General features: G+C 42.8%; 16 protein-coding genes across 19 annotated transcripts in view; 13 read left to right on the top strand and 3 right to left on the bottom strand.

Moving 5' to 3' along the window:
* ttll3 (tubulin tyrosine ligase-like family, member 3) overlaps positions 1-11688 on the top strand; it is a 12425-nt gene extending 737 nt beyond the window's left edge. Inside the window, exons 2-14 of the mRNA XM_080845731.1 lie at positions 1-179; positions 4932-5033; positions 5654-5757; positions 5861-6038; positions 6142-6194; positions 6370-6498; positions 9008-9122; positions 9245-9364; positions 9509-9701; positions 9813-9961; positions 10053-10296; positions 10406-10841; positions 11049-11688. The exon at positions 1-179 is cut by the window's left edge and continues 79 nt beyond it. Of these exons, the coding sequence (XP_080701857.1) occupies positions 80-179; positions 4932-5033; positions 5654-5757; positions 5861-6038; positions 6142-6194; positions 6370-6498; positions 9008-9122; positions 9245-9364; positions 9509-9701; positions 9813-9961; positions 10053-10296; positions 10406-10841; positions 11049-11654 (2529 nt within the window). The 5' untranslated portion in view covers positions 1-79 and the 3' untranslated portion in view covers positions 11655-11688. The remainder of the gene's footprint in view (positions 180-4931; positions 5034-5653; positions 5758-5860; positions 6039-6141; positions 6195-6369; positions 6499-9007; positions 9123-9244; positions 9365-9508; positions 9702-9812; positions 9962-10052; positions 10297-10405; positions 10842-11048) is intronic.
* Positions 11689-12329: 641 nt separating this feature from the next.
* Positions 12330-17618, top strand: uqcrc1 (ubiquinol-cytochrome c reductase core protein 1). The gene is made up of 13 exons (XM_080845732.1): positions 12330-12464; positions 13254-13394; positions 13559-13645; positions 13733-13862; positions 14118-14316; positions 14636-14715; positions 14852-14967; positions 15065-15208; positions 15878-16038; positions 16255-16340; positions 16528-16616; positions 16761-16836; positions 16979-17618. Exons 1-13 carry the CDS (start codon positions 12402-12404, stop codon positions 17041-17043), a joined length of 1437 nt encoding a protein of 478 aa, XP_080701858.1. The 5' UTR covers positions 12330-12401; the 3' UTR covers positions 17044-17618.
* A 10079-nt stretch (positions 17619-27697) lies between these two features.
* On the top strand, positions 27698-31361 carry cidec (cell death inducing DFFA like effector c; the record flags this gene model as incomplete). Of its 2 annotated transcripts, XM_080845910.1 has the most annotated exons (6): positions 27698-27773; positions 28446-28551; positions 28731-28884; positions 29463-29615; positions 30585-30775; positions 31184-31361. In XM_080845910.1, the coding sequence occupies exons 2-6, from the start codon at positions 28493-28495 to the stop codon at positions 31359-31361; spliced, it is 735 nt and encodes a 244-aa protein (XP_080702036.1). In that variant the 5' UTR covers positions 27698-27773; positions 28446-28492. The 2 variants fall into 2 exon arrangements, with proteins under 2 accessions (XP_080702036.1, XP_080702037.1); XM_080845911.1 differs by lacking the exon at positions 27698-27773 and having other exon boundaries at positions 28253-28551.
* Positions 31362-47485: 16124 nt separating this feature from the next.
* Positions 47486-48946, top strand: LOC308371103 (G-protein coupled receptor 22-like; the record flags this gene model as incomplete). Its single annotated transcript, XM_080845891.1, has 1 exon — positions 47486-48946. The coding sequence occupies one exon, from the start codon at positions 47486-47488 to the stop codon at positions 48944-48946; it is 1461 nt and encodes a 486-aa protein (XP_080702017.1).
* A 35450-nt stretch (positions 48947-84396) lies between these two features.
* On the top strand, positions 84397-91573 carry LOC308371498 (inositol hexakisphosphate kinase 2-like). The gene is made up of 5 exons (XM_080846428.1): positions 84397-85073; positions 87712-87925; positions 88801-88964; positions 89226-89401; positions 89936-91573. The coding sequence occupies exons 1-5, from the start codon at positions 84860-84862 to the stop codon at positions 90611-90613; spliced, it is 1446 nt and encodes a 481-aa protein (XP_080702554.1). The 5' UTR covers positions 84397-84859; the 3' UTR covers positions 90614-91573.
* A 25357-nt stretch (positions 91574-116930) lies between these two features.
* sec61a1a (SEC61 translocon subunit alpha 1a) lies at positions 116931-122916 on the top strand. Its single transcript, XM_080846826.1, has 12 exons — positions 116931-117025; positions 117971-118038; positions 118141-118206; positions 118319-118397; positions 118513-118644; positions 118771-118880; positions 119110-119263; positions 119839-119999; positions 120281-120478; positions 121085-121276; positions 121394-121470; positions 121617-122916. Exons 1-12 carry the CDS (start codon positions 117019-117021, stop codon positions 121801-121803), a joined length of 1431 nt encoding a protein of 476 aa, XP_080702952.1. The 5' UTR covers positions 116931-117018; the 3' UTR covers positions 121804-122916.
* A 380-nt stretch (positions 122917-123296) lies between these two features.
* Positions 123297-125676, top strand: chchd4a (coiled-coil-helix-coiled-coil-helix domain containing 4a). Its single transcript, XM_080846349.1, has 3 exons — positions 123297-123429; positions 124203-124301; positions 124460-125676. The coding sequence occupies exons 1-3, from the start codon at positions 123408-123410 to the stop codon at positions 124810-124812; spliced, it is 474 nt and encodes a 157-aa protein (XP_080702475.1). The 5' UTR covers positions 123297-123407; the 3' UTR covers positions 124813-125676.
* Positions 125677-126903: 1227 nt separating this feature from the next.
* On the bottom strand, positions 126904-131109 carry LOC308371441 (netrin-4; the record flags this gene model as incomplete). The annotated part of the gene is made up of 10 exons (XM_080846341.1): positions 131008-131109; positions 129872-130359; positions 129292-129624; positions 129015-129141; positions 128686-128874; positions 128226-128442; positions 128012-128130; positions 127787-127855; positions 127445-127615; positions 126904-127040 (listed from the first exon to the last, which is right to left on the bottom strand). The coding sequence occupies exons 1-10, from the start codon at positions 131093-131095 to the stop codon at positions 126904-126906; spliced, it is 1938 nt and encodes a 645-aa protein (XP_080702467.1). The 5' UTR covers positions 131096-131109.
* Positions 131110-142461: 11352 nt separating this feature from the next.
* Positions 142462-189888, top strand: dnah1 (dynein, axonemal, heavy chain 1; the record flags this gene model as incomplete). Its single annotated transcript, XM_080846130.1, has 77 exons — positions 142462-142659; positions 142834-142906; positions 143088-143262; positions 143680-143836; positions 144056-144188; positions 144448-144606; positions 144865-145138; positions 145278-145435; positions 145639-145850; positions 146072-146370; positions 151214-151364; positions 151959-152152; positions 152421-152646; positions 152880-152999; positions 153440-153522; positions 153774-153915; positions 154103-154258; positions 154517-154715; positions 154919-155172; positions 155540-155752; positions 156000-156164; positions 156308-156429; positions 156517-156622; positions 156760-156939; positions 157102-157242; positions 157698-157861; positions 158197-158310; positions 158581-158769; positions 158964-159069; positions 159358-159471; positions 159619-159768; positions 159921-160007; positions 160228-160414; positions 160498-160589; positions 160743-160897; positions 161219-161396; positions 161554-161748; positions 161924-162043; positions 162195-162353; positions 162539-162643; positions 163302-163442; positions 163682-163842; positions 164005-164162; positions 164294-164467; positions 165108-165286; positions 165556-165786; positions 166033-166229; positions 166537-166672; positions 167160-167368; positions 167965-168136; positions 168426-168617; positions 174534-174644; positions 175591-175776; positions 176389-176580; positions 177075-177242; positions 177537-177728; positions 179120-179251; positions 179531-179653; positions 179868-179987; positions 180101-180250; positions 182486-182646; positions 182954-183179; positions 183655-183850; positions 183980-184131; positions 184468-184664; positions 184937-185081; positions 185359-185517; positions 186129-186260; positions 186372-186542; positions 186695-186874; positions 187314-187490; positions 187615-187785; positions 188209-188339; positions 188502-188646; positions 188777-188983; positions 189171-189405; positions 189767-189888. 77 exons carry the CDS (start codon positions 142462-142464, stop codon positions 189886-189888), a joined length of 12636 nt encoding a protein of 4211 aa, XP_080702256.1.
* An 888-nt stretch (positions 189889-190776) lies between these two features.
* Positions 190777-202790, top strand: mapkapk3 (MAPK activated protein kinase 3). The gene is made up of 10 exons (XM_080845733.1): positions 190777-191574; positions 195859-195998; positions 196825-196889; positions 197466-197545; positions 198605-198731; positions 199158-199233; positions 199491-199615; positions 199917-200002; positions 200343-200423; positions 201756-202790. The coding sequence occupies exons 1-10, from the start codon at positions 191299-191301 to the stop codon at positions 201909-201911; spliced, it is 1212 nt and encodes a 403-aa protein (XP_080701859.1). The 5' UTR covers positions 190777-191298; the 3' UTR covers positions 201912-202790.
* A 2042-nt stretch (positions 202791-204832) lies between these two features.
* pfkfb4a (6-phosphofructo-2-kinase/fructose-2,6-biphosphatase 4a) lies at positions 204833-215020 on the top strand (the record flags this gene model as incomplete). 2 transcript variants are annotated; one of them, XM_080846464.1, is made up of 14 exons in its annotated part: positions 204833-204952; positions 208687-208803; positions 208935-209031; positions 209260-209326; positions 209412-209486; positions 209575-209631; positions 209721-209842; positions 210368-210575; positions 210855-211001; positions 211092-211196; positions 212000-212129; positions 212337-212399; positions 212539-212603; positions 214198-215020. In XM_080846464.1, the coding sequence occupies 14 exons, from the start codon at positions 204901-204903 to the stop codon at positions 214255-214257; spliced, it is 1365 nt and encodes a 454-aa protein (XP_080702590.1). In that variant the 3' UTR covers positions 214258-215020. The 2 variants fall into 2 exon arrangements, with proteins under 2 accessions (XP_080702590.1, XP_080702591.1); XM_080846465.1 differs by lacking the exon at positions 204833-204952 and adding an exon at positions 207200-207335.
* A 17994-nt stretch (positions 215021-233014) lies between these two features.
* Positions 233015-235256, bottom strand: arpc4l (actin related protein 2/3 complex, subunit 4, like). The gene is made up of 6 exons (XM_080846847.1): positions 235212-235256; positions 234456-234574; positions 234124-234235; positions 233940-234035; positions 233675-233845; positions 233015-233545 (listed from the first exon to the last, which is right to left on the bottom strand). Exons 1-6 carry the CDS (start codon positions 235212-235214, stop codon positions 233540-233542), a joined length of 507 nt encoding a protein of 168 aa, XP_080702973.1. The 5' UTR covers positions 235215-235256; the 3' UTR covers positions 233015-233539.
* An 808-nt stretch (positions 235257-236064) lies between these two features.
* tada3l (transcriptional adaptor 3-like) lies at positions 236065-239382 on the top strand. 2 transcript variants are annotated; one of them, XM_080846336.1, is made up of 9 exons: positions 236065-236089; positions 236669-236903; positions 236993-237240; positions 237342-237447; positions 237606-237738; positions 238020-238123; positions 238262-238362; positions 238522-238713; positions 238863-239382. In XM_080846336.1, exons 2-9 carry the CDS (start codon positions 236694-236696, stop codon positions 239053-239055), a joined length of 1287 nt encoding a protein of 428 aa, XP_080702462.1. In that variant the 5' UTR covers positions 236065-236089; positions 236669-236693; the 3' UTR covers positions 239056-239382. The 2 variants fall into 2 exon arrangements, with proteins under 2 accessions (XP_080702462.1, XP_080702463.1); XM_080846337.1 differs by lacking the exon at positions 236065-236089 and adding an exon at positions 236292-236365.
* Positions 239383-240705: 1323 nt separating this feature from the next.
* On the top strand, positions 240706-245511 carry hmces (5-hydroxymethylcytosine binding, ES cell specific). Its single transcript, XM_080845960.1, has 7 exons — positions 240706-240779; positions 242295-242485; positions 242566-242709; positions 242945-243142; positions 243333-243487; positions 243951-244143; positions 245067-245511. Exons 2-7 carry the CDS (start codon positions 242297-242299, stop codon positions 245253-245255), a joined length of 1068 nt encoding a protein of 355 aa, XP_080702086.1. The 5' UTR covers positions 240706-240779; positions 242295-242296; the 3' UTR covers positions 245256-245511.
* An 85-nt stretch (positions 245512-245596) lies between these two features.
* On the bottom strand, positions 245597-257368 carry rab7a (RAB7a, member RAS oncogene family). The gene is made up of 6 exons (XM_080845961.1): positions 257038-257368; positions 251941-252003; positions 251085-251211; positions 247849-248067; positions 247460-247588; positions 245597-247227 (listed from the first exon to the last, which is right to left on the bottom strand). Exons 2-6 carry the CDS (start codon positions 251991-251993, stop codon positions 247132-247134), a joined length of 624 nt encoding a protein of 207 aa, XP_080702087.1. The 5' UTR covers positions 251994-252003; positions 257038-257368; the 3' UTR covers positions 245597-247131.
* Positions 257369-264616: 7248 nt separating this feature from the next.
* rpn1 (ribophorin I) lies at positions 264617-272313 on the top strand. The gene is made up of 10 exons (XM_080845682.1): positions 264617-264973; positions 266164-266228; positions 266425-266731; positions 266966-267175; positions 267412-267604; positions 267697-267796; positions 269090-269228; positions 270078-270197; positions 270602-270847; positions 271477-272313. The coding sequence occupies exons 1-10, from the start codon at positions 264728-264730 to the stop codon at positions 271657-271659; spliced, it is 1809 nt and encodes a 602-aa protein (XP_080701808.1). The 5' UTR covers positions 264617-264727; the 3' UTR covers positions 271660-272313.
* The last annotated feature ends 16045 nt before the right edge of the window (positions 272314-288358 follow it).

Below are 288358 nucleotides of genomic sequence, written 5' to 3'. Positions count from 1 at the left end.
TAACCTGGGCTGCGGAAGAAGCATGTGAGAGGGGCCAGAGCACCAGGTGTCCCTGCCGCTCTGAAAGGGTGCTGATTGAATGGAGGCCCCCAAGTTAAGGAGATCTGTCCAGCCAGGACGCAGGGATGACTGGCCGCCAACCTCAGAAAATAACCCTGTGCCCTCAAGCTCAGAGAGTGGTGGGTGGGCCAATATGAGAAAGCCTTTTTTTCTCCCTCACATTCAAATACAGCGTAGCACTGTAATATGAAAAAAAAGAAATACACATCTATCACCATCTACATATGGCAGCCTATAATAGGAGACACACAACATGCCAGGAGAGAAAAGAATGAGGAGTCTGCTTACCTCTTGTTAAGGGATTACCTGTGCTTGCTCAGGTGTGTGTTTCAGTCTGGTTTTGAGTCAAGCATTCTAAAGAGCTGTTAAACCTCCCTTCACTGTGAACTCATTTTACAGCGTCGTATAGCATTCAGTGTTTGCATAGAATTTAAAGGCACGTTAGTACACATGCTAAATAAATGATGAGGGTCGTGGTCGAAAATGAGGGTATTGCAGTTTCATGGCTTTGCTCTTTTGATCTAGTGGTGAAAAGGTCAAAGTCAGTGCTCATGTTACAATCCCAAAGGGATTATTAAGATCGTGGTGTGTTTATCTCGTTTTGTTCCTGGCGAAAATTCAATTTAAGCTTTTGTTTTCCAGTAGGCCATTTGGGTAGCCTGACGATGTCATCTATCTATAAATCCAGGAATCTCTGTGTGTCAGTCTGTCAGTCTAGGGCGTATCTCACTGACGGTAGTTACGTTAGTTATGAGATTTCGCATGTAGCTTACGCATGTCATGAACCTGTGCATCCTTGATTTTCAAGATTTTTGAATTCATAGTTTTCGAGATATTTGTATTTTACCGTTTCCCGTAGCCACTAATGGGTTATCGTTTCCCGTCCCGTCGGCACTATGGGTAGTGACGTCACAATCAAACAATATACGCGTAGTAACTATCCTGCCTTCACTCAAAGTTCAGAATACCGTTGGATAGAGGAGGTGAGGTCCGCATTCAAATTCTTCTTGGTGAACAGATACAGACTTTTGCTCAGGTAATCTTAAGACAGTGATTGATTTGATCTATTCGTTTATTTTTAAGCTTCTTTATATTAAGTTTCAAAGTAATGTAGCTTACGCATGTCATGAACCTGTGCATCCTTGATTTTGAAGATTTTTGAATTCATAGTTCGCGAGATAGTTCGCGCCTATTTGTATTTTACCGTTTGCCGTACGGTGCAAACCCATGTCACCGTTGTAGATTTTGATTGGCACCCAGCCTTTTATTCATACACTCTGACAGGTTTAATGAACACAGAGCAAAGGCGATCACACACAGTATCTTCCGAATGACAGCCTCTCCCAGCCAGGGTAAATGCAGACTGAGGTTTATAATATTGTTAACCTTTCCTGCACTGTCCGTCTCTGACCGTAGTCGGAGATTGCAGGGGAGACTGAATTCACTGCTCCAGGGTCGAAGTATCAACTGTTTATAACTTCGGGGTTAATTCCCGTACTCTTACTCTCTGCTGCTGGTTAGCAAATAACGCCACTGTATTCTTTGTTAGAGGATTTATTCACTACACACCGAAATAACTTTACAGCACATATGTTTTTCTCCGGTCGCTCACACAAAAACCATTCCACAGAATCACCTCTCTTCTCGCTCTCTCATCCTCGCTCTGCCACACCCACCCTGTACGTACGGCTCTTAAAGGAGCAGCACCATTTTACAACAATATTGCAATAATGAGAAAACAAAGTAGGCCTACAAACGAATTACAACAGATACATCGGGACACTTTTTTGTGAATGATGTCATAGTCATAGAACAGTCGTCGTCATAGATGTTACCCCCTACGGGCACTGCACTAGTCTATCTATAAATCCAGGAATCTCTGTGTGTCTGTCAGTCTAGGGCGTATCTCCCTGACGGTAGTTACGTTAGTTATGAGATTTCGCATGTAGCTTACGCATGTCATGAACCTGTGCATCCTTGATTTTGAAGATTTTTGAATTTATAGTTTGCGAGATATTTGTATTTTACCTTTTCCCATAGGAAGCAATGGGTTATCGTTTCCCGTAGCAAGTCCCACTGTGCACCGAAATGACGTCACAATCAAACAAGCTACGTCACGCTCAGAACCTATAAAATCGGAGGGTCAAACTCGATTGTCAGTTTTTGCAACAAGACAATAAAGTGGCTTATTATTTACACATACTGGAACAAGAAAACACAGACTACATACGGCAGTAAAACAAGGTGAGTTTCCTATAGATCAAACATGGTCTGAATGGAAACCATATGGGACCATCATACCTTTCAGAGTCAGTGGCGGCTCGTCCATAAGGGCGATTGGGGCGACGCACTGCCTATGGGAAAAGGAAGAAAAAATAAATAAATAAATAAATAAAATGATAATTCCTGATGTATAAATTCAATTGCACGACTACATGTAAATGTAAATTTCATATTTTTTTTCTGTCGGATTCTACTTCTAGACCGTCTGATATGCCTCTGTATGTCTTTGTCGAATCAGGTAACAGTCATTCAGTCAGCCTAGAGTCGTGATTCAAATGGCCCCGCCCCTTCAGGGCGATCTTGTGCGAAATGAAAATCACCCCAGACCTCTCCCATTGACTCCCATGTTAAATGCGTTTTTTTCACAAAACAGAGCTCTCAATGCATTCTCTATGGCTTCCGGGAGGGCGAGCCCCTCCAAGTCTAGTCATAAGTAAGCAACGCAAAAGCCTATGGTAAAACGCAATGAGGACGTCACACAGCTTCGACTGACGGTAGTTACGTTAGTTATGAGATTTTGCATGTAGCTTACGCATGTCATGAACCTGTGCATCCTTGATTTTGAAGATTTTTGAATTCATAGTTCGCGAGATATTTGTATTTTACCGTTTCCCGTAGGCACTGTGGCTTATCGTTTCCCGTAGCAAGTCCCACCGATTGTGCACCGAAATGACGTCACAATCAAACAAGCTACGTCATGCTCAGAACCTATAAAAGCGGATGGTCAAACTCGATTGTCATCTAACAGACAGGGAATAATAATCCATCAAAATATTGATATTGTTTATTAGTATAGCGTATTTTTACAGTACATTTCTGCACTTATTCGACTTACAACTTGGCAAACTCATTTCATAAGCATGGTTGAAATGTAACTGTGATTACAGCACTTATTCATGGCATATGCAAAACGCATGAATTTTAGCGACGTGAATTATGTCATAGTCATAGAACAGTCGTCGTCATAGATGTTACCCCAGCTGATGCGTATGGTCCTGGCATGTAACCAACTCTCATTACCATGTTAAGTAGTATATTGTAGTTTGATGTATTTGTATAAGAGTTAGCTTTCTATTCAACGTTGCCGGTTAGACTAGACCAGTGACCATGTGTTCATGGCATGCATCTACTGACGCAATGAGAGAGGTTTTCCGATGTATTAGTGTCCCGATGTATCTGTTATAATTCGTGTGTACTTTGTTTTCTCATTATTGCAATATTATAAACCTCAGTCTGCATTTACCCTGGCTGGGAGAGGCTGTCATTCCGAAGATACTGTGTGTGACCGCCTTTGCTCTGTGTTCATTAAACCTGTCAGAGTGTATGAATAAACGGCTGGGTGCCAATCAAAATCACAACGCAAGAGCGGAGTACTACACCGCTAAAAATGTTAGATAATATTGATAAGCCTCGGAGGCTTTCAAATTGTTCATTGCTTTCCCATCTGTTGATGGAGTCCACGAAATACGCGCAAATAAACATTAAAACATTTCTTAATGAAAAGGAAACATGCATCACAAAAATACTTCAGTGTAACCTGTACCTATGTGGAGTGCAAATATGTCTCGCTATTACACTACCCAACAGCTACACCTACGTCTGCTAACACTACAGAATGCATAATTCCTACGGGCACTGCACTAGTACTCATAATTCTAGTCAGAATATGAGTCTGATACTGAACCATTGGGCTGTGATTATGGGGCGTGTTTCAACGAGCCAGGGGGAAAAAATGCCTCTTCGCTCAATTGGATACCTAGAACCAATCAGAGTAGTATGACCATCTGATACATTCAAACTTTAACCTGATCCCGTAGGAAGGACGGCAAAAACATCTTTTCGATCGACAAATGCCTTGATCGCGTTTCTCTCTTCCTCTTTCAAAATGAATGCGCTGTCAATATCTGTTGAGATATGCCTGCTCACGTTACTAATTAGCAGCAAGGCTAACCCTAGCTACCATGCGTTTCAATGGATTTTTGGTGTAAGTGTTAGCAATGACCTAACAATAATGGTCTAGAACGCTTCAGTTAAGACATACAATCCTCTGCAACATTCGTGTTGCACATATACAACTAACCGAGTCAATGTAGACATAAAAAAGTCGTGTAGATAGCATAATTTACATAAAATATGTCCCACTTACAAGCCGGATACGCCGCCATCTTGGGAGGATTTCGAATCTACCGCTTGATCATCTGTCCATCATCGTATAAAGCCCGCCCTGACAATTTGATTGGTCCGGCTTTATCCATCCGATGAAACTCTCTCCCAACTAGCTCAGAGCCAGACCAAATCTCCCTGACCAAAAATGTTGTGGGCGGGGTTTGGGCTGGTATCGAGGCTACCATTTGGGTCAAATTACTTCAATTTTCCCTGCATTAGGTTGTGCAAACTGAATGTCTTTAGTTTTCCCTGCATCAGATTAAGCAACCTGCTCAGACTTTCTCATTCCAAATGAGACCAGGCACGTACGTGTGGTAGCTGGAGATGGGGTGGGGTCTCTGGGTGCCGTTATGCCTTGTACGAATGTCTTCACGTACAAAAGTGAATATGTGTTACTGATGCGCTAACTCACCCTTCCCCAGATGTGGAGGGCCAGAGTGATGGAGATCGCTCATGTAGACCTCAGGAGCGGGTGCTGCCTCTCACCCAGCCCAGGCCAGAGAAATCCTCCCAAACTACACCATGTAGGGAAAGACATCTGCCACATCCATCACACAACACTGCTCACCCTGTGTATGAAATGACTGACTTTTGAAGCAATACATCAACATGTGCCACATCACACACACTCACACAGACACACACACAAACACACACACACAAACACACTCTCACACACACACACACACACACACACGGCATTACTGACTTTTGAAGCATTACATCAACATGTGCCACATCACACACACTCACACAGACACACAGACACACACACACACAAACACACTCTCACACACACACACACACACACACACACACACACACTCACACACACACACACACACACACACACACACACACACACACACACACACACACACACACACACACACACACACACACACACACACACACACACACACACACAGCATTACTGACTTTTGAAGCATTACACAGAGATCGCCCTTCATACAGTTTACATTCATCCATGGACACTCAGTTTTATCCAGTGAAGTATACAGTACATCTTGCTGAATAAGTTTATGTTTATGTTTATGTTTATACCCCAGCATTGCTAAGTGTAACTTATGCATGAGCCTGGTTCCTTGCGTTGGTGGTGGTGTTTTATTTTTGCTTTTGCCAGCACCACCTACAGAAGGGAAAGTGCGGCGCAGTTTGCTCAATCTGCCCATGATCAACCCTGAGAGGCTGCGGATGGCCCGTGTTCTGGTGGACAAGGCTGTAAAAGTACTGTTGACTTATGTGTGAAGTACTGTTGAATTTCATTTTTATTTCCACAGATCCACACTTTTGTATCTTAACCGCCAACTTTGCATCCCCATCTTGTCAGATGCGGAAGATTTTCTCCATACAGGGCCCTTACCCTGTGGTCCGTGCCGCCCTGAGGGCAAGAGGGTGGGTGGAGCGTCGTCTGCCACGGGCCAATCAACAGGCGATGCGTCGCCATGGAGAGGATGGAGATGACACAAATGATGGCGATGAGAGTGGTGACGATGATGAGGATGACGGTGAGGAGTAGAGACATGAAAGCCCAGTGTTTTTCATCTCTCTTTTCTTCCTATTGCTCTGTCATCAGTGTCTCTGTATCTCTCATCCCATTTGTTTTTGTAGACAGTCCAGAGGAATCTGAGAAAGATGATCTTGATGATTTGCATAACCTGATGGTGAGATTACTTTGATCCTAGGTGGTACTAGGTTCTTTTAGTTGTGCACTTTGCCATAGCATAGTTATAGTTATAAAATAGCTTTCCAGGGTCCCCCCCTCACTTTCACTTTCTCTGTGATCACTACATTTTTGTGTTCTTGATGTGGCAAATTTTTTGGCATGTTATTTGTAAGTCACGACTGGTTAGGAATGAGTTATCATTCTTCTACTGGACGACACGGAGAGACACCATTGACACGCGCTCACTACGGAAGGAACAGATGATCAATCACTTTGCCAAGGCTGGAACCTTCACCACCAAGGTTAGCACAGACCCACAAAGTATCCCAGCCAAGGAACTCAAAGGGCACTTGAAGAGTGCATAACTCCGCCAAGGCTAATGGTGCACCAACGCCAGCAAATGGCGTCAAGGCCAGCAGATGTAAAAAAAAAAATGAAATGCTGCATCTCACAATGTTTCAGAAAATGAAAAAAAAATCCTGTAACCAGATCCACTCCAAAATGTAATAATTTTTGCATAATCCTGCTGAAAGACAGATAGACAGACAGACACAGAGACAAGCAATACTGAAAAGATAGCCTCCTTATGTCCACAGACATTTCGTCCTGTCATAATTATGACCGCCGCGCGACAGCGTTTAGTCTGAGTTTTTTTTCTGGTTATTTTTATTTTTTTCTGTTTGCCGATTTTCTGTCAGCCATTTCTGGGACACTGAAACACCGGGGTGCACGAAATTTGGTGGACATGTAGCCTTACTAGATTAGCGTGGAACCACTGATTTTCGTTTTGATCCGTTGCACCCCCGTCGGACTGAACCCCTTTTAAAGAGGGTGGGGCGATTCAGTTTTCTGTGAATAAGTCGAAAACTGTAGGGCTTAGGAAGACCACATTTTTTTGGTATGTTGGTGTTAAGAGGCCACGTCAATCATTCCACTACTTATACCACTTATTTCATGTATAACGCCACCTAGTTACAAATGAAAAAGCAAAAATGGAGTGTTGTAAAACATTTAAATTGTAAGTTGAAAAGGTCAGAACTGCACGAAATCGGAGGTGTGGGATCATTATGACACCTTCTGACTGCACGTTAAGTTTCGTGGAATTCCGTTCACGGGGAGCATGCAATAAATTGATTTATATGATTATACACCAACTGGCCTGTAGGTGGCGTGACACAGTTTTCTTCGAATATCCCGAGAACCGTAGGGCCTTGGAGGGCCAAATTGTTCTTGTATGTTTGTGTCAAGGGGCCATGTCAACCCATACCATAACCAGTCATTACATGTATAGCGCCACCTAGTTAAAAATTAAAAAGCAAAAATGAGGTGTTTTAATCGAATATATGTCAAAGTGCTCGAAAAATTACCAAATTTGCCAGGGACATCAAGCATGTACCCGTCCATCTTCGGTAGAGTTTTTGTCCATGGATGGAGCAAAATGGCTCTGTAGCGCCCCCTAGAACATTGCAAAAAACCCTGCGCATTGGGGTTATTTTGGCGTAGCTTGACGGAATTCGGTATACGTCTTCATCATGCTTGGACGCACCAAAAAGTCTCTTGACACCATGGTGGCAGGTCCACAGGAAGTCGGCCATTTTGAGTGGAAGATGCGTTTTGACGGTGTTTGCACACCTCGCATCTGATCAAACTCCTCCGACAGCTTTAATGGTAACGCCTTGAAATGTGGTCCGGCTACTCTTCAGCCATGGGTGACTAAAAGTTATATTGGATTTTCTCATCAGTCGGAAGGTGTGGGCGTGGCAGACCCTCAAACTTTGCCAAGTTGTTAGTGCTTGCCACAAAACACAAAGTCTCTTATAACTGTTGCGTACATTGTTTGATCCAGACAATGTCTTAGGGTGGACGCTGGATCCGGCCCGAACGCGTACATATGCCTGACTGATATCACCTATAGTGCCACCTGTTGGTGGTTGGAAACTTCACTTTGTTTCCACACCTCGCATGTGATTGAACTCCTCCTACAGATTTAATGGTAATGCCTTCAAACGTGGTCAGGTTACTCTTCAGCAATGGGGAATTAAAAGTTATGAGTCTTTTACAAAGTTTGAAGGGTGTGGGCGTGGCAGACCCTCAAACTATGCACTCTTCACAACTCCAGTCACTTATAACTTATGCATATATTGTCACAAGTGCACGAAATTGATAGTGGTGGATCATTATGAGACCCTCTGAATGCAAGCCAAGTTTCGTGCAATTTTGTCCATGGGGGGCCATACAATAATTATTTTTTTATGTGACTGTACACCAACTGGCCTGTAGGTGGGCTGACACAGTTTTCTACGAATATCCCGAGAACTGTAGGGCTTAGGAGGGCCACATGTTTTTTGTATGTTTGTCTAAATGGGGCCATGTCAACCCATCCCATAACCACTCATTTTATGTATAGCACCACCTACTTAAAAATGAAAAAGCAAACATGAGGTGATGTAATTGCAGGTATCTCTGGCTGACATGGTCAAAACTGCACCATAATGCATGGTCAAAGCTGCAACAGATACACACACACACACAGTAGACATATGTACGCATGCACAAATAATTCCTTTAATATATAAAAATTAAAACACAAACCAATTTACACACACAAAAACACATAAAAACACACAAACACACTGACAACCATGACTCATTCTGTGCCAAAACCTACTGAACAGTTCGGCGGTCATATTTTGTAACGCTTTGCGTTACGTCTAGTTTTCATCCTAATGATCCCAATGACCACCATCCTTCTTTTTGCTCATTTGCCCACACAATGCATTTCATTCTCCCTCTCTCTCCATCTCTTTCTAGGTGGGTCTGTGTGTGAACCTGAGGAACCTGCAGTGGTTTGACGCAGCAGACCCAGATAGCTTCTTTCCACGCTGTTACAGACTGGGTGCTGAGGATGAAAAGCATGCATTTGTAGGTCAGTATCTTCATCTCCCCTTTACACTTTTTAAATCCCTGACAGTAACCATATTCATAGGAATAACTCCTTTGTCATATACAGCACACCACAGCTCTTTGTCATTTTTTTGTCCTTTTAAGAGGACTTTAGGAGAACAGCTTGCGCAAGCCTGCTTCAATTCATAGTGGAGAGAAGTCGAGGGGAGTGGGGCATAGGAGAAGAAGGTGGCTCAGCTTGTGCAACTGACCCAGCACGTTCAAGTAAGAGGCAGACATTTTGTGAAGATTTGGAATGCTGTATCACAGTCAATGTTTGCTACTGCGGAATGTGAGATTTGTGGGTGTGGTTTCATAAAATCAACTACAGAGCAGAACCATTTTCAAAGAGTGCCTTCATCTCCACAGCATCTAAGAAATCCTGTAAAAGGCTGGCCATGTCATTGGTGAGCCCTAGAATCATTGAAAGCGCTTTGCAAGTATGCAAGGACTTCATTGAAAGCCTGGAACACAATGACATAGACATATCCATGGAAACGCCACCCATGTTGACAGACCAGCAGTGGTCGGAGTTCATTCACAGCTACTACTTGGTTGTCCAGTGGGTGCACTCTTCTTTTACCTTCATAATAAGAGCCTTCTTGCTCAAAATGTCTACATTACTGTGTCAGCTTGTTTCAGATGAGTCATTGTGTCTACTACTCTCTCCCAGTGATGGTGCTGATGTTGAGGGCAGTGCTAGTTATGTGAGTAGTTGCCAGGATACGCTGCAGCAGCTACGTGAGGTCTGTCCACAACTGGACACTGATGGTGTCCACAACATCTGGATCGTCAAGCCTGGAGCCAAGTCCCGTGGCAGAGGTGAGCTCCCTATCTGCACACAGATGCCTATAGACCATAAGCACTGCAGTCCTTGTTTTACATCATTGTAGTTTCTACCCTTTTTCCTCAGGCATCATGTGCTCAAAGCGCCTGGATGAGATACTTAAGCTGGTGGATAGCGACCCCACTCTGATAAAGGACAGTAAGTGGGTGGTGCAGAAGTATCTAGAGCGCCCTCTGCTGGTTCACGGTACTAAGTTTGACCTGCGTCAGTGGTTTCTCGTCACTGAATGGAATCCCCTTACCATTTGGTTTTATAAGAAGTGCTACCTCCGCTTCTCTACCCAGCCTTACTCAGTGGAGACCATGGAAAAGTAAGTCAACCTGAGATCCTGAGTGTTGTGATACTACCATTGAAGGTTGCAATCTTTCCCATGCGGTCTTTCATTGATTTCACATAGACTTTACTATGACTTTTCGCAGCTCTGTGCATTTGTGCAACAATTCCATTCAAAAGCATTTTCAGCCATCGATGCAGCGCCACCCCGATGTTCCGGAGGACAACATGTGGTCATGTGACCAGTTCCGCTCCTACCTGACGAGGCAGGGGCTGGGGGCCAAGTGGGGGTGTGTGGTGGTCCCAGGGATGAAATCCGCCGTGGTGCATGCGCTGCAGACGGCACAGGATCTGGTGGAGTCGCGGCGAGGCAGCTTCGAGCTGTATGGAGCTGACTTCATGCTAGGCCGGGATCTCAGGCCGTGGCTGCTGGAGATTAATGCCAGCCCTACCATGGCTCCTTCCACAGCTGTCACAGCCCGATTGTGCACTGCAGTCCAGGAGGACACACTGCGTGTAGTCCTGGACCGGAGGTTTGATCGCAGTGCCCACACAGGAGGCTTTGAGCTCATATACAAGCAGGTGAGGTGGAAGTAGAATCTGTTAGTAAAATGTTTCTCAAGTAGGTTTTAGCTACATGAATCGACAGCCAATCATTTTTTTAAAGATTTTTATACTTGATATTATGGACAGTGAATATTGTTGTGTCACAAATGAATGTATTATCAATAAGAATTAGATTTGCAGGCTCTTGCTTTGACCTACTCCACATGTATATTCTACCTGTAGGCAGCAGTGGATGTGCCTCAGTATGTGGGAATCAATCTACTCATTGAAGGGTCTCAGATCAGGAAACCACGTCCTCAAAGGCCCTCTGAGCCTCTCTTCATCCCGCCACCTCCACTGCGGCGTCGCTCACCACACAAAGAGAATGAAGAAAAGACTGAGAAACCACCGCCTCCTGGCACCAAGAAGTGGTTCAAGTCAGTGGTGACAGACACATTAAAAAATGCAAGGGTGCCACCATCACCGGCACTGGAGAGGCTTAGAAGACAGGGGACTGGAGAGGCACAGATATTTCCTCACCACATCACCATCGCAGAGAACTTGAAACTGCCGCCCAGGGTGCTAACTCGGTCCCTGGATGTGCCCTTAAGGAAGGCATTCCTCTGTGGACACGCAGTGAGGCCCAGATCAGGGCGGGCTCATGCTACGGAGTTTCCCCAGTGTCCTGCTCTTCCTCTGGAGGTGTTCAGTCTTCATGATCCAGACAGGGGCCCAACTTTAGTGGTTCCCACTCCAATTATCCCACAGGCTAGTTTCCGGTACCAAACCTTCTCCCGACGCCAATATAAAGGAGTCACCTGTGCTGGCCGGAGCATGCATAAAATATGATTGTGTTCAGAGACATACAACTTGTTTAAAATAACTTTGCACATATATATAATAACCACTGTACCTCACAATAAAGTATCATGCATTCAAACATTTGTGAAATGACTCACAATTATTATTTAAAACCATGTGAATTTATGAGACAAACTCATTTAGTAAAATATTAAGGAGAACACACAGCAAATATTCCTCTATAGTTTCTACACACAATATAGTTAAGTTATTAATATTGCATACAAATATAGGAAATATATAGTAATATAGGAAAAGAAGATGTGTGTGTCTGTGTACTCAATTATATTTGCGTGAGGGTGTCGGTAGTATAGTTGGTTTGTGTATGAGGGTGTCTGTAGTAAAGTTTATATGTGTGGCAAACGTTCTGTTTACTTTGGCCTACCCAATCTTTTGGAATAGACCGATGTTTTTGCCTCTCCACTGGCCATTCTCCCCAATATTTATCGTTTGCCAAATTAAAATATATGAATAAAATTACAGGCGCAAATATATTGGCAGTTAGACAAACAGTAGTATTACTTTTTACTAATCTCATACACACACTCTTAAAAGTAAACTATATTTGAACAGTTGACCCCTCTTGCAGAAACTGGAGGTCGTCCCAGCACGTAAAGCCGTGAGGACAAGGGGCTCACGAAATCAGTGAATGCAGACGTAGTTTTACGTATATTGACGTATGAGTCCTGACGTTGCTGTGCCGCCGCTGTAGTCTTCTGAGTTAACAAGGAAAAGATGGCAGCGTCCGTGTGTCGAGCCGGGAGTGCTGTAGGGCGAGTTCTCGCCAAATCTCGTAGCGTAAGTTAATTGTAATATATTTCACTCTCTAATGATCCGTGCTGAATCATAGCTTGGGGATTTTTTCGTCCCACCAACCGTTATATGCTGGTGACTGTGTCTAGCAGGCCGAACTGTGTCCGGTAACTTACTGCCAGCTAACGCTAACAGCTAGCATAGGTTAGCTAAGGTACCTAAGGACAGTTTCAATATACAGGAGCTGACATGTTAGCTAACTGGCTAGTGGTTTTAGCCAAGTAGTTGTCGGGAAGGTCAATACATAGAGCACTCCAGTCATCAGCGTTGTTGAACATTCAGTGAAAGCACCACATTTCTTGTGGTCGTTTGTGTTATCTTCAAGCATTTTATGTAGACGATGGTGTTTACAAGGTCATGTAGAATAATTTCCTCGTCCTGTTCTCGGTTGCCCTTTCACTGTTTGCTAATAAGTTAGCTAGGCTGACGTTACCAGATTCACGACTATGGTGATGAGTACGATCATTCAACCAACATTTAAGTCCTAAGGTTAACAGATCATTTTACACACCCTCTCGTAACATCAAATGTCATGTTGGTCTGTGACGATGAAAGTGAACAATCGGCTTCTACTATGTCAGTGTAGCTAGTTTTGAAGTATGTAATTTAACTGCAGTTCAGTCGTTGTTCACGTGGATTGTTTGCATGAAAGTAATAGTTATCCGTCTCGCATCATATTACTTGAACCGAACTGAACCCTGTTTCCCAGCAGCGTTGTTTTGTTACTATCAGTCTGAGCATATCTTTTCATCCTCACATTTGATTCACCTCCAGTCACTTCTACTCTCCTTGAGACGTGGCCAGGCTTCAGTCTCATATGCTCAAAGCATCTTGGGAGCGCCTGACACTCGTTTGTCTTCTCTTGAAAATGGTCTTCGTGTGGCATCTGAGGAGACTGGACAGGCTACATGCACGGTAAGTCGTGGAACCAATGTAAATATGATGGACTGTTATAAGGCTATTACATAATAACTAATGCATATTTACAGATCTAGCACATTGCCTTTTTAAAATGATTCAACACTACATGCATGTTTCATGCAGTTATGGTAATGTATTTGAAATTCATTTTCACCTAGGTTGGACTGTGGATAAGCTCTGGGAGTCGCTATGAGTCTGAAAAGAACAATGGTGCCGGGTTTTTATTGGAACACATGGCTTTCAAGGTAGCTACACACCATTATCCTTGAAGTCTTTGAGAAACACTGATTGCAGTCCATATGCATTCCACTAACAGACATTCACACCCCTAGGGAACAAAACAGCACCCTCAGAGTGCCCTGGAGGCCAAAGTCGAGGCTATGGGGGCCCACTTGAGTGCATACACTTCCCGGGAGCACACCGCATACTACATGAAGACCCTCTCCAAGGACCTGCCCAAAGGTAAGATAACCAGTACGCTGGTTTCTGTCTTCCCTTTTAAAGAGGGAAAAAGGGTCAAATGTTTTTGAAGGTTCAAGCCATCACGTGGAAGAACTGAAAAATGCTTAATATTTGGGAACAGTGTGGACAATAAAGCAGAATGTTTTAGTTTTTCTTTTGAGGTTGCATATCATATTAAGAGCAAGATCCTCTGCTGAGATCCTCTATGTTAAACCATCTATCTATTTCCCACTCTCTACATGTATACACACACAGCTGTTGAGCTTCTGTCAGAGGTGGTTCAGAGCAACTCTTTGAGTGAGGCTGAGCTGGAAGCGCAGAGAGGCGTGGTGCTCCGTGAGCTGGAGGAGGTGGAGACCAGCCTGCAGGACGTGTGCCTGGACCTGCTGCACGCCACCGCTTTCCAGGGCACCCCACTGGGACACAGCGTCCTTGGGCCGTCCATCAACGCCAGGTACACACAGCTACTGGTCAAGTGTAGGAATGTTCAGGAATGGTGCGGGATGGCCACGCTATTTCATCCTATTTTGCAAACACCATGTATACCTTTGATTTACACCTGCCTGAGATCTGATGAAAATGGACACTAGACTACTATAAGGGTTTTTCGGATGCTGAATATAACTGCTGTGTGCATTTGTCCTAAACCGAACACTAAGCTGTCCAACTCTTATTTGCTTATTGTGTATAGTTCAGTGATTTACCTTCATTCTTTGTTGTATGCACTTGTGGATGCTTGTGTGCGATTATTTATTTGGTTTGTCTCCTAACAGAACTCTGACTCGCCAGGACTTGGTGGAGTACATCAACAGCCACTATAAAGCTCCCCGTATGGTGTTGGCCGCAGCTGGAGGTGCCATTTTCCCTACCCTCCATGTTACTCCCTCAATTGAAGTGCCCCTCTGCCCTGATTTGAGATATTGCAGTGGGCTGTTGCAATACTCTAGGTTTGACTGTGTCCTCCTCCTTGTCTGTGTGTGTGTATGTAGGGGTAAACCACGATGAGCTGGTGGGTTTGGCCAAGAAGCACTTGAGCGGCGTCTCCTTCGAGTACGAGGACGATGCCGTGCCAGTGCTGTCACCCTGCCGCTTCACAGGAAGTGAGGTTAGAGGTGCCATGATCACGGTCCCTAACACAGTGACACCCACTGTGTCTTCCACATATCTAACCCCTTATTTCTTCTCCTCTGCCCACCCCACAGATCCGTATGCGTGACGATGCCATGCCCCTGGCACACATTGCCATTGCGGTAGAGGGAGCTGGTGCCGCCAGCCCAGATTGCGTGCCCCTCATGGTGGCTAACAGCATCATTGGCAGCTATGATGTCACTTTTGGTGGAGGAAAGGTAAACTTTGTGTGTGTGTGTGTGTGTGTGTGTGTGTGTGTGTGTGTGTGTGTGTGTGTGTGTGTGTGTGTGTGTGTGTGTGTGTGTGTGTGTGTGTGTGTGTGTGTGTGTGTGTGTGTGTGTGTGTGTGTGTGTGTGTGTGTGTTGACTGTTGTTGTCTCGTGTGTTTTTGCATGCGTTTGCGTGTGAAAGTCTTTTGGGCCTGTGAGAAAATGTGAAGCCACATTGCTCAACCAACAGAGAAAATTGTCCCTGGATGATTTATCTTGTTAGGGAGGTTATTTTGTGTTTGTGTTTCATTTTGAAGACAAGCTAATTGAATATTCATGAATGACCATATGCATTCTTGATTTATTCTAGCTTTTAAAGTATGATGGGAGATGAAATTGAGACTCATGCAGTGATTTTCATGGCTGGAAGTTTTCTTAATCTAAAAATAGGTGTTTTGTTTGATTTACACCCAATACAGCCCTTCCATGAAACAATCACCAGTAATAGTTGTAAATACCGATTATTTTGTGTCTGGCTCCCATCCCATAGGTACAAACACCCAGACACCTTTGAGCAGCTATATTATCATATTCCTTCGTGTGTGTGTGTGTGTGTGTGTGTGTGTGTGTGTGTGTTCTCATTGGGTCCATGCTGACCTTTGGCCCCTGTGCTTTGCAGCACCTCAGCAGTCGTCTGGCGCGGCTGTCCGCTGAGCTTGGCCTGTGCCAGAGCTTCCAGGCCTTCCACTCCACTTACAGCGACACGGGCCTGCTTGGCATTTACTTCGTCACCGACAGAAACAACATCGAGGACATGATGCACTGGTCTCAGAATGCCTGGTTGGTGTTGGTTGTTTTCATTTGTTTATGTAAGAAAGAAGAAATGCATTTTTGTTCTCTCTTGTGGTAGAAAAAGGATTAAGGTTTAATTCCCTCATGACTTGTATGTGGTTGCTTGTGTGTGTGTAATGATGATGTTTCAGGGTTTTCGTTATGACAGTCTATTTTTTTTACACGTCTTTGCTGAAGGTAAAGATCTTTCTTCTCTCTTTGCAGGATGAACCTTTGCACCACCGTCACAGAGAGTGATGTTGCCAGGGCCAAGAACCTCCTCAAGGCCAGCCTGGTGGGACAGCTGAACGGTAAAAATGTGTATACATCAGAAATAGATATATGCAGATGCAGTCTCTCTTCCTCTCTCAAACTCTTTCAGCCTCCTGCATTCACTTCAGTATCATGCACACTTTCAGTCACACTCTCACATTCAAAAACACAGGATCCATGTTGCTAAAATAGTCCTTGCTCTCTGCACCACTTCTTGACCTGCAGGCACGACTCCCATGTGTGACGACATCGGAAGGCACATTCTGAACTACGGCCGCCGCATCCCACTGGCTGAGTGGGATGCCAGGATTGATGTGAGTTCCCCTGTCTTCTACTCACTCTTTCACAGTTCCCCCTGTGACTCCCATTGGCAACCATGGAGTCTCTGTGACCTCAAGTGACCCTGTCTCTGCACCAGCTGGCCCTCACTAATCACCTCCTCTGTATTGTCCTCGCAGGAAGTGACGCCGAGGATGGTCCGTGATGTCTGTTCCAAATATATCTATGACAAGTGTCCCGCTGTGGCCGCAGTTGGTGAGTTATGATTCATGCACCAATGAGAGAGGACTGTGCTCATGGAGAAGAATCATAAGAGGACATGCAAAGAAAGGAGTTTATTTTGGATCATTTCATTTCATTATTTATTTTTTCCAACCCTCTGTGTTTTTCTCTCCAGGTCCTGTGGAACAGCTGCCGGACTACAACAGAATGCGCAGCGCCATGTACTGGCTCCGCTTCTAGAAAAGCCCTGAAGACCAGAGTGTTTGTCCTCATGTTTGCCGTCAAGCTCACACTGTTTCTCCCCTTCTCTCTCTCTCTCTCTCTCCCTCTGAAGCCCTCCTAGTCCATCCTCCTGATCCTCCCCCCCCCCCTCCATATTATCTAAGAAGGGGAGGCTTTAACATCAATAATTTAGTCTGTGAATGAAATAAGAACAATAAGTTCCCCTTTTTGTTCCTGCCACTCATGTCTTTGTCTGATGGCAAAGCAATGAAACAGAACATGAAGTAGGGGTTATGTCAAGCATAACAAGTTCAGTTGTTTTTGTTTTGTTTACCTCATTATAATGATTGTATATCCTAACAACAGACTTGATGTGGTCATAGAGAGTACGTTCATTTAGAGCATCCTGAGAAGGGAGAGAGAAGAGGACATGTGGTACATGCTATACACAGTTAACAAAACAAAAGTGATCAGGGCACTGTACCAGTTTCACACGGAGCCAAATTATTTATGAACTGATGTTTTGTTTCTGTCTTCTATTGTACATAACAGAAGCTCTCATTCCGAATTCCAATAAAATACCTTAGAATGGTCATTGTCTGAGTGTGTCATTTGACTTTAAGGCCATGACACATATGAGAGATAACAAGTCAGTGAAATGCAGTTTCCTCTGTCCTCCACCAGAGGACCTAGAAAAGAGGCATACAAACACTATGTTCCCTTCGCTAACCAAAATAAATCACTCCTGGAACTGAATGTGCGTTTAACCTGAAATACCTGTGCTAATCTGTAAAGGGTCCTGCATACTAATGTGTGTTTGAGTGAAGATGGAAGATGGTTATCACCTGTCTTCACCTCAATTCATGCACTGCTACCACACAAGCTGGATGTACATTTTAAATGGAGACAATTTATTGTAATTTCTTCTATTGAGTCATACTGTGGCATTTATAGTGAAAGAGGGGTGAAGAAATAATTAAGGTGCAGAGATGTAGAAAAGCTCTTCAACTAGTGTACGGTACCAATTTGGCATATATTGCTTAGAAATGAAAATTAAATATATTTTTTAACGAATAAATCAGAACGGTCAAGAAGTGAACAGCCTGCAGATGCGGTCAGTCAGGACAGTGATGACCTCAGCCATGGCAGACGACCACAGCTGCTCTAAAGGTAACAAACATTAACTGGCAGCTTGTTCTGCTAATTCATTCAGAACCTCTCATTAGTTTTTCTTTTGTGATGTGAAATGATGTGAGATGGAACTTTGGTAGATCAGATTTGAGGGTCTGACACGCCAGCACCAAAAGGCATTTTATGTTGTTGATACACCATCAGCACACTGACTCAAGAAGTGAACGCACAGACAGCAACTTGGCTCCACTGAGTTGGATGGATTTGACAATGCCAGCAGGACAATCAGTGCCTGAAGCTAGGCGACATCTTGGAAGTGTGATGCTGACAGCATGGGCTCCAAGGTGTTAACTTCCTATCAATGTTATTGCACGTTTTTATGTATATATGTAAGTATGTATGTATTTATGTGTGTGTGTCTGTTTGTGCGGTATGACAATATGTTTATAATTTGGGGTCGCAAAGGGTGTAGTGAAACTAAAGTTAAAGACCAAAGGCTTGTCTAAATTACAATCTTTTTGTATAGTTAGTATTAAATTAACTCATGCTTTCCTGTTTTGCCCTTCAAATCTTTGTCCTTGTACTGTGGGGGCTTTTATCTCTGAAATAATTAGCAAGACGTAGCTGCTCTATTATAAAAACCATTCATTTATTGACATAAAAGCCTCAGCGCAGTCATTACTTTCATGTTGAACATTTATTAATTGGACCGATGGCGCAGAAAGCTAATTAGATACATTTTTCACAGCGAGAAAAAAAAGGAGGCCTTTAGATCATGTTTCAAACACTAACTGCAGCAATGAACTGATTTCTTTACTCCTGTACTCCAGATCCTGTGGTATCTGTTATCATGGGTCACAACCGTGAAGTTGTCACAGAGGCCAGGCTGGTGGTTGGATATCCTGCCTACTTCTATTTGAGCCCCCATAGATAAAGAGAATAGAGAACTTCTCCTGAGGCCAGGGAACAATGAGTGGGTGAGCGTTTCTCATCTGCTCTGACCTGGGGGGGCGGGGGGGGGGGGGGGCTGAGTCAGTTATGTTCTTAAGTCGCCCCCCTCCCCACACGCTCTCACACACACACACACACTCACACACACAGAATAAAGGGAAGCGACATCCAGAGTCCCAAATATGTTCAAACTCTAACCTGGTGCCGTGGGGCTGAGAGGTTACATGGGTGATGGGGCTCATGACGTGGGCATGACTGTGTGTTATGTGGTGAGTTGTTGGGGAAGTGTGTGCGTGTATGAGGGGGGTTGGTATCTCTTTTTGGTTTGGCTTTAGGCCTTTGTGTGTCTAGGAGTGGAGAGTCCTTATCATTACTTAGATAAGAGGATAATGTCTTGATGTTTGGAGCGGGAGGAGACCGAGGAAACACAAGGGACTCGTCCCTGCCTTGTCTTCACTGCTCAGCGGGACAGTTTCCACCACTCTTCCTCTTTCTACCCTTCCTTCCCTAATTGCCAACTTCCATAATCGCTCTCTCTCTCTCTCTCTCTCCAGATGCACCAGGTCTCATCTGTTCTTCCACCCTTCTCTCTGGCCTTCTCCTTTCATTCACAGTTTAGACTGAGAGGACTGATCTAGGGTCAGGGGTCACTGTATATCTCAGAGGTGCGGCTTTACTTACGTTCTTTCGTGTTTTGTTTAGCTGTCATTCATTTATTACCATTTCTGCAAGCAATCAGGTAATGAGGATCAAACATTAAAATCTGACGTCACAATACAAATTGTTCAAAATGAACAGGCTGACACAATCTGTTTATCATATAATCAGAGGATTGCAATCTTGTAAACATAGTACGGCTACATATTGTAGATATTATTGCCATCTGTGCTGCATTAGCCATCTGTGCTGTGCTGTGCATCTGTTTAAAAAAAAAAAATGTATGTGGGATAAATTGTTTAAAACCTGAAAATGAATTACCACACTTCTGTGACAAACTGTGACCACGTGCAAATTGGCCTTTACAGAACATCATGGTGTCACCTCTCTGTGACTAAAGGACCAGGGCAGAAAAACAAGGGCGATGTCCATAGATAATGACGCAAATGTTCCCCGCTACTATATGACAGCATAATATGCAGTGATAGGCAGATATCAATGAGCGTTCATGTTTAGATCTTGAGATACATAAAATCTCATTCTGAGTCGTCACAGGAAAGCAATGTGTTTGGGGGGGGGGGGATTGGGGGTTGGGGCTCCAATTACTTCAATAAGTAAGCGGACATGTGAAAACACATGGGTAATTACCACAATTCATGTCTTTTTAGACAGACTACGGTTCTGAAATGGTACAGGAAATAAAACGTGATAGAGGGCACCACATAAGGAGACAAAGAGGAGACAAACAGGGGCAGGGGGAGAGGTGGAGAGTTGGGGGGGCAACGTGACGGTGGACGGAAAGACGTAGATGGAACGAGGGAGACAGAGAGAGTAAAAGACAGAGAGAAGAGGGTTGTCAGTGCAGTAAGCAGCTTCTGTCCGAAGATTTGCCCTCACACTTGGATTGGCAACTCTGATAGAAGCATTAACGGACAAATCCACTGAACACCAAGAGACACACGGCGCTGGACAATAAGAGACAAGAGTCCACAAGGTCAACAGTCTTCCTCCAAAATCCAAGGAACGTGAATGTGTGTGTGATTGTTCGTGTTGGGACAGAGCTCCAGTCAAGTTGAAATATTGGGTAAGTGTTGAGCATAGAACACTTCATGCTTAATTTAATTCTTAATTAAATGAAAAAAGTGATTTTCATGCTATTTACAGAGTCAAATGTTCTATTTATTGACATATCCCGTGGTGATGATGATGAAGTGTTCATAAAATCAGTTATGGCTTTGCTGAAGTAACTGATTAACTTTTGAGAAGTCAACATTGCAAAAAGACTTACAAATTGATTCCACTGAAATTTCAGTGCCGTGGATTTCTTTATGTTTTTTATGCTAAATAGATTTTAACGTTTAATTAGGCTGCTTTATTTTAGGAGTTTAGTGACCCTTTGCTTTTCTTTCATAAAATATTTCTGTATACAAAACCAGAGCGAGCACATACAATTCAGAAAGAGATTATCATGGTTGTATAAAACATTATTAACTTTGTACGTAGCTTTCATGATTTCAACACAGCTCTAGTTAAACTAATTGTTTGCTATCACACTCCTCTTCCAGTAACATCAGACCTCTCTGTGCATGTGTGTCTGCAGACTCCTTCTCTATTAAAGATGCGTGGTGCGGGACTCTACCTGCTGTTGCTGATGCTGCCCTGCTGTGCCTGGTGCCAGCCGCGAGGCGTCAGCAGTCAGAGTGTGCGACTGGAGGAGGATGAAGACACCCCAGTAGACGGGGACGTGATGACTGTCAGCATCCTCAACCGGAGTGGGATCCTGGCATCCCTTCTGTCCCCAGACTTCCAGCCCACAGTCAGGAAAGCAAGGGCTTCCCGACCGCTCCCACAGTTCACAAAGAAAGCAGCCCAGGGATCGCGTTTCGCCCTGTCCCTGGACGTGCCCACCAGCATCCTCAGTGTCCTGATAGACCTGGCCAAGAACCAGGACATGCGAGCCAAAGCAGCATCCAATGCTGAGCTGTTGGCACGCATTGGCAAGAGGAAATAAAAAACATTGCTTGTATCAGAGGGGGCTGGGAGCAAATCAATAGTTTGTGCTGATTATATGTATGTTTTGAAATTGTTTGGGAGCCAGGTACACATATTTTCTGTTGGATTTCAGAAGGATTGGCACTAGACATGTTTTTCTCTTGTTTTGGTTCCCTTTGCTGTATTTCATTTTCCTATCAACAAATATGTAAATATTAAGATATATGAATACTAGAGTCTCTTGATTGTAACTTGATTGCATTGGATAATTTATATCTGTCAAATAACATGAATTTTAATGATGGAATGTGAGAATACACCACTATGTTTGTATGTGCACACTGGACTTATATTATAAAATTAAATAATTTAACATCATCTTGTATTGACGTCAATGCGTTTTAATTTGAGGCATCATAAACCCTATTTGAATCTACAGGATGAGATAGAGGGCATGAACAGATAAGAAAACGAAGACATGCGGATATTGTTTTCCCTCTTGAATGCAGTCATCACCGATCTGTGTTGATTAGGCACTCTAGCAGATTCTGTTATGTAAACACCACAATCAAACATTAACACTAATGGGAAATATTTAAATGGTCCACAGTTATACATTTAAACCTAAGCTCATTGTCAATCAATCTATCAATGTATGTATTTGATCAAAAGGGACAGTGTACATTCATGAACATTAAAATGTAAATGCCCAATTATAGCCAAAAGGTCCCCCTGCCAGAGTGAAAAAAGGATATACAACCTAAAAAAGGTTATAAGGTAACATTGTAATGTAGAATTCAGCGTTAAGTGTGATACACTTAACATATTATTCTGATTAAAAATAGCTTTAGGCTATAGATTTCCCTCAGTGGATTAAATAGGTCAGTGGATGATATAAAACAACATTAACCGAGTCATATCTTACATAGGAGTAGAATTCATACCTTGGACTTTGACTAAAGCTATTTTTAACGGTTAAGTATAAATAAAAGTGGTATGAGTCACCGCTCCAAATGGCCTCATTTTTGGGTTCAATTTGCAAAGTGGCCCAGACCTCGTCTGTCAACTGCGCTATGGCTCTCTACGCTGTTCCCTAAGCCCTGGGGCCATATAATGTCCATCGGTGTGCTGGAAGACCGAGCAGCCACAGCAAGAACACGATATTTTGCCATTTGAGATAAAAATAGGGGCAAATTTGTTAGATGAGCATCACAGGGTTGTGATTATCAACGGTAGGGTTCAAAAACATACCAGGGGTTGTCCACACGGTGTCATTATTTCCACTACAATAACCACTGTGTCAAAATATTAGGTCGCGTTATAGGCTACTTTCTACAGCACCAATTGGACTGTCGCTATATTTTAATAGTAACTAGAAAATGCATTTCCTGAAGGAAATACCAGTGCATGAAATGCAAAGGTTAAGAAAGGAAGAAGAAAAGAAAGAAGAGTGAAAGAAGGAAAGAAGAAAGGAAAGAAGAGTGGAAGAAGGAAAGACAAAAGGAAAGAAGAGTGAAGAAAGGAGAGAAGAGTGGAAGAAGGAACGAAGAAAGGAAAGAAGAGTGAAAAAGGAAAGAAGAGTGAAGAAAGGAAAGAAGAGTGGAAGAAGGAAAGAAGAAAAGAAAGAAGAGTGAAATAATGAAAGAAGAAAGGAAAGAAGAGTGAAGGAAGGAAAGAAGAGTGGAAGAAGGAAATAAGAAAAGAAAGAAGAGTGAAAGAAGAAAGGAAAGAAGAGTGTAAGAAGGAAAGAAGAGTGAAGAAAGGAAAGAAAAGTGGAAGAAGGAAAGAAGAGTGGATGAAGGAAAAAAGAAAGGCAAGAAGAGTGGAAGAAGGAAAGAAAAATGGAAGAAGAAAATAAGAAAGGAAAGAAGAGTGGAAGAAGGAAAGAAGAGTGGATGAAGGAAAAAAAGAAAGGCAAGAAGAGTGGAAGAAGGAAAGAAAAATGGAAGAAGAAAATAAGAAAGGAAAGAAGAGTGGAAGAAGGAAAGAAGAGTGAACAAGAGTGGCTCTGGATGAATAGATAAAGAGAGAGTGAAAATATTGAAAAAAGGAGATAAAAATGGAGTGAAGAAGAGAGATTGAGTGTGAGAGAAAGTTGACTGAGAGAGAAAGATGGAGAGATGAAGAGAGAAAAAAATAGAGAATGGATGGTGTCTTAATGTTCCTAGTTACAGTTAAATTGAGAGGGACAGAGAGAGAAGAGGTTCCTTGGATTTGGCACAGGTGTCAGTAAAGCACAGGTGCAAGCCAGTTTAAAGACCCTATTATGATGTCATAATGTCCCAATGTAAGTCAATGGGAGAAATGTATATTCGTTTTTCTTTAATATCTTAAAAAGTATAAAGTTTAGAAAAGTGAAAAATACATAGCATAAGTGTCGTTTACAAGACCTACGCGACAAAGTTTGAATGAAGTTTCTACGTTAAGCGGTTCGGGCTGAATTAATCGCAGAAAAAGGTAACAAGAACTAGAAAATGCATTTCCTGAAGGAAATACCAGTGCATGAAATGCAAAAGTTAAGAAAGGAAGAAGAAAAGAAAGAAGAGTGAAAGAAGGAAAGAAGAGTGAAAGAAGGAAGGAAGAGTGGAAAATGGAAAGAAGAGTGGAAGAAGGAAAGAAGAAAAGAAAGAAGAGTGAAGAAAGGGAAGAAGAGTGAAGAAAGGAAAGAAGGAAAGAATAGTTGAAGAAGGAAAGAAGAAAAGAAAGAAGCGTGAAAGAAGGAAAGAAGAGTGAAAGAAGGAAAGAAGAAAGGAGAGTGAAGAAAGGAAAGAAAAGTGAAAGAAGGAAAGAAGAGTGGAAAAAGAAAGGAAAGAAGAGTGGAAGAAGGAAAGAAGAGTGAACAAGAGTGGCTCTGGATAAAGAGAAAAAGAGAGTGAAAATATTGAAAAAAGGAGATAAAAATGGAGTGAAGAAGAGAGATTGAGTGTGAGAGAAAGTAGACTGAGAGGGATAGAGAGAAAGATGGAGAGATGGAGAGAAAAAAAAGTAGAGAATGGAAGGTGTCTTAATGTTCCTAGTTACAGTTAAATTGAGAGGGACAGAGAAGAGGTTCCTTTGATTTGGCGCAGGTGTCAGTGAAGCACAGGTGCAAGCCAGTTTAAAGACCCTATTATGATGTCATAATGGCCCAATGTAAGTCAATGGGAAAATTTTGATTCGTTTTTATTTAATATCTTAAAAAGTATAAAGTTTAGAAAAGTGAAAAATACATAGCATACGTGTCCTTTACAAGACCTACGCGACAAAGTTTGAATGAAGTTTCTACGTTAAGCGGTTCGGGCTGAATTAATCGCAGAAAAAGGTAACAAGAACTAGAAAATGCATTTCCTGAAGGAAATACCAGTGCATGAAATGCAAAAGTTAAGAAAGGAAGAAGAAAAGAAAGAAGAGTGAAAGAAGGAAAGAAGAGTGAAAGAAGGAAGGAAGAGTGGAAGATGGAAAGAAGAGTGGAAGAAGGAAAGAAGAAAAGAAAGAAGAGTGAAGAAAGGGAAGAAGAGTGAAGAAAGGAAAGAAGGAAAGAATAGTTGAAGAAGGAAAGAAGAAAAGAAAGAAGCGTGAAAGAAGGAAAGAAGAGTGAAAGAAGGAAAGAAGAAAGGAGAGTGAAGAAAGGAAAGAAAAGTGAAAGAAGGAAAGAAGAGTGGAAAAAGAAAGGAAAGAAGAGTGGAAGAAGGAAAGAAGAGTGAACAAGAGTGGCTCTGGATAAAGAGAAAAAGAGAGTGAAAATATTGAAAAAAGGAGATAAAAATGGAGTGAAGAAGAGAGATTGAGTGTGAGAGAAAGTAGACTGAGAGGGATAGAGAGAAAGATGGAGAGATGGAGAGAAAAAAAAGTAGAGAATGGAAGGTGTCTTAATGTTCCTAGTTACAGTTAAATTGAGAGGGACAGAGAAGAGGTTCCTTTGATTTGGCGCAGGTGTCAGTGAAGCACAGGTGCAAGCCAGTTTAAAGACCCTATTATGATGTCATAATGGCCCAATGTAAGTCAATGGGAAAATTTTGATTCGTTTTTATTTAATATCTTAAAAAGTATAAAGTTTAGAAAAGTGAAAAATACATAGCATACGTGTCCTTTACAAGACCTACGCGACAAAGTTTGAATGAAGTTTCTACGTTAAGCGGTTCGGGCTGAATTAATCGCAGGAAAAGGTAACAAGAAGAAGAAGAAGAAGAAGAAGAAGAAGCCTAGGAATAACAATACAGGGCATTTCATGCACTGTAATAATAATAATAATAAGAAGAAGCCTAGGAATAACAATACAGGGCATTTCATGCATAATTAAATGTCCTTATTTATGACGGGTCGGGAGCAAGTATTAATTTCACAAATATATAAAACTAAGTTAACTGAATGATGAACGGTTGTGAAAACACTAGGCTACCAATCAACCACAGGTGATCAATCAGTTAAATATTCGTCTGGCGTCAACTCGACCGCCCAGCAACCGTCAGGAGTGGGACAGTAGGCCTACGTTTTATCTCAGCGCAGAGAACATGTTTAAAAATGTCACTGTTATTAATTTAAAAATGCTTTTCACTTCACCCTTCAGTCAAAGCCTTGTTGACTTCGGCATTGACCCTTAACCTGTTGCCCACAATCGCTTATTTTCCCAGGAACGGACTTCCTGTCATCGGCTAGTTTCTAGAACATTAGCTGTAGGACGACAGATTTCTTCTGATAGATGACCTACGAGTGTCGTTGCGGCTGTTTTAATATGAGCTTGGTCTGATGTTTTAACCTTGTTTTGAATAATGCCTTTGTGTCTCTGGGGTTGTGCAGTGAGATGAGTGTGTTCTAGCTTGACAGCACCCTCAGTGGGAGACTCATCCCAATGCACTTACGCATTTTATCACACTCTCCTGCACCTAAGGCAGCATCCCAGTCTTACGTTCTTACACATTTTATGGTGTGTATGTGGGAGAGAAAAGGAATTGCAGAGAGAAAGAGATAAATGCAGGCTCACATACTGAAGTCTGTGTGAAATCCTTTGGCAGATGATGATGTGTTGTGAAACAAGCAGTTGGTCTCTCAACAGAATGCACGGCCGCCTCAGGAGGTAGCGACCTGTGTGTGGATAGTCTCCGCATTAAGTCTGTGGCATTGGGTGGGAGGTGATGAATTTTGGTGCCAGATTCCCCCCAAGCGCTGGCTGGGCCTGCGCTGGGCTTGTGAATGATCAGCTCCAAGGTTTCATATCACCCTTCAGTTTGGCTATTGATGTGACTTATCAAGGCAACACAGACTAGTTTTGCCACCTGTGGTTTCCCTTGCGTTGCTGTGTTCTTGATGTTTTATACTGTGTTGCTTCTGTTTCAAATGGGCTGAGTTGTATGCATGTGTCTTTGTTCAATATAGAGAGAATTATGTTATGCAATCTGGGCAGTGGGCACCACAACGACGTTGAAAAGGAGCCACCCACTCTCCACGTTTACTTGGTGATTATCTTTACTGATTACAGCACCATGACATGACATCAGTGTTTCTGAGATGACGGCTCAATTGGTCAAGATAGGTTGTATTTGTTTCATTTTGTATGAGTGTTTGCACTTAAGATTTGAAAAATCAATTACTATCTCCTTGCACTAGTGTCACACACACACACACACATACAAAAAAATTATGTATTTGATTTTTATTAAAAAGTTGCATATGAAAAATACCATTCAGGTTAATGTCTTGTTAATGTTAATTTTCATATTTGAAACGGTTCAACTTTGCTCTTTGGTGTATTAAAGGATCATAGAAAGCTATTTATTTGTCTCCTCAGGAAATACTTGAGTGGGAGGCGCAAAGAGCGTCCAATAACAGTATTGTACTGCACGTATGCCAGGGAAGACTGTAATAAGTGGAGACAGTTGCTCAATAGATGTGACTACATGCTCATGTTGTGTTCACACTGGGTCAAAGGTGGAAAAGTGGCTGACGCAACGGGAAGAGGGAGGGAGTGAGCGAGAGAGGGTGAGACCGTGGATAAAAAGCGATTTGATTCTCATCTTGACAGTGATCCCATCACGGCAGTGGTAAGATTTGTTTCAGAGGAGAGGGCAATCTGACCTGCCAGGTATTTCACATTTAGGAGCCAGGGTGCCAAGGCAGACGGGGCCTCCATCAGCTGTCAGGATTAGATTAAGATATTGAGGTTACTGGAATGGTGTGGTTTACCAGCTGTTTTGTGAAGGGCTGCTTTTTTTCCTCAAAGGCAAAAATGGTTTGGGAAACCTCATTGGGGAGGTAAAAGTAACAGCTATCCTTATATGCGTAGTGATCTGATATGTGTTAAAAGGGGGAAAATAGAGTTGAGAATTGAGTGAAAATCGATTTCTGTAATCTTGTTGGTCCGTGAAGGGTTTATCTCCATAAGAGGAGCCTGGCTGCATTTGTGGTTTAATATGTGCCATTCAGAACAGTTTATATTATGCTTTTGATGCTTTACAGATTAAACCTTTGGGTTCTATTTCAATGTAGGGTGTTGATTTTATTTTGGTAGATTCTTTGTGTATTGTGTATTGAAGGGCAGAGTGGTCTTCCAAGCATTTTCTTTTTTTGGCATGTTGTGGCACTGCAGGGATTGAACTGAAAGCTCTTTTCTTTCTTTCTCTCTCTCTCTCTCTCTCACACATTAACTGATATATAATCCTTTTTTCTCTGTGTTAATGTCTCTCCCTTTCTGTGTGTGTGCTCCTATCTGTCAGACTGTCTGTCTGTCTGTCTCTCTCCCACACCAGGACTTTTCAGTAACATGACGATGGATTATGCCAAAATGTCTCTAAGTCTACTTACCCCCACCTCCATATCCAGGTAGATGCCAGCTATTGGAGTTCACAGGAGTTTAACAGAGGGCACCTCCCTCCAGTGCAATCTTAACAGAACAGGCACAAAACTGTGTGTTTGCGTCACGTAAGCAGGACTGCCACTGAAAGCTCTTTGGTGTTTGTGAATTTCACTGTAATTCAGCTGCGTTTGTGTGCATCCAACAGATGTGTGACTGCTGGCGTGGCACGTAGCGCCTCCATGACCCAGCAGCTGCTGGCAGGCTCGCCCCCACGCCATAGGCCATTTCGAGTGGCCAACGCTGAGCGCACCGTCAAGAAGGGCATCATGGCCGACAGTCTGGGGGACCTGCTGGACAAGGTAATGGTAAAGTGGCTATGTGACTGGCAGGCTAGCAGAGGAGGCAGGTCTAGACATTTTGAAAAGGGGGACAGCATGAATAGCCTTTTTTTTATGTCACTGACAGCTCCCTTTGCCTCCCCCCTCCCCTTCCCCCAAAGTAATGCGCAGCTAGACATGAGTCAGTAACAGATGAAAGAGGTAGAGGGAGGGAGAGAGAGAGATGGATGAGTCAGAATGGTTTCGACGGAAGACCAGGGAGTGATTGAGTGATTAGTTTGTTGACAGGCTGGTGCCTGTACTTGATGTCATAGTAGAGGGTTTCAGCTGTCTCTCAGGCTTGACAGACATTTTGAGATGCCACATTTTGTTTTGTTTTCTTCAGTCTTTTGTAATAATCAGAATATCTTCTGACAAATTAATTTCATGACTCAACCCTTGGTCTTCAATCCAAATTCCATTCTCTACAGCCGACTTTTTATTTAGGTATGAATGAGTGTATAGATTTTTGTCAGGCAGTGCTGGATTGTCTAAGTGGATTGTCCAATATGTGTTTTTTAAACATACAAACTGTCTCTCTTGTTTGTCTTGTTGCCCAGGTGATGGATGGACTGCATGTTTCTTGCGTGAGCGCATTGGTGCTCGATGAGGATGGTACAGGGGTGGACACAGAGGACTTCTTTCAGACGCTGCGGGACAACACAGTCCTTGTGGTCCTGGAGAAAGGACAGAAATGGACTCCTACTGTGCAGGTAAGTGCTGCTCATCAGTATGGAGGCGAACAAACCCAGGCCTAGTCCTTTGTTTTTCTTCCCGCAGGTAGACTGGTAAGGCCCTTTACAGATCCACTGACAGATGCCAGGGAAATAAAAGAAGAGGCTTTACTGATGCAGATGCATTCTACGCATGTTGAATGTTTAATGCGATCGATGCTCTTTTCTGAAATTAGAAAAGAAGTGATGCAGACAACTGCGACCCGCAGACAATGAAGTGCCTCAACCTTTTCAGTTAATTTCCCCCTTCCTCTCACAATTCTGCGGAGCAAGTCCGAATAAAGTGGCATTTAAAGTAGTGTTTACTCGGCGGCTTTTAAATTTGAATGCTGTTTGTCCACAGTGAATCATTTGCATAGTCACTTAATTGCGTCAGTAATGATTGGTTGGCACCTGAATGCCATTAGCCTTCATGTTTACTTGTGCCCCTCATGCTGTGCGCCTCCCATTAGCATATGCTATTCCTCCACCTCTGTTGTCCGTCATCTCAGATCATTTAAAAAGTGTTAATCTATATTCCGAGACGCGCTAAATTAATTTTCGGATAACTGAACCATGGGTGGGAGGTGACAGAGATGTGGGGTGGGGTTGCAGGGGGAGAAGCAGAGGCAGAGCAGAATCCATTCATCACAAGTTGACAGCCACAACAAAAGTTAGCCACCTATCCTCCCCCTGACACTCAGCAGTGTATATTTATTTATTTTGGCAGTTTCCTACAGCCGTGGGCAGTGGAAGTTCTGCTGTACTCAAGCAGAATATTAAGCAGAATATGAACTTGCAGTGTGGATTTTTTCTCTTCACTGTTGCTGACATTGTTGTAATCGGCACCGTCTTTCATTCTCAGGTTTGGTGTGCCTCAAGGAAAACCAAACATCTGTATTCATCATCTACGTGTGCTGATGTCTTCATTCAACCCCTCTGTGTACTTTCTGTCTGTCTCGTTCAAAGACCAGTTTAGTCAACGCACAGCAAGCGAGCCGAAGCCCTGGCTGCAGGAAAGATGTGGCTAAATTCACCGTTGACCTCTACAAGAACCACCCTAAGGAATTCATTGGATGCCTAAACTTGAAGGCAACACTGTACGGAGTTTACACTGTGTCTTACAACCTTCGATGCTATGAAGCTAAGAGGATGCTGAAGTGAGTAATGTTCTTTGTGTAGGGGGAGTGAGTGTGTGAAAGGGGGGGGGGGGAAATGTTTGGGATTAAAATTGCTCGTTATGTCACTTGTGCGGAACACCTCATATTTAAGGCAAAAGCTGAGAGGTGGTGTTAGGGGATTACAATTCTGCAGAATCAACAAATATCCTCAATCAGTGTTTATTGCTTGTGTTGGGTTGCAAAATCCCTCTGGAAAGCCAGAGAAAAACAGACAGAGAGGATGGATAGAGAGAGAAAAGGAGAAAGAGATGCAGAAAGAGGGGACTGACAGCTCCATTGAAAGCATAAGACAAGGACGAAGACTATTATTACCCCCCCCCCCTCCCCCTCCCTCTCTCTGCTTGTCCTTGTTATGTTTTCCTTCCCCTAACTCTTTCCTCTTGACAGGGAGGCCTTGAGATGGACCTTGCTTACCATGCAAACCACAGGCCATATCCTGCTGGGCACCTCCTGCTACATGCAGGGCCTTCTGGATGAGGAGGAGGAACAGCAGGCTGAAAGGCACATGAAGGCTCCCGGGGGCTGCCACGTGCCTAGCTACCTCTGGGGGAAGAGTGGCGTTTGAGGAAGGCACTCCCCCAGCGAGTGAACACTGGAAAGGGGTTAAGAAGAGGAGCAGGGTAGTTGGGGTGGGAGTGGAATGGGTGGGGCTGGTTGGGATATCGGCTCAAAGCACCTTAAGAGGATCTCTGCATCTTCTTCTCAATGTTTTGGATGCTATGCAGTAATCCACACATGTTATTCTGCTGCTTATATGATTACTTGCACTTACTAGTGGAGTCATTGAACTCAAGTATTTTGATGGTTGCTGAATTGTTATATCTGCCTGTCTGCTTTAAAGTGTACTGTGTTTTGCACTGCGATCTGTTACATAAAGATTTTCAAGGTTTTGTCATGTATATTAACCACAAAATATTTATAATTACTGTATTTGTACAATAACTGAACTAATATAAATGTGTATGGATGAAGAATGTGATTTTTCGATCTATTATTTTACACAATGTTTTGAAGTGACTCACTGGCTTGACTGCACTTCACATTTTACTGCACTCCTACTCTATTAAATATATATATATATATTTACTAAAGTGTGACGGTGAGTGTTGCCATTTCATAGAACTGTAAGGAAAAGGGCTTCTTGTGTGCCTTCTGGTCTCCTGTGTGTCTCGCTGGGGTGCCTTTAGCCCAGCAGCTAAGTGGGATCCACCTGGTGTCCTCTTTTCTGCTCTGCACAGTAATTGGCAACTTGTGCTCGGTTTTTTTTTCTCCTTCTGTAATTGGTCCTCTGCTCCACCAGGCTGACAGTGGCTCAGATTTTAATATTTTATTTTTTTTGACACAGGGGTGAGCAATGCAGGAGATTCTGAGATGTGTGTTGGACATGCTACAGTACAGTAAAGAATTGGGGTGACAGATATGATCTCTCTCCCAAACTTCCCCGCTCGTTCTCTCTCTCTTTCTCTTTCTCTCTTCTTTCTTGTCAGGGTACAGTCATTCTCAATCCATAAAATAAATACACACTCAATACTCAGGCCTTGTGTCTGGAATATTTGAAGAGCTGTTGGTCAGATTTCAAAGCCAGGAAACAGAAATCGAATGGAATGACCTGGAACACTATTAATTGTAAAAATTGCCAGTAAATTTGAATCTGCAGAGCCAATAACTTTTTCTTCACTATTTAACTGTTGCCACCCAAACCGAAGCAGTTCCTTGGCAGTTTGGCTCAAATCAATATAATTCTTGTTCTAGCAACCTTTGTTCAGAACTGGCAAATTGTTGGAGCTGCCTTACAAGCAGGGGAGATAAAGAGGAAAGAGGAAGGGGGATTGAAGGTTAGGGGTTAATAGGTGGAAGGTTAGGGGTTAATAGGTGGCTCTGTGTGATGTAACAGTGTTCCATCCCCACATACTCAGATCTCCACTCACCCAAAGGGATTACCCCTTCATTGTGCCCATCTGAAAATGGTTGATTGAATACCGAGATCCGGGCAAAACAACACCCAAATAATCCACTTTCTTGTGTTAAGAATCAGTCTCTACACAGGTGAGTTCACATTTTCCAATGTGGCATGAAAAAAGCAATCTTAACAGGCTTTTAACTAATTGCTCATTGATTTAAACGTGGCCTGTCAGGGCACACAGTTCATGAATTTATTCAGCTCGTCTTGGAATATTTTCCCTCATGCAAGCACGCAATGAGGGGATTTTCTCTGTTATGCAAAGCAAATTGCAGTGAGCTTTTGTAGCTGCGAATGGACTTGAACTGTGATGTTGATACACACCTGACAGAATGCAACACCCTTTTACTGTGGTTTGCTTTACATTAATAATGAGCCACTTTAATTTGTATTAGGTTTTAGACTGATATCTTAAGTCAGTCTGAGAAATTATAATGCTACTTAAGTTGAGGTTTCTGTTTAGATAGTCCTCACAACATCATGGCAGTGAAAAGCCACTGATAGACTTTCATGTGGGTGGAGACCTTCTCTATCATCAAATTACCCCACACAAATCACATTGTTTAGGGGTTCAAAGTCAAGATCACAATTTAATCTTGTCTATTTATCCTCATGTCAGTGCCCTGCTAGCCATCATTTGTATCTTTTTTTTCAGATTATTTTTCTTCTACATTCTACAGTCATTTTCTCAATCCATCTCCATCTATGTAGCCTCCATGACCGTGGCACCCACACAGACGCCCACACACTCTGTGCTAAAACCATGTGATTTACCACATTACCCTGCCACTTCACACATATGGTGGTTTGGAACAATCCACCTGAGGCAGCCTGAGGCGAGCTACAGCAAATACAATGTGTCAGACCAATTGCCTCTCATCTCCATGTGTTTTGATGGAGATTGTTTTACAGATAGAAGCTGGTCTTAAGCTCTTTTATCTCTTTTTTAAGACAGCATGACAACACATCTTGCACCATCTTCTTGAAGATTAAAGGTAGGGCAGGCAATGTTGGAGAAACCCGCAAGAGTAAACTCAATTTTGAAAGATTACAACTGAAAAAATCCCAGCCCCTTAATACAGGCTTCCCTCCAAAGCCACTTCAACACATGTACACACACACTGCCTGACTTCTGCTGGAGGATGAGTCCATGAGAGACAATGTCTCATTCACATGTATCATTATGTCTCATTCACATGTCTCATTATGTGATTACGCAAGCAACCACATTGTTCTAAAGTTTTGTTATTATTATTATTATTATAATTACTCTCATTTTTGGTGCCAGCTCACAGGTCCGTTCTAATGGCATGAAGTCTGCTTGTACACAACTTTTTGATAGAAACTCTTGTTTCTTTTTAATTGCTGTTTTTAATTGCTTATTTTCTCATTGAAAATGAATGTTATATGTCTCTAGTGGCGTGGTTAAGAAATGTTGTTTGCCCAACAGACGCTCTTCAGAGAAACAACGTGTCCAAGTTGTTTGCACACAATGACAATGAATGGAGACAATCAATTCATTTTGAACATTGACTGATTCATATTTTTACAGCAGTATGTGTTGTCTGCCTTTGTGCCAGAATGTCAGTGGGTCATTAGTGTTAGAAAATTGCTGCCCTACACCTTGTTACATGATGTATGTTGCTCATCCAGCTCACCTTTACGATGTTCATTTTAAGACACCCTCAGATTGCACAGGTTACGGTATGCAACAGCCGGATACTGCTGCGGTGCAACCACATTCGCATTTTCTTACAAAAATGCATTTCTAGTTCTCAATCTCATTCTCACAACTGCAAAAAACAGTTATAAACTACATCACCATATTTGTAAAATGTCCCATTCAAAGCCAATATAGACTGGCATACAATAAATACTCTCAAACAACACTTGCTCACAACTACAATGCAGACACCCGCGACCATATACACAGATAGATGACATACAAGATTACATAAACATAGCTACATACTCTACTAGCTTACACAGTGTATGTCTGTCATTAGTGGTGAGAAAACACATAAGGTAGCTACATAAGAACCTTTGCTAAATACTTCAGAAATAATAACCCCCTCAACAAGGACACAACCCAGATAATTACCTGTCCAACAGAAATACAGCAACAATGGCGTCACTTTTCAGGCCCTTCAACTCCCTCAGTTGTCGCCATCGTTCCCTCCTGACCAGTTGTGGCTGCATTGGGTTTAAGAGCTAGGTTATAGCTTGTTATGCTAACTGCCACACCAACAACTACAGACCAACAACTGCCTGGCTTCCTGACCCTGTGGTGGGTGCTTTTTCTGAATTGTCAAGCTTGACTTCTGGACACTTTCGTCTCTTCATCTCCCTTGCTGCTCACTGAGGGGAAAGTATTTATATTTTTATATTTAAAAAAAATTCTCAGGTAATGACTGTAAATAACAGTAGGCTAAATAATGTTATTTACAGGCATCATCAGTGCCAAATGGCGGACTACGTCAGCATCAGCCTTGCAAGGTTCAAGATGATTTTGTACAGTAGGTAGTTGTCGTGTTGAGCCATTTTCAACTCATAAAATGCAGATTTTTATAAAATTGGAAATTTTGTCAATATTCACACTAGCATCGTAGTCAAGTCATTTTTTAAGGATGCCTTTCAGTGTGCAGTACCTGTTAAAGAGAGGTGTTACCCAGGGGCGCAGTCCCGCATCCCTCCTGCACATGACCGAGAGTAGCCTACCATGAGTTTCCCATTGGAAACACTACCGCACGACACGGGAATATTGTATTGTGTAGGCTAATTGTAATGTGTTGGCAGTTCAAGGTCATTCCCAATTAACAACGCAATTAACATTTTGTATCTATCTAAACATTTGTGTTGTAATTGATGAGGGTGATGTGTTAAAAATATCTACATAAAAATGATGAGCAAATCCCTATAATTATACCTTGTGGTGATACATAATAGTGTCGAGAGTGTCCTGATGCCGACTAGCGTGTTAAGAGGGATCAAGGCACGTGAGGGAATATCTGACTACAACTTATTTGTCTCTCAGCATCGGTGATTGAGGGCTTTACAGCTCTTTATGAGTTGGGCAGCAGCGATTCGCCTATAGGCTACATTTTCGAGCCCATTTCCATTCATAACAATTATAAATTCAGATAATTCTGTTAACGGAGTGCTTCTGCCACGTTCACCCTTGAGGAGTCTCGGATGACCTTGCATGAATGTGTAGCACCTCCCTCCTTCTATCCTCGTGCTCACGGTTCGGAGCCTATTCGAGCCCGCCACCCCCGCCCTCCCCCTCCCACCCCAGCAGCCTGCAGACATCGCCGTATTGGACAAGAGGGAAGAGCTCTTTCTGTATCTCTGGTGGGTACCCACTGCTCCTTAACCGCAGTGCGTGTGACAAGGAGTCAACCTGACAGAGACAAAGCTTTATTTGCTTCTGTTCTCCGTCCCAGCTGCCTTCACTATAACAGCCTATAGCCTAACTGATACAGCCACGGAGAGTAATGTTAGGGGCTCACCAAATGCGCCAAAAGTAGACTATTTAAAAGGATGGACAGGTAGAGACGATAGTATGAAGAAAGCCCCTCGCCTGTATTGTGCACAGGAACACGCTTGATATGTTTACAGAGCTCAAACGTTGTGTAGGTGTTTTGGTTGAATAAAAAACTTTCTAGACGCGCCATTGAAAGAGGAGCAGGCTGTGGGTCTCAGGAGCAGGACAACGGGCACCTGCTAAAGAATGTAGCGGGAACCGGACCACACCACTGCGGGAGGTAAGTTCAGCATATCTGCCTAGTGTCACAACAACCGTTTAATACCATACGTGGGTGGTGTGCGTTCTGTTCAGTAAGAAGATAATTTGTGTTCGTGTGTTTCAACGTTCAAATGTGTAGGGTGTTTTCTGACATACAGTAATCGTGAGAGCTACAGTATAATAGGCTTTCTATTGTGCATGTCAACGTGGAATAGATGAGAAATGACACCAGATCAATCTCCTGGCACAGGTGGCATCCATGGCATGTCATCTTTTCTGTTGGATGAATCACACACAACCTCTGCTTTTAGAAACACATGCAGCTCTTTTCACTTAGTTTTAACTGGGGAGATATCACGCCATCCTGGGTGGAAATCTCATTAAAATAAGTGTGTTTGTGTTTGAGGCTCGGTTGGGTGGCTTCAGGTGGACCACACAGCAATGTGCCCTGCCTATTCATAATAATATTTTTCAACCTGTTTTAGTAGCCGTGTGGCATTATTTTTAAAATATTTTTCTAAATTGAGTTTTATGCATTTGCAAGTAATGGCAAGATCAGATCATTTTGAATCTAGAAGATACATTAAATATGCTACATTAGACATCTAATTAATGGTATGTAGCACAATTCAGTTGTTCATCAAGCTTATCCAGGGACTTCACAAAAGATACAGCCACAGTGTAATAATTCACAGCTTTTTATTGCTTTAAAATGAGATTTGCACTAAAAATGTTTATCGAAATATTTTGCACTGTGCTGAGTGATCTCTCCATGGCGTGGATGTGTTGTTGTTGTTTGACTTTGAGCACAGTGGTGCAGACTCTCAGAAGCTGTGTGTTTTTCCTGGCCTCCTCCGAGAAATGGTCCTTTGAGGGCTTCATAGGAAAACATCTTTCCACAATAGTTGTGTTGCACTGTGTGTATGTGTGCCTGTGCTTGTGTGCACATTTGTGTGGGTCTGTGTATGAATGTATATTTAGATAGATAGATAGATAGGTGGATACTTTATTAATCCTGAGGGAAATTTTTTGGAGCACATTGATATCTCTGATACCTGTGTGTAAAGAGATGGTGTGTGCGACTGCTCATGTATATGCATGTGTCTGTATGGGAGCAATGAGACACATCTCTTAGGTGTTTTTTTTTCTTCCAGTTTCTTAAGAAGCCTTTGTAGAGTACCAAACACTTCAAAGTGAAAACCCTGCAGAGAAGTGCTGCCATTTCTGTATTCAGACATGTAATATAAAAAAATAATGCACCACTGACATATAATATTTCTCTGCATATCAACCTTCTCCATGTCTACCCTGCACCCGATCACTTTAGATGCTCTCATGTAAAGCACGGAAGGATGAAAGTGGTCCTGTTCCATCCTCTCTGCTGCGGTAATAATAGCTGAAAAAGAGCATCAAGTACTGGGCACGCACGATAAGAGGAGGAAGCAAGATCGACCCAGAGAAGAAAGGGAGGAAAGTGATCCAAAAAGCAGGCCAATGAATAGATAACCAGAGCAAGGGTGGAAAAGCAGGACATTGATAGATGAGAGGTGGATGGACGCAGGTGTAGGCCAAAAAAAGTGAGCGTGAGAAAGAGAGTCAGAGAGAGAGGAAGTACAGAAGATGGGAGGAGAGATGGGGTGCTTATGAGGTTAAGATGGTGAGTGGTTTGGTTATGATGAAAGCGTTCCCATTTTTACTCTGCTTCTCTGTGGCATATGTTTGCACTCTGAAGGTAACCTTTCGACAGAGTGATGGGTGAAGAATGAGTGAAAAAAAGAAGAAAAGGAAAACATCTGCTTTTTCTCTCCGTTCACCACCACTAGATGTATCAGAAGAATTCTACTCTAATTGCTTCTGTCTGTAGATAAGCAACTTCCATCATTCGCGCTAAATGGCTCCACTCCCTTTCATCTCTCTCTCTCTCTCTCCATTTTCTTACGTCCTCCTCACTCTCTCTCTTTTGCTCTCATATTCTCAGTTTCCGTCCCTCTCTGTCCTATTTGGTACTCAAGTTTTGGTATCGGCCGCTTTGATTCCAAGATTCTGCCGTAAAAGCACCGCGTTCAATTATTCATGTGGCTGTGAGGCAGGACAATACACAGTGCCAGAATGACCTCATGGTCCCTTGAAGGTCGCGGGGCACATCTGATCACAGCTGACCATTGGCAGTTGTATGACTGGGCACAGTTTCAGCCCAAAGTGAGAACAAAGGCCCATATGCACAGGTTGCTGTCTGACATGATATGTTGCAGTCTCAGAGGCCAGAATAGAAATATTTCTTCAGAAAGCCGGTACAATTTTCCCAGTTTTATCCAAAGAGACTTTCACATTTAATGGTTAGGGTATTCCAAGAAGAAATAGACTTTCATTCGAAGAGTTTCTACTTTTCAAAATAGTGGAATTGGTCATTCCATACCAAACCGCATGAAATCTGAAAAATGTCCCATGGGATCCCCTTTGCTTTTCTCCACACTTGTATCATGTATACCCATCGTCCAAATATCAACACAGGAGGAATTTCACAGCCAAACACCATACGTTAACAAAAATATAGCAATTTGAATTAAGAGACCCTCACACAAATGTTCCCTTTTTCACTGTCTACAGACTGCTGTTGCATTTTTGGATACTGACATTTGCAACTGTAATCTAAAACTGTCTATATACCTGTTGATATACAGTATACTTGTACAACATGATTTATACAACAAAACAACAAACCAAATAATATGTTTTAATTCATTAGCATGTGATTTGTGCACAAATCACAGTATATTTAGAGAGAGTCTTTGCCAAATGAGCATATGTACACAACACAGTTCATATTGTTTTCTCTCCACAGTAGTGGTCATTTGAAATCTCAAGGTGTGTACTGAATTCAAGATAGGGTGATTGAAAATAAAGTTATATTCATTAAAATAATTGAGCCATGAAGTTGAAAGATGGATATAATAAATATAAGCACAATTTCAGCATCCAAAGTAATTGCCAACACTGACATTTCACCCAATACATTTGTCTTTTGCTGTATTGCAAACATTTATACAGTGGATTCCAATTTGTATTGTTAATGAAAGGAAATTCTACTATAATGGTACCTTGAAATCTATTTTTTTTTTAAATGGCAACCCATCTTTGTAATTGTTGAGGATAGGTTAAATCTGCTCTCAGATTCAGATTGTACCGGTGAAAGTTTATTCACAGTAGAACATTTCAGTTACTGAAAATCCTACAGCATGCTTTAGACAGTGCAAGTGCATGAGGGTACCTTTATTCAAGTTGCCATAATTGTGTTATAACTTGTACCATAACTTGTGGTACTGGGCTCTAAAGCGTTGCCTGTGCCCATATCTCGAGTCCAGATGTACGTGAAAAACTGACAAATGTGGTCGTCTAGGTGATCTGGCATGGAATGGACCTAAAGAGCTTTATCTCTTCACCTTGGCTTCTCTCACAATAGCTGTGTATTCTTCTTTAAACGTCAGATACACGTAGATAAGATCAAAAAGGGATACAATGGTGTCAACATGATCAACATACCTGTCGGATGGGATCACACATCAAGCTCCTCTGTTGCTCTCAAAGGTAAAAGCTGAAGGTCGGACTGTGGGATAATAGCAAGATGACAACTTTGCAAACTAGTCTTTTCAAAAACAATGTTATTTGGAGCGAATTGAGTAATTAATAGGATTGGCTGTGCCCTCATTAAGTTAATGAATTAAGATCGACAGATGTAGGCTTACAGGGTTGCCTGCAATTGATTATCCACGGTGTTCCTTCTCCATGTGTTTCAAGGTTAGGATATGGATCATAATCCTGCCTTTGGCAACCGTGTTTCCCATTGTCTTACAGTGAATTTATTTCCTTTTCCTCTGCAACTCCTTCTCTGACACTGCATGTATAAACTGTAATTCTTTGTGGACATCGTAGGCAATGAGTCTCTTAAGACTCGGCCATGTCCTTTTGGCTGTGGTTATGTGCGATGACTGAAAGTAAAGACTGCCGTAGTGAGTCCACGCCTGTGATGCCTGCTGAGGCTCAGAAATACACAAACCTCATGGGCAACTGATCACTGACTGGAACTCACCTGAGATCAAAAGCCCTTACGAGGGGAGGGAGAAATTTCCATCCCTGAAACCATTAGCTAGGCAGGTGGCTTCCAATTAGGCTTGCTATAGAAGATTAATTTAGCGATTTTCTTCATAATTTATGAATGATTGCATTATATTAATGTAATATATTGAACACTGTTAAATAGAAATGAAGCTGTTATAAATAGATACAGACAATTATGCTTGAATCATTCCTGCACAACACAGTCTGCATCACAGTCCAAGGGACAATTTTTTTTAACGGGCTGTTAGGAAAAGGCTTTTTCACACCTCTGTAGAATTTTGTCAAAGTGTATTCGGTTCAATTTCAGCCCATTTTAAGACAGAAATTTAAATACCAAATAACAGAGCTGTCCTATGCAATTAATATATGTTGATATGTCTACCCCTACATAACTGTTTCTAATAAAGTCTTTGAAGCAGGCCAGAAACTGAATATTTTGAAGGCATGTAGGAGATCTGTCCCATTGAGATTCAGGCAGTGTCACAAAGGAATGCTGAGGCTTCTGCCTCTTTGGCTGATGTCAGCCTTTTGAGCTGACCATGATCATTCTTCACCAGAGATGGGTGCTTGATGGGTTTCTGTATATAGCTGCTTCAGCATGGATCATTAAGGCCACTATAGTGGTAGAGAAAGAGGAAGAAATCGAATGTATCATTATTATTAGTAAGATCTCATTTAAATTGGGTAATGTTGCATATGTCATACACAACGTTTAAACATTTTAAGAGTTGTTGTTTGGTGTGGAAACAAATACAACATTGTGCCAGACCCTCTTTACCTATTTTAAGATTGAAATCTTGTGAGAAACACACAGTTTCCTCTCAGTGAAAAGGGTAACAACTCAAGCCCTTACCTTCTTGATTGAGTATTTTTGCCAGGTACGCTAATGGCTTATGTGGGCAGTTCATAAAATGTGCATCTAAGAGCATTATTTGTATTTTCCACATCATGTATTCTTTAAGGAGATCTCACTTGTTTATGTCTCAGAGAGCTGTGTTTGTTTTTTTATTTTTGAATCCCTCAACCCTGGGAAATGTTATTGAAGGTCGAGCAGCCCACAGTTCACAGAGGCAAGCAACAGCCCCCCCAGCAGTTTCATGGCAAACGCTTTGAAAGGTGAACTGGCTTCAGTGCACTCAGGTTGTGAACTGTGCATTGCAGTCCCCTCTTGTCTCGAAGCCTTCATATTCCACCCAGGGTGATCCAGCCACCCTATTTGTGTCCTGTTATGCTGTGCTGAAATGGTGTGCTGGTTCTCTTCTGGTGTCTGGTTATGGAGTGGGCTGTCCCATGGTGCCGGAGTGAATGATTTACGAGTAGGAGGATCAGAGGTGCAGAGGCCAGAGGTGTTCAGAAGAAAAATGTTTTCCATCCATCTCAACCCCCTTCCCCCTCCTGCCGATTATTTTCCAACAAATGTTCAACCATTAATTGTGTGTGTGTGTGTGTGAGAGAATATGTTTGTGTATGTGTATGCCTCACACTTAGACACAGGAGCACACACTTGTAAGCAAATGTGATGTAAGCCATTGGGAGTGATTTGTGAGGCTGGCTTAATATTTTCAATAAGAGCATTGAACAGTAAAATGCATGCTTGAAAGGAGGCAAATTGACTTATTCTTTATTTGTCTAATTCTACTTCAGTGTGAGTGCTCTGTGCTGGCAACCCAGTAGGTGTTCAACACAATCATTTTGCAGACTCCTATTCTATAAATTGACTTGGTGTCATGACAACTTGAAGAAGCGCAAAGTGTGGGCTTACTGTAAACTGTGGCGCATTGCCATCTGGGAAACAATGGTGAAGAGACAAGACTTTCTGTCTCCATTGCCTTTTTTACTTGCATTCGGATGGAAGTTTTGCACAAGATTAGAAGAAGCACAGTTCGACCCTTCTTATCATTTCTGGCCTAAACAGGCTCTTGTTCGTATGCAGACTAAGTGGCACCTAACAACTAAGTTACACACAAGACAGAAAAGCCATGCTTTCATAAGCACATGATCATACAAGGAATATATTAATACAAGGCACTTGATTCTTATATTCTTTAATCATAAACAGTGTTTGGAAATAATCTCCATCAGCTCCGAATCATTTTGAGAATTTGTTCTGTAAATCGTGACAATACTAGGGATTAAGAATTAGTGTTACATTGTTTACTGCAATTATTTCTATTGTCTGTGATTTGGTGTGGTTACCTGGTGGACACAATAACATTTGCCAGATGTTATTGAATTTGAAGTGCACTTCACAAACATAGACAACTAATTAAGATAAAAAGATGACATTATAAAAACCTAAATGTTGGAATCAGAGGTTGTTATTTGGCATCACAAAAAGTGGAATGCTTTGAAATACAGTTCAGAAAGTAGAGTGAACAGGTTAATTACATTTGGGATGTCTTGGACCTCGGCTCTTTAGCCTGAAGAACTTTGATATCACTTATGCTGAAACCAGTCTTTGCCAGTCCAAATCAACAGCTGTTCAGTGAATCAGCAACTCATGTTGTGTCGTGTAAATATTGAGCGGAACTGACTACACAGAATGGAACATTGGTCTTTATTTATTTATTTATTGACAAAAATACACCTAAGCCTGTCTCCATTGGTGACAGCCAATTTTGTTTTGTGGTGTTTTGTTCCTTGCACTCTGTGAGAATGTTTTGCAAATTCGAAAAAAATGCCTTCATTTTAGAGTCAATACCAAAAGTGGATGAATATGTTGTTGACATTTCAGTAAGGGCTGGTCAGGATGTTGCCCAAAATAATTGTATTGTTCTGAGGACTGTTAAAAGGTGAATCATCCTCACCCAAGTTGCGTTACTGACATTTTAGTGCCTAAAATGATGTCTGATGCATGAAGAAAAAGAAGGATTCAGATTTGTTGGAAATGTTATGAAAAACAATAAACAATGACTAAGACGTGCAGGTGTTGCATGCCTCGTCGTCAGGGCAGATTTAATATAAAAACAGACAGACAGGTAGTTAAAAAGACATATAGATAGATGGATAGAAAAGTAAATAGTTGTTCTTGATCTGATGAATTTTTAAGTAGAGACCCACAATGAGTGTGACAGAAGCTAACATTGCCTTAGCTTTTTTGAGGCTCTCTCTGTCCAGCTCAGTCAGCTCCCACCAGGGTCCCGACCACTCACAGCTGTACAGTCCACTGTTGAATGGAGGTAATAAGCAACAAAATGTTATGATTAATTGGTTTGAAGCTTAAGATCTAGTTTACTGTAGTGGAGTCATCTCTCCTCTCTGGTGGTCGGAAGTGATTAAAGCAGATTACCTGAGGCCCCTGGGCTCCCCAGTGAAATACCCTGCTGGCAGGGGAGTTAATTAGGATGTGTGTGCTAGTGTAAGTGCACCTGGGTTTCGCTGTGTGGCTCTGTGCTGAGCTTATCAACAGCATCTAATTTACCCTGCAAACCTACGCAGAGGTAGGTCTTGTGTGTGAGAGAGTGGAAGGAGGGGGCTGCACGCTGTGTGAAGCATTAGTGTTGTGTGTTGGGTGTCAGTGGATGTTTACGCCACTCTTCAAGGGATGACCTGAGGATCCCGACGTCTGTGTTGCATGCAACAGCAAAACGGGCTCACTGTTGAGCATGGTTATCGGGCTGCGCTGATGATACGGAGAGACAGGTCCGTGCGCTCAGCGGTTGGCTGAGCACTGCTGGCCTTGAGCTTCAGGGGTCAGGGGAAGGTCACATCACATTAGCCCCTTATACATGCGTCAAAAATTGTCTCACAGATAAAAACACACTTGCTGCAGCTCCTTAGGGTTCCTCAGGTTAATCAATCCATAATACGAAATGACTGTTCAGCCTGACAAACAAGTGCTCATCAGATACAGACCATTAAATACGGATTAAGCCATATATATTAAATGTCTATGTACGTTTTTACCAAATAACTACTTTGTTCCTTGTGTTCCCCTTAAGTGCTGGCGTATCAGTCTTGTTTTATTGTCTGGATGAGACTGAACGTGATGTTGGCCCTCTCACAACCACTATGAGAAGAGAGATGGATGCAGTAGGGGGCCTTAAGGATGTGGGGGAAAAGTAAACACCTTGCATCATTCTCTCCAGCCTTTCTCTCCCCCAAGGAGTTCTCTGTTTACTTGAAAGTAGGATTGCTGTCCTTCCCCCATGAGTGTGCACACAAACTCACACTTACACGCACGCTCACAAACACACACACACACACACACACACACACACACACAAACATACACACACACACACCAGTCTTGGCCCAAACCCCAATCCTGTTCCTGCTGTGTTATCAATAATAGAGACAACGATGTCCGTGGCAGGCACCTAAGTCGCCTTTTATTAGGGATCACAAACTGTGTAACATCTTACTGATTTTTTGTTGCCGCTGCCACTTTGCCCGGCTCATCCCGCATGGCAGAGTGATGATCAGGCAGTCTGCTCACGAACAGTGCCAGCTGGAAATCTCTACAATGAGCTGAGCACAAGACTGCAGCACTTTAAGCGGCAACCCTTCCACCTTTCTCTCTCTCTTTCTCTTTCTGCCCCCCCCCCCCCCCCCCTCCCACACACACACACTCTCACTTGTCATCTACCTTGGCCCCTGCTCAGTGTTCATCCCCACATTTCTTTCCTCTCACTCCCTTTCTTTCACTTCCAACAGGGGCAATCCAGGGCCTCACCACATCTTATGTCATTTTTTTGTTTCCCCCATAGCTGAAATGTACTGCATTTGATAGTAGTGGAGTAAGTAAAATGTCACTTGGCAAACAGCAAACTTGAACACTTGTAAGTCAATGTAGTCATTTACTTCAGTGTGGTGACATTCAGAAGTACAGCACAGGCACCAGCAGCTGGCCTCTCATTACTGCAGACTAGAGCCCGGTTGCTATGGAAACAACAACACCAGAGAATAGGATATGGAAAAAAAAAAAAAACTTGTAAAATTACATGTATGACCTTATTATGTCATATCATATTTTGTTTAAATTCACAATGTTTGGGTGAAGGTGATTTGGGTTTTTAGTTAAACTGTTGTAGGTGAGCAATCCCAGGATCCATTCAGATTAATTCATAAACAAAAATGCTTTGCTTTTTTGCAGTATACCCCTCAGAATATTCATTTTACAATAACATAATATCTGCTTTATGCTTTCTCTTCATTTAAATCAATGGCCCACTAGGCTCCCATTATATCAGTCCTATTAGCTAAGACAGATGGTCCTTTACATCTTACTGATAGCGACTCTCAATTCAGTGCCTTCTCGCATCATTTGGGTATTGACAGGCTGACTCAATCACTTCAATTGCATTATGCAAATACTGTGAGATTAAAACTTCATATGCTGAAATAGACATGCTTTTGTCTGTTGTTAGCTGAAGGTCCATGTCTAAACTAGAGTGTCATCACATTTCTTAAAAGAAATATATTTTCTCTGCTGAAGGCAGAGGCGTACATCTGCAATGAATACTTTGGGCCAACTGCAATGAATACTTTGATGTCATTTTTCTTAAAAGAGCATGCACATTATTTTTAACCATGATATATGGTTAACATTAATGCTTCAAATCAAAGCTATTATGGCTCACTGCAGGGATATTTAATATGCTCTTTACTAAAGCACTCTCTACCTCTTACAAATGGGCCATTGACATCATTACATTAAGAATATTTGCCGTCACCACCAAACTTCAAGAGCTATTTCCAAAATAGAGTGCGAAAATAAACTTAGGTTATTCTTCCACTACAATGTGATAAAAAGTGCAACCGTTTAAATGAGAACTGGGAAGATGCCGAGTTACTTATTCTTCATAATAGGCACTAAATCTGCATATCTTATCTCCCCGCTCTGCCTGTCTGTTTTCAGGGTAACCTTTAAGTCTAAATAGGACTGCATTGTTCCCTTCAGGTGAGGGCTTGCGTGTGTGTGTGTCTGTATATGTGTGTATGTCTGAATGTGTGTGACAGAGAGAGAGTGTGTGTTTGTGTGAATTTGTGTGTGGGGTGCCTTTGTGCAGCAACAACTGTTGAGGATCATAATGTATGACAGAGCAGGATATCCAGGCTCCCAGGGACATGTTCCCTCAACAGAAGGAACATCTGCTGCCCAGTATGCTACAGACACGACAGCTTTGATGGCTGTGGTCAGGCTAGAGAGGGGCCAGCGTAGAGGCTGGGAGAGCTCAGGAAAAGGCAAGTGAGGAGAAAGTGACACGCAGTGCAGGGACAGACTGTGTAGGATGTTATCCTATTATCAACAATTTATTGACTGGGGTCTCAAGCACCTGGACAGCTTCAATTACGGCACTGTGTATGTTTGGCTTACAGGGTATATGTGTAGGACCACACTCATGATTAAATATGTATAACGGCACTGTTGTGTTCTGGTTTAGATACCAGACTTCATGTGCTTTGACAGTTTCTTCTGGGATAGGGAGTTGTATCTTTTACATTACATTAACATTAATGTAAATAATGTGTATGTGTAATAACTTTTAACCTTCATGTTTTGCATTCTGCACATGACTGCCAGTATGACCCTAATAGTCACTGGCGTGGCCACAGAACAAACACTTTCCTCTAGATTCAACTTTATTGTCTCACAAAACCAATGAAATGCAGTTAACATCTAACCCGAAGTGCAAAAATAATCGTTTTTCTGGAGATAAAGAATATGACTAATGTGTTGCCTCTGTACATTGTCTGTCTGGACTGTATGGTCCATCCATCTTTCCCTCTGTATTCCCTCTCCTCAGGCGTGGCTCAGAGCTGTCCATCACTCATCTGACTATCACTAGAATGGACACCTGGCTGCACTGGGGCCACTGGCCCCGTCACTGCATGAGGTAAAGCAACGCATCATCGCAGGGTTGTCATGGAGACCGAGAGCTACACCACCCTGCGCCTGGAGACCAGCGACGGCATGGGGACGGTGGCGAGCACTGGAATCCTGGAGAGCCATGGCGGCTCCACCCCTCCCTCTGGGTGGCACATGCCGTACCCAATAGGCTTCCAGGTGTCCCTGACCAGCTTCCTGATGCTGGAGCTGGTGCTGGGCTTCAGCAGCAACCTGACTGTGCTGGTGCTCTACTGCTCCCAGTCCAACCTGGTGGACTCGGTCAGCAACATGGTGACGGTCAACCTGCACATCCTGGACATTGTGGTGTGCGTGTTGTGCCTGCCGCTGACGGTGGTGGTGGTGTTGCTGCCCCCTGGCCGTGACCTGGCGCTCATCTGCTGCTTTCACGAGGCCTGTGTGACGTTTGCCAGCATCTCCACAGCCATCAATGTGCTCGTCATCAGCATGGACCGCTATGACATCTCTGTGCGACCGGCCAATCGGCTGCTGACGCCGCGCTGGGCGGGGATGCTGCTGGCGGCCGTGTGGGCTGTCTCGTTGGCGGTCTTCTTCATTCCGTTCATTGAAGTGGACTTCTTCTCCTCAGAGACGGATTACGGGGTGCCTGGCGCCACCGAGTCCACGTCATGGCGTAACCGGACGTTGCTGTGTGTTGGCGGGCAGGGCTACCACATGGGGTTGGGGATGTACTACCACCTCCTGCTGCAGGTGCCCATCTTCTTTGCCACGGTGGTGGTGATGCTCTTCACGTACTCGCGCATCCTCCGCGCCCTCAATATCCGCATCGGCACCCAATTGCGCAAGAACCAGCATGTCCGCCGCGGCCTGGGCTGCCGGGGCCGTCGCAGGCGGAAACGCAAGGCGGAGCAGGAGGAGCTGGAGAGGGCCGAGCAGTCCAAGCACCTCACCCACCCTCCACTCATATCCTCGCCCACCCCTACCGCCACCTCCCCCCCGGCGCTGTCCACTGTGCCCCTGATGGGTGCGGACAGCGAAGCAGCGATCCCATCCCCAGCTCCAGCTCCTTTGGGGGTGCAGGCCTCGGTGTCGGCCATCATTGCCCTACGCCGGGCCGTACGACGCCACAGGGACCGGCGGGAGCGCCAGCGACGCGTCTTCAGAATGTCGCTGCTCATCATCTCCACCTTCCTGGGCTGCTGGGCACCAATCTCGGTGACCAATATGCTGATTCTCTGCCTTGGCCCCAGCGACACACTCGTTTCGCTACGCCTCTGGTTCCTGGCCATGGCCTACGGCACCACCATCTCCCACCCGCTGCTTTATGCCTTCACGCGCCAGAAGCTGCGGCGCGTGCTCAGGGCCAAGGTCAAGAAACGCGTGGTCTCGCTGCTGCAGGTGGACCCCTCTCCCGGGGGCACTGTCATCCAAAACTCCTGGGTGGAGCCACGGAAGGGCCGTAAGCTACGCCTGGAGGGCAGTGATGCTACAGATCGCTGCCTGACGGAACCGCTGTGAAAGAGCCAGGTTCAGCACTGCAGTCTACCGTAAAGGATCCAGATCTGAATGCCAGTCTGGTTCTCACCACACAGCTGTGAAGAAGGCTCTTGACATTACTCATAACAGTAATATGGTTTTCAAACCCTTGTAAGCTATCTCAAATGGAGTACTCTGGGAATAATGTATTATAACCCAGGATTTAATGTTCAAACACATATTTTGATTAGTGTTTAGCAGACATATGTTGTCAAGTGGATATTTTGTAGTTGTCAGGTTTTTTAGCAATATATAACAGATTTTCAAAGACTAGATAGCAATATGTTCAATGAGGGCAGTATCTAGTTACATTTCTGACTCTTTCATGTGTTTATGAATGTACGAAAAAAATTGTAAATCTTCTATACACAAACTGTACTATTTGATGTAAATGTTTTTTTTGGATAATAATTTTGTATTTGAGTTGAATGAATAACGTCCTAAGGAAAAGGTGAGTGGATTTGGATTTGGTCTGCCTATTTTTTTCAACCAAACAAAGGCAAACGTAGTAGGCCACAGGTGTGTTCATTAAACAGCTCATGTGCTGGAAAAGTAGAGGCAATAGACACACAACTGCACCATCGGGTTTCCTTAGCAACTGCTAGTGGTAAAAGTTTTACATCTTGACCACCAGCATACCAGATGAACACAATACATGCAATTCCACATGCAGATGCAGTTCACAGTGTCTTCTCTGCACGGCTGTCTGGCCCCTAACCACGTCTCTGAATACTGACTCGTACGCCCACACCCACAAACTACATCCTACAACACAATGGCACATTACAGGTCTCTCCACCAAGTCTATGTTTACACAAATGGTATGGTCAGCATCTTCTGAAAGGTGCTAATTCGCCCGCTCAGAATGAGAGTCTGTGTAAATGCCAGACACAGTCACACGCATACACACACACACACACACACAGGCAGCTAAGGACATAGACAGAAAGTACACACATTCACACAAAACAACAAACTCGCAAACTCGAGTACCAGTTTGCTTTGCCCTGTCAAAAAATGAGTCATGCCTTAATTCTGCTCAGAGGGTATCCAAGGTGCTGAATGTGTTCTGTATCAAAACAAGAAAGTAAGTGGATAGAGCTGTTGTGACCTTGTATTGTAAGTTCTATAAGATGTGTGTCTGTTTGTAGGCCTCTCTTTGCCCTTCAGTCTACTTCACTGTTTTGTCTGGACTTCCAGTATGTGCCACACAGTTAAAATTGTGAATTGTTGTTACGGTAAATTGAGCATGATGTGTGTGGACATATGTTTAATTTTTATGTGTTTTTGTAATGAATGATAATTTCTAATTGAGATATGCCAAGGGTGTGTCTTTTTTAAATGCTTTATGGCTCTGCCTACCTATGAATGAATTGTAGGTGATCCTGTGCATCGAGTGTTTGTGTGTGTGTGTGTGAGAGAGAGAGAGCACAGGCGTGCTTGACTGTATTTCTAGAAACAGTGAATGAATGAATTGTAGGTGATCCTGTGCATTGTGTGTGTGTGTGTGTGTGTGTGTGTGTGTGTGTGTGTGTGTGTGTGTGTGAGAGAGAGAGCCCGCACGAGAGAGAGCACAGGCGTGCTTGACTGTATTTCTAGAAACAGTGTGGGATGTGATGTATATAAAAAAGTAGATTCAGGGTCAAATATAAACACTAATTGTTGTACATATTTAAACGATTTTCCTATCCTTTATTAAATAATCAGTCTGTGATATTTTGAGTACATCCTTTAATGTGCATTATTGGTTTACCTCAGAATCCCATATTTTGGACTCATGTTCCTACTATATGTCATATGTACATTCAACACTACAGAACACATGTGGAAGATGATAAGTAGGTTAGCTTATGGCAAATAATGTTGTGATTAAGTCAGTGACAACACTGCTCAAATTTCAGTGAGTGTCACTTATTTGATATCTCTACATAATGAATGTGTTGTTCTGTGTTGCTATTCATATGTATACTATATGAGGATAATAGGGATGAGATGTGATGGTGTTGTTTGACTACTGGCAGTGAAACGGAGAAGCAAGTTAAACAGATAAGTGAGAAAAACAAAGGTGGTGCAGCAAGCTGGGGCCAGGACTTTACTCTGCCACCTAATTACACAGCTGTAACACCTCTGACTGCTGGGAGAAATCCCTCTAAGGAATAGATTACAAAACAGGACAGCTTTCCAAAGGCCTGTATACTTTTGTAAGGTGGTTATAAATGTGGTGACTCACAAGATGATACAAGGATGAAGGGGATGGCAGGGAGAGATTTGTTTCAGTGTATAGCATCTGCAACCTGGGCATAGCAGAGATAAATGCAGTATGTTGTCTAATGAATTTAATGACACCATGTTTCTTTGTATTGACATAAACGCACATTCAAAGTCCATGCACTGCACGCTCTCTCACATGATGTTGCAATGATTAAAGTATATCCACTGTGCTGTTTTATTGTATGTACAGAACTTCTGTTTCAATAAATCAGACAGGTACATTTTGTCCATTGTGTTTCCTCTATGCAATCGTGTGCCTTTTATCACAACAGGAGCGCCACTTGGCTGAACGACGGTGATGTACCCAGGTTGACAAAAGAGGGGGATTGCAGACACGCTATCGGCGCGCTGAAATGGCTGTTAGTTTAAGTTTGTCTCTTTACAGAGCACTGTGAGCAAGCGCTCACTCTCGCTGAGAAACCGCGCTTCCCTGCTGTGTGGGCTGTAGCTTCAGGGAGAGGGAGAATCAGAGAGCGGCATCTTATACAACAGGCCACAACATAGACCTGCACTTATGCTATACACACATGAACACTGATAGACACACAAATCCTCTCTTTAGCTCTCTCTCTTATACACCCACTCACACACACGAGATCGATTTCCAAGCCCCCACACACATTATCACAAAATCACAATGCAAATTTTCTAAATGGATTTGATCTGCAATGCTTCTCTCCCATATTTCAGATACAAGCTAATTCGGTGACAGATCTAACTCAGATCCATATTCATAATAGATAGCCGAGAGTCATTTGCTGTCAGATACTATTCAGATACAACAATACATAAAAAACGCACAGCAGCAATCAAAGCTCAGATTAGTTGGCCAGCCATAAGTTACCAAAAATAAATGATAAACACAATGAATTTAATTTAAAATACAATTACACGGAAGTGTGACAATTAACCTCCTCTTCTGGTGAATGTGACCTGCTCAAATCTCAAATTGTATCATCTCTTGAGGGATGAAAGGGTTTGTAAGGAGCGTGCAGAGTAGCTGACCTATTTTAGAAGAGTCAAGATGGTAAGTGTTTTTTTTTTTTTAACCAACTTGTTGTCCCCATAGACGACTGCAAGAGCACATGCAGGGAATTTTGTCCGTCCATGTTCGAAGTAATGTGTTGCAAGCAAATAGATTTGCATCCCTCAAACCAAATAACAACCTTACAAGTTAGGTTAGTGTTATTTTAAACTATATAGCCTAGTTTATAGCTAATAGTGTATAGCTAATTTACTAATTGGACTTGTAAATTGGTTACCAATGGTGTTAGCCATGCATTTTTTAAATCTGCTTATCTACTTTGGGAGGCAGCTTGTGGTAGGTCTACTGCAACATTAATGTGTTTTGGAGTTGTAAACTAAATGATGACTGTACTATGTTGAAACACATCAATGTTGTGTTAATATTGACATTAAATATATATATTTATATTTATTCAGCAAAACACCATCTACTGTTTAAAGTCATTCTGAACCTTGGGAGGCCCATACAGACGTAGAGTCAACCGTTTGGCAGTTATACGTCATTAAATGCCTGGCCCACCTACCCCATGCACCGCCTGTGAGTGAGTGGTCTCATTTTCATTTGCTGATCGAGATACATCATTCACAGAAGTTTACACCCCTGGCCTACTCTATATCTATATTGCATTTTTCAAAGTTATACGAAGTTGGAGTTAAACTCAGATCTGGGGTGGAGTTACACTTAATTTACATATTCTATATAGAATTGGTGAATGAGTAGAATGCAGTGGCGGTGCGTCAATACAAGGCGCTGGGGCGCCGCCCACCCTACAATTTTGAGATGAAAAAAAAAAAAAATGAAATGTCAAAAAAAAATATATATCAAATAATTTAATAAGAAATGTACCGTTTTAAAGCGTTATATGTGTGCCGGAGACCGTAAGCCCCTGTCAAAAAACACTTAAATATGACCAAATATAATATATTGCCATTCATTATCATTGAGAGAGAAGCCACTCCTCCCTGTGGGCGCCGACCAAGTGGAAGTCTATGGGAGCCAAAAAAAGGGGCAGGAACATTTGAGCAAGGACAGCTTCTCATTGGCGGATGACAGGTCGAGCCTGGGGCGCACATCAAGTGCGCCCACAGCCAATGACAGGGCTTCTTATATATCATCCTGACAGGACTGTCCAATCAGAGACCTTTTGTTATTCCCTCACATCTCATTTAAATATCACATATCTACCGTAGCACCATTTCTAGGCTAGCAGAGAATTGGAATCTGAGAGTATGGCGACTGAAAACTCCTTAGTATCTATTCGTGGAATACCTTTTAATCGACGATCAGATGTCGATAAGAAGAGACTAAAAGACATGGGACCAGAATGTATGGATTTAAGCACTGACCGCGGGAGGACGCACCTCGACCGGAGCTGGGCTGTTCAGTGAGTAATGCTTGTAGCGACGCTAGTAGCTTGGTTGGCAGTAACGTTGATATTTACAAAACCAAGTAACTTTTCAGTAGCTAAGCTCTTTTATTGATCAAGTAGCGCAGTAGTGTCCTCGAAAGAATGTATCCTGGACCTTTCTAATGTTCATACATTCCCTGTATCCATCAAACAGACAAATTAAGCAGGACGTCACTTTAGTGGAGGCTAGTGAAAAGCTAGGTATTAGTCCAGGCAAAATAGCCCATTTTTGAGCCAAAAATGGAATTAATTGTAATAGAATTTTTTTCAGCATAGATCATTTCTATGAGGTGTCCAGAACAACATACTAAAAGTCCTAAGAAATCCAAGTTGAGGAAATATGTTTAATTCTCATCAATCTGAGATGTGTGCTAATAATGCATGGCAAAAATACACCTCAAAATTTTTTTTTTTTCCTTTACTCCTATCAAAATAAAACTTTACACAATGAAAGTACCCATGAACATTAACATTTTTTTGTATTACAAGTTTCTTTGAAAATGAATTTGAATATGCAAATGAGCTATACACTAATCGAATATGCCCAAAATACACCCAATGGGCTTAATTTTTTCCTTTACTCCTACCACAGTAAAACTTTACATAGTAAAAGTATACATAAAAAGTAACTTTTTTTGTATTACAAGTTTCTTTTGAAATGAATTTGAATATGCACATGAGCGTCACACTTATTGAATATGTCCTGATTGCATAGTCAGAAACACCATACCCCTGGCAGGTACTACCAAGCCAGGCAGTTTTCAGGTTAGAGGCCAGTCTAAAAGCAACATTGCCATCTCCCATTGGCAGTAGGATGATAGGATGAAGATTTGGCCCATGTATTTGTCATACATATGAATGGTGTTTCTGCCTATGGACATATTCAATAAGTGTGGAGCTCATGTGCATTTTCAAATTAATTTCAAAAGAAACTTGTAATACAAAAAATGTTACTTTTCATGGGTACTTTCATTGTGTAAAGTTTCATTTTGATAGGAGTAAAGGAAAAAATGTAAATTTTGAGGCATATTTTTACCATGCATTATTAGCACACATCTCAGATTGATGAGAATTAAACATATTTCCTCAACTTGGATTTCTTAGGACTTTTAGTATGTTGTTCTGGACACCTCATAGAAATGATCTATGCTGAAAAAAATTCTATTACAATTAGTCTGTCGTAAAACGCTATTTTGCCTGGACTATATCGTAATTTCAAGTACAACAGACGCTGCTCATACATTTAGAATTAATTAATTTTAAATGGGTAGTTTGCATGCACATTCTAGACAACCGGATAACTAGAATGCTGTGGATATTCAGATACAGCTAGAGATGATGAAAGTTAAAATAAAATAAAGTAGAAATAAAGGAAGTCCGTGCTGTCTGCTCAGGGAACATAATGACATCCAACACAAACATACGAACACACGTACAGGTGATTGAATTTAATGTACCGTTTTTATCTGACTGACAGTTGTTTTGATCACTACAATTGCATTGACTTGGCATGCAGTTTGTTTAGCTGAAAGTAGCTACTAAGTTATCAAACTACTTTTGACAGGTTTTTGTAACTTAGCTTGCTACTTCTTTATGAGGTGTATCTTCTGTGTAGTGAAGCTGAATGTATTGTAGAGTAGCTGATAGCTTCGCTCACTACAAATATCAAGAAGCTTGCCCATCACTGCAAATATTCTACTCAAAACCTGTTTTCTTCTCACTGTGGAGAGCTATTTAAACCGCGCCGCCAAACTGCGCCCCCCCCTCAAAAGCCGCCACTGGTAGAATGAGTTGGTGTCAAGTTTGAGAGTTAGCCTACAGTTTGATACATGCAACATGAATTTGATTTGTGTGAAATTCATGTCACTGTTACGCCAATAACATCACACCCGAAGCTCACTCACCATCACCATAACCCTGAAAATGTGCTAAACGGTACCATTGGTAAAGTTATAACGTGGCACAGGTTCTTCGAGTGGAACCGCTGAAACTGTTGTTATTTCCAGAACCATTGTGTACCAATATAACCGCACTGCAATCAATGGCAATGGCATATGAATCATGATTTTGGAATGAGCTTTACCTGCAGAGGTGATGATAGTTTCGTTGAACGCGATCTGGTGTGTTAAATAAGACTTTGGCGCCCTCCACCGTTTCATTGACACATGTATATGGGCCTAGTGAAAGGAAGCATAATACTAATCACAGTTCAAATGCATTGTGGGTACTTACATGAATAAGCCGCCGAAATAGCTCAGTTGGGAGAGCGTTAGACTGAAGATCTAAAGGTCCCTGGTTCGATCCCGGGTTTCGGCAGAAAGGCTAGGATGTCATCTTTTGAGTATATTGGAAGCCAATGCTTGATTTTGCCCTAGCACATGACTCCTGACAGAACTGCTCCATATACGACACGAGAGTTGTGTTTAAACAGCTCCTATAACGTCACTGCACATGCCTCCGTTAACAAACCCAACTAGTTAACGTTAGGAAATCGCTGGTTATTGAGGTAAGATTTCATTTTGGATGTGCTTAACTGACGACCTTGTTCGCAATGTCGCTCGTTAGGGAACACGTTATCTAGATAAGCCGTATCTAGATCAAGTGTTTTTGAATTTCCCACTGGATAATGTGTTCGGCGTAAACTAGCTGGCAGTCCTCTTCTCCATCCATCCATTCTTCTTTTATATGCTGTAAATTGGCTTTTGATAGTGTATTTCGTCGTGGCCATATGTTCAAGACAGTTAAAGAAAAACAGTTGTCTCAAAGGCAAGTCTCCGGAAATTCATTCCCTTCCGCAAAAAAAATTCACACTACTGGCAATAGGCGGGGCTGTTTCATAACAAACAAGATAGTGACGCCGACACTGAAGCGATATGTCTATCCAAAATATTTTGAATTAACGCTATGTGTAGCCTATAGCTTTGTTTGATTAAAATTGAGCACATTGAATTACTTAATTTCCAGTTCATACTTTTAGAAACTTCTGGGAGTGGTTATGTGAGGGATTTGACCCTTGTTGGGCACTGGCTTACGCAAGGCCTACTGGCTTGTCAGCTCTGTATTCCAGTTAGGTGGAAGCACTGTTCTGTTCAAACTCTGCAAGCACAGGGAACAAAACATAGTGGGGCATTTGCGTCACATCCATTGAAAGTGCAGCGAATACAGCACTCCCTTTCCTCCATTACTTCACCCTCCTGTTGGTGCACTAATCAGCAAGTATACACTCAATGAATGGGGCGCTTTGGTACCGAGGCACAAGTTGAATTGGAAGGAGCGAGGTGAGAGACAAACGGGTGGGAGCAGAGTGTTCCCAGTGATGGACAGATCTCGCTAATGGAGTCCTGTGAGGCCGCTGGGTTTCAGTCAGTGACAGATTCACACATTTGAAGTACAATTTGTACCCTTCACAAGCCTTCTCTATTAAATCAGACCGTTTCCCTGTTCCATTTCTACTGAGGAATGAGGAAGAGAGAGTATGTGAGATTCAGGCGCTAGTGTGTGTGTGTGTGTGTGTGTGTGTGTGTGTGTGTGTGTGTGTGTGTGTGTGTGTGTGTGTGTGTGTGTGTGTGTGTGTGTAAAGTTGTATGGTGTGCAAAAGTTCTAGCAGCAGCTGAGTTTCAATACAAATTCAGTCAATCAGTGTTGCTTTGTCTTAAATTAATTTGGTTTACACTCATAATTGATGCAGCAGCTGATGTGGTTAGAGGTTTTATAGGTTCTGGTTGAGGCTAGTTCCCCTTCTGGCACTCTTGCATGAAGTGCGTGTCTAGCAGCTGTGAGGATGTGCTCTTATTTGTAATTCACTGTCCTGCCTGACCTCTCTGGGTAGCCTTTTTTAATAGCAGAAATGTGCAGGGGGATATCATTTTACAACTATATTCTAATTATTTAAATAAACTGTACAAAACCGTGCACCAGAGCCCCCACTAGAAAGAGATAAAAATGTAAAAATACTTTAGGAGAATTAAAAGTAAATTAAAAAGTCTCTGGCCTCCTATCCACACCAACTTGGTCTCTCATGCACTTCTTTGAGGGGAAAAGCCCCAAACTCAGCGGACATTTTTGGAAATTGAATTACACATTCAGGTGAAGAGAGCCCCAGAGTGCCAGACGTCAGTGGTAGCGCTTCAGCCAATTCAGTTTGCTCCAATTAATCCCTGCTCCCATTCATTCCCAACACACACAGCAACCCACTGGCATGTACCGGTCTGGCATGGCCTGCAGCTTGCGTAACGCTGACTTACACAGTCACAGTAAACACATTCTGTGTGTGTGTGTGTGTGTGTGTGTGTGTGTGTGTGTGTGTGTGTGTGTGTGTGTGTGTGTGTGTGTGTGTGTGTGTGTGTGTGTGTGTGTGTGTGTGTGTGTGTGTGTGTGTGTGTGTGTGTGTGTGTGTGTGTGTGTGTGTGTGTGTGTTCTGTCTGTCTTCTGCCTCTTTGTTTGGCATTTTTTGTGGAACCCTGAGGTGGGGGAAAAGAGAGCGATGGCAGGGAGGATAGCAAAACAAAGGCAGATGGCAAACAGCACAGAGCAACAGAGTGAAAAATATAAATTGGTAGACAGCTAATTGAAGCAAGGGTGTTCATTTGGGCACAAAAGCTGTGAAATAAGGTTTTCTGTACAAAAAAAGGTTTGGTTAGATATGTAGAAATATGCTTATAAGCTATCCCTTCTGATCTTTTACATCCTTGTATCTAAAAGCCATGTGCAAATAATACGTATGGTTGAGGAAGTGGGAAGTAATCCTTTTCTGATTTTGTAATCCTTTGTTAAAGTAACACTATGGAGTTTCTGGAGCCGCCAGCTAGGGGGCTACTTTCTGCTGGACTATTCAGTAACTTATTTGCAGTCTTGCTTTGTCTTGTGTTGCACTTGCTTGATGTTTGACTGTTAGGAAAGTTGTTGACTTGCTATTTTGTCATAAACAAAGTAAGCAAATTTCATAAGGTTTCGCTAAGTTCAGCCGCTAGCAAGATATCTCGTTAGCAATGTTAGCAAGCTTGTTATAACACGCTTGGACATTGATACTAGTAATAAGTGCTCTTGCGTCGGCTTCTTTGTAATGTTATTGTGAAAGCTATGTTGGCTTAGTCTGGGAAGTCCCGCCCCTCTTCTCCGGCCAATTTGATTAAGCCTCTGAAGGGGGTCTGGCAAACTTAGGATAGCAGTTCACTTCAAGATTTCCAGAATCCTTGGAGCCAATCACAAACTGGCTTTTGGCTACCTGGCGTGCCATTGGCGGATTTAAAATAACCACGTCTACCGTAACAAAAGCGAAACTTAAGAGAAAAGCACAGTAAACTATATACTGCTCTCGCGGCTGTCTTGGATGATTTCAAAGGCAAGTTTTCTTTGAAAATAGAACAGAAACCTGCTCTGGAGCAATTCATACAGAAAAAAGATGTGTTTGCTTTATTACCGATCGTTGTATCGTTGTATAGTATCGTTGGTCTAATTGGTTAAAGGCGTGTCCAATTACGTGAGTGAAGTGGACCTCCATTGGCCAGACTAACTGAGCAAATGAAATGCAGTGAAGGGGCGGGGAATTCCCAGACAAATGTTGGCTAGCTTGCCAACATCTTTCCTTACTCAGTTAAACTTCATGCAAGTGCAACACAAGACAAAGCAAGACAGCAAATAAGTTACTGGCAGCTCCAGAAACTCCATAGTGTTACTTTAATCAGATAAAATGGGTCAGGATTGAGATTTTGCCACACAAGGCAAACCTGTCCCTGGAAGAAAATACTTGAACAGTAGTCATGGTAGCAGCAAAAAAAAAGGTAGTCCGTCTCCCTGGGAGACATGTCTCCACATTCTATCCACTTGTTGCTTCAAAAGCACTCTGCTTTAGGAAGAGATTGACCACTGGGGTTTGTGGTCAATTGAGACTATTTACACTGGATGCCTTCCAAATCCAACTGCATTATACAGTGTTATCTTTTCTTTGTGCCCCCACTGATGCATCTAGCTCCACTGAGCCTGTTCCCATTGTGACATCAGAAACACTGTCTCCATGTAGACTATGGTGGAGCTCAGAAAAAGAACACACAGAAGGATCATGAGATTGAAATGGTCACTCTGCATCGTTAACAGGGCAGTTCTACCACTTTGTAGCTAATGCTGATTTCAACTGTGGCGGTGTGCATGGAGGGGCCGTTTCCAGTTGGTACCCAGCAGCTGCAGCAGCAGCACTAACCGGAAGAGCTGTAAGTAATTATTTTGTAGCATAATCCACTAATCACGGTACACAGGGTTCGACACAGCGGACAGAGCGGGTGGGGTTTCCGGACACTGCTTTTTACCAAATACTTTTTCCTGTTGACAAAGTCCCTCTACACCTCTGTGTTTCCATGGCCAGTTCAAGCTTTTTTCTCTTTTACCTCATACTCAGGTTAATTGATTGTTCCCCCCCCCCCCCCCCCCCCCCCTTCGAGCACTGCAATGAGTCAGCACTTGTAGTGTAGTGTAGTGACACGGTTCTTGCAGGCTCTAACTCTTTCAGCAGTTTTTTGTCAACATGAGTATAATCAAATACCGAGGGCTACAGCATTTATGGCCTTGCACAATACAAGAGCTTGCCCACTCAAAGGCGCACACACACAGTGTGAACTAGAGAACAAGCAGCACACATGAACAGTGAACAGTCGGAAATAGGTAGCTCCCCTCTGCAGAGGAGAGAGGGCGCATCGTGCGTTGCACCTGCCGGATGTGTCATCTCCCCATTGTCAAGCTTGCCTGAGGTTTAACGAGGCAAGTGCTTTAAAAAGGCCATTCACGTTGCAATGGTCATGAGGAGGGAACGGGGAACATTATGCACTCACACCACATCTCACATTGATTCCAGGCACTATATTTATTATGATGTGCCAGGGGAGGATTATCCACTCCAAGTGCACAGCCTTTAGGAGGAGTGAGACTGGGAACAGAATGTGAACCATCTCCTTCCATTGTGTGTGGAGTGTGGAGAGCCCATTGTCTCTGCTCAGACGTCGCGCGGAGAACAAATAGCCCACACACTCCATCTGAATAGCATGGGCGAACAGGCCTGGTGATTGTTCGTCTGCTAATTCATGCAGATGTAGCTCCACGATCCGCTCTCCTTTGTACACTCCAGGCCATGACCCGTTGGGTTTTCCTGCGTCATCATACCTCTGCCTTTCACCAAAAGCACATAGCTTTAGTGTGGCCCCGTGTCAACACATCCTTCAACAATGGACAGTCTTGGAGGCGATGTGGGTCTTGTGCTTTCACTCACAGGCGTAATACTGTCATTATGTAAGACAGTAATTACATCCTGACCCGTGACATAGATAATACGTTATGGTCAAGGCAGACAGGGATCAAAAGAGTGCTCTTCCCTTTGTGCTCTCCAACCAAGAATTAACCAACAACCTGCTTTCCTTTGTAACCCTAGATAGTAGTTGTGTGATTTAAAACGCACTAAAAGATTTGTAGTTTGTGGTAGGCCAGTAGCCTTTGGATTGTGAAACAGTGACACGCACATGCACGCACACACACACACACACACACACACACACACACACACACACACTGTGTATTTCGCCAGCCTCTCCAGGGCTTTGAAGTATGTGCTAGTGTTTGTGTCCTCAAAGACTGTTGGGGGCAGTTGCACCACCCCACACTCTGCTGACACATACGTCAGTCTGCTACACCACAGACCAGTGCTTCTGTAATCCAATTCGTGAGAAGTGGGAGGTAAACGGCCATGTTGAAGATGACTAATAATAATAGGCTGTAATGCCTGTAATTCACTCTCAATGCCATACTGTCATATGCTGGGAGGCTCCCAATATAATGTGTGCTCTGTGGACTCCCTCCATTTGCAGTATGGCCTAAATGGCGTGGAGGGCCTTGGGCTCATGTCCTTATGTGAAACTGAGTCGACCTTGGCTGTGTGCAGGCCCAGTCTTGCAGCCGTTGTAATGTAGGACCTGAGCCTGACGACAAGTACGCACAATGTCGCCAACAGCGCACATTAGTTGACCTTTCACTGTGACGAAATCTGTTATCTACTTCTAATGGACACTTAATTCGAGAGAGAAAGATAGGCAAAGTTAACTTGGTGTTCTTATTTGACTATCCTAGAGTGTATGCTTCAGCATAGTCTGAGGAGTTTGTTTAGTTTCAGGCTCTGTTTAGAGTCCACATGGCTGTAAATATGACTAACAGGCAGAGCCCTGTGCTAGTACAAGCTGTCTTTTTCTCAATGTTTGTCTCTCCCTGCTTCCCTCCTCTAATTTCTTGGCTTGTCTGTCCACTTTTGAGAGTTCACAACATCTGGCTCTTTGGTATTTGGTGTTCCCCCCACGTGCTTCTCTGTATCAACACGTGCTCCCGTCTGTGTGCTCAGGGGCTGAGTGTGTGTGAATGCGTGCGTGTGTGTGCGTGTGTATGTCGATGTTATATAAGATCCCTCCTCCTACAGCACATGTTAAAGGAGACAGAGCACTGCACGAGGCGCTCCATTCATGTAGGTGGGAAGAGTTAATAAGGCTGTTTGGCCAGAATTATGAATGAAATGTTTGGGCTGCTCATTTATTGGGTTGGTTGTTAATTTATGCTGTTTCAAATGTAGCATTTGATGGCCTCTTTTCTGTGTTCATGAAAGGCAATCCATATAGCCCATGTCAAAGCAGCCATTAGTGATTGAAATTAAACCCCACCAAAAACATACAGAGTTACCAAATACTGGCTGTTGTGATACTCTAACAAAGTTAATCCCAATATGACTTTCTTAACCAAACATTTTATAGAATTGTTTTTTTTAATGATTAGCCTTCATATGGGAAACCAGTTGGTTGACAGAGTTGTTACGAACAGAAAAGGTCATGAACAAAACAGTCACTCAGATGTTTATAGCAATGGCGTCATTGTATCGATCAGTTCTATTTTCCACCATCCGGCCCACTCTAGCCATCCAGTGGAGAGCGGGGCTGCAGGGCCAGTGAACTCTGCATGGCTCTGCTCTCCTCCACAGGAACATCACACTGGTGTTGATATCCCACGGAGTAGTGAGATGACTTCCCTCTCTCCTCAGCTCATCTATACTGAATGAGAGGGAGTCCGGTTACTCCCCATAGTGCCTCTCACAGTTTCAGTTAAAGGCCACGTTACTGTGTCAGATAGATCACCCCCCTCACCAAGGCAGAAAAGAAAAAAGTACAAAAAGTTCAGATGGAGGCTGTATTGGTTTCCCTCTTGGGGCATAAGTGTCTTTCCTGGTGCGTGTGTGTGTGTGTGTGTGTGAGTGTGTGTGTGTGCGGGCATGACTAAAATAATCACATTGATTCTTTTAAATGACATGCCAGCTGATGTGTGAAATGAGAGCGGGTTGTTTTCTTTTGCCTCTGGTGGTGTCGAGGGTTTGTGTTACAGGGATGACAGGGAATGTCTGGTTTTAAAAACCTTAGCTAGTCTCTGGCTAATACAAACATGTATAATTTAGAGCAACCCCCAGCTTGAGCGAGACACCCTGCTCAGTGAAAACCAGGCGTTAACCTAATTCAGTGCAGAGATGCTTCTATGGCACTGTGTGGGTCTAGCCCTTGGTAAACTATCATGACGTACTGCTTCTGTTTATGGCAAATTTTGGATGAATGCTCAGCCCTTTGTCATTTTTGTCAATAAACATAAACCTAGATACATGTGTACAACAACAAATGCACTTCATTATGACAAAGGCAGTTCCTCTGACAGTATTCTCTGTTGCTTTGTGGAAATGGGTATGGATTAGGACCATTCTATTTGACCTCTCTGTTTCGCCTCATGCTTCATGGGAACACGCGTCACTTACTGGGCGCGTACATACAGTAGGCACACGTACATCGATAGTCCAAACTCCCAGCCAGCATGGCAGAGGTCAAACACCAGAACCCATACCAGTGACCTAGAGGTTGTACTAAATAGAGGTTAGAATTTAAAAGCAATATTTGTGAGAGCTTTTGTGAGGACCAGTAGCACCATGTTTATGGCCTAGTGATGTCTGTCAGTCAGGCGGGATGTAATAACAAGAGATAATATCACCGAATCACATATCTTTTGTTAGCCTTTTCATTTTAGGGCTTCAAATTGAATATATAAATAGGCACTGCATATCAAAATATCTCTCATTGAGATATAATTACATTGACTGAGACTCCGCAAGGGGTTTTTCCATTTCTTACATAAGTCATGAGATACAGTGTCACAGTCCATCAACTAGGGGACACCCTGGTGCAATGCTGGTATTTGGTGCTGACGATGAAGGTCACTGCTGTTCAGGGGTTTCATGTTGGCACGCATAGGGTGCCCAGGAGATGGATGGCATCTGCACCTCGCAGGCTCAGATTCCAAATATGAAGTATGTGAAGTTCGAGAGAATGAAGATGGTGTCTCTAGAGGTGAGCGTAGTGTTTTGGTGTCTCGTGTGTTTGTTTGGTCTGTTTGTTACTCTAATATGTTCCTTGTGTTACATGTGTTGCCTGAAATCGGTTTGCCCTGTAGATTAGACAGTACACTTTCACAAATACACCTCATCAACAGGGGTGCACCAGCGGCTTCCTGGTTACCTGTTGAGCTAGCTTAAGAAGGCCCTGAACCAAGGCTGATGGGAGTACGCAAGTCTTGGCTGGATTCACCTTCTCGTTTTTTTAAGATTTACTTTTTGTGATGTTTTGGTTTTCTGTTTTGTTTGTTACTTGGATTTTCACAGTTTTGAACTGACTGAGAGCTGTGAGGCTGAGCTCCATACTTGTGCTGTTCGTTTACTAGGGACACCGCTTGGGCTGGCCTAGGGCCCTAGTCTAGTACCTAACTAGCCCTCATTTGATTACATTTTGACTGATTGTCAGCAGCCCTACTGCTCCAGACCTTTTACTTCTCTGGTTAATGAATTCATATGGAAGCGTATAAAATCATTTAGGTTGCTGCACCTGTTGAGCAAAGTCTCACACTCATGAGGTAACGTTAGCTAGCTGTAGTACGAGAGGTGTTAACTTCTTGAGGCTGAGGCTACAGTCTGTGGGTCAAACAGAGTGTAGGCTAGTCCAAGGCCTTTCTTCCAACAGCCATGGTGAACTTAAACCATTTGGGATCAGATGGCCTGTCCCCAACTGGTTGGAATGATCTTCTATATCTGCAGCATTCCAAATCACAAGATGCTTCTACATGCTCTTCAGTGAAATGTACTCTATGGGTGTGTGAGAAGAATCGGTTCAAATATGTTGTCTTCTTCTGCCACCTCACTAGCACCTCTTGTTTACAATGAATCCAACATCTGCTTCCTGCTCCAACATGAAGTCACAGATTGAGTTGTCATAAATGTCTTGGGTATATGCTGACATGAGAGGTTATGTACCAGGTTTCATGTTTTGATTCTTCATCATAACAGACAGATGCACCACAGGGGGTTTGGACGGCATCAGTGCATCCTGCGTCAGTGACCCCTGCTTTACCCTACTGCCACTGTCAACACAGTCATTTCCTGGTGAGTTCCTAGAATGAGGGTCAAACCTGATCCCGCTCAGATGTCGCAAATATGACTGTTCTGGGGGGATATGGTGAGGCGCTGACAGAAGTGGCCCGAGTATGGGGCGGGTAGGATGTCACATATTCATGTGGCAGTGGAGCCTGGAACCAAGCGGGTCAAGGTCCGTTTAGACTACACTCCTGTTTGGTTGCTTACATGGACAGGAAAAGGTCCACAGGCGTGTGTGTGTCTGTGTGTGTGTGTCTGTGTGTGTGTGTGTGTGTGTTTCACTTGTGCTGGTCCTGGAGTACAGCGTATGTAGATCGATGCTTGCCCTTGTGCTCTCAGGCATGAGAGACAGTGGGATTTAGGCAGGGTTTTCCCTACGGTCGTGTCCCCCTTTAGAGAAAGGGAGGGGGAAAAAAAAAGAAAAGAAAACTGGCACATCCCCTGCAGCTGTACTGTCAAGCAGCTCTGGCCCTGATCCTGGTTCATTCGGCTCTCCAGCCGGCTCCAGCCTCATCGAGGAATGGAAACATTGGGGATGGAGATGGGATGGGGCGGCTGTGGGCGTTGTGGAATATACGGTGCGCAGCCTTGTCATCGTGTGGCTCAAATATCTGAAACCCTGGTGGCGAGACCACCACGTTGGCCCTGGCGACGGCATGCACTCCTTTTCCATGGTTCCATGTGACGGTTCACCCGATCCGCCATCTCGTCCTCCTCTTCCACCTCTACGCTCTCCACCTCTAGTCCTCTCTGGTTGCCGCCGCGCGGTACAGTGTCTCACTCTGCGCTCGGTAATCTTTGATCCACTGAAGTTTGGTCTCTGGTTACACCATTGGCTCAGCCTCTGGATGCTGGCCAGTTAGAGGAAAGATGGCCTAGTTGGGGGTTTATCTAAGCAAAGCTGACTTTCAGACAGGACGGACAAACAGTTCAGATCCGTACTTGAGAGTGCGACATACTGACAAACAGGGCAAATCAGTCCCAAGGAGTGCAGTACACAAACAAACACGCCCAAAGTCAAACGTGCAGTCATTAATCCATTTGTCCTTGAATGGTGTCAAAGCCTGTTCTATAAGTATCCCCAGACGACACACCTTACAGGCATAGCAGGGAAATATCCTTATTTAGACAATGACATAATTGCAATGGCTTATAAAACAGCTCACACAAACCTGTTGATGGCTGATGGATGAGTGGTGGATGCTTGGTAGGTAGAATGTTGGAAAGAATGAGGGGATCCCCTGATGATCTCTTTTTCTCTCTCTCTCTCTCCCCCTCCCTCCCTCCCTCCATCTCCCTTCTCTTCCCCTCTCTCCTTTCATCTGTGTGAGAGCAGGATAATCTGTGAGATCATGTAAGCTAAAATCAGGCCAATCTCTCCCCTTCCAGCCTCCTCTGCATGTGCAGAGACTTGGCTACGTGAACAGCTGTGCTGCCGCTGGGGTAGGTAATGGAGGGCCAATCTCTGAGATCTAGTCAGCCTTGTTACAGTCTGCAGAGGTGTGTTTGTGTGCACGTGGTGAGTGTATGTGTTCGTGCACATGTGTTTTTTATCTGTTCAATGCAAATACAGCTGCCTCCAAGGATCATAACCCAGTATGCGGTGTTGTCATGTCTGGCTTCTGTGAGGTATGTACACGTGTTGGCTGCACTCCGGCACTGATCAGGCATCAGTTCTGCCTTGAGTTTAATAAGGTGCTGAGCAAAACAGAGCTGAGCTCGGTGAGATTGGCCTTATATAGCCCTGATCAAGGTCCTGTTGCTGGAATATCTAGTTATTCCACTCGTACTGGGACACCCAGAAGGGGCTGTTTATCAGAGAGTGAACTCTGATCCTCTCTTTCTCTTTCTCTGTCTATCTATCACTCTCTCCCTCTCTTTCTCTGTCTCTCTTTCACTCTCTCCCGTTCTCTGTCTGTCTCTCTCCAAAGTAACTCATGTTGTTCTGTGTCCTCTAGCTGGGGTCTGCTGGGCTTATATTTAAACTCTCCCTTCATTCTGGCAGCACCACAGGCATTTCTGGCACAGGCCCTAACTTGAGCAATCCTCTCCTCCACTCCCCCCTCTCTCTCTCTTTCTCCCTCTCTCTCTCTCTCTGTCCTGCACTTCCACCTCTCCCCATTGAAACATCAACATTTAACCTTTCGCATCAAATCTAAAAAAGGCAGCACATCTGGTCGGTCGCACCACATGAAGAGAAAGAGCCGTCCACCCGGGATTAGGCCGCTGACTGAGCGTCCAGCTCTTATTTGTTTGTGTTGTTTTGAACGGTTGAGTGAGCTGTGCTGGCCTGATGGCCCCAGACCCCTAATCCCAGCCCTCTCAGGCCCACTGGAACACACACACACACGCGGTTGGAACACTGTGTTCCGTGTGTGTAATGAGCACGCTTGAGAAAGAGCAGCGCCTTTGACATCTGGGGGCGGCTGGTGCTCTGTGGTGTGTACAAAAACCAGACAGCAAGCACAGCCGTGTTGTTGAGCGTGTAACTGCCACAGGCACACACACCAGTGGCGGCTGGTGGTTTTTAAAGTGAGGGAGGAAGGACTGCGCGCTTGGTTGCCATTGGCCCGTTTGTACTGTTGGTGGCATAAGTATGTGAGACTCAAGTTGTTTCAGGGCGTTTTGGTGAACTACAGCACAAAATAGCCGGGAGGGATAATTATGTGAATAAAATTGATAAATTCACCAGTGGCAGCATTGTACTTTGAAAGCTGGTGGGCAGCATGTCTTTGATGGACTAGTCCAGGCCAGAAGGAAAGGATGCAAAGCCAATTAGTCAAATCAGGCCTACTCTTGATTTGTAAAACTAAATAAAAGATTCTGGGCCAATCATTGGGCCTATTTTTTCAGCTCAATGACTGAAGCTATTGGTTGTAATTTGTCTGATTATTTTCAGCTACAATTGTTTTAAGAAGAATGAAGACACAAGACCATAATTGATGCCATTTCAAATGCATCATGCTCTGAATCATTCACTTACATCCTTTTTGCGCAAGTATTATTGGCTAGAAAAACGGCGCACGCCGTTGACTTGACAACTTTGACAACAACGAATGGCTGGTGTCCTCCGCCTACGTCAGTACATTCGAGTGTCACGAAAACGTTGATTACATAGGCGACTGTTGCCCGTGCAGGCAGAGAAATGAATGGGAGTCAATGGAGGGTAGAGGGAGGAAGGTCCTCCAGCAGTCATTTTCTCTCTCAAGATGTCAGTGAAGAAAACATGGACATTCCAAGAACAGGCTGCAACGATTGAATGATTAAATTACGATTGGGAGAAATGTGTTGAATGCAGTAGTTATCTTGTGTGTGTGTTCATGTGTGTGTGTACATGTGTGTTGGAGAACAACAGTGAGAAACTATATGCGTGTGTGTGTTTACAGCTGAAGTCATTCCAAGGTGAGTGAGTTTACTCTGAGGGCAGAGTTTGCTCTCGGGGCGCGGCGCTCGACATGTGATGGCAAAATAAAATCATGGTGCCTCCCTGCCCACAGCCAGTCACTCCATGAAGCTGATCCAGCAACTCTCTCCATATAGTTCTGTTAGACGAATTAACAGAATCAACACAACTGGACTTTTTTTCTCATTACTCAGAAGTATAAGTACACAGCTCCTTGATTGCAGATGAGTAATGTGGACAGTAATAATATTTTCTTGCACACCTTGTTGATTCGAACACGACAATGTCTTGTTGCAGAAGTTGACAAGGCATTGACTTAATGGTTGCTTTTAAATTAGTAAAGTCCTACATTTAGTTATTAATGCCAGCCATGTTATCAACCCTGCCAGGCCCTTTTCTTTTTCCACTTTGTGCGCCAGCATGCCAACCGCCCGCGTATTGTGTACTCTTCTGAAGCTCATCTGTCTCAGGTTACCCTCCGCTCACCCCCATCTGAAACAAATACCCCCCAAACACACACACACACACACACACTCACACACAAGCTCACACATACACAGACACTTTCTCACACATCTCTGGCCTCGTTCTCTCCTCTTTCCTTCGTTTGCACCCGTTGTCCCTGAAACTTAGCTCCTTATTCCTCCTCCACACCTCCTCCGATGGCCTCGCCCCCCCTTTTCTGCGTACCTTTGTCTCCCGGGGCTCCCATCTTACTGGGCCAGACTGCACTCTTATGTAACTGCGTAATGGGGCAGGCGGACAGAGGGACCAATATCTTATGTAGGCAGACACAGACGGCGGTCTAAAATGGAGAACGGCTTATAGAGAGCCAGTGTTCTGCTGCGCCAGCCCCATCTGTGATAACTGCAGCCCAGTGGGAGAGCCATTGTGGCTCAAACTAAGAGATGAGTCTGGCCTGTCCTGGCAAAGAGATTTTGCTGTGGGGTGGGAGGGAGGGTAATGGGAGTGCTATTCAACGGGATTCTCTTTGGGTGTTTAAGACGGAGCCATTTGATTATGGTGAGAATACGGTGGCTTGTGCGGCTGTTTTTTGTAATCAGAGCATTTTAGGGGGTTTGTCATGGTTGCGGTGCTGCAAGGCACGTGGACTTTTTCTTGGCTAGCGCTCATGTTGTCACCCGGGTGTTCCGCCTGCTCATTATTCTGTGTCATCACACGTGTTGAGGTGTAAAAGCCGGGTGAAATGGCAGCATGGTGTTATCTCCTCACAGTCTCTGCCCAAAACCGCATTGCTACCCCCTCAGCCCTACACACACTGCTTAGGAGGATTGGATCGCAATGTAATGGACAGATGTGTGGTTGGAGTGTTCTCCCTTCTCCTAACTTGCCACTGAAGTCACGTTTACAGATAATTACTTTAATGTCAAGGCAAGAGGACAATATCTAGGTTCTAGTTATGTAGCATAAATATTTAAGCTTTATCAGATCCAAGGATATTTATCTTTGCAATCTTGATCATGTTCTTATTTGTGATTGAGCACAATTGCAAGTTTACGTTTCAAAGTCAAACAGGGAAAAGAAGGTTGCCAGGAAATCATCCCCAAGAAGCTGTAATATGTAATATTTTGGAAACTTTTGTAATTTTTCTGATAACATTGTATCACCCACAAGGCCATTGAATGTGTTTCAACACCGTTATTCGCAGCATTCAGTGCTTTTGAAAAACAATTGTTGAGTTTTTACCTCAAGCTCAGTTGCTTTGTGACAGTTTTAAACCAATGCTGGTTGTAGTCACAGTTCTTGAATTGTATCAGCCAAACCCCCTTTGCAGTAGAAAAGCAACAAGATATCAATGTGTCCATAATTTGCTGCCTGATTCACGATCACGAGGGGCAGAGGGCTCACTTGGCCAAAAACATAAAGGGTGCAATAGTTCTGACCATGAAAAATTAGCCAGACGGAAGATTAAACCACTGAAAGTAAATTGCAAAATACACAGAAATATTACTATTAGACTAAAGTTTTTTGGGTCAAAACGATTTAAAATATCCCCCAAGACGACGGATTATTTTGTCTGAATATTCCTATGTGTCTTTAATAACACGGATATTGTCTACATTGCTCTTATTTAGCTATTTAGCTTTTGCTATGCTCGGCTCTGCTCTGCTCAAGTGTTTTCTTGTTCCATATATATTACCTTACAGGCTTATGTTACTCAAAAAAATGATTTTTTTTGCCATAATTAACTTTAAGCTTAACATTTAAATGAAACCTGTTTAAAGTAAATACAATATATAATATATTAATCCATATACATTAAATACAACATAAACCAGTTCAATAGGAAATTCAATCTGATTTATTCACATTAAAGGGATAGTTCGGGATTTTTGACATGAATCTATGGCATCCCCCATCACCAGTGTCATGCAATAACGCTGACTTACCGACCGCAGCGTCCTTTGAGCAGAGTTCTCGTCCAGTTTTGGTCAAACCGAAAGTAGTCCGGCAGGTTTGCTAGACCCAGCAAAATAAAACGTTTCTCTTCCCAAAACATTATTTGTTCAAAAGAGTGATATATTTGCATCCCAAAAACATGGTAGTGGAAAAAGTCACACCTCGTTATCACTTGGCCCTATTTTCAGTACGCTCGATACTGCAACCTCACAGCTAGAGTCTACCTGTTTGATTCGCGAAAGTTGATTCGCGAAAGTTTGATTCACCAAAGTTGCCTGAGAGAAACGTCCGTCACAGGAAAACGATGAAAACTGAGACAGCATTTGATAAAACTGACATAAAGCATCCTTTTCCTGTGACGGACGTTTTTCCCAATTTCTCTACTAAAATATTGATCAGCTAATCTGTCCCTTCCACCCTTTCTTTTTTTTCTGCAGGTTTGTGTGAATTGTGAATTCCTTGTAGAATATCCGATCTTAGCTTGTGCGGAGGGATAAGAAGAGTACCACTTGTGCTGAACTCTGTATTTGCTTGTTGTAGCTGAATTTCAGCAGAATACGAAAACTGAGGTACAGTGAAGACTATTTAAGCCCAAAAGTTAAAATGCATGCATTTCAATTACATGACAATTTTCCATCTATTTTGGGATTAATAAACATGGATTGAAATGTCATTTTTTACATTGGAGTTATGTGATCAAAATAGATGGAAAATTGTCATGTAATTGAAATGCATATATTTTAACTTTTGGGCTTAAATATTTTTTTGAGTGTATGTTACTCTAAATTCCTGTTTTTGTGGCGGACATATTTGGTTATCTGTCCTGTAATACCACATGTCATTTTCTAACTGTTGCTATGCAGTAGATTTCCTACATTCAACCATACGTTCCTGTCATATGGGTAAAAACAGAGAGCATTTAATCCCACAGGAGCACTGAAATAAAAGTTCATAAAGATCTGAAAGCTGAAGCTACAGTCAGCAGTTTTGGTGGAAGTTAGACGCAAAATGAAAAATGGTATACAAATCCCCTTCAGACGCATACCTGGGTCTTCTACATCTCTGCTAATACCTGTTGATTATCTCTGAATAGTGTAATAAGCTCTTCATGTGAAAAGGGAATTGTCTACCTATATTTGTGTCTAACTGAAGGAATTATTTTATAACATTCTTATCTGTCCTGCCATCTGTTTGAAAACCTACTTGAAGACTACTGTATCTACGCTAAAGGCAGCATTGGCTGTCAACAGTTTGGTTTCTCTCCACGTTTTGCAGATAAGCACCTTGTTCTGGTGACAGTTGGCCTCTCATTCTGTGTTGCAACAGGACCAAATGTGATGATGATACATTTTTGTTTTGTCCTTGCCCTTTGAGAGGATGAAAATTGTAGCCATACTCTCTGATCTAGAACAGAATGTCATGTCTTTTCGAAACACCACTACTGAAATGCCTCCAGCACTGGGATTGCAAAAGAATCAGTGCCTTCTCCGATAGTTTGAGTTTGGGAAACTCACTCTCTTTTCCCTATACTTTAATAAGTCCTCCTAGTTTCTTCTTCCTGCTTCTTGGGGTGCTAATGTCTCCTGGGTCCCAGCTGAGCCAAAAATGCCTGAGCTGATTAAAACGAAGTGTGCAAACGCCCTAGATTGAGCAGAGGCTTCATTCTGCACGGCCCCATCGTATCTGTGTCTTCTTCCTACTTCCTCTGTGTGCAGCCCTGACATTTACATTTACAGCTCAGCTCAGCTCAGCTCTACAGTGATTTTCCATCTTCACCTAGATTTTGACTTCATGTGCTTTCTCCTGCAGGGCCTAGTTGCATCGGATGTTAAGATTTTGCAAACTTTTGTGTGTATCTATGCTGTTGTGGATCATTTGTATGCATGCCATTACATATAATTTGTGTAATAGTATGCTGATCTGTGTCATTTATGTGCACTGGACTGAAGAATATTTATACGCTGTAATAAAGCATGGCTCTGCCATGCTTACCTTTGTGTGGGCGGGTGTGTGTGTCTGTATATGTGTCAATGCCTAATGGTGCGTTCATTTGTTTGCTGTAGATATGCATTTGTTAGCTTTGTGACGTGTGTGTTTGTGAGTGTGTGCGTGTCCTTCTGGGAGACTGTGTCAGGCTGGCTGGCGATGCGGTGAGTTGGTATTTTTCCACTGTGCTCGGGTGCAGGCAGCCATCCCAGCAGCCTGTCTCAGGTGTGCCAGGAGAGCAGAAGCAGCCTCTCTCTCTCTCTCTCTCTCTCTCTCCTCTCTCTCCTCCTCTATCTCTCTCTCTTGCTCTCTCTATCTCTATCACTCTCTCTCTCCGTGTCTTTGTCTCTCTCTCCAGGTCACGTTCTTTCTCCTCGTCTGTCTTTCTATCTCTTCTTCCCTTTCTATTTCTCTATCTGTCCCTTTCTCTGTTTCTCTTGAATCCTCTATCATAAGCTACGAGCCCATTTTAGAGAAAAGGAGAGGGGGTGGATGAAGTATGGGGATTGTGTGCATGTCTTTGTTCATATTGGTGAGAGAGTATAATGTGTGTGTCTGTGTGTGTGCGTGAGAGAGATCGAAGGAAGGAAGGGGAACACAGTGAAATGGGCTATAGAATTGTGGTGTGTGTGAGTGAGTGTGCATGCATGCGCTGTTCATGCCAGAGTTCCACACTGACTGAGGATGACATCTAAGAGAGATAGGCTCTAAGACTAATGCATTGGTCCGTGAGTGTGTGTGTGTATGCGTGTGTGTGTGCGTGTGTGCGTGTGTGTGCGTGTGTGTGCGTGTGTGTGCGTGTGTGTGCGTGTGTGTGCGTGTGCGTGCGTGTGTGTGTGTGTGTGTGTGTGTGTGTGTGTGTGTGTGTGTGTGTGTGTGCGTGTGTGTGTGTGTGCGTGTGTGCGTGTGTGCGTGTGTGTGTGTGTCAGGAGAATGAGGGCGAGTGAGACAGATCTATTGACGCAGCGAGAGAGGACTCAGCAGTGACACTGCACTAATCAGGAGTCACGCCACAGTCACAGCTCTGCTCTGGAGGGATGGATGTGCCACATGACCTTGATGGGCCAGTGCAGAGTCACACACACACACACACACACACACACACACACATACACACACAGACACACACAGTTGTGCCTGGGAGGAGAGTGGTCTGCAAAGTGCAAACAGAAGGCAGACAGCTCTGCAGCCGATACGAAAGGAATGAGTGCGAGTGTAGAGGAGAGAGAGCGAGCGAGCGAGTGAGTTCATGGAAGAGGGGTGCAGTTCTGGTTTAGAGGGGGTATCGTGTAGGCAGAAGGAGGGGTTCCCCTGCGCTGCGGCAGCACGTGCACAGGGCCTCACGTGTGCTGAGACCCACTGCAGAGCAGAGAAGGGGAGTCTGTGGCAGCAAAACACACTGCGCTACTCCAGCAGATTTCCACTACTACTGTACTACTACTCACACATCCCACACACACACACACACACACCGCACTCCCCACTCATTCAATACTGGGTCACCGTAGCTCTGCACTATCTATCATTCTATGAATCTAAATGTATATTTCTCCATCTACTCTCTCTATCTCATTAGGCTATCTATCCCTTTCTGCCTTCATCCTCCATTGCTCTGGCACACTGCGTTGCTCTAGCAGCAGTTATGTGCACGTCTAATCACAGGTAGTGTAATCTAAATCACCAACCTTTGTTCCATACAGAAGCACAGTCACGCCTGCATGCCCTGTTGTAAAGGGAATGCAGATTTAAACCCAGTATGCAGAACACCATCTATGTGTTATGTGTGGGAATGACCTGTAGTGGTTTCGGCGCAGACTTTCTGGGTGCTTGCGATCGACTTGTGCTGAAGCTACTCTCAGCAGTTGGCTTCTGTTCACCGCCTGCAGCTCCTTGGGTTTGCATGTGAAATCCTGCTCACGTTTTTTTTTTTTTTCCCGCACAAAAATACTAGAGAAACTGCATTCCAGAGTGTGTCTCAAGCGTATGTTTGCTTTTCCTAGAAGTGTCTGGGTGTGATTGAGTGTTCCTGAAAGCACACATGTGCACGTGTTTAAATATTCTTAGTAAACTGTGTGTGGGTGTGTGTGTGTGTATGTGTGTGAATGTACATGCTTGTTGTGCCCAGTGAGGGTGTAGAATCCGGCTACGGATTCCTCTGTTGCTTTGTGAAGGATCACAAGCAGGCCGGCTCTGGTTTCATGTTCCGTCTCCAGACCCTGTCACACGTCAGTGACCATCCCTGACTTTCCACAAGTTATGCTGTGTGTGCAGTGACATTCACTTTCCATCACATCACATATTTTTCCCTTTCTCCATCTTGATCTTTCCATCTATGTTTTAGTCATGATCTCTTATCTTTTTATAACTGTGTCTCTTCTCCTTTAGCTCTGCCTTCCTCAGCATTCACGGTTTCTATCTCTTTATCTCACGCTTATTTACGGTGTGTATCTCTTCTTGAATCTTTTGTCAATCTCAATCTTTTGTCTTCATGTAAATAATCTCTCTTTCCTTCTGCTCAAGCTTTAGCCTCCTGTCTTTCTTTCGCTCTCTATCTCTCTCTCCCCCTCCTCTGTCTCTCTTTCCCCCCTCCTCTCTCTAGCTCTCTTTCCCTCTCTCTCTATCTCTCTCTATCACTGCAGAATATTTTGTCCTAGGTTGTGGTCTTGGCGGTATTTTGCATGTCCTCTGCATCTCCTCAGCCTTCACTTTGCAGACGCAGCTGTGAATAGCGATGCTGTGGTCCAGAGGGGCCTGCCAGTGGGGGTCTGCTCTGGATCAACACCAGCTCTTCACTCTGTTTGACCCAACCATGAGTGGAGGCCCAATGAATCCCCTATTAGGAGCAGTGTTGCCTGGTTGCTGTTTAGTATGTGTGTAGTGCAAAAGGCTTATTTTTAAAAGCAGGCTCTGTCTTAGCTGACGTGTGTGTGTATATATAGGGTGTAAAGTGTGCGTGTGTGTGTGTGTGTGTGTGTGTGTGCATAAGTGAATTGCTGACGAACTCTGCTGATGAGCCAGCGGTCCCATGCAGGCTTAGCCCTGGGAAAAGTGACTCGACAGTGAGAGAGGCTCAGCACAGGGGTGACCAAGAAGACGCGTGACCGAAGCCATCCCATCAGCGGTGTCGCCGACACCGCCCCTCTCGCACACACTCTCTCTCACACACAGACACACGCCACGCCTTCTCACTCTCTTACACCTCCCCAACTAAATACATGGTGTCGAGTTGACCGACGAGAGGCTTGGCCCGATAAATCTGGCCCCTTTAGCATTCCTTGCATACCCCATCACAAACACAGACACAGACTGAAAGAGGCGGACATGGACACGTACGCAAACACGTGTACTTGTCTTTCGGGGCTCGAGGCGCTACAGGTGTTCACAATCTGCTGCTTCCTCCCGGGGTCATCTCAACAGGTCTCTCTCAAATTGACCCACTTTCAGGGCACATATCGCGTTGCAGCTCTTAGTCCAGATATTGGAGTCGGAAAGCAGAGTGTTACATGGCCCTAACTTGCAACACACAAAGTAATGTATCGTATTTACTACCTTTTAAGCTGCCTTTGTAGGTTAAGGTACCATGGAAGCTGGTGTACAGCTCCTCCGGATCTCTCCGGTGAGTGTGCCTGGGTATACGCTGGTGTGTCATCCTTTGAATGGATAACTCTCTTTTCTCTTACGTCCACTTGATGTCAAAGAGGTCCCCTGTGCTATCAAGATTAGATCGATGTGACAGCGATCGCCTCTGCTACGAATTGCAGATTTCAAGCGGGGTAAAGCCCTTGGTTTTCATTGGCCCAGAGCTGACTCATGCACTAAGCTGTGAGGGGAATAGCATGATTCAGTTCAGCTGGCTGAACACTGCGGCAGTGCTGAGGATGGTGCGATCAGGCACGTCACGAGGCACGCAGCCAGATTGCCACCTCGCAGCTCACACCCACCATCAGTCACAGTCACACCTCTCACACCTCTGCCTCAGTTCACCAATGACCCTCTATCTACACTAGACCCATCAGCAGGGAAAGTACATGAAAATCAGTCTAACCTGAAGAGCATCTGTATGTGATGTCGGCGTGCTTAAAATACTAGCGTAAACCAGCCCGTCAGGTTAACTGATGATGATGAAGTGTGTGAAGTATAGAGGGTATCTGGTCTCCTTAAACTGAAGATTCCCAGCGATGGGATAGTGCTGCAAATGTTAATTTCTTCTTTGTCCACATGTATTCAAAGCATGTTTATCTCCGAGGGACTTTATTGGGAAACCACTATCTTCTGGTTGGTGCAAAAAGTGGGTTTGTCAAAACAAGACCCAAGCAGTCAACATGTTGACTTTAAGAAGTGAGGATGAATTAGTGAGTAGACATCAAGACCTACTTTGATCTTCGTTGGCAAAAGAAATGGTGCCGTAACAAGAACCTCGGCATCCTTGCTGTAGGCCTACTTGGCAACTCCCCTAATTTAGTACACGTGTTTGCCAAACAGGAGGTCAGTACACTCCACTCAGTCCTGCCCCTGAACATAATGACAGACTCTGTTCCCTTAACGCGATTATGACACGTAACATCACCACTGATCATTTTACTCCTGTCTAATAGAAGTGTGATTTAAGTTTCTGTTTGGCTAAAATGGAAGCAGGACTCAGGTAATTGCATTGTGCAGGAGAGGGATGGCTCCTTTTTGGTTGCAATTTCGAGATGTAATATCCGGAGCTATAGACTCTGCGGCTTGAAGTCTGGGGCAACTTACTCATACAGATACGAATGAACACCAACTTACTTTCACTTCGCACATATCTGAGCAGTGTGACTCAGTCTGAGTCTATTCTCTGCTACCACAACCATGACTGGTAAAGTGTACTTACCCGCCATACTGCTGTTGCTCCTCCCCTTTGGCCACTGCCTTGGGGATGTGGGGAGGAGGGGCCACAAATGAGAACATTTGAAGGAAGCCATTTGCCAAGATAGAACTAGATGACTGGCTGTTTTGTGTAGGGGTGGGTAAAGGGGGAGGAGAGTGTGCATGTGAGTGGGTGTGAACTCATCTTCCTGCGTGTGTGTGTTTTGTGTGTGTGTTTTGTGTGTGTGCCTGCATGTGTGTGTGTGTGTGTGTGTGTGTACCTGCATGTGTGTGTATGTGCCTGCATGTATGCGTGTGTGTGCATGTGTATAGTGCCTGCGTGTGTGTGTACAGACCAGGTGCTGCACTTTGGGGAGTCTGAGCGTCTCTGTTAGGTAATCATTTAGGCTTCCAATCGGACCCAGTCCCATTCCCAATTCGCATACACACACAGTTATCACAGTACCATGAATTCCTCGCACCCATGCCAAAACTCCCAGCCTTGCTTTCTTTTTCTCAGAAAGCCATATTGTTTAAGTCAGGATAACCAAGGCCTTTGGAGCCTGCCAGCCATGAGGCAGTGGGCTGTGCTGAGAACAGATGCTCTTCGTGCACTTCCTGGAACAGGAGCTGCCCACAAGCTTTGAGCTGCCGACCCCTCACCCTTCACGAGCTCTGGGGAATGTGCAGCTTGTGCCGGAAAAAATGTAACATACAGATGTGGAGTGTGTGTGTGTGTGTGTTTGTATGTGTGTGTATGTGTGTGTGTATCTGGTCATGCTACATGTGTGCGTCAGAGGGATGTACAAACATTTGACACAAAGGAAAACTCTTGCTGACTAACACCCAGGGCATGGCTTCCTTTCCATTTCCTGTTTAACTAAGCTTATATCATTATTACATAGACCCCATTAGCCTATCATATCTCTCTCTCTCTGTCTCTCTCTCTCTCTCTCTCTCTCTCTGCATTCAAGGCACAAGTGTTGACGGTTCGCACATATCCGATAAACAGGATTAAAGGGATAGTTCGGGATTTTTGACATGAATCTGTATGGCATCCCCCATCACCAGTGTCATGCAATCACGCTGACTTACCGACCGCAGCGTCCTGTGAGCAGAGTTCTCGTCCGGTTTTGGTCAGAGAAACGTTTTATTTTGCTGGGTCTAGCAAACCTGCCGGACTACTTTCGGTTTAACCAAAACTGGACGAGAACTCTGCTCACAGGACGCTGCGGTCGGTAAGTCAGCGTGATTGCATGACACTAGTGATGGGGGATGCCATACAGATTCATGTCAAAAATCCCGAACTATCCCTTTAAGGAGGGCTTGGGTCTGAGTGGCAGGATGAGCTAAATTAATCGATTGAAAGACGTCTGTCTGCACTTCACTTGACCTTTCTTTGGGATGAAGGCAGCGCTTGTGTTTTCTGTGCGTTACCTCCAGCGATCTGCCAAGAATGTTCCGCCACTCCAGGAGGAAAGCCTGAATAATGAGCTCAGAACATGTCTGTTGACATGTTCAGACGAAGCCAGGGTTCCTCCTGTAAACACAGTAGTAGCTTGCCCCCTGTGAGGGCCCGGGCTGGGTTTCCCCTCTTGAGTGGAGGAGGCTTTGCAGACCCCTGTTTCCCCTCTTTTGTACCCTTCTGCAGCCTCTCCAGTGTAAACACATATTTATTTTGATCCCAGCTCACCTTGAACTTGGGTGCGCGTGTGTGTGTGTGTTGGGGGTGGGCGGACATGGATGAGGATATGAGAGGATGTGGTTTGATTGTGTGTTTATGTGCGAGAAAGTGCATGTTAAGACCGTATTATGCAAGAGCACAGCAAAATCTTGCTCACCTTGCCTTCATTTCCATACCTGTACTCTTTTGTTGAAAGCTGTGTGTTTGCATGTACAGTATATGAATCATTGCTCCAGCATTTGCGTGTACCTGTAGCGGGTGACGGGTTCGTGACGGGTTCGTTTGTAAATGGCATTGGGTACACTTGACCTGCCTGTAAGGGAAAGTGTGTCAAGGCGAAGTTATTTACGATGTTTGAGGGGCTTGGGTTTATATTTCACAGTCAGATAGAGGTCCGTCAGGGATATTCCATCCAACTCCTGGGTTGGGCTTCGGGGCGGTGATGTATCTTCCCCAGCACAAATGACAAGTATGTTTTTCAGCATGTTTTTTTGTCTCTCTTTCTTGTCAGACTTGTAGGGTCTCCCACATTAAATAGGTCAGCCATTTAAGTGATATGTGGGTGATTTCTTTCGTCACTGTGATAAAGGTCTGTGCTCTGGCTGTGACACTTTATACCCACTCTAATGCCTTCCTGTCTGTCAGCAGGCCCTCCAGGTGATGGAGTGGCGCTTGTGCCACATGGTACACAGTTTAATGGGTCCTTCTACATTTGCACTTCTGAGGAAGCCAATATCAGAAATGTATCCAGGCTTGTGAGTAGTTGAGGTGGTAGGTTTGGGGGGGGGAGTAAGGATAACAGATAAAAAAGAAAGAACAAAAACAAACTCCTGAGGTCATGCCGACTGCTGATGAGCTGGCTGCTGCCAGAGGCATTCCTGGAGTACCACAATGGATTTAATGAGCTGACCTCAGCATCCAAAGCATAGGCTTTATTTGCGAGTGTGTGTGTGTGTGTGCATGTATTGCTTCCCATCTGTGTTTCGTTCAAAGATGTTTCCAAACAGATGCTCATAAAGATACCTGCAGGAGATCATAACCCACTGACTAAGCCAGTGTTTGTTGGTAACTTTGGCGTGGTAAAGAGTGTAGTGCATGTTCATTGGTTTGTTTGTGGGTGTGTGTGTGCGTGTGCGTGTGCACGCAAGTTTGCATCAGGGTCATGTCTGCCAGAGTATTATTAGGACACACCCTGACCGGTAGTATTTTTAGTGTGGTCTTACGTGGTGACCCAGTAGGATTTGCTATGATCTGTCTGGGAAATAGTCTGATGATGAGGGAAATAGTCTAATGATGAGGTGATGAGGTTAGCTATCTTTCCAAAGCAGGTGCCCAGAAACAGAGCAGGAAGGTACTTTTACATTAGATTAGTGCGTTCCTGGTTCTATTAATGTCTCCAAACACATGATCTCTCCTCTCTCTCTCTCTCTCTCTCTCTCTCTCGCTCTCTCTCTTTATGTTTGTATTATTCATGCCTGTCATATACAGGCTAGTGAGAGCTAGTGTTTTTAAAAAATCCAAGCACCAAATGTTGCACTTGCAAAACAACACATGACAGATAACATCAGTGACACCAAAAGCATGTGTATAGATAGTCTGTTTGCAAACTTGCCAGCATAATACTAGTGACCTAATATTCCAAGTTAGGACATTCAAATTGAAAATATTCAAAAATGAATAAATGGTTGTGGCCAAATGTAATTGTATACTAAAAATATTGAAGAGGTTCTGGGAATTAGCAGGAATTGGACCCCCAGCTGAAGGCTGCCTATGCCTACTCAGAATTGTCTTGGCCAGTGCCAGCTTGACGGACCCTATCAGCTCCTCAGCAGAGTCTTTGAGTCAGTCAGCACCTTCAAATTTACACTCTCCTAATCTTCTCTCAGATCCCATACCCACTGCAACCCCCACCGTTTACCTCCCCGCTGTGCCCCCCCATACCCCACCCACATACAGACACCCACCAGTTTGCTCACACACACAGACACATACACACACACACAGACACAGACACAGACACATACACATACACACGCACACAGACACATACACATACACACGCACATACACACGCACACGCACACGCACACGCACACGCACACAAACACAAAAACACACACACACACACACACACCCACCCACACAAACACACACCCCAAGCAGTGCTGCGATGCACTATCCCAGGAGCCCATACATTCTGGCCAGGTCGTGACAGGAATCCTCTTATCGACCCCCTCGCTCTCGAAATTGGTCACAGAACAAAAATGCCTGCGGCTGGCCCCCCTCGGCGCCTATCCTGCCAAGACCCTTGTGGCATTGAGTTGCTGCCAGGTGGCACTCAGCTGGCAAGGCTGATGAGGACGTGGCTGAAATGTCGCCGTGCACCAACGGGAGACCTTCTTTAGCCCTGAAGCCACTGTGGCTAGGGCCTCAATGGGCTTTGGGTATTTGATCATATACTGTTTATGTGCACGGTGATGCACATGCCTGAAAATGGATGTCAGCACAATTGTGATTGTGTGCCCAGTGCTGCAGCTGTAATGCTGTGCTGTAACGTGATCTTGTGGGGATGAGAGACTTTTGCAGAACAACAACCTCAAGTTGGCTTGTTGTAACCCGTCTGGAGAAATAGGGATGAGCAAGTGAGCCATATTTTCATTCATCTCAGGTGTTTTTTCTTGAGTGCGCGCCAAAGGCCTCCGCTACAACTTTTATTGGCTTGCAGGCCTAGCTAAGACCTGGTGGTGTAGCATGACCCATCTGAGGATCGGGCGTCATGGTGATAGGGGGATTGAATTAAAGGCGAGAGGTTGAGAAGGGGTGAATGTCTCGTGTGGGAATATCCGAGTGTTCAGACCGCCCTCGCTAACGAGCTGACTGCGGGGTGGAGCACATCGTCATGTTTGAAGGCTGCCTCTCTGTCAACTTGTGTGTCAGATGCTTGACCTCATATGCATATCCTGGTTCAGCAGGTTTGATCACTTGTGTTCAGACACTTCTACACAAAAGGCCCTTTCTGGTATTCTCAAGAAAAGGAGAAGAGGGTGGCAGATTGTTTTAGAACCAAACTCCTCCTCTATCACTCTTTCAATTCCTCAATTTCTCTTTCACGCAAAATCGCTGACCCTGCTTTCAATACTTTCCCATAACAGTGTTTTTCTCTCTGTGTCTGTTTTTGTCTCCTTCGGTATGTCCTTACCCAGACGAAAACGCATACATGTGTTTAGAATGACAACACATGGGAGGACTACGTGCGTAGCATGTTTGCCCTCTGCTGTCGTCTCCCGCCACAGACCTGCTTGTGACAGTGTTGTCTCCTTGCTCTGGTCGCGCGAAAAGATGGCGGATATGCTTCAGCATGTTTGCGCTAAGAAGCTTATCTTTTCCACAAGTCCTCTCTTTTATATTGACCACTGCAGGGGAGTCATGTCTCTCCTGTATACAGCACGCAGTGAGCTGCCAGGGCAAGTAAAAGCTAGCCTTAACGATGTTCACGTTTCAAACAGCACCAAGGCTTATTTGCTTACACAGGATATGAAAGCAGGAAATGTCAGCCATATGCAACTCAAATCGAAAGCAGATAAGCACCATAGCAGAACAACGCTGAGAACCGGCACAGCGGTTTGTAACAGTGCAAGCGTCAGCACAGAGTGTTGGGTCGACCCGATTGCTTATAAACAGCCAAACAGAAACAGACATTTTGGCTCGGGTCGACTGGAAGGTGTCTGAATGGGTCGACTGCCACATTCTGTGCCCATGTGGCAGTCTCAGAACAGCCTTGGCACTATTGTTTGCCTGGCAGGTCCAGTTGCCGTGCTACAGACAGTGCTGGCCCTCTGCGCCTGGCCCGCCTGGCACCGCGCTGTGCTGTTGCGCCTTAATTCCTGCATGTTTTTTTTCCATGGCCCATTTATCCCTGCCGTGTTCCAGCGAGCTGGATTATGGGATTAGAGGCTCTATGCCTGTGGCCAGGGGCGACTGCTCAGCCCACCTCGCCTTTGCCTCACTGTATATACGCTGGTTCTCACACTGCTTTTGGGATTGACCCACACACACAGGCAAAACACAAGTGCCCGTTACAAACACACATTCATGCACACATACGCACGTGCATGCACACACTTGGCAGTGCTGCCTCTTAATCTGCCTCCTTAGTGACTTGTGTTTCCCTTGCATCAGTACTTCTTGTTTTTTTTTCTCAGTTTATAATCTGCTTTAAATACAAAGAACTTGAAACAGAAAAATGTATGTATGAATGTGTCTGCTATAAAAGCAGGTAATGTTGTTTATGAGGCTGATAAAACCATCGAAAACAAAGACTCCAAACGTTGGGTGCACAAAAGGGCACCACGTTTTTCAGTGTGCAAATAGGATATTTTGTGTCTCCCTTTTTTTTTACCGGCTCACTGGTAGGGTTTTGCCTTTGTGACGTCTGTTGTTCTCAAAGCTGTTTTCTGTTTTTTGTTTACCGTTGTGCGGCATGCTCAGGTGGGGCTTTTGTTTGTGTTTTTTGGGGTCTGTTTGCTTGTTTGCAAAGGTCTGCATGTTCCTGGAGGTCCGGCAGCCTGGCAACACCACAGTGGTGGTCTTTCACTGCAGTCAGCTTTCAGGGTTTCCTCCCTGTTTCCCTTTTGCTTGCTCATACTTGGCCAGGGAGATTTCCCAGTTTGGCTCCTCAGACAGCCTGCTACAGAAACACAGCTGACCACCACCACCTCCACCCCATGTTTTCTTTGCTGTTTTTCTTCCTCCTCCCCTCCCCCAGCCATTCCTTTCTTTCTTTCTCTCTCCCCCTTCTCTTTGTTTGCCTGCTGCTTTCGCCTCTCTGGTTGCCACCCAACATCCCGTCAGGGCCGCCGTGATAGGCCAGCTTAAAGCGAGGGGGGAGGAGTGAAACTCTAGTTGTTACATTTTTACCAGTCCTGTGTGAGCGCAGAGTGTCAGACCAGTTTCTACAGCGAGAGGGACACAGTGTCCGTGTGAGTCAGCATGAAGACTCGTTTCAGGAAAAGCCTTTAAAATTCACCTCTACTCGCTAAACACACAACACTGCCAGGAAGCTCTCCCTGACCCGAGAAGAAAAACGAGGATTTAAAGAGAAAAGTTGATATTTTTCTCCTCTCTGTGTTTCTCTTCCTTCTTCCTGTCTCTCTTTGTTTTTCCTCCTGCAGTACTCTCTCCTGTCGAGGGGGGAATTACAACACCCAAAAGGGAGCACTAGGAATTGAAAAAAAAAAACAGGAGAAAAAAAGGAGAGATAGAGAGAAAGACAAGCAGCCACCGGCTGCCTTTGTCCTTCCTGCCTTAACCAAATCCCCACCGTCTCTGTTGCCTCTTGCGGGATCCGGAGACTCCGGAGCCAGGAGTCTAATGCCCGTGGAGGATGAGTCCAGCGATCGAGGCGATGCAGCAGGCAGAACAGCAACAGTATCTGAGCAAAGGGGTCCTGCTTGAGCCCTTCGTGCACCAAGTAGGGGGTCACTCATGTGTGCTCCGTTTTGGGGAGCAGACCATCTGCAAGCCCCTCATCCCCCGCGAGCACCAATTCTACAAGAGCCTACCCTCAGCCATGCGGAAGTTCACCCCGCAATACAGAGGTAAGAGCTCCCCCTCCTCCTTCTCCTCTACCAATCCCCCATCCCCCCTCCCCTGACTGTTTGTGTTGCTGTGCTGTGCTTGATAACCATGCTGGTCAAGTATCTCTTTTGTCTCTTTCTCTCTCTCTTTCTCTCTCTGTACTGTATGATGTTAGACTGCTGTATATGTGGTTGTGACAGGGTAATACTGTTCTTCAATGCATCCGGTTCTTTCTGTCTCGACTGTTGTTATGGTGTTACTGCAATGCCATTGCTTGGTGCTGTTTGAGAATAGGACACGTCAGTGATATGGGGCAGGATTTGGCGATCCAGCCCAGGCTCAGACCGGTTCAGGGTTAAGGGCAATGCAAGGGGGAAGCCAGGAGAATGGGCCGTGGGGTGTTGACCCGCCATAGGGGGGCGCTATAATACTGATGCCCTCCTGTGTGTGCCGAGAGACCAAGGCAGAGGTAAGTCATTCCATGTGGAAGGAGCTCATCATTCCTTTCCGCATGTCCTGAGATAAAGACTTGTACAACGGATTAACAGGAGGTGTCAAATTGGAGCCGGATGGACAAGGGGAACAATAAGGAGGAGGATGGATGACCAGTCCTCAACAGGATCCCTTCTCCGCTCGTTGTCTGTCTTCTGGATGTTTCTAGAAAATTTGGGGGCGATAACTTGTAACTGCCCTTTTCCTAACACCTAAGTTGTTCTAGGCTCACAAAAGGGATAATTGTACCTGGCAAGTCCACTCAGAGAAGACCACATGAGCATATGTGAGCATGTAAACAGATGCTTGGTTTCGTCGAGAAAAAGTCAAGGCAAGGCAAGGCAAGGGAGGGGTTAAATTTGCACAGCGATGACATCAGTGTCCAAGGCTGCCGAGTCAGAAAAACAAGCAGCCACTGGGTCCTAGAGCCTGCCGCCGTCCTCTTAGCTCGAAGACAGTCTTTTCTACAAGTAAATTTTCCATTCTGAATTTCCACATTTTTGTTAAAGAATACTACCTGTATGTTCTCTGTTGAATGATGCTGCCATGGCCCTTGTGAGATGAATTCAAGCATCAGAATCATCTAATAGAACAAGCAGTGTTCTGGATTGGTGGTTACCGTGGATTTATATCTTAATAATGACACAATGCATGAATTTGGGTATATTTAAGGTTCTGCGTGGATTTGTTGCGTTACCATGTACTATGTTTGTATTGTGCTACCTCTCTCTTGCTGTCTCTCTATTCCAACCCCTTTTTGCTTCAGGCAGTTCTTCACCTTCCATCTGGTTGCTAGTTACACAACCATTGTGCGCTGAGAAAACCCTTACCTTTGTTTCCTTCCGACCCCCCCCCCCCCCCCCCCCCCGTGTTTACCCACACACAGAAACAAACTCACCGTCAGGGCGCACTCACTCACTCACTCAGGCAAGCAAGAATGTGATGGGTCATTTGGATAAGTGACTTGAAAGGGATGTTTAGAGGTGTAAGATGTGGAATAACACAATTGGGACAGAGGTAGGGTTTGGGTGTCAGGGGGGTTGGGGGAGGGATAATGTGGAGGAAAACATATCCCTAGCTCAATGAACTGAGATGCTCTCCTGAGCTTGTTTCCATGGACTTTTACACACACACGCACACACACGCACACACACACACACACACACACACACACACACTGTCATTCTCTCCTCCCCAAGGAGGACCATCAGGTATCCTACATCATTAGTGTCCTGATTTTTGTTCCATAAATATCCCCCCCCCCCCCTTCACATGAAATCACAAAAGACTATCCATGAAGAAACAAACCTTTTTTGGTGAAAATAGAGATGATTTCATGGACTTGATTTGTGGATGGACTTCTTTGCCTTTTGGACTGTTGGGGTTACTTCTCTTGTCTTCTTTTGGAACGCTGAATGACACTGACAACATGTTGGTGCTGTGTCTATCTTATCCTGTGTTGTTGCCGGGTTAACTGATAGCAACCTCATCATGACCTAAAGGTTTTTTTTTTTTTTTTCTTATATCAGACATATGTACGTGCAGAGACCATGGTTGAATGATGGCATGTCTGTGTAATGAACCGTTTCCTGTTCATTGCAAATAAAGGATTTCATCTTCGGCACCCTTTCCTGGTCTCGAGTCTTTTTTTTTGTGGGTTCATTATTACTGTGCATCATCACATTTTTGAGAGGTGACTTTTTGTGACAAAGACTAATCTAGTCACGGTGACACTCACACATGCATATTGTCAGCTTTGTTGTTCCCTCGCCTCCTCTCTACCCCAATCCCCGTTTCCCTGTTTTTATCTCATTCCTCTCTTTCTCTCTCTCTCTCGCACTGTTTCTATCTGAGCTTACTCTGGAGTATCTCGGTCCCATTCTCTGTTTGTCGTGGACTTGTTTAATCTCTATCAGGTTAAGAGAAGCTTGTGCCGACGGCTCTGTAGCTTTTTAAAAGGCTGGAGAAATCTGTTTAAGAACAAAAAAGAGATGGGGGTAAGAGATGCTAAAGAAATCCCAGATTCTTTTTCTGATGCTGGGAGATCTGGCTACTTTCATGCGTTTTTCAATGTTTTGTTCTGCTTTGCTATTGTTCTGATGCAAGATTCCTGATCATAAGTCTTTGCTGCTTACTCAATTGTCTATCTTTCTCTTTCTTCCTCAGGCGTGGTTTCTGTGAGTTTTGAAGAAGACGAGGAGGGAAACCTCTGTCTCATCGCCTACCCCCTGCACAGCGAGGCGAGCGACCTGGAGAACGTGGCCCCCTCTGTCGACTGCGAGCCCAAAAACAAAATGAAGTGGGCCAACAAGATGCTACTAGACAACGACGGCTACGGCAAGGACCGGGCCAGGAACTCACGCAAGGACAAAGACAAGAGGTGAGCAGCAGAGGGGGAAGAGAATCAGTGTGACACTCACATAGTGTAACCCTTAGTCATCCATTGGCCCTTGTGAGTCAGTCGGGTTCAAATGACGGGACAAAGCCAAGGTACACATCAGTGCTGCAGTTCTGCCAAGGGCAGTAGAGCTAAGCCCACAAAAGAACGACTCACTGAGCCATCAATGGTGGCCACTGAGCCGCCAGGGCGTGGTTTGGGTAACCTCACCCATCAGAGGGGCTTAGCGCACTGACACATACAGGGGCCCAGCTGGTTGGAGCGGGAAGAACCGTCCCTGGTTCCTTGCAGCTGGACAGGGGTTAGCGAGAGCAAGTGGAGGTTATGTAAGCCTTGACCTCCAAAAGGGGGATGGGGCAGATGGCTTGGGCTGGGGGGGGGGTCTTCACGGTCACAGCTGCAGCATAACAATATAACAAAAATATCAAACCGTCTCGAGCCAACTGTTCTACCAATGGGGATGCAGGCAGTGTGACTTATTACTTACACTAATGTATGTGATGTGTTTACAAACTGGGTAGGAGTAGAAACAACCTCCATATGACTCATTATGTCCTTCCCATCACACCACTCTCAGCCCTGGGCAAATTCTGCTTGCGTCAGCAGTAATTTGACAGCGTTGTTCCACAGCGCTGTTAAAAAAACCGGCCGCTTAATCCTTCCCAGAATCGCTGTAGTCATAACCACTAAGAACTGGTCATTTATCATGGTGGGTCAGACATATTTTCTTGAGAGCATGTTTTTGGTTCTCCTCCACTTCTGTTTTCTCATCTCTCATCCAGTATAGGGGTGTTTTTATTTGTCATTTGTTCCCCTAGTAACGTCCTGTCCTTATCTCCCCCTTCCTCTCCATTCAGTCTGAAACGTGAAGAGGAGTGGCTGAAGCAGGCTGATGTGCTCTACTACACCCTGGAGAGGAGCAATGCCGCACCCCCGCTCAAGCACAACCCCTGGAGCCTCAAGTGCCACCAGCAGCATCTTCAGAGGATGAAGGAGAATGCCAAGCATCGCAACCAATACAGTATCCTTTCACTGCCCATTTCCTAACGGAGAGATGTTGAGAGTCTCGCAAAATGAGTCATCAAAAGTATGAGTGAGCTGTCCTCTAGAGTGCTTCTGTGCAAGAATGTTTGTTTTACATAACCTCTGTGGAATGTTTGTTTCATGGGCGTGTAGCTTGTAAGGAGTTTAGCTGACTCAACTATGGTGGAGATATGAACTTCCTGGAGACTGTGTTATCATATTTTTTGGCTTTTGGCCCTTGACTCAAGCTCCCTCCTAGAATTCCTCCTTTTGGAGAATCTGACGTGGAGGCATAAAGTGCCCTGTGTGCTGGACCTAAAGATGGGCACACGCCAGCACGGAGACGACGCCTCAGAGGAAAAGAAAGCCATGCAGATCCGCAAGTGCCAGCAGAGCACATCGGCCAGCATCGGCGTCCGCCTGTGTGGCATGCAGGTAGGCATTGGAAATACTTGAATGAATTCAAGTCTAGGAATTCTGTAGGAATTTCAGTATGTAACTGTGTTTACACAACAGCGAACACATACTGTTTAAAGTATATTTGCAACCTCCATGTTTAAGCCACTTAGCGACAGATGTATTAAACTAAACATAATCAGAGGAGTTCCAAAATATTGATAACAAGGGTGCAAGATCATTCTGGGATGCTGCACATTTCATATGCAAAGGGCAGAGAGCGCAGATCTCTGCCAATGCAAATATGCCCTATAACAATTTTAAAGAAAGAAAAAATCCAGCATCCAGCTTGATCCAAAATGTAATGGGTTCTTCCTTGGCCAATGCTCTACCCCTCCTTTAGGTTTCATGAATATCGGCCTGTTAATTCTTGCATAATCCTGCCGACCAACAAACAGACAAACAAAACAAACCCAAAATCAGCCTCCTTGGCAGGGGTAGAACATCAACATGAATCCTTTAGTTGCTCAGATGTCTGGATTTGAACTGTTTGTGTCTCCATTCCCTCAACAGGTGTATCAGTCAGGTGTAGGGCAGCTGATGTTCATGAACAAATACCAGGGACGGAAACTGACACTCCCCGGCCTCAAGGAAGCGCTCTACCAGTTCTTCCACGATGGGCAGCGACTGCGGGGCGAGCTGCTATCGCCGGTGCTGCAGCGACTGCACGAGATGCAGGCGGCGTTGGAGGCGTGCGAGTCCTACCGTTTCTACTCCAGCTCGCTGCTCATCATCTACGACGGCGAGCCTCCACGGGGCCGCAGGGCGGACGAGGACGGCCTCTCAGACCAGGAGGAGGACGACGACGAGGATGAGGATGAGGAGGAGGAGGAAGAGGTGGTGGAGGAGGAAGGGGCGTACGGGTTCCCCCACAGCGGGGCTGTGGCCGGGGCCAGCAGCAGCAGCAGTGGGAGCAGTGGAAGTGGGAGCAGCGGCAGCAGCAGCAGTAACAGCAGCTCCAGCAGCAGCAGCAGTAGCAGCAGCGGAGGCGGCAGCTCATCGGTGTCTAGGCGAGGGACGCGCTCACAGGTGCCCATGGTGGACGTGCGTATGATTGACTTTGCCCACACCACGTGCCGGGACTACGGCGAGGACAGTGTGGTGCACGAGGGCCAGGACAGCGGCTACATCTTCGGCCTGCAGAACCTCATTACCATCGTCTCCCAGCTGGCGGACCACAGCACAGATTGAGCCACGACTCAAACACAAACACAAAATACACAGGTACGCATGTGCAATTGTGCGCACAAATGCGGTGTGTTTCAATGAAACACTTCGTCCTGGCGCCCTCTCGACGTGAATAGGGGCAAATAAGAGGACGTCGAAAGCACGTCTCTTTCTTCCGCCCGTGTGACTAGGACCTGGCGTGACAGCTGTTGCACACTGGCCACTCGTGTCTTTCTGTTGGTGTTTTTTGCTGTTTTGTTTCCCCCCACCCCATCACTTGTGTTAGAGGATATAAAAAGGGTCGATGTTGGTTAAACTGAAGCAGTGTCTGTTATCTTCTGTTTACTTGACTCGCTCACTGCACCCTTCATCCCCCCCCCCACCCACCCCCCGACTCGCCCTGTTACTGTTACAAGTTCCCCTTTCGTTAATGGTGTTTTTACTCAAAACAGAAACAGAAGAAGAAAACAGTCCAACAGAGCAAAGCAAAAAAACACACAAACACACGCACACGCCCCTACTAACCCCCCCACACACATACTTCTCACAAAGACTGATGTACCCAGTTCCCAGACTCATTCCAGAAGATTCTAGGATTTCAAACTGAGACCTGCTTGCATTCATTTCACCTCCAGCTGTGCCTCTGATGGGAGTGGAGCGGACAGCTGGGTGTGTGAGAGGGAATTATGCAGTGTGGCGGACAGCACATTTCCTACGGGAAGAAGTGGCGATTATATACAGATAGCTACTAGAGACATGCAGAGAAACAATATAGATCTTTATTTATTTGACATATTTCTTAAATAAACTAAAAAAAATGAACACAAAAAACGTGACTGGAGACTGAGAGACTACATTCCATCTTATTAATGTTTTAATAATAATATTAATGAATATTGTTATTTGACATGTTCAGATACCTCTATCTTATACTGTATATCTGTGTTCGAATGGAAAAGTAATAATAAACAGCTTTTTTGTTAAGTCAATGCCTCTTTGTGTTTGATTGATCTTTCTATGTGTACAGGGGGTTCTTTTTCCTCAGGTCAGAAACACAAAATAACAGATAACGTGTTATCCTATTAAAGAGTCACTAGGTTGCTACTGTGTAGTAGAGCGAGTGCTGATCTTGCAATTATTACAACCGGACTTGATGCTGTGCACGTCACAATTTCTCACTCAAGTTTTATGAGGGTAATTTGGAGAGAGAACACTCTGTTGAGCAAAGATTTCTGCTGATCTCACCGTGGATCTTTATCTGAACAGTGGTATGATGATAGCAAGTAATTATTCCCCTGGCCCTCCTGAACAAAAGGGAGTGAGTCATTTTGCCTGCTTGTCAAAAAGCGTTTGCTGCTCTTTTAAGGTGACCCTTTAGGAAGTCTGTTGGCGCCTGCCTAGGATCGCTCCGTTCCCCGGCACTCCTGAAACGGATCACCGGTTCCCACGATTTCATTCTTAAATCCTATTAGCACCCTCGCTTTAATCATGCCACCAGTGACCTTGAACGACACTATTGGCCGGTTTCCACCGTGGTACCTTGAGCCGGGGGGGGGGGGTTCATGGCACATTCATGAGGGCTTAATGAATTCCTCAATGATAAGCCAAGGAAAATATGTGATGACCGCAGTTTCATAATCAGAGGCACGGCCCTGTCTCCATGGCATCAAGTGCACTGCCTGAATAAACGCAAGATGTGATGAATTGGGTCAAAGAAAACATACAGTCCTTGGTAATCTAAATAAAAGGTTCTATGTCGAAATGGAACACCTAATCCCTTACCTGCCTTCAGTACACAGCAGCCAAATTGGCTTTACTTTAAGGGTTTGAGACAGTGGGAGAACGACCTTCCTTCTTTTCCACAAATAACTCCTCCTGTCAGTCAGGCCGTGTCATGAGACTCAGCTTGTAGGGTTAATTTCAGTGGAGAAGACGGATCAGCAGTCATCTGCTGCTGAGGGAGACAGGGGAATGTCTGAGTCACTCTCAGGCCACGCTTGACAGCAGTTTGCTCCGTTGGAGTGGTGAAGGGCAGATAGTGACTAACTAGACCGCATTCTTTATTCCTCTCAGAGGCTCAGAATAGCAGCAGCTGTAGCAGTGCGGCTCGAACCTTGTTTTCAGGACTCAAGCTTTTAACATTTTGCTGTAGCACCACTAGCAAGTTACAGAGTGATCTGGTCTGAGCTGCATTCCTACAGGATGATACTTTAGCAACATTGCAGTTGCACAGGTTGCATTCTGCTGATGCTTCCATGAATGTCAAACTTGACTGCTTCAAAACATCAGGGCTATATCCCCACTCATTGCGATGTTGGGTTTCAGGGTAGAATAAGAGGACAATTCGTGGCAAAGAGCTGCACCAAGGGATGAGAGATCACAGATAAAAGCTTTAAAGCCACCCCTGGTGATACGCGTGGAACAACAAACATTTGAGTGGAGAGAAAGAAGGCAGAAGTGTTAGTGCTAGTGACCTTATCTGCCATCCCTCTGGTGTCAGGATTTAGCCACAGGATTGTTAGTCAAAAGACTGTGGGTCATTGAGCTTTGGTGTGTCTCCTCACGCTATCAGTCACTGTTTGATTTAACACCTGTGTGCGTGTGTGTTTGTGTCTGTGTGTGTCCACCAGTATGTGTGCATGTTTCCTGTTTCTCTCACTAGGCTGTGCCTCTCAGTTGCCATGGCAAGTGGACCAGTTTCATAACAGTGAAAAATCTCTATAGCAACTGTTCCGTATTTTTAGTCATCGTCCGAAGCTTGGGATGCTATGTTGTCCCAGATACATAGATGAAACCCTATAATCAAATACAGACCCTTTGAATGTGCCTTACCTCTCTGCTGACATGCAGTGCAATAGATCCCCAGCAGTGGGAGGTGTAATAGGTGCAGTCATAGGTTGCTTAATAACAGTCTTTCATTTTGACTGCAAAGTATGGTCTTCTTAAATTAGAAACCCGTTCCATTCCATTCACACACTCTCAATGAATCTGTATTACAGTGCTGTCAAGACCTAGTAATTCACATGTTGGCAATGCTAAACAAATCTTTTCAAATAAGAATGATGTCTTTAAAGGGCGACATTACAAATATATATATATATATATATATATATATATTCACAGTGTCTAAGTATCTAAATACTTTGGATGAATGTGACTGTACAGTATGTACCAGGAATTCCTCTTGACCACTAGGTTCCCGATTTTATATAGCTAAAGTTAGTTGCTAGTTTCATGTCCTGTTTCACTGCACTGTGCAAGGAAAAACAATATTCTAAGCTAAAGTTCATTGCACCTCAAATGTCACACACATGCCTTCCTCATGCAAACATTTTCAATCTTCTGTTCAGTACTTGTTTCTAGATGGAGACAGAGGGAGAGATATTGTGAGCCAGACGAGAGAGGGAGTGAGTGGAGAGAGGGAGGGAGTGGATTCAGTGCCTTCTGTGGCATGCTGATTATCTCTCTCATTTTGCACGGGCTGCCAGATTTAAGATGGTAGATTCCATGAAAGACTTAATACTGCTTGCATAAACATGCAACATCTCATCTTTGAGTGTGTGTGTGTGTGTGTGTTTTTAATCAATTTACACACACACAAACTAAATCTGGATACTTTCCCTACCCGAATGTGAAGCTGCCAACAGAAATGCAGTGGTTATTTAATTGAATTTAATTCGTCATATTACATAAATGAACAAACACAAGTTATTCCCATGCATGCATTTTTTAAAAAGACTTTAAGAATGTCCATTTGTGTTCCAAGTTGTAGTTTTCTGAGAACCACAAAAGACAGATATACGTGACCCCACATAAAATTTGAACAATGCTTGGAATGGAATGGCTGTTGCCATGTAGTAAGGAGCCACTGCATGCCTGCATTTGATGTTGTTTTTGTTTTGACAGAGGTTTAAAGCCCTTCCCACGCCATACAGTGCTGTGGGCTATGGGCGACAAGTCACAAGTTACATAAGCAGAGGACGGCGCAGTGACAGTCAGAGGAGAGTGACTTCAATCTAATCCACGCTCCCTCGCTCCTCTTCTCTGCGGCTGAGGCAGATTACGGGGATGATGGCGGTGGGGTTTCAGAGGATTTAAACCCCTGACCCCTGGGATGCTGGAAAGAACACAGCTGATGAAGCTTAAAAATCCATTGATGGAAATGGTTGGTGTGGGGAGGGGTTGTGTGGTTAGTGATTTTTACACCGAATGGGAAACAAACAAACATCTACTCTCATTTAGAAGCCAGTATATGTTTATTCATTCAATAGTCTTTGATATACTTTATGGGACACTATATCAACAAACTGATAGATACATAAAAAAAAAATGGAAAATGGAATGCAGAAATTGATTTACGTGTAAAAGAAAAAGAAACAGGGGTTACAAACAAAAAAGAGTGGTTCTGTTCCCATCTGGTGCCGAGTTTCATATGGACCCAGACAGAAACTGGTAATGGGGTATGAATGCCTTACAGAACTGACCAAAGAGAGAGACAGAGAAAGAGAGAGAACATAGAGAAATTCAGTCCAGGAACGAATTAGAAACTTATATAACTTATGCAATGACGTGACCGTTTCTAGTATGGTACAGCTTAGGCAATGGCCTGATACACTGACTCCACTGTCAAGAGGCTTTTAAGTAAATCCACTAATTCATTAAACTGGATAACAACAGTGTCTTACTTCTTTGGCTTGAATCCCTATTCGTTATCTTGCAGTGCAGACAATGCAGATCGCAAAATATAAATATAAAATAAATATTTTATATGAATATAAAATAAATTGTCTATATCTGATGCATGGTACACCGCTTGGGATGCAAATATGTCTGGATGAGAGCCAGATGTTCTTGTTTAATATCGATGCATAAGCCCTCTTTTTTCAATCACACAAACATGGATGCAAAACAAAGCCATCTTTGTTGTCTCAAAACAATGTCACAACAAGGACATGAGCGTGCCAGTCCTGTGCTCTTATGTATTCAAGTTCACACGCACACAATAACAAACAAACATGATCACAGACATGGGGGGTGTCCCAAGTACTCGGTTTAATAACAAAACCGGGTAGGTTTACTCAGAGTAAGTGGTAAACCTCTTAATAGAAGAGCCCTATGGCTTTGTTTTACTCAGAGAATGAAGCCAGAGGGCTATTTTAGGAGGTTTACCCTCTTATTCTGAGTTAACGTACCCAGGGTTGTCACTTAACCCTGGACTTGGAGTACCCCCCATTATGAATTATAATAATGTGCATCCAGTCCCAGACTAATGACAAATGTGTTGTGCGTCCCTCCTGCCCAGGAGCTCCTAGAGACTATTCTGAGAGATGGGTTTGCATAACCAATATGCTCACGGCTTGCATTCTGTCCAATGAGGATGCAGGGGGGAAAGGCAATGGATGGGGTCTGTTTATGCCATGACTGGATAACTACTCTGATCCGGCCTAATCCTGAACGTCGGACAGAATGGACAGAAAATCCGATGGGCTGTGTATGGGTTTTTATGGATATATTCATTACATTAACACGGATAGACTCTTGAGTTGGAAAAAAATTGGTCAGTCACCATGTTGTGTATGCAGTTGACTAAAGAGTTCTAAGGGTTGGTTAAGGCAAGGTTGTGTCGGTAAGGGAGTTGTCTGCACATGTGCACCATGTCTGAAAAGACGTTATGAATTGTATTATACGAAGGAAAAGCCTATATTCTGTGGACTGCAACACTACCTAAAACCCAGCAGTGCTTGTGTTGTCCATAGACCCTCTCCACACATGGAGACCGTGAACACTGTGGAAGCCTGACTCACCACAAGACGCTGCACCTAGTGAGCCACAGTATTTTTAGCCGCCTCTAAAAATAAGGAGAAAAAATATCTTCCAGTAATCTGGAGCGCACAAATTAGCTACCCACCTCCGTCACTCAACGATCTGGTTGATAGATCAACTTCCCACACCTCCGAGGAGCTGTTCTCTCCACCTATGTGTGTGTGTGTGTGTGTGTGTGTGTGTGTGTGCGTGTGTGTGTTTGTGTGTGTTTGTGTGTGAGTGTGCGTGTGCAAGTATGTTTCCATGTGTCTGAAAATGTGACCACAGAATCAGAGAACTAACCCTGTGAGGAGAGAATGTTCTGTGGTAGACACCTATCTTTAGACATTAACTAAGTGCAAACGATTGTCTGCATAGAAAACAGCTCCACAGCCATTAGAAAAATAATCACCCCATGCGATATTTTCAATACAATACAACAATGTTCTGGAGCACCAAATTATCGTACTAAAATTAAAGCATGATTTAAAAAAAAAGAATCATTGATTTGTGGCCGCTGCAATCATGGTTGCTGGAAACTCAAAAGGCAATTATTGCCTCAAAACATTTAGTTGCAGACATCTTATCTGTCATCTGCTGGAACAAGCCTCTGACGTCTTCAGGGTGAGGGGTTCATATTTTAATGACTTAGTGAACATAGCAGCAACACTGCTGTCAGAGTGACTTTATTGTGACGTGTTGTAGGAGCGTGATAGAACTTTGCGACCATAAACTGATACGTCAGACTGGACTTTGGAACAAGATCAACGTTCCTGAGAAAAATGATATGATGCTGGTACATACTAAATAACAGGATATATAGGACACAGCCAGATGCAGAGTCAAGAGAAAGAGAGAAAGGGTGCTAGAGGACTAGTGCACAAAGAGTAGAGTTGATGTTGACGGGTAAGATTAAGAGTGCTTGTACTATTGTCAAATACAGCTACAGCTAAAATGCTATGTGTTGCATGCTGATCTGCAAGCATTATTATTGTGCATCATTTTGTCAAGCCATGTTTGGATCTAAGAGTGTGCTATGTTAAGGGAGTGATCCAATGGAAAAAATAGGGCAAAGAATAAGTCCCATGGCACACGCATATCATGTTAACATATGTAATGCTTACGGAAAATGCTTGCGGATTTGTAACATTTGTTCATAAACAACCTATATATACACACTGATGAATGAATGCATCATTACCTCGGCCAAGGAGGTTATGTTTTCGCCCCTGTATGTTTGTTTGTTTGTTAGCAGGATTACGCAGAAACGCATGGACCGATTTCCATCAAACTTTGTGGGGGGATTGGTTAATATAATGGCAATAATTGATTAGATTTTCAGATGTCAAGGTCAAAGGTCACAAGGCGGAGGTTTGCATTCTCTGAATGCTCCCATTCTTGTTCCATATAGGATTGGATGGCGTATTGCATCGGAACATGCCATAGATTCCTGCCTAGCCTCTGGGCATACCTGTTCTCTCTTCCACATGAGTGGCACCTAAAAAAAACTGGCCTAGTCCAGCCTCTCGGCTCCATGGTTACGCAAGCATCCTACGTATCCATGGCTGTGCCACGGCTAGCCTCGGGGGCAGGCAGCAGTGTGTCAGCTTTGCGTACGAGAGCACAGAGCGCATCAGGGCAGAGAGGATGATCACTCCACAACTCTGGTCGTCAGCGAGGGATGTGGGTGTTGTTGTAAGCTACAGCGTCTGGCCTTTTTCTTTGTTCAGTATGACCTCGGCAGCCATGTACCGTTCCTTATCATAAGAAGTTTTGTTTTGTTTTTGTGTGATATTTGTTATCTGTCCAAATGTTTCTTTTCATGTAGAGGGTAGTTTTTCACACTCTTGCAGATCAATGCACCCTTTTAAAAAAAACAGTCGCCCGACATTGATTTGATTTTTCCTCAATCCCATTTAGTATCTTGCAGCTTCATTGCTTTCACAGAGCAGTTATTTTCAACCTATTCTTTTTCATGAAATAAAACAATTGTCAGATTTAGGCATTTTAAAGCCAGGCAAAGTAAAAGAGATGTGTTTAGTCCTTTAACACTACTGGTACTATACAAAGCATCTAGAAGGAGGAGAATGGACAGTAGAGCACTGTGGGGAAAGCACAATAAAAAGGTTGGCACTGGCTTGTCTTCACCTCAGCACTAGCTCACAGTCCACAGATCATTATGTAAGCCGGATGAACAAATATCTCTTTATAAAAGGGCAGACAAGTGCTCATGCCTAACCATGATTATGTCTCTTTCTCTGTGTGTCTGTGTGGTTTACTAAAAACAGATTTGGACATTGACTTGGTTTAACACCATCATGTACTCTGATCATTGTGTTTACCCATGTCTGAGTTGATGTGAATGTAAGTGCTGGAGTATGGGTCAATGGTTAAATGCCACTTACCACTCACACGCAACACAGCAGTGTTAGTCATTCGAACATCATTGGAATAGAAGTTGCTCAGGAATGTGCTTCATTAAATGCTTTTACATTTAAATGTATTGACATAATTTATCCATTGTTGAGAAACAACTCAAGCAGCCAATATAAAAAAGAGAATATAAAATAGAATATATATAATAATAATAGAACATATAAATATAACAAACACAATATTCATTAATATTATTAGAAATATGGCTTTCCCAGAACTCACCTGTATTCTCACAGCTGAGATATTTCTGAGAACTCGTGTTCACATAACAAATGTACTGAGCCAACCAACAATGACTCATGCTCACCTCCTAGCTCAGTGCTGACACCTTGTGACGATTCAGTATATTATAGATATTAGATATGACAGTAAAAAAATAACCTAATATAATACATGTACCCTAATGTCAATGTTACTGGAAAGAGCACTAATAAAGTACCATTTTTTTTTATGTGTTATTTTCCTGCATGTTACGTGCAATATAAAGCAGAAAACATACCCCTCACGTCCTCCATGTTGTGTATTCTGGCACTGTCTAGTTTCTCAATCATCTCATCTGTGTCTACTTGTACTGTGACAGTCTACAGGTTTAGGAACTTCCTTGTACATCTCTAAAATGATTTCTTATGACAGTCCTCAAATAATTGCTACTTCAGACCACTGCCGTAAAGCCTGCATTTGCCGTCTTTTGGTTGTATGGACTAAAGAACAGTTTTGCATTTCAAAGAGATGGTATAGGTGTAGGTGGCAGTTCACTTCTATTGTCCTGAATTCTTCACTTAGCAATGACTGTCTGTTACAGAGCAGGTTGTGTGACAGCATTTCCTTAGTGATGGTTTTACAGATCTCTCATTCTCACTGTGCAAAGACAAGTAGCTCTCAAGGTTCTAAACTGAATTGATGACATGGGATAATCCTGCGTATTTCCCACTGGTAGTTCATCGACTAGACATTTTGTTTTGTGATGTGCCTTTCCTGTCGATAAATCAGCATTAGTGGGTCTTGTGTTAGCACAACTTTCTAACTGCAGCTGTCCTAATTAAGTCATAGTTTAGGCTTGACTATTTGTTTGGAAATTAAAAGAAAGATCCACTAATTCAGCGAATTAAATTAAATCAACATTTCTATAATGTGTATCTGTTGGGTGCGTGTGTGTGGGTTTTGTTTATATTCTGCAGGCATAATAGCTTATGCTTCTGCATACACAGACCGTAGCCATGATCATGTGCCAAGCCCAAATAGTAAAAGTAAACTATGGACATAGCATAAAGGTAAACACACAAAACTTAGATTTAATTTTCAACAAATGAAATGTAGAAATACATTGTATTAACAAACTGTATTAAAATAACAATAAATTGTAAACATATAGCCTAACTGATCGATGGATTCTTATAAACATGCTAACAGTCTGTATTTCATTACACATTCAAAGCCACCAACGAATGCACCGCTAAATGTTGTCCCTTTTGGGTGGTTGTGTCAAATCCAACTGTAAAGGCCTTTTTTTACTTCTCCGATCCTCTCCGATTCGGTCGTAGAGGGACACTTTGGCATGCCTTGGCACGCCTTGGTAACACCTTCACCCAGGTGTTGACGCCCATCCGAGCCCTCGGAGAGCTGGTCGGAGAGGGACGCTTTCTTCTAACTTTTCTTAAAGAGTTGGAGAGAGTCGGATACCCCCTTGGCTGTGATTGGTCCACTAACGACATTATTTCCCAACGACATCCTCACCCACAGAGTCACTGTCTCTCATTAAAGAAAATAATCGCCAAGTTCTTCAACAGCTGAATGTAGCTGATTCCAACCAGTATATATAACACTTGTTGTTTCTCTATATCTCACTCACGGTGGGGCAAACTCACTTTCAATAATCCAGCCTACTGATTTTTGTTTAGCCTCCTATCTTGATCTATCTTGATCTATTTCGTTTTATTCAGACGTTACATAACTTTCATGACCACAAATATAAATTGGCCAGAGATTTAATGTGTTTCTTAATGTAGAATGGTCGGAGCAAAGCCTCATGGGAAATGGGACAACTCCCGCACATAAACTGTTAAACAAACTCCCGCACATAGGAAGAAGGCTGTTATCCTAAATGGGATTTATTGTATTGTCAAAAACGCGAAGTGGAGTTTATTTACAGCCAACACCATTATATTACAAACACTGACAACACACACACATTATGAGAAGGTAGCCTACACCTGGCGATTCTCTTGCATTTAATCTTTCACCTTTGAATAATGTAAAACGTCGTTTTAAAGCGCTGTTGCCGTCCTTATAATTATTATTGCCGCGATTAAATTACTTTCAGCACCCACAGCCGTCGTAGAAGTGTACATGGCCTGTAAGTACGATCAAATCCTTTTGAATCCGACCTTCCGCCCATTTATTTTCGAGGGCGGAGAAGGTTGGAGAAGAATGCAGAAGCATATTGAGGCCTTAACACTGGTCGAGAGGACCTCTGCTACTTGAAGATCACTAAGTTCAAGTTCCACCAACATATTCTCTACAGTGCAGTGAGAAGGCAGGTTGTCACACCTAACTGTTCTGCTAATGCAGCAATCAGTTCTTGTACATTTTCTGTTGGTACATTATTCAATAGACATCTGTAAACCATAATCCTTACATCACAGGAGTAATGCTCTTCATCCTCCCCCCAGGAACTCATAATGAACATTCTGTACATCTAGTTCTAACATTCCATTCTGATAATAGTCCTTTGACTCCTTTTACACACTTTTGTCCTCATAGTAGGAGAGTCAGAGAGTCTATATTTTCCTGTTGAGAGTCTATATTTCAGAGAGTCTATATTTTCCTGTTGTTTGTTGTCCTCTGTCCTCAAATCTGTTATGTCTGCTGTTAGATTGTCTATCTTTTGCTGTTGTTTCACATTTAACTACTAAATCTAGTATTTCTGCTGTCAGAGAATCAGTCTTTTCCTGTTGTTTCCGATTTATTTAACTTCTGTAACACAGTTATGTGTACTTGTGGATCACCATCTTCAGAACACACCCCATGCTTGTTTCCACATGTTTTTTTTCCCTTTTCGTATAGTCTCATCCCTACGTCTCAATGTTTCACGTAGTCTTTTTGGTGGTAGTGCACTGTAACACTTCACGATTTTTTCATTTTCCCCTGATAGAGTCTTTGTCACTATCAGTTTTCCTGTTCAATGCTTTGCCAAGTTGATCAGTGAACACCACTTTCATATGTGTTTGCCTCCTAGTCCTAAGTAGTCTTTATTCTGATAAGCATTTAGCAAGTCTTTGCCTGAGTAGCCTATTATGCAAGTTCGTCTTGTTTCAATTGCTGAGCTCCTAACAGATGGCCGTTGATTTAGAATTGAAGGGTCTGGCACAATAACAGCATTTGACTATGGTGATTTTGATGTTCCACGAATAGTCTCAAATAGACAGCAGTCTTTTTCAAATATTTTAAATTCGATTGGGTCAGTCAATTTCCGGTATTCACCTAAAGATTTCAGTGCTTTGACGATTGAATAGTAAAATCCTTCATGACTGCCAAGTAAACTTTTCAGTACCCTCTCAGTTGCAGTGACATTCTGACCATTTTTAACAAGTAGAGAGAAAATTTGGCCATTTTTGATTTCCTGGAGGGTAAATCAAAACATTATTGTAATTATTGTTGATGTAGCCTACATCTGCTAACCCAGGCTGCTGGGGTGGCGGGATGACCAGTCAATGCTTCTTTTTTGGAGGCATAACAAAGGGACTTGTAAGGCTGGAATCTGAAATGAGTAAGCACATATTTTCTTTGACATCTCTGAGAAGCCTTCAATAAACATGATCTTAATCTTAAAGCAGCAATACGGAGTTCTGCTTCAAAACTAGCAAGCTAACTACCTAACTACCACACTAGTGTATTTTGGCAGTATAGCTGACAATGTCATGCTGTGAAAGCTTTTTTTCCGTTTTTGCAAGGTGTTCCAGCCCGAAACAAAGAACTACATAGAGCATATCCTGGATGGCTAGTGGGAAAGACAGAGGTGTTTATCTGTCCTTTACATGACCATATCCTACTTAAAATTAATATGAGGTACCAAAACTAGTTGCCTATAAAACCATACCTCAAAAAGTGTAAAATTGTTGCATAGTGTTACTTAAATATTATGTGACTCATATCTCCAGGAAATCACCATCAGAACCATTGACAAGATATAACAGGATAGAGGACTAAAAACTAAATGTATGTGGTGAACATATGACAGAAAGAACATATCAATCAGATTTGCCATAGAAGTGAAGTGACAAAGTAATAAACAAGCCATGGCAGTGGAGCGGATTTTGTGCCACCTTGAAATGCAAACATGACCTTGGTATGAGAGGAAAACCAATAGCCACGCCATAGTTTTCCAGTCCACAGCACGCACAAGAGGCATTGCTTTTCACTGTGCCATGTGAAGAGGGAGCATGGTTGAGATCGACAAGCACATACCATGGGAGAAAATTAACTGGTCACCTCACTGCGCCATGCACTAACATCATTTTTTTCAAAAATGTACTTTGATACTTGTCCATGCCATATTTTACAGGACCACAAGCAACTCGCTCCACCTGTAGCTCACTAGCTCGCCACTCGACAAGCAAGCTAAGTTAGTGCTGTCACTCAGCTTAATATGGACTGGGTTACCACATCTCCCACCCTGGAGGTGCTAGACAGGATGGCATGCAGTCATGTGTTGAGAGTTTGGGATACTTCTGTTGACACTGTCAACGTACAGTCTTCACATGGTGCGGATGATGCAAATTTTGTCTGTATTGGCTGTGTATGTGCAAATAGCAACGTGCAATAGTCTGCATGCGCTCAGTACAAAGCCAAACAGCGCTCAAGCTCAGCTTGTCTGTACCCCCTTAGCCGACATCACTCAGCTTCAAGGCTGCTGTGTGCCTCCGTCAACCAGTCGGCAACACATCATAGAACAGGGTGTAAAAATGCCAAGAATGCCATTTGGTTCGATGGGTCTCCTCATCCACAAAGAACAATCTGCATCAATTATCTAACACCTGATGAGATACTTAGCTAAACTGGACACTTTCAGGATGGACTGCTTCCCCTTAGTTATGTCTGCTTAGCAAAAGATGTGGCCAGCCAGTTCATGGTAAGCTAAAGGATGGTGGTTAACTTAGACCAGTGGATCTCAAACTTTTTCTGTCATTCCCTACTTGGAACAAGGGGAACTTTTCAATCCCCACCTGTCCCTCATCGCTCCCATAAAATGGTAGGCCAAGCTTGAAATAGTCAATTATTGAAATAACCTCAAGTAATAAAAAATGCATCTTATTTAGGTCAGCAAATGAATATTGCCTGATTTCATGTTTCATGTTGTAGTGTATTGTTGTTATGGACACGCACAAATGGACGGATAATGAAACCATGGGTCAGGACGTGTAACAAAATACTGTGATAGTGCTGTAATCTGTTGTTGCTCTGATTCTTGGTGTAATGAATCTTATAGTAACTTGCTGTGTTTAGTTTCTATTCCTTCACTTTTCAAGTGGAACGCAATGGAGCTAACCTCATGGGGCTGGACCTCATCACCAGCTTGGGCTTCACGTTCATGGACAGCAGTGGAGCAACAATTCACCAGGTCAGCTCACCATGGGAACAGCGATGGCCAGCACTCTTTTCTGGCCTAGGCTGCATCTCATCTTTCACCCATCAACCTCTGCTTCGCAAAGACATACACCCTGTCATACAGACTCTCCACCGCATTCCCCTGGCACAACTCGATGACGTCTCAGCAGAGCTGACAAAGCTGTTGGACTTAGGCATCATTGAGTCAGTCAACGCCTCGCCCTGGATCTCTAACCTGGTCATCGCAAAGAAGAAGTCAGGTGGTTTGCGTGTGTGTGTGGACCTGAGGGCGGTTAACAAGGCCGTGGTGCCCGACAAATACCCGCTGCCCACAGCAGAGGAACTGACTTCTCAATTTTACGGCTCCAAGATTTTTTCGAAGCTTGACCTCCGCCAAGGCTACCTGCAGGTACCCCTGCACCCAGACAGCCGTAACCTCACCGCTTTCGTCACACACGCAGGCGTTTTCCGCTACACCAGGGTGCCGTTTGGTCTTTGCTCCGCCCCTAGCTGCTTCCAGAAAATAATGTCAACCATCTTCGCTGGCATCCCAGGGGTGGTGATATTCCTGGACGACATAGTGGTACACGGATCAACGACTGCCATCCACGACCAACGACTCACACAGGTGCTCGACACGCTGGTTTCCCATGCCCGCACACTGAATGGGGAGAAGTGTATTTTCTCTGCGTCCGAGGTGGAGTTTGTGGGGTTTCGCCTGACCCCAGAAGGCCTCAGCCTACTGCACTCTAACGTGGAGGCCATTCAACGGCTGCCCATGCCCTCCAGCCCTGCCCAAATTGCCTCCTTCCTGGGCATGACCGCCTATTACTTGCGTTTTCTTCCTCAGTATTCCTCCACCACTGCCCCTCTACGGCTGCTCCTTAAAAAAGACGCCCATTGAGCATGGACCCCTGCCTGCGAAGATGCGGTCATGCAGCTGAAGGCCCAGCTCATCGCACCACCAGTACTCGCCCACTTCGACCCACCCAGCCCGACGCTGGTCACCTGTGATGCCTCCAACTACGCAGTGGGGCTGTGCTGTCTCAGCTTCACAACGGCACAGAGCGGCCGATTGCTTTTGCCTCCCGAGCTCTTAATTCAGCAGAGCAGAAGTACTCCGTGGGGGAGAGAGAGGCCCTGGCCTGTGTCTGGGCCTGTGAGCGATGGCATATGTACGTGTATGGCCGGTCATTCACATTACGTACGGACCACCAAGCGCTTACAGCCCTGCTTGCCACATCTGGTTCTGGGCACAGGCCTCTGCGCATCCACCGCTGGTATGAGAGACTTCACCAGTACAATTTCACACTGCAGTTCACAGCGGGAAGAGAGAATGTGGTGGCGGACTTACTGTCACGCTCCACCCCACCTCCAGCTGTGGAGCCGACTCCAGACAACAGCGACCTGGACCTCATTCAGCTCCTCCACTCCCCTCTCGAAGCAAAAGTGTCACTTCAAGAGCTCCAACAGGCCTCTGAACAGGACCCAGTGCTCTCACAGCTCCACACTTTCATCCACTCCGGGTGGCCTCCAGCCTCTGGCCTACCAGATAGTCTGGCGCCTTTCTGCCGGTTTAAAGATGAACTCTTTTGCTGGAACGACCACTGCGTTGCAAGGGGCCATCGCACAGTCATACCCTCCGCTTTACAGCCACGTGTCTTGTCCATGGCCCATGAAGGCCACCTGGGCATTGTAAAAGTGAAACAGCGCTGCAGGGAAGTGGTCTGGTGGCCAGGAATCGATGGAGATATGGAGGCTATGGTGAGAGACTGCACAGCCTGCCTGGTGAGTGGAAAGACCGGCCCCCAACCAGCTCCTCCCCTTCAGCCACTGCAGTGGCCAGCTGGGCCTTGGGAGCACATCCAAATGGACATTTGTGGTGAGCTCCGTGGCGTCCCACATCACCAACGATTCCTCATTGTGCCCTATGACCTGTACGCTAAGTGGCTTGAGGCAGTCTCTACAGGGCCAGTCACCACACAGGCGGTCATTGACTTTCTGGAGGTGCTTTTTGCTTGTTGGGTCAAGCCCACATCAATCACCACAGACAATGGGCCACAATTCATCTCTGTAGAGTTCACAACTTTTGTGTGTGAGTGAGCGGGGTATCAGACACATACGCACAGCCTTCTATAACCCTCAGGCGAATGGGGGTGTGGAACGCATGAACCAGACGCTGAAAAATGGTATCAGAGCTCACCTAGCAGAGGGGTTTCAATTCTCAGCAGCACTCCTGCGGACCCTACTGCACTACCGAGCTGCTAAACACACTACAACAGACAGCTCACCAGCACTTCTGATGTTGGGGCGGGAGCTATCACTACCCCTGGATCGCCTGCGTGTTCCTGCTCACCTGACATCACAGGGGGCCTAGTGGGAAACAACTGATCAGCTACGCGACCGAGTCTCAGCACGACAGCAGGCAACTAAACAGCGCTTTGACCGGTCCCACAGGGCCAAAGACCCAGCTTTCACCATTCTGGACTGGGTCAGGGTCCGGAGGCCCACAAGGGGCCATAAGCTTTTGTCATTCTGGTCAGCGCCTTTCCAGGTGACTAAGCAACTGGGGCCTGCCACCTTTCGCCTCTCAGATGGAACGCGGTGGCCTCCGCAAAGTGGCCACACCTACCGCGGCAGACCTGGAGGCCAGCCGAGATCCTGATCTAGACTCTGGAGTCAATCCTGCAGCACGACCAGTCTGTGCCCGTGCCAAACCGGGCTACCTCATGAATTACTATGTTTGAATGGATTGAATTACTATGTATGAATTTATTGAATTACTATGTTTGAATGTATTGAATTTATTGAATTACTATGTATGAATTTATTGAATAACTATGCTTAAATGTATTGAATTTATTGAATTACTATGTTTAAATGTATTGAATTACTATCTTTGAATGTATTGAATGAATTGCATTTTATCTTGCAGGTTTTAACCTCATCAAGACTGTTCGAGTTACTTTAGTCTAGTGTTCTAAAGCACTTTACCTTTTAAATAGCCTTGTATGGCGTCAGATTAGTGCCAAAATGCACGATAAACATCTATTTGAGCAACTTTCAGGTTTTCGCGAGCGTGAATTTCGTCTGCGCACTCAATTTTAGCATCTGCGAAATAAAATTCAACCACTGCAAGCGCAGAGAGTGACATGCTCTCTCTCTCCAATTTCTCATATCCTCGTGTAAAGACTTTACCTCCTCACGTGGAGGCTGATTTTCTCATAGACATGTATACGTATTCATACGTATTCATGTCTATGGATTTTCTGCTCACAAATATAGTTTTGGCACTGTGTGGGCGGGAGCTAATGGAGGACGGGCTCTTCTCTGATTGGTCCTGAGCGTTGAGGCTTTGCAGACTTTCTCTCTCACAGTCACGTCACTCAAACTAGTTTAAGTTGCACAAATCACACACAGCAGCAGAGACGCTCACTTGGCTATCACGCATATCACTTTTCCTAGGCAATATTTGTTAATTTAGCCTACTCTGGTTTTGAATATGGGGAACCATTCGTGCGGAGGATATCACCGGCAGATTGTCGCAGGACATTACAAGCACTGACAAGGCATGCATGCGTTGGTTATCATACAAGTTTTTTTATCATCGCGCTGCAAATGCCATGTGTGTATAATAATATTCTGAATTAAAGTTCATGCTTGTGAAATAAATGCATTTATATGATTGTGTGTTGGTTATCATACAAGTTTTTTATCATCGCGCTGCACATGCCATGTGAATATAATAATATTCTGAATTAAAGTTCATGCTTGTGAAATGAGTGCATTTATATGTGTATGATTGTGTGTTCAACTCATTGGGATGTGCATGTGGGCTCTAGTGGTTCCCGTTGCTGTGCTCACAATTTCGGAACAGCGGGCTGTTATGTGCTTTAATAATGGGAAGGAATAATGGGCTTTCAGAACATTGCCATGGAACTAGGTTAACTCTTTAGCTCCATATGACAACTGATAGTGACGAACCGAAGTAACGGCACCCATTAAAGCTGTTTTGATTAAATACTAGTGGTGATTGTGGCATTTTACCCACGATCACTTTCTTTATTCCAGGAACATAATTAGCTACTAGCTAGCTTTATAGTCCTGCGCTAGCAAGAAGCATTTGTTTGCTAACTGTTGCTATCTTTAAGCTTGCTGCTAGTATTAAGTGTTGAGCTCTACACAGTAAACAACAGTAATTTCAGTCACAAAGTTTATCTTATTGAATTTGTTCATCATTCTTATTCTTACAGTTAGAACTTGCAATTGCGAACGTGGCTTGTCCTCTCAGCCTATATAATGTTCTTCATAAGCGTAGGATACCCTGCGTGAAAATGTTGCAGAATGCAGTCCTAAAGTAAAATTTGGACTAAACACAAAGACGTTCCACCACACGCGCAGGTCGCGGGAGATTTTTTTTTAAACTATCGAACTAATACATTGCAAAGTGGACGCTAGGGAGACCGCGCCACTACAAAACAAACAACACTATATTCTAAATTTGGCCATTTGGGAAAACAACAATTATCAAAAAAAATTACAAACTAAAAACTCTAAAGAAAGTCATCAAATTATAGTATTGGCCGGCCCCATTCAACTGGCCGCCCTGTGCAGTCCGCACACCCCACGCTACGCCACTGTGAGTGGTTTAAGTTATAATGTTTCATGCTAATGTCGATCGCCATTAACATTTCATACCTTGCGGAGTTGTGAATATGGAGGACCGAAAGTGCCAAAATTCAATAAATAAATACATCATCAATAATTATTTAAATGTGTCATTAATTAATTTAAATTGGAATTAAATACATAAATGTTTTATTAAATGTGTCATTAATTTATTTAATACAATTCATTTTATGTTAAAAAAAACGTATTTAATTATTTCACTATTTAATTAATTATGTCATGGTCCTGTGTTGCAGCGCATCAATAATTTATTTTATCTGTCAAACTCACCCATCAAAGTCAGTGGGCGGATTCCTAATACCTGATTGGTTACCCTGCACATCAAGTCAAGGCTTATCGATTCCAGAAATGTGGATTGACACAGGCCTCATTCCTAAACTAAACTTTTTCTTAGACGCTAAAAATCCAGAGCGTGCAAGGTTTCGATTTCTACTGCAAGTTCAACCTCAACTTAACACGTACGACCTCCTGTAAAGGTAAGTGCTATCTTCTGCTATTTTATGTTTTGCAGTTAACTTAGAACTGTTGTTACATAGGCAAAGTGTAGGGGCTAGCCTACTGTTATTAGCGACGGTTGCGCCTAAAACGTAATGCCATTTGCTAAGGTTGATTGACGGGGACGGGAATGTATTTGTTTTCTCCTCTTTTACCCGGACGCATTTAGGTCTCGAAAAGAGGAAATGTCCGTGTAAAAGAGGACGTCTGCCTTAGTGCCTTGTCTTGTGTTTCAGTTGCTTGATGTTTGACTGTATTAGGAATGTTGTTAACTTGCTAGTTTGTCATAAACAGCTGCTAGCAAGTAGCCGCTAGCATGACATCCATGTTATTGTGATAGCCATGTTGGCTAGGTTGCAAACAACTTCCCTAACTCAGTCAAACATCACCAAGTTCATTGTCAACATTAAAATCGCTATACATGCTAAATAACCTACAATTTCACTTATGTGGGCCTATATGATCATGAGGTCAGAATGCACACAAAAGTGTACCAAATAATACACACCTGATGCAATAGGCTACATGCTGTTGGAGCCTGAGGGTGGATCTTGATTATTCCATGAATTAAGACAAAACATGAATGTGAATGAATTTTACATCTGTCAAATTATGTAATTCGTACTTATGGAAATAACTATGTAGTCATATAGTCAGATACGGACAATAGGTCTACATAGCCCTGTATAATCAATGCAATGATGTCACCATGTAGTTTTCAATAATATCTTGCTGTAGGCTAATACTGATTTGAATGCCATTTGTTAAGTGTTCAAAAAGCTGGAACAAGCTGGTAAAAAAGGGAACCTTACAGATGTTTTTAAAATTACTATCATAGATAAATATACCAGTAGCCTATCGCATCGTATTTGTGGTTTTGTATTGTGGTATCGTATTGTAAGTATAGGGTTTGGTGATATTTTGGCAGGTATAGTATCGAAGTCATAATTTTGGTATCGTGACAACCCTAGTGTCAACCATATACTTCATCAGTTTCAGTGACATTGCGTTTTTGGTATGGTGCAGATTGGCATATTGTAAATGTCTGCTAAATTAATTAACGTGTGTTTCTTTTTTCCTTCAGATTTACCTACAGAGAGGCAAAACTGGGAACCATAGCAACATCCATACATCCATCATCCAACGTACATTTGTAGTTCCACGTTGGTGGGATGAACTGCCTAGCACTACCAGAGCAGGGGTTCAGATGTCATGCCTTATTTGAAAAAAAGGATGTTCTGTAAGGCACTGCCGTTGTAACACAGCTCTGCACCATGAACTTCATGGCATCTCTTACTTAAATACATTTTACATTAGGAATAGAAAAAAAGTGCAGAAATGTAACTACTGTAAGTGCAAGTTAAGTAGTACACTAGTAAATGTGATCCATGGACCCACACCTGGCAAACTAAGCACCGGAGCAGCCAACACAATGCAGATCAGGACATGCCATGCCCCCCACTTTACGCCGCTCTTCCCCCTCACTATGGCTCCCTTGAAGTATCCCTTAGAACAGGCATGCAATTGTTAACATATTTACTACACATTTGTTTACATATCCACTACAAACATGTTCCTACCTAAACTGACATGTTAAAGAAGGGATCCTTGGAACTGGGGTACTCTTTTTCATTTATTTTTTTGAGCTGGACAACTGGTCAGGAACTACCATGCTTAATGTTTCAGCCATAGTGAGGTTACGGCTGCGATATAAATGGTACACTACTTTACGGTGTCCTCGACATCGCCCACACTGAGGAGTGTGAGTGGCAGAGACTAGGCTGCTGAGGTAAATGTCCCTGTGATCCTGATTTTCATTAGAATATTAAGTCTGGTCCACTGTTTTAATATTGTCGTCTCCCAAAACTATGACACATCATGCATGCTCTACCTCCAAATGATGATACTGATCTCACTTCTATTGAATACTAAGATATTAATTTATATTCATTGATGTTTGCATGCTCATTCATGAAGAATGACCTGTTGTATTTCATTTGATAGCTATATGAATGTTCAGAAAGGGTATGGGGTGGTAGTAGAGTAGTTCAGTAAGAGGATGACGGTAGTGCCAAGGATTATTGTTGTTTCATATTGACTGACCTCAGCATACAGAGACCCTCCACCTGAAGACTGGCACCTATCTTCCTGCAATCACCCCAATGTTTTACATTGAAATAAAAGATAAAACAACCCTGTACACTGTCATTGTTCTGCAATGTTTCTACGTGTATTTGTTAAATGTAATTTCAGCCAAGTTGCATTGAAACCGAGGTGGTGACATACAGTACTGTGCAAAAGTTTTAGGCAGGTGTGAAAAAATGCGGTAAATCATAGACTGCCTGGAATTACATGATGAAACAGAAAGATTTGAGGAAGCCTGCATCGACAGAACATCTGTGGTTAGTGCTCCAAGATGCTTGGGACAACCTGCCAGCGGAGTTCCTTTTAAAAACTGCAAGTGTACCTAGAATAATTTATGCTGTTTTGAAGGCAAAGGGTGGTCACTCCAAATATTGATTTGATTTAGATTTATCTTCTGTCCATTCACTGTATGCTGCTAATTGATGGAAATGAACTGTTAACACCTCCATTTTAAAGGCACCCATTGCAACTTTCGAGGCTTAAAAATAAACATTCAATTTCTAGTCTTTTTTACACGTAGTAAGTTTCAATAACTCCATACCATTACATACCGACATTCAAGCAGCAAAGATGAGACGTCGTTGTGTGGTGAGAACTGATAGAAAATCAAAACAACAACAATCGCAGCCATTTTCTTTATTTTTTGTAACCTACAATAAATAAAGCAGGCTTCCAGTCAATGGAAAAATGGCTTCTCCCCACCGGCGATTGTTGTTGTTTACGATTTTCGTTCAGTTCTCACCACACAACGACGTCTCATCTTTGCTCCTTGAATGTCGATATGTAATGGTATGTAGTTATTGAAACTTACTACGTGTAAAAAAGACTAGAAATTGAATGTTTATTTTTCATTGAATGTTTACATAAAGTTGCACTGGGTGCCTTTAAAAGTATTCTTAGGTTACAGCATTTTTTTCCCACCTGCCTACAACTTTTGCACAGTAGCGTACTGTATAACAGAGACAGTTTAATTATCAAAAATGTATTTGAATAAAATGATATTGGAGAAAGTATTGAAAGCAAACGTGCTGTAATAATCAGAGGTAATAGTTGGCCAAGCGTTACATTCACTCACGTAAAAACACGTTAGTAACATTTTCTTAATCTACCAACCGATGTATTTATCAAGTGAGTTATTAGCTACCGCTGTATTCAAAATCAGGTTTGGTTAAAGGTATAAGTCTTGTAGCTACAGACTTCAGTCGCTAAGTATCAGGTGAATATGTCTCTCCAGGCACTTCAGACTAAAGCAATGGATCAGACTAGATCAGCGTTAGCCCCGCCCACTGACTTTGATGGGTGAGTTTGACAGATAAAATAAATTATTGATGCGCTGCAACACAGGACCATGACATAATTCATTAAATAGTGAAATAATTAAATATGTTTTTTTTTACACAAAATGAATTGCTATTTAATTAATTAATGACACATTTAATAAAACATTTATGTATTTAATTCCCATTTTAATTAATTAATGACACATTTAAATAATTATTGATGGTGTATTTATTTATTGAATTGTGGCACTTTCATAGCCTGGTGACACCAGCCTACGTATTTCTGCCTGAATTGATTTCAAGCTCATACTCAGTCTGGCCTAACCCCGTTGACAATCGTCTCCAGGACTCAAAATTTTGTAGGACCAATCAGCGAACAGTTCAGAGCTGTGACGCAAAACTCGCCTTGGAGGAAAAGACACGAAAAGCTTTCGGAAAAGTTGTCTCAACTCTCGAGAACATCAGAAAATTAAAAGGAGAACAAGAGTATTTTCTTGTAAGTTTTATGATTGGAAAGGACGTCGTAGCTCTTCTCCCAACTGGCTTTGGGAAGAGTTTAATCTACCGAATGCTTACTAAACGTTGCTGATTGGTTAAGGGAACTCCAATGATTTTAAACCTCAAGATAAGCACACGCCCATCTCGGAAACCAAAATGCATTGGGTTGGCCCAGACTGAAAGACGGAATGAAATGGAGTCACAGGCTGGTAATCATAGACATGTATAGGTAGACACCGCCTCCACTGCTTCTCGGTGAAACGCGTCGCCGCCATTTTGGGAAAGGAGCTCTCTGCCGTCAGAGGTCTGTCAGACGTGTCAAACTAGCGCAAGTTGCCAGGAGCTGCGGTTTATCTGGATAAAAATCACGATAACCGTTTACATTTCGCAACCAATTTCATGGAGTATTCAAGGGTTTATGCTCTACGTGAAGTGTGTGAAAAAGATTTGCCTCTACGTTACTTTGAATCTCGCTAGTTTAATCGCCAGTCATACATGTGCATGGGTCTATAATAAACGCTCGTGCATTTTGAAAATACTGAGAAGATCTATAAACTATCGAAATAGTGCTTCTTTAGTTACTACGTATTGACCATCATTAAGAGAAAGAGCATACATCAAATAGTGAGAAACTGGCAGTCAGTGTGTTTTTCATAGTTTAATAGTTCCTTTTCAAGTATGTGCATTAAGAAACCTTGAACAGTGCAATTGGCAATACACAGTTATTTCACAAATCAACATTAGGCTACAAAAAAAATCTATATATTTCTATAGCAGTAAAAATATACACATCTCAATATATACATAGCCTACACATCTCAATAGTTGAACTGTAATATAAATAACATAGCCAATATATAATACAATATAATATAATGACTCAGTATAATGTGCAATGGAATAACATATGATATATATAATATGTGATACAATATAATATATTTTAAGTATAAGTATATATTCATATTATAATATATATATATATATATATATGTACATTTGTACAATTTGACATAATATACAATCATGCTCTTAACATTTTCAGATCTATGCAGTGCAATTGACACAATATATAATTGTGAAATAACTGTGTATTGCCAATTGCACTGTTCAAGGTTTCTTAATGCACATACTTGAAAAGGAATTAAACTATGAAAAACACACTGACTGCCAGTTTCTCACTATTTGATGTATGCTCTTTCTCTTAATGATGGTCAATACTAGTAACTAAAGGAGCACTATTTCGATAGTTTATAGATCTTCTCAGTATTTTCAAAATGCACGAGTTTTGAAAGAAAAGTGAGCGTTTATCATAGACCCATGCACATGTATGACTGGCGATTTGACTAGCGAGATTCAAAGTAACGTAGAGGCAAATCTTTTTCACACACTTCACGTAGAGCATAAACCTTTGAATACTCCATGAAATTGGTTGCGAAATGTAAAAGGTTATCGTGATTTTTATCCAGAAAAACCGCAGCTCCTGGCAACTTGCGCTTGTTTGACACGTCTGACAGACCTCTGACGGCAGAGAGCTCCTTTCCCAAAATGGCGGCGACGCGTTTCGCCGAGGCAACGGGCTGAAGCAGTGGAGGCGGTGTCTATCTATACATGTCTATGCTGGTAATGGCACTTTCAGTCCTCCATATGTGAACAGCGGAAGGTAAACTTAAAATGTGACAAACGACTTTCAGGACTACGGTGTCCCGGAAGGAATAAACGCTCTTTGCTATTTCTCTGGGAGAAACCGCAAAACAGCACTATCTAGCGGTGTATTCAAGCAAATACCTTACGTATACTAATAATTCAGGCTGTGGACATATAATCCATCTACCAATGCAGCCCCAAACATTGATGCTAGCTTCACATCAAATTGGTTTAAATTCAAACCCACCCATATGGCCGCCGATGAGTGGATTCATTGGCGTGTCCAGTTAATGCCTGTGGTCGTACCCATAGACGAATTACCTACAGTTGTCGTTGACATTTGACCACCACTGATTTAAAAACGCAAAGGGTCATCTTTTCGAAGGGAGTCGCGTCTTGGGTAAATAGCTGTCTATGTCTGACAACATATTAGACTGTCCAGACGTTGCCATTTTCACGTTAGGAATTTTGTAATTTCATTTTTTATAAATTTTATAATTTGTATAAGGATTAGAAGACAGCAAAATAATTCATTGGAAAGTCTATATCGTGTTATGAGCAAGGATTGATCCTATTGGCAGATCAACCCCTGTCGTGTCGACGGAGACGATGTTGTTGTTTCCATCAAATATCGATAGATCCATGTTTATTGCTAACCCTTAGGCCTCTGCCAGGTAAACTTATAAAACTCAAAATGAACATTTCACTTCGACGTGGGTTAAATGGGGAAAACCCTGTTTAAAACAACGATTATAGTATGAATAGTATTACTTCCGGGTGAAGGGGGTGTGTGCTACAAACAGGAAGTCATATTTCCAGTAGAATTATATTGCTTATCAGCCGCTCACGCTTTATTTTCTGGAAAATAAGTGCTTGAAGCTATCTAGGGAGAATTGAAGAGGGGAGAAGAAAGTACAAAGTATGTGCAGACGGACTCAAGTGGAACCTGCAGTGTCAAAAGTTTCAATCTTTAAATTAAATATTTACTCAATTTAGCGTTTAGCAGATTTTAAATATGAAATGTAGCCTACTTTTTTTTTTTTTTTAAACAAGGTGTCAAAGGTGTTTTTTTTTAAACAAGATATATAAAGGTAGCTCTACCAGAAGAGACTGGTGCTTCTAAATAGAGGATAGGTGTGGACCAATTACTAGACACAAAAGTCACATTTAAAAAGCTTGACATTACATTTTGTCATGGGTTATAGTACATCAAGCTATATGATCTTAGAAAAAAAAAAGATTCTGTGTTTCAGAAAAATAATCAACAAAATGTCATTGTCAAGATGCCCAAGGTGGAAGAAGAGTAGGTCCATTTCCCTACATCTTTTGAACTTAGTCATCAAGCCAATATTAACTAATTCTACTCATGTTACGTGTCATTAAACTAGCGCTTGAGAAAGTCACCCATCTGGTTAAAATAATTGTGTTAATGACTTCATATGCATTCAGGTTTAATGATTCCATATACTACTGTAATCTGACGCTACATAGGGTGAGATATCCTTTTTTCCTGGTATTTTTTTCCATACGTGCACAAGAATCGAAGGAACATTTCTGAACCAATGAATGGGTAACACAATAAATATCCCAAAGAATACGTGATTGCCAACAAACAACATACAAAGCGCCCTTCCATTGGTTTTCTAATCATCTGCATCCAAGGTACAAGGAAAAAAACACCCACCCAGCACTGACGTGTATTAGCGAGGTCTTCTGTGATGACGTGTCTCTAGTGCTCTCTTTTCGGTGAGAAGTGGCAGGCCGGTGGCAGTCGAACTGTACTGATCCACCTCGCAAGGACTGTAAAACAACGGGATCTGGGCTGCGATCACCATGGCTAGTAAGTTTACAGCGGACTTGTGTCTTTTTCATAATATAATAATAAATCTGGTTGATTATATTAAATATTTTAAAGCCAATTAAAGCAGTTTATAAATCCTTTCATGTCTTGGTCCGTTAGCGTTGTAGACTAGCTTGTTAGATAGCTAGCATCAACGTTTACTCTTCCTTTCAACGAAGGTTTAGCCAGTTAATGTTAGTTTTAGGGAGAGAACATACTGCATTTTCTCCCTCTCTAGTTATATTTGAAGTCGGTAATAAGTCTCACATGAAACGAGTTGAATGAAGATTGTGCGTTTTAGCCACCCATTTCCAGCAACCGGTCTAAGAAGGATAATTCAAAGGCAATCCAAATCAAACGTCAGCTTTAGGGTTTCAGTGCTAGCTAGCATTTTAGCTAAGTGGCTCTGTAATCCAAGCGACGAAGCGGCAGCTTACTACCACTAGAAATTAGACAGTTGCTAGAATTAGTAAACCTATTTACCTGTGCAGGGTATAATTTATGTTCAGTCGAATAACCAACTAGCTGAGGCTTTTGTTCATTTAAAGGGTTGCCAGCTAGCTAGTCAGCTAATTACGATGGCTAGTTAGCCATCAACTGCCCTCCCTCCGTTGTCCACCCATCTAATAGTTTCTCGGCTGTTTGGAAGGTTACATTGTAGATACAAATGTATTCATTCAAGCTGATATATTTTTGTTATAGTATTTTACGTAACTAGTCAGCGTTTGTACGAGACCTTAATGATGACGTTGCAATACAAAACCCGTGGGCAAGTTCGTACAGAAGTCCCAAGTACTACTCACCCTAAAGCCACGTCTACTTACGTTAAATCTCAGTCAGTGCTAATGTTAGCTAATCGATGTACCTTTATGTGAGGTCCTGTTAGTAACTTAATAATATGATTAAGATACTATTAAGTAACATTCAATTTTTATTTTCTTACAGTTAAATTTCTGGAGGTGATAAAACCGTTTTGTGCGGTTCTGCCTGAGATCCAAAAGCCAGAACGAAAGGTAAAGTCAGTTGTTTTAACCAATGGAACCCTCCTGAGTGTTTTCTTTTATAGTTATTGTACACTCACTTAATACATCGTTATTGTTTTCAATGTCCTGCAGATTCAGTTCAGAGAGAAAGTACTATGGACTGCAATTACACTTTTCATTTTCCTGGTGTGCTGTCAGGTAAGCTGTTTATTGTTGAACATTTTGTGATGTTTGTGCCCATGTTTGTCTCTTGTGGCAAAGATACATTTTGGCATAGAATTTGTCTGACTTACTGATGTGGTTTTCTCAGATTCCTCTCTTTGGCATCATGTCATCTGACTCTGCTGACCCTTTTTACTGGATGAGAGTAATTCTGGCCTCCAACAGAGGTGTGTATCATTTGTTTAGACACTTGTATGCAAATTTGATTATGTTTTTCGAGTCAACACAAGTTGCTGAAAGGCTTACTAAATTGGGTTGTTTTTAATCTTGTTCCATGATAAGGCACACTGATGGAGCTGGGTATCTCGCCCATTGTCACTTCCGGGCTCATCATGCAGCTTCTAGCTGGGGCAAAGATCATTGAGGTCGGAGACACCCCCAAGGACAGAGCACTCTTCAATGGCGCTCAGAAGCGTGAGTCATTACTAACACATCATGACCTGAATAACAACAGCAACACTTAATGCAATTCAGGCCATAAGACAATTGCTTGCAGTGTTGTTCAGTACACCTAACTATTGCTGTGTTGCTGTTCCACAGTGTTCGGTATGATCATCACCATTGGCCAGGCTATCGTGTACGTGATGACGGGGATGTATGGAGACCCCTCTGAGATGGGCGCTGGCATCTGCTTGCTGATCATCATCCAGGTGGGTCTTGTCCCCCGCTCCTACCCTGTGGTTAGCATCAAGCCAATCACTGCCCCAATCCCCCCCAAGCTTAACAGGGAGCTCTAATCAAGGGGCAGTTAATAAATAAAGGGCTGGAATTTTATCTCTGCTGATTGGTCTTTACCAGGAGAAGAGTAGCGATTGAATCTGGCAGTGGCTTTGTTCTTATTACTATGCTAATTCAAAATGTATCTCCCTTTTCTTGTAGCTGTTTGTGGCAGGACTCATCGTTCTTCTGCTGGACGAGCTGCTGCAGAAGGGGTATGGACTCGGCTCTGGTATTTCTCTCTTCATCGCCACCAACATCTGCGAGACCATCGTTTGGAAAGCCTTCAGCCCTACCACTGTCAACACTGGCAGAGGTAAAACATTTCTTCATGTACATCAATGAAAAAAAATTACATTTGGTGTAAGAATCTTAAAAATCGATATATATATATATATATATATATATATATATATATATATATAAACATATGCTTCTTACACCAGTAGTATTCAGTAGTGTTTTTTTTTTTTTAGCTGTAAATTGGTAGTGATTTGCAGAAATGACTCACTTCATAGTGAAAGCAACATTGTTACTTTTATCCTTTCTGTATGAGAACATCAGTAAGATGATGATGATGAATAGTTCAACAACAGCTGATGTTATACAACAAGTCTAAAGAAATAAATCAGACTTCATTTGGGAAGGACTTGCAGTTTGCAACACCTTACACTGCGTATGTTTTTGTTTTTTGGTCAGTCTTTGTCATATAACCATTTCTTTACTCTTTCACAGTAAAGATAAGAATAGTTAATAAGTTATGGCTGATAGAGCAAATGTTCACAACCTGCTCTGACTGAGTCGGTAAATTTGTCTGAATAGCTGACATCGTTTTTTTTTTGCATGGAAGAATGCTGCCCACAAAACTAACTTGCCTGGCATTTCTCTTAGGAACTGAGTTTGAGGGAGCCATCATTGCCCTGTTCCATCTCTTGGCTACCCGTAATGACAAAGTGCGTGCACTCAGAGAAGCCTTCTACCGCCAGAACCTGCCCAACCTCATGAACCTCATCGCCACCGTGTTCGTATTTGCTGTGGTGATATACTTCCAGGTGAGTGTAAAACAGCTCCTTGGATCATGTGTTCCCGCTGTCTGACTTAAGCAAGAGTTCAGGACCAGGAGGATCAGTTGTCTGTGGTGCTGTAGACAAAGAGAATGGAGCTTTATAACAAACGGATATTTTAGCTCACAGCTTAATGTCTGTCACTTAAAGCATTATATTCACCACACCTAACATGCAGGCCTTGTATGATGTAAAGTGCTGTGCCTAACCTGTCCTCACAGTGAATTGAGTTTGCAAGGCTAAATCCATTTTTATTTGCTCTTCATCAGGGCTTCAGAGTCGACCTGCCCATCAAGTCTGCCCGCTACCGTGGCCAGTACAACACTTACCCCATCAAGCTCTTCTACACCTCCAACATTCCCATCATCCTGCAGTCTGCCCTTGTGTCCAACCTCTATGTCATCTCTCAGATGCTGTCTACTCGTTTCAGTGGAAACTTCCTGGTTAACTTGCTTGGAACCTGGTCTGTAAGTAACAAGTTGGAACATATTTCTGTCATATTGATGTGTCACTACATCAGGAAGAGGAACAGGAATGCAGATGCACCGTTTGTAGAAATCTAATCACATACCATAATGGCCTAGTGCAGTGGTCCCCAAACTTTTTCATAACCCTTTGACGATAAGAAAAAAAGATTCATCAATCGGTGAAACTTGAATATTGTATCAGTTAAAATGTTTTGTATTTTATTTCATTAGAGCTTTTGTTGGTCGGATCAAATGCGGTTTTTACTCCTCAAATACATTCATTACAAGCTGATATGCTGTAAGAGCACTGCCATTCTTAATTGACCAGTAGTTTAGTCACTGTATTGGTTTTTATACTCTTAACCGTTGCCCCTCCACACCTGGAGGAAAGGACTCAGTTTGGCAGCAATTGGAGAGATTGCCTTTTGGAATTCATTAGTTATCTAACTTAGTTGTGAATGCAGTTCAAGTCTACAGACCCAAGTAAAGCACAGGCAGCGAGGCTCAGTCACAACTCAGTCATGTGCTTAAATGAGGTTGGCCTTAAGCTACATCATGCACTTGGCATCAAGTTCTTATTTTCCTTCCTTTCTTTCCTCCCAAAAGGACACTTCTACTGGAGGACCTGCACGAGCCTATCCTGTTGGTGGTTTGTGCTACTACCTCTCTCCCCCGGAGTCATTTGGCTCTGTTCTGGATGACCCTGTCCACGCAATGATCTACATCGTCTTCATGCTTGGTTCATGCGCGTTCTTCTCCAAGACCTGGATTGAGGTGTCTGGATCATCTGCTAAAGATGTAAGTTCAACCCAGTGGTTTATGTATGATTAGTGTTCTTGTCATTTCATGTGTAGTTAGTGTAACCATGAAAAGCGGTGTCATAAAGCCTGTTGTTTTTTGTTTGGTTTCAAACAGGTGGCTAAACAGTTGAAGGAACAGCAGATGGTGATGAGGGGACACAGAGAGACATCCATGGTGCATGAGCTCAACAGGTATGTGGCTGCATGTGTAGTTCTGCAACTGTTTTCATCAAAGTACTGATGCATATCCAAACAGGCTGTGTTTTTATGTAGTAGCACCTTTTCATGTAAGTGAAGTTTCTTGATGGCTGCTAAATGTGCACAATGCTCTCTTCCAGGTACATCCCCACAGCGGCTGCCTTTGGTGGCCTCTGTATCGGTGGGCTGTCAGTCATGGCTGACTTCCTTGGAGCAATCGGTTCTGGAACTGGAATTTTACTGGCGGTCACCATCATATACCAGTACTTTGAGATCTTCGTTAAAGAGCAGAGTGAAGTTGGCAGCATGGGAGCTTTACTCTTCTAAGAAATCCTTCTGCCATTACACCAGACAGACACAACCTCCATTCTCTCAAGTTATTTTTTTTGTAATGTTATGTTATTATTTTTCATGCACAATCAAATGTTTTGCTTCCTGGATGCATCCATTTTGGCATCTGTATTTTTTCGTTCCCAGTAGCCCTAAGGGCTGAAGTGCGGACTGAACATCTCTGGGAAAGAATGACTCCATGTCATCCCAGAATTCAGAATGGGTAGTGGACCCGTTCAACTGCTTGTCAGAACACCGATCCTCCACCTCTCACTCTGTCTGGCCAGTGTTCCATCTGCTGGGCTTTTAAATCAAGCAAGTAATGGTGGGATGTCTGACTCAAAATCCTGTGGGGTGAATTGTGTAACTCGCTCAAAAGCAGGCCAACATGCATTATGTAAACCAACATGTCATATCAGTGTATATGCTTGTATGATCAGTTATCAATGTCCAAACTAAGGAAACCTTTAGTTATTCCACTGTAAATAAAGAAATCTTTTTGAGAGGATGCTGGAGGTTTTTTGTTCTCTCACACCTGTCTGTGTGACACTGGCTTGTACACCTGACTGCTCTGTATTTGCTGGGAAGAGACTGCCATGTTCATACGGTCTTATTTCACCCTTAGTTTTGTATGAGGCAGGGGTCTCTGAGCCATTACCTAGGGTCAGATTTGAAGAAAGAGCATATTGTGTGCTAGGTGTGTACTGTCCCTTTGCTGGATTAGAGATACTGGCTCAGCTGTAAGGTTCATTTCAGGTTTTTCTTTTTTTTAATTAGGTGTTCCATGCTAGTCTTAGCAAGGGCACAGGGACTGCCCTTCATATGGTCCAGGTAAAGGGAAGTGTTTGTCTGTCATGGTCTCTCCCAGACTGAACTGCTACAGAAACTGCCTGATTTGGGGTGGATATGGGTGGGCTTGTTTGGGAAGAAAAGAGGATATACCTGATTTTTACGTTCTGTTTTGAACATTGTATTAAAGAAGAAAGTTTTTTGCCAAATCTTTGAAAGTTTCCCCTTTTTTGTAGGCTACATAGGAGTCCGAAAAATACCCTATGCTATTCTGAACAAATGCACCAATTGCAACAAACTGTCAATAAATCCTTAATAAAACTCTGGTTGTCATGGAAGATCTGTAAAATACGTCTATATCCGTTTTAGTGCCGAATATGCCATTGCATAATTTGACATGGCGGCTACTTCGAATGTCTCCATAACCAGGAATAAGAAACATAATATGTCTCCGTCAACGTGTCGTGATGCTAAAGTAGACTTGTTTGATTTACTCAAGTAACTTTCTTATTTCACGAAATCCCTTTAACGGACTATTAATTAACAAAAAGGGACAACGAAGTTCTCTGCTAAATGTTTTAGGTTGCCAATGGACTACCATTACCAATACACAACATTTAAACAGGCATTGCACCGAACATAACTGCATTTCTGGTCCGCATGACAACGTCATCCGAATGCGCTGGGAGCAGAGTTCATATGGTTGATAGGTGATAGGTAAGGCGTGTTTTAATACTTGAGCCGGTTTTCCTAAAATACAAGACAAGACGGAGTCGTTGTTGGGAATAAGCTCCCGGTCACCAACAACAGAAATGTCATTTTGCAGGCAGGAGGGTGAGTCCATAATACACCGACGAGTTGCTTTTCATTCATTTATGACGGCCAATGTCATTGAGGTAGCTAGCTAGCAAATGTTAACATTAGCCTTCTAGCTGGTAGCCAGATCATTTGACTAATCTGTGGTCTGACCCCGCTGCAAGTACGTTATTGTTAATACTTAAGTTGTCTGATCTTTAGAATACTTACGTTACTTTTCAACCTCCTTTGAGATAGTTCCTGTGCTCACGTTTTGTGGGCTGTAAGACCTAATATGGCAGGATTTTTCACCTGGTAGCCAAGCAGCTGATGGTAGCTGTGCTTCTTAGCTAGCAAGTTTTGTAACGTTAACATGAGTCACCCCTCACAGACAGTTCCGTTTGGGCGCCGCGAAATTATGTTTTTGACTGGTCATCGTGGTCCTCAGTTATCCACGTGAGGTTGAAATTTTATGATTTATTTCTGGCGCATCGTCGGTATTTATTGCTGGTCCTCTTGATTGATCTAATTTCAGTACTTACAGTTGAGGAACTGCACTTGGTCTTGCTATTTCTTGCTAGCAAAAAGGCTATTTAAATCACCTGAATATTCAGCGTCAAGTTTTGCAAACTTGTCTTTTTGGATGGCTTTAAAACGTAAAAAGTTAGTACTGTTTGGCTGTCTTCCCAATCCAGTTTGTTTCAACAGGCTTGGTTTAAATATTAACTTGTTTTTTCGTTGCTTGTAGAACTTGTAAAACCCGTGTTATTCTCTAAGAATTTCTTCGTCTAACAATATAACTGTTGTCTCAGGTAAAGACAAAATCATCTTCGTGACCAAGGAGGACCATGAAGCTCCCAGCAATGCGGAGTTGGTAGCAGATGACCCCAATGACCCTTACGAAGATCATGGTGAGTGTACGATCACGATGAATGAAATATTATAACTGCCGATATAAAATTGTCTCCTGAAGTTGATTTAAATAATATGGTGTGTAGTTATATAAAGTACTATAAGTTGTTGTTTTCCACCTCAGAGATTTATGATCAATGTTGTATGCTTTTGTCAGGCTTGATACTACCAAATGGTGATATCAACTGGAACTGCCCCTGTCTGGGCGGCATGGCCAGTGGACCCTGTGGAACCCAGTTCAAAGAAGCCTTCTCGTGTTTCCACTACAGCAAAGAGGAGGTGAAGGGCTCAGAGTGTGTGGACAACTTCCGCAACATGCAAGACTGCATGCAGAGGTACCCAGAGCTTTACCCTCAAGATGATGACAATGAACCTCCCAAAGAGACCGCAGCGCCAGATGAATCTGCCTCAAATGACCCCACTACTGATAAAGACTCTGCCTCTGATGCCCCAGCTGAATCTACACCAACCTCGGAGGAAACACCAACAGCAAGCCTGCCCACAAGCTAATGCGATACGCACTAAAACTGTACTGTGCCTGTCCAGTGCGAATCAGTGTGTATAAGACGAAGACTGTGCTGGGGGAGAAATCACACCAGAGCACTTGTTGGGGACAATCCAGACAGGAGTGCTGGAACTTGGTCTTTGTCGTGCTAGACACAAAAAGACTCTTAGCTGTGGGTTAAAATTTCTGTTTTCCCTCCCTTGAGATAATCATTTGGGGTCCAGAAATGCATGTCAGAAATAAACAAGGTTGATGTGCACTTAAGGCTTCTAGAAATACTGTTAACCACATAAACATGTTGTGGGTAATATTGGGGGGTAGTTTATCCCATGAGTGAATGATTCTTATGCAAAAGGATGCCAGTGCTCTTGTTAGTGCTATTACAGATTGACTGGTGCTCAGTAGTTACACAGGTGACTGTGTATCCAGCTTTTACTGTTACTTTTGATTGTGCAATTCATCATGTATGTATCAGTGTTGTGAAGATTTTTTATTCTGTTGTGAGGGGCAACCAATACCAGGTTAACCAATATTGAGATCTCTCATACACTACACAAATGTCCATGCTTACAACATATAGAGTAGTTGTTCACTTTCCCTCCATCAGAAAATGACATACATACTGAGCATGTGGATCCTGTAAGCCCAACACCTTGAAGATTTCCCGATTCTCCAGCCAGGAACACCATCGGTCATGTCAAACCAGCTCATGAACAGAATCATCATGAGTGGTGTGGCAGTGAAGAACCGACAGGGACTTTTCCACAATTTTGTTCCAGTGCTCAAGTCATTGCTTCACTGCTTTCATGCAAAGCCTTAATGAAGTGTCCTCCCCTTTAAGTCATTTGAAATTAAACAATCAAAAACTACGTTTTACTTATTGTTTTTTTCAACATTATGGTGTAATATTCAGAAGTCCTCATGGCCCTGGCAATTTCTCTGGCATTGATGTTGAATAGTACCTACAAGAGTACAAATATTCAGGTGAATGTGGAAAGGAAGATGATAAAATTGCTTTTCAACATAGATCGAGGTACATTTATTTTGGTTAAGTTAAGTCTAGAGAACAAGTCTGGTGCATGATTCTAAAAATGCAGAGATACAGCATTAACACTTGTAATATAATTAGTTTGATCTTTAAAATAATGTCCAGGAATGTTAAATGAATGTAACCTATATATATATCCTATTGGAACAGTACTGTTGAAGGACAATCTATAAGGCAACAAAGCAACCTATAGAAGTGTTTTATGCTAGGCATTTCTTTTAACATTACTACTGAAGTTATATGTAATGGTAATTTACCTCAATTCCAGCAGTGAAAAAAGTTCTATCTTCACAGCATATTTACAGCTTTCTGAGTGTTTCATGGCTTGCAAATAGGGAAGCTGTACTTGCTCACCGAATGTTTTTACAGTTGTGTGTACATGTCGTACAGATCACATATTATTAAGTACCTTAATATTGTTTCATTGCTTTTTTTGGTTACATTGTGGACATGTATTTTGGGAAAATCTCTAGTTAATCTCTAGTTAATTATCCTAGATTAAACGTGTATTTTCATGTGACAAGCAACAAGCCACCAGTATGTGGACTGCTCAGTTTCCCAACTGTCATTGAGCCAGCAATGATGAGGCTTTCAACTTCAAAATCAAATACCAGAGTCCTTCTAAAAATGGTGGTGCCTGCACAAACAGAATGTGATAAAAAAAATCCCCAAAAATGGCATTGTGCAGCCTAGGAAACCCTTAATTAAGGAGTGCTCAGAATTATTAGATCTGCTTCTGTCATTAACATAGGTTAAAAGGTACCACTACAAAAAAAAACTCAGCCTGTGGAGGACAGGGGACTGTTAGACTGAGAAGACGATCCAAGGCTAGTCTTTTTAGCCTCAGTTGAAGTGAGTCTGTTCCATTGGTTAAATTCCATATAGCCTCACCCCTGAGCAACTGTTGCTTGCGTGTCCTACTGCAACTTGCAGGAAGAGCCAAGAAGGAACTGAATGTCAGCGTGCTCGGCCATGCAAACCGGAAACTCAAGTGACCACAGTGCACCTGGCAAATGGCTTTTGTGTGTCCTGTGGAATGAACTCTGCCTTAGAGGCAGCCTTGTCGAAGTCCCTCTGCCACATGATGCCCTAACATTGGCGTCCAGGGAACCACCAAACTCTGCATGGTCACCAGCAAACGTCCAGACTCCACCTCCTCAGGACCGGCTAGAAGGTATTCTATTCCTGAAAATTGAATGGCAGAATGTCAGTCCCTGTAATGCTGAGATTTTATTGCTGTTTGCATAGAAAGTCTTTGTAATTAGTTTAATGTACAACACTCCTTTGAGGTAATTCAGCTAGGGTGTTGGCTTGATGAGCTGTTTTTGACCATTCTTGTTAAACTAACCAAAACTTATGATTATGGGGGGGGGGGGGGTTCACCATGTTTATTTGTAATGTTTTAACCAAGAGCTTTCCCAAGCATAGCTCAGAGCTCTGTGGCACTTTGTATGAGGGAGCACCCATGGTTTTCTGCTTTCCTGTGCATACATCACTTCTATCATATTTTCAACCAGCAAATATGTCTGCTGCTTCCAGACATAGTACAATGGGCGAAGATTAAAGAGAAAAAAAGAAGAGGCTTTAACCTGGATTGAGGATGGGACAAGTGCACCCTCTGCTGGTCCATGACAGTGGGTAGATGCTGTGTGTGCCCTGAGAAACCGACACCTTTCCTGAGCGCAAGACCTTCCTGACTTTGACCAGCACAACAGCATGGCTCCCTTTGTCGTGGGCTGACAGGACGCTGGCTTTTATTGCTGTGATAACCAGAGGTAAACACACATGTGAAGTCACCGCAAACCATATCCTCTTCTATATTACCAATTTTTATAGAAACACATTGTGTCTATATGTTATTGTGAGCGAACAAGTCACTGACAATGTAAGTGTATACAATAGGAGGAGATTTCAATGAGGTGTTCTCTTACCATATGCATGTTTTGTCTTGCATAAATCAGCCACACCTCTTAGTTTCCTGTCTTTGCAATTGCATTTTCCTGAGAAGAACATAGGCATTAGTCCCATTCAGTGAACTAATCTCTTTCAGGTAGACATGAATAGAAACCAAATAGTGACCTTAAGGACATCCAAGTTATCAGTTTTCCAATAGCTGTTGATTTATAGGTTATAATGTAATAATAATGCTCACCAACCTGTATAGTACAAGGCCGACACTGCCAGCTCTTTGGGCCATGTTCTTTCATCTTCATTTGACAATACGTGGAGCAGGTCAGGGATCTTTCCTCCAATAGGAATATGATACAGCTTATCACTGTTTTAGCGGAGGGAAATGGAAAGGGGTCAGTTCATGAAACTTTATTTTCAAAGAAATATCTATGGCATCATGACATAAGAAAAAAGACTGACCTGTCAATGCAGTGTCCAGTGAGGGCATCACACTTAAGAGAGCAAGCACAAGGTTTACACCCCTCTGGGCCAAAAGCCCAGTACCCAGGGAGACACTGATTGCAGCTTGTGCCTCCTACGCCGGTCTTGCAGTGACACTGCCCACTTCTGGGATGGCAGCCGGGTGCCTGTTCTTTAGACTGTGGAGGAATCGATCCAACAGGATCACACCAGCAACCTGAGAAAGACAGAGCAACACATGAGGTATGGATTTACTGACAGACATCAATTCACGACTTGCGCTCTTCAGTGGTGCCTTGTATGTTTGTTTTTGTAGTTTTCACTTTCACCAGCAGAGGGAGTCAGACTGTTAGTTCAAATGAGGATTTCGGACTTCAGAAAGCCACGAGTCAGTAAACATCACAACAATGTTCTATGTATTAACAGAGGATCTTTTCATTTGTTCTTCTCACATACTTACGTGTACAGGCGTGGGGAGAGGTCGTTGACATTGCTGGGTGGCGATGGTATCCTGGGCGACAACGCTGGCACCGCCGGCCCACTGTGTTGTGCTGACAGTTGTCACAAACCCCTCCGCTTGTTCCCCCTGTGGACAGCCACACTCGCTGCGAGAAGTGGCAATTCTCTGCGTGCCCATGACACTCACACTCTGAAAGCACACCAGCAAACAAACAATGTGGAGTGAGAAAAATTAAGGACAAGAGTGCAGGTAAAAATGTGTCCTCCATGTCTCTTTGATGGCATCGTGGATCTAGGCATGGATGGCGGTTATCAAGACAGGCTACTTACTCTGGCAGGGGTTTGGCTGCCCGCTGCTCCCATTGGCGGGCCTCCAGAGCCGGTCGTTATAGAGGGGAGCGCACCTTTCACAGTGCTCTCCCGCCGTGTGGTGAGAGCACACACACCTGCCAGCCACCTGTCATGAAGAGGGGGCCAAGCAAGCAAACAGAATCACAGAGGGAACCCCCACACACACACAGAACTATCATGCCACGTCAACAAAATGACACATTCACATACTCTCCACTGAGGGATATAATCTAAAGGGCTGACAGGACTCTCTTACCATGCCTTCTGGAGGGAGCTGGTCTGTGTCTTGGTGTGTGGGCAGACACTGCTCCGCATGCCCGTGACAGAGGCAGGTTCCCCGGGCCAGCAGAGAGTAGATGGCATAGGTAGCTGGCTCAGAGGGGGCTGAACGGCGCTTGGTGGCCACAGAGAAGACGCCAGGTAGGGTCTCTGGGTTACTGTGGTCCCTGGAGGAGTGGGGGGGAGGCCCAGCACAAACCTGAGGCTTCAAGAGCCTGATGCGTAAGTTGGTGAGTGTAAGTAAGGCTAGGCCCTCCGGACTGTAAGGGTCGTCCACCTCTCTGCCTTTGCCTATTGAGCGAAATATAACCTGTGAAAAACACAAGGGGGCAAACACATAGTCAAAAACACAACACCTGTATTTACACCCTCCACCCTATATTTATATTCTCTTTTAGTCACCTAGAAAACTAGTAATAACTATGTTCACAAAATGAGACACGCCGCCTATTCTGCCTGTCTCAAACTGAATGAGAATGACTTTTTCTATACTAATATTTTCGTCTCCCCATTAATGTAAAATAACTTGTGAACCTGTCAAATGTGATGCTCCTCACCTCCCCTCCACTGCAGGGCTTAGCGCTGGAGTAACGGGATGTGCACAGTGACCCTGGGTGACTTGTATCGTCAGCAAGGGCAAACGCAGAGCTGCAGTTCAAGGCGAAGAACTTCAGCGTCTGCCAGGACTGACCAAAGTCTATGGAACGTTCCAGAACCATGGATGCTGGCCGAGGGGAGCGAAAGAGCATGACAAGGTGGGTCAGGCAGACCTGGCTATCCAGGTCCAGACGAATCTCCTCCTCTTGGCCCTGCTCAGCCGCAGACTCCCACCAGGTGTCTGGGTGCAGGAAGGGGTCGTCGGCCATCTCTGCAGGTGAGTGTGTTTCATCAGAGCAGGGATGCTGGAAGGGAGAGCACGACTCCCGAGACCCATTCCTGCAGCAGCTTGTGAGTGTGTGGAGGACTCTGCCAGTAGCCAGGTTCCCCACTGGAGGACTGCAAGCATGACCCATACACCTGGAGGCCGTGAAGTGAGGGGACGACACTAGGAAGAGCATAGAAACAATCTGATATATGGTATGTCTGCCATGATTTGTATCTGTTTTGTAGTGTTTTGCAGTGAAACAAGATGCAACATGGTCATAGGACGCACTCTCTGCCGATCCTGGCATGAAATGCCAGCTGGATTTTATTATTCAAGGGACACACAGACTGAGCAGCCACAAAGGAAACAATGCAAGTATGGAGCTCAGGTTGTCCCACTCTAATAATATCAGGCCAGGTGGGGGTTCATGGCAGTGTATTGAAGTTATCAATTAGGTAACTCGACCTTTGGCGATGCCACTGCTTGCCCAAATAATAGGAGATACTACTCAGACAACTTCCGTGCGATGACAAGCTCTATTTACGCCACTAAAACAGTGCCCATTATTTCGCTGAATTCCGTAACAACATTATGTAACAGCCAGTGAATGGGGCACGCGATTGACTCAGTAATCAGTTTAGGGTTTGTAGCCTCAATATTCGGGGTCGGAACAGCACCCGTCAAAAGTTAATTATATTTTTTACGGGTCCATGCAACACAGCTTAGAGAGAGACTATACTGTCAGGTGTAATTATTCAAAACGAAGATAAAGATTTTGAGCTGAGCACGTTTCAATTCTGACCATGATCCTGCGAAAATGTCTCTCACCTGTCCTGCAGTGCACATCCAGAAACAGGAGCCCGATCCAGAAGAATGGCTGCATCCTGGAAAGGAGACGCAGTGCCAGTGCTTTCATTCTTGGAAGTTCTGTGGCTGGAATTAATGTCCTGACTCAAGAACTATTCACTGTCAGCCGGAGACACCTACCACTACGAACTTCAACACAAGCACATCCGAAATTAAAAGTTAAATATTGAACACGGGAATGAAGCCGAATGTTGCGAATAAGGTCAACCAACTAAAATACCACCGCATTATTTAATAACATAGTCGTCAGGCGATCGCATGAATACTTCTTTGCTGGTGAATTATTGACAAAAGTTGAATCAAAAATCATTCGGTAAAAGTAGACAGGGTAGCCTACTCGATGCACCTGTCCGAGATGGTAGGCATCAGCCTTTAAATGAAAATGACTGGCGCGCGTTTATATCATTACACTAGCCGTCATATCGACCAGACAACGGCCGTTGGTCCTTCACGGGTTCAAACATATTATCATAAAACGTCGATATCAACAATGGACATGACAGATGTTACCCGAGTCCCTTTGTATTGTTCCTCCTCTGTTGTCGCACTCGCTCCAAACGCGAAGTACTGCGTTGAAGCCTTCGAATGCCTGCCCCCCTAAAATAAAATCACAACCGACAAGGTAAATGAGCATCCAATGTGCCTCAGTGCCCCGCAGCGGGTAATGACAGTAATGCAGCAAATGCAACAAAAACGTATGGAACCGTAAGTGATTGCACGAAGGGCATTGAAGAACTGCTGGTTACTTTGTAGCCTCACTCTTTTTCGTGAGAGATCGTATGAAAACAAGACAGATGAGGGCTGGTACAAGGAATTAATGCGAAACAGGTGCTGTGAACATACCAGACCGCGCCAACTTCCTCAAGTGCTAACTTGGGTTGTTAATAGGGTAGGAAATACGTTTATTTAAGCGTAATTCTTGGTAAAGCCTCAGCATTAATCTATTAAGGCGGATTGATGACCAATTTAAAATGCACAGTGTAATGAGAGAGCAGTTGGGGATGCCCAGGATAGTTTATACTGTCATGGTGGGCCAGGAGGGCTATCTGCCCATTGCAGGGGGATTCCCAAGCGTAACCTCTGTTTCAAAGCCAGTCAGCAACTGATACTCGGCTTGAGGTCCAATAAGTGGACATTGAGTTACTTATTTTGTCTTTCAATGGCAGACTTAGCCTATTTACAACTTTTATCTGTTTGAGGTTGTGGCTATATTTAGTAACTGTTGATACTCTCATAACAGTGATCTTTCTCAAGGTTTTTCCAACTTGCTACAGTGGCCTATAACCCTTGTCATTTCAAGCAATTTGTTGGACCATGAGACCTTCACTGCATTGGCGAGATGGATAGAAGGGGTGACAGAATGATTACAACCGTAGTTCAAATTAAATTCTTGTATTTTTATAACGAGTCTAGCAACCCCCCTCCCCTCAGGGTTTTTAGCTGTAGGGGTGAAATACAAGATGCAGATTTTTGTAACCACACATCTCACTGTGGTACCCAACAGTAAACATGTGCACAGTGCTTGAAATATTCAAGTGCAATTTAAAGCCACATAGCACCTTTAAAGGCAGTTTAATTCATGAAAGGGGTAGAATTAAACAACTGCATCCAAGCTTTTTTAGTACATTTTCATGGCTTATAATCAAAACAACAGGGCACAGAATACTGAAGTGAAAGCAGATTTGACATTTGGCACCAAATTAACTTATTTTCAGGCCAATTTCATTATTGGTACACAGTGTCTCTTTTAAAGTTAAACAGGTCCTACTGCTCATGTCCTAGTTTGAACTGTTTTTTTTTTTCTTCACCAGAACCTTTTTATTTGTCATTTTAAACCTTTCTGTCGTGACACTAGGTTGAGAGTAATTCAACTCAGTATGGTTGATGGAGACTCTTCAATCATGGTTGATAAATGGTCCACATTTGATGAATGAGGGAAATAAAGCTTCAGAGGGATTTGGCAACCAGTTGACAGGTGTGAAAACAGACCAAAAGTAGTACATTTCCAAGGGTTAACAATCTGTTGGATATTTCTTAGCACATTAATTCCTCTACTTTCTACCATCTAAGTCGTTGGTAGCCAGTTGTCCCGTTTCCTCCATGTTTGATTACATTTTAATGTCTTTTCATGTCTTTATCTGGTCTCCATTAAGACCCCAGACCCCTGTCTTCCCTCCCCCCCACACTATCTGTGTTTTATTTTCATTTCCCTCTTCAGACTCCAACTCCCACCCTGCTGTCTGGCCGCTCTCCAGACCATAAACCATTCTGAGGGCTCTCCTTCATCTTCAAACATCACTGTTCTTTTTTCTCTCCTCCCTGCTCCATCTTGCAAAACTGGAAAAAATCTGTCATAAATATTATTATGATTGTGTTAATCCAGTTTATGGGAATTAGGTCCTTGCTAATAATAGTTGCTATGTGCAGATGTGTGTGGGCCAGCTGCTTAGCTCTCTCTTTGAGATTTACGAAAAAGCATGAGATTTAAAGACTGTTAGAGCTTTTGATTTTCTATCAAAGGAGCTCCATTTTCTGCAGAATTCAAAATGTATGTGAGGGATATCTCTCACAGGCTATGGTCGCACAGGCCTTCCCCCATGTGTGCTCTCCTGTACAAAAGGGTTGTGATAATAAAATACATGCCCTCTGCCCTTCTATCAGCTGTGTTGAGTTTAGTTAGGAATGTACAGTTATTGTGCATTCTGCTCTGCTGGACGTCACTGCATTGCTGTTTGCATTAAAATGATATCCTCTGCCATGTTAAAAAAGACAACATCTATTACAGTGGCTGTGTAGAGTAAAGGACAACTTAATACCTCTGTACAGCTAATGAGCTCTGACCCTTGGCACCCTTTCATACTGAACAATCCAGTCCTCTAAACAGAAAGAAGTGGCTTAAGTAGGACGTACACCAAGAGTTAAACCATGCCCTTACCAAAAAGAGAAACGGATATGACCCGTAAAATAGTGATTTATGGCTTTTATGAAACGAGACCTAAATCTCACATATCCCCGAAGTTGTAGTAAATCTAGCTGTGGTTTGAAAATTCACAGCTTAATGCTGATATATGGGTGTTCACCAGCAAGTGCTTGTAAGGCCCAGAGCAACGGGAAGAGCTGTAAAGCATTTTTAGAGCTGCCAGCAAAACAGGTCAGCTCTGTTTGTCTTCTCTTTCCGGCTCGATATTTGAAACACATGGAGGACTTTTAATTGACCTGATGTTAACTGTCAGTAATCTAATCAGCGGTGAAGAGGAGGTGGACCAATCCTGAGAATTGTAACTAACCTTTGAGAGTGATGTGTCAAAGGCTACAGCCAGGGCCAATGGGGGAAAAACAAGGAAGCCCCCTCCTTCAGTTCGATGTGAAAATAGAGATGGACATTATGTTAGTGGATGTTTTATGTTTTATGCTGGTGTTGCCCCCTGCGCTCTCTGTCTGCTGATCATGCTCCCCTGCAGAAAGGTGAAATAACAGCAAGCCAGTTTGAGCAAAGGTCACCTGCCTACCGGATGACCTCGTCTCTAATTGCTTATGACAGGACAGTCAGGAAATTAACTTTGAGTTATTATGACCACCGCGCGACAGCGCTACGGCGGTCATATAGGTTTAATCAGAGTTTTTTTTTCTGTTTGCCGTTTTTCTGTCAACGATTCCCGGGACACTGAAACACCGGGGTGCACGAAATTTGGCGGGCATGTAGCCCCACTAGATTAACGTGGAACTATTGATTTTCGTTTTGATCCGTTGCACCCCCGTCGGACTGGAGCCCTTTTAAAGAGGGTGGGGCGATTCAGTTTTCTGTGAATAAGTCGAAAACTGTAGGGCCTAGGAGGACCAAATTTTTTTTGTATGTTGGTCTTAAGAGGCCACGTCAACCATTCCACTACCACTTATTTCATGTATAGCGCCACCTAGTTACAAATGAAAAAGCAAAAATGGAGTGTTGTAAAAAATGTTAATTGTAAGTTTACAAGGTCAGAACTGCACGAAATCGGAGGTGTGGGATCATTATGACATCTTCTGACTGCACGTTAAGTTTCGTGGAATTCCATTCACAGGGGGGCATGCAATAAATTGATTGAAATGGTTGTACACCAACTGGCCTGTAGGTGGCACGACACAGTTTTCTTCGAGAACCGTAGGGCCTTGGAGGGCCAAATTGTTCTTGTATGTTTGTGTTAAGGGGCCATGTCAACCCATACCATAACCAGTCATTACATGTATAGCGCCACCCAGTTAAAAATTAAAAAGCAAAAATTTGGTTTTTTAATCGCATATATGTCAAAGTGCTCGAAAAATTACCAAATTTGCCAAGGACATCAAGCCTGTAACCGTCCATCTTCGGTAGAGTTTTTGTCCATGGATGGAGCAAAACGGCTCTGTAGCACCCCCTAGAACATTGCAAAAAAACCTGTGCATCGGGGTTATTTTGGCGTAGCTTGACGGAATTCGGTACACGTCTTCATCATGCTTGGACGCACCAAAAAGTCTCTTGACGCCATGGTGGCAGGTCCACAGGAAGTCAGCAATTTTGAGTGGAAGATGCGTTTTGACGGCGTTTGCACACCTCACATCTGATCGAACTCCTCCGACAAATTTAATGGTAACACCTTGAAATGTGGTCAAGTTACTCTTCAGCCATGGGCGACTAAAAGTTATAGAAGATTTTCTCATTAGTCGGAAGGTGTGGGCGTGGCAGACCCTCAAACTTTGCCAACTTGCCAGTGCTTGCCACAAAACACAAAGTCTCTTATAACTCTTGCGAACATTGTTTGATCCAGAGAAAATGTCTTAGGTTGGACACTGGCCCGAACCCATACATATGCCTGTACATATGCCTGACTGATATCACCTATAGCGCCACCTGTTGGTGGTTGGAAACTTCACTTTGTTTCCACACCTCTTTATGTGACATGTTTTAACAAACTACATTGCAAAAGAAAAATATACCAAAACAATCCACAAAAAAGTAGTACACAAAACATTACATTACCAAATCATCAAAATCTATCACAAATATTTCCTTTAATACATGAAAATGAAACACAAACCAATTTACACACACAAAACACATAAAAACACACAAACACACTGACAACCATGACTCATTCTGTGCCAAAACCTACTGAACAGTTCGGCGGTCATATTTTGTAACGCTTTGCATTACGTCTAGTTTTTTAGAGATTTAGTTTGGGCTAGGGTGAGTGTTGTGTTCCTGTTGTGTAACATTTCAGATATGCCATTGTGTTTGTTACAAAAGATGTCCTTGTTTAATTTTATTCATGTGTGTCTATGTGCTGAAATAATATTCTGTAGGTTTAATATCTTATCCTGAGGTTTAATGTACTTGACTCAATTAAAAGTACATAAGTACATTGCCGTTTGTGAAGACTTGTGGTAAAAATATGGGTAAACATAGGTTTCATATTTACAACTTTCAGACATTGAAAGACAAAAGAAAATCATTGTCATTCACTGTCAGATGCCAATTGTTTTCTTTGCCTGTTGATAACAGAGTTCAGATAAAATAAGCAAAACCCTAGCAGCCTATGCTATGAAATGTTTGCCGTTAACATTTCATCTGCTCATAAACAACCTATGATCTACTGTGACTGGGGCTGAGTATTTTACTAATTTACCACATTAGTTTTGTGGTTAGTCTGTCTTTTGATATTGTCGATGCCATTTGTTAAAAGAGAACAGTCTCTGGTTCTGTCTCATAACATCAGCCCTGTCGTATGCACGCCTGAAAGAGAAGGCTGGAATAGTGTATATGTGTGTGTGTGTGTGTGTGTGTGTGTGTGTGTGTGTGTGTGTGTGTGTGTGTGTGTGTGTGTTTGTGTGTGTGTGTGTGTGCGTGTGTTGCAGTGTTTACATTTCTGTGAGGATTTGTCTGTGTTCAGTCCATCACATAGCATAGAAATGTATCCTTGCATGTGTGTGAGCAAACACTGTAGAAGCTGTGTGGGTCTGTGTGTGAATACATAGGAAATGACTTTAGTTGTGGGTAATGGGTTTAAATTGCATTGAGTGCTTTTGATCTGAGAGAATGAATGACACAGATTACGCTGTCAGAGCGGGGATTGATAGAGGCCAGATGAAACTTTGTGACAGACAAGAGCCCATGTAGAACAGATGGAAGGATTGCCAAGCAGTGTGGGAGAACATGCCATACCATAGTGGTTGTGTGTGATTCTGTTTCTTGAATGTAAGTAGAACATACTTGAATGTATGTTGCTGTATGCATATGGGCTTGCATGTAAGTGTCTGTGTGTGTGTGTGTGTGTGTGTGCATGTGTGTGTGCATGTGTGTGTTTGAAGGAGTAAGAGTGATCACGCAAGGCAGGTTACTTCCACAAGCATGCAAGCATGAACTGCGGCTACATGTGTGCGTGTTGGGGTTTATGGCAGCGTGCATATGTTTGTGTGTGAAGGTAGTCCACATTTCTAAACACTTGCACATGTTCAAAGGCACTAAATCCTTTTAATTTCTATATTATTAGCCCTTAATAAGATGGAATGAGAGGAATTTTAAGACGAGACGTTTTGATTGAAGAGGTTTGTGCTGACTGGCATTGCCATATTTTCACTGAAGCAGCTGAAACCACACTTAATACGTTCCAGGACTTGAACTGCCTATCCATACTGACCTCATGCGCACACGAATAACACATGCCAGCACAGATCATTCAAAGATGTAGTTTTGTTTAATAAGAGGAGGATAAAACCATATTATTTTAGGAATCATTAATAAAACCCACACTGAAGTTTTGTCAGTCTCTCTAGTAATGCTATACTCCTCAGAGGGGTAAGAGGTAGTGTTTCAATGTTACCTAGTCAATCGAGAAAAAGCTGAAAAACCTCCTCTATTTCCACTGCTTTTTATATCCAGCCAACAAAGAAAGATGTTTTAGACTGATTTGGTTTAACAGGTCAAAGCATTAAATGACGTTCAGCTGTGAACATTAATGTAGTCTTCACTGTTTGATATGATGCACAGATAGAATACAAGATCTACTTGCAGGACTTGAGTGAATTTGTCAAAATCTTTATTTTTAAATGCGTCAATTGACCCAACCTACTAATATGCATGTCTCTCTCTTCCTATTTGTCTCTCGCGCAGACGATCAGACGTAAACACCCAACAAACATTCACAGGGGAGATCACTCAGGGCATCCCCTGTTTGTAGAGGTGCTCTTTATGACCTTGTGTTTTCAGATCTTCACCTTTAATGTGACATTTGGTCCCCCCTCTTAAAGCCCAGGAGAGAGACAGAGCCAGACCAAATGAGCAGGGGAAACCAGATGCGGCTTTTTGTGGGGGCAGGCAGACAGGGGTCCCCCTCTCGTCTCCCTCACCTTGTCTAACCATGTCCTCCCTTAACTCTTCATGACCAGCCATTAAAGCCTCCCCTTTTATGAGCATGCCATGTGCCCACCTGTGACTTGACCCGACCCAAGAAGGCGACTTCAATGTCCTGAGAGCCACGGGGCCGCTAGCTATTCCCTGCACTGCCGAATCTGTTTTACGCTAGAAACCAACACCCTGTTTCCACAGCTTGCCTATAGGTTTCTGCCAGTCAGTTTGTCATAAAACAGCATCCACTATGCTTCATCCTGTTAACAGTGCATGCGTTGCTTTAATGTTGTATACCTTTCAGCTGTTAAACGGAATGTATTAATATATTATTATGTTTTCTGCGTTAGGGCAATGTTTCACCTGCTGACAGGCCACTCTGTGGCTTTCTCTAATATCCCTGGGAAGTCATAATAGTTCTTAAAGAGGTATCAAGTTACCAGTTTGAAAGATCTGTCCAGATGCTTTGACCAAATATCATGTCTAGTGTTGTATTTTGTAAATATTTTTTCAGTGTGGTCTCTATCTGTTTCATTACTGTTGCAGATGTCAAGTAGATTTAACGCTATCAAACAGATGACTAAGTTAGGTTTAATTATAACCACCGTAAATAACAGCCTTGGTAATGATGGTTCCATTTCTAAGACTTCAGGATACAGTGCACATGCTTATTATGAAATAATATAGGCTTGCACAATAATTGTGCATAATTGGTTCCCTATGCATCTAAGTTTCTATACCTGAACAACCCTGCATTAGTTTGCTGCCAGATTTGTGTTGTTGTGAATGCTCATGTACTAACAAGGCGGATCACAATTCACAGAGCTGAACCCAACATTGCTATATATCTGCTGACCAAGTACAAGCTGTGTCAGATGATACACACTTTCACAGAGGATGTGTGAAGAGATGTATGGCAGCTTCTTTCATGGCACTGTTCCTTGAGGCCCCCTTTAACAGTGTGACACTGTGGAGGGGAGCCGGCCTGCATGTGATCACACAGACCCACATCTAGGCATCGTGAGCGGCTAAAGTTAGAAACACATGCTGCTCTCATTACTGTAAAATAGGAGTCCCACTCAAGCAGGCGTGACCCCCACAACCACCCAGCGCAGTAAAAGCAGAGGGAGGAATCGGGGGAGAGTGGGGGGCATGGAGAATTGTGTGTGTGTGTGTGTGTGTGTGTGGCGGGGGGTTATGTGTGTTTGCTAAAGAGTACTTAGATGGGTTCTGATGGAGCGTATTCATAGGTGGGGGTGGCGGTGAGCTAATTTGATTGCTCTGTGGTTGATGGTGATCCAGCTGCCAGAGATGGAGGTGGCGGTTTGCACTGGAACTGAATGTGAGGACAAAAGGAGAACCAAGGGACTCCAGAGGGTGGATCAAAGCTGTGTGACAACCATATTAGATTTTAATCAGGCTCCAATAAGCCTTCTGGTGGGCTCGCCAAAATCACATCTGTCAAACAAAAACCCAAGTGACGAGGTAGCAGATACATGGTGCACAAAGGCCAGATTCATGTCGGCTCACCAGAGCTTGAAGATCAAGACGGCCAAGTCTTCAGACCACCATCCAGCCAGAGTATCAAGAGGCTGTCCAGAATCATGCTTTGGCCGCAGTACAAAGGCCACTTTCAAACCGACATAGTGTCAGTGTAGTTAGACACCTGCCAATGGTTAATGGCTAATGGGGTGCCCAGGGAATGGGTTGTTTGAATTTGTAAGGCAGAGATTTTGAATAATGTCATCAACACTTAGTTACTTCCTACTGCCAATCGCCCCTACAAAGTCAATTCCCCAAGGTTGAGGTATACAGAGGAGAAATGATTATCTTTCAGTAGGGACAGAGGCATTAGTAATGTTCAAACTTTAGTTTTTGGTGCTGATGTGTGCGCATATTTGTGTGTTTGCATGTGTGCATGACTGTTTACAAGACAGACAGATCTAATTAAGGAAGGGAGAAAGCAGCTTGTGCCAGCTTAGATGTTGTTTGCACACCACTTACATGCCAGTGGTTGTTTCTTTCACTTTAAGATAATAGACTAAGGCACTATTACTTAAGGCTCAAATTCCTCCACATATTTTCCCCACAACCACTAGAGGTTTTGGTTAACCACTATTACGTCTTTAAGCAAGTCATACAACCGTATGTGACATAAAATCTTGGTTGAAGGCTATGTAAAAGTAGAGCACAGTTTGTCTGACAGCAGTTGTACTACTGCCTAACTCTTATACTGAAATGGACCTTGTATGGTGCTGCTGAACTTTCTGCTGGAACCTCTCAAGAAAATCAGCTCCCTGCCAAAGCAGCCAAAATTATTCACCAACAAGTTAGAATAGTAGCACCATACGGATGTAATTTTCACATTCTAACTCTGTGATTTTTTTTGTCTCTGCCTGAGTGAGCCCATTTGGAAAACCTTTGACCAAGTCCACATGTCTCTGGCCTTTTAATTCAACTCCTTCACCATGTGTCTCCCCCCGCTGTCTCTCTAGCCCCTCAGTAATGGTCTCACTGTCTCTTTGCTTTTAGTATGTAACTGCTGACGTGAACCAAAGGCCATGTGAAGTCCAAAGGCATGCCATTGCTCTTAAGTTCTGAACTTCACTCGGATGCTGAGCTTCGCGTGGTGGTGTTTACAAATGACACGTGAGTTCAGACACATGAAATAAGTCATGAACGCTTGGCCAGGCAGATGTTGGCTGTGGCAGAGGGTTCACGCAAACTGGCGGGGGGCTTCAGGTGTGTAATGACTGTAATCTCCCATGGGAACCAAGGGGATACCTCAACCCTGTGACCCAGGAGTGTGGGGATCCCTCTTGAGCCTCTCATGGGTCAGTGGTGATCTCTCTTTGAGAAACGCTCATGCAGTAAAAGGTACGACAGGAGGGGATGGGTGAGTTGCATACCGGTGTTTTAGGTCATAATTACTGCCATTTTCAGTGATCTCATTAACATCATTCACAAACCAGGTGTTAACCCAATAAGGATCTGACTTATGTATCAGAGCACTATGAAAAGACCAAGAATGTTGTTTTGACTCTTGACACTGAAAAATTATCCAGGAGGGAAATGGGGTGGGGTAGGGTATGGGCAAGAGGGTTGTTTGGAGCATAGTTGGCCACTTTGTGAATGTTATATGTTTCTTTATGATTGGTGAAAGTGTTAGAAGTCTATCCCTAAACCAATTGAAATTAATTTCAAAGCTATTATTTGTATCATTGACTTAGAATATAATAGAAAATAGAATACAAAAGCCTAGTACCGGTATATTGTCATTGTCAACGAAATTTGGAGCGCTGCTCCTGTTGGTGCGACGAGGGACAACATACAACACAACAAAAGTACAACTAGCTAAAAAAAAAAAGGTGCGGTGGTATAGATTACAAGTAGCCCACTTTCCTGAGCTGCTTTACAATAAATACAGTAACAATTGACTACGAATGATAAAATCACTTTGGTTGCAAATCGTATACTGAAAAACTGAAAGAGAGAACATTTTAGTGTCATACAAACCTTCAAACCCACACCATTATTTCTGCTACACAGTGCCTTGACAACCGTTACCATGTTTAAAGTTGACTTGGAAACAGATTTCAGGCGGACAGCAAGAAGTTGAAGAAGAAGTTGAGAAGTAATTACAGATTTCTTGAACTCAAAAGCTGTCCATCCCAACTTTTTAGAGGTATTTGATCACTTTAGTTATTTTATTGTATGATGTTGAATTTAGCTTAACTGTTCATGAATATAATTTCTAGCGACCGCCGCCTCTGTAATTCGCCGACTGTCTAGGATTGCTAGGTTAGCAGACTAGCAATCAGATAACTAAACTGACTAACACTTCTGGAAACAAACCTGGCATGTCTTTCAAACCTTACCGCACTATAACCAGGTAAATTGGCTAATTTGCTTTTAACATGACAAAAGATCCGTTATTCCCCCAAACGCTACACGTTTTAAATGAATATCTATGTACTGTATGAGTAGCGTATCATATGATATCTGACTTATTTTTAAAGTTCTATCATGAGTTTTCGTTGGAAGACTCTGTGAGGATGGATTCAAGACTGGAGAACCAAAACCATCCCCATGGGTTTGGAGTATCCCTGCCCCACCTTCCCAGTAAGCAATTGGAGCTCAAACCTGCCCCCCCTAACCGGAACAGACTTCCACCGGTTAGAAAGTACCCTTTGATTGAACAAAAGGGGTTCTACTCTGAACTCATCACTACATCAGCCAAGCCCCGACCTCAGGTAGTCTATAGTGAGGCAAATGAGCTTCATTTAATCTTTTGACCAGTCCTACTTGTTTAGCCATGCGCAATGGCAATGGCATTGACCTCTGACTAATCCACACATAATAATGTCTAATTTTTCTTTACCCAAAGTAGTATGCCTGCCAGCATGTGTAATTACTTTTTCCTGCAGTCTTATACCCATGGACCAGAGACTCAGCAAAGTTTACTATGCCAAGCAGGATATGAATGGAACACCCCAAACGGTGAGCCTTTTGTGCCATTTATTTCTTGCACTGTGTTTACATTGCCCTCTGATTTATTCAATATGCTGAGGAATTGTGGAGCGCTCTGTGTTTTTGCTCTAGGCTAGGGTGCTCTGCATTTCTATATAAGTAGTCTGTGCACATTGTTTCATCATCTGCTGGGAATTGCTTTGTTCCTCAGTCACAACCTTCTGCACCCCTCCGGAGCTGCACAGCATTGTGGAGAAGGAGAAGCATGGCCCCACCACTCAGCAGTCGCTGCTGACTGACTTCCCCTCATCGGGCTACACTGCCAAGGTGCAGCTGCCCTACCAGTGCCAACATGGAAAACTGCCCCGCAAGATCGAGATTGAAAGGTGAGGTTGAGGAAGGTGTGAGTTAATGAGTCATTATGAAATAAATCTACTCTGTACAAAATTGTAATAATAGTCTCTCTGCCTCTCTGTGGTGTGTGTTGGTTACTCAAGATTTTTGGGTTGTCAGGAAATCCTAAAACATAGCTGTACCGTACTCTTTCTCCAGACCACCACTCTGTTAAGGTCCCTTTTTTTTTTTCATCAGTGGAGTATAAGTTAGCACTGAAACAGGCCTGACAGGCACGATTAAATATTACAATTTATTCTATTCTACTAATTTCTTGTAGATAGTCATGATTTGTACCTATATAAATATAAATGTGCCAGTTTTATCACACCTCAGTGGCCACATTTGTTCAACATTTATCCACCTTTTTTCCCTCAGTGAGATACGTATATGGTTATGTTTGCTTTCAGACGGAGGCGAGAGTATCTTAGGATGGACATTTCTGAGCTGTTGGCAGAACAGGGCATTGACTCCAACCTCTTAATACCAAGACATCGGATACATGTGGAAAGCACAGATAAACCAAATCAACCCGCTCTCTCTGTGTCAAACTACCTGACCCTGGAGGTGGGTGAGATTGCATGTCTACAGTATGTCTGACAGTAGGTCTGCTGTAAGCCATACCAGAAGTGTTTAAAAAAGTTACGCAACTGTGTTTTGGAGATGGATTTATCTGTGTTGGTTATCACCACACTTAATATTTAGCATATGCTGTGATGAGACAGACTTTCAAAAACTGTATAAAATATATCTTATGATTGCATGCCTGATTTCTTCACTCCCAAGATATTTGACAATGAGGAGTTTGACTGCCGCACCCCTCAGGACTGGCTAGCCTTAGGCATTGAGCCTGGTTCCACTGAGAGGAAGCCAGTGCCTGCTAAAGCCTTGCTGCCAAACTATGACAAGATTCCTAATGGCAAGTTTGCTTGTGAAATTTGGAACCATGGAGCATGCAGTTCAGCCTTTTCCCAAGGATGTTTTGCATGCTTGGCCATCGTGTAATTGCAAAAATATATCTAAAAATAATGACAGACTAATTCCTCTCTCTCCCTCTGTCATTCTTTCAGCATATCTTCCACTTCCTTGTGTTTTCTTTCTTTAACTGTCAATTTATCTTCTCATCTTTTTCCACCTAATTGCTCCCCCCTTTATGATCATTTTCATTTCTGTTTCAGACTTAAAAAGTCCATCTATGATGTACTCCTGGCATTCCGTTGGGGTTTTAGACTACAACTCGGTGAAAAAACTCTACTTGGTTCATAAGGCTGACCTTAACGGCAGGGTGAGAGACACCAAAGGAAAGCCCATTCTAAGGTCAAAAGAGAGAGCAAAAGGCAAGCCCAAAACACGGACTCCTTTTCAAATGGCTTTTAAACTTCACATGCATGTTTTTCTTCCTTTGTCTGTGATATATGTTTGCGTGTTATACGTACATCCATATAGCTCTTGCTGTTTTATCACAGGAATTAAACTATACATGCTTTTCTTTGTTTGGGTAAAAAAAAATCGTATATAAATATACATACGTAGCTATTTTACCAGTATGTACATTTTCCCTTTACCCTCGTCCCTTTGGCTCTGATGTTTCTCAGCATCTTCCAAGCAAGCTGATGGCTCTTCACTGCTCCTTCTTGGTCAGTACTGGGTACCCAGGATCCAGGTGCAGTTCAGAGCTGAGGACCCACGTGTGTTCACCCAGAGGGTTGTGTTTGCCCAGGGCTGGAGGGAGAACACAGAGGCCCTGCTGTTCTATCACCTGGCCATTGACAGTATGCCCGTGTGGGATGGCATGCCCTCCCTGGGTCAGGACAGCCTTGCCCGCATCAAGAAACACGTTCTCTCCTCGCCAGGCCTCCAGCTTAAGCTGTGAGATTTTTTTAGCCATTATTTATTCCCACCAACCTCGATGCCCCTTTCAAGCTGTTATATTCAATTGTGTAACAGTGGTGTATGAATTATGCATGTATGCCATAAATGATCAAACGTTGTGTTTTGGATGCTGTAGGCTGCAGAAATGTGTGGTCCAGCTGGAGAAGGAGATCAATCTTGAATACGATCGAACCATGAACCGGATGGTTTTTGACAAAGTGGTGAAAGAGAACCCAGAGAAGTTCTCCCATATCACCGTTCCGCAAAAAGAGGCTGAGACTGTGCCAGAGATAGGTGGGCCGCTGGGAAGGAATGTTGATGATAGATAGTGGGAAGATAGCAAGGGATTTAAGTTGATCCGGCACTCAGATGGTGGGCCAGTGAAAGTGGTTTGAGTTGCATGTGGTCATAAAGATTGATTTTGTTCCTAATATTGGATTGACCTGTCTTGAAAAATACTTTCCCATCTCATGCCACTCTATCTACTCAATCTGCAGGATTTGTGTCTGTCCCCGTGTACCCTTTTGAGAAGAACCGGGCAGCTTTCACCTTCAACACACTCCTCACAAAGCCTGAGGTTATCTCGGCCCTGTCTAAAGTGCAGGCAGAGTGTAACCGGGTGGCCACCATGAGCCTGTTCCACCTGACCTTCACCAAGGTGCTACGGCTGGAGGAGTTTGAGTTGGCTCAGTCTCAGACACACGCACAGGTCCTCTACACTGTTGCACTCACAATCCTCAAAAACATGGGTTGAACACTTTTCAAATGGGAAACGTTTGTCTAACCATGCATGTTATTAGGACGTGACTATTACACTAGTGTTAATTAAAACCCATCTTTGCTGGCATGTTGACTGCAGTTCATCATTTTCTGTGTAGTATTTGCGTTGGTATTTTTTTCTGGTGACGTAGCCCCTCGTGTGATGTGCAGGTCCAGCTGTTCCTGCATGACTCGTGGGTGACCACCCTGTGCAACAGCATCCGCTCCAGCCTGCGGGATGTGGGCGCCGGCTGGTTCTGCCTGAAGGAGTCGCGCTGGGAGGTATACTGCATGTCCAAGATGTGCTGCCTCATGTCGCAAGTGCGTTACAGCCTGCAGGACTCGCTGCGCTTCCTGGTTCAGGACTCTCTGGCCAGCCTCTCCCAGTTCCTGCTCAACAGCTGCCAGAGCGTGCTGCACTGCCCGCAGGACATGGTCTGGGGCAGTGACCTCATCAAAAGCCCCTATAAGTGAGACCCAAAACTCTTTATTCATGTGCTCTTTATCCCAAAACGTATGACTCATATTATCGTTATCTCTATTATAATACAGCCTATTTAAAGAGTGGTAGTCTTTGTAACATGTAGTGTAAAATGGTGTAGTGAGATCATTGCTCACGCTGTTCCACGTAGGCCTATGTCAAACTCTCGTCTCTCTGGTCATGCTAAACATAACCTGTTTGGTGATTCATGGTATTATTAGTTTGGGTCTTCCTAAGCCTTGCTTTGACTGCTTTACACTCGAATGTTTTGGAACATACTCAAGGTTAGAGAGAAATCTTCTCAGAGGGATTCTCCATAAATGGCATGTGTACCCATTGTATCTCTTGTCTCATTGCATCTTATCAGACAATCACTGCGGTGACATGTATCCGAATTTCTGGCTTTATCCGATTTAAATCGAAGATCCATTTCATGTAACTCCAAATATTCAATTTTTTTTATCTCCGACTAAAGTCAGATTTACACCCCAAGATAACTCGATCGGAGTTGGTTGTTTATCGGAGAACGCGTGCATGTAACTTTTGAAATCGAAGAATCAACTGGAGATTACTTCTTTGCGCATGCTTGAGATCCCGTCCATAGACATACATGCGTCATACAGTGCCCTCCACAATTATTGGCACCCTTAGTGAATGTGACCAAAACAGGCTATGAAAAAATATATCTTTGCTGTTTATCATCTTGGTCTTTCCCTCAAAATATTCACAAAAATCTTACCTTTTCATCAAAGTAAAAGATGTATTAAAATCTAACTGAAGTATATTACCAGTTATGTTTTATATTTTTGAGTTCATTAGGATTCATTAGGAACTCTTAAGTGGTGGCTTCCTGCTTCACAGAGGTATAAATATGAGGTGACACAGGCCAAATACCCTTAGTCATTCATCAAGATGGGAAAGACAAAAGAACTCAGTGTCAAAGTGCGACAAAAAGTTGTTGAGCTGCTGAAATCCGGATTAAAGGAAATAAGAAAATATCTAAACAGTTGGAAATACCCACTTCCACAATCAGGGCAATAGTTAAGAAGTTAAAAGCGACAGGAGATGTAAGGAATCAGCCTGGAAGAGGACCTACAGTAGGGGTGGGAATCTCTTGGCACCTCACGATTCGATTCGAAATCGATTCAGAGGTCAACGATTCGATTTAAAATCGATTATCGATTATCGATTTAAAATCGATTTTTCTAATTTAAAATTTTTTTTTTTTTTTTTTTTTTACACATCCATTTTATGTTGAAATGCAAGCTGCATCGACTATTGCATTGCTCATAGAAAGTCAAAATTGTGACCATTAAAAGCTTTTACTCTAATAAAGCAAATAGCGAAGGTAATTCATCTGTTGATTTTCTTCAATTTAGACTCTGAGTTGCAAACTCAAATGATTCAATAGTCAAAATGCATCGATAATCGTTTTATCGGTTTTGAATTGATATTCGATAATCAATCGATAATTGCATTTCAACATAAAATGGATGTGTAAAAAAACCGATTATCAATTCTAAACTGATAAAACGATTATCAATCCATTTCGACTTTTAAAACATTTGAGTTTGCTACTTAGAGTCTTTGCTACACTTCCTACTTTGTGTTTGATAATTAAAGAAAATCAACAGATGAATTACCTTCTCTATTTTTTATGAGAGAAAAAGCTTTTCCTTGTCACAATTTTGACTGTCTATGAACAATCCAATAATCGATGCAGCTTGCATTTCAACATGAAATGGATGTGTAAAAAAAAAAAATAAAAATTTTCTTTTTTTTTTTTAAATTACAAAATCGATTATGAACTTTTCTGAATCGAGACAGAATCGTTTTAGAGAGAATCGATTAAAATCGAATAATCGATTTTTTCCCCCACCCCTAACCTACAGTATCTGTAAATTGACCCCACGCACCGTGAGGAGGATGGTTCGACTGGAAAAAAATCTCAAAGGATCAAAACTGGATAATTGCAGAGGTTAGTTAAGTCCTGGGGTCAGAAAGTCTCCAGAACTACCATCACACTGCACCTACATCACCACATCAGCACACCTCAAAATCAACACAAAAATGGTTCACTGACAGCAGAATAAAGGTTTTGCAATGGCCATCACAGTCCCCAGACCTAAACCCCATAGAAAATCTGTGGGAAGAGCTGAAGCCAAATCCGCAAATGTGTTGACCTCAGAATCTGAAGGATCTGCAGAGATACTGTATGTAGGAATGGTCTCAGGTCTGTGCCATGTGTTCACCAACCTCATCACGCATTATAGGAGAAGACTTGGAGCTGTTATCTTGGCAAAGTGAAAGACCAAGAGGATAAACAGCAAACAAATATTTTTTCATAGCCTGTTTAGGTCACATTCACTAAGGGTGCTGTCAAGCTTAAAAGGCACCGGGTGCCTAAAAGAGCCTGGGTGATGTAATGTTGACTTTCGAACGACTCTTGAGTGACAGTTGCTATGCCAACGGCAATACGTCACCCGGGCACTTTTTGGAAATTCCTCATAACGCGATTTACTTCAGAGCATCTTGCCTTGAACTTCGCTACCTGAGACCAGCTTGCTTGTATTTGACCTGCAATAAACCAACCAAAACAACCATGTGCTTGATGTTTGACTTTGGTAGGAAAGTTGTTGATTCGCTAGTTTAGTATCAAAGTAAGCACATTTCATCAGCTAGCTCGTGCTAGTGTAACGAGCTATCTTTTTAGCTTGAAGCTATTCATTTGTTGTTGTGCATAAATTAAGAAAGTCCTTAATGTGTTGTGATTTTTAGACAAATCTGACGGCACCCAGAATTACATTTGAACAAAGCAGGGTATTGTTTGCACAACATTTTACTAAAGAACAACGGGGGATTGCTAGCTTTGACATGCTGGCGGACATTGCTCACTTACACGATACCAGCAGGCAGGTGTAGCTAAAACTTTTTAGTCGCTTAATATTGTGCCTAAACGGACACTATGTACCCTGACACTTTTTGGCTATCAGTCAGAGAGTCTCAAGAGTTGTTCGAAAGCCATCAGCTACTTTTTAGTCGCTTAAAGGTGCAATAAGGATCAATAGCTATTGGCTAAAGGTATGCTAGCAGCTAAAACTAACGAAATGTCTTGAAATGTGCTGACTTTGACATTATGACAAACTAGTTACTCAACGACTGTCCTTACACAGTCAAACATCAAGCAAGTGCAACACAAGACTAAGCAAGACGGCAAATAAGCTACTTACTAGATCGGCAGAAGGTAAACAAGTCAGGTCGGCGGGCTGCGGCAGGCGAAACTACAGAACGCAGTTATATGCCTATCGACCCTGCTATGCCAATGGCACCGATGCGATTCTCCATATTAAATGTCATTGTAGCGCCCCAATTTTTTTTTAAGCTGTTATTTTAAGGTTAAACTGCTTATCCTAACCCTAATCCTGAAGCATAATTGTTGCATAATGCACCTTTAATATTGTCGCACAAAAGGAGGAATTGCTATTAGCAATATAGATGCTAGCGGCGAAACCTGTTGATGTGTGCTTACTTACAAATGGACCGGCAGCCAATATTAAGCGGCTAAAAAGTACCTGATGGCTTTCGAACAACTCTTGAGACTCTCTGACTGATAGCTAAAAAGTGCCAATAATTGCGGAGGGCACTGTATGTCCATTTTCTATGCCCTCATGTGCTGCATATCAGAAATGGCTAACAGAAAAGCGAATTATTCTGACGGCTCCTATAACCATGGAAACAATAAACAAAGCTAACTTTAGTATCTAAATAGCAACTGCATATCAGAAATGGCTAACAGAAAAGTTTTGTCTCAACCAGAGGTCTATGGTCTCAACTGTTCATACTAATGGCACGTTTTTTTATGAATATCCTGCAGACTGTCTCAAAAGCTTATTCTTGTTGATTATGAACAAACATAACGCAAGAGGCCCGAATAGATATGAGCACCTTTACAACCCCTCCTTAAACACTCTCTTCCCATTCCATACTGAATATTCTGTTTAGATCAAAGGTTTGTTTCGTCATACCGTGATATTTCAGATGATAGTTATGTGGTAGCCTATACCAATGTGATGACATTAGAAAAACATTGACTGCGACTGTTTTGGACAGACCGCGTTAATTCACTGAACAAATATTTTCATATTACTTTTCCACCACTTGTAAGTCATTTCATCCATTCATATCAATGTGAATCAATCAATACTAATACAACTTTAACTGTGATGTGTTTTTGTTTCATTTCACAACTTATTTACTGTATAATCAACGGTAGCAGGTGCCTGCTTGTAAACATTCCACATTTGATTTGAACAGACGCGGCCAATGATTTGAATTTTTCACTGCCATGTACTGTGAGATAATAGCAGTTGCTCCCCATGGATAGCAAACCCTGACTAAAGCCATTATCGGATAAATGCCATCATGTAAACGTAATGAATGTTCATAAATTCAACTGATAATAAGATCTAACAAAATGGTGTTGGGATGTCTGACTACATGTTTTCTCCACCTAAAATTATTCAAAACCTGAGTGGGCACAAATCTTGGCAAAGTGTGCATCATAGTATGCATGTTTATGATTAGAACATCTGCCACATCCTTGTCCAGTGTGATTTGTAACAATCAGGTTAGAACATCTGGTCTTCGTTTTCTTCATCAAAGCAGGATGTTTATTTACTTACGGTCTATTTTTTGACATATACATTTTTTTTTTTTTTTTTTTTTACAATTATTTGTTGTTCTTGTTTTTCGTCAGAAATATTAGTAACGTTTCATTCACTGCTGGCCATTTTGTAGCTTGTAGCTTTGGTGAGTTCTATTTTCACTTACAGGCCCAAAAAGAACCCCCTGTTTCTGGTGGACCTCGTTCTGGACCAGACTGGCTCTCACTACAGCACACCACTAGAGAACTTTGAGAGCACCATAATAGACCTCTTTGACAAGGGGATTCTCTCCACACACAATGTCCCTCAGCTGGATAAGGTGAGATGAGATTATGGCTCCTGAGCCGTAGAACATTACATTATCATTTATGATCTTATGTAAGGGCTGTGTAAATCACCTTGTATTATGTCTAAATCTTCATCTTATATATGATCAGTGTTTCCCCTAGGTTTACAGCTTGGGGGGGGGGGGGGGGGGGGGGTGGCGACGGCGGCAGGGGCGATGTGCCGCGGCGGCGGGCACGGACACAAACACTGAAATGAATTATGATGTTCATGTGTTTCTTTTAATGACAGCAGTCAATATAACATCTTACAGTAACAGTATGCAACAATTATACTTCAGGATTAGGGGTTAGGATAAGCAGTTTTACTTAAAAAATAAGTATAATTTTACATGTTTTATGGTAACCTTAAATGACTTATTTTGTGGGGGGGCGGGGCGCCACCCTAATATCATTGTAGGGGAAACACTGTATGATTAAGTATTGTAATAATTATATACTTAAGATTTTGTAATTATTAGGTAATTATTATATCAGTAGAATTGTACCTCACAGAGAAAATGCTCTACGTATGACGGTGTATGATGATACACAATATTGTGCTTTTTGTGATTTGTTGGTTCTGGTAGTTTGTGATGACGAAAATGTTCATCAGTAGCACACCCCTGCTGGAGTCTGTTGGGCTGCTGGAGCCGGCCGTGAGGGAGCTGAGGGAGCGGGTGAGCCACGCACTGCGCCAGGCCTCCATCCCGCTCACAGCCTATGCCCGCGAGTACGAGCGCCACCTGGAGCTGCACAACTCAGACGTGGAGAGCTTCCTCCGGTAGGCACCCGCTCTCTGCCAGCCACGTCCATAGGAGCACTGCTTTCCTTCATGCACAATCAAGCTGACCGACTCAGGAGACACTATATGCACTTTTTTAAGTCTTATTTGACTTTTGCCGTTAGTGCCTCTCACCACATAACAACAGTCTATTTTTTTGAGATGCATCAATTCTGTTGTCTACCATATACTTTAACTTTAACTTATAAAGGTGGTTTGTTGGTTTGGGGTAGCACTTGAGAAGTCAGGCTGTGTTCTCTCCATCCAGGGCCCACAGCCAGCCGGAGCAGACTCCCCAGGAGGTGAAGCGGGAGGTGGAGGAGCACCTAAAGGAGAAGGAGGTGTTGGACCACTCCCTGCCCTCCTCCATTATCATCGGGCCCTTCCTGGTCAGTGTGGACAATGTTCGTCAGACCCTGTCGAAGAAGCGCCGTGCTCTGGCCAATGCTGTGCTCGACAGGCTGGCACTGAAACTGGGCAAGCAGGTTGAAGATGTGAGTAATGCTGGTTTCTGTAAACAGACATTGATGCAGGAGTGTCTGTGTGTGTGTGTCTGTGTGTTTTGCCAGTCTATTTAGGGACAATCCTTTTTGAGTACTACATGTTACTACATGTAAACTTGAACTAATGTGTAGGTGTGTATCTGTGGTGCGTGTGTGTCTCTGTTTGTGTGTGTCTGTGTGTGTGTTGTGCATGTCTATTGTTTGCATTTGCGTGTGTGTATCAGGCCTGTGAGGAATGCAAGGCCATCAGCAGGAAGCTGTATGAAAAACCTAACAGCATTGAAGATCTGACGGAGCAGAGAGAGTGGATGAACCTGATCCCTGAGCAGCTCAAAGCTCATGAGGTATGACACAGCACAGAGTGGCCTGCAAGCCTCACACCACAGCTACAGAGTATGGTCATGTACAAATAAACATTCAGTCATTTGGTGAAATACATTGCTAATGATGTCCACTTGTTTTGTTTTTGTGTCTTTCGTTGACACATGCATAACTAAAGGATTTTGGGTTGTCAGTCTTTGACGGTCTTGCCCAAGGGCGTTCAGGGAGTTAAGTCTCTTAAAAGTTCAGTGTTGTTTGGTCATTCATTTTGCTGATGTGAGTGGACTGTTTTTATATCAGATTACAGTCCTTTTGCATCTATGTTGCATGTATTTTGTGTTGCATGTATTTTGTGCATGTGCCTAATGTATTTTAAACCAGCCTGTTGGAGTCTCTTTTCCATAATCGAGTGATTGCAGAAAAGATCACCTTTGTGTATGTTTGACCTTTGTGTCTCTTGTAGGAGGTGTTGTCCAAAGCCACGTCTGACTATGAGCTGATTGATGAGTTCTTCTACAACCTATCCAATGATGATTTCAATGCAAAGTAAGTCAATCTAATTACCACAGGTATATGTTTTTTTTAATGACAGAAACAATAAAATATATTATATCCTAAAATGTTTGTTGAACTATATTGAAATGTATCTTTAAGATCAAGATCAGTGACCGACACTTTAGAGTTTACTGGCATATTATTCATGAAATTACTTTGAGGAGCTTCAAAGTCAGCCTAAACTCAGGGCCTGTGGAAAGTTGATGCCAGTAAGTTGAAGCTAAGTGCTGACTGCTGTGTAGGTGGACAGCCATGGCCTGGCCTCATAAGATTGAGAAACAGATGGAGGCGGTGGCTGTGCAACACCTGGAGGACGAGGAGCGCTTCCACAAGATCCAGCTGGTCGACCAGAACAACTTCCAGGACCGTCTGGACTCCCTGCAAGTGAGTTGTGCCTCTAAGCATCTGTCCAGTCAGAATAACATCCACAATTCGCTCTTCCAGGAATCCACTGTCCGTCCTTCCTCCCCCCTCCGTGTCTCCTCTATGCCCTCTAGTGGCCGGTCTCCATCATTACCACATTGTACCACTCCTCCAGCAGCACTGACCTCATGATATATCTGTGTTCCAGATGGTGGTGGCTGGTTTCTCAGGCCATACAGACGTGAGCCGGGCACATGAGGTGGCCAACGAGGTGCGACGTGTCGGCAAGCAGCTGAAGGAGTCCCAGGCCATGGTTACGCTGTACAACAACCGCGAGCGATTGTTTAACCTCCCTGTCACCAATGTAAGAACCGTGTTTTCAGGCAACAAACATGTTACATGGGACTGCATGTTTTGGTTTAGTTGTGCTAGTACTAGTTGAATAAAGTTTCAGCCAATACACATCTATTGAGTATCTGAATGAAATCCTGAAGCTTACTTCTTCGATATTGGTGGCTAGTACTTGTTTAAAGTAACGTTGTGTAAATAAAAAAAAGACCATTTTATGGTTTCCAACATCAGAATCAATCACAGTGATTTCTCTCCCCCTCTTGTGGTCCAGTATGACCGTCTGCAGAAGCTGAACCGGGACTTCCAGCCATTCCGAGACCTCTGGACCGCCACCTCCGACTGGCTGCGCTGGCACGAAAGCTGGATGACTGACCCGCTGTCCACCATAGACCCGGAGCAGCTAGATCGCAACGTAAATGATGCCTTCAAGACCATGCACAAGTGTGTCAAGCAGTTTAAGGACATTCCTGGTGGGTGCCATTTAGCCAAAGCTTTTTTTGTTATGCTATATGTAGTTAATCAATCAATCACATATGCTAAAATCGGAATGAACAGAAAGTGAATGAACAGAATCTCCTTTCCTAATCCAGTTTGTGGCACCGTGACCCCCCTTCTTCTTCCACTCATTTTTGTCCGTCCCCTAAACTCCCCCTGGCACCCACTACCCCTGCAGCCTGTCAGGATGTAGCGATGGAGATCCGAGGGAAGATCGAGGAGTTCCGGCCGTCCATCCCCTTAATTCAGGGCTTGCGTAATCCCGGCATGCGCAGCCGCCACTGGAACTTGCTGTCCGAGCAGATCAAGATGAACGTGAAGCCCAAGGCCAACCTCACCTTCTCCCGCTGCCTGGAGATGGGCCTGCAGAACCACGTCAAAGACATAGCCCAGGTGGCAGAGATGGCTGGGAAGGAGTACGCCATCGAACAGGTGAGCCCTCACTGTGTTTCCACAGTGTGATGATGTTTGTCATTCCTTCTATTCTTGGTCTCTTAATATCTGTACAACAATTTGTCACAGTGAGTATGGATTCTAATTTGTGTAGAAATTTGTTTAAACACACACAGTCTGCCAGCCTTTAGGGGAAACTTCGTAATTTTTCAGCCTGTGCCGGTTTTAGCCTTCTAACTCAATATTGGACATTTTTTTTTTTCCCAAGAAAAAATAGCTCCCAGGTTAAAAGGCCCTAAAGTTTCCCTTAAAGAACTATTTATATGACCTTCTTGTAGTGTAAATACTGAGTTGTAATGTAAACATGTTTCCTTTTTCATGTAATACTTCCTTATGTGTTTCTTAGGCTTTAGACAAAATGGAGCAGGAGTGGTCCACGGTGGTCTTTGATGTGCTTCCTTATAAGGACACAGGAACCTACATCCTGAAAAGTCCTGACGAGGCCTCTCAGCTGTTGGATGACCACATCGTCATGACCCAGAGCATGTCTTTCTCACCCTACAAGAAACCCTTCGAGAACCGCATCACCACCTGGGAGAGCAAGCTGAGAATGACACAGGTACTGAATACACACCCAGATGATGCGTGCACATAAGAAGGTTTGCTTAACTTAAGAAGTGAGATAAATAGGACTCATTCGTGATTCACTGTTCATATATTCCACCATTCTTCGATTCTTCAACTTATCTGTCCAACTATCCATCCACACATTAATGTATTCATTTATCTATCTATTCATTTATACATTCATTTATTTATTCATTAATTCATTCATATGTTCATGTTCTTCCCTCCCTTGCTGACAGGATGTTCTGGAGGAGTGGTTGACCTGCCAGCGTTCCTGGCTCTACCTGGAGCCCATCTTCAGCTCAGACGACATCAACCGCCAGCTGCCTGTGGAGGGCAAGAGGTACCAGACCATGGAGCGCACCTGGAGGAAGGTGATGGAGATGGCAAACGATAACCGCCAGGTGAGGTCAAAGGTCAGACTTATGACCTATGAATTATTCTGTCAGAGTTAGCCATGAGAAAAAAAACTTTTGTGTGTGTGTGTGTGTGTGTGTGTGTGTGTGTGTGTGTGTGTGTGTGTCTGTGTGTGTCTTGATGAGCTCAGGTGATTGAAGTGTGCCCGGACGCTCGATTGTTGGACAATCTGAGAGACTGCAACAAACTGTTGGAAATGGTGCAGAAGGGCCTGAGCGAATATCTGGAGACCAAGCGCGGATCGTTCCCAAGGTGAATTTGCCTCTGTGGACAGCCAGGATACGAATACATGTCTGTGTCGTGTTTTTGTGTTATATTGTGCTATATTTTTTGGTGTAGATTCTACTTCCTGTCTGATGATGAGCTTCTGGAGATTTTGTCCCAGACCAAAGACCCAACTGCTGTGCAGCCCCATTTGCGTAAATGCTTCGAGAACATCGCACGGGTAAGTCTCATGCTTTGAGAACATGGTTGGATGGTGGACAGGTTATGTCTCAGTGGCTCCACTGCCGTTCATCTCCTTCTTACTGCCAGGGTTAATATGAGGTCTAACAACTCCTGCTCCCCCTTTTCCCTCCACAGCTTCAGTTCCAGTCAGACCTGCTGATCACTCACATGTACTCAGGGGAGGGTGAGGAGGTCAAACTGCTGATCCCAGTGCAGCCTTCTGGGAATGTGGAGGACTGGCTGAAGGATGTGGAGAGGTCAATGAAGGCTAGTTTGAGGGAGGATATCAACCGCTCGCTGCAAGCATACCCAAAGGTCCGACCACAATTTTTTTTTTTTTAATTCACAGAAATGAAACATGCCTACTGGTCATATCTGGGTGTTAGAACTCCTGAAAATGCATCCTACGTATCGCATCTGTCATTGATGTAGATAATTACAGTCTGCATGTTTCCCTTCTTCTTCTCTCCTTCTCAGAATCCCCGCACTGAGTGGGTTCTGTCCTGGCCAGGCCAGGTGGTCATCGCGGGCTGCCAGACCTTCTGGACCACAGAAATGTCTGAGTCCCTAGAGCAAGGTGATCTGGCCAGTCGCCTTTACCCGCAGCTGCAGACACAGGTATGTCTCAGCTCTCTAAAAGCTCTTTCAGCTTACAAAGTGTTGGCCCTTTAAGACACTGTAAAGCAGTGTGTGTGTTGTATGTTTGTGCGGGTGTTTGTGTGTGCATGTGTTGCATCTTACTTCCTGAACTTTTAGGTTAATCATTCACTTGATACACTCAGTGGTTTGGGTGTTGGATTTACAAGGAACTTCTGCAGGTTAAAGTTTTACATTGGTGTCAGGGGGGCCTGTTGTGTTTGCTGTTGTCAAGTTGTTTTACTGTTATGTCACTGGTAAAATTTTACTGGTATCTTGAAAGCAAACATCATTTAAAATAATGTTGTAAATTTGATTTTGATGTCTGTATGTGCGTTGATGCATATAAATGTGTGTGTGTGTGTGTGTGTGTGTGTGTGTGTGTGTGTGTGTGTGTGTGTGGGTGTGTGTGTGTGGGTGTGTGTGGGTGTGTGTAGCTGGGAGACCTGGTGCAGCTGGTGAGGGGTCGGCTGTCTAAGATGCAGAGGAATGTGCTGTCGGCTCTCATCGTCATTGAGGTCCACGCTAAAGATGTGGCCGCCAGGCTGGTGGAGGATGGTGTGTCCAGTGTGCATGCTTTTGAGTGGATCAGCCAGCTCAGGTCAGAGGAAACATCTAGATGCTGCCTAACACCACGGGCACTTGCAACATGCCCTAATTCATTAAAGAATAAGAATGAAGGAATTGGCTGTATTCATGAAACATACACTGAAAACTCAAACAGTTTTTTGACAGTCATCTGATATCTTTTTTTTAAATAATCAGAATGTTTTATCAAAACATTTATATCTATATGTCTTGTTTTTAACATTTTGGAGGATTGACTTTTATTCATTACTAAGCTGCATCAGTACTTTATTACTAGAATGTTTACCAGATAAACTTGCACTAGTCAAAGTGTCACCATTAGTTGAGTGGTGTTGTGTGCCTTGGCAGGTATTATTGGGCCAGAGACGACATGTACATTAGAGCAGTGAATGCTGAGTTCCTGTACGGTTACGAGTATCTGGGCAACTCTGGACGTCTGGTGATCACTCCTCTGACAGACAGGTGCTGTAGAACCCTTTTGAAATCATTCACCTCTGATCAACAATGACAGATTGTAGACAGATTGTGTCATCACTATATTTAGATGTAAAAAGAGCCATTTTTCTGAAACTGTGATGCTAAAATGTTTCAAGAATCAACATTGTAAAATGTTGGAGAGTGAATAGTCTCTCTCAGTGACAGCCTTTTGATCAAAGTGCTATGGTGTTATTTTCAACCTGTGCTAAATGTATATAATAAAGTTCTTGATTCCTCCATTTTTTCGCCAAATAGGTGCTACCTGACCCTTACGGGGGCTCTGCACCTGAAGTTTGGAGGAGCCCCAGCAGGTCCGGCAGGGACTGGCAAGACTGAGACCACCAAAGACCTGGGCAAAGCCTTGGCCATTCAGACTGTGGTCTTCAACTGCTCTGACCAGCTGGACTTCATAGCCATGGGCAAGTTCCTCAAGGGCCTGGCCAGGTTAGTTAAACCGACCTGTATTTTGTACAGCTGTTCCTTGTAGAGATTTATGAAGATGCTTTTGGAGCTAAAGACACCAGGAGTTATATATCTCAAATGATAAACAACTACCAGTCTACTATCAGTCTACTATCATTAGAAATCCACCCATAAGTATAACCTCAAAGTAATGGATCCACTGTGTCATGCCACAGCTCTGGAGCCTGGGCCTGTTTTGATGAGTTCAATCGCATTGACGTGGAGGTGCTATCTGTGGTGGCCCAGCAAATCACCACCATCCAGAAAGCCCAGCAACAAAGGGTGAGCTCAGGACACATACATGCACAACCGCCTCACACTCAGACACAGATGCACAAAGACACAACACTGTGCCTGCCAACGCATGCCATTCCACTTTTCCATCCACACATTCTCCCTCGACCTCCCTCTCACCGCTCAGTGGGTCTAACAACAAAGGGTCAACTGAGGGCACTTGTGCCACTTACCCAAACCTTTACCCACTTACTATAAAGTAGTTTTCCCACCACATACACAAAATGCTTATCTGCGTGTCCCACATGTCTATCTTTGTCCCACGTGTCTGTTAAGGCGGAGAGATTTGTGTTTGAGGGAGCGGAGATTCCTCTAGTGGCCTCCTGTGCCGTCTTTATCACGATGAACCCTGGGTATGCAGGCCGCACCGAGCTGCCAGATAACTTAAAGGTGAACCAATGGGCACATAACAGATTTTTACTAAAAAGAGTCGTGTGTGTTGTTGTGTGTCGTGTGTGACCATAATAAACTGACTTTGACTTTGAATTTGACTTTTAACTACATACTGGTACCTCATGAAACGTCTCATGTATCCAGGCCCTATTCCGCCCAGTGGCAATGATGGTGCCCGACTACGCCATGATTGCAGAGATTTCTCTTTACTCATTTGGCTTCAGTGATGCCAAACTCCTGTCCAAAAAGATCACCAGCACCTTCAAGCTGTCCTCCGAGCAGCTCAGCTCTCAGGTGGGCATCAGGCCACTCTGGCCATCAGGCTTTGGGTTGGCATGGTCTGAGGCATGGTAGAATTTGACCGATTGTTTATGGGTCTTCATTTTAAAAATGGTTATTTTAATGCGATGTTTTAGTGGTAGCTGATTAGCTGATTTGTGCTACAGGATCACTATGACTTTGGGATGAGAGCTGTGAAGACTGTCATTTCTGCCGCAGGAAACCTCAAAAGAGAGAACCCGGACATGAATGAGGTTGGTTGAGTGCAGGGCTGTGAATGTGCATGAATCTGCCAGTGCTCTGATTTAGTAATAAATAATATAGCATTTATATAAACATTTATAAAGCAATTTTCAAAGTTCTCAAAGACGCTTTTGACCAAGCAAAATAATACTTGGCCCTCCTGATTTAAAAACAGCAGTGTTTCGCATCTGGAAACTCAAGAGATTTGCCATTTTGAATCCACCCTAACAGGAGCTGATCTGCCTGCGAGCCATCCGGGATGTCAACGTGCCGAAGTTCCTGCAGGACGACCTGAAGCTCTTCAGCGGCATCGTGTCAGACCTGTTCCCCAAGATCAAAGAGGAACCCATCGACTACGGCAGCTTGGAGCAGTCCATCCGCAACATGTGTGCCAAGAAGCGACTGAAGGACGTAGATGGTGAGTCTTGGCAGGGGATTAGCTCCTCGGTGGACAGGATTAGACCAAGATGGAGCTCTAAACATGGACATTCTGACCTGCAGGTTACATCACCAAATGCATCCAGCTGTACGAGACGACAGTGGTGCGTCATGGGCTCATGTTAGTGGGACCGCCTGGCTCAGGCAAAACCAAGGTCAGCTCTCAAGCTTTTTTCATTCAGCTGTTTGATGTCCTTTCACAAACTTGCTAGTATATCCTACCCAGAATGTGTGAAAAAATAAAAAATGTCTACTGTGGGCCTATGCAAGTGTTTGGTGTTGAAACTGATGGCATGTCTCCCTGACAGTGTTATGAGATTTTGGGAGCAGCACTGACAGCTGTGCGGGGACAGCCATCTGTCAGTGGTGGGGTGTATGAGGCAGTGCACACCTTCGTCCTCAACCCCAAATCCATCACGATGGGCCAGCTGTACGGGGAGTTTGACCCGCTTACACATGAGTGGTAAGCCCTTTCCCAGGGCCTCCTGTGTTCGTTCAAATATGGACACTGACAAACAGCACCCACATACAACAGGGAAACTAAGTAGGGGAGAGCAGCACACACACACACACAGACACAGACACACACACACACACACACTCACACTCACACTCACACTCACACTCACACTCACACTCACACACACGCACAGGATAAATGTGTTTATTCACTCTTTAGAAATGTGTTGCTAGACTCTTCATCACAAAACAGTTATCACCTCAGTTATTATCACCTCTAATTCTGTCCGGTCTCTCTCCTTCTGTCCTCTGTCTCCCCCTGCAGGACAGATGGCATTCTGTCCTCTCTGGTGCGTGGTGGGGTGGCAAGCACTGATGAAGACAAGAAGTGGTATATGTTTGACGGGCCGGTGGACGCCGTCTGGATCGAGAACATGAACACAGTGCTGGACGACAACAAGAAGCTCTGTCTGAGCTCTGGAGAAATCATCAAGCTCACTGATGTGAGATGATGGTTCATCTGTTTTTTTGAGCCTGGTCAAAACATTTGTGTTGTGTGTTACTTATTCGTGAAATACTTTTTTTCAATGTATAATTGTTTTATTTTCTCTATGTGTTGGTTTAGAATGTGTTTTTTACTGTGTGTAACTTTCCATCCAGGTGATGACCATGATGTTCGAAGTGCAGGACCTGGCGGTGGCCTCCCCCGCCACAGTGTCCCGCTGTGGGATGGTGTACCTGGAGCCTAGCATCCTGGGGCTCAAGCCGTTCACTGAGTGCTGGCTTCGCACCGTCCCTGAACCTCTGCAGCCCTACACACAGGAAATGGACTCCCTTTTCACCCGATTCCTCCAGGTATGATGGGGATACTATGCAGATGCAGTATTTGGTCTGTGCAGTTAGTCAGAGAGTTCTGCTGAGCTAGAGAGGAAAACTGAGAATGTCAATGACTGAGTGGGTGGATGAGTGTACCGATGTGACTTGTTTCAAGACTAGTAATAGGAAATGATCTGTGTGTGTTTCTACACAGGACTCCATCTCATTTGTGCGCTGCACAGTGAAAGAGGTTATCACCTCAATGGACAGCAACCTCACCTGCAGTCTATTGAAGCTGCTTGACTGCTTCTTTCAGCCGTTTGTTCCCCAAGAGGTAACAGTTCTACTGCGCGAAGAAATATATTCTATTTATCTAGGGCCTAACTCATGTAACCCTTGACAGTACAAAGATGAAAGTGTGCCAAGGAATATGAATGAGAGGGACACCCTTGTACCCTGTGGCCTGTGTTGTATACGTGATGCAGGGGAAGAGGCTTCCTCCTCAGGAGAAGTTGGATCGTCTGAGTGAGCTGATCGAGCCCTGGTTTATCTTCTCCCTGGTGTGGAGCGTGGGGGCTACTGGAGACGCCGACAGCTGGCAGAAGTTCAGCGCCTGGCTCAGGGACAAGATGGCCGAAAAGAAAGTGAGAGCTGTTTTTGTTGTTGTTGTTGTTGTTGTTGATTTTATGAACAGTTTTTTTTTTTATGTTCTCTTTCTTAGTGATAGTGTTTACACATTGCAACTATGTAACTCAAGTGCATGCTCAGAGAGTGCTGTTGGGCTCGGATGCAGCAGGGAAACTACATAACTGAAATGTCTCACTTCCAGATCAAGCTGTGTTTCCCAGAGGAAGGGCTGGTGTATGACTACCAGCTTGATGATGCCGGGATCAGTATCCTATCAGACGAAGAGGATGAGGACAAAGGGAGAAAGGTTTTACAAGCTTAAAATACCTGGTTGTTATGAACATTTGTGGTTTGGGTCATGAAAAACCTGGAAAAGTCATGGAATTTTAAAATGGTCATTTCCAGGCCTGGAAAAGTGCTTGAAAAAAATTAAATCCCAAAAGTTTTGGAAAAGTCATGGAAATGTGTTATATTCATATTTTCAAAATTATTTACACTCTGTGATTGTGTTCTGCATCATTTTCTCAAAATTAGTTTTTTTTTATTTGGGATTTTTGTACACGCCCAGCATTCAATGGCTTATGGAAACATTTTCAAATGCTAACAAAATGCACTAAGTTTATGACACAGAGCTTAAACTGCATTTTTTTGTATACTGTGTGCTCTGGAATTCTCAATGTTAGTTTAAATACTACATTTATCACTTTTTCACATATACACAGAGATTTCACGAAATGTTTGGTCATGGAAATTTGGTTTAAAGTCATGGAAAAATCATGGAAAAGTCATGGAAATCCATTGATCAAAATGTGTATGAACCCTGAATATAACAAATGATTAGTCATCCTCACTGTACTAATCCAAGTCCAGCCAAGCATAACTGAATCAAGCATCAGTACCCTCTAGAGCCTGAAACTGTTTGTAATGGTTAAAGCGCCGCTGTCATTGTGTTTCTGCTGTATCAGGTGCAGTGGGTCAGCTGGATGAAGTATGCAGCGCAGGTGGTCATCACGCCAGACACCAGCTACTCTGACATCATCGTGCCCACAGCAGACACCGTGCGGATGTCCTTCCTCATGGACATGCTGCTGTCCAACAAGAAGCCAGTGTGTCCTCTCTCTTCTGCTACAAACTCACACACATAAACACATGTGATATGTCAGAAAGTAACACTGCTTACACAATACTTGCTGTACATATATCGTGCATGTTACCTATTATTCCAACCAGGCTAAGGTGTTTTAAGAGGAGGGGCAAAGCACATAAGAAAGCTTTCTCTTTGTATACTTGTATTTCTGTGCAGCTCACTGACCCATCTTTCTACCTGTTTTTGGCTGTATTGTAGGTCCTGTGTATCGGGCCCACTGGCACAGGAAAGACCCTCACCATATCAGACAAGCTGCTCAAGAACATGCAAGCAGAGTACATCACTCACTTCCTCATGTTCTCAGCACGCACATCATCCAATCAGACACAAGATTACATCGACAGCAAACTGGACAAGAGGTACACCGATAACGTATCCAGCTTCAGTGTGTTTATGCGTGTGATAGGACCTGATGACCTGATACAGGGTTGTACTGTCCCATCACATCTCAGTCATTATAAGACAGTATGAACTCATTGTGCTGTTAATTATGTTAATTGTGATTGTCCTTCTGTGGAAAGGCGGAAGGGAGTGTTTGGACCTCCGCTCGGGAAGTATTTTGTCTTCTTCATTGACGACTTGAACATGCCTTTGCTGGAGACATATGGTGCCCAGCCCCCTATAGAGCTGCTTCGCCAGTGGATGGACCACGGAGGCTGGTATGACAGGAAACAAATTGGTGAGGATCTACTCTCACTATAACATAACCTATAGTTCACACACTGGCCATAAACATTTACATTACAGTTACAGTAATCTGCTTTTCATAGTAGATTTGGGGCACACCAAACTTTTCCTGGTGATTTCTAGGTGCTTTCAAGTACCTGGTGGACATTAACTTTGCGTGCGCCATGGGGCCCCCTGGGGGCGGGAGGAACCCCATCACAGAGCGCTTCACTCGCCACTTCAACTTCCTGTCCTTCACTGAGATGGACAACAGCAGCAAGAAGAAGATCTTCTCCAACATCCTAGGCAACTGGATGGGTGAGGTTCACTTCATAATGAACATTCACATGGCGTGATGACACAATGAGTGAATGGGTGGATGAATGAGTAAATGGTTGAATGAATGAATGAATGAATGAATATAGGGTACGACTGATTGAATAAAGAAATTAGTATAAGTATACAGAAGTGATAGAAAATAGGTGTATTGCAGTGTTTTTAAAGTATACCAGGTGGGCATTATTATGTTTACTTAGGTCTATGTTGTTATTTTGTTTGTATGCATTTATGATGTCTGTGAGTTGTTGATCATAAAAAACTGTTTTATTGCTGAATAGATGTGTCCTTTCTTTCACAGATGGAAACATGAGTAAGGACAAAGACAGTAAGTCAGCTTAGGATAAGAGATAGAGGTTAAAAAGATATAGACAGAAAGATAAAGATGTAGAATGTAATGTGATTTGTTCGTCTAATTAGAGATAATGTTGCCTGATATCGAGCAGAAATGAGTCACTATTTAAAGTTAGTTTATTACTTTACAGTACTCAAGAGAACATTTTGTGGATTCTTAATCATGTGAAATGTGCATTCAAAGAAACTGTAAATGGTAAAATTAGAAGAAAAAAAAACACTTTTAGATTTGAGTTTAGCATTTTAATTCTTTCCCCTCTTCCCACAGAGAAGCTACCTGAGATCCAGCATCTGAACGAGCCACTGGTGGACGCCACCATCCGCGTATACTCCACCATCACATCCAGTCTGCTCCCCACGCCAGCCAAGTCCCACTACACCTTCAACCTGCGGGACCTCTCCAAAGTCTTCCAGGGCATCCTGATGGCCGATGTCATCAAGATCGAGGTCTGGACGAGTCATGGGGAAAGACCAGTTCTTCACTAAACACTACATTACATAGACAGACATCTTTACCCTTTAAATTTTTTGTTAGACACAGAAAAAAAATGGTGTGTCATAACATTTATTTTTTACCATCCTGATAATAGACAATATTATCAGATTATCAAATTACTGGTATATTTAATGTATTTTGAGACGTGTTCTGAAATAACACTTCTCTGTAATAATATTCTGTAATATTTTGCATTGTCTTTTGCTGTGGGGATTGTCAGGATACGGAGCATCTGCTGCGTCTGTGGTACCATGAGAGTTGCCGGGTGTTCCAGGACCGCCTGGTGAGCGCCGCGGACCGGCAGTGGTTCGACAAGCTGCTGCAGACCCACATTGAGGAGTTTGGATGCAGCTTTGATGACGTCGTTCCCTCTCAGCCTGTCTTCTTTGGGGACTTCATGGTTCCAGGGGCAGAGACCAAAGTCTACCAGCACATAAAGGACAGGGAGAAGGTGGACCTCTTACATGCTTTTCATGTTTTCACTGATAGACATTGTCTTATCTACCTGCAGTGCCTATATTGTCATTCCAGTATATAAAATAATGCTAAATTATCTTTTGAGGAATGTATAACAATGAAACATAGCACATCTGTACTTATTTAGTATCAAATGGAATCAAATTGGATTTAATGCCTATTTTTGTGTATTACACAACAAGCCAGTCCATTTTCATGTATTAACCTGATGGACCCACAGCTGGCTCAAGTCATGGAGGAGTACATGGAAGACTACAACCAGATCAGCACTACCAAGCTGAGGCTGGTGCTCTTCATGGATGCCATCCAGCACGTGTGCCGCATAAGCCGCATCTTGCGCCAGCCCCTGGGCAATGCCTTGCTGCTAGGGGTCGGGGGCAGCGGCCGCCAGTCTCTCACCAAGCTGGCCAGCCACATGTGAGTCCCCCCACTGCAGTCTGTTGCAGAACAAATGAAAGGATGCTTGAGTTGTACTGTGTAAAAGGGATGTGTGAGGATGATAGTATGTTTGCTCTCAAATGAAATCATTTCCGTTGCAATTCATTTGTCTGTGTGGAGAGAAAATAGTTTTAAGTAATGGTTGAGGTTTGAATACATTTACAAAAACTGCAGCTTTGTGGTAGGACTCTTTTCACATCTTCCTTACCTTTCTCTCTTTCTCTCTCTCTCTCTCTCTCTCTCTCTCTCTTTCTATGTGTGCTACTCTCTGATTTATCATCCTCAGGTCTGACTATGAGTGTTTCCAAATTGAGCTGTCTAAAAACTACGGGAATGCTGAGTGGAGAGAGGACATCAAAAGCATCATGATGAAAGCTGGCCTATTGAACGTTCAGATCACCTTCCTATTTGTGGACACACAGGTCAGTTACATTCACAGCTCTGATCATGTTTGGTGCTCCTTATCACGCCATGTGTTCCACATCAAAAAAGAGATAACCAGGAGGTGGTCATTCGGCAGGTTCTTCAGTGTCCGGAATTTGTATGGAGACACTGGTACACCCTGCTCACTGTTGTCGCCTCAGGCTCTTAAATATCATGGTCAAATGTTTGGACTACCTTGCCAGCATTAAATGAGTCATAAAATTGTATTTTTTTTTACAACCATCTGAATGAATATAGTAAATGATATGTATACCTAAATACCACACACACGCTTATGTAAACCTGTGCACAGACACAGTCTCTCACATAAACAAACCATGCACTTCCTACACTCATGTATTGGTGATGTATTGAGAGACGCATGAATTGGTGATGTATTAAATACATAAATTAATGAATTAACTATCTGGCCCAAATACACCTACATAAACAAGAGGAATGTGCACATTTGTTTGTTGCCCTCAGATTAAGAGCGAGTCCTTCTTGGAGGACATAAATAGCATCCTGAATTCCGGTGACGTACCCAACCTGTACGCCAGTGACGAGCAGGAGCGCATACTGAACGCCATGAAGCCAGTGGTCCAAGAGCTGGGCCAGCTGCTCACCAAGTCCAACCTCCAGGCTGCCTACGTCAAGAGGGTCCGCAGCAACATACACACCGTGCTCTGCATGAGGTAATCCCACAGCACCCTGGCAGTGACGGAAGACACAAAGTAGGACCAGAGTGGTGGTGCATCACACCTCTGCAACAGTATTTCATAGAAGCATAGCAGAAGAAGTAGATAGCATCAGTGTCAAGGTTACAGAGTAATTATATGGTGTAGCTTAAAGTGAAATTAGATGTAGTGATCTTGCTTTCGAAAGACCTCATCATACCCAGCCCGGGGTAATAGAGTCACAGCATACCCAGCCCGGGGTAATAGAGTCACAGCATACCCAGCCCGGGGTAATAGACTCACAGCATACCCAGCCCGGGGTAATAGACTCACAGCATACCCAGCCCGGGGTAATAGACTCACAGCATACCCAGCCCGGGGTAATAGACTCACAGCATACCCAGCCCGGGGTAATAGAGTCACAGCATACCCAGCCCGGGGTAATAGACTCACAGCATACCCAGCCCGGGGTAATAGAGTCACAGCATACCCAGCCCGGGGTAATAGAGTCACAGCATACCGGTTTGGCCTATTGTTGAGGCTGTGTTGTGCTTCTTTGTAAACTTGTCTGTAAATAGATGATTCCTAATGCGAGCCCCCTCTCCCACACACAGCCCTATTGGAGAGGTGTTCCGGGCGAGGCTCAGGCAGTTCCCCTCGCTGGTAACCTGCTGCACCATCGACTGGTTCAGCGCCTGGCCAGAAGAGGCGCTGGAGTCCGTGGCCTCCTCCTTCCTCGAAGAGCTGCCAGAGCTGGAGGCCACCCCAGCTACCATGAAGGGCCTGGTGAGGAGACAGACAGAAATGGGGCCGGAGTGGTGTGTGAATGTGTGTGTGTGTGTGTGTGTGTGTGTGTGTGTGTGCGTGTGCGTGTGCGTGTGCATGTGCGCGTGGGTGTGGGGGTGTGTGTGTGTGTGTGTGAGCTAGACAGTGAGTAATTGAGAGAGATCAAAAGGCAGAGTTAGTTCCTCTGTCATATTTTGTGACCATATACTGGCTAGATGTTAGTGTTAAAACTTGGTGAGCAGAGGAAGCAGTAACACTTAAATCCTGAGATATCTCTCCCCCTCTGCAGAGCCTGATGTGTGTAAGGCTCCACCAGATCACGGCCAGGATGTGTGGGCAGTACCTCGCTGAACTGTCACGCCACAACTATGTCACACCGAAAAGCTACCTGGAGCTGCTCGGCATATTCTCAGCCCTCATTGGCTGGAAAAAGCAGGAGCTGCACGGAGCTCGAACGCGCATGAAGACTGGCCTGGATAAGGTGATAAGGTTTTCTCATAAACTTAGTCATACAGAACTCTCAATAATGAAAATGAAGAATTTCTCTCAATTGTTTTGGGTTCGTTCCCAGCAGAATCCGTATTTTAAAATATCCGGTTTGGCTCTCCACCTTAAAATTATCATTCCGAAAACGGTCAGAACCAAATGAAATACTGATTAATAACGTTCCATATAGGGCTGTGTGTGTGACATGACAATATTCTAGTGTCAGTGGGTTCCTCAAAGAAGACAATTCAGGGCGTTGTATCATTTGGCTGCAAACCTTCAATCATGAAAGAATACAAGCAGGAAACATTGTTGCACACTGAGGAAAAAGAGAGGCAAGTCTAACTTTTACATAACGAAGACACAGGCGGTGACAGAGAACGCTGAACTAATACGGGGAACTCCACAGGCATCAAACAGCAATAAACACAGATGAAATGATAACAGGAACACACTCTAACATGAGATATGAATGAGGGAAACATGAGCTACATTCTAATTTGGAACATTTACACAGAAATAACACACTTATGGTGCGTCTTAATAGTCTTAAAATGCTGTCTTAGCACCCTGGTGTCTTAGAAGAAGAGAAGGAAGTACTGTCCCATTCTGCTAAATTGTTTTCTTAGGGGTCATAAGACACCTTAGAATACGTCATATAACGGTCATTTTTCAAGGAACCATCGGTGTAGCCTTGATGCTGTCTACTACCCACAAACCTTTGCGCCACGACCCTCCGGCAACTGAAAAATGTAAACAAAGATGGCGGACCAACTCCGCTGACGGTCGTGTTTTGTATGTAAATGTACATGTTTTCAGCGTTTTTGCGCTTAGATTTTTCAAAAGTTACCGAGGAATAGACACCGCACTATCCGATAACACCATCATTGTAACCATCAATAATGGTTGATGTGATTTGCGAGGCGTCAGTCAGCCAACTTTCTTACATCAGTACGTTAGCCTACGTAAGTTAGCTACGTAATTCACCCTTTGCTAAGCCCCGCCCACCTTAACTACTGTTGCTACGCCTGACAAGCTTTCGTACCTGGCATATCAATCTCAATGATAAGTGCCGTTATCTGACGTCCGCAGAGAGATAATTACTAATTTCTGGAGTTCAGGGGAGATCTCTGAAAGAACGAGGCAAAAGGGGCTTCAGTATGCTTTTGAGGGATACATACATGATATCTGCGCGAAGTCAGACAATGGGGAAATACATATTAAAACCTCCGGCAACCCCCCTGATGCTCCCACGTAGGAACTGACACAGGGAGAGCAGCAATCGGATTGGGGAAGTCGTGTGTCGGCCGTCATTTAACAAAATGCTAAAATATATTGAACAGTATGTCAAAGCGAGCCTGCATCTTGTCTCTTACAATTTTATTTTACGTTAAAATGTACGCATTCTAAACAAAGAACCGTAATCATTTGCAAGCAATACTGAGATGAGTTAACTATCCGCTAGCTTGATAACATTAGCTTGTCCTCATGTTGGAGACTTAACAAAGTGCCAAAATACATTCAACAGTATGTCAAACGCGAACAGTAGATATGTATCTTATAGTCTCATTTTACGTTAAAATATGTGCATTGTGAACAAAGAACTGTAATTGTATGCAAGCAATACTGAGATGAGTTAGCTCGCTTGCTAACATTAGCTTGTTGTAAGCAAATATAAGTGTTCTTTGTAAACATTCAGCTACGATTGGGGCCTCCCACACTTCTTTATTCACTCACGGCATTTCTCATATTGAGTTTTGGGAAAGCAAAAATTCAACCCCACCCTCCAAACTCTTTGGGTATCGGCTGTCGGTTTTGCACAACCCATAGGCACAGTGCTTCGGAATCTTCACTTTGCCAAATGCTTGTCAGGTCCTCCGCGCTTAGTTACCCGTTGCTAAACTACGATTGGCCTGGGGCAGTTTTTGGGCGTGGCTTAGCGAAGGGTCAATTAACCTACGGTCTTTCAGCATACTAACGTCATAAAAGAACGTTCGTAAACAACGTTTTTTTTAATAATCTCACCCTTAAAAATTACCTCGCACAGCTCTCTGGATGAGACACCAAGGTTGTAAGACAGCTCTCTTACATTTAAGACTATTAAGACACACCCTTAGTTCAACACACACAGCATGCTGGGAGCTCCCCCCAGACTTTCACTTACGTAATGTGGAAGCTTTGCTAACCCCCTTCACTTTACAATATTTATCTTTTGGACAATATGAAAATGTCTGTTGTTAGATATATTGAGAGATTGATAGATCATTATTGATTTTACTCTGTAGTCTCTATCGCTAATGCCACAAAACAAAAATGTATTGCATCACTAGCTAGGAGTGCTGTAGTCCAATCTGATATCCGAAATTCATCCTTTGTTTGGATTGCGATCGTTGTCAATCACAGAAATGGGTGTGACCTTCCACCCGCTGTGTGCTCAAGTACATCAACGAAAAGAGTGTCACCTGCAAAGCAAAACTAAAATATATGTAAACTTTTATACATTTAGGCTTTTTCTGTATACACAAAGCAAGATTTTGGTTGTAAATGCCAGGTCATTTATTGTCAAACAACAACAAAAATGTTATAGCCTTCTCAAAGCTTCCACACCTAAATAATGGCTTCTTCAGAGTTTCCCAATATATCTGTGTGCTCTCCTGTCTCTATGTAAACAACTCAGTGTTAATTATAGTCCATTTCTTTCATGAATGTCTTTTTGTCTCGGACTTTTAATAGTATGTCCTCATTTCCTGTGGATTGTATACAGACGACCAATTATCCTGGCCTTGTGTGTAGTCTTCTGTTCACTGTCATCAGATGCTCATGGACCTGCTGTGTTTTGTCTGAGGTTTGGTTGAGCTTTCTGTAGCTTTGTCTGTTTATGTGGGTGTGTGTGCTGTTTATGTATTGTGAAGTTAGTGTGTTCTTCGAAGAAGACAACAGTGCCTTTTTCCTTTTTTTTTTTTGCTGAAGGCCTTATATTCAGGGTGTCCGCGGGGTCTTAAAAAGTCTTAAAAAGTCTAAAATTACACATTTTCCATTTTAGGCCTAAAAAAGTCTAAAATATAGCGATTTTTTGCACTGTATGTCTAAAATTGAGTTTGAGTAATTTAAGACCTACGTTTCAATGCAAAAACATATTTTTTTACGTCCTTTTCCACGCCGTTCTGTTTTTTCTTTTCCTGTAATGGGCGCAGTTATGGTCCGTGTAGTTCTACATGACATGTTGCTGTTAGTGGAACGTAATAAGAAAACTACGGATGTGAAACGGAAATGTACTCTCGTCACTTGCAGACAGTAGCAAGTATTTTGATTCCCTGTGTGCGAGCAAGGCGGGAAGTTATGAAGTAGAAGACGACTAAATGGCAGAAGAAGATGGGGAAATGCAAACTCAATGATAACTCTCGCGACCGGAATTTTCGGACTGGTTGAAACGCGTTCCCAACGACAGTGAGGCTTACTGCATTCTCTGCAAAAGAACTCTAAAACTCGGGACCCTGGGCATTAAGGCACTGGAATCGCACACAAAGTCAAGTAAGCACCAGGACTCGGCAAATGCGCCGCGAAATTCGCATGGTATAGCCCAGTTTTGTTCTGCAGCTAGCAGAAATAATACCTCTACCGGTAGTACTAGTTCTAGTGCTGCGTCCAGCATTTGCGATCAATTGGGCTCAGTTGGCAGAGCAAGCAGAGGGCAAGGCTGGCAGCAAAATGGCAGAGCTCCTCTCAAAATCCAATGCTCTGAGGAGGGCTGCTAAAGACAAACTCTAACAGCTTAAGGTTCTGGAGGATGAAATTGCCACCAAAAGTGCACAGCTTAGAAGCATGTAAAATAATGGATGTATATATGTTTGTTTCATTGACAATAAATGTCAATTGACCGCAGTCTGGCTTTGTTATTTCTTTTTTTGATACTCCGTGAAGGTCTTAAATTGAACCCATGATGGTCTAAAAAAGGTCTAAAAAAGTCTAAAATTGCACTTGTTAAAACCTGCAGACACCCTGTATATTGTGAACGCAGACAGGCAGAAAACACTGATACCACAGTAACACAGGGGCTAACACACAGGCATCAAACAGCAACAGGGACGAAATGATAACAGTCACATGTAAACACCAGGCACAGAAGGGAGACATGAATCACGGTACTAGGACAGAACACTACAGATTAACTGACACACGCCCAAAGCATGCTGGGAAACCCTCAGCATGTATCTGGCTGGCGTGGAGGACCCCTGGGCTGGCAGCGGTGCATCTGTAGTTTTTTTAATTTTGATTTCAGTTTATATTTTAAATAATTTTTTCATTGCTAGTTTTAGTGTTAATCATAGTTTTAATGAACTATAATAAACCTGGTGTGGAGAGTGTCCTGGTCAAAGCCCCCCCTCTGCCAGCAGTGTATGAAGGCCTCAGTACCCAGAAGTAGCCTGGCTCAGGACACATCGACAACCAACCTTCTAGCAACCGTCACCTGCAGCAACTTTCTCCCATGCATCTGTGCCCACTCTCCCGTGACTGTGGTTATGCTGAGCATGGTTGCCTTTCAATGCCACAGTTCCAGCTCACTTGTACCAGGCAGCTTCCTGGGACAGTCCAGGGAGAAGGTTCTACCCCGTGTGCAGTTGGTGCCTTACAGGTTGCAGTCATTGTATAAGCTGTACGCCTGGCTCCCCACAGTGGTAGCACCCCTCTGTGGACTGCCCCGTCGCTCTCCGTGGTCCTTCCCGCGGCCCCATGGGAGTGTGGTGGTGGCTTGTTCAGTCACTTCCTGCCCCTCGGTTTCCTCTGGGTCAGCCTGGTGCGCCAGTTGCCTCATCGCAGGACATGCTCCACTCCCTCTGCCTCTGCCAGGGCTGTTACCAGGGAAGCGGGTGCACTCATTGGAATGTGCTTCCGGGAGTCGCTTCTGCTGCAGCCCCTGGATCAATGCCTGGAGCGCAAGCTCTTCCTGCTTGAAGTCATCAAGAACTTCTTGAAAATCCGCAGGCTGAACCAGCGCTGCAGTGCCCCCTCAATGGCCAGCCGGCTGGCCCACTCTACTGGTTGGAGATGCAGCACTTTACCTTCCAGAGCGAGGACGACTTGGACGTCTGTCTCCTCTGCCAGCATTGAACCAGGCTGCCAGCTGGACCTGGATGAGGTACATCTCAAGTTTGCTCTCTCCGTCTTAGCAGGGCAGCTACATCGCTCCTTGCCAGGGTGCACCCATTGTCATGGTGTCGGCTCCAGGCGGCGATTTTTGAAGCTCCCAGCGTGTCTATCCTGGACACACTAGTGCACCGGGTCCTGGTGGACCTGCAGTGCTGACACCTGATCCTGGTGGGGTTGCCGGGTTCCGGGTTCCTTAGTGTCAACAAGACTCTATGAATATAGGCTAGGCCTTTGGCTGTGCCCTGCTGCAGGTGGTTGATGAGCTCTCTGATTCTTTGCAGCGTTGTCATCCTCAGCTACTCCTCACACCAATGTAACAATGGTACGTTCTTCGAAGAAGAATAAAGCGTGTTGTTTCCTATTTTTCGCTGAAGGCCTTTTATTGTGACGTGCAGACTGGCAGGAAAAACTAATTACACATTAATTACGGAGAAACAGAAGGCAGGTCTAACTTCGACATAATAGAAAGATGGTGACGGTAACAGATACGCTAACTAACAGAGGGGCTAGCACACTGGTATCAAACAGCAATAAACGCGGATGAAGCGATAACAGTCGCATACGGAAAAAGGGGAGACATGAATCACACTACTTGGACAGATATATGGCTGATTGGAGTCTCTTGCCCAAAGCATTGAGGGAGACCCATAGCACGCCACAGGATAATGTACTGTTTATCATGTACATGTTATATAATGTCTTTTCATGTATTCATGTATTTCTGTATGACTCTGTTTGTGTGTGTGTGCATGTGTGTATTTAGCTGCTAAGCACAGCACAGGACGTGAGTAAGATGCAGGAAGAGCTGGAGATGATGAGACCTCTTCTGGAGGAGGCTGCCAAGGACACAGTGGTCACCATGGAGAAGATCAAAGTATGAACTAACAAAGGGGCCCCTTGTCTGACCCTCTCACTTTGTTGTGTCAGGGCGTAGACTGTCAGTGCGTGCACATGATGGCAGTAATTCGATTTCCGCCAAGCCCCGATTTTTCTCTCCATGGGGTCTCCATGGGGGGTTTACTGCGTTATCTCACGGCACATGGCAGTGACAAATCCAGATCTTGGCCGAGTCAGTTCAAATCAAATGTAGAATGTTTACAAGCTGGCATCTGCTACCGTTGATTATACAGTAAATAAGTTGTGAAATGAAACAAAAACACACCACAGTTAAAGTTGTATTAGTATTGATTGATTCACATCGATATGAATGGATTACATGACTAACAAGTGGTGGAAAAGTAATATGAAAATATTTGTTCACTGAATTAGAGCGTTCTGTCCAAAACAGTTGCGTTTCAGTTTCAAAGTTTCAGTTTCGGTTTCAGTATTTCAACGTGAATGAGAGGGAGCACAACAACTGAGCGTCTAGCAGCATTATCATATCATAGACATATATGATGCATGTATATGTCTATTGGCAGGATCTCAAGCACGTGCAGTTGTTGTCCAATTGGAATCTAGATTCGAGAGACACATGCGCGCGTAGTCCGATTCCCAGCGCAATCCGATCGTTTATCCAGGGGTCTACATCGGAGTCCAGTCGGACTCAAGACGGACACAGGAAATCTAGATTTGGGGAGACACATGAATCGGATCTTCGATTTAAATCGGACTGAAATCGGAAACTGGACACATGTGTCCGCACTGAGTGTTATGTCTGTATGTGTGTGTGTTTGTTCTTGTGTGCTTATTTGTTTATGTTTGCCTCTTTTATTGCATTTGCAAGTGTGTGCCTGTATGGGTGCAAATACATGTGTGTGTGTGTTTGTGTGAGTCTGAGTTTGTGTCTAATTGGATGTCTGTATTTCTTATGACCACAGGAAGACACTGTGGTTGCTGAGGAGACTAGAGTGGCAGTTCAGGCGGAAGAGGCCAAAGCCACAGAGAAGGCGCGAGTATCACAAGCCATCGCAGACGATGCCCAGAAAGACCTGGATGAGGCTCTGCCTGCCCTCGACGCGGCCCTTACCAGCCTCAAGTCCCTCAACAAGAATGACGTCACTGAGGTGTCACTTTTGACAACCATTGCCAGCAATCTTACTCCATGTTATGAGACACAACCACTCTCACCACTGGTTTTGAGGCACAATATGCATTTATGAATGATTGCAGACATGTCTTTTTAAATCAGCGCAGTCAGTCAGTCTACTGAAGAATAGTAGACTGAAGAATATTTTCTGTGGAAAATGGATTGGAATGCTTCTCCCTCTTCATCCTTTCTTGAGAGTCCATCCACCCAAAACATATGAAGTGCATTTTATGGCAAGGGGTAGTGATGGATAACGTTTTTTTTAAACCAAGTTAAGGATTTAATTCGCACATCCCACCTTAAAACTATGAAATGAACTGAACTATGAACTAGTTAAGAATTTAAATGGTTAACTATGAATGGAACGATTCATGTTTACTTGTATGAACTGAACTTTGAACTAGTTCATGAGAGGTGTGAACTAGCACAACACTGTGGATTGGTTTTTGAGACTTCAGATACCCATCATTATTTACCAGCCTGAACCAGAATATCTCCTTTGACAAATACTGTAACTGGCATTATGATTTAGTCTATTCACACATGGCCTGCCCTCCTTACAAAATACACTTGTGTCTTGTATGTATAGGTGCGAGCCATGCAAAGGCCACCACATGGAGTGAAGCTGGTCATTGAAGCTGTGTGCATCATGAAAGGCATCAAGCCTAAAAAGGTTGCTGGAGAGAAACCAGGCACTAAGGTGGACGACTATTGGGAGCCAGGCAAGGGCCTTCTTCAGGACCCAGGAAAGTTCCTGGAGGGCCTCTTCAAGTTTGACAAGGTTGGAGAGCATCCTCTGTACCTACCTCAGGGGCAGCTGTTCTAACCTGCTAGCGCCCTTTTGAGGCATAATTTTGTCACATCTAACACATGTGTTTAGCAATGAAAAGATTTGATTGTTAGATGTGTGAATAGAAACGTCCAGAAACAATGGAATCAGTATTCTGAGCATCAGTTTTGGTCTTGTAGCGTCACAATTACTCCCCCCTTCCCAGCTCCTAATGATGACATAACCAGGTACAAGAGCAAGAAAGGAAAGAGAAACGTCCAAACAGAGAGTGCGCTCAACCAACTAGTTCCACAGGCTACAATCTTTTGTACCATGTTTAAAGAAACCTGTATAACGCAAACGCATAGGCGTGTGCTTTCTGCTGTTTACTCTGTGCTCTCTAGCGTACATACTGTACATCTGCCCCATATTTAGATGACCATTACAGGTTGATCTCAGACTTTATGTTGACTCCAGGCCTTAGTGTTCGGTGTATTTCCCCTCAGGAAAATATTCCTGACTCTGTGATCAAGCTGGTGCAGCCGTACATCGACAATGAGGAGTTCCAGCCGGCCTCCATCGCCAAAGTGTCCAAAGCCTGCACGTCCATCTGCCAGTGGGTGCGGGCCATGCACATCTACCACTTCGTTGCCAGGGGAGTGGAACCTAAACGGGTATGACCTTTGACCTTAGTTCACCAAAACGTAGTGTCATCCTTGGTGAGAATTGCCTTTTTTGGATGATATCTAAGCTTGTTTTGAAAAATCGTTGTACTTCTTGAGACTGGACTGCATGTTAACTTTGGCAGTTAATGCACCAGGCTGTTCATTTGAAATCAAAGTTTTTGAGCTTGTTCAATTACACACTCTAGTGGTATTGATGGGCTGATGGACACAGATTGTTGATTGTTGGGCCTGTTGATTCATCATTAATCCCCAGTAATCTTATTTTCCAATCTCCCTGTGCAGCAAGCCCTGCAAGAGGCTGCTGAGGACCTGGCTGCGACGCAGATCATCCTGGATGATGCCAGGGAGAAGCTGGGCACTGTGGAGGAGGGCATTGCCATGCTGCAAGCCAAGTACAGCGACTGCTTGGCCAAGAGGGACGAGCTGGACAGCAAGTGCCAGCTGTGCGAGAAAAGGCTTGTCCGCGCTGACAAGGTTTTTACAACAAAACTAATGAAATTCCCCCCAGGGACAGTTCAGTCACAGAATTCACAGCACAACACTTTTCCTCCATCACATTTCCCACCTCCCACAGTTACAGGGGCGCTGACTGGCGGGGAAAGGTGGTACTGATTCTAACGGCCCAGCCCAACGCAGCACGGCCCACGGCCCGCGGATGGCAATTAATAATATAATATTAATATTCTTGCCTTTTTTTTTTAAATGTCTCATTACAAAGAAATGGTAATTGGAAATTAACGTATTAAACTCACAACTGTCGATTTCCATAACGTTTTCGTTCGTTATTTAACATATTGTCATTTGCCCTTCCCCCTGAGCGCTTGCGAAATGGTTCGGCCGCAACGCGCGATGCGTTGAATCGAACAGCATCCGAAATGCGAGATGCTGGCACTGGCAGCCATGTGGTCTTATTATAGCCTGATCATTATCTAAACCCATGTAGAAATACTAATAAAGTGTCCAGCGTATGATTTGAACAATGTGTGCGTGTGTCAGTCAATCAAAGTGGTCTGCGTCTGTCTGCATAACGTGTGCAACCAGCGTTACAATGTATTTGTTTCTGCCTAACGTCTCTTCAAGACAGCCAGGATTATAGCCATGGAGTTTAGCTCAAAGTAAACGTTGCAAGGAGTGAAATTGTAAGTACAGGTAGTTACAGAATGTGGCTGTATCTGTTATCTGTAGTTGTTAACGATTGTTACCTGCTCAAATGTAGGTTTACTTGAGGTTAATGAAAGGGAATATTGTAATGTAGTGGGCTATGTTAACACTAAGCTAGCTAGCTATTTTGTTAGTGTGAACGAGCAAATTCGAAATACAAGAAATAACTACCGACATCTCTCTATTCTTTGCATTAATATATCTCTCTAGTATTTCGAAACAATAATATCAGTCCCTACCTATAGAATGTTGGTTTTTATATTCAGTTATTAATGCTAGTGAATCTTAATTTGACATAATTAAAGTGAATGCATTGGGTGCCTTCCATTTCAGCCCATTATACAATATATTTATCATTGATAATGAAGATTTATTTCAAATGGGCACCCCAAAAAATTGCCGCGCGCTGCGCGCGCAAACAGGCCTCTCCCCTACAATCTTTCATAGGGCCCAAAATTCCTGGCAGCGCCCCTGCACAGTTACATAACAGATACGGCACCAATCCACTCATGCATGTGGTAAGGTTATGTGTGGGTAACATTGAAAAACTCTGGCTGTTTTCATATTGCTACCGGTTTGTCATCAAGACTACGGATTAGATGACTGTGGTAAGGAGGGTTAGAGCAGTGGGGGGCAGTGGGGGGCAGTTGGTTGCCTTGTTTGTTTGAATTGTTAATACGCCTCTCTTCCTGTGTGTGCGACAGCTGATTGGTGGTCTGGCTGATGAGAAAGTGCGCTGGAAGGAGACTGTGCAGAACCTGGAGTACATGGTGGCCAATGTGGCTGGGGATGTGCTTCTCTCAGCTGCATATGTAGCCTACCTGGGTCCATTCACTGTGAGTCTCTTCCCGTGTGTGTGTGTGTGTGTCTATGTGTGCCATCAGGTATCACAAAGATTTTTATTTTAAATATTTTTTTATATAGAATGTTAGAACTAAACCCATTTTAAACAAAGAATGTGATCACTGGCATCAGGATCATCATCCCCTTTCTAAAGATAAGAAACCTTCCACCTCACCCGAGTCTTCACCCGAGTCTTTCTGTTCTGCACAGCTAGTCTTACAGTGTCTTAATGGAGGTGCTGTGTGGTGATATGTGTGGTATTGTTTGGGCAGGGGGAGTATCGGGCAGACATGGCAGAGGAGTGGATACGGGGCTTTAAGGAGCTGGGAGTCCCCCACACCGAGCCCAACCTCATCAGCACTCTGGGAGACAAAGTGAAAATCCGCTCCTGGCAGGTCGGCTTGTGCACCTCAACTAAGCCATGTTATGCCCATGTTTAGATTGTTAAAACAATTGGGTTTTGAAAAAAAAAGTGTTTTTTGTGCCTTTGATATTATCAGCTCCACTTTGGGTTAAAAGATATTTGAGTTACATTTTATTTTGTTTTTGTATAGGTATATGTATATCTTTAAGTATTTGTGTGTGTGTGTTTGTGTTATGTATTTGTAGATCACAGGCCTGCCAAATGATAATCTGTCTGTGGAGAATGGAGTCATTTTTCAGTACTCCGAGCGCTGGTGTCTGTTCATTGATCCTCAGGGACAGGCCAACAAGTGGATCAAAAACATGGTGAGCATTTAGAATTTTAGCCACATGTTAAATCTGCAATAAACCTGTCGATGTGATCCACTCCATGCATTTGGAGCCCAGCACTTCTACCACACGGCTCTATTTTTCCACAGGAGCGGGACAGCGGATTGGACGTGCTGAAGCTGAGTGACCGGGACTTCCTGCGCAGCCTTGAGAACGCTATCCGCTTCGGGAAGCCTTGTCTGCTGGAGAACGTTGGGGAGGAGCTGGACCCGGCGCTGGACCCAGTGCTGCTGAGACAGGTGCTTCACATCACACTCCGCTAGAACATAAAGTTCTACACTGTAAACCCAGACAGTTCTACTAACTCATTAACATTATGTATTCAGTACTTAAAACCTGGTATTTAGTTGACCCAACTTAAAATGTATTAGTTTTCTGAGCAGGTGAAGACGTTTGAGTAAACATTGGGCCTCATTTATAAAACGTACTTACACACAGAATTGATCTTAGACTGTGCGTGCGATCAAATCCACGTCTAAGTACAGATTTATAAAAAAAACGTCTTAGACGTAGAAAAGGACCTATCTCTACGTCTGGTTTCAGTTTGTGTAAGTACATTTCCTTGTGGCAATACTGGAGTACTGCAGGAATTCAGAACTCTCCGAGCGCCGACACGCAGTTTCATCATCATCATAGTCAGTAGTACCACCGTCACCATCAGGGCTAATGGTGAAAGGCCAAATTAATGTTTCGCTCAATAAAATCAATTAAACTATTAGAACAATTCACGTCTAGTAGGTATTCCGTTTTAATTTCACAAGTGTAAAACATTTCGCTAAATCTATAGCCTATAAAAAGTCTAATAGTGGCTTAGTTTTCAGTAGGAGATATGGCTGCATTGGCGTTATTAGAGGATATTGCCAACTGCGCAATAAGGAGGGAAAGGGTTTTTCGTGATCGCGCAGACTTTTTGACACAGGATGATGTATGGCTGATAAGCAGGTACCGCTTGCCGAGAGCGTTGTGCCCAAATGGCGCACCAGATGCAACAACACGTTCAGGTTTGGTCTGTTCTCGGATTCTTGGCTACAGGAACGTTCCAACGAGAAATTGGAGACCAGTCATCATAAAGCAGAATTTCGCCCAATGTTCATCCCAGTATTATCCCTGTATATGGCTGCAATTTATTAGATTTCCATACAGTGCCCAGGAACAGCATAATGTGAAAGAGGATTCCCTGCGAAAAACAGGGTTCCCAATGTATTCTCATCCAGATTGCGCACACTCAGACAGTCTGGGAAGCCCACTTCAATACAGCACATGCCCGGGCGCGGTTGGCAGTGGAGCGCAGCAAAGGCATGCTGAAGTGAAGGTGGCGATGGCCGGCGAGGCTCCGATGCTGGAGCAGCAGGTGCTGCTGCCGCAGATGCGGCCGCTGGTGCTTCGGAGACGTGTCTACTACATGTTACATACTTTGATTTTGCCATTACGCCACCAGACAGGCTTTCTAACATTGTTTTGGCCCACATCTGCTCTTCCATCAGCAGGACGTCGATGTCAGCCTCACTATAATTCTACTGTTAAAATGTTTCTTTCTTGCTTGCCGTTGTCAGAGAGTTTGTGCTTTGAGAATGCGCTCTGTTTGTGCATTGATAATATGCTAATTAGATTAAATAGGGGCGTTTTGAGGGCGGAGATTCAGTTGCGCACAATTCCACGGTCATTTGTGATTTATAAAGGAAGGATTGGCGTACACGTGTTTTTTTGTGTGTACGTTTGTTTTCTGTGGATCTCACTTACGATCATTTCAGAAAATGACTTACACAAAATATAGGATGGTTTCTACGCAACTTTTTATAAATGAGGCCCATTGCCTGATAACTCAAATTTGTTTGGTATCTGACGTCATCAACGTCGTTGAGAACACCATTGCAAAGCTCTTGTGATGAGAGACGGAGACAGCAGACTTAAGGTAGAGGAGTCGTTTAGTAATCCAGAGGTTGGAAGGTTGCTAGTTCGATTCCCCACTCCTCCTTACCAAGTGTATAAGTGTGAACCCCTTAACTGCTCCTGATCTATAAATGCAAAATTCCTTGTAAATCGCTTTGGATAAAAGCGTCTGCTAAATCACAGATGTAAATGTAAATGCAATGGCAACATTGGGAAGGCGGTTGACCAATGACAGTTCTATCTACAGTAAGAGCTTGTCCCAAGAAGTTGGAAAGTAAGGAAGATACCCTTTCAAAAACGTAATAACTAGTTTGTGAAAGACCCAGAGAAACACAAATATCCGACGAGGCAAAATCCTGGAATAATATGAGTTCAGAGAACTCAAAAATTATGAAAATGATAACAAAATAAATCAGTATAGCCGATGTATAATTTTTAAGTTAAGTTTACTTTAAAAAATAAATATATATGTACTCAAATTGTATTATGTAATCGGTTACAGTTTAAGTACTCTGAACTTGTTCAGGTTTACAGTGTAAAGTCCATGGCTCAGTCCTCAACATGTCGCTCCTTCACCTTCTCAGACGTTCAAGCAACAGGGCAATGTTGTTCTGAAGCTGGGAGACACCATCATCCCCTATCACGATGACTTTAAGATGTACATCACCACCAAGCTGCCCAACCCACACTACTCCCCAGAAATCTGCACCAAGGTCACCCTCATTAACTTCACCCTGTCACCAAGGTACTGGCTTCCAAATAAGTTCCATGTGTCTGTCACAACCAAAGCCTTTTACGAAAGTTACCAAAGTGGTGAATATTCAGTAATGAGTTTTTAGTATCAATACATCTCTATGACTCATTTATAACAATGATTGAACCACTGCATAACAGCCTTACATATACTGTTATCTGTTCCCATCTGAGCTGTTGTGGATTTCTAGAAGTACTCCACAGTATTTAACCTACAGAAGCTCATTCTCACAACAGCATCCAATGGTCAAGGCGTCTGGCTGTCATCTGACCCTGAGCATCTCTTGTTCTTTGTGTAGCGGTCTGGAGGACCAGCTGCTGGGCCGGGTGGTGGCCGAGGAGCGGCCTGACCTGGAGGAGGCCAAGAACCAGCTAATCGTGAGCAACGCGCGCATGAAGCAGGAGCTGAAGGAGATCGAGGACCAGATCCTGTACCGGCTCAGCTCCGCGGAGGGGAACCCGGTGGACGACGAGGAGCTGATCCGCGTGCTGGGCGCCTCCAAAATCAAAGCCGCCGAGATCCAGGTCAGGCAGCTGGATGGAAAACGATTCATTTAATTCATTACTTATTAAAGTGTTTTGTGCCTGTACTGAATATCCAGTAAAGTGCTTAGTTGTACCATGCTGATCCATCAGTTAGTTTTAAATGGTGTTATGCATTTAAACTGTCATTTTTAAAGAGCTGTTTTTCATTGCGAGATGAAGTGCACTGCACGGGTGACTTGCCAAATCATACATTCCATTTATGTAGTTTAATCCACTTTGGATTGCAGAATGGCATTGATGAACATAAGTGTTTGTGTAAAGAAAACCATAAAGGCTGGACAGCCATAATTGACAAGCTTTTATTGCAGGATGGTCCCTCTATCCTATCACAGCTCCTAGACTATATTATAACGTAGTGTTATTGGCAGGCCAGCACAGACACTCTTGCACTGGAGTGGTGTCATTCTGGACAGTATTCAGTGATGATGCTCTAAACGGCTGTCCTCCTCCGCAGGCTAAAGTGAGGGTGGCAGAGGAGACGGAGCGGGACATCGATGCCACCCGACTGGAGTATGTGCCCGTGGCCGTCCGCACCCAGATCCTTTTCTTCTGTGTGTCGGACCTCTCCAACGTGGACCCCATGTACCAGTACTCTCTGGAGTGGTTCCTGCGCATCTTCATGAATGGAATTGCCAACTCAGAGAAGGCTGGTGAGATTTGATTGGTGATGCAAAAAACTATGTGTCAAGGGGAGAGCATAGGACTGTAAAAAATATATATTTAATATTTTAAGTTTTTTACTGCACTGTTGAGTAATGCCATGCTTTTGTCTTTCACAGGCCTGGTGGAGGAGCGCATCATCAACATCAACGAGTTCTTCACCTTCAGCCTGTACAGCAATGTGTGCCGCAGCTTGTTTGAGAAGCACAAGCTCATGTTCGCCTTCCTGGTGTGTGCCCGCATCATGATGAACGAGAACAAGATTGATATGGTGAGAGAGACTTCCATGGCTTCACACACACACACACACACACACACACACACACACACAGCATGCATGCACCCATGCACCCACCCACACACACACACTCTCTGCTGATTGGAATACTTCGAACAGCTATATCTGCAGCAAACATATGACAAGCACAAAGGTCAGTCAAGATGCCCTAGACTAGAGGGTGTGGTCGTCTAAACAAAAGGTCATCTCTTCCGTGTTTGACCATCTGTCAAAATCTGATGATTGCAAATGGCAGATATATGAATATTTGACCTACTTATGCCAGTTGTTAGGTGGGCATCTCTGATCTCTGATAACCTCTGACCCCAGGCGGAGTGGCGCTACCTGCTTTCGGGAGGAATGGCCCAACAGCAGCTTCCCAACCCCGCCGTGGCCTGGCTGTCTGACCGTGCCTGGCAGGACATCCTGGGCCTCAGTGCCATGCCCAACTTCAGCATCCTGGCCGACAGCTTCTCTGACCACGTGTTGGACTTCAAGAACATCTTCGACAGTAGCCAACCCCACAGGTCACCTGCAGCACAAACAAACTTGTCTGCTGTGTGTTTATATCAGATTCAATCTGTTTGTATCATATTATATGTATATAAGACAGAAGAGTTTGTGTTCATGTGGGTTTGCGTGTCATGTGTATTTTGCATGCATGTAAACCTAGTGATGTGTGTCTGTGTGTCTGCCACACACGCCACCAGGTATCTTTCTGTGTATGCGTGTTTGCATTGATGACTCTGTCCAAGATGAAAGACCCAGTGTCTGTCTCCTTCTGCCTGTGTGAATGCAGACATCCTGTACCGGGTGAGTGGGAGGAAAGGCTGAGCTCCTTCCAGAAGCTTCTGATCCTGCGCTGCCTGCGAGCCGACTGCCTGACCCAGGGCTTGCAGGACTTTGTGGGTGCCCAGCTGGGACAGCGCTTCATTGAGCCTCAGGTGCGTCACTGAGACAAGAGAGCCATAGACAAATCCATATTCTAATCTATATGACGTTTACCAAAGAGTGTACACAATCTTGAGTAAGTCATTATTTTGAGGCTAAGGCTGCTGTATCTGTCATGTTTGGCACCCTGAGGTTAACTCTCACGAGGTTTGCTCTTAATTTTACATTCTGAAAACATTCCTTACACATGTCACATATGTGTGTTCATTTTCCCCTGCCCTGCCCAACAACTGTGTGTGCGTGACCCATCTCTATTGCTGCTCTCCCCAGACGTCCGATCTCTCAGTGGTGTTTAAGGAGTCGTCCCCCACCACCCCGCTCATCTTCGTGCTGTCCCCTGGAACCGATCCTGCCGCCGACCTCTACAAGTTTGCCGACGTCATGAAGTTCTCTAAGAAGATGTGTGCCATCTCTCTCGGCCAAGGCCAGGTCTGCACGGGAGGCGGAAGCCTGGGAATGTTCTTGTGACCCACATTTTTTTTTTTTTTTTTTTACACCACTAAGAAATCTCTTTATGTCTTTCTTTCATATACAGTGAGAGACACTGTCCTGGTTGGTACGCTAATTGCAGGTCTATTTTTAAAGCTGCCACCAAGGACTCAGAGTCCTTTGCCACCTTTTAAAGAGATGTTACATTCTCAACCAGCTGAGAGCTGAGGTCTGTAACAGCCTCGAGGTAGTGCGACCGGGACCTCTTGACATGCACACTTCGTGTTAGCCCACTCCACTGAGTTTCATGTGCAGAGGATCCAGTGTATTATCCCACATTGATAACTTGATCAGTACCTGAAAGGTCGTCCCCCACTGTGTTGCTATTGTGGTTGAGGCTGATGCTGCATGGTTCACTTTTATGACCAGGTCAGGATTGTGCCAACGATGTGCGAGTGTGCGCTCACTCTGATTCATAAGTGCTTTTCTTGTGATGTGTGAACAGAACTAAGAGAGTGGAGCTCTCAATCTGTCCATCATAATCATTTCTACAAACTGAAGAGGCAGACTTGTTTCTTACACAGTCAGGCTAACTGATGTTGTGTTGGCAGGGGCCCTGGGCTGAGGCCATGATGCACGGTGCCATGGAGAGAGGCAAGTGGGTCTTCTTCCAGAACTGCCACCTGGCACCCAGCTGGATGCCTTCTATGGAGCGGCTCATTGAGAACATTGATCCAGAAAAGGTGAGAACACCCTCACAGACGAATTGTAGACTGTGAACTCAACCTTTCTGGGTGCCATTGTGGGTCAGCAGATGGGGTATAAATCATGTGGTCTTGGGTAATCTGTTTCAGGTGCACAGAGACTTCCGGCTGTGGCTCACGAGTCTGCCCAGCAACAAGTTCCCTGTGTCTGTTCTCCAAAACGGCTCCAAGATGACCATCGAGCCTCCCAAAGGCCTCAAGGCCAACCTGCTGAAGAGCTACCTGAGTTTCACTGATGAGTTCCTCACTTCCTGCTGCAAGGTCAGGTCTCATCACCATCTCTTGCCTGTTGAACACTGTCACCTCCCTGTAGTCTAGGATGATATCACTCAGTCTTCTACAACGTGTGTGTAAATGTATCATCACATTGTGTCAATGCTGTTCTCTGGTCCTTCACCTCTCTCTTCCACCAGGTGTCGGAGTTTAAGTCTCTTCTCCTGTCCCTCTGCCTGTTTCACGGAAATGGCATCGAGCGCAGGAAGTTTGGGCCTCTGGGGTTCAACATTCCATACGAGTTCACTGATGGAGACCTGCGCATCTGCATCAGCCAGCTGAAAATGTTCCTGGACGAGTACCAGGAGACTCCTTACAAGGTTTGGGAATCTGCCTCTCTCCGTCCACAGACTCCCTCTCTCTGTCCTCTCACCTTTTTACTGCCTCGTTCTTTTCTTTTACTGGACGCTTTTCATCTCCACATCTGGTTTGGTGCGTTTTGTTCTACTCACCTCTCTTTGCCCTTTCCCTGGTCCCTCTCTTTATGCTTTTTTCTTTTCCATTTCCTTAGCACCTCATATCCTTTGTGAGACATGAATCAGTAAATGCATTAAATATCTTCCTTGTCATACTGGAAATATGTATAGCATTGGAGGTATTTACAAGGTTAATCTTAAATCTAATCAGAGCAGAATAACTTGCATATGGAACATAGGCCAAGCTACTGGCAAGTGCTACTCCCTTAGCCTCCAGATGAAATAAGAATAATGTTTGCCCGGTGTTGTTTTAAATGAACCCTCTCCTTCCGTGGCCTACTAGGTGCTGAAGTACACGGCCGGTGAGATCAACTATGGCGGTCGAGTGACAGATGACTGGGACCGGCGCTGCATCCTCAACATCCTGGAGGATTTCTACTGCCCTGCTGTCCTGGAGCCGGAGCACAGCTATTCACCCTCAGGGGAGTACAGGCAGATCAGCACCGACCTGGACGTGAAGGTGAGCAAACTTGGAGTTTGCACGCTCTTTCTCTCTCAGAGAGAATGTCCAGATAGTAGTGCAACAAAAGGCAACTCTTGTTATTTCATTTTTGAACAGCTGTTCTGTTAATGGCTTTCCACAGGGGTACCTAGCATATATCCGTGGCTTGCCCATCAACGACGGGCCAGAGATCTTCGGGCTCCATGACAATGCCAACATCAGCTTTGCCCAGAATGAGGCGTTCACTCTGCTGGGCGCAGTGGTGCAACTTCAGCCCAGGGCTGCAGCCAGCGGGGGCAAGGGCAGAGACGAGGTACAGAGGCCCATGTGTATGAGCACCACAGGTCACAAGCCCCCAAGGATAGGATTTTATCTATGGCATAATGGGCCATCAGGGCTTTCCCAGTGGCATATGGTCATTTTTTTACCCAGAATTTCCAAATCTGCAACAGTGAATTAATGGAATGATTTGACCCTAAAACATTAAAGGTCTGCCCATGCAAACTTCAGATGTGATGGCAGGAAACAGAATCAGTCAAAGAATGCTGTTTTGCTGATTTGAAGATATATTCCATTTCACTCCCTGCCAGAACATCCTGGTCTTGCATGAATCTGCACCAGCTTTAGTGCATGCAAAGCTTTAGTAAACAGAGCCTAGGGGTACTCTGTGATGTGAATGGATGAATGTGTTCCATGTGAGGGGCTTTCAAATACACCTATTTCTCTCCACCTGCAGATTGTAGAGGAGATTGTGGCTGGTATCCAGGAGAAGATTCCTTGTCCCATTGATGTGGAGGAGGTGATGACCAAGTATCCTGTTATGTATGAGGAATCCATGAACACAGTTCTCATCCAGGAGGTCATAAGGTAGCCCTACTCTCTCCATCACTAAATGTGCAGAGACAGCATTTTAAAGAGACAATTTGGCACTCACTCTGGAACATAACCTGATTATAACCCCTTTCTAATGACCTAATTTAAGAAAACAAAAGCCATGTTCTGACTCTATACCCTATCTCTATCTTGTAGGTATAATAAGCTACTAGAAGTTATATCCCAGAGCCTGATTGACCTGGTGAAGGCTTTGAAAGGCTTGGTGGTTATGTCATCCGAACTGGAGCTAATGGCCAATAGCCTGTTCATCAACACTGTTCCAGCTATGTGGAATGCCAAGGCAAGACCAGTCAGCTTTGTATTCAGCAGAAAAAGTCTGAGAATGATTTTTCACAGCCTTGTAATTCTACTCCCCAGTAATACGATGAAGAACTTACAAGAAATGTAAATATTTGTCTACCCTCCCTCAGGCTTACCCCTCTCTGAAGCCCTTGTCTTCCTGGGTGTCAGACCTCCTTCAGAGGATCAGTTTCATGCAGGGCTGGATCTCGGATGGCATTCCCTCTGTGTTCTGGATCAGTGGCTTCTTCTTCCCGCAGGCCTTCCTGACGGGAACGCTGCAGAACTTTGCTCGCTGTTCTTTAGTCTCCATTGACACCATAGGGTTTGACTTCAAGGTCTGACTTCACTCTACACACATACACACGCACACACACACACACACACACACACACACACACACACACACACACACACACACACACACACACACTTTTGCACTGTCAGTATTACTATAGTACTACCAGATGGTGGTGAAACACTTAATATATCTGTGTATGAAGTCTATATTGCCATGTTCTCCAGGTGATGAAGGAATCGCCTGAAGAACTGACAGCGAGGCCTAAGACAGGCTGTTTCATCCATGGCCTTTTCCTGGAGGGAGCCTGCTGGGACGCCCAGGCCGGGCTGATCGCTGAGTCGCGGCCAAAGGAGCTCTACACAGAAATGGCCGTATTCTGGTTGGTGCCTGTTCCCAACCGCAAGGCTCCGTCCTCGGGCATCTACGTCTGCCCCATCTACAAGACCCTGACGCGTGCTGGTTAGTCTACTGTGTGAAACTGGCTGAAACAAGGCCAGTAAAAAGAGATTTGAGAGCCTGGGAATGTCTGGTGGATGAGTTGTTGCTGCCTGTGTGCCCTTGGGGGCCTTTACAGCTCTGCCATTCGCTAAATTACTCCAGTCTTGCCTTTCACAAGTCGCCCTCCAGATTGGATTCCTCCCCTCATGTGTAAAGCGATATGCCACATTGTTCTGTTTACTGGGACCACTTCCAGGCACACAGACAAACTCACTCTGATTTAAATACAGATAAGATCAAAGTTGCCTTAGAAATGAGCAGATGGATGATTTTGGCCTGTGCCTTGATCTCGACCTCTGTTTACTCTCTCTCTACTTCACAGGAACTCTCTCCACAACGGGTCACTCCACCAACTACGTCATCGCTGTGGAGCTGCCCACCGACCGTGCCCAGAGGCACTGGATCAAACGGGGCGTGGCACTCATCTGTGCATTGGACTACTGAACACGCCCACACATACATTACTGAATGTATTTTTTGGAGACAAAGTCAGATATGCACACAGACAGACTTGCACACTGCTTTTCCTGGAAGCGCTCTCAATCAAAACCATATGTAAGCAATGATTAAAATATGATATTGTTAATATTAATGGAAATGCTTCTTGCAGATGTAGAGGAATTAAGAGAAACACCTTGGAATGTATGATAATGGTTTTTATTCCTGGGGCACCGCCATAAACCTTTTTTTGAAGGCACTTTCAGAGTTTAGATTGCATCAACTAACATTTTTGAAGTTCCCACATTTTATGTCCCTAATTCATTTTTGTGGATATGTTTGGACTTGTTGGATAATAATTTTCTCAAAACATTTACACTTATAATCTCTGACATTGCTGTTTTAATCCCTGAATAGCATTAAAGGAGCATGAATTATGGCCAAAAAGTATGGGGGCAAAGACAGCCTTGGTGGGTTGCATGTATATATTGTGTATCCCTGTGTATGACTCCATTGTGCAGTCTTTAATAACTGTACATATGAGCTCAAGTTATACCATGAATGTTTATTAGGTCTGACATTGACTACACCCTTTGCTGAATGGAAATAATGATCTTTTGGCTGGTACCATACCTGAATGTGCCAGCAGTCTCTCCTGCCATGCCCTTTTTGGTATGGTGTTAGTATTGGCATGGTAAAAAGCATTCAGGTCTGTAAGCAAAAGGACAGAAACCTTTTAAGGGACAAAGGAACCAATTACGAATAAGAGAATATGCGTTGGCTATGTGTGAGCACCATGCTGCGTGCGCTTCTCCTTTAAGAGACAAGCGGTTGAGAAATTTGACTTGAGTGGTGAGTAGTTGCTGACGCAAGAGGATTCAGTGGGCCCGTGGCAGCGCAGTGAGTGGACACTGGTAAACGATGAAGGCTATGGGAACCGAAGGAAAAGGTCCACCATTCACTCAGTGACCACTGGACGCACAGAAGGTGTCGTCATTTTTACGTTATTGGATGTCAAGGATTTGGACTACATTCGTGAGGGTCAAGACATGGAAGACCTTTGGTGGTTAGAAACTATTAACGTTCACAGTAGCGGTTCTGGAAAGTGAAAGTAGAATTACGTTAGCGTGAACTTTATAGAAAGCCTTTTGGAAAGTCCAATTATTCATCGTGAACCTTGTGTTCTTGCTCAACCAGTACTTTTTTTATCAATGTATCTCTGTGGCGGTACGTATCTGTTCATGCTGTCATTCTGAGTAAATATCTAAGTTAATTGTTAATTTAGGCAGCTAGACCAGCGACTGGTCAAACGCCAATTAAGTTATAGTTGTAGTCATTTATTTCAGCTTAATAATCACCAAAAAATACTAAGGTCGTGTTGGCCGGGATAATCATTTACCTGAGAACTGTTTGACCATGCTTCAAAATGGTAAAACCAAAGAGGAAAAGTCTTCAGAACAGTCACATACCCAGGCAGAGCCTCAAACTCAACCAGGGATGGGGGAAGACGCCGCGCTAAAGACTGACAGTGACTACACACACTTCCCTATGCCAGTTTACCCTAAAGTGGAGATCAAGCGCAACGCGGTGACTGACGAATACAAAATCTCTAGCCAAGTCTTGGGTTTGGGTATCAGCGGCAAAGTCTTACAGTGCTTCAACAAGAAGACCGGGGAGAAATGCGCCTTAAAGGTGAATATAGCCGACCTGGTACTTGTGTAATCGTTGTGGTGTGCCTTCAGAATTAGGCTTATTCTCAATAAATACAATTGCCCTTTAACCCTGTCAAACGTTTGAACAACGTTCATTTTATGACACACTTTTCCAAGGCCTCTCGAAAGAACTTTGATCTCATGATGTGTCCCTTATGGGGGTTCATTTATTGTTCAATTATCACTGTAGCGTTCACAGTCACACATCAGAATTAAGGTTGCATACATTGAGAGTAATTTCTAATGTATTGAGAGAACAATAATGCTATCTAAAAGATTTGACCTTAAAGGTGGAAGGGTGGAAATTAACGTTTAACATTCAAATATGTCACATCTCCAGTCATTGCTGGAATGCATTTTTCCTAATAAATGTATGGAAAGGATTGACTGTGACAACTTTATGAGTTTCTTGGTTACTCAGTGTACTTGTGTGCAGCATACACCTGGTGCTGTTTCATGTGTAATAGTGTGTATTAGTGTTTTACACACGTGTATAATGCTTGTTTGGGGTATGTATTCAATTTCTACTGCTGACTCAGGACTTGGAAAAAGGTTCCAAAAAAATGACTGCCATAGAACACCCTCGTTGAGGTGTAGTGTGAAGTGTATGTGCGCATCACATTATTCTTGTTGTGCCTGGAAATATGTCACCACATGGCTTCAGAGAAAATATATAGTGTACAGCACAGTAATGCGTTTGGATCAGAGCCCAACAACTGTCTCACAAAGCACACCTCCAATGCTAAGGAAGCGGTGTGGTAGACAAGGGACTGAGAAGGGGAAAAGTTGATGAAGATGAAACCACCTTTCACATAGTGGCTGGCAGTGGTCTTAGATCTCACTGATTGTCATTGAAATTCAATTAAGGCCATATTTTGTAGCTACTCAAAGCAGTCTATGGTCTGTAGATGAAGCTTCAAACCATTCTGGGAATGGGTTCTTTGAATCGAGAATTGTTTACCATGTAACATTTAACATAGGCCTGTGACTTTGGTTGGTAAAAGCACTTCATGCCTTTCTAGTCCAGAAATGTGTGGTGTCTCTCTCACTCCCCTCCCTGTGTGTGATGTGCATGCACGCTTGCAACTTGAACTGCACCTGCTACAGTCTAGCTTGGTTATAACTCTTCTCTCGCTAACTGTCACAGGTCAGGGGGACCAGACAACGTTTGTAAGCCTTCTTGCTCGTTGAGAATCTAGACTGCTCTTCAGCTTTTGCCGGGAAATAAGTGTAAATTTCAGGCTACAGACTACATTGAAATAAGGCGTGATTCATTGTTGAGGTATTTAAGGTAACACCAGAGCAGAGAGTTAATTTGTGTTGGTGCTTTAGGGTGTAGATAAAAGAGTTGGTTTCTGTGCTGTAAAACTTATATGACCAATGATTAATATTGTAATTTATGACATAATTTCCTTTTTGATTGCAATCATGTGGAAAACAAGCCTGGGACAGGACAGCACAATAGCGGTCCACTTCTGCTGCTTTTTAATAAAATGCCCTGTCAAGCTCTAAGTGTAATAGATGAGGATAGTTTTAATCTACTTGGGCAGCTTTGGACCGAAGCCATCCTTTTAATTTAATTCAATTACTTAGATCATGGTTTACTATTGGAAGGCTTGACTGGGTGCCAAGCTCTAACGTCTCCGTAGAGACAGGCTGTGGCCGTTTGTTATCACTGTTTTTTCCATGGCCTAACCCATATCTCCATTCATCATGCTACTTGGCTAACATGGCTACTGTTTTGGAGGTTAAAATGTCCCATTGGGGTAGCCATTGCTGGGATTTCTGGGCTCTTTCCTGGGTCATGGGTTGTTTTGGGTGTCTTGGTTTCAGACCACACTGTAGTCTGATCTGTGTTTAGCATGGGAACCGAGAAATGAACATGTCCTGTTTGTTATTCGTTGTTAATTTTATTTATTTTATATAAGTGGGGATGGACTTGTAATGTCTCTTGTTATTAGCCAAAACGTTACAGATTGTCCCGCTCTTCTACAAAGAAACCTTCAGGAGGTTCTACAGAACACTTATAGGGCTATGATGAACAACTGTTTTCAGACCCCTGACTATATTTGTAGCATCCTGACTCTGGGAAAGGATTTTAATTTAATTTTAATGGCATTGTAATAACTTAGGTGTAATTGTCACAGTGTTTGGGGAGTAAGTCATAACAACCACATACAGTTTAAACTCCTATAAACTCTATTCCTGTGACCTGCCTGTAGTCCCATAAAGCCCATAAAACCTGTTAATAAATGTCTGCCAGGTTTTTTTTTTTTTACAATACCAGTCTTCATTGGTACCAGTAAACAAGACTAAATGGCCCATAATATTTGAGAAGATTCAGGGTATTTTTGGATTATTTTCGTCTACTTATGTCGTTGTAATCAGCCGAAAATGTTCTAAGCCGTGGGTGCTACGTGAAGAGATGGGCTTTGCATTAAACTGCCTTTGATTTAATTGAATCTGCCTCTGTCATGTTTATCTCATCCAACTACACAGAAGTAGATCATGCACATGTGTATGTTTTCAGATCTGTATTTGTTTTCAAATGTACAATATCCCCCTCAGCTTTAATAGTGCTTTAATAGCCCCAGACATGTATCGTTGTAACAACAACCAGGAACTAAAAATGTATTAGTGCAGTAACTGTCTCTAGATTTAAACATTTAGATGAGATATGATGGAGTCCCCTGTCTGGATTGCATGAACATTTAAATATGACTATTGTACAAAGTCATGACACACATTGGGGTTTTAAGTTGGTGTCTGGAAAAGTATGAAGTTTCTTTGGGCTTGAATGTGGTGCTCACTTACTTACTGGAACAGCACTGAGCTGTTTCCTAAATTATGTTTTATGAGGAGTGTCATGGGCAAGTGGATTTAACTCCCCTCTCTCCCCTGTGCTGGCAAAGGTGCCAGGCCCTTCAACAAGAGAAGAGCTGATTGGTGTGGACAGTGACAGTCCCTTAATCATTGGCTAGAGGCACACGTGTGCCATTTCACTTGAGAAATGAATCCCTCTAAAGATTTACTCTTTCAGAGCACACAACCTGTAAGCTTTACATGTCTTGAGCCTTGCGTATACGTGTCCGTGTGCAACTATGCCTTCACTCCATGTGTGCCCTTGTTGTGATACTATATCTGGCCTTAAAGAGAAGTGAGACAGGGCTGAGAAACACTGTTGGTGAGAATAGTTATGAGCCACCATCAACCATTTCCCTTTATTAATGAGGCCAAATATGTGTGGGTCTTACCACAGATTATAACCAAGTTTGCCTTTTACATTAAAGCATACACATTCAGATAATTACACAGGCTACCTATGCTGTGTGAGAACAGTGTTTGTTTGTGTTTCTACTGTGTGTGTCCATGTGTATACTGTGGATTAGGACTGTTCTGGTATAAAACTCTCCATTGGCCCCTGATTGACAGTAGTAGATCTGACCTCGGCCCACAGCAGCTCTTCTACAGTAACTGTGCAAACAACAGGAGAGGGATCACTGTCAGGTCCCAAAAATATCCTGTGATCAGTTGAGCAATGCTAAGGCCCCACGCCTATTCCAGGCTAGGGAATGTGTCTGGAGCGTACGCCTGCCTCATCTTTTTTATGCGACATGCGGGGGTGTAGCTAAGGAGAGAGGGGGAGAGAGAAAGAGAGAGAGAGGCCAAAGTCAGCACAGAAGTGAGTGAAACAGAGAGGCCGATTCAGGGGTTTTTCACTTGTCTTTCTATGCTTTAGGGCATTCAGTTCATAGAGGGAACATTCCGGAGCAAACTATAATGCCAAGCACTAGCGCCTTAGTCCTCAAATGCACTGAAGTGGAGTTCTGGCATGACTACAGTAGAAACAGTAATGCACTGGACCTGAGTTCTGGGAGGACTAGAAACAGTAATGAGGGGTTGTCCCCCCCCCAAACCCAAAAGCATACAGGTTGTGGAACAGTCATGGACTGATTATGTTTGATACGAGATGTGTGGTGTCTTACACAAACAAAGGTTTGGCATCCGTTAGGAGAGAACAAATTCGACATAGTCTCAAAGGTCTTCTTTGTCTGATACACTGAAAAGGTTAAAAATAGTGTGGGAAAGAACATGGGGACAGCTTGACTTGCATGACCTACTCCTGATTACAAAAACCAGAAACCAGTCTTTGTGTGCTTCTCTGTCTGTTCCTTTCGAACCCCACCCCCATAACCTCTCTCTCTCTCTCGCTCTCGCTCTCTCTCTCTCTCTCTCTCTCTCTCTCTCTCTCTCTCTCTCCCAGATACTGTATGACAGTCCAAAGGCGAGACGAGAAGTAGAGCTGCACTGCCGGGTGTCTGGAGGGCCCTATATCGTGAGGATCATCAGCCTGTATGAGAACATGCACCATGGCAAGAAGTGCCTTCTCATCATCATGGAATGGTCTGCTATAGTTCACATACTCTAGCTTTCATTGGTGAACCCATCATTTGTCCCTCATCGTTAACCTCAACCATTTCATTGCAATTTGGGACTTTTTCAGACACTAGTGTGTTGAGAAAAATGGAAGTATCCCAGACGGCCGTGTTGAACGCTGTGCCGTGTTTCTGAACGCTGTGCCGTGTTAAGCGCTGTGTCGTGTTGAGCGCTGTGAGCTTTCGTCCGGTCGTGTTGTTGCATCTGCTTCTCTCCCCTGCCACCGTAGCCCCACAGTTTATCCCTGTGTTGATAGGACACACAGGAAGTGTGTGTGTGTGTGTGTTCCTGTCAGTGTCATTAATCACGTCTGATAAGCATTTCAGAGTGGATATATTAAGCAGTGTTCAAATCCATCAAAGGGGAAGCTAGAATCAGTATAATCACATAAATGAAGTTATGCTGTCAGCACAGGAAGAGATGGCGTTTGTAAGAATAAAGCATTAAGAGACGGCACGAGAGTGTGTGAAATCAAGTCTCTGGAGAGCAGGCTATCTCCTGCTGTCATCACCTCCTTCCTGCTCTGGGTTTCTTTTCTACGCTGTCCATGACGAGGCTGATGAACAGCACAGAAATGCTCTCTTGAGGGGAAAAAACTCAAACTTGTGCTATTTTGTTTACCCTACAACTACTGAGATGTTGAAATAGGAACTGTGTATGCTTGGCTGTGTGTCTGTTTTTGTGCATTTGTGTGTGTGGGGTGTGTATGTGCCTGTATGTGTACTACATTGGTGAGTGTGTGTTAGTGTGCGTGTACCATGATGTTGACATTCTTCTCCAACATTGCTTATAGTATGGAGGGCGGAGAGCTCTTTAGCAGAATCCAGGCCCGGGGAGACCAGGCCTTCACTGAGAAAGGTTTGTCTGCCCACACCCTACATACCCACTGTGCTTCCGCTCCCTGTTACACAACCCATCCTGCCCTATCGCCATCTTGTTGTTCTTGGTGACTTACTGTGTAGGTATAGGCTGTGGGCTACCGCAAAAGCAGCCCATGTCTAGTTAGTGTAGGTGTCCCTATTCCGAGAAATATTGTTGAGGAAACAAAAGTGTTGTTGTAACAGTAGCACTGCACAAACTAAGTGCACAAACGGATGGTTGCCATCATCCAGTGAGCCCGAGCCAAAGTGAGAGAGGAAAAAGAGCTGGCGTGTCCCAGAAACACAGTGCAACTAGACACACTGTAATATAACTCCTCTAAGAGCCCAGTGCCATTTCCTTTCCCCAAACTCTCTCCTGTCGTGATAATTTTTTTGTGATGACCAATCCAAAAACAACTCTCAAAAATGTTTTCATACTTAAATGCATATCATGCACACATACAATCAGCCTCAGTCATCTTCTGCTTTTCGTCTGATTAGTAGATTGACAACCATCTTAGGCTATGCTGCCTTGAGTACTGAATGTGCCAGCTCTCTGTGTTCTCTCTGCCAGAGGGGTCAGAGATCATGCGTGACATTGGGACGGCCATCGAATTCCTCCACAACGTAAACATCGCACATCGAGACATCAAAGTGAGTTCTTCCAGATGGTTTGGGGTGTCTTATTTCAAAATAAGTACTGATCACTGGCAATTAAACCACAGTGAATATGGGAGACTGTCTTCTGAATGAGAATCAATGTGTGATATCAATGGGAGATATTTGATGGCAACAATACCTAGGCCTAGACATACATTATTAGGTCATAACAACCTTATATAAACTCTGTTCCTGTGACCTGCCTGTAGTCCCATAAAACCAATCAAACCTGTTAATAAATGTCTGCCAGGTGTTTGTAAGATGTAGAGTCTATACTGTAATATGTTTCTCTACACTAACAGTCTTCATTGGCACCAGGTATCAATACTAAATGGCCCATAATATTTGAGAACATTCAGGGTATTTTTGGATGATTTCCTTCTAATTTTGTCGTTGTAATCATCCGCCAATGTTCTTAGCATTGGGTGCTACATGAAGAGAAGGCTTTGAGACTGAATTAAGATGCCGCATTTGTTTTCAAATGTACAATATCCCTCTCAGCTTTAATCGTGCTTTAATAGCCCCAGACATGTATCATTGTAACAACAACCAGAAATAAAAATACCTAGGCCCTGCATGTGATATGACTATGGATCAAGCTGCTTAAAAAGAAATAACAGCAACAGACATTATGTACTAGTGAGAATTAACATGTTAAAGATGTTCATGTTAACATGGTTAATAAAGATTATTTTACCTGTTCACAAAAACAAGGAGAAGTGAGACCACAGATAAACATAAAGCATACATTAAAAGCAAAGGTACATACAAATTTCAATAAACAGCTTTATGATTGGAGCAGAGACAATAGGTACTAAAAAGCAAAGACAAAACAAGGTGCAAATAAAATACCATATGTTCCCTTAGAGACAAAGCAGAATTACACAGTGAATGCTCAAGGACATGCCCTGAGTGCCTTTAGAAGGATTCCTGGCTCTGTCCTATCACACATTCTCTTAACCTTGTGATATAGTCTGTTCAAGAATACCACGACAGGACGTTGCCGATGTGGTTGTGGTAGTCTCTGACTCATGTGCTTCCATGTTTCTACAGCCAGAGAACCTTCTCTACACAAGTAAGGAGACCAATTGCGTGCTCAAGCTCACAGACTTTGGCTTTGCCAAAGAGACCACGCTGCAGAACCCATTGCAGACACCCTGCTACACGCCATACTACGTGGGTAAGAAGGACTGGAAAACAGATCTCTCATTTACACTGTCTCCTCTCTTACATTTGATGATTTCAGCTACACATGAATGGAAAAAATCCTCCTGCAGGCATCAGGCCTTTACATGGCAGACAGGCAGTAACATTCAGCCACAAATGTTTAACTGCCAGGCAGGTTTTAGCCAATATCTGTTTCCTGACTTACTCATCTTCTTTGAAAACCTGTGGTCAAGACTTCATGGTTGCATTCATGGTTGCAGAAGTCCTTTCTTTAAAAGGAAGTGATTCGTTACAGGCGTTTAGCAGACTATGGTCATATAATATCAAACATCAGCATCATGCATTTTAAAAGCTTTTTAAAAGCTTATTCTTGTAGGTTTGTGTCGTGCTAACTGTCTTTTTGTCCACCTCTGCATTTCTTGTATTGTCATTCCAAAAGCGCCTGAGGTATTGGGCCCAGAGAAGTATGACAAATCATGTGACATGTGGTCTCTGGGCGTGATCATGTACATTCTGTGAGTACACAATGTACACTATCTTTGTGTTCCACTTTCAAAACTATATCTGTGTTTGTGTGGGTGGGTCTGCCTGTATTTACTCACTAAATGCATTTGCCATTATATTAGTAACCATACCGACTTCATTAAGTGCTTTGTGTGCTGGAACTAGAGTAATGTTACTTAAAATACAATTAAAATAATGATTTTAAATATATTCATCTATCGAATGAATTGGACAGATACTCATAGCCTGTTTCCTCCTTTGTGTGCAGGTTGTGTGGCTTCCCACCTTTCTACTCGAACACGGGCCAAGCCATCTCCCCAGGGATGAAGCGGCGCATTCGGATGGGTCAGTACGAGTTCCCTAAGCCAGAGTGGACCGAGGTGTCCCAGGAAGGTACGTAGAAGACCAGGCCTCACAATATTGGTTGAACTCCAAGCGGATGACCTCTGCAGTCTATTTGCTTGTGTGGTGTAACCAGTGGTGCTTGGTGAGGAGTGATCTACCCCCCCCCCCCACCCCATTTCCTGTCAAGGCCTTCCCATTTTAGAACATGGGTTTGCACCAGCATGATGTGTATGCTAAAGTATGAGGTCAAATGTCTTAAGACTGTCATCACCTTTCTTGGCCGTGTTGCCTCTACGCTTCTAAGCGTGCACCCAATATTAACCCTGTGGTCTGCCCATCCTCCCTGTAGCCAAAGACTTGATTACTCAGCTCCTGAAGACAAACCCCAATGAGAGAATGACCATTGCACAGTTCATGAACCACCCATGGATCAATGTAAGTGCATGCATGTGCATTGTAAGTTCAGAGATTGCTTGTTGTTTTTGTGTGTGTATGTGTGTGTGTGTTTGTGTGTGTCTGTTTGTGTGTGTGTGTGTGTGTGTGTGTGTGTGTGTGTGTGTGTGTGTGTGTGTGTGTGTGTGTGTGTGTGTGTGTGTATGTGTGTGGGTCAGTGCTGTAGCTACCAATGGGCATGTAATGAATTCCCCTTTATCTTTGCATATAAAGAAGCAGCTATTGTTCCTATTCTGTGTGTGTGTTTGAGTGAATGTATGTGTGTTTATATATGTACCGGTATGTGTGAAACAACTATTCAGTGTTTCACTTTTCATTTCAGCAATCAATGGCGGTCCCAGCAACACCTCTTCACACTTGTCGGGTTCTGAATGAAGACAAAGCCACGTGGGAAGACGTAAAGGTGAACCCTTGTACAACACTGACATCCTCTGGTCAGCAGGGGAAATAAACCCATGGTGGAAAATACAATAATTCATTCTTACGCAAAACAACTATCACTGTAAAAAAAAAAACGTTTTACTTCAATTTACTTTTCAAAGATAAATGGTCATAGGAGAGTCTGTTAAAAATATGCTTCTCTTGTTTCTTCAGGGGTAAATTAAGTTGCAATGACATAAGAGATCCACAAGGAGGAAACAGTCAGATTATTTTTCTGAAGGCTATTTTTACAACTCCACACACAAACTGCAAAACAGTATACATCTCTTGCAAAGGCAAACACTACTTGCAAAACTCTTGAAACTGTTTTACTCTATACAATACAGTACAGACAAACCACCTTTTGAAGAAGCACATGACACATCATCTACGTACAGATGAAAAACACTTGAGGCTTGTGCTTTTTCTGTCTGCAGGGCATAGCATTTTGCAATTAAAGTTTTGTCATGCATGTAGTAAACACACATACACAGGTATTCAAATGTGTAAAGTTGATGTGTATTCTGAACATAACACACTATCAATTCGAATAAGGGGAATTTTTTTTTTTTTTCTTGGAATGCTTCATCACTCCTCAAACAACAAAAGCACAGTGGAAAGCAACAAAAAAAAATCTCACATATGCTGTTGTGATGAGCTTGGCAGTATCTAAAAGTGTTTCATTTTGCTACAAGTGTATTATTGAATTGCAAACTGACTGTGAAATTATTTGGCACACTTGGTAAATACATTGACTACAAGTGGTAGGGGTTTTAGGGATATGGCTTAAAGAATCACTCTTAGTTTTCAGAAACGCCTTCGGAAAAAAACTTAAGAATTGAGTCTGTAAAGGCTGTTCGTGTCAGAGCACAATTCATCAGAGGCCCAAATTAGTAGCGTTGCGAAGTCCTAGAAAAGCTATTCCCATTGGTGGTTTCAATCTGAGTCGCACTCTCACTCTCACTCTCACTCGCACTCTCTGTCACTCACACTCACTATAACTCTCACTCTCACTCTCACTCTCACTCTCACTCTCACTCTCACTCTCACTCTCGCTCGCGCTCACTCACTCTCACTCTCTCTTTTATTCTTGGTACCCCCTGTCCCGCACATCTTCTTATCGGTTCTTGCTCTAAGCACACCTGATTGAAATCAGTCTGATTAACATGCTCTTGATTGGCAAAAACAGGTGTCCTTAGCTAAAGAAAAGTACCATTGATTCACTCATTCAGGTTGGTAGAGCAGGGGAAGATGGGAAATGTATAGACCAGTGTTCAGTGCTCTATCTCAATCCCCTTCTCTTCTGCTACTTCAGGAGGAGATGACCTGCGCTCTGGCCACCATGCGTGTGGATTACGACCAGGTGACGCTCAAAGCCCTGGACATCTCCAGCAACCCGCTGCTCAACAAGCGGCGCAAGAAGGCGGCCTCTGGGGGCAAGGGTGGAGGTACGGTGTGCAACAGTCAATAGCCAGAGGGAGGAATAATGAATGGAGTGAAGGGGGGAGGTGCACTCCTCCAGGCCTCCATGAGAGAAGGGGACCTGGACATGAAGGACGATGGGAAAACGGAGTTGAAGAGATGAAAAGAATGGCTGAAGAAAAGGCCAAACTGTAAAAATGCTGCCATGTCTGTAGCCCCAAAGGAGGGGCTCTTGACTGTGTAATTCCCTTATGGAAGCCGTTTGAGGAGTGTTTTCATATCGCCATGACTGAGGACCGCTGGTATCAGTAGCCTTCAAGCTGTTTTATCTGTGTGAATGTGTGTGTGTGTGTGTGTGTGTGTGTGTGTGTGTGTGTGTGTGTGTGTGTGTCTCTGTCTGTCTGTCTGTCTGTCTGTCTGTCTGTCTCTGCCTGTGTGTGTTTGTGCGCACGCATCAGCGGTGCGGTTTGATTTGCAATATTTTATGTACTTCAGCAGCTAAGGAATGTATTGCCATGATTTGGAGTGTTTGTGTGTGTGTGTGTGTGTGCGTTTCTAGACTATGTGTGTGTTTATAAGGGCAAGCTCTTGTGCTTGCTGTATGGAATAGTTTATTCCCTTTACACATCATGAAACTGTCTCTCTCTCTCCTTAGCTCACCCCCACTCCTGGCTGTGATAAAGCAAACCTTTAGCCCATCAATGATATGAGTCTTTTGAGCTCTGACTGAAGATATGTGTATGGTTCCAACTTCCAAGTGTTTGTATTGGTGTGTCTTGTGTGCCTGTAGTCGTCACACAAGGATTGTGGAGGGATTGTGTTTGGGCACTTCAACACCAACAGTTCACTCTAGATACTATCCGGTAACTGTCGCTGTCTATTGTTTTTAGATGTTGAGTCCTTTTATCAGGATTAAAAATGAATTGAATTTTGGAATTCTGTGATTTTTAATTGTGTGGTTTTTGGAACTTCAACTGGGTTTATGTTTGACTTGTAATACTTTAGTAGTCACATGCAAATGAGTTCCAGTGTACTGACACAATTTCAGTTACTGTATAAGTCATAAGCGGCCTTCTATAGTTGTGCAAGAGAAGGGCTTGCTTTGTGTCTGGTGTACACAACTATATTGCACTCAAATGTTCAACTTCACTGAAGAATTCTGTCTTTATTTCAGAGGTGTGTGGAATGCAGTCTCCATTTTGAGTGCTTGCTTACTTTATGGTGAAGCATGACATGACACATCAATTCATATTCAGTTATTGTATTGTATTGTTTATTGTATACCAGTGTATCAGTGCATGTTTAGGTTAACAGATCATGAGCAGATCTCTAATGTGTGCGGGTAAGTTTCCACTGAGGTTTTGAAGACAATCCTTTTTTCTTTCTAGTGAACACCGCAAGCTAGCAACATTGGCAGCTGAAATCAGAGACTGGAGGTTCGGTTTATCAAAAAGCTCAAGTAGGCCCACTATAAATAGTAGCAGTGGAACAAGGATTTGGAAGGCTGCCATCTGACTTTGAAAGTTATGTTGAGAAAGGTCACCATCTTATGTTTAGTATATAGTCTACCAAAATCACCTTTCCCCCAGTTATCACAGTGCCTTCAGTTGTTTTTGAAGAGGACAGGCCCAAGCAGGCTGAATTAAATACCATCCAATACATCTTTGATCAGACAAGCAATTTCGCTACATATGTTGCTATATTAAAGCTTTCCTCACAGTGACGTAGAGTATTTTTATGTTTACCACCCATGCTTTTTGAGTCAATTAATTGTCTGAGTTTTGGGAGGATCTGGTTATGCCACAAGCTGTGGCAAATGGCTTTATTTTTTTCTGTTGGTCACTTCCTTCTTACTCATGTAAGAGTCACACTGTCTTATTTCCTCATATCTGGGCAGTGTATTGCAAAATGGGATGTTAATTTCCACTGCAACCCTACCTTATCTGAAGTGATCCGCTCCTCTGTTTATCAGCCTTGACCGCCAGAAGTAAATAGTGGCATCTGACAATTCCTGTCTTACCTCGCTCACAATATCACTATTCTGATCTTTTATTCTGATATCACTGTTCTGATTTCTTGTGAAATGGAGCAGGTCAGGGTGGTTTATTTGAGAAACAGTCTTGGGTATGTTGTAAAGGAAAGCAAGACTACACTTAGAGAGAGGAGCAGAGTCGGAGTGTCAGGGCTGGAGCATGATTTAGGGGGAGGGGGGGCGTTAGCTGTACGACTGCCAGCTGTGACGTGATGGTATGCCTCCAAAAGCAGGACTGTGTGGGGGGGAGGAAGGCAGGGGCTCCTCTCGTCAGTGTGGCCTTTTGGAGGAATTTGGTGGGGATCAGAGATGAGGGGGGTCAGCGTGTTCTCATGACAACATAAGTGAAGTCCTCAACTGTTCCCTGAACATCTGTGTTGCCTTTAAACGCTCCTGTTACAACGGTTTCCAAGTAATGACAGATGCTTAGTAGATCTTCAGCATATTTGAATGTACTGCTAATTGTTATTTTTCTCTAACAGTCTAACAAACTGGTATTGATAAAATGGTTATTGTGATACTGAATTGTTGTTGGCCATTTCTCATGACACCTTTGCTCCATGTGTCACTAGACATTTTGGGTGGCTATTCATGGTATATAATACACATCAAATCTGTCCCCAAAAGGCTTGCTAATATCATGACACCCCAAACCTAACTACTTGAAACATGGAATCGTTTTGAAGATCTTGCTAACATCAACCCTATAATCCTGTAGTCCCAGTATTAAAGCTGTTTAACAGGAATTCAATTGTGGGAAAAGCTCACCACAAAGAGATGAAGTTATTTCCCTTTCAAAATGAAATATACACCGTCACGTACACAACTTGCAACCAATCTCTTATGACGAAGGGGGTGTGCGCATTTTACGCCTCATTGACACATTCTGCTTCCGAGACCTGAGATACACCTCAAAGGCATGCTTGCCTTCCGTTAATCAGACTTATTCATCTGACACAAACCAGACTCCGCCAACCACTAGGCTACACACCATCGCGGAACACGGATGATGAGGGGAGCAGCTCGTTCCAAAAGCACGCAGAATCCAAGTAAGACAGGTGAGTGAATTTTCACGTCAATGTTCAATTTCAAATGCTATTGAAATCCTTGACAGTCAACAGTGGAAACGGTTCTGGCAACGGCGTATGTCCGATGAGTTCATGCAGAGAAGTAAACAAGACTTGTCACGTAGGCGGTGGTGTGTGTGTAGAGCTGCTACTGTCCAAGAATAATTTCCTCGCCTGCAGAATGGCTACCATAATATAATAACGCTCTCCCATAATAGAATGGGTAGTCTCTACACTTAATTGAAAGGAGATTTTGTTTCGCATTTTACTCAACTCGATTATTGGCCTTACACACGTAGGCTAGGCTATATAGCCCATTTTATTATGTTGGCGATGAGCATTTGTTGTGAGCTACGAAATGAATGAAAAGCAGTCCGAAGTGTTGAGACCACGGTCCGATTCTATCTCCATGTTTTTGGAAGATAGCGATTGCACGGCACTCCATGGTGTAGACTTCATCGATTCACATTAATTGTACTCGATTCACGTTGTTATAAGTTACCCCAAACAGCTTTTATGCTACTGCGGATGCAACACGTCTCACGACTGTGCAACGGCTTAAATAGTGTTGCCTGCCCATGGATAATGATATTATGAGGTAAATAAGATTAAGGTATGTTGCACAATAGTTATGATGTGTGATGCATTTCATAAATCTCGCTTGAGGTCCTTGCTCAAGTTTAATAGAATGACCGCAGCTGTCTGTTGTTTCCGTTGGCAGCGTGGACATATTTGACAGAAATCACGTTTGTAAACACAGTCTCAATGCTACGGTGAACCTGAGCTTGACAATTAACAGATGACGACTCATGTCCAGACTCTCCACAAAGAGTATTCTCATCGTGAGATTATGTTCACAGAGAGTTTGACACTGTTTGTGTAATGTGTTATGGCCCAGCCTGTTTCCTGTTCTTGAGCTGGCCGGATGACGGTAGGAGTCTGCAGGTAATACTAAGATAGACTTGGGTTTATTTTTGGCTTATGTTTAAAAGCAGTGCTCTGTCAGAGTGGTCATGTTCATACAAGTAGGTTACTATGTTGCAAAAAAAAAAAAAAAAAAAAAAAAAATCGTATTTTGTAAAATGCCACATTAGATTTTAAATGCCCATATTAAATCAGGGCATTTCTTTCTGGGATATATTGGTTTTGGCAGACAAGGACATTCCCAGACCAGAGTGCAATCAAGTCTTCTGTATTCTGTTGTGGCATTGCTGTTCATCTCCTAACTCCTCAAGTGACATTTGTCTTTGAACTAGTTTCAGTACCACCCAGAAATCAAATATCAGTTTTGTGAACTTAATCACTGAAAAACAGTATCCCTTCTCCCCTCAACATCACATATACATCCACACGTAAATCTCAGTGCCCAACATGCATACTCTTTCTCAGTGATACCTAAATATTATGAAAATAAACCCAGCAAAGACATGGTCGCCTGTTGTCGATGTGTATCTCTTAAGGTCTCTAATTCCTAATTGTAGCGATTCAGACTTAAAAATTACCTTTTAAAAATTAAAAATATTTAAGTTAAATAACTTTCACAAAAAATGGACACAATCTTCGTTTGAAGTCACTAGACCCCTAGTCTACATTTAACCTACAGAATCAGTCCTTTTGATGATGTCAGCACTGAAAGACCGTTTACACTTGGTCTGTCACCATTACCATGATCATTTGTTCTTCTGTTTTTTTTTCCCAACTAATGAAATTAAGTCATAGCTGTGAGTACATTTTCTTTCCCACAATTCACTAGTATATGTTATTTAGCCTAATGCTGCCATCTACTGGACACAAGGGGTATTGTGTGTGTTTTACGGTAAATGCAATTAATCTATTTCAGCAATGATTGGCTGGTGTTTTAATTAAGTGGTCGCCACGTTGTAGAGTTGGAATGCTTCGGCTGTGTTTGTGCCTCAGTTTCTATTTATGTGGAGGCAGGTTGACCAATAAGGCCTACATTTTCATTTTTTATTAAAAAATATATCGGTCGCCAATTCGACACATTAAGCTGATGAAAATAGAATTACCCAACCCGTTCAAACCGTTACAATAAAGTTGATCGGTAGTGTAACATGTAACATACTTCAACAGTCCCGTGTTTTCGCGACATTGCGGTAGATGCATTCTTCTCAGCTTCCTCCTCAGCCCATATGACATGCCACCCTCGCGGTTGTGAGCATTGATGCTGCAGACTGTGGCGATACATTCAAATATCGAACAATACCGGCTTCGTACACGATGAATTCGGGGGAAGGTTGCTCAGAGGAAATACCTCTACCATCGTCGCCTCGAGAGCTAACTCAAAACCCACTGAAGAAAATTTGGATACCTTGCAAAAACGGCCTTCCAGAGAAACACATTTTTCAAAGAAAGGGTACGTAGCTTCTGTACGCCATGGCAACTCACCGGCTTCGTTTTGCATAGCCTACTGTCAGTGCTCAACCAAGTCTTTATTTCCATCTGACTCAAATGAGTAAAAATGATCTGCCATAGCAAGTTCATTTTTCGGGTGCTTATTTTAAAGTCCATTTGTAACTAGTAACTCAGTAAAAGTATTGAACCGATTTCTTTCGACTCAAGTGAAAGGAAATGCCATTGTCTCTTGGTAAAGATCGAAGAAACTAGCATGACTTATAGAAATCAAAACTTTTCAGTGAATCGCCATCAAATGCTGCTTTAATAAAGTTCCTCGCGTCAAGAAAAAGAAAAGACTGACCTGTTCGGTGTTCTAGATGATTATATTGTCATTTGATTAGCTACTGATCGAAACGAAATATTTGGTATTTTAGTTGCAAAGATTTACATGTTTTGCCACCATGTCGCTCAGAAGATTACCATGACGTGATTGTGCTGTTGCCTTCAGCAGCGTAACAATGATTATAACCCTACTTTATGTGAATTGGCCTCGTTTCTTTCGGACCTTCGCCCACCAGGACCATGGAGAATTGACTGGTAAAGTGGCCTGACCGCGCTTTGTTATTTTGCAGCCCCATCTGCCAGTTGTTATCCGCCAAAAGTTGTTGATGAACCCGAATAGGGTTGTAGTGGTCATGCGGATGCATTGGATGTTAAAACCTTTAGTACTGGTACTTGCTGAGTTTATTGGCCTGGTCGCATTTCTTTCAACTTGTAAACAGAGCACACTGTGCGTTTAGAAGTGCTGTGATTATAGTTGCCTTTACTGCCAAGACGTCTAAGGAAGAATTTTGTGTGGCCGGCCAGTAACTTTTTTTCTAACACACAGGCATATGTTGAAAAATGCTGACATGTGAGTGAGACAATCAGTGACTTAACCTGTGGTGTGCGGTCACCTCTGATTTAGAGTACTGGACTGCTCACCACATCTTGGAGGTGGAAACAGATTTCCCTGAATATCGATCCATGCTCCCATTCACACATCACCCCATTAAGGAAATGTCCATGAACATTTCAGGGTTAGACTGATGCATACTTGGTCATTGGGTAGTGAGTAAAGAATGGAATAAACCTTTGCACTTAACTATTATAATTATAGCAAAAGGGTTTTATTGAAAATCATGTAGCGTGTGATTGATTATTAATTAATAATATGTATATTGAAGTGTCTCATCCGCATCAGGGGTATGCTATTTAAACCAAAAGCTGTTTTTTTTTTTGAATGAACAGAGAAAGTGTGTGGGGAATGGACTTACTTTACAAGTGCTATGCTTGTGTACAAGTAACACATCTTTCTCTCTCTTGTTTAGTATGTATGACCAACTGTCCCACCCTCATTGTCACCGTCGGCCTCCCTGCCAGAGGGAAGACCTACATCTCCAAGAAACTGACACGCTACCTCAACTGGATTGGTGTTCCCACCAAAGGTATCTACTCGGCTTCTCTTCCCTTTGTCAAGACCCAGTGAAATGAAAGACGTTGTCTTTAATTTAGCACTATTGTAATGTCTTACCGAGGGTGAATGAAAGCTGTACATTTTCTCCCTTGCTCTCCTCAGAGTTCAATGTTGGCCAGTACAGACGTGAGTGTGTGAAGATCTACAAGTCTTTTGAGTTCTTCAGTCCGGACAATGAAGAGGGTCTGAAGATAAGAAAGTAAGAGCACTGAGGGGATCTGAGATTTGTGTTGTTACAGTTCAGTTTTGTTGTTGTATGAATTAAGTTGAGCAATAAAATGAATGGTTGTTTGGATATGGTTTGAATCTGTAGTGAATCCCATTTGACACATATTCAGGGGCTACTGGGCAGCACTCTCATTAAAAACAACCCCTAATGCTACAGACATCAGTGAAATGAATGGCTATTTGTGTTTGTGAACTGCAGGCAGTGTGCGTCGGCTGCTTTAAACGATGTACGTCAGTACCTGACAGATGAGGGAGGCCAAGTTGCTGTAAGTAGCAAGGGGTAAATTCATGCTTTATTATTCCCTTCCATTTTTTTGCACAGTAATCACAATCTTTTTTTCCTTAATGCAGGTGTTTGATGCCACAAACACAACGAGAGAGAGGAGAGATACCATAACAAGGTTTGCAGAGCAGAATGGCTTCAAGGTATGGCCTTGTTTTCTTCTAGAACTAGCTGTGATCTCACCTCTCTGACCTCCCTGTCTTTACCTAACGATTATCCTCCTCCCGGTAGGTCTTTTTTGTGGAGTCTGTTTGTGAAGACCCAGCGGTCATTAACGAGAATATTGTGGTAAGACGAGTTCACTAGTGGCGGCATGTTTCTCATTCCTGCTGGAGACAGGAGCCCATTCCTCTAACTGTTGTGTTTTTAATCCACAGCAAGTGAAACTGGGAAGTCCGGACTACACCCACTGCAACACAGACGAAGCAGTGGAGGACTTCATGAAGAGGATTAAATGTTATGAGAACTCTTATCAAACTTTGGATGAGGTTTTGGATAGGTAAGAGTTCAGTCTACAGCCACGTCTACATTTACATAATGCACTGCTATGGACTTTAGAGTTTCATTCCACTGCTGATTCAAGATATATTACTGCTATAAATGTTATAGTCACTCTAACTATGAACTTGGAAGTGAGCATACCCTACCTGCCCATTTGCAACATCATAGAAGATATGATTTTGTTTTTGATCACTGGCTTTATCACATTTTACTGCATTGAGTCATTGAGGTACTATGGTAGTGATATATGAGATCAAGGTCAAAGTTCTGACAAATGTTGACATTTTTAATCTCTTTGTTAGAATGCTAGTGAGGGCGATAGTAACTGAGCAAGTATATTAATGGTTGAACCTAGAATGTACTAGTGAGAACCATTCTTGCCATTGTAGGTTTCTTTAGATATATTTTTTTAAATTGCATTTATACTGTATAGGAGACAAATAGCTTTGGATAGATGAGTGCGCATGTTGTATGTTTCTTTCGGGGATGAACTTTGACCTCTAAAATCTTTTCAACCATGCAGGGATCTCTCCTACATCAAGATCATTGATGTTGGTCGCCGTTACCTGGTGAACCGAGTCCAGGACCACATCCAGAGCCGTATCGTGTACTACCTCATGAACATCCATATCACCCCGCGCTCCATCTACCTGTGTCGGCACGGGGAGAGTGACATGAACGTCAAGGGTCGCATTGGGGGAGACTCAGGACTGTCACTCAGGGGCAAAGATGTAAGGATGCTGTCCATTCTGTGTGGAGAAGGTTTATTATAAATTTAAAGCTATGGATAGTTGATACTTACATAGGAGTTGATATTCAGTCTTGTGTCACATGTGCCTGACCGTGCACCTACACTGAATGTAATGTACTGTATGAAATATGTCTAAATATTTGTGTTTTTAGAGAATAAAACCACTGTCATGGTATTGCCAGTAGCGTAGGATAAACTGTAAATGTACGTATATTTCTATCTAAATACATTAAATGTATATTTACCTCTCCTGGCCCAGTTTGCCAGGCGGTTGGGCCAGTTCATCCAGAAACAAGACATCAGCGACCTGAAAGTCTGGACCAGTCAGATGAAGAGGACCATTCAGACCGCAGAAGGTCTGAATGTCCCGTACGAGCAGTGGAAGGCTCTGAATGAGATTGATGCAGTGAGTTAGAATTATGATTTGGTGTGTGCGAGATAAGAGGGAGTGAGAGAGTGTGAGCAAGTCACCAGAACTTTAAATCTGTCATTTCAGGGCGTCTGTGAGGAGATGATGTATGAGGAGATTCAGGATCACCACCCCTTGGAGTTTGCGTTGCGCGACCAAGATAAATATCGATACCGCTATCCCAAAGGAGAGGTCAGCTTTCTACAGTCTCTCTTTAATCAGCCTTGTCAGGCATCTTTCTCTTTTATTTAACATCTGTATCTTGGTGTTTTTCAAAGCTATTCATCAACCTTATATTCGAACAATAATCACAAGTTAATTTCAGAGTGCCAAGCATTGAGACCTAAAACTTGTAGACTAAGTAGGCAGAGGTAGTGTTTGTCTAGTCACAAATCAACCAGTGTCTGCTGTATGCCTGTGTACATGAGGCTCTCTCTCCTGCTGCCAGGAGTCTACTGGTTGATACTCGCCTACTAATGACTTAATGTACCCATCTGAAAATGTCATCAGTCAGCTTGATTAAAACATGGCTACATTTACTCTATTGTGTAAGACCAAACTCGGTCTCTAAGGCTGCAGAAAGGTCATTCTTTTGTCAAGCTGTAATGTCCTGCTGATGTCTCCATGCCTGTGGCAACAGTCCCTCACGCCATTACCTTCTCCCCAGTACCATTTGTCCCACTTACTCCCCTAGTCTTAAAAAAGTGGCTAAGAGCAAGTGTGCTCTCTGCACAAGCATTAGTCATGCTGAATGTGTTTTACACTCTTTAAGTTCTCATTAGCCTTTTAATCGGTAGTAGAGAAGGGCTGTTCTGTTCTATGGGAGGTGTAGCATCTTTGGAGTGCGTCTTGTGCATTAGGTGTCTCTAATGTGTGAGTACTGGGAAATTGTAACTGTGGTCTCTCTCTCTCTCTCTGTTTTCTCATGCTTTCTTTATTTCTCTTCCTCCTTGTCATTCCCCCTTTCTCCCACTCACTCTCACCTGGTGTTGTAGTCCTATGAGGACCTGGTGCAGCGGCTGGAGCCGGTCATCATGGAGCTGGAGAGGCAGGAGAATGTGCTGGTTATCTGCCACCAGGCTGTCATGCGCTGCCTTCTGGCCTACTTCCTGGACAAGTCTGCAGGTCTGTGACCTATTGAGTCTGTCCTATTTTTTCAGTTTAGCATTTAAAACCTGCCTATGGATTCAGAGGAAAAACCTGATGATGATATTTAGAGGCACGTATATGATGTTCTCATGTAAACGTTGATGTTAATGTGAAAGGTTTTTTGAGGCTGAAGTGTTGACGTCTGAGAATGAAGCTAAAGTTTGTATGTCTGTGGTCCAACAGAGGAGCTGCCCTATTTGAAGTGTCCCTTGCACACAGTGCTGAAGCTCACACCTGTGGCTTATGGTAAGACTTCCGCTCCACTTGCTGTTCCTCACTTTCAAACAGCTACACAGTCAGACAAAAGAAATGGCACTATTGTATGCGTGTTATTTATCATAAGTAATTTGCTGGTGCCAATTCTCCTCTCCTCTCCTCTCCTCAGGCTGTAAAGTGGAGTCCATCTTCTTAAATGTGGATGCTGTGAACACCCACAGGGACAGACCAGAGGTAATGGGCTCTCTCACTAGCGCTCTGTCTGTGTCTCCTCACCTTTTCACTTACTCTCTCTGTCATCTTTACTCTGTCACTCTTTCACTCACTTATGGTACGTTTCCACACAGCATATCGCCACACGAATTTCTGCAGGTGAAATTTCACCTCGAGGGCGAGGTCAGAAAATCAAGTTTAGCTGTCAAGTAGCAAGTTCAGTTGCATTGCAGCGCCTGCTGGCTATGAAGCTAAAGAGCTAAATAGCTAGCTTCAGATTACATACACAGTCATGTGCAAAGTAAACAACAACCAATTGTTTATGTTGACAACAAAATCATGTTCTACAGAAAAAAAACATATAATTCATAACACAATGTTAACATTATATGTAAATTATTAGCAGCTAGCTAGCTATGTGTTCTAATGGAGCATCGGTTAAAGTGTTAGCAGCAAGCTAACAATAATTGTCAAGCACTTCAGTTAAGACCGACAATAATCTGTTTGCCCTGACCGCATTCGTGTAGCATATAAACAACAAACTGAGTCGATGTAGACATGTAAAAAGTCGTGTACACAGCTTTATTCACATAAAATATCTCCCAGTAACAGACTCTTAAAACTCTGGCATCTTGTTTTAATAATAAGAATAATTCATTTTATTTTTAACGCACTTTTCATTCAGAAGTTTCGATTTTTTTGATTACTCCCGCCCCTGTGAACAACGACGTAGGCTTTCGAATCATACTCACGCCAATCAGATTGACTCTGGGTGGTTCTCATTTGCATAAAGTTAAAGATTTGCCAATCTTGGATTCACCTGCAGGTGAAATTTTGCCTCCCATTTGATCCCAATGAGAGAGACGTGAATTTCGCCTGCCATCACGCCCAGTGGAAACATATTTATTAATTCGCTCAATTGCACACACACAAACTCACTCTGCTAGAATTACCACATTTTACTTGAGTAAATGCAACGCACTGAACTCTCTCTCTCTCTCTCTCTCTCTCTCTCTCTCTCTCTCTCTCTCTCTCTCTCTCTCTCTCTCTCTCTCTCTCTCTATCCACGTTTTGGTTTTTGTCACTGACGTTAATTTGGCCAAATCCATTGCTGCAGTCAGTGTAACGGCTGTTAGGAGTTCGGGCAGCTGTGGAACTACAGTAGTTGTGGGAGTTGCAGCGGCTTACCCAGCAGTATAACCCAGAGCCCAGAGCTGTCCAAACCACAAGTGCTTTCCAGCTCCTCCCCCTCCGACTCGTGATTCTGCGGAGTGCAGCCCTGATTGGCGTCCCACCCAGAGCTCACAAGAGGCGCACAGTGAATACTAACCAGGGCCCTCTTCAGCACTTCAGCGCCTCTCAGATTTATCATTTGTTCTAAGGGCCAGAGTTTCCTGCTGCCCACACAACGTGTGGTTTTACAGTTCTTTATGAATGTTATTAAGTATGCCGGTTAAGGGAAGTACTTTTGTGCTTATTGAATTGACCCCCACAGCCAATGTATTACTGGCATTAATATAAATACTACTCACCAGGGGAATTGTTTTTTTATATGAAGTGGTCAGCCACACAGACATGTTTTTGACCCTGTTACCCTTTTGTGTTATTTGAACAGAATGTAGAGGTCTCTCGGATGGCAGAGGAGGCTTTGTACACAGTTCCAGCCCATCAGTGACTCACTGCTCCCTCCTCCCAATCCCCTCCTCCCAGTCCCCCATACCCCTCCACACTCACATGGACAGTCCTGCAAATCTTCAGGCTGTTCTGAAATCAGACACAAGCTATGATCATCCTGAGATCAGAACTCAGGGACCTAATGTAGATTTGTTTGTTGTTGCTCTTTTATTTTGTTTGTTCCTGAGAACAGTGCTAAATGACTGGAATCCAGTTTTTAACCCTTCTGATTTGGGCTCTCATGATTTTGTGTGTGTGTGTGTGTGTGTGTGTATGTATTGTTTTAATTCATGCTGCTTATTGAGGACCTGATCAGCATGTGAAAACAATAATCTGTCACTACAAATTGAATTTGAGACCTTTTTTAGATTCATGATCTGTTCTTCAAAGGTTAGGACAAACTAGATTCAGCTAATGATTTGCACATTGTGAAGTTTATTATGTCTCTGTGTGTGTATAATTGATCTAATTGAGTTGGGAGAGAACATGCCATTTTAGTCCAATGAGAAGACGGACAAATGTTTGTGCTACTACAGTTTCTGCTATTCGTATCTTGAAGCAAATGTTTACGGGGTAATATTTGTCAGTTGATACAGGTAAACTGCTAAGCTGGATTTGCATGTTTATTTCAAAGCTGATTTAAGCTTACTGTGTAGATCTTATGTATTCCAAGAAGTACATTTTTTTAAAAAACTATTAATAATCTACAATCATGTCCTAATTTAGAACACACTGGAAACCAAGAGGGTTTTGAAATGCCTTAACATTCCAATCAATGTTATGACCCACTAGGTTGTTAAGGGGTCTTAAAAAGCTTTATTTATAATTAAAAAAAAATTAAACCATTTTAAATGTTTTACTGGCAAAGCTAATAAAAAAATTCTTGAAAGAACATATTGACGAGCACTGCATTGTTTTTCATATCAACCTTCTCTGCACTGGATGTCTTGCTCACGTATTTGTGCGTGCTATTATCTGTCTGCGTCATTTGACACTGAATATGCATTTTGTAAACGACACTCACTTACCCCCCCCATATTCCTCCTTGTCCAAAGAGGAAGACTAGTGAGAAAACAATATGTAAAATGAACAGCACAACAGATATATAATATAAAGACCTCTGGGTAGATCTTTCTTTTTCAATTTTGTGTTAGGTCAGCGCAATGTGGCTGCCTCCTTTCCCCAAGACCCCAGCACAGCATTCTTGTAAGGGCTGGCCTCCCCAGTCATGTTGAAGGCAACAATTTCTATGTGACATCCATGAGTTTCATTCATATTTTGTTGCTGTGCTTCTGTCTTTCCTTCCTTTATTTTAATTGTGGTCTTTTTTGTCAACTCAAAAAAGGAAGTGTGTGTGTGTGTGTGTGTGTCTGTAATCCGGGGACTGGCTGTACTCTTACAAGGTCCATTTCCCAGTCTTTGAAGGATTAGTCTCCATAGACATAGTATCCACCAGAAGTATTTTAAATTAGTTGGAAGTAACATTTTGATGCCTTTGTCTATAGAAGTATTAAGCTTCAACAAATATTAGACTGTTATAAATGTATCTGTTCTATTGTCCTTTGAACCTGTGAAAACAGATATTATGGCCATGTACTCAACAGAGCTTTTGTGTTGTTGTTTTCTGTCCTCAGAATGTAAATGTACATCGCACCACAGAAGATGCCTTGCAGACTGTCCCTCCTCATCTATGACTTGGTGACGTTTGTCTCAACATTGTGGCAAAAACTGGTTCCTTTTCTTCCAAATCATAACTCAAACCTAGTGATGTGTCTTGATTGCTTATCTGTAGATTCCCCTAAGACATAATCTTTCCTGAGGACTTTGTCAAAGACCAGTGCTGATGGTATGATTTACAGTGTATTTCGTGGCATTGTGAAACTCTGCAGTGTCCTGTTCATGTGAGGAAGTGTTTTCTTTTTTTTTTTTTTTAAACACATCTACATTTATCTGCACAATCGGCGAGAATTCCTTAGAACTGACCACATCACCATATGATTATGGTAACAGTTACACAAGACTACTGCAGACTGAAAGGGAAGAATGCTATATGTTTATCTGCCTTATATAGTGCCCTATCACTTTATACAACCCTACTCAGACTTACCCTTGTGGTTTGTCTTCTCCCTGTTTTTTGAGGGAATGGAATCAATGTTTGTGGTTGTTATATCTTAACGGATTAAGTTTGTTTGTGTTGGACAAACTCGACCAGGTCTTCAATCCAGTAATATGTCGGTGATTATTTGTAAATGCTGCCTTTTTCTCTTTGAAAAAACAAACAAACCTATTTTTAGATATTTATGTGACAGAATCATCAGCTGGTTTGCCTTTAGTAAACTACTAAGCTATAATATTAAAACAGATCGATTGAACATTTTTATAATATATATAAATAATAATTAAACTCCATTTTAGAGTTACTTTAAAGGGAGCGTGAAACTTTAATGTATTTAACATATGTGAAATGTAAGTGTGCAGTATCTGTTGTTGTCCTACTTCCCCCTTTTTTGATTTGGTGAAATAACATAAATCAGCAATTAAATGTGTGCGATAATGAGAGCAAACTAATTAAAGTCCATATCTTTGATATTAAACCTCGGTGCACTGAAACATAGATTTTGTTGTAAAGTGTTTTGATGTGGTGAGGAAATAACCTATAAATGTCCTATAGGTCATCTGTATACTTCCCATAATATTTCAGTGTTACAAATTAAATAAATGAAAACCTCGGTTGTAATTTGCCCTTGGAAACCTGAAAACCATGAATTTTGTGTTTCTGAACTTGTTCAACAAGTCACTGAACACATCTGTGGTGTTTGGTTATCAACATTCAAACCGAACAATTTGGAGAATAAAACTTTTTTATTTGGATGTTTTCTGAACACCGAGTTTTGCTTTCTGCTTAACCAAAATGTAAATGTGTGTATTGTTCAGTGTTAACACCAAATGCAATATACATTTATTATGGCAGTATACATTTGTATGTAGGCTACTGAAACTGAAATCTTCATAAATGTGAAATAAATCTTCACAATTTTAGATTTATAAGATGCTGCTGAGTGATTTACAATAGTCAAAACATTTTGATTGTCATCAGATGCACAAAGACCAAAGAGGGGGACAATTTGGGATATGATACCAATGCTGTAACCAAAAACTTTGATATAATGAAACATTTGTGTTCTGCCTTTCGGCTCGTAAACACCCATAGTTTGTCTTATAGTCGATTCCACAGTACACTAGTCAGACCATAAAAAATACAGATTTCAGCTTTTGCAATATAAAGATATGATGAGCACAGTGCTGTTTGCCATCAAAAAGGTAAAGCTTGCAACGCAACATCTGTTTATTGATAGACAGAGAACATTGGCCATTACAGGCCCATCAAAGGCAACTGTTACGCAAAGCAGCAGGCATCATGCAGCTCAACCCCGCCTATTATATAGGCAGTGTGTAATATGGAGCCAACTCAAGTCCCTAACAAATGCCAGATGAGAATAAAAAAAAAACTTAAGCTATTTACAGATTTCATCAGGGTCCGAAAGTCTTTGAAAACAGCGCAAAGAATGTACAGACGTGGACAAAATTGTTGGAACCCTTCCATTAAAGGAAGAAAAAGCCACAATAGTCACTGAAATAGCTTGAAACTGACAAAAGTAATAATAAATAAACATTTACTGAAAATGAACTAATGAAAATCAGACATTGCTTTTAAATTGTGGTTCAACAGAATAATATATATATTTTTTAAACTAATGAAACTGTCCTGGACAAAAATGATGGTACCCCTAGAAAAGATTGAAAATAATTTGACCATAGGGAGATGTTAAACACTCCAAAAAAAAATGTCTTCGTCTGAACTTAATTTAATTATGGAAAGGATTTCCACACAATTGAATTACTTTCTCTCAGCATAAAGTTATTTTGCTGATTTAACATAACATAGTAGTGTTGGTCCAACTTGATTTACTGATGGTGGTCCAACTTATTTTACTATGGCTGGTCTAACTTAATTTAGTAGTCAGTCCAACTTAATTTAGTAGCTTTTTTTTATTAATTTGATGAAGCCACGCTGATCCATTAAGAAGACAACTCCACAGTGGAATTTAATCATAATGCTTCATTTATGAACACACTAGGTCTACAAACTGCTAAAAGTTAAGGGTGGAAATAACACAAAACAGATATTTTTTTTTGCAAAAACAATATGCATTTAATAAAACAGACTGAGCCAGGATTGTACTGTGAGGCAGTTGCTGCAAACAAAGAAATTAAAAATGCAATGCTGTGTAACTCCAAGTTAGCTCACGTGAAATGTCAAACACTGTTAAGCCTGGTGATAATACAAGCCTGGCGATAAGATCAAATAGGAAAACACTTTCAACACTGGATCTCTGTGTGTATATACAAACACACACACACACACATAAAAAAAGCTCATCATACACATAAAAAAACCCACTTCAGGCCATTAGTGCATCATACACATTTAGCTTCAGGTCATTAGTTCATCATAGGAATGATTTTCTAAAAAACCTAAATGGTTACCATGTCAGAAGTCGCAAAGTTATTCTGAGCTTCAGTATGAGTGAAATTGCAAACAAAAGCCAGGCTGTTAACATCATCCAACAAACAAAAACAATGAAATTAAATGTCAAACACTGTTAAGCCCTAAGAAACAGGACAAGGCTTAACAAACAAAAGCCTGGCGATAAAATAGAAAAACATTTTTAACACTGGATCTCTGTATTTATTTATATATATATATATACAGCCGCGGAAAAAATTAAGAGACCACTTCAAAATTATCAGTTTCTCTGGTTTTACTATTTATTGGTATGTGTTAAAGTAAAATGTACATTTTTGTTTTATTCTATAACCTACTGGCAACATTCCTACCAAATTTCAAATACAAATATTGTCATTTAGATCATTTATTTGCAGAAAAATGACAATTGGTCAAAATAGCAAAAAAGATGCAGTGTCTTCAGATCTCGAATAATGCAAAGAAAACAAGCTCATATTCATTTTTAAACTACACAATACTAATGCTTTAACTTAGGAAGAGTTCAGAAATCAATATTTGGTGGAATAACCTTGATTTAAAATCACAACTTTCATGTGTCTTGGCATGCTCTCCACCAGTCTTTCACATTGCCGTTGGGTGACTTTATGCTACTCCTGGCGCAAGAATTCAAGCAGCTCGGCTTCTTTTCATGGCTTGTGACCATCCATCTTCCTCTTGATCACAATTCAGAGTTTTTTTTATGGGATTCAGGTCTCGAAATTGGGCTGGCCATGACAGGGTCCTGATCTGGTGATACTCCATCCACACCTTTACTGGCCTGGCTGTGTGGCATGGTGCATTGCCCTGCTGGAAAAAACACTTCTCAGAGTTGGGGAACATTGTCAGAGCAAAAGGAAACAAGTTTTTCTTCCGGGACAACGTTTTACTTTGCCTGGCTGAGGTTTGTAAAAGACCATAAGGATTGAACCAAAGTGGACTGGAGGGTCTCCTAGTTCGTCTTCGTTCTTCGTGGAGGGTCTCCTAGTTCGTCTAGTTCGTTATTCCACCAAATATTGATTTCTGAACTCTTCCTAAGTTAAAGCATTAGTATTGTGTAGTTTAAAAATGAATATGAGCTTGTTTTCTTTGCATTATTCGAGATCTGAAGACACTGCATCTTTTTTGCTATTTTGACCAATTGTCATTTTTCTGCAAATAAATGATCTAAATGACAATATTTGTATTTGAAATTTGGTAGGAATGTTGCCAGTAGGTTATAGAATAAAACAAAAATGTACATTTTACTTTAACACATACCAATAAATAGTAAAACCAGAGAAACTGATAATTTTGAAGTGGTCTCTTAATTTTTTCCGCGGCTGTATATATATATATATATATATATATAAAGGCACACACACATTTAAAAAAAAAAAGCTTCAGGTCATTAGTTCATCATACACACTTAAAAAAAGAAAAGCTTCAGGTAATTAGTTCATGATAAACATTTAAAAAAAAGCTTCAGGTAATTAGTTCATCATACACATTAAAAAAAAAAAGCTTCAGGTCATTAGTTCATCATAGTTCATCATACACATTTTTAAAAAAAGCTTCAAAAAACATCATCCAACAGACAAAATCAATGACTCGCTAAAAAGCTCGGTTTTGAATGCCTTTCCTTTCACCGAAAGTTGGTTTCCATCCAGTTCCATAATTATCTTCTGAAGAGCTTCAAATGTACCTTAGCTCTGGTGGGTAGCTCATGTTGACAGCATATATAACACCAAGCAACATTGTCTCGGCCATCTTCCTCTGGCTGTCTTCTCCACTGATGTCCTGTGGTAAAACATTACATAACTATTGAATTTCTTAAAAACCATCATCTTATTTCTGCAGTGATGAATGTATGGCAAAGTGAAAGCCCCCCCCCCCCCCAAAAAAAAATCACTATTACAATAAGGGTAAGTTTAGGCAAACTACAGCTTATGCTGGATATGCTGGAATGCAATATCATTTTAACCCTAATTTTCTGACATTTGAAAACAAAGGGGATAGTAAGTCCAAAAGATTTTATTCTATCATTATCTATATTAGTTTTGGCACGCACCTCAATTTCGGATAGCCTTGGAGGAGCTAGAATGGCAGGTGCCTATGTTTATGGTGCTTGGGAAAACAGTACAGCACACACTCGATATCTGTAGGGAAAATATATTCCTTTGCATAGTGTATAATACTGAATTTCAAATGTTACCAAAATGCAGAACTCTTGCCTTGATTTTAATGTATCTTAATTTCACGTGTGCCACATGCAGCTAAGAGCTAATTGGGAAAGTAGTTTGGCACATATGGCACACACCTCAACTTCAGAGTGTTGGAGAAGCCAAACTGGCAGGCAGACCAGAGTGCTGGCCTTAATTTTAATTTGTTTAAATTTGACATTAGATTAATTAGCACAGAGGAGCACATTTAACCTTATAATAAACACTAGTACAGATATCACCTCACTTCTAGTGTTGACAGTAATTTGCTTACTAGCAGGTAGTCTAACTTACGTGACATACAAAAAACTAAATTAAAACAAAAATATATATATATATTTTAATTGAAACTTGGTATTTGAATGCTCAAAATTAAGTGAAAATCTTAATGCTACTAAAGGCTGTTTGGGACAACAGTATGGCACCCACCTTAATTTCAGATAGCCTTGGAGGAGCTAGAATGGCACATGCAGCTAAAACCTAATTGGGAAAGTAGTTTGGCAAATATGATGCACCTCAACTTCAGAGTGTTGGATAATCCAAAATGGCAGGCAGACCAGAGTGCTGGCCTTAATTTTAATTTGTTTAAATTTGACGTTAGATTAATTAGCACAGTGGAGCCCTTTTGACCTTAAAATAAACACTAGTACAGATATCACCTCACTTCGAGTGTTGACTGTAATTTGCTTACTAGCAGGTAGTCTAACTTACGTGACTGGAATATTAAAACTAAAACAAAAAAATATATTTTAATTGAAACTTGGTGTTTGTATGCTCAAAATTAAAGCCCCATCATGCAACAATTATACTTCAGAATTAGGGTTAGGATAAGAAGTTTAACCTTAAAATAACAGCTTAAAAAAAAATTGGGTCGCTACAATTACTTTTAATATGGAGAATCGCCTCCGTGCCATTGCGATAGGGTCCTGGCATTTAACTGCGTTATGTAGTTTTGCCTGCCGCCCTGACTTGTTGACTTTCTGCAGATCTAGTAAGTAGCTTATTTGCCGTCTTGCTTTGTCTTGTATTGCACTTGCTTGATGTTTGACTGTGTAAGGACAGTCGTTGAGTAACTAGTTTGTCATAATGTCAAAACATTTCAAGAGATTTCGTTAGTTTTAGCTGCTAGCATGCCGTTCGCGAATAGCTATTGATCCGTTGTGCTGCTTTAAGTGAAAATCTTAATGCTACTAAAGGCTGTTTGGGAAAACAGTATGGCACCCACTGTAAGATTAGCCTGGTGACACCAGCCTACGTATTTCCGCCTGAATTGATTTCAAGCTCATACTCAGTCTGGCCCAACCCCATTGACAATCGTCTCCAGAACTCAAAATTTTGCAGGACCAATCAGCAAACAGTTCAGAGCTGTGACGCAAAACTCGCCTTGGAGGAAAAGACACGAAAAGCTATCGTAAAAGTTGTCTCAACTCTCGAGAACATCAGAAAATTAAAAGGAGAACAAGAGTATTTTCTTGTAAGTTTTATGATTGGAAAGGACGTCGTAGCTCTTCTCCCAACTGGCTTTGGGAAGAGTTTAATCTACCGAATGCTTACTAAACGTTGCTGATTGGTTAAGGGAACTCCAATGATTTTAAACCTCAAGATAAGCACCCGCCCATCTCGGAAACCAAAATGCATTGGGTTGGCCCAGACTGAAAGACGGAATGAAATGGAGTCACAGGCTGGTAACGGCCAGGCTACTGTAAGATACTGAAAGTCACTGAATACACGACGAGTCACGGATGCACAGTTCACGACTTTATTGTGTGTAGCATAATACAACAGTGCCACGAATCAAGGCAGACCCAATATACAGCCGCGGAAAAAATTAAGAGACCACTTCAAAATTATCAGTTTCTCTGGTTTTACTATTTATTGGTATGTGTTAAAGTAAAATGTACATTTTTGTTTTATTCTATAACCTACTGGCAACATTCCTACCAAATTTCAAATAAAAATATTGTCATTTAGATCATTTATTTGCAGAAAAATGACAATTGGTCAAAATAGCAAAAAATATGCAGTGTCTTCAGATCTCGAATAATGCAAAGAAAACAAGCTCATATTCATTTTTAAACAACACAATACTAATGCTTTAACTTAGGAAGAGTTCAGAAATCAATATTTGGTGGAATAACCTTGATTTAAAATCACAACTTTCATGTGTCTTGGCATGCTCTCCACCAGTCTTTCACATTGCCGTTGGGTGACTTTATGCTACTCCTGGCGCAAGAATTCAAGCAGCTCGGCTTCTTTTCATGGCTTGTGACCATCCATCTTCCTCTTGATCACATTTCAGAGGTTTTTTATGGGATTCAGGTCTCGAAATTGGGCTGGCCATGACAGGGTCCTGATCTGGTGGTACTCCATCCACACCTTTACTTGCCTGGCTGTGTGGCATGGAAACATTGCCCTGCTGGAAAAAACACTTCTCAGAGTTGGGGAACATTGTCAGAGCAAAAGGAAGCAAGTTTTTCTTCCGGGGCAACGTTGTACTTTGCCTGGCTGAGGTTTGTAAAAGACCATAAGGATTGAACCAAAGCCGACTGGAGGGTCTCCTAGTTCGTCTTCTCGTCTTCTCTTAGTCGCATAGTCAGACATTTTGGGCGACGCACTTAAGCACGTAGGGGGGGGGGGGGGGGGGGGGGGGTATTTTACTGCGCAAGGGGGGGTTGTGTATCTCACGTGCTTACGCGTTACGTCTAAAACAGAGCATATATCACCCTTAAGACTTTGTTCTGAACTTCAGACACACGTGTTAATCGTCCCATTCTCATTGGGAATGAATGGAGACGATATACCGCCTGTTGAGCAAGGGAAAGCCTCTGCCTCCCTTTCAAAGTTGGGCAATTCTTTAACTCTATGAATATGAGAACCACGCGGTAACCAATACATTCGGAGGTTATGAGAAAATATTTTCCAGTAACACACTTCCGAGACTCTGCCATCTTGTCCAGATTTTCTTTGATCCAAAAAATCTAAACAAGATGGCGGAGTGGAAAATATTTTATGTGAATAAAGGTGAATACAGGTGGTTACACGACTTTTACTCGGTTTATTGTTTATATACTACACGAACACTGTCAGGGCAGACAGAATATTGAAGGTCTTAACTGAAGCTCTGGCCCATTGTTAGCTTGCTGCTTTGCGTGGACCTGCGTGAGCAACCAATTGGCCGTCTCTACACTATGCCTTTTATAAATGCCTTTAAAACAAATAGGCTAGCTGGCTAGCTAACTGTAGGCACCACTCCACAGGCGCATAGGCGCTTTTCCCCAGGCGCCTCTTGCCAACGCGCTTTCGATGCGACTGCGCTTATAAAAGTCGCGTCCTGTGTGATCGGGCCCATACACAGGTTTCTTGTATACAAACATTGAAGGCTGCGTGCGCAAATCCGCGGCAGAAAGCCATCTACCCTAATACAAATGAATACAGAAAGCCCAGTTTAAATATATTGTTTATTACTTATTTAGCCTACCGATCCCTATTCTGTTGCCATGAATGCTTGCACACACCCTCAACATATTCCCAAACGTAACCTTGAACATTGTTGAGCCTTTTTCTATATTTTATTTTATTTGATATTTTATTTTTCCTGGCAAACGGATGCTTCCTCCTAGGTATACTGAACATCTTACCAACTCTGTTAGAGCAGTTCACCACACAACAACTCTCTGTCATGTTGCCTTCCTCCACAGCTTTCTCATCCACTTCAACGTTATCTTGCTTCTTTCTGCCGCGAGATTGCGCACGCAACCAGTGATGACGTAGCCGAGAAACCCATGTATGGAGCGCACCTAAACTTCAGAGTGTTAGAGAAACCAAACTGGCAGGCAGACCAGAGTGCTGACTTTAATTTTTATTTGTTTAAATTTGACGTTAGATGAATAAGTACTGTGGAGCACATTTTACCTTAAATTAAGAACTAGTACAGATATCACCTCACTTTAAGTGTGGACGGTAATTTTCTAACTAGCAGGTAGTCTCTAAGCTCTAAGTTACAAGACAGGAATCAGTAACTATATACGGTGGGAAAAAAATACGACATTAGTATTGTTCATCTGGTGTTCAGCTTACTTATAAGCAGTTGTATAAACTTTACTCACGTCTCCAGTGAAGGATGTCAAAAGCTAAATCTTCTTTCTTGTGTCTCTTGCTCATGTGTAAGTCTTTCTCAGTGTGGGGTCATCTTCGATTGCTTGTCAATTTTCTTCGGTGAAATATCCGTTAGAAAATAGAGCATCAGCATGCGCAGCAGGTAGAACGCCTATGGAGGATTATCGGGGCCAAAACTAAATAAATAAATAACTAAATAAATAAATAAATGAATGGTTAAATACTTGGATAAATACATAATTAGATTTATTTATACCTACATTTATTTATTTATACTTACATATATTTATTTATACTTACATATATTTATTTATACTTACATTTTGTCATACATTTTGTCATACATTTTGTCAAACATTTTGTCATACTTACATTTTGTCATACATTTTGTCATACATTTTGTCATACATTTTGTCATACTTATTGTCATACTTATTGTCCACGGTGTAACTTGCTTGCAGCAAAATAAATCCGTCATCCCCCGTCACCAAGTCAGGGGGCGGGTTAAAGCCTCTGATTGGTGGTTCAACTTGAATCGACTGCTTTTGACTAATTCAAGATGGCAGCACCCGGTGTGGATTAAATAAATGGAATATTGCATGCTACAGTAGTCGAAATGTTGGCTGTAGCTGAGGAGATGGAGGCAACTGCAATTCACATTGTTTTTAAAATCATATTGAGGGCTTCGCTGAGATTATATCAACGGTATCGGCCCTGACTGACACAGACATAGATGAAAATGTGTTCACGATCCTCAGCGAGATGGTAGCAGATGAGGCTGAGTGATGGTCATACATCCTGGAGGTGGTCGTACTCTGTTTGATCTTCGGCTGGCACAATTGAACACTTTGCACTCTCTGGCCTGAAAATACAAGATATTGCGAACCTTTTTCGAGTGTCCAAGCGCACTATCAAGCGACAAATGCAGCAGAGTGGTATCAGGTATTAATAAGAGTAGACTGTGTCAGGGGTATAGATGTTCGGGATCTGGAGAAAGTAATGGGTAAACGTCCCTTGTCATGACTAAAAGGAGAGCTCCAACTATTAACTCTCTAGTCTGAGAGTTGTCATTTGTTGGGGAGCTGTGAGACTCTTTCTCTGAGACTGTTGTAACGTCATTACTGCTTGACTGTCACTATGTTTACAGTATTGTGCCCTATGAAAGATGGTCCTCCGGCCTTCAGAGCGGAGAGAGACATGATTGAGACCTAAGCCTGGTGTTGTGTTGTTTTTTATTGTCAGAGGTCTGGGTTTCTCTCCCAATCTACAGATTGATAAACGTATTAAAATCCAGAACTCAACTGAACGTAGACCCCGTTTATACGGTGGGAAAACGTATATATTTTCATGCGGTTTGGCCTTTCATTTACGAGAAAAAACGGAGGTTTTATCACGGGAAACGATCATTTCTAAAAACTCCGGCCAAAGTGGATTGGATTAATGGATTAGCAGCCTACTTATGCAAACCTACAGGTTTAGCATAGTTATGATGGCGTTTGGGGGCGTATATGCGGGTTCATGTAAACAGAAAGTTTTTTGGAAAAAGACCTTGTGTGTACGACGTTATTTTTGAACGGAAGGGCAGAAATATTCTCTATTCTGTAATTACCCGGCTCTGTGTAAATGTGGTCTTACTCTTAGTCATCCGTTTATGAAGAGACGGACAAAACACTTTCTTCATCACTGGTGATTCAAAAACTGAGGACATAAGAACCATGCTACAGCGTAACATTCTAATAGCAGCCTGATGCAAACTATGGAAGAGATAGACGTGATGGGGTAACGACAGCGCTACGACCTGGCTACGACAACTACGGCCAGTGCACCCAGTAGGCCACATTAAACCCAACATTTCATAACACTACTAGAAATACTACTAGTAGTAGACGAGTTGAGGGCCTCTTAAATTAAGGATGCAGCCTCACGCAGCAGCTGAGGGTATGTCTTCTGGGACATTCTGGTATCTTGATTTATTTAAATAATGCTCAATAACTTTCATTAAACTAAATCTGGCGCTTGGCATCCATAAACGCCAAAATTCAGTATCCCTCGAGCCTGATCGACTGGTTGAGCCTGCCTGGTGTGTAACACCAATCAGAGGCTTTAACCCGCCCCCTGACTTGGTGACGGGGGATGACGGATTTATTTTGCTGCAAGCAAGTTACACCGTGGACAATAAGTATGACAATAAGTATGACAATAAGTATGACAAAATGTATGACAAAATGTATGACAAAATGTAAGTATGACAAAATGTTTGACAAAATGTATGACAAAATGTATGACAAAATGTAAGTATAAATAAATATATGTAAGTATAAATAAATAAATGTAGGTATACATAAATCTAATTATGTATTTATCCAAGTATTTAACCATTCATTTATTTATTTATTTAGTTATTTATTTATTTAGTTTTGGCCCCGATAATCCTCCATAGAACGCCACCCTCATTGGTATGACGCAAAAAAATGACTTTGGTCCAACTCAAACTAAATCAATTAAATTCGAATTTATATGGAGTTAAGTACAATGGACAAGAATATATCATGTACATACTGTAAACACAACATATTTGTGTAATGTGAACTAAAAAGACTTTTGTAATCTGAACAACCCCCTAAGTTATAGGGGCGCCGCTATAGACATATATGATGTCTATGGGCGCCGCATAGCAATAGGGTCCGACTGCGTCCTGCGTCCTCCTGCCAAGACACGCCCCGTGTACAAAGACACGCCCCTCGTGTGAAATAGACGCCTATACAACGACTGACCAATCTCAGCGTGATGACGTAATACGTAGGATTGTGATTTCCTACTGAAATCGGGGAGTAATTTTCCAACGTAGCACAGAGACGGGTAAAAAATAACGAAATATTTTTTCTTGTACTGTTGAGTACGGTGTCACAATGACAATGGGATTTCCACTGAAGTTTCCCCCGTCCTTCCTTGGAGTTTATTTGTAAGCAACTTTATTGGAGCTCCAGCAGTTGTCTTGTTGAGCAACAACATCGTTAACTCTTCTGTTACGAAGCTGTTCCGTTTTTGTCAAAACCTACAAAACGTAGTTATCTTTGCCATACAGCTACACAGCCTGCCACACCATAGGTACACAAAATGGGGTTTCAATATTTCAGTTAACTTCTGTAAGTCCAGATATTGCCTGGTGTTTGTAGGCTACGGGAGGGAGTCAATTTACTGTAACAGTGGAGTTAAAAAGTTAGTGTAACATTTTGCTCATGGGCAGTGTCATTTAAATTCTGGCTCTTAATATTCACAAAAATATTGATTGGAATTTACTCTGAAAATGTCAGGCTGACCAAAGAGCAATGAAGAGAAACCGAATTTGCATTTACTGATAACTGTGATGTCAAATGCATATACTTGGCTTTACAGAGGTACAAAGTAAAGTTACTTAAAGGATACAAGCCTTAGAATTGTACATTTTCGCCCCTATTCCACTTGTATTGTTTGCATACGATAGGGAATTCTTAGTAGGGGAAACATGACTCAGGCCATAAGGGTAGGTTACATTTTTTTATTATACAGAAAGGGAAGGTCATTACACAAAGCATTTAAAGTAAATAAAAAAGTAAATACAAAATATGTGAAATAACTTTAAGGGATAAAATTATTATTAAAAATGGGAAACACAAGAGGCATTGGCAGGTATAAGTTAACACAAAAAAAAGTACAAAATTAAGGGGACGGAGAAGAGGGCCCCCAGAATTGGGACCCAGAGGCAGAGCAGATGTGTGTGTGTGTGTGTGTGTGTGTGTGGGGGGGGGGGGGGGGGCGCAGCCAAACATCTCGCAGGGGCCCCTTCTACAATATTTCGTGGGTCCAGAGAGAGAGAGAGAGACACTTTTTACTCATTTAAATCCCACTCCCCCCCATCATTCAGGTGGCAATCCCAACTACAATAGCCGGGAAAGTCGTCAGTTGCATAAAAGCCCTGGAGGACTCCCCGCTGGCCGTTCCCCCTGTTGCCAGGCCCGCTGTCTTTGTACAGTTGGCGGCATTGCAGATTGCGGCACTCAGAAATGGCCAATGCCGTTCGGTACCTCTCCCGGTGGCTTGGAGCCAATCTGCTCCATTTCACCACACCTAAAATCCAATGAGCAGTGTCAGTTTAGATGCCTACACACATTTCTCTACAACCACACTTTTTGGGCATTTTTATGGCATGTCAACATCTGATGCAACAGCTCTGTAAATGCAGTATTATTTAATAACTTACTGTCTAGCCAGTTGTAATGGGCCTCCTCATAAAACTGTGGCTGGCAGACAACGGCGTTCATCTTTTGGCAGGTCATAGCCAGGCGCAGGATGGCGGAATAACCATCTTCCAATACCACCATGAGAAAAATCTCTCTCATCACTTCCTCCGGCAACTGTGGAAACAAACAGGTGGCAGTTTGTCAAAGGGTGAAGAGCTGGTGGGGGAATGCAAACCCGCTTTGCAAAGTTCTGCACTAGGGTTTTGGAATTCAATATCATAGGCACTGAAAGCAGTGAAACAGGAGCTTAGCAGTGTATGTATGATCAGGGCCTTTCAGTCATGGTCTGCCATGTTTGTAAAGAACAACATATCCAAAAAGCTTTCAAATATGGTACAGTCTATGGCAGTTATTGTGACATACCTCCAAAATTCCAACCTCCTGGTCGTCAGGCCAGCCTTTTTTGAAAGGTGTAGGTGCCTATCACACACACACACACACACACACACACACACACACACACACACAGTGCAGTAAATGAATATGCTGGTACACAAATTTACACTCGCTCAGACACATTCACTCAACACACACAGCGTAAAACATTAACATACTGATACAGACATGTACAACACACACGTCCTACACTTTGTCGGAGAGTCTTCCCAGATGAGTTACAGCTGTAATAGCTGCAAAAGATGTGTATATAAAGTAATATTACAGCAATAGGTGTATTTAAGAAACATAACTTCTTACCTTGGTCAAAACCTTCCGCTTCCGTGTTACCCGGAACACCGGTGCCAGGAGTCCATTCACCATCTGGTGTCCTTCTTGGGTGAAATGACAGAATCTTTTGCCACATCTGCAGTAGAAAGAAAGGGAAAGAAAGACAGAAAGAGAGACAAAGAAAAAAAAACACACCACACACACACTGGGTTGCCAAGCCAACATGAAAAATGTATTTATTTTGCATTTGTAGGTTAAGATCCATACCCTTCAATCCCGTAGTTGTCCAAAAGGAGCTTGACCACCATGGGGGCGCCAATGCGATGGTACACACATTTTAGAGGACTAAACAGGCTAGAGTAGGCGCCTTATCTCTTAAGATTCCATAATAGAATTTTGACATAGAAGAGGGTGCGTGAGCGCCGTGACCGCTCAACACACAAGCAGTTAGAACTAGGCTACGAGTAGTGAGTTGGTTAAAGCAAAAAAGAAGAGGGAACAGAACAGAAAAAGAAAGAGGGGAAAGGAGAAGACATGTCAGGGGATGCGAGAGCAATTAAATAAGTGGATGGTGAAAGGCAACAGGTAGGTTTTAAGGTGACTTTACGTTTGTGCGCCTTGGAGGCTTGCAAATAATGTTAACAGACTAGCTAGCAGGCTAGCTAGCGTTTGCTAACATAGAAATGTAGCAGCCAAATGGGGGTTTATGGCTAGCTTAAGCCTCATCAATTAGGCTGATGATAACTACATTTAGATTTTGGTTAAACCCTACTGTACCAATCCCATGTATGACACAACTCAATTGTATTAAGGCAAAATAACAACTGGTAAATATAAGGTGGCAGACGGGCTCTGGTAGCATTCACAGTAACTAACAAGAAGCTGGAAACGTAACTCTGGTTACCATGGTTTGCGGCATTATGTTGCAATGGTTATCATTATAATGTTAATGTTTGCAACTGTTTATTATTTGTTAACATTGTTACAAATATATACATTTGTGTGTGTGTGTGTGTAGTGTGTACAGTATATACTGTATGCACCATAGCGTACGATTACCATAATGGTAGGCATGCAGTGGCTGATACTTTAAAATAAACCTTCATTATTTAAAGCCCATACATGATAATGTCTGGCACACTTATTTATTTATTTGTTTAAGAAAAGAAAAAAAACGTGTGTGTGTGTGGGGGGGGGGGTGGGGGCGCCAAAATTGTTGCTGCATACCCCCCTGACACTGGGCAGTTGCACCCCTGCTTATAAGCATATCAGTCAGTCTGCCTTTTTAAAGGGTGAAAAATAGTCACTGTGGAGTTTAGTATCATGGTGTGTACCACACTGAACATTGACCACAGAAAGCTAAGGACAGAGTTAGAAAGGAAATTATAGACAAGCATGTTAAAGGTAAAGCGTATAAGACCATCTCCAAGCAGCTTGATATTCCTGTGACTACAGTTGCACATATTATTCAGAAGTGTAAGGTCCAGGGGACTGTAGCCAACCTCCCTGGACGTGGCCCCAATAGGAAAATTGACAAATGACAAATTGAAGAAACGAATAATACGAAATGGTAACCAAAGAGCCCAGAACAACTTCCAACGAGATTTACATTTACATTAAGAAATTTAGCAGACGCTTTTGTCCAAAGTGACGGACAAGCGAGAGAACAGTCAAGCTGAGCAATAAAAACCTGGTGTAACAATAAATACTACTTTTTTTAAGAAATAGAAAACGACATTGAAAGAAAAAGATGCGCGGGACAGTCACTGCTTAAGTGCAAGTTAAGCCAAGGTGCCAGTTAGGAAGGGAGGTGCTCTCTGAAGAGTTGGGTCTTCAAGAGCTTCTTGAAGTGGAGGGACGCCCCTGCTCTGGTAGTGCTAGGCAGTTCGTTCCACCAACGTGGAACTGGAACTACAAATGAGAATAGTCTGGATTGCCGTGCTTGCACATGCGGAAGTGCCAAACGACGCTCACTAGATGAGCGCAGCGACCTGGGTGTAACATTAGCCCTTACAAGAGCATTTAGGTAGGTGGGAGCAGAACCAGCAAGCACAAGTGACTTGAACTTAATGCGAGCATCTACCGGCAGCCAGTGGAGCTCAATTAGTAGCGGGTTGAACTCCAAGGTCAAGGTTCATCAGTGTCAGATCGCACCATCAGTCGCTGATGAGCCAAAGTCGACCGAGGAGGACACCAATGTTGAAAGCTAAATATTTTTAAAGGCGAAACTGGAATTTGCCAAAAGGCATATTGACAAGACACAGGGCTTCTGGGAGAATGTCCTTTGGACCGATGAGACAAAACTGAAGCTTGTCAGTTTCAAGTTATTTCAGTGACATATGGGTTTTTCTTTCTTTAAATGAAGGGTACCAACAATTTTGTCCACGTCTGTATGCTGCCATAGTTTCAACGCTTGGATAACACAGAAGGACATTCAATACGCCACCGTTTCATTTTAAATACACGTCGTAGTCAGAGATGAGCGTGCCCCTGGTTGCTCCTTTTGAGATAGCACTATTACATAGTAAATATGCAGCAACGACATGTGTGCCATGACCAATGAAAATGCGGGACATTACCTCAACATATGGGGTCATGTTGACAAAGGGTCGAAATGCTGTGCAGTAGCCTACAACGCAAAGAGGTACGCCCACACTAACACCTGTGATAACTCACTTCCTTTACCGCAATCATGTCCTGCTAAATATACCCAAGTTTACATAAATAAAATCAGGAAACCCTAAGCCTATGCACTAACAGGCCCAGTAAATCTTACCATCTAAGATGCAAAGCTTATTTATGCTAATATGTACTATATATATACACTAATGTCCGCATTCCCTAAAGAACCTCTGTACATAGTAAAACTATGTAAGGGATAATGTTCACTGTATCCTGCAGGCATTTTAACAGAAAACAGAGGCATACAAAGAGGAATGATGGGTTTAATTGATGCCATTGTTGCTCAATATTACACTTTACCGGTGAGATCTCCATTACATTTCTGTTAAAATATAAACAATTATTTATTTTACTATCTGTTTGTGTCTTTTATGAGGATCTTGAAACAAAAAAAATGTGAAAACAAAAACACTGACATATAAAAAAAAAAGTAAGCCATAATACAATTTCACTGTTTATTCAAGTGAATCCCTGTGCCCATTAACATTAACTGTGACTAAGGACCTGCCTTGGGGTTTAAGTTTTGTTCTGTGAGACAGACACGATTGATTGTTTATTATGTACAGCCATTACTGTCTATAAGCACAGGGATCACACAATACAGAAGGCAGAAGAGGCACTGTGCTAGGCCTTGTTTGGTCTTTTGTAACTCCTTTGCGGATTGGTTCCTCTTTCTCTTCCTGGTAAGCCATGAAAAAATGTACTCTGCCTCTCTCGGAAGAAACCGTTGTGATGACCATGTCGTGATATAGCATGAGGAGAGACATGGGTCCTTTAGAACTGGAAGACAACAATGTAACACAATATATTAATGCAAACATTAACAAACAAGCAGCATTACCCCCCCCCAAAAATCGAATGGATTAAATTGAAATGTTTACGATGGAAATAGAATGTAGTTAATCATACATTTTTGAGGAACTCCTCAGCAACAATACGGGCCCGGGCGTTGACTGACAGCTTCATCTCGCTGATCTCTTTGTCGATCTCCTCCATGAAGTGAATGACAAAGTCCACCAACTTGTGTTTGTACATCTGTTCTGTATGGAAGTTGGTGATGAGGAAGCTGATGTCATAGCCCTGTTGTGAATATAAGGGGGTTTGAATAAGGCATCTGAATAGACAACTCCATAACAAACAAATCGGGTACTTCAGGACCCCTCCTCTGACTCACCTCCACAGGTTTCCTCCTCAGGATAAAGAAGTTCTCTGCCCTCATCATCATGAACCGCATAAATTTATGACACAGGATCTTCTCAATCTCATCTGCCTGTGGAAATGAAGGAGCATCTGATGAGGCCTAGTCTGTATACTCTTTATAAATATAAACTTTACTCTAATGCAGGATGGCCCTTTACCTGCTTCACAGCAATGCTGACTCTCACAGAGTTAATGGAACCTTCGATTAGAACCTTCTCCTTTTCATTGCGACTGATCACCACTGGCTGCAGTAGCAACTCTTTGCTACTCCTACAAAAGAAAAACATTTCTACATGGTATGCCTTTTTCTCACGCTCATAGGTATTTTTTTAATGATGTTTAACCAAAGTGAAGTCAGTTGGATTCATATTAAATTTAAATTATAAGCCAAAGGAAGAAACTAATGTACCAAGAATGTGGTTTATGACCTGAAAGTCTACTCTAAAGCATGATACAACCTTCCACGTCATATATTTTGCAGACACCTTACCTGACCTCAACCTCTGGCTTGTTATGGCGTTCGACCACTTGAGAGGAGAAGTTCTCAAGACATAGCGCTGCCTGGAGAGTTGCTCGCACAGCGTTCAGATACGGGCGCAAAGTGGCTGTCTGAAAGACAAGACATAACATGTTCGCGGATGAGAATCACATCTAGCTCTTAGAAGCAATTACCATATATGGTCAATTTACCAGATGCCGCATAATTGTTAAAATGTCATAGTTGTACATCCACCTGACAACTACCTGTAATGACATAGTGTCAATGGTCTCTGTTGGGGTCTTCGGACATGTGGCAATGTTATGAAGACTCTGCTAGTGGCAATAATTATCAATGTTTATCTATCTGGCTAACATTACTTAGCTAACTAGCTAGCTTGATACATTTGCTATCAAAATAGGGCAGAACAGTTGGGCTCAAATCACTAATTTATTTCCGCGATATACCATGCACCAACTTAAAAACAACCGTTGAAATCAACCATACCAATTCGAAAATAGTATGTGTAGGGTGGGGATGTCTTCTGGAACTAGACTTACATTCAAAATGCAAGCTAGCTTGCTAGCCACCTTCTGCTAGCAAAGCTGACAAGACAACTTAACGTTGCATTACATCTGTATGTAATGCGAAACGATCAAACTTCATTCTATCGCTAAATCCCGTTGGACAACCCATTATATTAAATCATAAAAGTGTCGTCTACAGAACAGATTAAGGAAAATGTTCGAGAAAACAATAAACTCTTACCATTTTCAGCGTTCTTTGAAGAAGACGGAAGTACTGACGCCACGCCCGCACCACCGAGGACACGCCTGTATGAGCAGTATCAACCAATCGTTCTATAACAAGAGGTTGCCGTCTAACCTACTGTCAAAATTGTGAAGTATACCACTTTCTGCTGCAGATGTGTGTTCTGTGTATCCATGGTGAAGGCGCATACCCTGCGGTGAATAAGATGTCACGATATTGCATTAAATCATGCTACCTTTTCTATAATCAATAGGGTCAACATAATCCCATAATACAGATGTATATTAACATGTTGTTGTATGAAGCATATGCCACAATCGCTTGTCGTTGTTAACAGGTGTATTGGAAAGAGTTAGCTAGAACCTAGAAACCTTTTGCTAGAAAAATTCTCCCTTTACTTTAAATTCAATAAACCAAACCATCAAAGCACAAGTCACACAGGATATTTTTTTAAAGAACTGAGATTCAGATCGAATGCATCCCTGTCCATACATTTAAGTTTGGTGAGAAAGTTAAGAAAATCTGTATTGAAGGTACAAATCCTTTACCAAGGCATGGCGTATTTGTGTAACAGTTATAAACTGAACGCATAAATTGTAAAAACAGCGGCATCTCATTCACTACCAGGTTGTAGCCTCGGCCAAACCATTACCTAAAGCAAAAATTCCCAATCATGTTCTCCACGAATAATGCCCTTTTAAAACCATATTAAAATAATCTTAAACACTATGTATATTTTAATTCAAAATGTATTAAAATAATGCTATAGTTTTTCTTGCCCTCTGTATTATAGACACCTAACTGGTGACAAATATTATCCCTTCCCCTATTCATGTGGACATGGTATAACCGGTAATGGCTGCCCCTTCTCAGAGGTAAATACTGCCGTTTAATTAGCTAACTGTATTCATATTTATTTGAAGCAAATCACAATGGAGATGCAACATATTTAAATACAATAATTTAGGTGGGAATTAGGCCGCACGTATAGAATATTAAGCGAGATGTATCCCTTCTGTTTGGCGAAACCGGTATTTATTCAGCTAGCTATGGATTTAGCTAGCTAGCTAGCATACTAGCCAATATTAGCGTAAGCGCCATCAATACATAGCTTGAACAGGACAGCAGAAGACAGAAGCAAGCTGAAACATGTTTGTGTATTTGCCTATTTTACACTCTTAAAGTTAGCCCTTAAGGTGTCTGCAAGTGTTCGTCCCTAAAACCAGCACGTGATAAAACGTTCTTATTTGGCTGGGACATCCTCTCGAATAACAAATTGTCATAATATACACTGTAGGCCCGATAATTAAATCAGTGATCGCCCACACAAGTTTTTTACTCAGATGACTGAAGTAATTTATATGCAGTATATGCATATTTACAAGGAATAACGTGCCACCCCATCTGCTGGAGAGGTTGACGCTCATAGTACATTGTGATGTTTTTTTTTGTAGATAGAAACATACGTTGACAGACGAGATGAGTGAGCTGAAGGATTGCCCACCGCTAAAATACTATGACTTCAAGCCCGTGGAGCATACCAAGGTATGTCCAAGATACACAGCGGTTCTTGGACGTTCAGAGGATGATGGAATTGGCATAGAAGAACTAGACACACTCCAGTTGGAATTGGAGACCCTCCTCTCCTCGGCGAGTCGGCGTCTTCGAGCATTGGAAGAACAGAGACAGGTAAAATGTTGAGAAACACATATATTTGGCCTGCTTATTACTTTTCCTGAACAATTTAAGATTATGGTATTGTTTTGTTGTCATTGCAGATTCTGACAGACTGGCAGGATAAGAAAGGAGACAAGAGGTTTCTGAAGCTGAAGGATGCAGACCTCTCTGTCACCTCAAGACATTCAAAGACAAAGAAGCAGAAACTCGATGGCAAGGGCAGCCATGGTGCAGGACCTGGTCCTGGTCGGCCAAAATCAAAGAACTTGCAGCCCAAAGTGCAAGAGTATGAGTTCAGTGAAGACCCCCAAGAGCTTCCACGTAATCCCAAAAATGATGCTCCTAACCGGTAAATCAACCTAACCTAACCTGAAAGGGCAGTCGCCTTTATTGTTAACCTGATATGTTATTGAGGTTATTTCACTCTGGTGTTCTGGTAATGTGTTTAAGATTTTGGGCCTCGGTGGAACCATACTGTTCGGACATAACCAATGAAGAAATACGGGTTCTAGAAGAACTGCTGAAGCCTCCAGAAGATGAGGCCGAATATTATAAAGTGGGTTTACTCATATTTCTACATACACAAACGTATAGCCATAATCCCATTTTTACATATCACCATCTGGTGAAATCTGTCAATGTGGGTAGAATGTGTGAGACTGAGCAAGACGTTTGTGCATTAGTTAGAGGATAAACTGGCTTTATTCTTTCAAGGTCCCTGCCCTGGGAAAGCACTATTCCCAGCGCTGGGCACAAGAGGATCTCCTGGAGGAGCAGAGGGAGGGAGCCAGAGCCAATGACAAAAAGAAGAGCCTGATGGGCCCGCTTTCTGAGCTCGACGCCAAAGGTCAGTGCACTGCAGATTGGGAAGCAAGACTGCACCTAAAAATGGCAACCTCAACCTGTGGTTCTTCAGCTCACTTAATAGAGCACAGTACTGTCCAGGAAATGTATACCAGCTGACCAAGTATTCTTTATAATGTTAAATATTTAATACACACCATGGTGGTCAACCAACATGTCCAAAATATTCAGATTTTGCCAACTCATTATCACTTAAATCACCTTTTTTTTTTAAACACTTTTGATTTTGTTTTGGTGTTAATTTATCATCTTTGTATTCTTCAGATGTAGATGCCCTGATAAAAAAGTCTGAGACCCAGCACGACCCTCCTGACGATGGGTGTCCCTTTGGTCCTCTCACTCAGCGTCTACTTCAGGCCCTGGTTGAGGTTAGAATCAGATGTTTGAAATGAAAAGCTAAGTCAAAGTGTGGCTGAGCCTGAGAAATATTTAAAGTACAGCAATTTTGAGATTTAATGAAAATGACTCATTTTAGAGTATGATCATCATTTAAATTTGCTTTGTAGGAGAACATCATAGCCCCAATGGAGGATTCCCCAATTCCAGACATTCCAGGGAAGGACGATGGGGCAGGGACTTCACCACGCAGTCAAGGGAAAGCTTTTAGGTGAGAAGAAACCCTATTCCAGGGGTTCCAAACACGTCAACTCCATTCATTGTGGTCTGGCACTTTGGATTGCATTTTTGACAAAGCACCAAGCAGAGTCAGATTGAAAATAATAAATGTACATATTTCCTATACTTGAGCATTATGTTTTTTGTACAGTGTCCCCCACACACGCTCCCTTGAAGCCCGAATCAAGGAGGAGCTGATATCACAGGGGCTTCTAGACTCAGAGGAACGCCAGGGGGTTGGTGGAGACGCAGAGGATGAGGTGCTCGCTGAGCTGCACAAGAGACAAGCAGAACTCAAGGCCCTGAGTGCCCATAATCGTTCCCGCAAACAGGAGCTCCTGAGGTAAAAAGTGGAATTCCAAATGGAATTGGCACAAGTGTTTTTTTTTTTTTTTTTTTTTTTTTTTTTTTTTATAAATAATTGAGTTGTAAGTTTTCTTTTTGCTGTGGTATATAAGTGAAACAAAATTTCTATGACCACTCATTATCTAGATTGGCTCGGGAGGAAATGCGCAAACAGGAACTAAGACAGCGGGTCCGTGTGGCTGACAATGAAGTCATGGAGGGCTTCCGTCGCATCATGGCTGCCAGGCAGAAGAAACGTACACCCACAAAGAAAGAAAAGGACCAGGCCTGGAAGGCCCTGAAGGAGAGAGAGAGCATACTCAAACTGCTAGATGGCTAGAGTTGCATCTTATTGGCTTGACATTAGTGTTGTGCTAATGACCAAGCTCATCAGCTCCTGAAACTACACTACTGTGACTGATCATATCATGCCTCTGCCACCTTTGGGTGCCAATCATTGTTACCACATTTTGCCTTTTTTATACATCCCCAGAACTAAGTAAATACCAGCAACAAGGTTGAATGATATTCTGGTGGTTGGCAAGTGAATTCTGGAAGTGCATGTGTACCAAGAAAGATTTTATGGCTGAATGATTTTTGACTGTACAGCAGAACTTACGTATTAAGCAGGTAATTTTGACAGGGAATAATACATTATTTGTTTTCATTTGTGGGACTCCATTGTGTTCATTGTTGCTTCGTTTTGAGTCTGATGAATTGAAGTAGTTTTAGGTCATAGATATTGTTAGACTACTGACATTTTTTATGTCATGGTTTGCGTATTTTACGGAAAAAGTATTGGAGTTTGAATGTATAAATACGTAAAAGAATAAAAAAAAAAAAAAACATTCCAACCCATGTGTTACTGTCTTTATGTAGCATATTTATTATCCTGCGTGAGTGTAAGTCGACTTTAGTTTTATTATTATTTTTTGTATTGATGCATAGTGACAATACAACAACACAAAGAACATCATACATTATATTGGTACAGCAGTACATTTAAGCATACACCGACAGATGACAATGACAACAGAGAAAGAAATTATGAAATACAACACAAAACAAAGGAAAGAAAAAAATTATCCACAACCGTGTGGAGGAGAAATATAAGTTTTTTTTGTTGTTATTTCTGACCAAACGAAGAGAATAAAGAAGTGAGTCCATTTCTACCGAAGGATAGTCATTTTGTTTGTGGAAAGTTTTTTTTGATTGCAAAGTAAAAAAGTTTATAACAAATTTCAAAGGGTAGTTTACAGGGTTATCATAATAAAAGAGAAAATCCTTTGCAGTAAGGAATGCGATAATTTAAAAAGATGATTATTTAAGTAATTAAGCAACATTTATGTCTTCTCACACTCAAAAAGCGATGCAACATTGTTTCATCTGTGTTGTCACAAAAGGAACAAGCAGAGATTGTATATTATATATAGAATTTTGAAGTGAACCTCCTTTACCTTATTTGTGATACAGTATTTACTGGGTAACAGCCAAGCTTTTTGCCCGTTAATGCCCTGAATCAAAGATCCCCAGTAGAATTTCCCTCTATGTGTTATTCTTTTTCTGAATTGAATGTTTATTATCACACTTTCTGTCTATCACGTCAATCCCCTTCAAAAGTAATTTATGTTGTGCTGCATTGTCCATACCAAAATAAATGTGACTTTTGATAAGTTGGATTAATAGAATAGAATAGACTTTATTTGTCATTGTGCATTAGATACACAAAGACATTTGTTTGTGCAACCACTAAAAAAAGGACAGGAAGTCCCTTACACTAGTTTGAGAATGACATTCATAATATTATGTCTTTGTTTGATAGATCTGGCTCTATACTGACATATGAACAATTTATGTCACGTCGTGGCCTCCTAGTCAAGAAGGCACAGCAGCGGCTCTACTTCTTCCGAATACTGAAGAGAAACAACCTGCCTCCCGAGCTGCTTAAATCGACCTCACTCGTGGCGAAGCTGGAACGTGACGTAAGCCACTGCTCAGACCACACACTTCTTTCAGCGGAGCGAGCATCTTGACTGGGCTGCTTTGTTTGTCTACCTGTGAAAGGTAGGTAATTGAGTGTTTCTTGATATTATTATTGTAAAATGTATTCGACGAGTCCTAATTAGAGAGAGAGAAACGGGGTGTTGTTTGATCCGTAAACCAGGCGATGCTAGATGTTGCGTGCAGTCATGTCTTTTGCTAGGTTGTTGACTTGAGTGGTCTGGTGACTTGATAACATTTCAGTGTAGAAATCTAAACTTTTTGCATTAGTGCCAGAACTCGCCAAACATGTTCTGCGGGGTTTGATTTATAAAACGCTGCTCGTGTTAATAATAAGTGCTAACTAGTTAGCTGTCGAGCTAAGAGTCACATAGCTACCTCCTCACAGAACATGTATGGTGATATCTGACGTATACAGAGTTCCTGCGCCTGTCGTCATAGTTGCTGGTCGCGTGCCGAAAAACGATGGGCGTAGCCATTTTGGCAGTAATCGCGTCAGTTATCTGACAGGCACTGACTGGCAGTCACGGCTTCAGTTGACTGTCATTTAACCGTTGGGAGTGATTAACCTATGTATGAAATTCAAAAAATATAAATTAAGGTTGAAAATCACAGCCACTTAGGTTGGGTACGTTCAAAAACACAAACTAGCAAGTTACAGATGCACTGCAGTAGCTACCCAAGATAATAAACAAACATGCTAACGTGACACTGCCGTACCTAGTCAAGCTAATAAACAAGCAATGCTAACGTGACACTGTCTATCAAACTGGGATCATTTAATACTTACCCTTGCAGTGATGATGCCGAAGTTTTTGGATGCAAGACTCCACAGTCGAAGTTGTGTTACGAAGCCGGACTGACACCATTTATAAGCCTCCAAGCCTTTGTATGCTCTGAGGGAGTCCCCAGTATAAACTAAGGGAAAATTGAGCAGATAGCTGTGGATGTCAGCGTAGCGCAAGTCAGGTAAATATATTCTTCGTTGTAGGATGTTATGCTCTTGAAAAGCACCCCAGGAGCGTTATATGGGTCACTTATATTTAATCTCTGTAATTTTGGCATCATCACTGCAAGGGTAAGTATTAAATTATCCCAGTTTGATAGACAGTGTCACGTTAGCATTGTTTGTTTATTAGCTTGACTAGGTACGGCAGTGTCACGTTAGCATGTTTGTTTATTATCTTGGGTAGCTACTACAGTGCATCTGTAACTTGCTAGTTTGTGTTTTTGAACGTACCCAACCTAAGTGGCTGTCATTTTCAACCTTAATTTATATTTTATTTATTTATTATTATTAGTTATATACGTATATTCGTTCGGTATGAACTCTTCAAGGCTGGCGCCGGTCGTAATGTTTACTGCCAAAATGGCGTCCGACAATCAAAAGTCACGTGACGCAGGAGCTCTTATAGGGGTTTAAATGGGGATAATATAAGTCACCCTTCGGCTTTACGTTTCCCTTGCACCCAAGAGCATTTGTGGAAGTTTTTAACGTTTCCCTTGCACCCGAGAGCATTTGTGCAAGTTATTGACTGTGAATTCTGTTGCTGTCACGTGACCTAGTATTTTGCCCAGGCATGTGCGGAAGGACTGCGTGCACCTTGGCGCCAGATGAGGTCAGCCGAGCTTCTGAGTATAGGGACAGGTCAGGAAGGCGAAGAAGACCACACTGGCGAGATGGAGATATGGACAAGTACCGTCCCTCTTATAATAAGAGTCCTCAGTCCAACAGCCCAGTGTTATTATCCCATAGGCATTTTAAGAAGGTAAGGTACATTGCCAATTTGCTTTTGTAGTGCTTCCATCAGTATAGAAGAAGAGTGTTACATTTAAGTTTTATCCACAGGATGCTCCGGTAGATGAGTTTGTCCTGGCTGCAATGCGTTGGGGTCTGGTTCCTGCCTGGTTTAAGGAGAACGAGCCAAGCAAAATGCAGTACAGCACCAACAACTGTCGCAGAGAGAGCCTGCTGGAAAAGAAGTCCTATAAGGTGACTGTCCATGCTTGTAACAGCATGATTCAACCATTGAGATTTCAATGTTGTTGGAAAGTGAAAGCAGTTTATATTTTTATGCTAGTAGTAACTTATTGGTAGGTCAAAAACACATTTGAAAACACACATTAAAAAATAGTGTATGTTGTAAAGCTGACATACATTTTCCATCTGGCATTGGAGGTAATAGTCAGCAGTAATTCATGATGACACTTCGGTGGGTTTCCGTTAGGATCCCCTTTTGAAAGGTCAACGTTGCGTCATCCTGGCTGATGGTTTTTATGAGTGGAGGAGACAGGACAAGGACAAGCAGCCATTTTTCATCTACTTTCCCCAAAGCAAGCAAACACTGCCTGGATCTGCTGACACACAGTGTGGTGGTGTCAAACAAGAATGTCAGTCCGAGGCTCATACAACAGAACAAGAAGAGGTAACTTTACCATTGAGTTACATTGCCAGCATAACGGAGAGAAGAGAACGATGTCACACTCATACTTAACAGACAGCTCATTGACAGTTCCTTTAAAATCGGTATTTAATACGTTTAGTTGAAGCGGCTATATAGTCCTCGCTTACGGTCAGTGTGTATTACTGTTTTTGAACTTTCTCTCCATTCACAGGGCAAGGAGGAGGAATGTAGGTGGACTGGCTGGCGGCTGCTCACCATTGCAGGCCTGTTTGACTGCTGGACACCCCCGTCTGGCGGGGAGCCTCTGTACACCTACACTGTCATCACAGTAGACGCCTCATCTGATATTCAGAGCATCCATGACCGGCAAGTCCCTGCCTTGAAGTACTGTTTTCATTCAGTACTGTTAATCTGATTTAATGAGGTTTCAGCTGTCATGTTTTATGTTACTATGTCAACTTGTCCAGCAGCAATTGTCCAAACTTGTCTAGCAGCAATTGCTAAAAAAAAACTGAAATTTAGAGGTGTAACTTAGCCACCATGATTTAAGCTTAGCTTCCAAAAGGAACATGTAGGGTCAAATGCAGTGCACAAATCAGCTATCCAAGAACTGCGAGAAGTCTTCTATATACAGACAACTTTCAAAATTGAGTCAAGTTGTCTGCCAGCCAGTCCCAACTATGCCCAACATTTGCGTTACCATGCTGTTATGTGCTCCCTGAATAGGCAAGAGGCAGACCAGTCCAGTCCAGTCCTCCCTGTTGAACAGAGCAGGTTTGTGTAAGTCTATTAGTTTAGATGCACTTAACCTAACACTTTTGCCCTGTAGAATGCCAGCGGTGCTTGATGGTGAGGAGGAGGTGAGGCGATGGCTTGACTTCGGGGAGGTGCGATCACTGGATGCCCTGGAAATGCTGAGCCCCAAAAATGCATTGACCTTTCACCCTGTCTCCTCCTTTGTCAACAACTCGCGCAATAATTCCCCAGAGTGCCTACAGCCTGTGGATCCTAACATTAAGAAGGTATGCGTCCTTCAAGGTGTTACATCATTGAGATTCTTTGGCGACACAAATTCAGTTTACTGAGCATAAATGACTTACCCTCAGGATCATACTTATTTTGTGTTTAAATGTATTATTAAAATATATCACCTCTGATAATAACTCCTGGTCAGAAAAAAATCTTCTTTATTTTTGGACCAGTTTCTTCTCTTGCGATCTTGAGGTTTCATTATGGATGGTACATTTTAATACATTTCTGCTAATATAATTGCTCTAGACTGGCAGTACAACTGTGCTGTAGTTGATAGTATTTACAACAGTGCCAAAACTGTTCATACTTGTGAATATTTGGGATTTATTCGCACAGAATATTTCATGCTTATTGTGAAAATGACGACGAAGCAGCTTTTAATAGTGATTGAATTTCGCCAAAACAGTCTGTGCTGATTCTTATGCTATAGTGAAGTTAGTACACACCCTAGAAAAACACTTAATACAGTGAAGAATTTACACTTCTTTGACAAATAACTCCCGTGGTCATGCATGTCAGTGATGCAGTGTCACTTTCATCAGAACACCATACCTTACCAGGAAGTGGCTTAGGTATATCAAAAGCACAAATGTCTCAACAGAGGTAAATAGGAATGTCTTTAGAGCTCGTCAATTTTTTTGAAATTAGAATGAAATAGAAAAAAACTAAATGAAGACACTTTTCAGTAGAATTACAGGAGTCTGAATTTTGTAAGAGAATACTTTTGTAAGAAGTTTCACAGTGAGGCCTTTCATGAGTATTTGTGTAGTGGAACACTGGCTTTGACTGTACTGTGAGGCTGCCATTTTTTATCTCATACATACAGAATGCAGTGTCTGGCAGGTTTGACCATGGTCTTGTATGCTCTCTAAAGCCTTTTGGCTATGTCTCTTGCTTTGTTTACTCTGCTCAGAAGCCTGTGGAGACTGCCAGTAGTAAGATGATGATGAGCTGGTTAAAGAGCTCCACGCCCACTAAGAGGAAGGAACCTGCAGATTCCACAAAGACGGATACTGGGGAAAACTCCACAGCCCAAAAGCGACCCAAGACAACAGGGCCTCTGCAGCAATGGCTTCTGGGAAGTGAAATGAACAAGAAATGAAGAACTTGGGTGTTGTAGCAAATACGTTTTGGTAGGATTTAAGACTTAAATTGTGAGACCATCAATCCTGCTGTATTTTCCAAAATCACTTGCAGTGAGTTGGAAAATCACACAAGCTTCCTTTTTCAAATTGATTGGTGAATTTCACATTTTGGAGTATTAAAGACTGCAGGTTTGGTGATGTCGACTGATCACAAACCAGCAAATTGTGCTGTAGTCATTAGTTTGTCATGCGATAAAGAATTTGTTTCCTGTATGTGCAAGTCTAAACACAGAATGGTTATGTCCATTCTGCAGGGGGGGGGGGGAAATGACATTTATTTATTCAACAACATTTTTATTCTCATTATTACTTTGAAATACATATATTTCCCAAACGATGTGTATGATGTGCATGTATGGTTTAATTTCAATGATGAATGTTTTAACATTTTCCCCATCTTTTTATCAAGTTCTGTATTTTTGTCTATGTAATGCAAGTCAAATTTTCAATAATAATAATAATAATAATAATGTACGAACAGATAGTAAAAGATCCAAGTGATATCAAGCACTTAAATTCTTTGCCAACCTGAGCTACCGTCAGACAGAGTGAGATATGGTAAGACCGAAACAGCTGGCTTTTGCCACAGATCGACAAATGAACAGATTTGCAGTTATACAAAGTCTTATGACAAGAAAGTAGACAATAAAAAAAGTAGACAATATAGTAGTACTAGTATCATAGTACTACTAGCACTAGTAGTAGTAGTGAGTCGTATTCATACACAAAGAAAAAAAAAACCATTTTGCTTTCCTCCCTAACTTATGATTGGCTACTTGATTTGGGCATTTCATTAGTTCCTTATTCAGAGTTCATCTACAGGTACAGCTCAGTATGGCATTGGATGACAGGCCAGGACCCCTTTCCACTAGCCATAACACAAGTGTCTTGATGGTTTGAAATCACATGCCATAAAACATTACCCAACCAGTCCAGGAATTTGAGATTGGACAGCTAGGTTATTACACCTGTCCTGACCTGTCCAATCACTAAGAATCAGTTAGAAGAATAAAGGAGACCAAAGACAAAAGCTTAAAAAGGTAGGGCACATTAGGATAAGCAGGTAAGCATGACTCAGTGATCAGGGCAGTGTTTTAAATCCATACCTCTAACCCTAGTTTGAACTGAAATGGTAGTTCTACATCTGTATTAGCTGCAAATGAGGTGCTTTGTTAAAGGTCTACAAGTCAACAAAGTGCAGAAATTAAAAGCATTCAGGCTCCTCCAACACCCCCTATCTTGCCACCCAGTTCACCTCTGAGACTATCCACGCATGTCTTAGAGCAGTACATGTGGCCGTAGATGCGTTTCCACACCCTCAGCTCACACCGACATCAATGACTTATCCTTCATCCTTAACATCTCAATTTTACAGTTTGGGAGCAAATCCATAAGGAAGCCCCTTACCCCCCTTCCAAGTGTTACTGGGACATGAACTTCACACAGAGAGGCCAAGAAAAGAAAACAGGTGTCCAGAGTTGTAACGGCGGGGTTAAAAGGGCATTTTTTTTTTTTTTTTTTTAAAGATAATCACACACATAGTTACCAAAAGGTTTTGACATATTTTGGTGGTCTTCGAGCTTATATGTTAGCCTTTTGAGCTTAAGTGTCTTTGAGTATATGGATGTGAGTGCATTAACGTGTATGGTGTACTCTACGAGAGGAAGCCTGCTTGCTCTACAAAGGCCAGTTATAATATTGGGGAAAGTAGGGGGGGGGCAGGGGTTCAGGGTAGGGGAGAGAGAATGTGTGGTTGGCAGAGGGGAGAGACAAGGCCAGAGGGGGTGAGGGTCTACAACAGAGACCCCCCACCCAACCAAGGGTTCCAGGTCCTCAGCAGCTACATGTCTCTGCTGAAGGCTTGGCACGCTCATTTCTGTCCAGTTTGATTGGCTCAGGGAACTCGTTGTACAACTCCACCTCGGTTTCCTGAGCACAGCAGAGATGGATACAGACAGGAAATGAAGAAGTTAGAGGAATTAAGAGCGCAGTCATTTTATGTCATGACAATACCACTGACTGAGTGAAGAACAATGTATACAGCTATGAGCATTTTTAAAGACTGAATACTGGTATTAATATTGAAGTAAACAATTACTAAATCAACGTCAGAATATCACTTCAACTACATAAAGTGATGACTTAAGCTCTTGTGCCATACCTGCTTTAGGGCATTGCGTGCTATGGTCTGAAAGGCTTGCTCCACATTAATGGCTTCCTTAGCGCTCGTCTCAAAGTAGGGGATGTTGTTCTTGCTCTGGCACCATGCTTGTGCACGCTTGGTTGTCACCTGGGGAACCAAAAACACAGGGTGTAATTAAATAGACAGCAGATTCTGTATAATCTGACCAAAGCTATACAAGCAATTGTATAAATAGGCAGAACTGAAGAACTTGTTGATGATGAACTATTTAGCCCTCTGTTTTAATTCACTGACAAGATTCACCACAAGAGAGCTCAAGACAAGATTCACCACAAAGGAGCTGCACTTCTGAGGAAGAAGACTAGGAGTTTCGCTTTACTCTCCCTTTGCTGATGCCATGCGTTTACCTGTCTGTTCTCAAGGTCTATCTTGTTGCCAAGCACCACAAAAGGGAAGTTCTCTGGATCACGAGGGCTGGCCTGAATCAGGAACTCATCTCTCCAGCTGTCTAGGGTCTTGAAGGTGTTTGGAGCGGTCACATCAAACACCAGAACACAGCAGTCTGCGCCGCGGTAGAATGCTACTCCTAGAGACTGGAATCGCTCCTGGCCTGCGGTATCCCATATCTTCAGAACAAACAACGGAAAACTGGTTAAAGAGGCACTGCACCCTAAAATGTGTGTTTTTTGTTGTTGTAAATTAATGGATATGACCAAACTGAGAAAAAAAGAAGACACCACAAATGTCCCCCTTTTTAAAAAAAATTGGTGTTTGTGTGGGTTGATAATGGCTCAACACACATCTACTGTTAAAAATCCTACTGAACCATCCTAAATGCCGATGCTGACATGGACTCAACCATTTGGGACTTATTCATGAAATGGGCAGCCCACCTCCCCCAGCCCCTGCCAGTGAGGGTGAGTCTCAGAGGCCGTTTACATGGAGCCTAGTTTATCAATCTGATACGGATAGCTAATACAGATAGCCCCATCATTTACACAAGCACTCTCTATCCGCACTCCCTTGCCGCAACGATCCAAATCGGGGGTAGAAAGTGAGTAGATTTGAATCGGTACGGGGGTTGGTGTTCGTCTGTACAGCTTCACGCAACCTGATGACGTCATTTCCCCACGTGATCAATTCGCGATCTCCAACCACTATATACAGCCGCGGAAAAAATTAAGAGACCACTTCAAAATTATCAGTTTCTCTGGTTTTACTATTTATTGGTATGTGTTAAAGTAAAATGTACATTTTTGTTTTATTCTATAACCTACTGGCAACATTCCTACCAAATTTCAAATAAAAATATTGTCATTTAGATCATTTATTTGCAGAAAAATGACAATTGGTCAAAATAGCAAAAAAGATGCAGTGTCTTCAGATCTCGAATAATGCAAAGAAAACAAGCTCATATTCATTTTTAAACTACACAATACTAATGCTTACACTTAGGAAGAGTTCAGAAATCAATATTTGGTGGAAAAACCTTGATTTAAAATCACAACTTTCATGTGTCTTGGCATGCTCTCCACCAGTCTTTCACATTGCCGTTGGGTGACTTTATGCTACTCTTGGCGCAAGAATTCAAGCAGCTCGGCTTCTTTTCATGGCTTGTGACCATCCATCTTCCTCTTGATCACATTTCAGAGGTTTTTGATGGGATTCAGGTCTCGAAATTGGGCTGGCCATGACAGGGTCCTGATCTGGTGGTACTCCATCCACACCTTTACTGGCCTGGCTGTGTGGCATGGAGCATTGCCCTGCTGGAAAAAACATTTCTCAGAGTTGGGGAACATTGTCAGAGCTAAAGGAAGCAAGTTTTTCTTCCGGGACAACGTTGTACTTTGCCTGGCTGAGGTTTGTAAAAGACCATAAGGATTGAAAAAAGCGGACTGGAGGGTCTTCTAGTTCGTCTTCTCTGATGAGTCCAATTTTCAGCTTTGCCCAACACATGGTCGTCTGATGGTTAGACGGAGACCTGGAGAGGCCTACAAGCCAGAGAGTCTTGCACCTACTGTGAAATCGGACTCATCAGAGAAGACGAACTTAGAAGAACCTCCAGTCCGCTTTTTCAATCCTTATGGTCTTTTACAAACCTCAGCCAGGCAAAGTACAACGTTGTCCCGGAAGAAAAACTTGCTTCCTTTTGCTCTGACAATGTTCCCCAACTCTGAGAAGTGTTTTTTCCAGCAGGGCAATGCTCCATGCCACACAGCCAGGCCAGTAAAGGTGTGGATGGAGTACCACCAGATCAGGACCCTGTCATTGCCAGCCCAATTTCGAGACCTGAATCCCATAAAAAAACCTCTGAAATGTGATCAAGAGGAAGATGGATGGTCACAAGCCATGAAAAGAAGCAGAGCTGCTTGAATTCTTGCGCCAGGAGTAGCATAAAGTCACCCAACGGCAATGTGAAAGACTGGTGGAGAGCATGCCAAGACACATGAAAGTTGTGATTTTAAATCAAGGTTATTCCACCAAATATTGATTTCTGAACTCTTTCTAAGTGTAAGCATTAGTATTGTGTAGTTTAAAAATGAATATGAGCTTGTTTTCTTTGCATTATTCGAGATCTGAAGACACTGCATCAATTTTGCTATTTTTACCAATTGTCATTTTTCTGCAAATAAATGATCTAAATGACAATATTTTTATTTGAAATTTGGTAGGAATGTTGCCAGTAGGTTATAGAATAAAACTGAAATGTACATTTTACTTTAACACATACCAATAAATAGTAAAACCAGAGAAACTGATAATTTTGAAGTGGTCTCTTAATTTTTTCCGCGGCTGTATATCCCTTGTTCTCCCTCAAAATCTCACTCGTGGTGGGCCTCGAATTCACTTTCATTAACCCAGCCTACTGATTTTTGATTAGCCTCCTATCTTGATCTAATTCTTCTTATTCAGACGTAACATAACTCATGACCACAAATATAAATTGGCCAGCGATTTAATTGCTTTTTTATTCATAAATGTATGTAAAATGGCCGGAGCAAAGGCTCATGGGAAATGGGATGACAGACATGTCATGTTGTACTGTTCCAAACTCTTTATTATCAATAGAAAATATAATTCATTTTCGCATATCCTTTAGTCTGACCACTGATTTTATTAACCACCATAATGTAATGTTGCTAATTGGAGCTTGAATGTCTTGTGTAATGTGTTTATCCGTTTGCTGCTTCCTTTACCTTGTGCTTTTGAGTCTCTTCTTCTAGGTTTTTCACGTTTTTTCAGTTGTGTAAATAAAGCGCTAAAGCGCCACCCACAGGCGTGGGGTATGTACTACAGCCCGTTCAACACAATCTGGTGGCTCCGTTTTTACGCAAATCTCTCGTTACCAGGCTCCGTCTTTACGAAATTAAAAGATTGGATAGGTGTGAAAAATGAACCAGATTACGGGAATCTAGACTCCGTGTAAAGGGGGCCTCATTTTCATTTGGCTGAACAAGACTCATCGTTACAGGAATTTACGCCTCCCCCCTCCTCAACCCCACTCCTTTGTTGACTTAAGCATAGTGATCATTCTAAGGTAGGCAATATTTGCTGTAATTTGATCAATGTCTGAGGGGAGAAAACACTTGATAAGCATTTACTCATTTCCATCCTATGGGCTTTGAGTTGATGTTTTAATTACCTGCATTGTGACGAGTCGGTCATCAACCATCACCTCTTTCGTCAGAAAATCAGCTCCTATTGTTGCTTTGTACTGATTACTAAACTTCTTATTGACATATTGATTCATCAGCGAGGTCTTCCCAACTCTTAAGAAGCAGAGAGGGAAAGAAGAAAAAGAGAGAGAGAGAGATTAATGCAATTACAAAGATGAAAGCCACACTTATTTCTACAGCCTTGTTTCAATGATGTGGCTTATGATTTAATCAGCCATAAAAATGCAACCCACTATGCAACCAACTTGAATTTTACAAGCACCTCAAGAAAGTAAACAGTAAATAGCTCAACAACCACCTGTGTCTGAGGCACACCTGTGACATGGCCTTTGGGTACAGACCAACAGCATACTGGAACAGATTATCAGATCTGCATGCATCTTCCTCAGCCGCTTAGATTACTGAATATAGTAGGTCATTCCAAGGGAAGGTGTATAATTACAGTAGAAACTATCTGAATATGTATGTTTAAGCAAAAAAAAGTATTTAGATTTGCAAAGCTCCTCTAAGAATCTAAAAAGAATCTATAATGTCCTTTTCAAGGTAGGCCGAACTAGCTTCATGCTAGACTTTAACAGAGACTTATTCTTCCCCAGCCTGCACTGTCATTGTCACAATTTACATGACATTTATTGTTGAAAAAAATGACATTGCGGATGCAACAGTGCTTTTCTTTGAAAAATAAGGACATTTCTAAGTGACCCCAAACTTTTGAACGGTAGTGTATATTTAAAAAATATGCACGCGCACGCACAACCCCACACACACACACACACACACACACCCTTTGCTGGTGGCTTTCAATCATAAGGTGGTACTCACCCAGAGTCTCCCAGGATGATCACTTTCAGTAGAACTTTCTTCCTAGACGTCATTCTGTCAGAGCTGGAGAAAGCACAAATGTATCTGAGCAACACAGCACAGACTAAACCCATGCAAGTACAACGTATAAACGTATATCTTTTAAAATCAACACACTACTGATTACAATTTTACTATGACAGACGAAAACATCTTGAAAAACATAAAAACAAGGCCTATAATTCTTACATTGCACAGACGATTATCTACACTACCCGAAAGACAGTGAGAACTGAACTGGAATACTGGGCTCATCTCTGACACTGAGTCACTCTAGCAAACCTTTGACCAAAGAATGACCTTTAACCTGAATTAATCACATTCACCTATTTGGTTTGATAGCAACAGCCTCACAACTAGGGGCAGTCTGATCTAATCCAAAATGCTGGTCACACTGTGACATACCAACTGGCTCTGTTTCCCACTGGCTAATAAGGCACATCCAGTTGCATGCTAGGCATGCAGGCAATAAGCATTCCTCAACTTTTTCCCTCTCCAGGCTGTTCGGTTTATTTGTGCAAATAAGACCATGAGTGCCTTGAATCAATGTAGCATTACTATAGTCTTTTAGGAGTTTTAAAGCAAAAAGAAACCTTGTGTGTACTGCCGGGCCAGAGGTCTCACTCCATGTACACTCATGCTCTTACTAGTCATGTGCTCCCTTTTGAAACCATTACTAGTCACAAGACACACAGCACAGACATAGCCATGCCTACTGTAATACCGTGACGGAAAGATCACTTCCCCCTTCCCCTGTGGACTAACCGAGTGAAAGGCAAGGCTTCTAGCCAGTTGGACGTGAGCTCTCTCACATGTCAACAAGCTTTTTGTCTGTCAGGCGTGTGACAGGCCCCCTTTAAGAAGACGATTGGCTGGCTGAACTGAGCAGGTCGAGCAACGTGTGATGAAATGCCTCGGACAGTAAATCAAGCTGGAACATAAGCTATGGGGCACAACATGTCCCCTGGTGCAGAGAGGTCAAAAACAAAAACAAAAACAAACAAAAATCTCTGGCAGCCAGCGACTGCAACCATCTGTGTGACTGAGCTTCAGGCCAGGTTCCCCTCTCTTGAGGTAGAACATCAGCCAAAGGAAAAAAACTCTTAATTTATCGATCCACTTCACAGGTTTTTGATTCTGTCTCTTTTTTTAATAATTGAAGCAGGAATCACACATACATTAAGATTTGTGATCATATCTACAAGAGATTGAAAAGAAGGCATCACTTGCCCTCTCTCCTCTTGCCCAGCCATAAGCAAAGGCTCTTCACAATACCAACATCATCTTGAACGATGTAAGGATTCAAGCCCTGTCCCTATTCCACCCCTCTAAAATGAACATTTATATCAAAGCACTACAAAGCAAGCCCTTTGTTTCTTTATAATCTCAGTCCCTCAGCGCCTCAAATATACCACTTGAAAGCTGTGTGCTGCCGACTCAGTGATAGCCCTCTGGCAGCTCTGCAGTACTTAAAAAAAAGAAAAGAAAAGAAAAAAACAAGAAATTCTCTCCAGAGCCCTGGATACTGAGCTTTAGGAGAAGCTTGACAAAATGAAAGTCTTCATCCTCCCTTTTTATGAAAAATACACAGAACCATGCAAACTTTCATGGACATGACAGTGGGTAGATACTCTAAATCCGGTCAGTGTTGAAGTCTAAATGTCTGATGAAGCCCGTTGCCTTAAAGCAACAACACATCTTGCTTTACATGAACATAAAAGCATGTACATGCCCTTTGAGCTTCTTTTTTGGTTTGCTGTAATTAAACAATATCATTGTGTCTATTTGAGGAGAACAATACATGTTACATGTCTGAGAAAGATACTTATCTCATTTGCTTCACAAAGAGTAAAGAAATCGTAGTCAATGCTGCAAAAGAGCCGTGTGGGCTAGAGCGCTTCCTTTTCAACACATACTGAGGATACATTAGGGCTTTACCCTGGCTCTGACCCCACACTATTGCCCCTGCTCTGGAGTGCAACCCCAGGAACTCCTGTGCAACGTTCACAGAGGCTGGTGAGGCCTAGGATGTCAAGAGCCACTGAAAAAAGCACTGATCTTGTTCTGTTGTACCCTCAGTGGAGCTGACTAATTTGAGACCGCTTTAGGGCCATAATGCCCCTTTTGCTCTTTAACAGTCCGTAGATTTGGATTCAATGGTAGCGGTTTCCAGACATACGAACAGGTGTGCATGTGAACGGTCCTATTCCTCTTGAAAACCAAGAGGGGTAGCATTCCTGCTCCCAGAGGTCTCCTTGGATCTCCTTGTGATCGAGTGTGTACCAAGTCAGTGGTTATTGAATGGGGCACTTGACATAAGGAATGTACAGCAGCACTGAGAAGTCTATAAGTAGACTCTCTTGGCTGACCAACATTTAAAATCCCATTTGCACTCTATCACCTAGTCACACTTAAATGAGATGCAGGAACGACAGTGGCCCTTCACGAAATTTTTGCACAATTAAATATGACTCAGAGTGTGCTTACACTTGATTTTAAAATGTGTCTTCACGATCAGATCCCAAGTTGACAGCTGAGACAACATTACCGTTTACACCTGTGTCCAGGTCGCAAGGTGTCCAGCTAATCACTTGTGTTCAGATTTCACTCCTGCCTACTGCCTTTTTAGGGATGTATCAGTGTTAACACTGCAAAACATGAGTTGTCAAATGCATCCCAGACCTCCTCTGCAAGTGGTTTGAGTGAGTGGAGCCGCTGTGGTCATTTACAGTTGTATTTAGCGCTGTCCTTTTTGTGATCAGAGCGCCCAAGACGTGTTGCAAAACTAGGTGTAAACAGGGCCTCAGTCACAGGGAGGATAATCCTGTTTCACTGTAGTGTACAGTGATTTGAGCTACAGTACATGATAAAAGACACCATTCTAATGGTCTTGTTGCATCTATTGTTCTTGTTCACCTCCAAATCTTGCCATTTGCAACTTAAAAACAAATTACCCTTGAGGACGGTGGTGTGCAACTCTGGAAGTACTGAATTGAACTGGAAGGTGCAATTTGCACATTGAGGGCTGAGAGTAATTCATGTATTTGCCATTCCAACAAAATGACGGTTCATGGACTAATGGCAAACCTATGCAAATTGCTACAGCGCTTTTGTGCACAGGCTAGGGCCTGCTGATCATATTAAATTAATGATAGAGCAGGATCTGTTGGCCAATGTCCACCACTCCCCTTCCTCACAGACCAACAAAAGGATCAGTTACAGCCAGAAAGCAGACTTCTTGTCTATGCTGGTAACTTTGAGGGGGTTGGGGGAGACACCCCTGGGGCATACTTGTGAATCCTACACTCTTTGCTGTGGATGGATACCCTCACTCCAAGACATTTAATCTACGAGGGTCAATTGATTTTGTCTCAGGGTTATTAAACTGTATTATACTTCTGGATAAAACTGAATACGACTAGGTGGCTTATCTGCCTTGTCAAACCAAGCAGCCTGTCAAGCACTACCATAAAAATTACCACAAAAGCATATGCAGTGATCTTCACCATTAGCCATTATAAATTTACAAAATTCGTTAAAAACCTCCATTACAACTTATATCCATGGACTGAACTGAAGCAACAGTGGTGATGGTCCTGGATACTTTCCAACATCATGTCAAAGGATTTAAATATAATATAGTTATAGAACATAGACAGTAAAAGCTATAAACGTAACGATATGGACACATCCTCCCACGTGGACGAGAGCACAAAGGGAGAGCGATTCCCTGCACTTGTCAACTCCATATTTAATCTGTAACCCATGACACCAGGAAAAGTCGAATCACGTGGTGAAAAGGGTCCTCTCAACCCCCTTCACTTGAAACCCGTGGCCAACGTTATATAGGCTACCATTAAGGTTACAGTTAGTTAAATTACCTTGGCTTAGGCCCATACTAAAACAGAAAATAACGTTCACTCATCTTAAAATATATCTAACGTTGATTGACATTTACTACATTATGCCGAAATTCAAAATGCCACACTAACTGACGATAACAAGCTATTTAAATAAAGCTGTTTGTGGTAGGCCTGTGCACATTTCGCAAGCTCACCAACAGCTTCTTAGTAGCATTGCCGAGGCAACCATTCGCATTTATTCGTTACATTGATAATGTCGGTAATTGCTCACTGATCGCAGAGCCATGGTATAACTGGTAATGACCACCAACCAGGGCGACGGAAACAAATAATGTAGCTGTCTAACTAATACACAACAACAGAAAACCACTGCAGCAATAACGTTATCTGATACTCCCAGCTGGTTAGCTAGAGTATGTGTCCTAATCTAGCTAACATTAGCCCATAGCGACATTAACAATTCGAGCTAACAATGTAACTGGCCGTCTTGTCAGTCTGTCACTATTTAAGATGATTGACTATGAGCCTACGTAAATTCATAACAGAAGGCATTCCCATAAGTTGACTGAGCGATATCAGCAATATACTCTTCAAAAATAACTAAACTTGGATCCGCCTAATGTCAGCTAACGAATGTGGTATCTCAACACCGAGGGATAGCTCAAATTGGCTAACCTTAAGAGCACAGCGTTCTCGGCAACTAGCTAAAGATTTCATGAGCTAACTACTTCAAAGTGAATAGAAGCCGTCAATTTATTTTGTACTTTAAATGTTTAAAAGACTGCCACGCTAACTAGCAATCCTACTCGATAACAAGGCCAATTGCTGTAAAAAATAAAAATAAATAAAATAACCCTCCTTGAAGCGAACGTTAACCCATTTTAGTCTATGTCAGACAGTAAATAGGCTATCTATGTTGACTTGCTATCTAGCTATCCCAAATATTTGCAACATTGCAGGAATATGAGCACTTCGTTGCTTAGAAGACACCCAGCTGAGGTTAGCCAGTTAGTATCTAATACTTCCAATGAAGCTTCACCCAGTTGACGCAGCTTGACGAATTTAGCTAGCTAGGTAGCTAATCGACAAACTGTCCAACATGGCTAGCCAGAACGCTAACGTTCGTTGCCGACTGTGAAACTGTCAAAGCAATGTGTTAACCCTAGACATGAATAAATTCGGATTGCAACTTTACCTGAAAGACGCACTGTCCAATATCGCTAGTTAGCGTTCTTAACACGTTAGGCAGCTATTATCTTCAGCTGACTAACGGTAAACAAGACAGCCAGTCCCAGACAGAAGCTTTTCGTCTTTTGTTGCAGGGCTTAAAAACCTGATGAGTCCAATCTCGTTTTAAGGCAATTCTCAATAACTCGTTCGCTGGGTAGAGATGATGTCCTTCTTTTGTGACTAAAGCTAAAAAAAACACGGTACCTATTTGGGGGAAACAAATAATAACCGTGTACTGCACCGTCACCGTAGGACTTTAGCACACAATCTTTCCCTTTCTGTTTCTAACCTCAGCACCAGCTAGCTAGCTTACTTCCTCCAAAACAACCCCCAGCCCATGACGTCATCACGCACGTTCCAGATGACACACCTTTGCACCTTCCATCTTCTTGTAAACACGTTAGTGGTTGAATTATGGTCACAAATGCATATGCTATGTGTGGTAAGGCTCAAAGAAGAAATGGAGAGTATGTCTATATGTATTATATTATTGTGACTGTCTCACAAAAATCCTGTCACCCTAACTCCTCTGAATACAGTTAATCTCTATCCTAACTCATACCTGAATGCCTAAATTTAACACTGACCAATGGCAGCTTGTGATTTAACTACACACATTTTTTTGGCTGTGCTGAGAACTGTAGTTGTGGTATATTTGGTTGGAATGCAGTATGTAGCAATTGTACTGCAGGGCTGGGGTTAGGTTTAGCAATTTAACCCTTAAATAACAGCGCTACAATGACAATTACAATTTAATATGGAGAATGGCCTCTGTGCCATTGTCATACCAGGGTCCAGAGGCATATTACTGCGCTTTGTAGGTTTCCGGAAGCCGCCCGGGTATACTCAGCACGCTATCTACTGTTTACAATCATCCTGAACCTTGTAAGGATGATCCATTTGGGACTTATCTACATCATGACAAGTGCAGCCTCCAGCCTCTGCCCATGAGTGTGAGTATTATTACAGTGCATGAAATGCCCTGTATTGTTATTCCTAGGCTTCTTCTTCTTATTACAGTGCATGAAATGCCCTGTATTGTTATTCCTAGGCTTCTTCTTCTTCTTATTACAGTGCATGAAATGCCCTGTATTGTTACAGTGCATGAAATGCCCTGTATTGTTATTCCTAGGCTTCTTCTTCTTCTTCTTCTTCTTCTTCTTCTTCTTATTCTTGTTACCTTTTTCTGCGATTAATTCAGCCCGAACCGCTTAACGTAGAAACTTCATTCAAACTTTGTCGTGTAGGTCTTGTAAACGACACTTATGCTATGTATTTTTCACTTTTCTAAACTTTATACTTTTTAAGATATTAAAGAAAAACGAATATAAATTTCTCCCATTGACTTACATTGGGCCATTATGACATCATAATAGGGTCTTTAAACTGGCTTGCACCTGTGCTTTACTGACACCTGTGCCAAATCCAAGGAACCTCTTCTCTCTCTGTCCCTCTCAATTTAACTGTAACTAGGAACATTAAGACACCATCCATTCTCTATTTTTTTTTCTCTCCATCTCTCCATCTTTCTCTCTCAGTCAACTTTCTCTCACACTCAATCTCTCTTCTTCACTCCATTTTTATCTCCTTTTTTCAATATTTTCACTCTCTCTTTATCTCTTCATCCAGAGCCACTCTTGTTCACTCTTTTTTCCTTCATCCACTCTTCTTTCCTTCTTCCACTTTTCTTTCCTTTCTTCACTCTTCTTTCCTTCTTACACTCTTCTTTCCTTTATTCTTTCCTTCTTTCACTCTTCTTTCTTTTCTTATTACCTTCTTCCACTCTTCTTTCCTTCCTTCACTCTTCTTTCCTTTCTTCTTTCATTATTTCACTCTTCTTTCTTTTCTTCTTTCCTTCTTCCACTCTTCTTTCCTTTCTTCACTCTTCTTTCTTTTCTTCTTTCCTTCTTTCACTCTTCTTTCCTTTCTTCTTTCCTTCTTCCACTCTTCTCTCCTTTCTTCACTCTTCTTTCCTTTTGTCTTTCCTTCTTCCACTCTTCTTTCCTTTCTTCTTTCCTTCTTTCACTCTTCTTTCTTTTCTTCTTCCTTTCTTAACCTTTGCATTTCATGCACTGGTATTTCCTTCAGGAAATGCATTTTCTAGTTACAGTGCATGAAATGCCCTGTATTGTTATTCCTAGGCTTCTTCTTCTTCTTATTCTTGTTACCTTTTTCTGCGATTAATTCAGCCCGAACCGCTTAACGTAGAAACTTCATTCAAACTTTGTCGTATAGGTCTTGTAAAGGACACTTATGCTATGTATTTTTCACTTTTCTAAACTTTATACTTTTTAAGTTATTAAAGAAAAACGAATCTAAATTTTCCCATTGACTTACATTGGGCCATTATGACATCATAATAGGGTAATTAAACTGGCTTGCACCTGTGCTTCACTGACACCTGCAGCAAGCCTCCAAGGGTCCTCTTCTCTCTGTACCTCTCCATTCAACTGTATAACTACGAATATTAATAGACACCTTCCATACTCTACTTTTTTTTCTCTCTATCACTCTCACTTTACTTTCTCTCACACTCCATCTCTCTGCTTCACTCTTTTTTTCTCCTTCTTTCAATATTTTCACTCTCTCTTTACTGTCTTTATCCAGAGCCACTCTTGTTCACTCTTCTTTCCTTACTTTGATTCTTCCTCCCTTCTTTCCTTCTTTCTACTCTTCTTTACTTTCTTCTTTCCTTCTTCCACTCTTCTTTCCTTTCTTCTTCCCTTCTTCCACTCTTCTTACCTTTTTCTTTTCTTCTTTCCTTCTTCCACTCTTCTTTCCTTCTTCCACTCTAATTTCCTTTCTTCACTCTTCTTTCCTTTCTTCTTCCCTTCTTCCACTCTTCTTTCTTTCTACACTCTTTTTTCCTTTCTTCTTTCCTTCTTCAACTCTTCTTTCCTTCTTTCACTTTTCTTTTATTCGTTCTTTCTTAACTTTTGCATTTCATGCACTGGTATTTCCTTCAGGAAATGCATTTTCTAGTTATTCTTCTCACCTTTTTCTGCGATTAATTCAGCCCGAACCGCTTAACGTAGAAACTTCATTCAAACTTTGTCGCGTATGTCTTGTAAAGGACACTTATGCTATGTATTTTTCACTTTTCTAAACTTTATACTTTTTAAGATATTAAATAAAAACGAATCTAAATTTTCCCATTGACTTACATTGGGCCATTATGACATCATAATAGGGTCTTTAAACTGGCTTGCACCTGTGCTTCACTGACACCTGCGCCAAATCCAAGGAACCTCTTCTCTGTCCCTTTCAATTTAACTGTAACTAGGAACATTAAGACACCTTTCATTCTCTACTTTTTTTTCTCTCCATCTCTCCATCTTTCTCTCTATCCCTCTCAGTCTACTTTCTCTCACACTCAATCTCTCTTCTTCACTCCATTTTTATCTCCTTTTTTCAATATTTTCACTCTCTTTTTCTCTTTCACTCTTGTTCACTCTTCTTTCCTTCTTCCACTCTTCTTTCCTTTCTTCTTTCCTTCTTCCACTCTTCTTTCCTTCTTTCACTTTTCTTTCCTTTCTTCACTCTCCTTTCTTCTTTCCTTCTTTCACCCTTCTTTCCTTTCTTCTTTCCTTCTTCAACTATTATTTCCTTCTTTCACTCTTCTTTCTTTTCTTCTTTCACTCTTCTTTCCTTTCTTCACTCTTCTTTCTTTTCTTCTTTCCTTCTTTCACTCTTCTTTCCTTCATCCTCTCTTCTCTCCTTTCTTCACTTTTCTTCCCTTTCTTCTTTCCTTCTTCCACTCTTCTTTCCTTTCTTCTTTCCTTCTTTCACTCTTCTTTCTTTTCTTCTTCCTTTCCTAACTTTTGCATTTCATGCACTGGTATTTCCTTCAGGAAATGCATTTTCTAGTTTTGATTTGCCGATCGAAATTACTGTAGATAGAGTTAGACAAAGAAAGATATATAAATGGATAGAGAGATCCTAAAAAGTATAAAGTTCAGAAAAAATAAAATAACATAGCACAGGTGTCATTTACCTACGACCAATGTGCCAAAAGTTCTACATGAAGCAGTTCAAGCTGAATGATTTGCAGAATACTGAGAATAAGAAGCCGATAAGAACAGAACAATGCATATCAAGTTCAAGTTCAAGTATTTATTTGTCATATACACAGAAAAACATAGTCAGACTGGACATTGAAATTCTTAGGACAAGACACCGCACAACAACCTACCATAGCATAACATAAAATAACATAACATAACATAACATATAAGTACTCTGAACATAAATTACACATATAATAAACATATAATAAATCTACAAAATCTACAAAATAAATATACAATACCATCTGCTAAACATATAATACAAGTAACCTAAACTAACCTAATATACCTATACTAACCTAAAGACAAATCAAATGTGCCTGGTATCAGGTAGTGCAATATCACTGTAGTGCAAACAGTGGAAAACTGTAACATGTAAAGTGAAGGTGCAAGACTGTATCACTGTCCATTTAAAAGCCTGATGGCCCTTGGAAAGAAACTGCTCTCCAATCTACGGGTGCAAGATCGAATACTTCGGTAACGCCTACCAGATGGCAAAGGGGAAAAAAGTTTATAGGATGGATGGTAGCAGTCTTTAAGGATCCTGCCAGCTTTCCTGATGCATTGTGTATGGAAGATGTCCTGTAGGGCTGGGAGCTCCCTGCCTATGATAAACTCTGCAGACCTGACCACACTGCTTAGGGCCTTACGGTCCTTGGCTGTGCAGCTCCCGTACCACACTGTGATGCAACCAGTCAGGATGCTCTCTAGTACACCTGTAAAAGTTAGTGAGGATGACTGATTCCATACCAAACTTCTTCAATCTCCTGAGGAAGAAAAGGTATTTCCGGGCCGCTTTCACCACCTTGTTCGCGTGAACAGACCAGGTGAGATCACTGCTGATGTTCACCCCAAGGAACCTGAAGCAACTGACCTTTTCGACTACTGATGTATAGGGGCGCATGCTCTTCCTCCTGCCGTCTCCTATAATCCACAATCATCTCTTTAGTTTAGCTGATGTTAAGAGAGAGGTTATTAACCTGACACCATGTTGTCAGGGTATCAACCTCCTCTCTGTAGGCTGCCTCGTCATTGTCAGTGACGAGGCCCACAATGGTTGTGTCGTCAGCAAACTTCACGATGAAATTTGAACTGTGCGTAGCCGCACAGTCATGCGTGAACAAGGAGAACAGGAGGGGGCTGAGCACACAGCCCTGGGGGGTGCCTGTGTTGGTGATTACTGTGGATGAGGTGCGGTCACTGATTCTCACCACCTGTGGCCTCCCCGTCAGAAAGTCAAAGATCCACTTGCATAGGGAGTTGCTTAGTCCCAGGTCTATGAGCTTGGAGACGAGTCTGGAGGGGATGATGGTGTTAAATGCGGAACTATAGTCAATGAAAAGCATTCTTACGTATGTATTCCCTTTGTCCAGATGGGAGAGGGCGGTGTGCATAGTCAGGGCGATGGCATCATCAGTAGACCTATTGGACTGGTATGCAAACTGCATAGGGTCCAGGGTGGGAGACAGTGAGGAGCAGATGAAGGATTTAACTAGCCGCTCGAAGCACTTCATTATGACAGAGGTCAGTGCTACAGGGCGATAGTCATTCATGAAGATGGCCTTGGTGTTCTTGGGCACAGGGATGATGGTGGTCCTTTTGAAGCAGGTGGGGAGTACAGACATGCTGAGGGAGAGGTTAAAGATGTCGCTGAAGACCGCTGCTAGCTGGTCAGCGCAACCCCTGAGGGCCATACCTGATATGCCATCTGGGCCCGGTGCCATACGAGGGTTGATCTTTTTGAAGCAGTGCCTCACCTCAGCTACAGTTAATGTAGGCACACCACTGGATATCTTCACATGCACTGGAATAATAAAAGGCCTACACTGTTGAGAAATAGGCTATATGCACACGAGTGATGCCCGTCACTATAAAAATCTTGCAAGGATGAACGTCAGTGACCTCTGAACTGGTGCGGTTGCAGCGGTGGTACAGTTTTAAGATTAAACTTTATACATTTCGTAAATATCATGGATTTTAGAAAGTGGTTAAGGAGATTTCACTCTACGACTCAGCTTCTGAGTCCACATGCTCAGAAAATGACTGTGGTATTACCTATAGTTATAGGTATTTAGCAGATGCTTTCGTCCAAAGCAACTACAAAACAAAACATAAAACAACCAGCATAAAACAAAATTAGCAGGACAGGGTAAGCCTTTGGTTTAAAGTTAAGAACATATGTCACTTTACTGCAGGGAATAGTCTTAAAGGTTTAAAGTTTAATTTAAATACATGAGACAAGGTTTTTTTGTGTGTTGCCATTGCTACTGTGTGCAGTGTTTTGCGATACCAGTTTATCACTATGGTTGTGTGTTGTAATGTAGTTGGTGGTTCATTTGGTAGCTATCTGATAAAATGATGTGAACTGTATAGTCGGGAAACCTCATAATCTCATCTATCATGGCAATCTGCTATTGCAGGCCGCGTATGTGTGTATTTGTTTTGACGTTTCTGACTGTCAATACACACAACCTGAAAAAAGTAGCCACTGATTCAGGCCTTCTGGATGTCAGAGGTACAGTACTCTCCTTCTACTTTCTACTACTTTTGGACAGTACTCTTTTCAACTAGGTTCTTAGTCCTTAGCCTAAGGCAAAAAGGCCCATATTGTTTTTCAACTGGGACAAGGAACAACAATGACAGACAAATGATGTGACTGAAACTTAAACATGGTTAACAATTCAGTCTAATGTTTTGTTTAACTTTGTTTAAAGGATCAAGTCAAGAAAAGTAGTGTTAGTGTTCTATTCTTATACTGTGAATCTTAGATTCTCCGTTTTATAGTCTGACAGAATTTGTCAAAGAATTCAGTGGGGTGGCTGTGAATGAAGTGAAGTTGTAAGACCACTGGTGCACTGTATGCAGTCACTGTGTAATTAAAACATGTACTCCATCTTGTGGCAGTAAAGACAGTGCAAATACATACTTATGTGTTGTCTTCAAATCTTGCAGCTGTCCAAACACACAAAAAAAGATCTAGCAAGTCCTGCTTGCAAAGAGATAAAGAGACAACATCTCACAGGATATCAGGCTTGGCTACAGGAATTTAAATAAGAATGTCGGAATTTTAAAGGAAGGGAGGCAGGCAATACAGGATGTCAAGAAAGCTCGGATCTAGAGGAAAATGGGAAATAAAATGGATGGGTAGATAGAAAGTGTGGATCTTTATTTATGGAGAGGTAGATGTTAGACCCTATGCTTCAAATGTATGGCATATTTTCCAAGTAAATCTACTAATTTAAATGTACAACACAGACTAGCCAGCAATTTAAAATCACAAAGAAAATTCAGAAAATGTTTAAAATAAATTCCAACTGATATGCTATGGTTTCGGTTTACTTACAGGCTTCCACGTTTTTGTTTTACCTAGCCTGTTTTTAAGGCAACTTTTTTTCAAAAGACGTCCCCGCCATATTGCGTCACTGTACGTACGAATGAAGGAAACGTCATCCTTTAGACTGCTGCCCTGGACCAGGCTTTCTCTAGCATTGTGCGGCCTATTTCTCGCTGTAGTAATTTGGCTCAAAAAACGCGAAACGACTGAACAGGAACCGCCGCATATTCGGTTGCGTGCATAAAGCTACACCAATGTCCCGTAAAAGAATGTATTCATCCGTGGCCACATATATTCTGCTAATTTGTGGACTATATCGTGCAGTGGCAGCCACCGGTTTGGTCAATGATGAGGTGAAACGCACAGTGGACTTGAGTACGCACCTTGCTAAGATTTCTGCCGAGATCCTATTGTCAAATGAAGGAGATTCTGCGGTCAACAGCTTTGTTGTGGCCCTTGAACCCGAACTAGCTCCACATCTGGCCTATATTGGCGCATCGGTAAGTAGTCTCAATTTAAATGATAAAATCTGAAATGGCTAGCGACAGCAGGCTACTGAGTTAGCTTTACAAACTAATAATTGAATAAGCTAACTCTATTAGCCAACAAGATAGCACAGTAGTCCTGAGAGTGGCAACCCATGCCAATATGCTTCGTTACTTAGAAGACATTGAGTTGTTCACTTCAGTTAATTTATCTCATTCAAGGAGGGCATAGGGCTGGACCAGGAACTGTAGCCTACATTAACCAGACATTTTCTCACACGAGCTTGAATTACGCTGTTAGCTAGCTATCTACAAGATGGCAAGGAACCCTTGCAGATGAATTGGCACTCAAACTGATTGGTCAGTCTTAAACTTGAAAGCGATGTGTTCGTTTAACTTTGAATGTGTATGCAACGATTAGCGAACCAAATAATGTGGATTAGAAGTAATGATGTATTGGGTAATGGTATTGTGTTGCTTACTGACTTGGATATAGCTAAGCAGTTATTTTGAATAGAGATGGTTCGTATTTACATTTAAGTGGCTAGTCAGCCATCAGTTTATTGAATGAAAAAATATGCAAGATACTATAACACGTTGTATTTTTATATTAATTTGTGTATGGTATGATGGTGCAGGCAAAGATGGTTATGGTTTAGCTTGCTAGCTAGCTAATAAAGTGCACTGTAGTGAAGCCTCATTCACGTCTTTATGCGCAGGGCATTTCCGCGCACTCCTCTGTCAGTGAGTGTGTGACACGTAAGCGCTCAGCAAACTTACTTCCGTGTCTGAGGCTTTTGTAGGTCTTGTTACTTTACCCGCTGTCAGCATCACAAATGTAAGGACATTTCAAAAAAGCACAGTGTAAAACAAATTAAAAAAACTTTTGAGGATTGATGAAGTTTTAAAATAGCATTTTGCCCTTTAGTTGCATCAGTTTGCTTAATCCCCCCCCATGCAGTGTATGGATAGAAACGGCAGTAGGCATTACTTGACCACACCAATCTTGCATAATATGTTGCATGTATGAATCTGTCCAAGCTGGATCACACCATATTGTTTCATGTTTCTCTTTGGCTTGGGCAGTCTACTGGTCTTTCATAAGTCAGTTACTCCTGAAGCCTTCTGTACTCCTCAGGGCCTTTGACGTGCTTGGCATTCATTAATAAGTGTTTTAATAAATATTTGCTTTTTGTTTTCTTCAGGTGAAGGGGGATGAAGAGGACGATGGACATCTGGAGTTGTCAGAGACTACCCTGCCTGGTCAGAGGTGAGTTCTACCTGCTTTAAGACCACATACTAGCAAAGGTTGTTGCGATGGTTCTGTGTGAGTTGCAAAGATGAAACAACTTTAGGCATAATGCATTTTCCTAAATTAAGTCTACCATCAGAATTCCCAATTTGTTACATATTTTGCGGCATCTCATTATCTTATCTATCCATATTTCTCTTTGGTATCCTTGCAGTGGCAAGTTTTTTAAGGTGGAGTTGCCCTCTTCACTGGCAGCAGGCGGTAAGCTCCGTGTGAAGGTGGAGACGATGCTTAGCCATGTGCTGCGTCCCTTCCCCACCCAAATCACCCAGGCCGAGAAGCAGCTGGTGGTTTTCCAGGGCAACCACTACATGTACTCCCCCTACCCCAGTCGTTCCCAGACCACCCGCGTCAGGCTGGCCTCGAAGACCGTGGAAACTTACACCAGGCTGGGTAACCCCAGCAAGTCAGACGAGGTCATTGAGTATGGGCCTTTCCGCGATGTTGCTCCTTTCAGCCAGGTGAGGCTCTCATGGTGCGATCTTATGTACAAAAGCTAATAAATGTTAAAAAATATTATATGCCATGATGTGTCATGAGGTATGACAAAAGGGGCTTGTTCAGAGATTCCTATTGAAACCGGGCATGGTAAAGAATTCCAGAAGCATCTTGTCTGTTATGGTTTGGCAATATTTGAAGTGTTTTTTTTTTATATTGTGCTAAGCAGGGGCTTTTATTTGTATTTGTTATTTCAGGACACCATGAAGATCCATTATGAGAACAACACCCCTTTCCTGACCATCAGCAGTATAACCCGCACCATCGAGGTGTCCCACTGGGGCAACATCGCTGTGGAGGAGACCATTGACCTAAGGCACACTGGTGCTTACCTGAAGGGACCCTTCTCCCGCTATGACTACCAAAGGCAGTCAGACAGCGGAATCTCCTCTGTCAAGTCTTTCAAGGTGAGCCAGATTGAGCCTAGATGTTTTTGAGGTTGTCCTAATGGATAAAAAAAAACATTGTTCAGTGTTTTGGTAGACTTTTGTTTCCAACTTCCAAATCTTTACACACATACAAAGTGTTTCCTATTTCTATGTCCTATCTAATGTTTCATTGTAACGTTTGGATATTTCCATGTTGAACTAAGATTTTTGAGTTGTGCTTCCACATTTAGTGCATCTCTCCCCTTGTTCCACAGACCATCCTTCCTGCTTCAGCTCAGGATGTGTACTACCGGGATGAGATCGGCAACATCTCCACCTCACACCTCCAGATTTTGGAAGATTCTGTGGAGGTTGAGGTGAGGCCTCGCTTTCCACTGTTCGGAGGCTGGAAGACCCACTACATGGTTGGCTACAACTTGCCCAGCTATGAGTACCTTTACACTTTAGGTTGGTAACTTAGTTCAGTTATAGAAACTCTTTGGTATCCTTACCTTCATGTAGAGATATCTAAATCTAATGATGGCACTTATGACTTACAGGTGACCAGTATGCCCTGAAGATGCGTCTTGTGGATCATGTCTATGATGACCAGGTGATCGATTTTCTCACTGTGAAGCTCATTCTCCCAGAGGGTGCAAGGTAAGTGTTTTTGTCAAATGTTGTGATAAGCATGTCATGATTGATTTATTAGTAGGGGTGTCACGATACAAAAAATTCAGTAGTCTGTAGCAATACCAGTAAAATAACAAGATTCTTGATACCGATTTCGATACCAAAATAAAAAGGATTTTCCAAGATTCCATGCACTTGAACTTGAACTTCTTTATTAAAATATGTGAAAAATATCAAAATGTCATAAGACATACAAAACATGTGCAATAGAGCATAGCACAACATAATAAAGCGCGATTAATGGTTATAGTGCAACAACTGGTGACCCCAGACACATTCCAGACTTCCAGGCATCTTTTCAAAAATGACTGTGCAAAAACAACAACAGTGCAAAACAAAACCTTGGATATAACAGTGCAGCCATTCAGCTAACAAGATGAACATGAGTTTTGAGCTTCTTAAAGGACGTATTAAATACAAAATAAATCAATGATCAGTGTGGTCGCAGCGAAATTCCAGCTGTCACTCGCAAATCGTCTTATAGGCTTCATTGAGTCTATGGTATCAAAAAATAAATAAATTGGGTTATCGTGTTTTTTCAAACCAATTGCATATTCATTTGTAACTATATTAAACTAGGACATTCAGTGAATTTCCCTAGTTTAGTCATGATACTTGCAAGATACATGCTCTCTTTATCTCTATCTCCTTCTAACCAAGGTAGGCTATAGGCTAACGTTAAAACTACAGCATAGCTAACCTAAACTACGATATTTGTGTTTCTCTGGGTCTTTCACAAAGTAGTTATTGCGTAGTTTTGGAAAGGGTATCTCCCTTCCATTCCACCTTTTTGCACGATATCTGACTGTATAGAGAACTGTCATTGGCCGACTGCCTTCCCAGTGTTGCCAGATATGTTAATTATCCTCCAAAATGAGCCTCTGGTATGATACGCCATTTCCAGTCTGGCAATACTGCGCACCTGGCCGCCTCCACTAGTTTCATCGTTTACAAAAGTAAATGGAATCTGCATGTGAAAAACGTGTCAACTTCGACTGGAACACTGAAGCGTATACTGCCCCCGAAGAAGCGCAGCACCGATTCTAACAGCTGGCATTGGCGCTCACGGTACTTACGGTGATTTAAAAAAAATGGGCATCGTCTGTGTTTTGTTATTTTAGTATCGAAAGGTAACGTAAGTATCGGTTTTCGTGACATCCCTATTTATTAGTGTTTTGATGTGCTGACATTTAATGCGAAATTGTGGAGATCATTCTCATTTTGTGAACCCCTGTGATGGCTGCTTTCTCCCTGCCACAGAAATGTCCACATGGAAACACCTTACCCCGTCAGTCGGGACTCCGACCAGCTGCACTACACCTACCTGGACACCTTTGGCCGGCCCGTGCTGGTGGCTACCAAGAGCAACCTGGTGGAACAGCACATCCAGGACATGGTGGTAAGCTGTGGATACTGGGTGTGTGGTGGGGGAATATATCTCTTAACCAGATCTAGTAGCCGCCCTGGTATGGTACAGTTTATTTACCTGTTCAAATCATTGGCAGGCAGTGTTTGATCTAAGGGTTACGGTGCAAACCCATGACAGCGACGCAATCAAATTCCATCGCTTTGAGTGGGCGTGGTGTAGCGTGTGGAAATAGCATACAGTCCTACAATTTTCAAACCGTCAAAGACGACACCAAACAATCTCATTGGCTGCTGCCGGGAAATATCGCTCCTCATTTGCATAAGTTTCAACATGTTCGAATTTTCAACGGACGCGTCGCTCAGATCGCTCATTTACGTCACAATGGATTGGCTCCCATTGAAATGCATTGGGTTTAGAGATCGCGTCGCTCACAACGGTGGCATGGGTTTGCACCGTTAGGCTTCCTTGGTCTTGGCAGGTTTAGCCGTATCCGCTTGTCCTTGCCCCAGTTTAACGGCATGGAGTGTACTGATTGTCTGCACTGACCTGCCATATACTTGCCATCCAGTTAGAAAAGACTTGGCTGGAAAAAGTGATTAATGAAGTGGCACTGGGTGACAATAGATAATAATGAATACATTGCCATGATTGCATTTCTGTAGCCATGACACAACATTTTGTAGCATGAAGCAAGATATTAAGGGGGAGCAAAGTGGACGTGTAGTAAAGTGGACGTGTAGTAAAGTGGACGTGTAGTAAAGTGGACGTGTAGTAAAGTGGACGTGTAGTAAAGTGGATGTGTAGTAAAGTGGATGTGTAGTGCAGTATTTTGCCTGTCATGGTATGAATACTCAGCATGTGTTGCTCTCCCCTGCTCAGGTGCATTACAACTTCAATAAGATCCTCATGCTGCAAGAGCCTCTGCTGGTGGTGGGAGCATTCTACATCCTCTTCTTCACCGTCATCATCTATGTGCGCCTCGACTTCTCAATCACGAAGGTACCTGATGGAAACATTTTCCTTAACTACCATGAAATTCAAACAGCATTTTAACCCTTGAAAACATATGGAAAGGCATTATAGATACCCTCTCTCTCTGATTGGTTAAACCATCCTAACCAATTCCACATGGCTATCATTTGACGATTGTCAGTAATTGAATAAACACATTACATCGGTTTACAACGTTTACTGTTTAATGCAGGCTCCCACTTAGAATATAGTTGTTGTTGGTGTGAAATTTTATTTGGATTATTTTGTAGTTTTTAGGAAAGGCGGTGTGGTTTATTTGATTTCAGTACAATATGTTTTATAAGGTACTGTCTTAAAAGTGCATTTCCTGGTGAATGTTCACATGATCATCAGCTTATTTATTTTCTTCCCTTCACTGTTGGACATTCCAGGACCCTGCTGCAGAGGTGCGTATGAAGGTCGCCTCCATCACAGAGCAGGTGCTGACCCTGGTGAACAAGCGTCTAGGCCTGTACCGGCACATGGATGAGGTGGTGAACCGCTACAAGCAGACCCGGGACAGCGGGGCACTCAACGGCGGCCGGAAGACCCTTGAGGCCGACCACCGCACCCTCACCAATGACATCAACTCCCTGCAAGCTAGGCTCAAAGCTGAGGGCTCTGACTTAGCTGAAAAGGTGTGGTGGTGTTTTTATCTCTGCTTGTGTGTTTGTGTGTGGCTTGGGCACGGTTGAGACGATTCATATATTTAAGTTCATGGTGATGGCCACTAGAGGTCAGTGATATGATTTTTCCTTTTTGGGTTTTAATCATTGTATTGGCCTGCATTCACACAGTCAGTCAGTCATTCACACAGTCATTCTTTTCTAAATTCTGAAGCAGATGACAACTTTTCTTCAGCAGCGTTCATTCTCTGGCCATTAAAGAAAGTATGGTTCCCATACCCATGTCCACATTATTATCCTTCAGTATTCATATGGTCCAAAGTATTAATCGATCCAAAACTTAACGTGCTGTGTGGATGGTAAACAGTTACTTAAACTTTTGAATGTTTGATTTTTATCTCTTATAAGGCCATCGTGGATCATCTGATAATAAACTGACCTATTTCAAAGACACGTGGCCATATGACTTGTAATATCATGACAAAAATTGAAGGGGCTGGCAAATGCCCCTACAGTATCAGGGTGTTGGTGCAAAATTCAAAAGTTTCAATTGCAAATGATAAACTGTTGTTGATTCCGTCATGCCTAATACATGCACATAAGCACCCTCCTTTACCCAGTGCCACTCTTTGTGCCTGCAGGTGGGCGAGGTGCAGAAGCTGGACGGCCAGGTGAAGGACCTGGTGTGCCGCTCGTGCCAGGAGGCGGAGCGTCTGGTGGCGGGCAAGGTGAAGAAGGAGGCCTACATTGAGAACGAGAAAGGCCTGGCCAGCAAGCGGCAAGACCTGGTGTCCCGCATCGACAGCCTCCTGGACGCCCTGTAAAGCTGGCACACGAGGCCAGAAACATGCCAGCCCACCGCAGCTTCGTTACAACCATGACACCCTGCCCTCCTCTCCCACATGCTCTCTGGCACGTCGATTGTGTCTCAGCATTTGTTCTGTGAGGGCAGACGTTACACGCTGTGTTGGGATATGTATGTGCTTGTGTGAAGGTATGTCAGTGTGCTATGATAGGGTTACAATGTCTTTTGTTCAAATTGAGGAGCCAGTCAGGTTTCTAGGTTGCTGGTTGTTTCTCTTTCACTGAATGTTGGTAAGACTTTATGTCGTGAGAATCTGCGGGTGTTGGCAACCCACTGCACACTACTGGTGCCCCTGTACCTTGACACTGTGTCAAAGGTTGGAGTAGCCTCAAAGCACTGATTTAATATGACAATTATTCTAACCAACAGTTTCAGTTTTAACGTCCCCAATTCTTTTTCTTTTTTTTTTGGCTTCTACAAATGGTTTTCATGTGTATTTTTTTATGATTTAACTTTTTTTGTAAATGACGTGCTGTTTATTCATACCAAGAGATTAGTGAATGCGTGAGATTTAGACTTGCATGTGGAGAGGCAGTGGGATCTGGAACATTCTCCACAAAATTCCAGTGGCTGAAGATACAATTTTGCAATAAAAAGAATCCGTTTGAACTCATTTCTTGAAGTGGTTTGTGTGTGACCTGTTTTGTGTTAATTGAAAGATTTGCTAGTTTACATGCAAATACAGACTGCAAAGGAGCCTGCTGTATTTTTCTCTAAGTATGGGGGAGAATCACCTGAAGAGGGCGCTCATGATTCACTGCCGTTATTCAGACCAGCCATACAATAATCGATGCCTGGAGACGCCCCTGAAACCCTGCACTTTGAAATTGCATAAGGCTATGGGTAGTTTTCGCCCATAAAGATACCCTCCTTAATACCATGCAAACAGTAAATTATAAAAGCCTTTAGAATGGCTTTTCAAGAATGACATTTTAATGGTTTAAACAACTATCAAAAACACAAAATGTCAAATGCTGCAAAAAACCTCAGAAGCTTTCAGTCGTAAACAACACTTCCAACAAGTGTACAAGATAGCTTTTTGTATGAATAAAGTAGTAGTTCCAATTATAATTTAATTAATCCTTAGCCGTTGATGGGCTAATTTCAAAGGAGCAGGTTGATGCTGAACAAAGCTGAATGTTACAGCTTTCTGTACTTGTCCATCCATAGCTTTTTTTTTACCCTGTCCTTCAAGGAGCCCCTGGAATACCACAACCACACCCAGCAATGGCTCCTCAGCCTCATGTTAACACCCTGTCTCCGTGCCGTCCATTATTACCCAAAGACAAACAGGAGACGCGGAGGGGGAGGCCAGACAGAGGTCATGGCTTTCCCTTGCAGGGTCACGCAAGGTCACAATAAGTCATATCCTGTGCCACAATAACAAATCCCATTATATTCGCCTATGATAACGTTCCCATATTGTATGTGCCATACAATAATCATTCTGGGACAGCATGGCAGAGGAAAAACAAAGACAATGTCTGTTAGTGCCGATGCTGGGACGGTGAGACCACACACAATGGCAGCTGGTCAGAATGTTTGTGCAACAGTGGCCATTTTGCACCCAAAGTGGTGGGAAAACCTCTCAGATGCAAGCCCTCTTACAGTTATTAGAGCATGGTTAATTCAGAGCAACCACTGCAAAAAGTCAGTGTGAGAGTGTAGGAGAGACCTCTGGAGGTCGGTCGTTGGTGTAAGTGGTGCATTTAAGTTAGAAACAACAGAGTGGAAGGAGCTTCTCTACACAGGACCAACAGCCACATGAAAGTGCTCTTCAACCAAACCATGTGTCACGAAACAGAAAAAAAGGAAACTGAAATCCGTGCTTTTCTCATATAATCACTGTGTGCATCTCAGTGTTGAGTATTTTTTACACTTAAATGAGTTCCAAATTGCTGTAAAATGCTATTAATCAAGAAAGCATGTCTGTTATTGTAATTGTTCAAGGACCAGTCCACTGAGTCTGCTGATTGGTAGATGTGAGGGGCTAAAGTTCGTTAGGCTGAATTCTTCTCTGTTCTTTCCCCCGCTGTGATCTGTGGGATACGCATGCTGGTTGTGCCAGGGCTGCGGTTGAGCTGTTGACCAAAGCGGAGCTGAAATTCTGTTTAAACCGGAATCCATGAACAGCACTGTATCCTGATGTGGCGAACACTGAAAGCTGAGACATGCTGGAGGGGCGGGGGGTACAGGTTGAGGGGAACCATGTGGTTGGGCTTGCACAGTCCCTCCAAGCCTGAGGGGGGTTGCGTGGAAGCTTTCTCTGTTAAAGTGATGCAGTCAAATATTTCATCATTCTAATGAAAAAAAAAGTTAAAAACTTCTTTGTTTTGTTATTATTATTTAAAAATATATATATATGTCAATCATAAATATGTGAGCAACAGTGGCAGACAAGACTGGAATGGACATGGCCTTCAGGACAGCAGTGACCCAGTTGGTGATTGATTATACCAGACTCACCTGCAGCTAGCCCCCCCAAATCCTCCACTCCACCTCACCCCCCCACCCCTCCAAACCCACCTTACCTCCCTCCTTCTCAGGCACCCACTTCCCCTGACAACCTGCTGAGAGACCAGTCAGTGTCACGGAACAATATCCTGCACTGTGGACCTTGCTCACAGAGCACACTCATAAATCACCACGGTGACAGAGACACCGCCCTCACTGTCCGCACTTCGTCACACACATCCACAGACACACACACACACACACACACACACACACACACACACACACACACACACACACACACACACACACTCACACAGGTCTTTATGCTTATAGGCTGTCATAAAGCCTCACACTTCCTACAGGCAGTTCCAAGGAAGAAACCAAAATACAGAAGCAAAGGAAGAATGACAAGAAAAAGCAGGTGAAAGAAAGACCAAAATTGAGAAAGAGATGGAAAAAAATCCCTTTACTATTGTGCTGAATGCTGAAAAAATACATGTGCAACAAATGGTTGCATGTTCATCACAGAGGCATAGTGCAGTTCATTTGCGTACCAAAACCGTAACGTGCAAAACTGGTCACTGTGCCATCCAGAGAGCCAGACCAGAGGAGAAAGGGACAGAGAGGGACTCCCCTGCAGGGCCAGCAGCAGTGACCTGTAGGTTCCTCTGAAGGGCCTGCTCAGGCATTTTGCTATTCCACCTCACTCAGGTCTGGGTGACTGTGTGTGCAGTGTGTGCAGCATTCGTATCAAACATCTGAGAGGGCCCAAATTCAGATGAAACTGGATCTCCGGCGGATGGTTCTAGCAAGGGCCAGATCAATTCCATCTTAAAACAACATCTCCAGCGTCTGGCTTCAGCTTTGTTATAATATGCTAACATCCCTCCTGTATGTCTCCTGAGAATACAAAATTAACATCCCCTCTCTTACTTCAGTACAGTATGCTCCGTTTTTTCAGTTGGATTTTGTTACCTTATAAAATAAAAAAAACGTAGGCCGCATAACCAAACAGAGCTGTTCTGAAAAGCAAACATTACATTCGGAGCAGTCTGGACTTTTTACAAATGTATTACTGAGATGTGTAACCTGGCCTCTACTTATGACAACAGAACGAGGCCAGGCTTGTAGGCCAGTGTCCGGTGGTGTGGGATGTGGGGAGTATGTCTGAGTGTGCGACTGTATGTGTTTAAGGGACAGACAGAGTGTGTGTGTGATGGGGAAAAAAGGAGATGTATGTGGTGGGTGGGGTGGGGTGGGGGGGGTGGATCACAATGGCGGTCGTTGAGATGGTGCGCTCCTGCCCTCTGCGGCCGGTCATTCCACACTGACAGGACCCCGGGGACTTGGAGAGCGGATGAAAGCGAAGGGGCGCTGGGCTCGGCCCTGTGTCCTGTGCAGGTGGCAGGTGTGATCAGGGCGCTAAGAGATGAGGGGCAGCGGCGGTCGGCTGCCGGCACAATGAGGCCATCTGTGTAGCCGCGTGCAGCTGCAGGAGGGAGGTGCAGCGCGGAGAGGAGCGGAGGGCGGGTGACAGATCCACCGACAGACAGACACACGAGCACCCAGGCAGGAGGGGGACAACAGGTTGAAAAGGGGAGGCGGCGGGATGGAAAGATGGAAAGGGAGAGAAACCCCGGCCCGTTAGACTTCAAACGGGCGGATTGGATGCTGGGGTGTCGAGAGATACATTCTTACTGAGAGGTGGGGGGTGATGGTTGTGTGTTCATGGTGGGATGGAGGGCAGAGGGGAGAGAGGAGGGGCAGAGATACAAAAGGAGTACCATCACTAATATTTCAGGTTGAGTGTGCATATCGACTGTCTGTATGGACGGGAATCTGAATGGGTGTGTTTTTAAGCCTCCATTTTACTCATGCGGTTTATGTGAATGGACCACAACTGATGCATATACAAACACATCTAGTGAGAACCAAAACATTTGAATGTGTGAAGGCAAGCCGCCTGCATTTGAGGGCATTTCTGCGAGTGTGTGTGAGTACTGGCAGGCTCCTCTCTCTCCCTATAGATCTATGGTGATCTGTGCTGGACATTAATCCTCTTGCTCTCCTCCCTGTGTGTGTAGCTGTCCACGGATGCAGCTTACGCCGCCTGATCTCTGCCACATGGCACTCCATCAAAGAGCCGCTAGTCATGCTTGTCACTGGGAGTTTCACCAAAAGCGCCATACTGGCTGATCCATCTCTGGAGGAAGTGGGGAAAAAAGTGGCTGATCTCTGTCTGGTGTTTTTATTTTTTAAATTGTGTGTGTTATGCTTGGCATCAGACGTGCACCCAAAAGCGAAGTGAACTGCATCCTGTCAAGTAGACTTACACTTCATTTATGCTTCCTCCCACTTAATATTTACCTAATATACTTAATATTTACACATATATACACAAACACATACATGCATAAAGATGCAGACACACACTTAGTTTCCTTGCACACACAAACACAGACACAGAAGCTTGTGGATCTGAATGTGCTCACAAATCCACATAAGCATTTACACATACACATACGAACATTTTCCATATTTACACACACATGCCCACAAACTTTTATTTGCAGTTATGCACACAGTCTGTACACAGGAAGACACAATCTGCATTTGCACACACACACACACACACACACACACACACACACACACACACACACACACACACACACACACACACACACAGGCACACACAGGCACATCCTCTGCAAGCATGCACATAAACTTTGCAAGGTCACAAGCCTTTGACAAAGACAAAGACAAAGACAAAGACACAAACACTCAGACAAACACATTTGGTCTTACTTATTAAATCCCACAACTACATATAAACACACAGGCACACGCGCGCGCACACACACACACACACACACACACACACACACACACACACACACACACACACACACACACACACACACACACACACACACACACACACACACACACACACACAGCACTTCCCTCTCTCTATCGGTGCTGATTGGAGTGACAGGGGCACTTCCCATTGGACACAAGTGAAGCCCTCTGTTTTCCAGGGCAGCCAATTTCCCCTACTCCAACGCTGATAGGAAACTTTGATAGTCCACCGAGCTTAGAACAGACAAAGAGAGTTTTCCTTCATACATCCTCCAGCGTTTCAAACACATCTTTATGCCTCATCCTCTCATACTTTCACTCTTTTTTCCCTCTACAACCCCTTCCTTCCAATCCCAACCCCCCCCCCCCCCCCCCTTGTGCCTGCCCGCCACTATTAACCCTTCGGCCTCCCTCTGGCATGAGCATGGTCACAAGCAGGTCCAGGTGTGATTGCAGCCTGGTGGTCAGGGAAGCGGAGAAGTCAAGAAGCTTCTGGAATGGCTTGCTGGGCAGGAAGAGCCCCATGTCACACCTGCTTCCTGTGTCACATTTTATTTACACTTCTGACAGTCTGCCAGTGTGGCAGCTTGACCCCCGTCCTCAGTTAAGCCTGCCACGACTAAAGGTTCCCTCACTCATACACTGAGGTTGACAGCACGTTGTGATGCCATTAAAAGATATACTTGAGAGAGAGAGAAAGAGAGAGAGAGAGAGAGAGACAGGGAGGGTGGGTCTAGTTCTTTCCACAGCACCTATGTGTATGTAATACAATATTCATACCCTTTCTTTGATGTTTATATAAAGGCAAAAAGCTAACACGAAAGGTTGATCTTTTATTAACACGCATTAAGGAGCACATACCATGTCACAGTCATATTACAGAGCCTGGAAAAAAGACCGTAACGCTGAGCAAACTTCCACAGGAACAGAGCTTATGCTTATCAATCAGAGTTCAGGAAAAAAAAAAATTGATTGTCCGCAAGTGAAAGTGCCAGAATGGTTCAGCAACAGTAAAGGAAATGGTAGAAACATATAAACGTGAAAAAAAGAGCTTGAAAGAAATGGCAAGAAACAGTGCCTATCAAGCAGCAGGAAACTCCACACACTGTCCCCACCCAGCCACTGGTCCTCCCAGCACACACTTCCTCTCAGGACTCCACATACTTCCTCTCGAGCCATTAGGAATCCCAGCTGGAACATTCCATCTGAGTAATGAAGTCAGACAAACACAGAGAGAGAGAGGGAGAGAGAGAGAGAGAGAGAGAGAGAGAGAGGGATGAGGAAAAATGAAGGAGTGTGATTTTGTGAGTGAGAGGGTAAGAAAGAAGAATGGGGAGCTTTCATACAGCCACTCAAAGGTTAGTACAATATTGTGCACCACATTATCATCAACTGCATTTGCAGCATCATGATGCACTGATAGGCCTATCTATAGGATATCCAGAGGATGTCATAGATTTCATTAGCCTACTCGGTCCCCACTAGGGGTCACTGCATTACAAAACATAAGAGCTGTACGACAATAATCGTGTAAAGGGGAGTTATCCTTGTGATTACACACTGTGGCGCAATGTTTTTTTCAACAACACATAGACTTGGTGACGCTCGCTTGTCTGGGCAGGCTAATGGCTGTTACCTTGATTAAATTACGTACTCACAATCAACAAAATGACACAGGCAAGTAGAGCTATGAATGTGCATGAACTCGCGAGAAGGGGAGAAAATACCAGGTTTCATGACTTTGTGTTTGACCTTTTCGGAAAACGAGCTAATCCCAGCATATAATAGACTCTGGTGCCGATATGGAAAACTGCTGCTCCGTTATCTGGGTTGCCTTGGAGACCATCAGAGAGCAGGCCCGGTGAAGATGCGTCGTTATTAAAAGGGGAGTTTGTATATATTGGAAAACGCGTTTTTGTCATAAGTGTCACTCAGAAGCCCCATGTTCCCTTTTCGATTATAAATGGAAACCTGTTTTCTCTCTTACATAACGCAAAATATGCATTTCAACGTTAAGCACAGGAATTCATTTCTGAAGATAGATGGCGAGTGGAATAGCCTATATGCCTGGCGACAAAAAGGCCTCGAAAGATCTTCATAGACTAGGCTATTTTTCAAAACCATGTGGGCTATCAATCAACTCAAAATAATAATTAACGGAATAAATATATATTTTGGGCACAAATGCACATGTAGGCTATATTTCGTAAGCGCCTATCTTACACATTCTTTCAATTAAGGCACATTTCCCCCACCAAAATGATATATTTTGCTCAGAAAATAATAGGCCTACACTGATTCAAGTTTTGGATTAACAACACTTTTAAAACAAAAGAATAAAGCGACCGACATGTAGCCAATACTATCAGTAGGCCTATTACAACCACTCTTTTCTAAGAGGTCCTCAAACAATGACATCGTCACTAGAGATTAGCCCACAAGATTGTTGTCGTGGATATGCACACTTTAACAAAATTATTTTTAGACACTATAAGATGCCCTACTGGAGCGGAACTAGCTTTGTTGACGCATAGGTGACAGAGCGCACGTGTCGACACTATTTTGTTATATTTATCAGTTTTCCGAACACACAAATTAGGCTAATCACTGTCCTACCCTACTAATACAGTGATCCAGCCCAGTGCGTGTTAGGCCCTCATGTAGGCCTACACCATTTTTCGTGTTACATGACGCAGCTTAGAAGAGATGTCTAGGGCTCGACCCGTTTTTATTTGTTTAGGCCTATAGGATGTCACGTTTCATGTCCATATAAAAAACAAAGTTTGTTCTGATTCGTCCTCTTTGTTGTCTTACGGACAGACTGGTGAGAGAAAGACATTCCTTAATATTGTAGGCTACATTAAAAATGTGTCATATTTGCCAGTGCATAGGCAAAGGTATCTTATCAGTTTAGTTTTGACGAAGTTCCATCATTAGTGTGGGAGTAAAGTCGATGCTACGTCTATAAATAAAACTTGAATAAAATAGGCCTATAAAACGCTAACATCAACAAAGTTGTTTGAATGAAATCGTTTATTACTCTTACACATAATCTGTCACATTAAGGATCTAATTACAACAACAACAACAAAAAGGAGCTGAAATAATTATTTAGATAGCAATCATTGGTTCAACATGAATGTTATAGCGTGTATTGATATGTTAAGTGTGTGTACCCTTACTTATCCAATAAACTTGGTTACACAAAAAATACAAGCTAATATTGGCCCAATACACTGATGCGCGTAAAACGTGTAAATATTTCTATGTCGCCTTGCCTATCTGTCTATATCAACCTGCGGGATCTTCTCCCTCAAATGATGCATTAGATGCATTGAATGTATTTGTTGTGCGAGTTTGAAAAGGCGGCGATAATCTGGGAGCCAGAGATAAGGAACACCAATTTATTCAGCGGCACTTTGGACCCTGCTTCCAGCCTCGGTCGGTCCTGACACCTCCAGCAGTAAGCTGATAACGATTAGGCCATTTATTATCTTCACAAAGAACAAAGATTGCCTAGCGCGGATGAAATATTACCCCTGGTAATAATCAGAAGAAGAAGGGCCTTGGCATCTAATGCATGCATATATAAATAATAACGGTGCTGTGGCTACGGATACAAAATGCAGAGGGATAAGATTGATACAATAGAGTATGAACAGAATACACATACACATTAACCTGCTGGTACTGGCATTGTTGTTGTTGTTATTACTATTATTATAACTAGTATTATTATTATTGCCAGTGTCGGGTTGTTATCAATGGAAAAAGACACATACATACATACATACAGATACATAGCCTACAATAAACATCTAAATGCTAGCATTTTAAATGACCATGTTCTGTCTAAGGGTGGCATTCCTAAACCAATGTCTAACTGATCTTGTGCCAAGCTACTCTTACCGAGGGATTTACCGGCATGGATTCAATAGCCCATGATCATAATCGACATGGAGACACAGGCTTCATTAGACCGAATTTAAATAACCGAATTTACCCTTTTTCATATTTTGCCCAGGCACATTTGTTACAAAAATGTTTTTCTACACAATTTCAGAAGCTTGTTTGGCTGATGGCAATCAAATTTCAGCGCCATTGTCTGATGGACAGTGTGGAATGGAAATGTCACGGTGTCTGCCTGGAAAAGAGCACTGGAGGTGAGCAGCCAGCTTTATTTAGCCGAGAGTGATTTTTTTTAATGCGGACTGAGATGGAAATGTTAGGCGCTGATAAGCCCTTATCTGGCGCTCATCAGGAGTGAGCTCTTTTCGCTGGTCAAACCGCAGTACTTTCCTTAAAACCCCAGTCATTTCTACATATTGATTTAAACTTCTTATCATGACTGGCACTGCTCACGAAACATGAAAAAAAAAATCTCTTTTCAAATTTACATGAGCAGAAAGATCTTATTACGAGAGGGATTTGCATTGCCAAAGAGTGTGACAGCTCGGAATAAATGAAAAGCACCGTAAACAACAAAGAAACGATAATAAAATAATAATAATAATAACAATAACAATATGTTGTTGTTGTTTTTGTATTCATTTTTTTTAAAACTGGAAACAAATTTAACATCAAGCTGCGGTAGTAACCCATGCATTTGGCAGAAAGGGGATTGCTTTAACTGGTAAACTGCATTGTTATGATCATTGTTCTTATTTGTGATTGAATGCGAGTTGTGTCATAAGCATCATTATCGCAAAACCCCCTCTAATCTACACTGAGCAGATATCCTGGGCAGATTTATGAAGCCGCTCAAATAGAAAAGTCAAGCCGTGATCTGGCACTGTGGCACCCCACAATGGGAGCAAGAGGCACATAATGACACGCTTCTGCACAGATGTTGTAATGAAGCAAATGAAGACGACCAGGCTGAATTATTGTATTCAGGAGGACTCTGCCACCAAGAAACAGCCTATATTAGCCTGTCTTTGAAGGCCGTGCAGAGAAATTCCAACTAGGTTATGGACTGTTTCAAATTCTTTGAAGCATTTTAGATACTGTAGAAAAGCTGACATTAAGAATGTCAAACGTTACAAATGTGAAGACTACATCTCCCCCTGTACATGATGCAAATTAAATCAAACTTCTTTTGAATCCTAGCAGCAGATAAATTAAATACATTCAATCAAACTACTTTTGAATCCTGGCTGCAAATAAAATCAGACGCCCAGAATCTATGCGAGTATATATAACTTATATAAAATGGCACACACTGGTTGCGTTGTGAGTATGTTCTTCGTGCAATTTTTTTACAGTATAGAACCTGACTTTAACTTAGGCTTCAACTACGTCCAATATGAACCTACCTTGAGTAGTTTTCTTTCTGTCCTTCTATCGTTCTTTCCTCCGTTCTTTCTATATTTTTACTTTGCTTGCTTGCTCTGCAACCCCTGTAATTTTTCACTCTGTAGCCTACACTCATTTCCCTACTTGTCTCAATTGCCTTATTGACAAAGTTAACATTTTTAGAAGAAGCAAAGATTGGGGATTTCCAGGGATTTGATGGTTATCGTCGGCCTACTTGGCTTCAATTATTGTATCATTATAAGTAGTAGGTATGACTGATGTGGATAATAATGCTATTGACTGACGGACTTGGATTCGCTCTCGGTTTTCCAGTGGTGGCTGCGGGCATCGAGTGAACACGGATTTGTTATTCTAAGCAAAGTAAGTAATGCAATTAATTCTGTCAGAGTTCACTTTTCTCTTTCGCACTCTCAGTTTTTCTTTTCTTTTGTTTGTCCGTACTCTTGGGGGACACAGGCGCGGGACGCAGCAGCCCTGGAGCCCCTGCACCTGCCTAGCCTCAGCGGCCGCGCACGAGCCCATCTCGTGCCGGAGATTTGCCGAGGCTTTGCATGTTTTAAAAGTTGGTGTTATATGTGAGAGTAAGAAATGGGAGGAGGTAGTGAAGACTGTTTCTCACATTATCATGTCAAGCGGACGAGGATGGAATATATTAACTTTTCTTTCTTTTTTGGAGGGGGTGGGACAAGGCAAGGGGCATTAATTATGTTCTGTTGGAAAATTAAATGATCATACTTCTGCAAACATGATTTTGATGCAAACAAGCAAAGCCTGACAATAATAGTAAATTCAATATGAGGGGGAATGATTCTATGAAGTTCAAATTGCACTGACATAGGTGCTTCTAAGTGCCGTTTTCGACCAGGTGTCAACGTCTATGAACAACAAACACTGCATACCCATCCTCTTTCCCTCTCCATTTAAGGAAAATATTGCACTCTCGAGGTGTGCACTGTAGCGCGGTGAGTTTTTGACATGGCTGCAGCAGACGTCTCGATCGAATTTTATAAGATGATTAATTGAGTAAGCACGGTAAACACAACCTCCTCGTTTCAGTCCAGCTCCAAAATATAAAAGCTACGACCCGGAAGACGAGAGATTGGCTGACGCGCGGTTACGTTGCTGCAGCCTACTTCGTTCCATCAAGTTTTCTTCTACTCACAGCGTGAAGGGCATGAGAACGTATGAGCACATCGCAGAGAAGAGGTTACTGGAGCCAGCCCAGGTAGACTCCCATACTATGATTTGACAGAACTCACTCGACACGGATTAACAGCGCTTTTGACATTTCTGAAGACCTCGTTAGAAAGTTACAAGGAGGGCCACGGACAGTTTGCCTTTCGGCTACATCATCTGATCCGAAGACGAAAGCAGCCCCTCCGCGCTATACTCAGCTCAGCAGTGCTCCGCATAACAAACTGAAGCACCTCTGTGCAGCCCCTTGGATGGCATGTCGACACACTGCACTCCTCATTGAAGAATAAACCAAGCAAGCAAGCACCAACACAAAACCACCGGGTAAGAGGCATTTTATATATCCCCGCAAAGCACTATTTTGGTATAATAGATGTGTATTGGTAAACGTTACACTTAGACATCTCGAACGCGTTATATAGATATGATAGCCAGGTGCGAGTGTGGCGCGATGATCAATTCTAAACATTTGTGTATTGCCGTTTTTGTCGACTTCTCTTATTCACAATGTGGAAGATGGTTATTGAATACTGCTCCGTTAAATACAATTTGTGGAAATAACAACAATAACAGTATTAATAACCACAACAATTATAACATTAATAATAATTATAATAATGATAATATGTAGGCCCATGTTTTATATATTTGCGTATAAAGCCTACATTACGTCTTTGTTCACGTATACATTTCACTGATCATTAGTAGTCTCAATTTTTTGCATCGTCGTACATGCCTTCATTTCTGGACACTATCACTTTTACGTGAAATGCTGTTCAGTTCCTTTGAATCCAATACACAGCCCTTGACATTTGACTCACTGAAATGAAGGAAATCAAATTATATCAAAACAAAGCCATCTGTAGTGGCAAACCAGAGGTCAAAGGGAAATAAAAAGCAATCATTTATTAATCATTCACTTATCATGAAACAGTAACTTTACAATAATTAGTTACTTAATGAAAAATGTAACTGTCTCTTAAATCTTACCATATTAGGCTTGCACTTCAAAATGTACACACCAAGACAAAATAGGCTACCACCAGCTTAATTAAAAAGTTCAGAAGAACATGTTCTTTCATATTTGTAGGCACTGGTTATAAAGACAGTGAAGAGTTACTTACTAGTATATATTAAGTATTAATATATTAAGTAAATATTAAATTGATGCCACCAATGGGGATAAATGACATTACTGTTTTATCAAATGTGTTATACTCATGATGAGCTTTTCTTGTGACAAGTAAATCCTTTTTCAATTGAAGTAAACCAAACACATCCAGAAATTTAGTTTTCAACCTTTATTGGAAAGGCATGGGGATTCTACATTTTTTTTCTCTCCAAATAAAATGGTTTATGTGGTGCATGGAGCTATCAGCCAGGGAGATGAGTGTGTGAATGTGTGTGTGTGTGTGTGTGTGTGTATGTGTGTGTGTGTGTGTGTGTGTGTGTGTGTGTGTGCGCGCGCGTGTGTGTGTGTGTGTGTGTGTGTGTGCGTGTGTGTGTGTGTGTTGGTGTGTGCGTGTGTCTCACAGATGGATGGCTCATGATGAGCAACATCACTGTATGGAAACTCAGATATCAGTTCTTTCAAACTCTTCAAGTATGCCTCCCTGACACTTTAAAGTCAACCTCACAGGCTAGCTGTGTTACTCAGGTTTACACTGAGACACACTCATGCTCCCTGATTCACCATGATCAGGTCCTTCTCTCTCTGCCCTGCCAGAAATGGAAGTCAAAGAGGGCCTTGGTTCAACATCAAACGCTGTAACACGGGTGTCCATTCAGTTGTTAAAAAAGGAGGAGGAGACGGGCTGGGGGGGGGGGGGGGGGGGGCTGGGGGGGGTTGGTTCAGTCTTGCTTCTTCGTCCTCATCCGTGTGATCTATCTTGGTGCAGGAGAGAGGCTGGTGACTTTGCCTTTGCCCGTGTTTGCCCCACTGTGCCCTGTCACAATCTAATTACCCGTGAGTAAAGGACAATAATGCTTCAGCTGGTTTCTGTCATTCCCCCATCCCCTAGTCTGCTTATCTTCACAAACCCTTCTGTGGTCCCACCGCCAACCCCTGCCCTTTCACACACACAGACACACACACAGACACACACACCCATCCTTCCACCCCCTTCACCCCATGGATAATGATAAATGTGTGATAGGGAGCAGCGGTGCGCGAAAGGCAAGCCCATTTCACGGCACCTGTTAATTATGGGAATGATTGGTCCTGTTTGTGGGACTAGTTCCATTCATGGTATGAGTAAGCCCACACACCACTTCTTTCCATAATGAAATTTAAACGGTCATGCAAAAATGATGTCATCATCCAACAAAATTGGTGTCCAAAGCACCAAGCCACCCTCATTTGGAAATGTAGATACACACAAATACAAATATACGCATGAGCATACACGTACACACATGTGCAGGCACACACAGAACACCAGCTCACAATACACCAACTTACACACCCTCATGTGTGTATACATACAGACACAAATACACACACACACACACACTTGTGCACACACATAAAGGCATACGATGCATAGATATACACATACAATCATGCGTATACACACAGAAACGCAAAATGTATTTTCTATTAAACGCCTTCCTACCCAATGCAGACAGAGGGGATTTGGCAATGGTGGTGTGGTTCATGTTCAGGGCAGCAGGAAGGAGTTAGAGTGCTGCACTCAGTACCCTGGGACAGGAGCCCTTTGGGACAATACCGCTATGTCCTTGAAAGAGGACCTTCCTTTGTTCTGACTCAAATACAAACTGGATTAACAAAGGTATGGAATTAAGAGGAGTGGAGCCTGCTGAGTGATCCACAGAACAAACATGTAAACACGGGCAGTAACTGTGCACTGCTCACTACAGCATATAATCAGACCTGATCTCACACTAAGAGGATCTAGTTAACAACATCTAAGTCACAAGAGCCATTGGTCCATTATCACAAAAGTACTCAATAACTTCATATCAGTTTTTTGTTACAATAAAGCACGGGGCGAAAGTGACTTTCTGTCAGCTCACTTTCGAAAGTGAGCTGTGACTTTCTGTTTACTCTGTTTTATGTCATGTATGAAAGCGCGTGTTAGATGGTACAAGGGAGATCAGTCAGATACTGAGAAAGTAGTGAAAATTCTGTCAGATATAATGAAGAGAAGCTAATAACATTACATCCTGCATGGAAGGTTTTAGCAATACAGGTCTCAAGAGAAAATAATTGTACCTAGCCAGAACCACCACTGGAAAAGCACAGCAGGCTCCACAACTATTTCAGAATGTTTGCAGCTGTTTTGAGAACTGTGAACATAATGGAATCTTCTGTTAAAAACGTAGGAGAAGGTGAAGTGGACACACTTTATAGTGTTACCTTATATTGGATCCCTTTATAGACCAAGGAATTATCATTTCAGTGAACTTTATTTTTTTCCAGAACATATGAACTTCAAAGGTACAGGTTGCATTTAAATGTATTATATGCTTGAGCAGGCCAAACGGTCACATTGTCAATAAAACAAATCAAAATACATATTCATAATAGGCTACCCACAATACTGTATATTTTCCATATTACACCACTGTAAAAAGGATAGCAAGACATGACCCCCTCTCATTCGTCAGCTACATACACTCACTTGCAATTCAGCATGCCCATTCCTGGCGAGCTAAACTTGGCATCATTCAGCGACACGTATTTAATATTCTGCTCGGATAATGTGTCCGATTTGATCTCTGATCTACGAGTGTGAAGAGCAGAGAATTCCTCTGGGTCAGCGCTGAAGGCAGAGGTCGACAACCTGTAAATTGCTACTGCCCTTCCCTTAGACTAATCATTTCATTAAACAAACCACTCGAGCAGAACAAGGCAACATGCAAGCTGCTTGTTTATTTAAACAGCTATTCGTCGAGATTCAAGAAAAATGCCAGTCGTTGCTGTTGTATTCAGGAGGTGCACAAAATCCGGCACAGTTCATGAGCTAGATATTCTTTGCTGTAGCGTTGCGGTGACGTCAAAACGCGGCGTCAGAGTGGCGGCCAGTCTGGGTTCCGAGCTCCCTCCAATTATTGCCTGACAATCATTCGCTCTCTCTCTCTCTCTCTCTCTCTCTCTCTCTCTCTCTCTCTCTCTCTCTCTCTCTCTCATGCGCACACGTAGGCTACAGACACACACATAATATTACCCCATGCAAATGTAAGAGTTGAGATTGATAAAAAAAAATCCGAGGAGTAAGCTTGTAAAACTTGCCTTGTTAAAAAATAATGTCACACTGGACCACAAATATGACCAAAAAAAACATAGATTTTATGTTTAGCCCTATCGGCTACGCAGAGTGACATGATCCCGAAAAGATAGTTAATACTTACTTTTAGCCTACAATATATAGGCTAATTTTAAATAGAAATTAACTTATATGTATATTCACGCATAGCCTAATAAGCCATATCTTTCATGTGCCAGCTGTCGGATAAGCTCGAAACCACCGATCAGGTTTAGCCCGTGTTTTGGGCTGCATAGGTTATGCGCCACTTCTGCGTCACTAGCAGACCAGATAAGCAAGTTAAATGAATATCAGATCAAATGTTTTAATTTGCGGTAAACCCGATGATCATCGATTAAGTGTTTCCTTAATGATCCCTAATTGCATCAGTTGATTGACCAAATAGCAAAAGATATTCCAGGATTGGCATGGCACTGGCACAAATGAATTTATTTATACCTAATCAATGGTAATCTCACATGATCACAATAGATGCAGTGTGCACTTTAAGTTTAAAAAAGGGTACAGAATAGTACAGAACAGTATGGAATATGGAAAGGC

The sequence above is a fragment of the Sprattus sprattus genome (assembly GCF_963457725.1).
Source record: "Sprattus sprattus genome assembly, chromosome: 10".
NCBI classification, from domain to species: Eukaryota; Metazoa; Chordata; class Actinopteri; order Clupeiformes; family Clupeidae; genus Sprattus; species Sprattus sprattus.
This window is presented reverse-complemented; position numbering and strand designations above follow the sequence as displayed.

What these genes read in the sequence shown, in the direction of transcription:
- uqcrc1 (XM_080845732.1), top strand. Translation starts at nt 12,402, where the DNA reads ATGGCAGCGTCCGTGTGTCGAGCCGGGAGTGCTGTAGGGCGAGTTCTC. An exon ending in GCCGCTTCACAGGAAGTGAG is followed by an intron (nt 14,968 to 15,064) that starts GTTAGAGGTGCC and finishes CCCACCCCACAG; the next exon opens with ATCCGTATGCGTGACGATGC. An exon ending in TCACTTTTGGTGGAGGAAAG is followed by an intron (nt 15,209 to 15,877) that starts GTAAACTTTGTG and finishes TGTGCTTTGCAG; the next exon opens with CACCTCAGCAGTCGTCTGGC.
- LOC308371498 (XM_080846428.1), top strand. Translation starts at nt 84,860, where the DNA reads ATGAGTCCAGCGATCGAGGCGATGCAGCAGGCAGAACAGCAACAGTAT. An exon ending in GTTCACCCCGCAATACAGAG is followed by an intron (nt 85,074 to 87,711) that starts GTAAGAGCTCCC and finishes TTTCTTCCTCAG; the next exon opens with GCGTGGTTTCTGTGAGTTTT. An exon ending in CAAGCATCGCAACCAATACA is followed by an intron (nt 88,965 to 89,225) that starts GTATCCTTTCAC and finishes GCTCCCTCCTAG; the next exon opens with AATTCCTCCTTTTGGAGAAT.
- sec61a1a (XM_080846826.1), top strand. An exon ending in GCTTGCTGATCATCATCCAG is followed by an intron (nt 118,881 to 119,109) that starts GTGGGTCTTGTC and finishes CTTTTCTTGTAG; the next exon opens with CTGTTTGTGGCAGGACTCAT. An exon ending in ATGGTGCATGAGCTCAACAG is followed by an intron (nt 121,471 to 121,616) that starts GTATGTGGCTGC and finishes GCTCTCTTCCAG; the next exon opens with GTACATCCCCACAGCGGCTG.
- chchd4a (XM_080846349.1), top strand. Translation starts at nt 123,408, where the DNA reads ATGTCATTTTGCAGGCAGGAGG. An exon ending in GTCATTTTGCAGGCAGGAGG is followed by an intron (nt 123,430 to 124,202) that starts GTGAGTCCATAA and finishes CTGTTGTCTCAG; the next exon opens with GTAAAGACAAAATCATCTTC. An exon ending in TGACCCTTACGAAGATCATG is followed by an intron (nt 124,302 to 124,459) that starts GTGAGTGTACGA and finishes TGCTTTTGTCAG; the next exon opens with GCTTGATACTACCAAATGGT.
- mapkapk3 (XM_080845733.1), top strand. Translation starts at nt 191,299, where the DNA reads ATGCTTCAAAATGGTAAAACCAAAGAGGAAAAGTCTTCAGAACAGTCA. An exon ending in GGCGTGATCATGTACATTCT is followed by an intron (nt 199,234 to 199,490) that starts GTGAGTACACAA and finishes CTTTGTGTGCAG; the next exon opens with GTTGTGTGGCTTCCCACCTT. An exon ending in GACCGAGGTGTCCCAGGAAG is followed by an intron (nt 199,616 to 199,916) that starts GTACGTAGAAGA and finishes TCCTCCCTGTAG; the next exon opens with CCAAAGACTTGATTACTCAG.
- arpc4l (XM_080846847.1), bottom strand. An exon ending in TCAGCATTGCTGTGAAGCAG is followed by an intron (nt 234,036 to 234,123) that starts GTAAAGGGCCAT and finishes TCATTTCCACAG; the next exon opens with GCAGATGAGATTGAGAAGAT. An exon ending in TGAGGAGGAAACCTGTGGAG is followed by an intron (nt 233,846 to 233,939) that starts GTGAGTCAGAGG and finishes TATTCACAACAG; the next exon opens with GGCTATGACATCAGCTTCCT.
- tada3l (XM_080846336.1), top strand. Translation starts at nt 236,694, where the DNA reads ATGAGTGAGCTGAAGGATTGCCCACCGCTAAAATACTATGACTTCAAG. An exon ending in AAAAATGATGCTCCTAACCG is followed by an intron (nt 237,241 to 237,341) that starts GTAAATCAACCT and finishes AATGTGTTTAAG; the next exon opens with ATTTTGGGCCTCGGTGGAAC. An exon ending in CGCAAACAGGAGCTCCTGAG is followed by an intron (nt 238,714 to 238,862) that starts GTAAAAAGTGGA and finishes CTCATTATCTAG; the next exon opens with ATTGGCTCGGGAGGAAATGC.
- hmces (XM_080845960.1), top strand. Translation starts at nt 242,297, where the DNA reads ATGTGCGGAAGGACTGCGTGCACCTTGGCGCCAGATGAGGTCAGCCGA. An exon ending in TGGAAAAGAAGTCCTATAAG is followed by an intron (nt 242,710 to 242,944) that starts GTGACTGTCCAT and finishes GGTTTCCGTTAG; the next exon opens with GATCCCCTTTTGAAAGGTCA. An exon ending in TGGATCCTAACATTAAGAAG is followed by an intron (nt 244,144 to 245,066) that starts GTATGCGTCCTT and finishes TACTCTGCTCAG; the next exon opens with AAGCCTGTGGAGACTGCCAG.
- rab7a (XM_080845961.1), bottom strand. Translation starts at nt 251,993, where the DNA reads ATGACGTCTAGGAAGAAAGTTCTACTGAAAGTGATCATCCTGGGAGAC. An exon ending in ACCGACTCGTCACAATGCAG is followed by an intron (nt 248,068 to 251,084) that starts GTAATTAAAACA and finishes TTTGTTCTGAAG; the next exon opens with ATATGGGATACCGCAGGCCA. An exon ending in TAGACCTTGAGAACAGACAG is followed by an intron (nt 247,589 to 247,848) that starts GTAAACGCATGG and finishes TTGGTTCCCCAG; the next exon opens with GTGACAACCAAGCGTGCACA.
- rpn1 (XM_080845682.1), top strand. Translation starts at nt 264,728, where the DNA reads ATGTCCCGTAAAAGAATGTATTCATCCGTGGCCACATATATTCTGCTA. An exon ending in TCGACTTCTCAATCACGAAG is followed by an intron (nt 270,198 to 270,601) that starts GTACCTGATGGA and finishes TGGACATTCCAG; the next exon opens with GACCCTGCTGCAGAGGTGCG. An exon ending in GCTCTGACTTAGCTGAAAAG is followed by an intron (nt 270,848 to 271,476) that starts GTGTGGTGGTGT and finishes TTGTGCCTGCAG; the next exon opens with GTGGGCGAGGTGCAGAAGCT.